Consider the following 255,941-nt stretch of genomic DNA (forward strand, 5'->3'; position numbering starts at 1 on the left):
TGGCTGTGCGGGGCATCCCGGGGGGTGGCAGGGCAGGGGCAGAGGCAGGACTGCTCCGGGGGCAGCTCGGCAGCGCGGGGCAGAGCTCCCACAGCCGCCCGTCCCTGCAGAGCATCGCTGCACGTTTTCCCTTCGCTCCGTAATGAGGCGCCGGGCTCCCCGCTAAGGACGGAGCCTCGTTGACCGCGACGCGTTGCCGGTCCCGCCGCCCTCCTCTGACCTCCGCTGTCCCCACCGCGATTTATGCTCCGCGTTAGCAGTCTGCCAGAGCCGCTTCCCGCGTCGCCGCGGCGAGGTGGCACTGCCGCCGGCTGAGCCGCGCCGAGCCCCGTCCGTAACCCCGAGCCCCACTGAGCAGCGCGGGGTGACGCCTGCCCCCAGCACAAACCCCTCCGCAGACACAAACCCCGGACGTTTCTGCCCAAAAGTGAAATTCTGGGGACGCAGGGCTGGTGGGGAAAGGCTGAACGAGCACGTCCAGCGGTGGGGACATGCAGCAGAAGGGCACCTCCGCCCCAAAATCACCCCCCAGCAGCTCGACTGCCACCCCCGCTGCCAGCACGGCCGTGCTCCTGCCCGGTGAGAACCAACGGGCTCGTTTTCTCCGCTCAGCTCCTGAGGGCAGGGCTCTGGCTCTGAGCCACTAACCCAACACACGGCATCTCGCTCACCAAATCACCCCACGAGGGCAAAGTGGCCAACGGCTACCAGCCGCTGCCAGGAGCCCACAGCAGAACCCACCCGCCCTCCCCGGCCAGCCGGAGCTCGAGACCTCTCCCCTCACCCCAACCAACGGCCGCTGCACCCCCGGTGCCACAGACAGGGACGCGGCACAGGCAGGGCCGGGGTACGGAGGCATCCCCGGGGCACAGTGGCACAGAGGGGCAGCAGCATCCCCCCTCCTTGAGCTCATCCTCCAGCGCCAGCGCAGCCCCACAGCTGCTCTCCCCATGGCACACCTGTACGGTCTCGCCCTCTCTCCTATTTACATGTAAGCCAGGCTGACAGCTCCTCTTCATCACAGTGCCAGAGTCTTCCTCGGAGGCCATGCATCTCAAGCAGGACAGCACCATAAATATTGCATAGGAGGTGTTTCTAATCTAGTTATGGGTTCAGCCTCTCACGCTCTTCCATCAGGGAGCCTTGGATTGAAGTTGAAGTGTATTAGTATAATTTTATCAGGTTTTATTAAGCCTAGGGTCTTACGTTTTTGATATATAGTTTTAATTAAGTTTTAAGTCAAAGAATGCAGTCGCTCATATTTTATCTTGCCACGTCACATCAGAGGGAGGCAGTTAATCAGCACGTACAAAAACTTCCCATCGCCAGTGATGAACGTTCCTGAACTTTGCCTGCAGAGACCATCTTCCCTCCATCGCTCCCAGCGGGAGCCCACAGCCACCGACCCTCTGCCCTGCGCCAGCTCCCTGCTCCCCATGCCTGTGCCCTCCTGCCTCCAATGCCAGCGCTCGGACAGGGAGGCAGGATGGCAGGGAAAAGCCTCCAGACAAAGAGGGGCAGAGGGAGGGCAGCCCCGAGGCAGCTGGCACCGGGGGCTGCTCCTGGCCGGGCTCAGAGGCAGCAGCTGCTGCTGTCAGAGGGAGAGCGGGCACCGAACCAAGTGCCGGTACTGGCAACGCCAGCGAGAGGCACCGCCTGCCCGCGCTGCCGCCCCGCCAGGTCCTGCAAGGGGACAAGGCCAAGGGCGATGCTCCGGTCGAGCCTGCTACCCAAAACCCCCCCGACCCCCTTCCCCACCGCAGACCCAGGCCGTGCACAGCCGCCCACCGCACCTACCCCATGGCTGGCGCGTGCGCCACAGCGGCGAGGAGAGGGGAGGGGGTGGCGATGGCCAGGAGCGGCTCTGGGGCCACGTGCCCATCTCTCAGCCAAGCCCCTCTGGACCCACGGAACCTGCGGGGCTCTGACAGCCAAGGGGACCCGGCCCCTCGGTGCAGCCGTGGACCTAAGGGTCCCGCCTCAAACCACACAGCGTTTTGCGCTCGATTTGGTGCCCGCTGCGGGCAGGCTGCCTCCTCACCATGTGCACCCAGCCAGCTCTTCCTGGGAAATCAGAAACTGGGAATTTCCCCGCCAGCAGAGCAGTGCCATGCCAGCCGCCCGCAGCACGCACAGAGCCGGAGCCGTTCCTTCGGCGAGCCCCTTCCAGCACCAGCCCCCACCGGTTTTATGGCTGGGCCCTCCCCAGGCATCCACGCATCAGCGTGGGGAGCCGTCAGGCATGTGCCCATCTCAGCTCCGTGTGCCCGTCCCAGCTCCGGGCTGGCTCCCAGCACCGGGACAGATGGTCACCACTCGCTCAAGATGAACACGGGGCTCCAGGCTGAGCCACACACTGGAGCCAGGGGCCAAACCTGGATGGTTCCCTCCAATGTGGGAAAAGGGAATTCCAGTCCTCAGCAACGAGGACTGCTCTGAGCCTGCGGTGGGCACCCAGCAGGTGCAACAGCCCCCGGGGATGCTACAAGCCCTGGCAGCTGCCAGCCCAGCACATCAGCGCTGCCCAGACCACTCACTCCCAGGAGCGTCGCCAGCCGGGGGCACTTCTCTCCTCTCCTCTCCTCCTGTCCGTGGGGACACGAGGGCTGTGCCTATCTGCCAGCGAGGGCAGCAGATGGTATCGCAGCTTGCACCGCCACTGCCCTCACCTTCCCTGGCTCCCTGGCCGGGGACGGGTGCTTCTCCCCAAGGACCCGAGGCTACAGCAGCAGCTGATCACTCACGGGTCCTTGGGAAAGGCTGATTCATCCCGGCTGGAAGGAGTAAGGCAGAACAGAGGCTTCCCACACCCCACTCTGCCCGGGCACCACGAGCCGCCTGGCCACAAGTGCACCCTCCCCATAGGCAGCCAGGGCGACACAGCCCCGGGCACTCGCTCCATGTCGGCCCCCGCGCACCTTCCTCCGGCTGGGAGCCCCCGCCAACCCTCCGCTGGCAGCCCCGGCCGAGCTCGGCTCTCCAGAGACCCGACCCAGAGCATCCTCACATCCCCCGGGCAGCAGAGCTGGGGGTGACAGGAGCTTTGGGGACACACACCCCCCCCATGCACGTGCCAAGATGCCCCTTCGTGGGGGCAGAGATCTCAGAGGAGTTTGAGGACAGGGATGGTGACAGTCCAGCAACATGTCAGGTCCTGGAGCCTCCCTCGCGCGAGCAGCACAGGAGCCGGGCGCAGACCTGTCTCTCCAACTTGAGGTGCTTAAAAATTTATCATTTAACTTGCAGAAATGAACTCAATTAAAAACCATTTTAACGGTATTACATTAAAAAAAAAACCCTCTCGTATCTCCCACGTCCAAGCTCCTGCCCGTGAGAGTGGCATCCCCTCCACGTAAGCGACGGGCCACGCGCTCTGCCCGTAAAAGCCCGCGCCGCTGCCTGGCACGCGCCGTGCCGCGCTCCGCTGCGAGGGACAGACCGAAGGAGCGACGCAGCCGCGGCGCCGCGTGTGCAGCCCACGGAGCCCCCGCGAGCCGCCCGCCCCACGGAGTTTTGCTCCTGGTTTGCTCCGGGTGCTCCAGCAGCGGGGCCAGGAGGAGGACGGGGCTGCTGCGATCCCGGGCAGCGCTGCACGAGCCACCGTGGCGCTGCACGGCCCTCCCGAGGGGCTGCGACGAAGTGAGGCTCGTTAACACGGTGGGTGAGGGCGCGGGGAGGGGCAGGGGGTGCCCACTGGCTCCGCTCCATCACAGGATGCCCCGACAGGTCACGCAAGTGGGGCTGTGTCCCCACACGGACCCCGCAGCCGCAGCCCCATCCCTGCTGCAGGCACCCACCATCATTCCAGGCTGCTCCTGGAGATCTCCACGTCCTATGGGAAGGGGGCACCATGAGAACCCCAACTGCTGCTGCCACGGCCGCCGCTCACTGTGACTTCAGTCGCTGATTCTCCAGCCAGGCAGCCCCCAGACCTCAGTGCCCCCCTGCCCACACCTCTAATTATTGCTGCTGCCCTTCCCCGACCCGCAGCTCCCCAGCCCAGGCTGGTGCTGGCCCATGGCCATGAGCCCTGCAGAGCTGGCACCAGCCACCCGACCCCTGCGGCACGTCCAGGTGCAGGAGGAACGTGGCAGCCCCGGGGCTCCCTCGGCCCCCCCAGGCAGCCCTGGGGAGGGGGTGAGGGACTGCGGGAGCTCCGGTCCCTTTAGCAGCACCTGCTCCCCTGCGACCTGCTCCAGTCCCGCTGCCTTCCTGGGAACCACGTCTCATCCCGGGGAAAAGCCGAGCGGCACTCCCAGCCGGGCCGGCAGCACGCGGCTACACCATTGGCAACGATGCGACTTCCTTCCGAAGAGGAGGGAGGGAATCCCAGGAGGAGCAGGAATGGTTCTGCTCATCGGCTGCAAGACGAGAGACTCAGGGCTCAGCTCCGCGGCACCGCACCAGCACGGGCCGGAGAGGCGGCGGGGAGCGGGGCTTCCCGCACACGCAGCTGCAGGCGCCGCTGCCAGGGGCTTCAGCATCCCACACGTGCCAGGGACGCTGCTACCCAGCTGCACCCCGCTGCCCACATGCAACCCCACGCCCGCTGCGGCAGCACGCAGTGCGGCACGCCACGCCGGCCACCTGCCCCACGTCCCCTCCGCCCACGCCAGTGCCAGGCGGGCCAGCGGTGCTGCCGGGAGGGCTGCGGGTGCCTGTGCCGAGGCTGTGGATCAATTTTAACTGGGCAGCAAGAGAGCAGGGGAGAGCGAGCGGGAGAGCGAGCGCGCTGCGTGCCATCGCAATGCGTGTATTTATATCCCTCACCGACGCAGCATCCCTTTGTGCAGGCGCGGGGCGCGTACCGCCAGGGCTGTCAGTTCGGCGGCGTGTTACAAGTGTTGATATGGAGATTTTGGCAGTGGGAATGGATGTACCTCGCCGAGAGGTTTATGTAAAATGACAGCTTCTGGAAAATGAAGCACTCGCATATAAAAAAAAAAAAAAAAACAGAAGTACAAACAAAAGGCAAGAGAGGCCTTCCGCTCAGCGAGCCCAAAACAGATCTCTCCTCCCCGCCGGCCCGCGAGCATCTCCCCACCGCAGCCGCGGGCAGCGCACGGGCAGCGCACCAGCTGCACCAGCCTCACCAGCGCGGCTCGGCTGGCTCCGGCTTCGCGCCCGCGCTCCCCCGGCTCAGACCGCTGCCCCATTTCCATCTCATCACTGCTCCTCTCCCCCGTGTTTACGGGGCTGAGCCTTTTATCGCTGCTGCGCGTGGGCGCGCGGGCGGCGGAGGAGGATGCCTGCGGCGCGCTGCTGTCAGCAGGCCCGGGGAGATGCTCGGCGGATCCCGCCATCGCGGGGGGTGCAGTGCAAACGGAGCGAGGCAGCGGCCAGTGTCCCCTCCCACCGTGGCAGGTGCCCCCTACCCAGTGCCGTGCTGGGGGACAGGTGCTGAGCTCTAGTCGAAGCCATCAGGGAGCCTCCACCGGCAGATGCGGCTGGAGGAAGTTCAGCCAAGGCTGGAGCACCACAGGAGGAGCGGCCAGGATCCCATCCCTGGATGGGTCCAGTCCTGGGTTTCCTGGGGAGTAGGGGGGTTTGCTCCCCCATGGACTCCCACCAGCCCAGGAACCCACCTCGCCTCAACCAGGCTCTGCCATGGGAACGTGGGGGGCAGCCAGACCCCCGGGCAGAGTCACCGCAGCCGGTAAGGAAAGCAGCTGCAGCACCCAGCTCCGTGGCAAAGCCAGAGCCCGGCTCACACCTTCAAAGTCGCGTTTACCGCGCCATGCGCTGCCACAGCCAGCTCACTCCTCCAGCTTTACACCCTCCTCCACCACCTCTGCCCAGCAGGGGTGCATGCCCATGGCCGGGGTGGAAGCAATTCCTGCTGCAGCTGTAACAATCCATACAGAAGCCGACTTGTTTCTTCCCTCTCCGAAATGAAGGACAGTGATTACCCGACATCCCAGTCCACGAAGCTTAATGCGAAGTGATGCTCTCCCAGAGATTGCTTCTCCTGCCCGTCGCCCAAGCCAACAGCCACCTCGCCCCTGCCCACCTCTACTCAGTAGCAAAACGTCAGAGTAAGTCAGGCTCTGGACAGAAAGGCCATTTATCCTGAAGGGAAAAGCTCCCAGACAAGACATTAAATGAACAGTGCGTTCGGGAGAGGGGGCAGCGCCAGCCCTGCCTTCCTCCGGGCCCCAGGCAGCAGTACAGGCGTCTGCTCTGACCCCCTCGGGAAAAAAACCCTCTGCAACCCCCCTGGCTGCTCCTCAAGGTCTCTGCAGCAGATCCAGAGGGCAGGAGAGGACCAGGATGCCCCCAGAGCCCATCTGTCCAAACCCCATCATACACCCCAAATTCTAAGCCACATCTCAGGATAAGCCGCTCTGCTCAGGGGCTGCCGCAGACGGGACCAGTGGTCCTCGAGTTCCGACCCGGCTCACGACTCAGCATCCCCCGATCCTGCGGCTCCCGCAGCGCGGAGCAAGCTCAGGAGCACAAGAGCATCTTCGGGCTTCGAGGGCTGCAGCAAGAGCCTCCTCCCCAGCCCCCGTCAGAGCGGGTCGCTGCAGGGAAGAGTGAAGCCCCTGCGCCAGCCCATGCTCTGCAGAGACCCCGGTGACGGCCACAGCCGGGCACTCACGCACCCAGCCGCGCAGCATCCACGAGGAGCTCTCGTTTCCAACAGCTGCACCAGAGACCTCCAAACCCAGTGCCCCACTCCCTGCCTCCCCTCGGAGCAGGACAAACCGTCCGGCTGCACCAGCCACGCAGCAGGATACGGCCACAGGAGATGCCAGCGTGGGTCTGGCGAGCAGCACCGCAGCGTCCCGCACACTGCGGCAGCGGAGCAGTGACACAGCATCCCGGAGCGGGGTCCCTGCCCCACACTCCCCCCACCAGCACCGATACGACTCAGCTCCCACCCTGACCAAGAACGTCTCCCCAGTGCTGAGCCCCACCAGGGCTGCAGCCCCAGTGCCCGGGCCGGGGCGCGGAGGCACCGACATGCAGCTGGCGCAGCGCTGCATGGCCGGTGCAGGGCTGGGCGCAGCTCCGGCTGCCTGTAAATATCCAGGAGCAGAAGTGACAGCAAAGGCCAGGGCTGAGCCGTGCACACGGACCACGGGAACACGGCACAGCACCGAGCCTGACCGCCCCATGTATCCCCCCGCGCTCGAGCGAGCCCTGGGAGCAGGTGCTCCCTGACAGTCGATCCGTTGGCAGGACCCACTGGCACATGGTCATTCGTCCCTCTGGCACAGCCGGCTCCTTAGCTATCGGAGCAGGGGGAGCCTTGGCCACGGGCACCAGGACACAAATCCGCAGGAAGCGGCAGCTCTTTCCCTGGCAGCACCAGGCACAGGCCACTGGGCTCCACCGGCTCTAAGCATCCTTGTTACCGGGAGCCCCTCGCTGACCACGGGCATCGCTGAGCAGGAACCTCAGCATCCCCCGGTGCCAGTAGCCCCCTCCCCTCAGCTGGCTGACGTCGGGCAGCTCTCCCTCGTGCCAGCCGGGCAGTGCGGGCTCCCGCAGCCCCTGACCACAGGCAGCTGATGAACACGTGGGAGCCTGGGGCCCTTCCGACAGCTCCTCCACTTGCTCCGCACTCGCTGCCCGCAGCCAGTCGTGGGAGCGTGGCCACAGCCCCCGCTGGAGCCGCAGCCCTGGGGAAAAACCGGCTGGAGGAGGAGGGGGCAGTGCGGGAGCTGCTGCGGGGTCACTTCACCTGCTCCCCACTGCAGCCCCTTCCCCCGGGCACCGCAACGTGCTCGGTGGCTCCTCGGACACGGACGAGGAGGGCACACAGCACCCTCCGCACACGCCGGGGCAGGGGGTCCGCAGAGCTGGCACACCTCACTCCAGGGAGGGACACCCCTTTCCAGTCTCCCCACTGGCTCTGGCACTGACCCAGCACCCATCACGCTCTGAGGGAAACTTCTGTGGGGGGCAGCCGGAGACGTCCCGCACCCCTTGGGGCTCGTGCGGAGCCGGAGTCACCGGGGAGCCCGGGCACCCTGACTCACCGCTGCGCGCTCGGCACCGGCTGTCATCGCTCCCACCGCTGCGCCGGGTGGGCAGCCGCGCCGCGAGGGGATGAGCAGGGATGCGGGAGTGGGGGGCTGCCGCGGGAAGGGTGTCCCCAGAGGGACAAGGAAAACAAACCCAAAGCCCAGGGGCGCTGCCGGAGCCACCCGGCCAAGGAGTGAGCGCAGCCACGAACGCGCCCGGCCAAACCCGAGCATCCCGCGCACACCCACAGGGACCCCATCGCCGCTCTGCTCCCTCGTCCTCCCCCAAATCCTCCTCCGCACCAGACGTCCCCCTGCGGCGCGGGGCTCCGGGGCGTGCGGGCACGTGTGTTTTCATCCCGGTCTTTAAACGAGGGCTTTGCTGAGAATTTACAATTCCCCGATGGCCTCGATCTTGCCAAGATTGCTTTTTTAACACTGCTGGGCTTTAATTCTAATAAGCCTCCTCTTTATTACGGAACCAGGTCACATTGCCTTGACACTGCAAGAAAATCTTTCATCACGAAGGGAAACGGAGAAGGGAAAAGAGCAAGAAGGGAAGGGAGGGAGAAAGGGGAGACAAACAAATAAAAGCTGCTCACTTCATCCGGGGCACTCCGGGAAGCGGGCGGCAGCCCGGCCGCGGGGAGCGGGGCCCTCCCCTGCGCCGCTCGCACCCCCAACACGCAGAATTATTTCTGGTGCGGCTTCACCTCCCACGCGCCCTCCCACCCTCCGCTGCCGAAAAACGCCGGGAGGAGCCGGGGGGAAGCTTGACGGAACTTTGACAGACGTAATGAGGACAGGGCTCAGCCCTGCCCCGGACAGACGGCCGTCCCCACCGCCCGGCGCTGGGCTCCTCCGGACCCGGCCGGCACCGCGGATCGGATCAGGGCGGCAGCACCAAGGACCGCCCAGCCCCCCGTGCCCCTGCCAGCAGAACCCAAAGCCCTTCGCTGGCAGGAGATGGCGGCTTCTCCTTCCCATCAAACAACGGCTCCAATATTGACTTTCCCTTCCAGAGGCTCCTGCGCTCCAGCACCCTCCCAGCACCCGGCCCCTGGGCTGGTGGGGGGCTGGCGCCTCCCCAGTGCCCCAACTTCTTGGGCTTGCCCGGCTCGAGACGTGTCACCACGAAACATCTGTCGCTGTCTTATGTCATGGTCATCGCCATGGAAACGGGCTGATCTCATAGCCCACCTCGGCTCCCTGCGCCTGCATCCATGGCCTCCCAGCACAGGATGGGGAGAGGGCTCGTCTGAGCCCCCAACCTCTGGTGTCTCCCAATGACCGGGCCCCGTTAGCCAAAACTCCGGGATGCCGGTCCCCACTCCCAGCATCTCCCACTGCCTCTTCCCTCCCCATCCCACTGGGGCCAGGCAGGCAGCCCCAGAGCCCCCCCCAGACACCTTGCGCCACGCAGCGGGAACGCCCCAGGCCGTGCCCAAGCACAGCAGTGCACATCCACGGCACAGCACAGGAACCACGTGCTGGCACAGGAACCCTCCATGCCAGTGAGCCAGTTCATCTGTGCCACCGACGGCTTGCTCTGCCCATGGCGGAGCAGCCCGCTGCCCCTGCCCGCACCGCAGCAAAACCCTCCCGTGGCACGTGGGGGCTGCGCAGGGCCAGGGGCACCCATGGTGGCAAGAGAAGTGCCTGAGCAGCACGTCCCTGTTCCCCAGTCTGCTTCGGGGGACGGCTGCCATGGTGCTCCTGCACGCGATGGGCACCGCAGCGTCTCACGGCTCACCAGCTCACGGGGCTGCCAGGGCCACAGGGGACACTGGGGAAGCAAAGAAGAAGCTGGGGGTCACCTGCATTGGCCAGGCCATCCCGGCACAGCCACCCCAGACCATCCTGGCAGCCGATGTGAGACATGGGCTGCAGCGTGGGGTGCCCACAGCCACCCCTGCACCGAGCCACCAGCGAGCATCCTCCACACCGTGCCCCAGCGGCAGCGGATCCTCGTGCAGGAGGCGACTCCCAAGTGGGCTCCCAGCGCTGGCAGGAGGTCTGGGGCCAGCAGCTCTGCTCAGCAGAGGCACACACGGGGCAGCAGCTCCAGGGGCAGCGAGGTCTGCTCTGTCCGGACGAGGAGCCAGAGCCCCGGCCCCAGATTTGGAGGTCAGAGTCAAGATCCGGAGGGGGCCGTTACACCATTGAGCATGCAAAGTGGGGCAAGAGCATACGCAGAGCACACCGACGGGGACCCAAACCCACCCTCCAAATTCTTCCTGCTGGGTTGTTTGCCGAGCACGGGAAGGGCAGGGCTGCACGAGGCCACGCAGCTCCCGCGCAGGAGCTGAAAACGCCGTTTCCAGGGTCGGCGAGGGACGAGGCTCCCGGATCGCAGCCTCTCCCCGCCGAGCGCGCAGCCAGCATTGCAGCGGGGGGGTGGCAGGGCTGCTCCAAATGTAGATGTTTTAATTCTCAACGCTAGCAGCTGCACTTAAGGCGAGAGAGGCAGGGAAGCCATGCACAGGAGTAACCATGGCAACTTCACGGAAGTTAAATAAAACTTCTTTAAAAAAAGATAACGAGGTCCCTGAATCATGCTTTATCAGCTCTGTTGCTATAAAGATCGAGATACAGCCAGCTCAGGATTCCTAATTACTTCTGCAATATACTGTAGATAGCTTTATTTAAAAAAATCTGCCTATGCGTATAATTATTTAGACCCCTCTCCATACTGGGATTTGCATATTCCATGAAGCACCTGCCCAGGCGGACCCGCCTGCCAGAGCCCTCCCGTGCATCGCCGGCCTGCTCGCGGCTCCTGCGCTGTGCCCCAATCCCTGCTCTCATGCAGGGGGCACGGGGAGAGTCCCGCCGGCACTGCCGCCACGCCGGGATGCTGCTGCCACATCCCGCTGCCGCGGTGCTACCGGAGCCTCTGGATCGCAGCGGGAGCATCCCAGCTGTAACATGGCTCCGGGTGCCCGCAGCAGCGATGCGTTGACATGCGGATCACCCAGGCGCCCGCAGAGCACCGTGGCGCAGAGCGACGGTCTCCGGCAGCATCCACCGTCCGTCTGCGCCCAACATCCACAGCTGCACACGGAGCCCTGCCCCAGCCGTGCCGCAGCCCCTTCCCCGCACCCGCCGGAGGGGCTCGAGCGTCAGGGCTGTGACACCCCCACCTCGGGGTCCCCTCGCCAGTGCCCAGCACACAGCCCACCGCAGCGCTTGTCCCCGACTCAGCCAGCGGCACGCACCGGCTCGGTGCCTGCTGCAGCGCCACGGCAGAAATTCCTTCACTGCCCAGAAACCAAACCACAAGTTGTGAGAGAGCCCGAAGCCTTTTTTCCTACAAAACGGCCTCTCGGACAAGCCCAGTAACCTCTGGAGAGCGAGCAGACCTTCCCAGCCCACCAACAGACCGTGCTCGATGGCACCCACCACCCAACAGCGCCGTGCCCATCAGGGTTACGGACCCAACCGCTGTTTGGGGAGGTTCCGGGCAGTAGGGCGGGTAGTGAGGCGGGCAGCTCCTCACCCCACATCACCACAGAGAAAGGGGGTGCGGGGTCTGCCCGCTGCTCCGGTGGCTCTGGGGCTCACCCTGCCCTCGCTCCCTCCATCTGCCTCAGGGATGCGGGGCAGGGAGACACCAGCCCAGCCACCCCCACTGCCCGCCCACGGGCAGCACCCGGTGTGCGCAATCACACCTCCACGCAGTGCCAGCTCATGCCAGTGGTGCCGGCCATGGGGCACATCCCCCAGCACAGCGCTGATCACCGACCGCACGTTACCGTGTTTCCATCTGGACTCCCGTTACTGGCTTAAAATTCATTTTTCCTTCTCACTGGCCCATTCGCAAAGACGCTGCATTGAGCAAAAGGACATCGGGTCTCCTGCCACCGGGAAGGACGCGCCACGTGCGGGTTTAAATAGTGACTTGATTCTTTGACAGCTTATGGTAAGACTAAATGAATTATTTGTATTATTTACTATGTTTTTAAACTCGCTTAATTTAAGCTGATTCTGAATGGAAATTAGAATTCAATTAAAACATAGGGGAAAGTCAGCATTTTGAAGCAGATGATTAAGTAAAGCTACATCAAACACGCTGGAAGCACAAATATCTAGGAACAAGTTCTGTATTTAAAAGCGGATTTATTCAGCAAAGGAAGTATGATCTGTGGTCCAGGGACTCAGGAACCTGTTATCAAGGTCAAGATTTTATCAGTAGGTCTCAGAGTCTCACATCTATGTTTTACCCCGAGCTTGATTAAGAGTTTAGAAATCTGGAAAACTCTCCCTTTTTTCCTCCAGCTCCCTGCTTTAGAATTAATTGTTTATCGATCCAACAAGAGGAAAATATTCTCTCCCGGCTGCGGAGGAGGCGAGCCTCTTGTCAAAAGTTGTTTTATCACTTCCATAAATTCTGGTTGCAACGACTTGCTCCGGTTCGATAACCAGTTTCTCCCAGCACCGGCCGTGCCTGCACCCCAACTCCCCGAGCGGGTTTTAGCCGATGGCAGAACTCACCGTCACCCCGATTCCCAGTCTCAAGAAATCCTGAATCCATCAGACTGCCCAAGGGAGTGTTAACGGTCCCACTCAAACCCCAGTGACTCCAGCTCCACTTACGTATTTAAATCCCATTTTCACCCACCCCCAGCCTGGGCAGAGCCGGGCAGCCGGGAGGGCACGTCGGGCACCACGGCACAGCCAAGACAGGGGGGAGCTGGCTGGGGCTCAGCAGCCACCACCCCCGCCCGGGTCCCGGGGGGCTGTGGGCAGCACTGCATCTCGCCCACAGCAGCTGAGGCAGCAAAAGAGCTTTTTTTTTTTTTTATTTTCCCAGGTAGAAAAACACGGGCACGGGCAGCAGGGCACGGGCAGCCGGGCAGGGCCCACGCCAGCGCACAGCTCCTTCCACGCTTGGGAAAAGCAAAGGCAAAACACTGGGGAGAAACCACTTTTCCCACCAACAAACCCTGCAGATCCCCTCCGTGCCGCTGCAGGATCGTCCTCGCAGCCCCCTGCCCTCCCCAAGCGAGGTGGGACCGAGCACCAGAGCTGCTCTCCGCTCTCGGGAGCACAAACAGCTTCAGTTTCTGAGCAGTAAAGCCAAAAAATAATTCAGGGAGGAAAAAAAACTAATGGCATCACACAGAGCTGCCAGGCTGCCCGGTTCCCCCCGCACCCCTACCAGCCATCGCACCCCACAGCCAGCAGCAGCCCCCCAGCCACGGCGCCCAGAGGAACAAGAGCCTGGAAGGGAGCTTCAGCCAGCGGAGCCGGTGGCACCGGGATATGGGGGGGTGACACACAGAGGAATTCGGAATTGCAGGGACCCACAGTGCCACCACAGGTGGGGACGCAGAGGGGAGGTCAGGAGATGCCAAGGAGGGAAGGGGATGGAGGCTGCCCAGAAGAGCCCAGGACAGGCAGGAGCCGCTGGCAGGACCACCCACGCCAGGCAGAGAGGGGCAGTGAGGGTGGGGGGACACGGACGCGCTGGATAATGAAACATGAAAAGGGATCCCGCGCTCGTGTGCTCGTTTCTACCCATTAGAAATTCAATCTTGTCTAGTCTGGAAGACACAATGATGCCTGGAGCATCCGAGTGCGAGCTGAGCAAAGGAGGGAGCCAGCTCCAGATTGGTTTATTAAAAATAAAGTTTAAAAAAAAAAATTAATCTCAACTAATGAAATAACAGAGAAAATGTTCCTCGCATGGTATCTCAGCCTGTCAATTCATTTGCAAGAACGCACATCCCAAAATACCTCAAACGGTTCCAGCAAAAAGCTCTGGACCAGCGCCAGGAGCAGCCCCTGTCCTGCGAGAGGTCAGGGAGGGGAAAAGCTGCTGCCGGCAGCGCCGAGCGCCTGGTCCGGCTGTGGGGCAGAAGCATCCTGCTGGGAGAAGGTGCCGGAGCCGTCGGCTCAGGGTGCTGTCCCGCTCGCAGGACAGGGGTGGGGAGGGCAGAGGGTGACCATGGGCACTGGGCTGATCTGTGGGAGGCCGGTCCGCCCGCTTGGCAACGTCTGCTTTCCCCTCCCCTGTATTCATCACGATGAGCAAAAGGCTCAGAGCCACGTGAGAACACGCTGCTCTGCGGGTCGCCTCTCAAACCCCGCGGAGACACCGACGCACCCCACAGCCTCGGGAAAGGCACCTCCGCCCCCTGTACTGCCTGACTCCCGGTGTGCCGAAAGGAGAGGTGCTGCCAGCTGATCCCCCCCTCCTCTGGCACCTCTGCCAGCGGCTCCACGGCGATGCCCGAGGAGCTCGGGGCTCCCGGCACCGCATAATTTCAGCTGCGCACGTCCACGGTGCACCGCGGCTGCACCACCGCCGGCTCAGCCCCTCTCTGCCGAGCTCGGTCCCAAACCTCCCCACCGGCTCCCCTTCCTCTCCAACGGTTGTTTGAAACGAGCAAATCCTTCGTACGGACTAATCGCTCAGCGCGCTCTCACCCCATAAGGCTGTAAATTAAAAGAGAACTCAAATAAATTAAGGAACTTCCCTCATGCCTTTTATTATCTCAATAACCTTCAGAGGCATTTATCTACCGTCAGCTGATCCATTTGAAAAATTGTGACGACAAACTAATTTAGTAAATGCACACGCTTAAAACCTTCATTTATCCACCGCATGAGCAAACGCAGCCTGTGCTGGACGAGCTGCTTGAGACGTGAGTCTGATGGGGACACTTGTGCGTCCCCCCGGAACGCCCCAGCCCTGCTCCTGCGCTCCCCGGGGACACCGGGGATCCCTCAGGCATCCCGGCAAAGGAGCTAAACTGTCCCAGCCAGGGTGGGAAGGAAGAAACCCGCCGTGCAGGACAGGGAGGCGAAGCACCAGCAACCAGCAGCAGCGGCAGCGCGACGGAGAGGCTGCGTGACGGCGAAGGCAGGCCGTGGGCAAAGGCGGCACCGCGGGCGAAGGCAGCACACAGGCTGCCCGGTCATCCCACCGCCCGGGACGGCAACGCAGCCACAAGGGACGACACGTTCTTGCGATGCGAGATGGAGAAATAGAGTGCAAACGGGGAAGGCGCCCTTGATTTTGAAAAGGAAGGAGGAAAAATGCTGGGCCTCGTCAAAAAGGGACCGTGTAAGCGGGGAACGCACAGAGTTCGCACGACTGGCCGGCGTTGGGAAAGGAAAGCCAGAGGAGACGGTTTTCCAAAGGCAGCATCACACAGAGCAAGTGTTAGCATCCCCAAACCTCCCAGCCTGCCCAGGTCCCTCTCGTGTTCAGGAGCACCAGGGAGGGAAGGGACGGGCGCCGCAGCAGCCCACGGCTGAGCACAGGGGTGCCCACATGAGACGCCCATCTCACACCCCCGACCGCACTGCCTCGCGCTGAGCAGGGTTCCAGGGGAGATGTCTGCTGGTGACGGCTCCTTCAGCACCTCCAGTTCTGTGACGTAGTTCCTAAACCACCAGGAAGGAGCGAGAGCCACAACCGCCGGGCTGGGGGGTTTCCCAGTCCCATCCCGGTCCCTCTGTGCCCCTTCGGATACCCAGGGTTGGGCTCACAGCCACAGAGCTCACCGACCACCGGCCTGTGGGCTCTGCACCACTCATCTTCGGTGCTCTAAAACCTCCCCCTTGGCTCATTTCACAAATCTGATGGTCCCTGTGAGAGGATCTCACAGCCGAGCCCCAAAAGCAGCCGCCTTAACCCTGGCAAAAGTCTCCTTGATGCTGCAGCACAGCGTTTGCGTGCCCTTGTGCCACGGCTTTTTGTGGTGCTGCACAATCCCACAGATCACTCCAAAGGAGGCGGGGGGGGAATATCTCCTGTATTTTCCGCGAAATAACAAGCAGAGCCTCGCCACGGCTCCCTGGAGCCAAGAACAAGTTCCCAACGACCGGCTGGATCTGGGCAGCCCTGCCAGCCCCAACCCGCTGCAATCATTCCTCTGCAGAAATTACCAACCCCGGGCTCTTTCTCCATCTATTATCCAGAAAAAACAGCCTTCATTTCTTGCTTTGTGAGGCTTTATCACGCCTCAACCATTTTAGCCTGAAACCAGGAAGCTCTTTGGGGAACGGAGCGCCTTCATCTCTGTTTGCGCAGCACCCAGCACCCAGCACCGCGAGGCCTCCAGCCCGGCCGCAGCCTCCGGGTACCACTGGAACGCAAATAACACCGGGGAGGAGGAATACACCCTCGAGACCAACCACGAGCCCAGACAGCCTGGAGAACGCCGGGCAGAATCAGCTGGGGAAAAGAGCGAGGTATTCCCCGTCCTCGCAGCCTGCTCCTGCGGCCAGCCCCGGCTGTGCCCCCCGGGACAGAATCCCGTGCGGCGGGAGCCAGCGTGCCCGAGGCCCGGCCGCCGCGGAGGCAGCGAGCGAGCTCCAAACCTTCACGAAAGGCGACTGAAAACAGTCGGTGTTGTTAATGTCATGCTCACTGGAGTGAGAAGCTGAGAAATCCCTGCTTCCCTGCTCCCCCCATCCCTCCGCCTGCGCACACACCGGTGCTAACGAAGCCTCCCCAGAGCCCTCCTGGCAGAGGCTGGGCTGCACCGGCCAGAACGACGGCTCTGTGCCCCTGGCTCCTGCCAGCCCACTGCCCGCAGCCCACGCGTGCCCATCTCGGTGCCTCGGCTGCACAGCCGCTCCCGGACCCCCGCACCACGTTTGTTTACTTCAGCCATCTGCTTTTAAGCGTTCGGAGGCGATGCTGGGCACGATGCAGCCTCCTGGCACACACACCGACGGGTTCCGACGGCACGCGGGCACCTGGATAACAGCACTGTGCGTTTACACCCACAACACAAATAAACCAGGTGACGGGGAAAGGCCTTGGTCCTCCCTCCCCACGCAGCAAGCCCTTAACACACCGGCACAGCGAGCTCGTCTTGCGACAAAATTCCTGGAGACAAGCAGGAATTCGGGAGAGGAAACCCACGGAGAGCTGTGCACCCTTGCGCCCGCTTGCCTGGCTCTGCCCGTTGGCAGCGGGGCCGAGCTCTGCCCCCGCGGCTTCGCCTGCTCCCCAGGGCAGACCAACGCGAGCAGGAGCCTCTCCTCCTCCTCCTCCTCTTCCTCCTTCACCCCGTTAATCCAGGCTCCATCTCCCCCAGGTTTTCTTACAATTTACCTTCACCTGGAGGGTGTGATTTTAATTAGCGCAATATTCCTGTTAACAACAGCACCTAATTAAGACATCCGTTAAGAGCCCATAACGCAAACTTGAATGAGAAGTTGTGCCAGAATCCCCGCGCAGGCAAACCCACCGCCGCCGGCTCCAGCCTGGAGAGCCGCCGTTAACGGGCAGGTTCGGGTACCGGACCCGAGCTTGGGCTCCCAAACCGGCACCGCCCGCCGCAGCCAAACTTCCTCCCGGAGCGCCCCGGGGCAGCGGCGCGGGGAGGGCGCTGCCGCCGAGGGCCCCCCCCGCGCCCCGCCCGCCCGCAGCCGCGACCCTTCCCCCGGGATGCGCTCGGGCTGCGCCGCCCCGGGGACTCCCGGTGTGGGTCCCGGCGGACACCCCCCCACCCAACAGGGGCCACCCCGGCGGAACTTCGCCGCTCCCCCCGCCAAGTTCCCGGGGCACGATCGTGGCGATCTGCCCCCGCCCGCCCGCAGCCTCCCCGCTCCCCTCCCCGGTGCCGCCGGGCGGGGGTGCCGCGGTGCCGCCGCCCCCGGTGACTCACGCGCTCAGAGGTCCCCGCCGCGGCGGCGGCGGAGGCGCAGGGCAGCCGCGGGTCCCCGCCCGCCGAGCGGCATCTCCCGAGCAGCGGCGACCGGGGCAGCCCGGCGGCAGGAGGCGGCGCGGCAGCGGCTGCGCTCGCCTCACCGGGCAGCCTCGCACGCGGCTGCGCCCGCGCCGCCCGCCGCCCCCGGAGCCGCCGAGCGAGCGCGCCCGCCCCCGGCCGCCGCCGAGCGCCGCGGGGGGGGGCACAAGCGGCCGCCCCCGCCCCGCCCCGCGGCTGCCGCCCCCCCGCCCGGCATCTCCTCCCCCTGCGCCCCCTCCCGCCTGGCCGCAGGGGAGATCCGAGGGGGCGGCGGGGGATGCTCCTGAGGCCGGATCCCACCTCCCGCGCACCCCCCCCCGCAGCGAGGGGCTCACGGCGCGGCCCCACCCCGGCGGGGCGCGGGGGGGGGTCCCGCAGCGCGGCAGCGTGCCCGGCGGGCGCTCGGCACACGCTCCCCGCTCCGATCCCGGAAAGGAGCCGGTTTTTCCCTCCCTGTTTCTCCCCCCGACAGGGAACACGTTCCAGCGGGACCGACGGGCAGCTCAGCCCGCAGCCGGGCTGCGGGTGCTGCTGCCTACGAGGGGGCAGGGAGCTGCCCCGGGCCCTTCTCTCCGTTTTTCCCCGCGTTCGGCAGCGCCAGCCCCCGCGGACCCGCAGGCGAGCGCGGGGCTGAGCCCCCAGCCCGAGCACAGCACTGGTTCCACCACTGCGCAGGACGGCCACGGGCCGGCTGCGATGCCCGGGCCCGTTTCAGCCACCGGGCAGGATGGCAGCGAGGACGGAGGTTCCATTCCTCGTTGCAAACACTGGGAAAACCGAGGCAGCACAGGAGACCCACGGGCTGCAGGTTTGCAGCGTTCCCCGGACCCACAAAAGCTCCGCGTGTGCCTCAGCCCCCGCCCGCCCTTCTCTCCAAACCTGCTCTAAGGACCCCTGGGCAGGGATCCAGCGTTCCCGCAGCGGATGGACGCAGGAGGCCTTCCTCGAGGGTCACACAGAGCAGACCCCTGGCCTGCCCGGCGCTCTCCCATTCTCCTGCCGTTTCCCTCCCGCCCGGGTCAGCCGGCTGAGCACCGCGCAGACCCCCGCTGTCACATTCTGCAACCACGGCTGCCAGAGGTCCTGCCTCGCCAGCGGCAGATGCCACTCTCCGAGATGGCCGTGAGCGGTGGCTGCGCTGGCAGCGTGGGCCCCTTGCACCAGGCATGGCCGGGCAGCCCGAGCCCCCCCCCACACCCCAAGCCCACGGGACGTTACACAGAGCTGCAGCAGCAAACTGCCCCTTGCAGACCTGCCAGAGATCCTGGATGGGGCTCAGCACCTTTTTCTGCCTCAAATGACCTATTTGTGGTTCCCAACAGCGAAGTCTGCGGCGAACCTCCGTGAGTTTATTTCCCGAGAACCCTCTGGAATACCCACAGGCTGCCTAAGCCATCATTTACTCCCTCCGAACTCAGCACAGAGTCCATCTATGAGACCTTATCAGCATCCTGCAGCGTCCACACGTCGCCCCCTGAAAACCGGCACCGCTCCCCCCACCACCCCCTTCACTGCCCTCCCGAGGGCTCCGAGGGTCCCTGCGGGAAATCACCAGGGGCCCGCAGAGCCGTGACGTGAACGAGGACCACGAAACGCACCGAATGCACCTCGTACATCTCAACATCCATTTTGTGTGACAACCGGGTGTATTTTTAGCCGCTCGGCGCCGGGAGCGGCCGGCCCCCAGCCTCGCCGCCCCGTCCGCCCCGCAGCAGCCCCTGCGCTCGCGACCCGCCAGACAAAGGCAGCGCTCGGCCGGGCCCGCTCCTCGCTACGCCCCGCTGTGCTGTTTTCTCACGGTTCACTGAGGCTGAAGATGCTTTAGGCAGCAGATTTGGAGAACGAGGAACCGGGAATACGGGAAAGAGCAGCTCTGCGCAATTTTCTCTGCATTTCAAGCCTCCGAGCCGGGTCCCTGTTGACATCTGTTCCTAGAAATGCAAACCGGTACCCGCTCCGGAGGTGCAGCCTCGCGAACCGGGAGGCGTGCGTGTGCACGGCGCGGAGCGGAGGAGCTGCTGGGATTGCTAGGCAACCCCGCGCTGCCCACCGGGAAAAGGCCTGAGCTGAGCAGCATGCCCAAGCGGGACTCATGTCCGCGCCGGGGCTCCTGGGCAGGGAAACACTGGCACTGAGAGAGGAGCCCACCAGGGGAATCCGCCCGTGGGTCTCCAGGAGGGCGAGCGTGAGAACCAGGCTGTGGGAGAGGAGGAGGAGGAGGAGCAGTCAGGGGATAACGGCAGAGAATATGCGAGAGCGACAGCGGAGGGAAGAGAGGCAGTTAGAAAAAGCACCGGTCAACAAACCCCTGCCTCTTGGCAAGGCCGTCACGTGAACCAGAGGGAACAAACATTCATCTGGAAAATATATTTTTGTTTTTCCCTTAGCTTATCGCACAGTCTGTTTGCCATGTAGGGCCTTCGTCTGGAGCAGAGCTGTTAAATCAGTGCTGCTTGCTCGTGGTTGTCCCGAACAACGACGGGGTTTTCCTCCTCAGAACCGCGCCGAGCACAGCGATGACCAGACCTCTCGTGGCTCCGTCTCAGGTTTTTCCTGAACGCAGATGCCGTAAAGGTGGAACGTGGCAAAGCCCCAGCGCGTGGGGATCCTCAGTCCCCAGGGCTGAGCTCTTGTCCCCGTTGTCCCCTGTGGAGCCCCAGCAAGGACAGTGCCAAGCAGCCAGTGGCGGGTCTGCAGAAACCCCCTCTGAGAGGCAACAGATGCCATTTGGCATCAAGAGGCGCCAGGCGAGGGGGCGGCAGCTCCGAGTCCTCCATGATGGCTCAAGCTCTCAGGGACCCTCGACTTCAGGGTGCCCAGACGAGCTCCAGCCCCTCCTCACACCTGTGCCCAAAAAGGGGACATCTGCAGTGTGTTTAGCTCTGACAGCACCGGCACCTCAAGCCTGGCCCTGTCAGGAGGTTCACCCACACCCGCTGGCACCGGTGCCCATCTGACCTGCGCAGGTGGGGTGGCGGCATGGGGCCCTCTGCCCGCTGGAGGGCCAGGGGCATGGCGCCAGCTGGAGCCTTCCCTGGAGAGCAGCCAGAACACCAGGTACCTGCACCGTTCTCAGCTGCGGTGGAGACGGTGGGATGACATGGCAGGACCCAGATTTTATTTTATTTTTTGGTGAGTATCAGATGCCCTGACCCAAAAAAACCCGAAGCGGAACGTGCGATACCCGGTGAGGAGCTGAATGCACGTCTGGTCATGAACACGCTCAGCCTGCAAAGTACTTGCCAGCACTGGAGAGAGGAGCAGGGAGAGCCATGCTAATGTGCTCTGAGATAATGCTTTTTTAAATATAATTTACGATAGATTTCATAGCTAAGTTATGCAACATAATGAGCAAATCTAAAATGCAATTGTCACTGCACATTAACAGCAAAATCCTGAACCTCTATTATACTAACAAACTTATTAAATCAGTGAACATTGCATTGCATCAGTCAATTACTAAAACAACGCCGAGATCAGTAGAACAATCTGATCTCCATTACAGGGGGGGAGGGAGCGAGGGCAGCAACCAGGGCTGCCCGCAGCGCCGCGCGCTCCAAAACATTACACGGATTTACGGCTGTGATGTGATGCTGCACTGCTGGGGGGTTTGCAGCCGCTCCCCCCGTTCCAGGCAAGGGAGAGTGAGGAGCCCGAAGCCCTCCCTGTGCTCCGAGCCTGAAGCCATCCCTGTGCTCGGAGCCATCCCTGTGCTCGGAGCCCAGCGCCCAGCCCGGGAGCAGGAGGCGGAGGAGGGCAGCGCCGCCGGCCTCACCGCTGGGGTTTCCTCAGTGCCAAGAGATCGACGCTGCAGCATTAGCAGTGCTCGGCGTCAGAAAACACCGTGCAAAAAGGCAAATCTTGTCAAAAGCGAGGGATGCGCCGCATCGGGTGCTGCCGAGCCGCTCCGGCACCCGGCTCCCCCCTCCTGGCACCGCAGATCGGGCCCCATCACTGCCTCTGCCCCGCCTGCCCGCCCCCAGCACCTTCCCAAAGCATCCCCGGAGCGGAGCCGTGGTGCACACGAGCGGATACAAACTGGCCGGGATACAACCTTCACCCCACCGCCGCTCCGTGGGGATCCAGAGCCTGCGGGACTGTGCCCGCGGGCAGAGCTGGGTCTGAGCCCCGTCCTGGCGCCAGGGCTATGCGTGTTCAGGGAAGGGCACCAGCTCCGGCAGCTGGCAGGGATGTTGCCCTGCAGCCCCCGCACTCCTGCCTCCCCTTTCGACTCTGAAATCCCATCACCACCGGCACTACGTCCTTACGGGACTGTCCAACGTGGAAGAAGGTGAGCGTGAGTAACCCTGGAAAGATGTCCACGCAAACACCCCCAGGGAAGTGTGCCTTGCACCTCGGTGAAGTGGTTTGACACACAGCACTAATTATGCAAATTAATCATCAGTAAATCAGGTACCTGTGTATTTATTTATTTTGCATTTTGCACAGCAACCAGGCAGGAGGAGCGCCGGGAGAGAAGAGCTGCTCTATTTCGGCTGAGAATAAATGTTTGGTAACATGTTGCATGATCCAACCTCCCCACGTTCTTCTTCAGATTAAGTTCGGGATTGATTTGCTGGTATCATGCCGCTCATAGCTCTCCATATGTCATGGCAGCTAATGAACCATGCCAGGGACACATTTATAACCTGCTATTAGCCGCTGCCATCAAGAAGGGATTTTTTTCTTTCCCCTCTTTCCTCTGAGGTTCTAAAGTTAAAAAAACAAACCAAGCGCACAAAAAAACCAACCAAACCACCATCAGCAAACACTTCCACTGAAAGTCAAGAGCTTGTGCGATTTCCATCCATCCCACCCGGGACCTGGCTCTCAAGTGGCCACAGGAAAGGCCCTGGACACGTCACCCAAACCCCACCGACCTTCCCCAGCCCCGGCTTGCCCAGAGCAGGTTCCTCCCCTTCCCCAGACCTTCTCCTCCCCAGGCGGAGAAGCTCACGCTGTCTTCTGAGCAAAGCTGTACCGACACCATCCACAAAACCTGCCTTGAACAGCATCCCAGAGCCGAGCCGCCGGCAGCCGGACCGGAAAGGAAGGGGCTTCCGCACCCCGTCCCCCTCCCCTCCACTGCGGCAGCTGGAGCCGGGATCCTGCTCCGAAGGAGCCCCAGCGCGGAGCGGGGAGGTGGCGGCAGGAGCAGGGATGCAGCGGTGACCGAGGGCTGCTCCGGGTGCCGCGGGGAGGCAGCGCTGCCAACGGAGCCGAGGTGCCCTTCGCTCAAAACGCGGCACTTCAGGATCACAGAGACAGCTCTATCGGGGGAACGAGAGCTAATTAAATTTACTGGGATCATCGAAGAGGAAATTATTTAATATTCTGCATGGAATTTAATATCTGAAAGCACGAATGGCCTTGTTTCATCAGAAATCGGTTCCTTCCCAACACTGGAGTTTACATTTCGCAGCCAGCCCCGCCGCCGAGGGACGGGCAGGGACGGGGGAGGACGCTGCCTGCGAGGAACCGCGCTGCCGGAGTCGGAGAGAAACAAACAGCGGGAGAGCAGAGCGTCGCCGGAGCCGCGGCCACGTCCTCGGGTGCTCCCGACGGAGCGGCAGCTCCGCGATGCAGAGGAGAGCGGCCTCCGAGGGGCTCTGCCAGCTCTTCCGCGGGAGGATTCCCGGCTCCCATCCACAGCCGCTGCCACGCGAGGCTGCCGCTCCTCCGGCGAGCACCCGCGCGCGCGTGGGGTCCTCAGCTTCTGGCCTTCCACGTCGACATCTAGTCCCGTTTTAACAGCCAAAATGTCACAACATCCTAAATCCCCCGTTTGCTCCTCCACCCGAGGAGGAGCCGGGCAGGGCGCACCAGGAGCCAGGCTGGTGCTGCTCACCCGGGTCAGCCCCCTCCCCAACAAGCACCTTTTGCGCCGCCGCAGGATCCCGCCGTTTCCTTCCACACTCACAGCTCTTCAGCTTCTCCTGGTTGCCAAGACCCTCCTCGTCCCAGGGACTGGCACCACCTCCGCACCCTCCCCGGGTTGTGCGGGTCCCTGCAGCAGCACAGTGCCAGCCGGGAGCCGGGATGCCATCAGGCCACCTTCCCACCGGCGCCGGGTGGTGACCAGGGCACCGCGGGAACAATGCCCTTGGCACTGCAAGTTTTTGCGCCACCGCTCATCCAGAATCAGTCCGTTCTCGTCCCTACAGCCCGACTCCTTCCTTGGCTGCTTAACGATTTTCTGGAAGCAAAACGTCAGACTCCGCTTGCTATGGTTAAGAAAAATTCCATGGATTGCCTCCCGATGGCTCCAAAAACACCGATCCACGGCCCCCCCAGCGACTGGCGGGGCCGCGTCTCCGCTGGGACAGGCACGGCCTGTTTGGCCTCCCCCAGAGCCAGCAGCAGGGGGTACCCCTCCAGCCCCCCCAGCCTCACTTCGGGGTGGGGCACCCCCCCTGCCCCAGCTCCTGTCTCGCCAGGCTGTTGCTTCCATCCACCTCCCTTGGGGCCAAACCCAGCTCCAGGGAAGTGCTGCTCGGCAGCGCTGGTGCCATGGGTCCCTCTGGCTCTGCCCCAGAGATGCGCCCACACCCTCGGCAGAACTGGCATCTCCTTTTGGTGGAGCCAGAGCCGCCGGGGCCGGTGCGGAGTGGCACCAGCGAAGCCCCCGGCCCCATGCCTGCAGGGCTCTGAGCCCCAGTCCATGCCAGCCTCATGCCGCAGAGCCCAGAGTTCCTGCCCCTCCGGCTACTGGTCTCCTTCTCCTCTTTCAGCCCTGATTTCGTCTCTTTCTCTCTGACACACATGAAAGTGACTGCAAGTAGCAATAATTTTGTGTCACCAACACCTTCAGCTAATTCCTGTAAATGCCAGCGTGGAAGCACTAATACCTCTGCAAGACCAAGCAATTATTTCTAAACACATCTCCCTTTCCTTGCATTGTCACCACCCAAATCACCAAAACCCTGGTCCGTTGTCAGCATCTTTCTCTAATTAGCAGCGGGAAAAAAAAGATTTTTTTTTTTCCCAAAAAAACCTTGTAGCAGCAGCATCGAGCAAACAGAGAGCACCCCCACCCGCGCCTCCCCCAGCCCTGCAGCCCCCAGCCCACGCTCCAACGTGGGGGGTGACACAAGCCCTGGCAGAGCTGCCCCGTTTCAGAGGAGGGACAAGGGACATGCCGAGCACAGGGACCAGGAGCTGCTTCGGCTCCTCTCCAGCCACCCAAAGCCTCTGCTCCTGCAGCAGAAGCTCCTGCTCGTGCCCAGGTGACGGGAACATGCCACCACCAGCCCAGACACGGGCACATTAGCTGCGCTCCCAGTGTCTGCCTGGATGGAGACACGCTGTCTGCCTCGGGACCCTCTGCACCGCCCGGCCTCGTTATCCCGTGGGTCTGCTCACGAGAAATTAAAACAAGCCATAAAACGACGAGTAAAGTGAAGGAAGGAATGTGAAGAGCAGAGAGGACGCAAATCGTGTCGTTGGCGTACGCACAGCGCTTGCAAAGCGCCCGTTCCCCACCGGCTCAGGGCAGCCCCCACGGAGGGAGGGCTCCCGGGCCGCCCCGAATGGGCCAACGGCTCTTCTGCGTGGGGGTCCTGGGGGTCCCTGCCCCAGCCTGGGGGTGCTCTCCTGGCACCCTCTCCCAGGTGCCCACCCTAGGGAGCTGTAAGGGGTTCAGGGTACGTGGTACCCCCAGCCCTGCACATCCCTCCAGGTCTGCGCAGAGCCCCCAGGCCCATGGGGCCAGCCTCCGCTCCCAACTGGGCACACCAGCCCCGCCAGCCCCCGCTCCCAAAGGACATGGGGAGGGAGAAGCAGCCGCAGAATTAATGAGCAGACGTGGGCTCCCCAGCAAGGCTGGAACGAGCTGGTACCTGGAGGCAGCAGCACACCTGGGTGACCTACATATCCACCGCTGATGGAATATTTAATGGGCTCTTTTCAATGGATTGTGCCTGAAAAACGTCGGGGCTCCCGCACACAGCCAAAGGTGCGTAACGAAGCCTCCGCCTCGGGAGACAGACCCCGCTGCCTGGCTGGGCTGTCCGAGGGGTTTGTGGGAACAGCTGGAGGCTGAGCAGGGAGACGCAGGAATGGCAGCGACACGCTGGGTGCTCATCACCATCCCCAGCCACAGACCATCAAACGGTTTGGGTCAAAAGGGACTTTTCGAGGTCATCTAGTCCAGCCCCCCCCGCCACAGGCAGGGACACCTTCAACTCTGGGTTCCCCAGAGCCCCGTCCAGCCTAGCTGGGAATGTTTCCAGGGTTGGGGCATCTACCACCTCTCTGGGCAACCTCTGCCAGGGCTTCGCCACCCTCAGCATAAAAAAGTTCTTCCTTATATCTAGTCTGAATGTCCCTTCTTTCAGTTTAGAACCATTACCCCTTGTCCCATCGCTACAGGCCCTACTAAAAACCCTGTCCTCACCTTTCTTATAAGCCCCCTCTAAGTACCGAAGGGTGGCAGGAAGGTCTCCCTGGAGCCTTCTCTTCTCCAGGCTGAACCACCCCAAAATGCTCATTCAGCCCCCAAAGTGGGGGCCCAGCATGCTGGGGGGTGCTCACAGCCCTGAGCCGGGCACTGGGATCTTGCTTTGGCTGTTCCCATCCCGCAGGGAACTGGGAGGGACATTCCCCATGTCACCTCCGTCCCCGGCTGCTCCATGGGAAGTGGCACGGATACTCCTGAGCCGCCCGCACCACGCTCCAGTCCCAGGGGACAGAGCCAACCCTGGAGCACAGGCAGTGGGCACCGCAGGGTGCGGCAGTGCCGTAGATGCCTTACGCCAGCAGCAGCCATCCCGTACCCATTCCTCCACTGGGAGAGCCGTGGCCCTGGGGAGGGGACCCCGACCACGGGACGCAGCAGAGGTGAGGGAGAGCGGCCGGCTTCTCGTGAACTGCCCTTAAAAATATTTTCATAACATTTCATATCCAACCTACAGGAGCACCTCCAGTAATTAACAGCTAAGTTTTAATTAAACATTGATTAGCAACTAATTACCCTAATGATTAGTCACCTGAAGGAGACAAAGCAAAATACTGGGGCTGCCAAGACGAGCGGGGGATGGCAAATGATGAAAGATGAGAGGCAGCTTAAATTCTTTCTCTGCTTCCCTCTGGGCCAAACGTTTTCTCTTACTTTGGTCCTTTACAAATGAGGCTTTCGACGTGAATTTTCCTAATTGTGGCGAGTCGGAGAGAGTCTCAGGTGAGCGATGTGGAGGAGACAGAGATTTCTCATCTTTCCCATCAGATGCAGCCTGTTATTGCAGCCCGAGAGCCTGTCCCTGCTCGAGGAGAATCAGTCTCCGTCGCCGTAACGAAGTCAGGGGGGACTTTGGTGCCTTCGGGCCGGCAGCATCCCGAGCGGAACGCTGCAGAGCGCGCAGGGAGCACTGGGGTGGCAGCAGCAACCCCCCCACCGGCAACAGCCTCAGCCCCCCGGACAGTGCCCTGAGCTTCATTCTCCGTTGCTCCCAGGCACAGACCTGGTCGGTTGTCTCCTGCCTGGCGCAGGGGGCTCCCACCCCTCTGCTCCCCCTCCCCAACGCGGCTGTGCCAAGCCCTGTGCCACAATGAGCAGGGCTCTGCCAGCGCGAGCTCACGGGGCGCCAGGACAGACCCCAGGCTCTGCGACGGAGGAAGAAAATGCCTCGGCAGGCGAAGGCAGAGCCCTCAGCAGCACCTGGCACGACATGGCATGGCATAGAACGGCATCACACAGCATGGCATGGCATGGCACAGCATAGCATGGCAGGGCATGACACAGCATAGCACGGCACAGCATGGCATGGCACACCCAGGCCAGTTTCCAACCTTCTCTCAGGGGTCCAGGCTGGAGACCGGCTCCTGCCTGCAGCACGGGGCCCATCGTGGCACAGGCCCCTCACCTGGCCGGGCACACACTGCACCGGTGGGTTCGGTACCCGAGCTTGTTGCCTCCCTGGCACCTCCACCCCAGTCGCGGTCGCACCTGCTGGCCACGTCACGACATCAAGTCATGCATCACGACATCGAGTCCGTGTCACACCGAAACACGGACTCGCGGGACTGAGCCCCGCGCTCGCACCGAGCCGTGGCGCGGGGCCGGGTCCCACCAAGCAGCTTCTCCGTGCACCCAGGGCCGCCGCGCAGCGGCTGTTCTCGGGGCGGCGACTCCCCGATGTGCTCCCATGCGGCCGCGGCTCCGCTCCCGGTGCTGGCGGCAGGGAAGCTGCCGGCCCCGGCACCCCCTCGGCTCCGCTCACTTACCGGGGCGTTCCTGCTACCAGGATGTTACTGGTTTGCCGTTCCCTGTTGTGAGCTAATCCCATTTCCCCACGTTACTTATGCCTCAGAAAAAAACACTTCTGGCTGAGGGTTGGAAGCACTTCCAGCCCAGCGCTCTCCAGTACAGCCACCCCCGAGCTCGCTGCCCTCGCCGGGGACTGGCGCTCCCAGCTCATCCTGCCACGGACGAGCAGCTCCAGGTGTTCCCAGCTGCTCCACAGCCTCCCAAGCAGCCCCTTCCCCAAGTTTCTTGACCCTTCTGCAAGTTTGAGCCTCTTTGGGTCTTTTTTTGCTCCCTTTTGTTTCCCTCCTTCCCACGCTCTTCCTGTGCTCCCCTCCGGAATTTCACAGCAGGTGGAACCGCACGGCAGGTGTGCACGAGGTGGCGGATGCCGCACGGCTCAGAGCAGAGCCGGCACTGTGACGGACTCAGCCGGGAAAAGCTGGATGGGGAGCAGGTGGGGGGACCATCACCCACGGCGCTGCCCAGGGAGCCCAACAGCACTGGTCCCACTGGGGGAAAGGCGGGATGGGGAGCAGGTGGGAGCCCATTGCCCAGGGAGCCCGATGGCACCAGTCCCACGGCACACGCGGCTGCCCGAGCACAACGAAAGCCCCACGGGAGGTAACTCAAAGGCAGAGGCCGGTGGGACGGATGCAGCTGGAGACATCTGGGATGTGTGGTCAGAGGGACACGCAGGAACCAGCAACGGGACACGAAGCCCAGCCTGGGCAGCACGGCCTGAGCCCCGGGGCGCAGGGAGCCTGGCAGCGTGGGACAGGAAGGGTTAAACACCGTTCCGTCATCCCTCACCTCCCACATCCACTTGCGGAGCTGCAGGTGTATCGATTGCTTCGCACATCTCATCAGGCTGGGATCGGCACAAATCGATGGGGTCAGGCTGGGGAGAGGAGCGGAGCGGATACCGATACCCTCCTCCTCCTCCCACCAGGAACAGCACCCACTGGGAAGCCCCCACAGCTTCCCCAGCTCCTGCACAGGCACATCCTGAGACCCTCCTTGGGTCTCTTTGCAAAGGGGCTTCTCGATCCCCCCAGGAGAGGGGGAGAAGAGGCAGCGACCCACAGCCATGGGCAAGGGCTGGGCAGCTGCCTTCTCCTGGAGGGAGGGACGGGGCTGGGGGCTGCCTGTGGGGAATGCTGCTGCTGGGCCACACTCTGGGAGACCTGGGAACACCGGCCACAGCCAGGAGAGGGATGACCAGCCATGCTGGGAAGAGCCCCCGCCACCTGCGTGCCCCCCAGTCTCCCCGTCCTGCCCACGCGTGCCCAGAAGATCCCAGATACACCCAGATCCCAGGCAGGAGCTTCACCCAGCTGAACGCAGGAGATGTGTTAGCGGCGGGGAGACAGCAGCTGTCTGCGGCTCTTTCATGCTTCCCTACAAAGCGACCTGCTACTTGGGCTCCTCTGTTCCTCCCTCTTATGCAACTGCACAAAACGTAGGAAAAAATTCCCCTGGATGCTAATTTATCTGAGGAGCTAGAGCAGGTTTGCACAAGACAGCAATTCCAGCAGGGGAAAAAAAAAAAGGGAATAGCAATGTCTGAAATGCTGTTTCAGAAACTCACCCTCCTTCCCGGGGACTCCTGTCCTTTCCCAGCTCGCCGCGGGGATCCCTGCCTCCATCCCTGCCTCCATCCCACTCTGCCTGACGGCTGCCTGCACACCAGCTCAGCACCCTCTGGGCAGGGATCCAGCTCTGCTCACCCACTCGGTGAAGCAAGCAGGGGTGCAGGGGGATCCCACATCACTCTGACCACCTGCCCTGGGCCTTTAGGTGCTTCCAAGGTGGCAATCCCCAGGGATGTGCGGGGCAGATCCCAGCAGTCAGCCCCGACCACAGCCCCTCTCTGCTGCAGCAGCAGGGGCAGAAGAGCTCAGGGAGGGTGGTTGGCCTGTGCCCCCCCAGCCGCTGCCCCTGCACCCCTCCTGCCCCAGGAGCACCCAGCCCACCCACGGCATCTCGCCCGGTGCTCTCCTTTCACAGGACCTTTGGCAATTACAGGTTTAGCGGTGCAAAACAGCGTTTAATAGCAGCCCAGGCTGGCGGGATTGATTTCTTGTTTTGTTTTAAGTGCAGCTAATCTAATAGTTAATTTATTTAAATTGATAGGGCAGAGAGAAATTACATTTCTATCTTCTCCAAATAGATTTTAGTGTGTCTGGTGACCCAGGCGAGCTGCGGAGCCGGGCTAAGGGCCCCACCACGCCTTGGAATCGCTGCCTTGATCAGCTTGTAATATTTTTCAATTCATTACTGCCATTTTAGCAAACAACCAGTATAGATTTTTTGTTACAACAGCTCTTAACATGTTAGTCATGTGTAAGCTGGTACCTGCCTTAACCGCTTACAGTAAAGCTTTCCCTCCGGAAAACCCACCCACCAGGACAGGGCTGGGACCTCCCCACAGACCCCAGCCAGCCTGAAAAGGGAGGGGATGTGTCCCCCAGTGCAGAGCCCGTTCCTGGCCAGAGGCTTTGATTAAAGCCCTTCTGGGGCCACGCTCTGCCCGAGGTCGGAGCCACCGGCCGCCCCGATGCCGGAGCAGCGTTCTGCGGCTAAGCGGCGGGAGGAGGGAGCACGCTCGGGCTGCAAATTTTGCTCTGATGCCTTTGGGAATCGTCTTTAGTGCTCTTGACAGGATCTCTAGCTGTGCTGGAGCACGCGGGCTCCCCCGCAACAAGCTCCAGCAAAAACCTTGGAGGGTTTTCCCAGCGCAGGGGAGAACCGCTGCGGAGGAGGGAAGGGGAGGGCTCATCTCCGGCTGCAGCCCTCTCTTGGGGGGGATGCGGAGGTGTCGGGGACTCAGGTGATGGTGGTGTGGGCACAGGTTCCTGCCATGCCAGGGCTGCTCCCATCGGGGCGTCGGCAGCACCGTGGGAATGCAGGTTGGCAGCGAGCAATGGGCACGAGGGCGAAGGGACAGCGGCTTCAGCAGCTGGCGGGCACCATATGGTCTGTCCAGGTTTGTCAAGCAGGCAATTAAAAAGGCACCATCCGAGCCCAAAGCAAAGGGCAGCAGCAGGGAATGGGCACAGGCAAAGCCAGCCCCTGCCCTGGCGACCCCCATGCCAGGGGTGAGGGCAGGGGAGGTGGCACACCAGCTGCCCTCCCTTACTGCGCCGTAATGCCCACGCTCCTGGCAGAAGGGCAGTGCCTGACCTGCCCACCCCACACCCTGCCCCATGGCCCCCCCCAGGCAGAGCAGAGGCCCCCGGGCTGCACGGCCAGCACCCACGGGGCCAGCACCGCGCTCCCACCCTGCCGCGCTCCCGCAGCGCTGCCGCAGCTGCTGCCGTCGCCTTTGCCTCTCACGTCCCAGCTCTCCCTCTCCCCGGGAACTCCAATAAAGAGAAAATCGCTGCTCTTCTGTACCCAGCTCTTCTGATCCATCCTGATGAGGACCTTCCCCTCGCCTCCTCAAAGTCACCAGGCAGAGGGATTCATCCTGCAGAGCCCGGGGAGGGCTACGGGGGGGACCCCTCCCTCTGCATCCCCTAGAAGCCCTGCAAATTGTATTTATGACCCCATAAGAGGTAATAAATAAGAGGGAGGCTGGTGGCAGGCGCGGGAGGGAGCGGTGGGGGAGGCGGGTGGCTCAGCCCTTGCTGGAGGCTCCTCGGGGGCTCTGCTCAGAGGGGAGAGCAGAGGCACATGCGGCAGCCACCTACCCTGCACCCCTGCACAGACCCCCAGCACCCCTGCACAGACCCCCAGCACCCCTGCACAGACCCCCAGCCTCACTCACCCATCACCGGAGTTACAGCAGCTGCTGCCGGGTGCTCCGTGCCCGCTGCAGGACCCCGCCGCTGCGGCTGCACGGAAAGCACTTGGCAGATTTGATTATGCGATAAAGGGGCATCAGAAATGCAACTTGTTGCCTGTTTCCCAGAGTAATTAATTTCATCTGTATCAAACAAATGACATAATTTGAGGATTTCTGGGTTGTGGATTAAGTAAAGACCAGATGAGAGCATCCTCATTGGCTCAGAGATTAATTAACAGCGCGAGGTGAAGCGAAGCTCTCTCCTCCACAGCATTGCTTCGCTGGTGCGTTTTTAATCCACCTGCCCAGCACCGCACCGCCCTGCCACGGGGCAGCAGCTCTGCCCATTGGCACAGGAGCCCCGGGGCAGCAGCACTGCCCATTGATCAGGGCACGAGAGCCCCGGCTGGGACTCGTTCCCATATCAGGACATTGGGGGATGCCAGCGAACAAAGCCAAGCTTTAAGGCTTCCTTGAGGCTTCCTGCTCCCCTGCCCAGGTTGGCACTGCCCAGTCTAATCTGTCCCGGCCACACGACAGGCAGGGCAGAGAGCCGTTGCTGCCGGGCAAAGCATGGCGAGAGCACGCGAGGGCTCGTTCCCAACTCACCCGAGGGCTCGGAGCGCAGCTCCAACCCCGGGACCCCTTCTCCTGGCAGAGCCCGCGCCCACCTGGCATGGCTGGACCCTTACATCTCACAAATCACATTACTCAAAAAATACAAACCCCACACGAAACTCGAGCACACCGACAAACACCGCGAGACGGGTGCAGCTGCATGGAGACCGGATCAGAATGCAAGGGATGGGGGGAGCATGGGGGTCACCACGGCACCCTTGGCACTGCTCCATCCCCAGCCCGCTGTGGGCACCGCTCCTCACCTCGACACCTCTCCCAGCAGGGCAGGGCCAAGACCCTGGATGTGCCAGGCAGGATCTCTGGGAGCAACGGGGATAGTGGGGACCACAGCAGGAAGCTCCTTCGTCCTGTCGTGATCCCCAGCACCCTGCCAGGGCATCGCAGCTTCACTTTTTGTAACTGTGCCAGCGGGGCTGTCCCTGCTGCCCGCTGCTCCCACCCGGCTCCATCCTCTCCTCCCGCCCGGCTCCTGGGGCACGGGCTCAGGCCGGGGATCTGCCCACACACCCCTCAGCCTCGCTGAAAATTTTCTGAGTGAGGTCAGAAAAACAGGGCTCCGCGGCGTTTATTCATGAGCCAGGCATTTTATTTAACGTGCCTCGCCAGGCAGGATCAAAGATCCAGAGCAGCACCTAATTAATTATTTTTCTCTTCTTCTGTGCCATCCCCTAGTCGCGCACCGAGTCCCAGAATGTAAAAGCCTCCCTTCCAATGACTCCGCATAATGAGATGGATTTGGACTCCAGCAAATTTGTGCAGTTTTATGGAGTATTATATGAAAATGCTGTGAAATTAAGTTCTGTCTTTGCTATCACGCCATGGCCATCAGAGCGCTTTTATGTACGGCGCTGAGACTAAAAGACGGGGAAGTGAGTCCTTGCAGCAGTAATGTGGCGAACGGGGAGAGGGAGGAGCCGTGCAATGGAGATGACATGGTGGAGGGTCAGGCTGGGGGAGATAATGAAGGAAACAAGAAAAGCCATGCAGATGAAGAGAGGTGCAAGCCAAGAGCCTGGAATGGGAGCGGCGGCAGCCAGGAGGCTCCGGCAATGGGGAGGGTGGGAGCACTCCGGCAGCTCCGCTCATGGCACTGGGAGGCGAACGCTGCCATCCTGGGCGACGTGGGCAGAGCCCCCAAGGGAGGGTGCCAGGTCGCTCATGCCCTGGCACACCCTGCACAGCCTCGCACTCAGCCCAGTGAAGGCACTTGCACAGTCAGTGGCATCAGGACGTGTCTGGAAACACCACAATCATGGAACAATGATGTTTAAAGCAAAAGAGAGCACGGTGGGGAGGAGGTGAGCCAGCCCCAGGGTGTTCCAGCACAGACCTTTCCTTCCTGGGAAGCGTTTCACCCCTCAGTGCCAGGCAAGGTGCCCAGCACAGAAGGTGCCTGGTACACACAACTCAGGGGCAAGGCAAGCCCCCCACATCCCTTCCCAAGCCAGCCCCCCCATTCTGTCCCCTCCTCCCCCCTCATCTCTTCCCACCCACAGCCTTTCTTCCCCCCTCCTCTTCGCACCAGCCCTGCTCCCCTGCATTTACCCCAGAGTGATCTATTTTTCCCCTTGGCAACTTTATAACCCATTTCCGTGCCTGACAGCAATTAAGTAGATGCTTCACTTCCAATCCCATGGCCCATAAACATTGGAAAAATAAAATGTTATAAAGAAGAAAACAATCAAATCTCCACACAGCTGCCTGCACACGGACAGACACGGAGGGACGGTCATGGAGGACAGGGCGAAGCCGGGGAATCTCCGCTTTCCGGGGCCGCAGATCATGGCACGAGCCCCAGCCCCCCAGCTGCCCCCCAGGAGAGGCTCCCACATCAGCATGGCAAGAGGCTCTGGCATATGAACCGCCGGGAACTCAGAGCCCCACGCCAGGGAAACTCCCGCAGACACACTTTCTAATTTCCATGACAACTGTACTGGGGTGTTTGCTGGTTTGGGAGCACCAGAGTGTGCGGGAACGCGCTCGGCGGGCACAGGGCAGGATCAGCCGCTGCTGCGGTGCCCTGTGGGCCAGTGGGCAGAGCCCTGCCTAGTGGGACCGACGCTGTGAGCACAGGTTGGGGCTGCCTCCCATTTCACGGTAGCCAAAGGAGCCACTTCCCGTCATCTCCCACTGCAGGACATGCTCTGTGCACCGAGGGGAGGGTCTGGGGAGCCTGGGGTGCCAGGAGCCACTGGCAGGGGCAGGAACGCTTTCCTGCAGGGCAGGAAAGGGATAGGGACCAGATCCGAGCGATGGCTCCGGGTACGTGTGGCTGCTGCTGAGGAGTCGCACCGGGTGCACCGTCCCGCACCGCTGCCCCAGGAGTGGGAGTGAGGAATACCAGCACAGAGGTGACAAAACGAGCTCCTTCCCCACCCCTGGAGGAGCTTAAGCGAAAACTGAGAAGAAACCAGCAACCACTTAGCAAGAGAGCACAAAATCCAGGCGATTACTGAAAAGCTTGGACATGGCTGTGAATCCCACGGCTGCCAACAGTATCCCCAAGCTATTAAGAGAAAAATCAAGATGTGGACAGAATTAGATTGGCCATAGGTGAAAAATGGCTCAATTATTTCTAGTGCCAGAACCACAGAAGGACATTTCCCTCTGTTCCTGATCCACAACCTCTCACTAATTAGCAGATCTAGCAGAGAGAAAAATGCTCCGAGCTCCAGAAAGAGCAACAGCTACAGACCCAACACACCACGCGTGTTCGCATGCCCTGCATCAGCTGGGCATGGAGCACCGCCCCAGCAAAGCCTCGCTGGTTGGCAGAGACCAGCCATGGGAGGTGCTGCAGTTGATTTTTGCCCCCTGGGGTGGGCAGGCTGCTGGCAGGGCCCACCAAGCCCACTGCCGGCCTCCTTGGCAACAAGGACTGTCCTGGCTGGGAAGAGGGATGTCCTGCTCCAGCTGCTGTGCCCACACTGGCTCCTTTCCCTGCTCAGAGCATGGCCCAGCATCCTCGCCAGTGTGCGTGCCATGGCACAGGGTAACAACAGCCTGCAAGGGCAGAGGGTTCGAAGGAAGCAGCAGCGATCTGGCACCTCGGGGTCAAGGAGCCCTGAGCCTGGAAGGGCGCTGAGCGGGAGGGCAGAGCCGGGCTGCCCTGCGAGGGGGGATGCCAGCCTGGGGAAAGCTCAGCAGAGAAGGAGAATCCAGCCCAGAGCTCTTTGGGGACAGGCTGGCGGGCAGAGAGAACTGCAGGCACCAGCTCCCAGCCTCTCCTCTCTCCTTTTGTGCAGGGATCTTTTAAAAGAAACGATGCATAAAACCGGAAAAAAAAAGTTACCAGGAGGCCCTGCGCCCTGCCCCCTCCCTGACAAACTTCAGAACATGCTGTCATCAAGAAAAATGATGCTGGCAAGAGAGAAATCCGCTGGGGTTGCTGGCAATTTACCAGGCTCCAGCCCCGATGAGTGTTTATCAATAATTCCAGGATCTGGCCGTCGCAGCCGCTGCCTGGGAGCGCGGGCAGGGAGAGCACGGGCAGGCGGTGTCGGCGCAGCCGCGGCGGAGAGGGAAATCAATTAACGGCTCCTCGGGAACGGGGATTTGCCGGCATTACAGGAAAAGGTCTGTTCGCTTGGCTGTAGCAGGGAAACACTTAAACAGCCCTCGGTGACACAAAGGCACGTCCCAAGCCAGGGCCAACCGATGCCACGGGCAGCTGAGCTCCAGGCAGGGCAGGGACGGTCACGGCGGGTTAATGCAGGAGAGGGAACGACAGAGCAGCAGGGGCTGCGTGTGCCAGGCTGCCCATGGCCCGGCCCCGGCTGCACACCGCAGGCTGGAGCTGCTTCAGGCTCCATCTCTGCTCCCCAGCTCCTCCCCACCACCCATGGGGCCGGTCCCGGCCCACGTGCCCAACTCTTCCGCCCTGGGAGAGGAAGATGAGCTGCAGCCACCTGCCAGGCAGCCACCGCTGGGCCTCACATCGGCATCGCCGCGCTTAATCGCTGCTAATGCAGCCGCCTTCCACGAACCTGTCTGATTGCTTTCTCAACCGGGGGCGGTGGGTCCCTGAACCGCCCCGCAGTGCCGAGTTCCACGGCGTAATTAAGCACGGCACGAAAAAAAGAAAAACCTTCTCTTCATTTATGTTTTAAACCTGTTGCCCAATTGTTTCATTTGATGCCATCTATTTATGGGAAATAGCGAATATCTATTTCCTATTACTCGCCTTTCCACTGCTCCTGAATTCACAGAAAACTCTGTATCGCCTCCATTGTCTCTCTCCTAACCAAGAGAGCCCTAATTTATTAGCTGCTTCTCGCACAGAAGCTGTTCAGTGCCTTTGATCAGCCTTGTCATCCTTTTCTTTACCTTTTCTAGTTCAGCTACCTCCTTTTCGTGATTGGGCAACCAAAACCGCACACAGCACTTGCACTGCGACACAGCGTGTTGTACCTTGGCATAATGCTGCTGCCTGGTTTGTTTTCAGTCTCTTTCCTAATCCCTACTAACAAGCAATTTGCCTTATTTGACTGACACTGGGCACTGAGATGACATTTTCATAGCACTACCCTCAGCGCCTGTGAGGTCTCTTTTCCTGAGTAGGAAATATTAAATTAAAGGCCAGCTTCATGTTTTTGTAGTTAAGGATGTATTTACTTGGACTCGGCAACATTTATCTGCCATTTTGCCACCCAGCCGCCCCCACTGTAAGATTCTCCTACCACTCCATCAGCTTTAGATCTAAACTGTCCCAGCTGGTACTGGTGACAGCTCGCAAGCGAGACCAGTGCAGGCAGATTGGATACTAAACTCACGGTTCCCTAGCCCAGCTCTCCTGGGTGGCAGTCACAACTGCAGGTACAGCCCCATGCCCTCCTCCCAGTACATTTTATTTAACTCCTTGTGTCTTCATAGGCAGTGAGATCCCAAAGGCTCAGATCACACAAGGACAATGACGACACCTGCACACGGGAACAGGGTCCTTTGATTATTCTTTTTTTCTCGCTGCAGCAACGTTCTCTATGTGGCTTTTTTCCTGCCATTTGCAGTTTTTCCTCCTTCTGAGATGACTTTACACCTTCCCAGAGAGAAGAGCCCGAGCACCCCATGAGCGTTTGGCCAGAGCCACGAAGATCAGAGAAGCCTTTGCGGCAGGGCCGGGGGAGGCCGCCCCCTCCTGCGGGGAGGGGGTCCGGCAGGATCGCCCCGGGGCACGTATGGACAGACCCGCGCGAATCGATCGGGAGGAGCAGCGGGAGCGCGCAGCGGCCGCGGGAGCGCGCAGCGGCGGCCGCCGTCAGCACCACGGACAGCGCCGCCGGGCCCGCGGGTGGGCGGGGCGCGCCCCCGGCCCCGCCCACCCCCCAGCCGGGACCCCACATCTGGGCACGGCACACCCCATAGGCAGGAGCCCCAATCTGGGCACGGCGCACCCCTCAGCCGGGACCCCACATCTGGGCACGGCGCACCCCATAGGCAGGAGCCCCAATCTGGGCACAGTGCACCCCCCAGCTGGGACCCCCAATCTGGGCACGGTGCACCCCACAGCACAGAAGCCAGACCCCCCCAGTGAGGCCTGGCAGGGCTCAGGGAGCCCCACGCCGGGTGCAGCACAGCCCAGCTGGTGACACGGGTGCCCCCACAGCGGGAAGAGCCACCATCACCCAAGCACCCACCCATGGCAGGGAAAGCCATGGATGTGGAGCCAGATGCCGTCATACACAGGGAAGAAGGTGCTCAGCACCCCCACACACATCTGCTGCTGAGAAAACATCCTCCCTTCCCAGCTTTCTCAAACTCCTAAAATAATTTAATCCTGATCCCCAAGAGGCACTGTCCCACTGCCTGCTGTGGGAAGTGTCCCACAGCATCCCCATGCCCCACACTGGCCTCCCAGGAACCTGCCATTTAGCTGCTGTAGGGAATTTTATTCCGAGCAGTTAGCCCAGCATCCTAGCTGGGACCAGCCTGGGAATGCTCAGTCCCACACTCCCTCTGCTAAGCTTCACATGTCCCTTCTGAAAGGAGCATTTCTTAATTAATATTAATACTCTGCATCATGTCAGATCTTCTCATGTATTTACGCTCCCTCCCTGTCCCTCTTCCAGCAGCAAGGCTGGGCCCAGGCTACCGGGTGTTCCTGAGCCGCCATCCCGGTGTAGCTGTAATGGATTGGTGACACCGTGATATTTATGGGTATTTCAAGAGAAAGAAAAAGGCTACTGGGTGTTCGTATGTTCTTGTTGTATTATTTAAGAGAAGCCATTTGAGAGCACAGGAGCAGCAGTGTCTGCTCCCAAAAGGAGGAAAAATAATGGAGGGGAATATTTGCAAAAAGCTCAGTTAAGTAAATATTTTATGCCCAATAATGTTATGGCTTTTGAATGATGCATGCAAGAGAGTTGAAAGGAGGTGAGGCACAGAGCGAGGCAACATGCAGTGCGTGCTGAGTGTGAAGGTGTTTGTGCGGGGGGAGGCAAAGGAAAACACCGTGCCCCGGCTGGTGCCTGCTGGCAGAGGCAGCACAGCAGGGCAGGGCTGCTGCGGTTGATGGACTGACAAAGCCCTTTTGCTGCAGAAAAGTCAGAGCTAACCCCACAGGGAGGGTCTGCCCCAGGTGGGTGACACCAGCTGATCCCTCTCCTCATCTGGTACCAGCCCCAGGCAGTAACAGCAAGAGAAACTGGCACCCCCCGGCCAAGCCTGCAGCAGGCAGGAGCCCTCCCGGCTCTCGAGAAGCTCTGTGCTGTCTGTAGGACACATCCAGGACGCTCCTAGTGAGCTGCACCCCAGACAGCCGAGGTACTCCAGCAGGGCAACAGGACCACCCCAGCAAGGCAGGACAGCCCTGCAGGTGGTGGGCTCTGGCAAGCTGGGGGGACACCACAGTGAGGAGGGAGGCACAACCAGGCTGGAAAGAAGTTTAGTGCCCAGTCCCTGGCAGTGCAGCGGAGGCATTGGCCAGATGCAGAAGGAGCCATGCAAAGGCAGGGCACAGGACAGGGGGTCCCAGGAGGCTCACAGCCCCGTGAAGCATTGGGAACCACGGCTGCCTTGTTGCTTTGCTCAGGAGAAAACCAGACCTGGAAGGAGCATGTGGGAGCAGGGACCAAGCGACAAAACTGGAAGGCAGAGGGATTGCCCTGGCCCAGGAGGAAGAGGCAGGCAGGGAAAGCAGAAGGAAGGGCAATTGGGCAGAGGTGGTGACCAGGGGAAGGAGAACAGGGCCAGCACAGGGGAGGGACGTTTCTCTGACCAGAGGAATCCTCCCCGACAGGCAGAAGCACAGAGTGAGCATCTGGCACAAGGAAAGCACAGAAAGGAGTAAAACCCCATTAAGCGCAATAAGAAATGTACTTAATCAATGAGCTCTGGTGCTGAGATCAATGGGAGGCAGACACAGCCATTAGCTGAGCAAGCTGAGAAAGAGCCCCAGGCTCCGACAGAGCGGTCGATACCGGGTTTCACTGAGCGGCAGAGGAGGGGTCCCAGGTGGAGAGCAGGGCCGGGCTGCAGCCACAAGACTGGGCTGACCCTGCTCTGCTCCTCGGGGCTCAGACCCCCAACTGGGAGCAGAGAAAGGAGCCCAGCCCCAGCCTGCTGCAAAACCAAGTGCTGAGCCCCGAGAAGCACCACAGACTCCGAACTGGACACGAGCAGGAGTGATAAGGGTGCAAGCGGGGATGGGACTGCTGCTGGCAGGGAAGAGAAGGGACTGGAGCCCCTCGTCACCCTCCAGGGACATCACTTGGCTGTGGAGAGCAACAGCAAGGGTTTAGCCAGGGGCCTTTGTCCTGCAGACCACAGGCTGCAGGAACTTCAGGTGTTGGTCCTTGGTGTGGGCCCAGCCCAGGAGGGTGCAGAGGGCTATGGGCATCCTGGGGAGCTCAGCCAGAGCAGAAGAGACATGCAAAGCCTCACTCACACCCTCGCTGCCCGACAGAGCTGCCTCCTCAGAGAAGGGACAGCTGCAAAGCAGTCTTCCTCACTGCTCTCATCCCTGTGCCCCTCTCCTCACCTGGAACACCGTGCTGGATTGCTCCCCAAGGGCTGCCCATGAAAGAAGCACAAACTAGATGGCAAAGAGGTCACCCTCCCAAGGAGGTGTTGCACCAGCCCAGGTAAACAGAGCTGCTGCTGCGTCAGGGCTTGTCCAAGCCCCAACCTTGAGAGATGCCCTAGTGCCCCCCTTGACCCAGCGCATTGGAGCCCGTCCGGGTGGTGCCAGCACTTGGCTGAGTCACCACACATGGGGCTTCCTCAGGAAAGAGTCTTGATTTTCAACCCATGAGCAAATTTAGCGCTCGCAAAGGCAGACAGCCCCAGGCAGCGAGTGGGCACAACCTGCGGGTCTCGCAGACAGCACTGCAGCTGACTCAGCCCTGGCACCGAGGTCCTGCCACGCCACTGCCCTGGGCTCCACCAAACACCCAGCATCTCCAGCCAGCCCGACCCCAGCACTGATCTCCAGCTCTGTGCTCGCTTCACAGGTCCTGCAAGGCTGTCACCCTCAACCCTGACCCCTGCTGCTCCCCTTCCCACACTTGCTGACACCTGATGGGCACATCCTGATCCAAGCCAAGCCGGCAGAGCAGAGCAGCGCCCATCTCTGTGCAGGGCAGCCTTCGGGGACCAGGCACATAGGTCGTGATGTCTCAAGGGCATTAGAGCCCGCGGTTGATGCTTGAGGCAGAGTTTCAGTACGTGTCAGTGAGGAGCAGGAGGAAAGCGGCTGTCCCCGAGGTCCCCCCCGGGGGGTGGGCTCCCTTCTCCCACCGGGGCTGAAATCATAACCCTGATCCCAGGAGGCTGCTCCTGGAGCACGGGACACACTCCAGCCCTGCGCACCGCTGGACCGTGGGCTGTGCAAGACACGCTCCTGCCGCTGCCCCCCCCCCCAGCAGCGAGCGCAGCAGCTCCTGCACGGGGCAGGGGGCAAACGGCCCCCCCAGGCCAGGGGGACGCTCCAGGAGGGTGCCCAACAGTGCGATGCAGGGGGTCCCCGTGGCGCCCACCACATCCCACTCCGTGGTCAGCCTGGCAGTGACACCTCAGACCACAGCCCCGGGGCTCTCAGGAGCCGCTCCAGGGGGTCAGACCCAAACTCCTGGTACAGGCATCCAGGCCCTGCCGGAGGAGCTCCCCCACAGCAACCAAAGCCTCTTTTCCAACCTCCTTCCCTCTTTTCCAGCCTTTACAAGCTGCTTGGCTGGAGCACCTTCCTCCCTCCATCTGCCTCAGCACTCAGGCCAAGGCCAGGGCTGCTCCTGGCTTTGGATTTCGCACAGCATGCTGCCACTGCTGCTCTGCCCTGACTTTGAAGCCATCGGCGCTTTCTTCACCCGCATCCCAGTTCCTTGCCCACACCAGGGACAAAGCAGCTTGCACACCCACATCAGCACAGAATCTCCCCGGCCAGCAGCAGGTGTGAGCAAACCCAGGTGTCAGCTCCACCTGAGAGCAGCCTCCTCTCCAAGAGCCACCCTCAGCCTCTCCATTACACCCCACAAGGAGCAGAATAGGATCTGCCCCACACCCACCAACCCCACCAAACCATCCCAGGGGCATCCAGTCCCCAGCAGCTTGCAGACTCCACAGCTCCATCCAACACTCTACAGCCCCACGTACCTCCCCACAGTCACTCCAAACCCCCTCAGCTGTGGAGCTCCTCCTGGTTTTGCTCTCCAGGGCAGCATTACGGCTTTGACCATGAGGTCCTGGCACAAGACATCTCAGGGACACTAACAAGCTTATCCAGGCCCTTGGTGCTCAGGCTGGGAGCCGAGAGGAGCCCCGCAGGCACGCGCCCCCCATCTGAGCTGCACCCAACAGATGAAGGAGCCAGGCGTAGTGCAAAGAACAAACCGAGGCATCTCCAGCCACGTCGCTCAATTCTCTCCTCCCTCTCCCAGCCACCATTGTGCCCCCCTTCCCTTCCTCCCCCTCTTTTCTTACAGGCTGCGTGTGCAATGCCCCAACCATTGGGACAGTGCAGCTGCCCTACAGAGCAGAGCTACTCCAGGGGCGAGCAAGAGACAAACACCTCCCTGCTTTCCACCAACCCATCCTCTATGTCATGTCCAAGTGCACCATTTCCAGCCTGCAACAATCCTGCCCTCAAACACCCTGGGAGGGGCTATCCCTGGGGAGCAGAGAAGGCTGCAGCTCAGCCTTTCTCCAGGGGAAGCAGCCGCCCACCCACCCACAGACCCAACACATCCTACCTCTTCTGAGGTGGCCCAGATCCAGGTCTCCGCTGTCCTTCCACTTCCCAGCGCTTCCTCCCTCCACACTCAGGCAGAGCAGCACCAAAACAGCTCTTAGGGCCATGTGGGCTTTTATAAAGCACCTCCCAATCCCCCTCCCTCCCTCCAACCAGTCCCACCTGTGGAGCCCTGCCCAGGCATCGCCCAGCTCATCAGCACCATCACCAGGAGCAGCTGAGGCCATGCTGGGAACGGATCTCCAGGGTCACACAGCTGAAATTCAAGCAGCACTCCTGAAAATTTGCAATTTGATTCTCCATCATCCCACCGTGGCAAACTCCTCCTGGTGTCCTTCGATGGCTTTCGGTGGACCAGGAGGTGGACACCCCCAACCTCGATGCTATGGCTGCGGAGGGGGTGAAGGCGTGGTACATGACTCCCATCTTCATCACCATCCCCAGCCCGTGCCACTTCACGCTGCTGACCAGTGAGTCTGCGCCAGCCTGGAGCCAGGCGGAGCCGCACAGGGCACAGGCTGGTGATGGGCACATTTAAGGCTTACGCACCAGTGGAGGGCACTGGTCAAGCAGCCGTCCAGCCTCGGCAGCGTGGGAAGCTCCAGGGCAGCTGTACTTTGGAAATACAGCGAGGGACAAGGCGATAGTTGCAGAAAGGGACAGAACTGAACCTGTATTTATCAAAGGCAAATAGCACCAGACCGACCCGATAGCCTCCTTTGATAAGATAAATTATTTTTTAGACAAGGGAGGTGCACTAAATTTAATCTTTCTGGACTTCGGTAACATATTTGATACAGTGCCACACGGGAAATCATTAGTTAAGATGGAGAAGATAAAGATTAGCACAAAATCTGTAACGTGGGGAAGTAACGGGCTACGAGGAGGAGGACGGCAGGTGATGGGGAGAGGAGATTGTTGAGCTGGAGGGAGGGCAGCAGGGGAATTCCTGAAGAATCGATTCTGGAGCCAATCTTATTTAAGATTTTCATTAATAACCTTGGCATAAAAGAGTGGAACATGCTAATGAATTCTGCTGATGAGAACAGGCAGGGAGGCATTGTCAATACAGGGGAGGACAGTGATACTGTGCAGAAGTACCTGTGCAGTCTTCAGAATAATAAAAATAGCATGAAATGTAATAGCACAAAGTGCAGGTCTCTCGTTTCTAACGGGAATGTCTGCTGCATGCTGACCTCGCCGGCTGTGAACAAGGGAGAAAGTGAAAACACCAAAGCCATCAGTTAAACGCAGGACAACGGCGAACCCCATCTGTGCCGAGGAGGGCAGGAGGAATCGCAGGTGGCACCGGCATCCCCAGGGGTGAGGGTGCCCTGCTCAGGGTCTGGGTGGGACCCTCCTGGGATCCCTCCACCCACAAGAGGAGCAGGCGTCCCCCAGCATCCCATTCCCTGCCCAGGGAACCCCACGTGTCCGAGGCAGGGGGAGGCAGAAGGCAAAGCAGAGGCAAAGGGAGAGCCAGGATGGGGTACGAGGGGCAGAAGCCACCTGCTGACCTGGAGCCAGCCCAGCGCCCAGCGCAGTGGTGAGACCCCCCCACCACCGCCCGGCTCACCCCCGCCTCCTCCGTCTCTCCTGACAGGGAGGTACCTGGAGAACCACGGGGTGGTTCCCAACATGTGGTTCAACACCAGCACGGGTCAGAAGCTGCCCTACCACAGCACGCAAGGCGAGGACGGCTGGTGGGACAACGGCAGCCTGCCCGTCTGGATGACGGCTCAGAGGCGGGCAAGTGCGGCAGCGGCCTCCCACGCACGGACCCTGCGCAGCCCGAGCCCGCCTGCCGCGGCGCAGGGGAAGCTGCAGGCGAGCCACGATCTCTAGTGGCCGCGAGCGAACAGCCTCGCTGCAAACAACAGGCTAGTCAGACCCGCAAAAAAAACGAAACCCCCAGACACTGGCAGGAATAATCATGATCGTTCAATTAAAAACGGCAAAAAATAATAGATGCATTTCAGCTTCATTAAGGTATTAACGAAACAGGTTGTCCCTTTCCTGCTTAAAGAGGCCTCAGCCGGTTCCTTAGGGAGCACGACGAGCCCGGGGGTTTCATACCCTCCGAGGCATGGACTATTGCTACCAAAAGAAGGAACATTAGAGCATGTATATTCAGTCCTGAAAAATGCCCACCCAAAGTTACATGTGTACAAGAAAGAAGACTTTCCGAGGAGATTCCACTACGCCAGCCATTCCCAGATCACCCCGCTCGTGCTGTACAGAGATCCAGGACATGTGATCCATGGGGTAAGCTGTATGCACAGACATATCTCACTGTGTTTTGGGCATCTGCCTCTCTCCTCCTGTCCTTACGGCACCCCAGTACCTACCTGGCTTTATGCCTTCGTGTTGACTGCTGTCCCTACAAACAGATGGAAATTCCAGCTCTTTCTGTAAAGACCTTCTGTGCTGCTCAGACAAAAAAGGGTCCAGAAGTCTTGGAGCAGGATTCAAATGAACCCAGAATATCAGCCGTAGGGTCCTCTCCTAGCCCGGCATTCAGGGAAGGCCCAAAGTCAAGGCCAGCAGTAAAACGAAATTCGGATGTGCTGACATTTAGGGAGGGAACACGCGAGACGTTAATTGCTTGAGAGCTGTGTCTAGGCAGCACCGCCAGCTTCTGCGAAGTTTAACATTATTAGATCAACTTCAAAAACTCAAAGAAACCAAACACACCGTTACGCCCCGCAGCTGCAGACCGCGGCACGCGAGAGTCGCGTGCAGGAGACGAGGAAGTGTCCGGCACTGCTGCTGCGTGGGTGCGTGCTGCGTGCCAGAGGCCGTGCCAGGGGGCTGAAGGGTTGGGGCACTCACCCCCTCTCCCCCTCTCAGAGATACAGGTGCAGTTCAACCGGGGGGAGCGCGGCTCCGACAGCGAGGCCATGAGCACGAAAACCATCTTCCGCGCCGCAGGACCGGCCTTCGCGCAGGGGGAGATGCTCGACCCCTTCGAGAGCGTCATCATCTACCCCCCCTGCTCTGCCAGCTGCTGGGCATCGCCCCCGAGCCCCCCGACGGCTCCGTGCGGCCGCCGCTGCCCGCGCTGCGCCGGGATTCCCGCGGGGACAGCGACACCTGGCGGCCGCCGCCCGCCGCTCCGGGCCAGCAGCCCCGTCCGTGCCCCCCCGCCCCATCCGTGCCCCCCCGCCCCGCCCCGGCAGCGCGCAGCCCCCCCGGCCCCGGCCGCGGCTACTGGGAGGGTCTCGCTGCAAAGGGGTAGAAACGTCACGGAATCACAGAACGGTTCGGGCTGAAGGGACCTTCAAGGTCATCTACCCCCGACCCCCTGCCGTGGGCAGGGACACCCTCCACTGCACCAGGGTGCTCAGAGCCCCATCCAACCCGGCCTTGGACACTTCCAGGGATGGGGCAGCCACAACTTCTCTGGGCAACCTGTGCCAGTGCCTCACCACCCTCAGAGGGAAGAATTTCTTCCTTACATTCAATCTAAATCTCCCCTTTTTCAGTTTAAAGCCATTGCCCCGTGTCCTGTCACTCCACACCCTTGTACAAAGCCCCTCTCCAGCTTTCCTGTAGCCCCTTTAGGCACTGGAAGGTCTCCCCGGAGCCTTCTCCTCTCCAGGCTGAACACCCTGACACCACCACAAAGCTGCTCACAGCCCATAGCGGTCAGCAGGAGATGCACAGAGTGCTGGGGCCAGCCAAGCGTCATCCCGCAGGGAGCAGAGCGGGTGGCTGTGGGTGCCAAATTCCCCGCACAAGCTGCCCCGTATCGCAGCGTGCCAGGGGGACGGGGCTGCTGCTCACCTGGGCAGAAGCCGGGCACCAAGTGACACCAAACTCCTCCCAGCGCTGCAGGTTCAAGTGCTCCTCTCCCTCCTGCCAAGAAGCTGCCAGCGGTGCTGGGAATTGCTCTCGTTCTGGGATGCTGGGGAGGAATATACTAACCACCCCCAAGGTAAGTGACTCTAAGGATACCCAGAACCCCCCCTGGAGCTGCTCTTGTCCAGGCAGGTACATACCCCTTTGACCTTGGTCTCTCTGGGTTTCGTCCATCTGTGAAATCCCGTGCTGCATCATTCTCCAGCCGCTGCCGCCAGGCACAGCTCACCCTGTGCACCTCAGGCAGAGGGACTCTGGATTTTTACAGGGACAGTTAATACCTGTTGAGCATCTAAAGTAATTAAAAGCACATGGAAGTTCTGAGTGCACCAGGAGCCTCCTGTACATGGTGCTGGGCCCTGGCACAGAGGGACAGCCTTAACACACTGAGGAGACAGAGAGGCCCAGCTCGTTTCTGGTGGCCACTGGGCTGGGCTGGCTGCGGCAGCGGTGTTGGAAGAACCAGCTCTGCTCCGGCAAAGGCAGCCGCCCGGCCTGGGAGCCTCAGAGGGATCCCACAGTCTATCAGTGTTTTCAGCCCCCACTCCAAGAGCCCTGTGTGCCCTGAGGCCCATTCTACTTGTCTGACCAAAATTTTCTGCCCCTTACGGCTGTCAAAAAAAACGGGAAATACCACCTGCAGGTCCCTGAGCTCAGAAGCCGCAGGCGGGATGGGCCCCGGCTGCACTGCTCCAGAGCAGCACTCACGAGACTCGACCCGTTTGCAGCCCTGACAGCTCCTGGGCATTAATCCTTGATGTGTTCTGGAGAGACAGGGGATGTGGCAGTGACACAGCCAGGACCCCCCAGCTCAAGGCAAACCCCCAGCCCCACAGGTTCCAAGCCCAGAGCCAAACAGAGCCTGTGCCAGCTCGTGCCACCCGTCCAGTATCTCCTCCACAGTGGGGCTGAGGCAGCCGGGATGCAAAAGACCCTTATACAAATCCAAACTTTTCTCTGCAGGAAACAGCCCAGGATCCCTCAGCCAGGCCGGGGTTCACGGGACAGGGAGCAGGACCCCCAGTCCCGCAGCTGAGTCCTGGCCCTTTCAGTGGGGTGTTAGTGTGGCAGCTGCCCCAGACCCCATCTCAGATGCCAGAGTGCTTCTCCCCAACCCTGTGCCTCATCTTAGGGGCTCGATAAACATCTGTTGCCATAGAGACTTGCTCGTGCTGCCTTCCCTGCATCGCCCAACGAGATGAAACAAGAGACGCACGCTCCACTCGGAAAAACAGGAAGAAAATGTTTGGCTTGAAACCCTGCTGGGGGTGGGGGTCAGGCCAGCAGCACGCAGTGCAAACAGCCCGGCAGCAAACAACGGGGAGGCTCCGAAAGGGGAGCAGCACCGGCCAGCGCCGCAAATATTATTTAAAATAATATTAATAATAATAGTGCATAGCAACTTTCCCAGTCATCCTGCTGGCGACCTTGGGACTGTCTGCACAGATCAGTACAACGATGCCTGTTTTACGGACAGAAGCAGCCAGCTCGGTTGCAAAGCTGGTATCCAGAGATCCCAGCAGTCAGAGCCTGCAGAGCTCACGGCCCAGCACTGCCAGGCTACACACACCTTGTGCCGGGCGTCCCCAGGGTGCCCGGCAGTCAGCTGCAGCAGGTACAGAGCAGGATGCTCGTAGGGCTGGTCCCAGTCTAGTTCCCAGACCCACGCAGGCAATGTGGAATTTACAGTGACTTCCTGACATGAATCCTTACCTAACAGCTGGATTTTGCCTCAGCTGTGGGCGGGAATTGAGCTCCTGATTCAACAGGCTGGGATTAGGTGAGACACAGCTCCGTCAGAAGGGTCTCCCGCGAGGCAGATGCCATTCTGGCTGAAGACTGAACCCTGCCATGTCCCTGCTGGGAAGATTTCCAGTGCCCCTGGAATCACAGTTTGCCATCAGACATTCCCTGGAGCAGCTACTTTCACTCGGAGTGGGAGGAAAGCAAAAAGCAAGCGTTGAACATGGCGCTTCCTCAGCCCAACCGCGTTTCCAGCACAAGAGCATCCTCCGGACTTTGTGTCTCTGAGCACGGCAGGGACCGGGAGGATCCCCCTCCCTGGCGGAGACCCGGCCCCGCTTCTCCATCCCTCCCCTAGACCCTCTCCCTCTGCCTCCCCCGCCCAGCCGCTGCCCCCCCCGGCCGCCCAACCTCCCCCGTCTGACAAAATCTGCCGGGACCGGCCTCGGCTCCTGCTCCAGCCCCTCCGTCCCGCGGCAGGTCCCGGCGGCAGTACCGGCAGCGGGCGGGCGGTGGCCCCCGAGCCGCGCTCAGCGCCCGGCGCCCCCCGGGAGAGCCCGGCCCCGGCGGGGCGGGCGGGGGGAGCAGCTCAGGATAACCCCCCCGCCCAGGAGCATCTCGCTGGCCGTTAAACTCTTGGTGCCCGGAGTTACCGGCCGCTCGCGCAGCTCCGGCAGCCGCCGCAAACTGCCGGGGGGTCTCGGCGTGAAAGGCCTCGGCGGCTTCCACGGGGGGGGGAAATCGCCTCCTGGGTGCTGCTCGGGAGTCAGACACAGCCGAAGCTCTCAGGGACACAAGGCTGGGGCAGCCCCGGGGCAGCCGCCGAGCCCGGGTGCTCCCCAGCACCCAGCAGCCGTTGGCCCGGGTGCTCCCCAGCATCCGTTGCAGCTCCAGCTCCACCAGAACACCACGGGCTGCTCCAAGCGATGCCCTGGAGATGCGTCACACACTTATTAAACCTTCCAGTCCTTTCCTCCCCCCTGCCAAGCTTTGAAGTCCCAGGCCGGACGGGTGAGACGGATCCTTTCCCCCATGGGCATGAGGAGGTTTAACCCCCAGACACACAGAGCTGTGACAGCCTAAACCAGCTGCCAACCCCCTGCTCCCCAGTCTGGGAACTGCCAGCGGCCCAGCCCCTCCCCAGGTAAACCCTGGAACCCAGAAGACACCGTCAAATGTTGCGTGTCCTTCTTTGAGCTTTTCCCAGCCCTTCCCGCCACACCTCACACCTTGTGCACATTCACCACCCAACCTCTCCACCTGACAGACAAAGCTCCACCTGGCCGCGCTGGCACACCGGGCACCGGTCTGTGCCAGTGGACACAGTTGCTGCCTGACGCACGGCTGGGCTCAGCCGAGATCCCCGCTCCGCCGAGCGCTGCATCTCCCCCCGCCCTCCCATCCCCAAGTCATTCATTCCCCACCGCCCCCCTCCCCGGGGCTGGGGGTCACGCAGCAGGCAGAGCCCTGCTGCCTATTGCATCCCAATTTGCTATGCATTTCCACACCATTTGCTTCCCTTTCTTTTTCCTGCACTGGAAAGACGCTTGCTGCCCAGGGGTCCCAACTGCTCCGAGACGGTAACGTAACAGCAAACATATACATACGTGTATTTATTGATGGCAAACACACGGTGTGCAGGAAAACTGCTGCCTCTTGGAATGCCCCGTCTGGCAGTGGCACGTGCCCCTACAACTCCTGCACACAGCCCCGGGGCCCGGATACGACGTGCTGACCGGTCATCCCACCCTGCAGCCTGCACAGCCCCGCGCTCGGCTGCGCTCGGCCACGGTGCCCCAGTGATACACACATCTCTGTGCTTCAACTGCCCGATGCCTTGGGCAAACAACCACCATTTGCCCACAACAAACATGGCTACAGTGGCCCAGCTGCCGCCCGAGCTGGCCCCAGCTTCATCCTCTGAAGTCAGGAGTACCGCACCCCCTCAGAAATTAACCCTCACCCCGGAGAGCCCCGAGCCCGCAGTGCTGGAGGGATGCTCAGGGCACCCTCGCCAACGCTCCTTTTCCTGGTGGGTCCAGGCACAAGGACAGGGACCAAGCGTCCCGTGGAAACAGCCGCGGCCCTGACACCCACCCCGTGCCTCCCCGGCCGGGGCTCTGGGCTCTGCAAGCCCCCGGGGAGCAGCCATGCCCCTCGCCGCTGTACAAAGCCCAACAGGACAGGCTCTCGCTCCCGGCTGATCCCAGCCCTGCCACGCTCGCGCCGGCAGCCCTGCTCTAGGCCTGCTCCAAACCCCTGACCCGCCAGGAGCGCATCTGATGTCACCGGGAAAGTCCGGGCTTCGGGGGAACACCTTCCCCTGGCAGCAAACCTGCACCCCAGCGCGACAGCCCCCCGCTACCGACATAAGGCAGGATGCGCGGCATTCCTGGCATGTCTGGCATACCTGGGAAGGAAGAGCTACAAAACTGCGTTCCACCAGATCAGCTCAGGAGTCTTGAGTCTTGTTTTTAAGATGCCAAAGGTTTTCTCAGCGACTGCGGAGTTTATTGGCTCCGCTGTCACTTGGTTGGGCTGGAGCTGGGGAATGTGGCAGCTGAGCCATTTACTGCGTGTTCCCAAGTTTCTCCGGGAAGGTGAAGTCTCTGTCAGGGACGGAGAACCCTGAATTCAGCCCAAAGGCACTCGCAGGTGGAGCTGCAGCTTCAGCAGCAGCGGGAGGGCATCTCCCGCACCTCCCCGGGGAGCTCTGCCCCGGCCAGCGGCCAGACAAAGCCAGTGCCGCCTCTGCGGTGGCTCTGGCCAGCGATGCCCAGGGAAGCACCGTCACTGGGACGGTCCCTCTGGCCGGTTCAGCAGAAAGGGAACATCCCGCTGCACCAGGACCCGTAATCCCCTCCTGGGTTTTCCCTTCGCAGCCCCAGCCCTCCTCATCCTTGGTCCCATCGCCTGACACCGTCCCTGCCCTTCCCACGGGAGCAGCAGCAGAAGGCAGACAGGCAGGGGGGAAAGGCACTCACAGACGATTTTTTTTTTTTCAGCACTAAAACATCTTGAAATGCCAAAGAAAATGCCGGGTAACACTGGGCCAGCACCCCTGGCGCAGGGATGGGGCTGGCAGCTACACTACCAGCAAGGTCATTTTACTGCTGAGCCCAAGAGCAAACAATCTGAAGTGCAACATCAAAACTTACGACGTTTTAACATACAAATAAATATAGGATCTTTTTTATTCACTTCCTGTTTCCGTAAATCTTCAAAGCCAGGAGTTTAGACCTTTCTGATGCTCAAAGTAATTTGTTTTCTTTCTTTTTCTTTTCCAAGAAAATCTGAGATTTTTCATTTAACCACTCGGCTCCATTAAAGACATCAAATAATGGGAAACCTGTGATCAACCCGAGAAAGCTGCCACTCCAGAACAGACGACAGCCGGGGCTCGGTGTGCTCTGCGCTCCGAGGGAACACCCGCTCTGTCCCCGGCCATCGCACGCAGCTTTTAAACTACATAAAATACCCTGCAGCTCCAAACTGGGGAGAACTGGGCGAAAGTACGGAGCCCACCACAGCCCCGGTGCTGACCAGGATCGGTTCCCAGTGAACTCCCAGGGATATAAAAGAGATTTCCCATCCATGGAGCAACATAAACCTTTTCCGCCCGAGAGACGAAGGGGACTTGGCTCCCCGTCGAGGCGGAGGCGTGAGCGGGAACGCGGGCGGCACCGGGGCTGCGTAAGGAAAGGTGGGTCACTGCTGGAAACGAACGGCCCAGGGCTGGCCATGGGGGGTCAGGGACAACGCTGCTGGCACAGCCCCACACCAGGCACCAGCCTCCCAAACGCTGCATGAGCTTCAGACCCCAAAGAGACCCGAACACCTTCTGTTCTTCGCTCCGAGAAGGCAGAGAACAGCTACTATTCCTGCATCCTGCTCAGGAGCACCAGCGCCAAGGTCAGCTGGGAGCAGACACCCCAGTGGTACCCGAACCGGGGCTCACTTCCCAGCGGTGTCCATCTCTCAGCACCGACAAGCCAGACCCCGGCGGCCGGACGAGCCCCACGCGCGGCTGCCCCGAGCGCTCGGCGCTGCCGGTCACCCGCGCCGCACGCCCACCGCCGTGAACGCCGTATTGTGCTCGCGCACGGCTCGCGCGCGCACGGAGGGCAAGCCGCACACCTTTTTTTAACTAAAATTTAAGACGAGCAGCACACAAAGAGCAGAGCCAACGAAAGGCAAATTGACCCTGAAGAAAGAAAAAGGGCAGCGCTGGCTGCGTTCCTGCGTGACCTTTGGTTCAAAGAAAACGCTCCCAACAGTTCTCTCGGTCAGCCAACAACCACAGTAATCGCAAAAAGAAAACCAAACGTGGTAGTGCTCGACCGAGGACGATTGACCCAGCACCCCCAGCACACCCATTGCCCTCCAGACCCCGCGGCAGCCCCGCTCCGCTGACCAGGCGGCTGTTTCCCCCTTCCATCATGCAGGGGCTCCCCGGTAGCGACATTACCGCCTGCAGCGGGGACAGCCCAACGCGCCAGCCTGCAGCTTTCGAGCTTTCCTAAATCCAGCATCGCTTACCGGAGATGGCATCACCCGGGGTGTGCGTGGGGCCCCGCGCGCGGGACACCCCATCGCCCGTCCTGCTCCCGTTCAGGCCCTGCGCGCCGCGGGCACCCCGGCGCCGGGGCTACGGAAATTCATTTCCCTCCGGCTCCTGCACGGTTAATGGCAGGCTCCGGGCCCGCGAACTCCCTGAGGTGCTGACTCATCTTCTTCCATGCCCGTGAAGCACCATATTTCACCGCTCCACGCCCACGGCCGCGGCGGGGCCGCTCCTCACGCCGCCCTGCCCGCCCCGATGGCGCGCGGGGCCGCGGCGCGGTGCCCAACGGCGGCGCGTCCGTTCGCACGGACCGGTGGCGGGGGAAGGAGCGCGGGCCAGGCCCGTACCTGGCTCCGAGCCCACCAGCTGACACCGCGAGACGGTTATTCACGCCACCGCCACCCTCCGAGGAAACAGCGCTTTATTCCATCACAACCATGTCAGAACCAAAAACGTGCCGCCGCCGCCTGCCCCGGCCCGGCAGGGACCGGCGGGGGCTGCGCGGGAGCCGGCCGCGGGCTGCGCCCCCGCCGCTGCTTTGTCCCCGGGAGGGACCTCGGCTGCCCGAGCGGGGCACCGCGGAGCCCGTGCCCGACCCCCGCGGGGCTGGGCTGGGGAGCCCCCGCACCGCGCTGCCGAGCCCCGCACCGCGCCGCCGGGGCCGCCGCCGCCGCGCCCGGGGAAACAAAGCCGCGGGCCGGGCCGTGCCGTGCCCATTGTCCGCGCTCCGGCCGGGCAGCGGCCGCCCCCCGCGCGGGCAGGAAGGGGAGGGGTCGCGCGCAGACAATGCTTCCCCCCCCCCACCCCTCCGCCGGCACGTCCCGCCCTCCGCTCCCCATTGGCCAGCGGGGAATTTGGGGAGCCCCCCCCGCCCCCCCGCTCCCTCCTCCTCCTCCTCCCCCCCTCGTCAGCTTCCCCCCCCCCCCCCCCCCCCCCCCCCCGCCGGGAGCGCGCGCGCCGCATTGTGCCGAGGGGCGCGCGGGGATGGGGAGGGGAGGGGGGGGGGGACCGCGGTGGCGCGCGCGGCCGCCGTCGGGGGCGCGCCCGGGGGCTCCCCTTGTGTGTGCGTGTGCGTGCGCGTGCGGGGCCGGGGCCATGGAGGAGCTGAGCAGCGTGGGAGAGCAGGTCTTCGCCGCCGAGTGCATCCTCAGCAAGCGGCTGCGCAAGGTGGGACCCGCCGCGCCCCCCCGCCGCCCCCCGCCGCCCCGGCCGCCGCTAACGCGCCTCTCCCCGTCTCTCTCCGCAGGGCAAGCTGGAGTACCTGGTCAAGTGGCGGGGCTGGTCCTCCAAGTGAGCGGGGCTGCGCGGTGCGGGGCTGCGCGCGGAGCGGTGCGCGGAGCGGTGCGCGGCCGCGGAGGTGCCGCCCGCCCCGCCGCTTTTGTTCGGGTCGCGCCGCTCCTTTTGTTTACAAATAAGCGCGGCCGCGGCCCGGCCCTCCCCGCCGCCGCGTGGGGCTCCGCTCCCCCCTTCACCCCCCCGAGCCGGGCCGGCCGCCCCCGGGAGCGCACCCCCACCCCCACCCCCGGCGAGCAGGCACCGGCCCCCCGCCCGCCCGCTGAAACCGGAGCTCCCCCGGGATGCGCGGGGCTCGCCTCGCGGCGGCGTGGCCGCCCCCCACCCTCCCGATCTGCCCCCAGCCCCCCCCCCCCCCCAGCCCCTTCTCCCCTGCCCGCCCCGCGGGGACGGGGCTGTACCGGCCCCCGGTGCGGCGATGCTCCGGTCCTCACCGGGCCCGGCGCCGGCTGCTCGGCCCGGGCGGCACGGAGGGGCCCGTTTGTCCTCGGATGAACTCCCCGGTGCTGGGCCGGTAACGGGGGCGGCGGGCAGCACCAGCCCCCGGCTCTTGCCCAGTCCGTGTCTTCTGTTGCAGGCACAACAGCTGGGAGCCCGAGGAGAACATCCTTGATCCAAGACTCCTCCTCGCTTTCCAAAAGAAGTGAGCAAACTATAAATATTTCTAAGCAAACGATAAAGTCAATTAACTTCTAATTGGCTGCGCGTGCGGTGGAAGTTGTGGAAACAACAGCCTGAAGCTCGCGGTGCCTTTTGTGGCACAGTCCTTTTGTTCATCTCCTGAAACCACAGTTCAGGTCCACCTCGGACCTCTCTCCCCGGGCCGGGGAAACACCAAGTATTTATGGCCCCGCGCACAGCCTGGTTCCGCGCTGGCCGAGCGATGGGACCGCAGCAGCGCCCAGCGCAGACCTCGGGCTCGCGCCCCCCATCCAGCCATCAGGGCCGCGGCCGTGCCTGGGGCCACCACGGGCCCCCGCGGGGAGACTGGGACTGCAGAAACAGTGGGCTTGGAAGGCACCAAGTGTACTTCTGGAGGGGCAAGGAAGGGACGGGCGGGAGAAAATGGTGTCTTCAGTCCAGGCCGGGGCTACTGCCCAGAGCCGAGCGGGGCCGGCAATCGCTCCGCAACTATTGCACACCCGGAACCACATAGGGAGGTAAAAAAGTAGCCAGCTGGCTATGGTCAGCACGGCGCTGCCAAATATTTTGGCTCCGTATTAATAAAAATCTTTATGATAGGATTTAATTATAACTCATTTCTGGATCCATCTTCTCAAGAATGGAACCTGGTGGTTAGCACATGCGGCACGGCGTTTCATTAGCCGTATCCTTTTCAAACGGAGAAACGCAAAACAGGGCGGTGATCCGAGAACGGCCCCCGAACGATCACCGCGGGCTTGGCGTGGCTGCCAGCCTGGGCCACCGCGTCCAGACCAGGAGGTGCAGGAGAGGCGGAACGCGCCCAGCCAAGGAGAGAACTTGCAGTGTCCAGGGAATGCATTTGCTTTTCCTCCGCGCAGAGGCTGTGAGCGGAGGGGAGGCGCAGCCCGGCAAGCGGGTAACTGAGGCACGGCTCAGCAGGGAGGCGGCACATCCTTCTGTTTGCCACATCCTGTTGTACCAGAAAAACTGCAAATTTTACCACGAATTGGAAGAGCCCCTGGTTTGGGATGGGTCACGCCGTGCGGTCCATCGCCGACCGCTGGAAGCTTCTTGCTGTGGGGATGTTATTGGAGCAAACGGGGCTGCAAACAGCGCAGCTCCGCCGTCACTGCCCGGCCCACCTCGTCCCCCCGGGCATGAGCAGAGCAGGGAGCTGCTCTCAGGGGCAGCATTCCAAAACTCGATGCCTCCCTTTGGAAGGCCTGTGACTGGCACCAGTGGGACAAAGAACTGGGGTAACCAGCGGGAAGGTCCTGCATGGCAAAGGATGTTGACTCTGTGAGCAGTTTGGTAAATACATTTCAGCCCTCCAAGCGGTTCAAGGCCATGCTGCATTCCAGAGGGCTTCTCTTTCCTTTCACCTCTCTTCCAGTAAATCAGGGCAGGTGCTGTGGAGCCAGCTGGGTACCCCCAGGTCTGGCAGCCGTCTTTGTTCTAAGGCCACAATTTTTATAACCCTTTCCTCACTTTGTAGTTCTTTTTCTTGCATTGCATTGCATTCATGGCCCAAGTCTTCCAGTGACCAGCACCAGTGCCAGTGCTGCAGGGTAAACGGTCCAGGTGCCACGCGAGGGAGGTTGAACTACACAAATCCCGCATTTCCCTATGGTTCTTGGGGCTCTGGCTCCACTTCAGTCCAGTGTGCCCATAATGGCATGAGCTCGAGTGATGTGCTGGGAGCCTGTAAGATCATCTCGTGTCAGTGGGGGTTAAGGACCTCCCCCAGCCACTGCCCAGGTGCTGGGACAGGAGCTGAGCCTACAGCTTCCTGGGCACGGGGGATTTTTAATGACAGAAGAAAGGGAGGAACCAGGGTGATGTTGGATGTGGTTTTTTTTCTTCCCTGCAAACATTGTCCTTAATCGTTGTTTTTTCAGGGAACACGAAAAAGAAGTGCAGAATCGGAAGAGGGGGAAGCGACCCAGGGGCAGGCCCAGGAAACACGTGGTGAGTCCTGGTCGTGGTGGAAATCCACGGCCGTGACGGCGCTGGAGAGGCGGCTCTGTCCTTGGAAGGCACCAGTGGGTGTTCATCCACAGCGCAGGGTGCGGTGGACACTCAGTGTCTGGAGGGTGGCGAGGACCCAGCGATGCCAGCAGAGCTCGGGTGAGGGGCTTTGGGGATCGCAGTGATGGGTGGGTCGATGAGGATGCATCCGAGGAGGACGCCCAACGCGGCGGTGGTGATGGCCCAGAAGGAGACAGGAGTTCCCTGGCACCAGGGTCCCGCCTGGTATTTCAGCCTGGTCAGTTTGTGCTCCACGCTCCTTAACTCGTCGTATGGCAGAGATCGAGCAGATCAACTGACACGGGGAAAGAGCCCATGTGTGTCCGGGGCATGTGGCCAGGCCACACTGAAGGATTTGCAATGCCCATAACTCTTCTTTGGTAATTTGTGTTAACTCTTTCCCTGTCTCTCTCCATCGCTCTGCAGGAACCAGAGATGCCTGCAAAAACTAAGTCAAGTAGCTCCTCTTCCTCCACATCCTCCTCTTCCTCCTCCTCTGATGAAGAGGATGAAAGTGACCTGGAAGCAAAGAGAGGTCCACGCAGCAGAGAGACTCACCCGGTACCGCAGAAGAAAGCTCAGATCCTGGTGGCAAAGCCCGAAATGAAAGACGCTTCCAGGAAGAAGCGTGGGCGGAAGCCTCTTCCCCCCGAGCAGAAAGCGGCTCGAAGGACCGTGAACCTGACAAAGGTGCTGAAAACGTCCCGGAAGGAGGTGGGCAGCAGCGCCAAGCTGCTGGGGAAGCTGCAGCCCCAGCACAGCACGCAGGGCTCGGGCATGGCCGTGCTGAAGGACCCGCCGGGCGCCTTGGCTGGGCTCAGCTCGGGGGGTTCGTCTGCAGAAAACCTGCCCAACATGATGAAGAGCGGCTCGGCGAGCCCCAGCCGGGCCATCAGCTGGCAGAGCTCCATCGTGCACTACATGAACAGGATGTCCCAAAGCCAGAACTCGGCAGAGACCTCGCCCCTGAGCCGGCTGGCGCTGAAGTCCCAGGCATCCGGTAAGAGCGGCTTAGGGCTGGACTTAAAAATGAGGAACCAGAAAGGATCCGGGGAGCTTGGGCTGAGCATGCAGGGACCCAAGACTGCCAAGGCTCCCGGCAGCGGTGCTGGAGGGGACCAAAAGTCGGGGTTTGCTGCGGGAGGCCAAACGCTGCACAATGGCAGCAAGATGCCGGCGAGCTCGTCCGGGGCCGGCAGCCAGCCGGCCTCCAGCCAGGAGCTGAACCTCCAAGCTCTAAACCTGCAGAGCATCAAAAACGGGCCGAGCGTGGCCAGCGGGAGCAGCCTCCCTCGCCACCTTTGCAGCGCCCTGTCCAAAGGCTCCGCCGGTGGCACGGCGGCAAGCGCGGGTGCCGGCGGCGCCAAGGGCGGCACGGCCGGGGCCGGGTTGAGTGCTGCCAGCGCCGGCGTGCTCTCGGGGGGGGACGGCGGCAAGAGCGAGAAGCAGGCGCACCGCGCAGGCGACAGAGACTCGGCCAAAAGCGGCGCAGCCGGCGCGCAGGAGGGGCACGCGGCCACCGAGAACCGCAAGCCGGCCGCCCTGTCCGAAATGAGCACAGGCGAAGAGACCAGCTCGGATTCGGACCGGGATTCAGCTTCCTTCCCGGGCACGGGTCAGAACATGTCTGTCTCCATCCAGACCAGCCAGGACTGGAAACCCACCCGCAGCCTGATCGAGCACGTCTTTGTCACCGACGTCACCGCTAACCTGATCACAGTGACGGTCAAGGAGTCGCCCACCAGCGTCGGGTTTTTCAACCTACGGCAATACTGAGCCCGGGAGCGCGCGAGGAGGGAGGAGGTCCTTCAGCCTCTCCCTCGGCTTCGCCCAGCTCTTCCATCAGGTTTTTCTTTCTTCAAATGAACACGGAGACCCCATGAGACCTGCTGGGACTCATTTCCAGAGGGGCTGGAGAAAGACGTGGTGAAACCTGCTCAGAACTGCCAGTGGGTCCATGGATCCCTCCCGGCTTCTCTCCATCCTCTCCCGGAGCCAGGCCCCGAGCGGAGGTGGCTGATGCCATTCTTCGGGCACAGGGGCACTGGTGCTGCTGGGGTTACAGGCTGGCAAGTTTTGAGCCAGGCTTCACTGTACGCGGGTTTCTTTGCTTTACAGCTCGAAAGGGCCGATGACAAAGTCTGTGGCTCTCTGGCAGGGGCAGAGGGTGTGGAGATGCGATGGGCCAGGCTTATATCCGGGAGAGGAAAAGGAGATCCTCTTCTTTCCTCTGGGCTCCCTGTGAATGTGTGTGAGCCGAGGGGAATCACAAATCGATCCAAATGAGGCAGCCGCTGCTCCCAGCCCTGGGGGGCTGCTGGGGGGCGGCTGTACACGGGGGTTTTTCAGGGTACGCTCAGCCCAGCCACCCCCCTGGGCGAGGTCACTTCCAATGACGGTGAAGTCCATGACGTTTCTGTTGTGGCTTCCAGCTGATAGGGAAATACTGTTTACATTTCTTATTAAGAAAAAATCCTTTTTTTTTTTGAGGGAGAGGAATAAACCCAGTCTAGGGAAGACTGAATCCTGGATGCCACTGATCAGATGGGCATCAAAGGTGCCTCTTTCAAAGCAAGGGGTGGCTGGCAGTGGGCATCTCCTTGCTGCCCACAGAGGGTCCTGCCTTGGGAGCCAGCGAGAGTCGCCGGCTTCTTTGCAGTGACTTGACTTTCAAAGGAAAGCGAAGCCCGAATTGCTGTGCAGCCCAGGGAGCCCCAGCGCCGCTCCTCCACCTCATCCCAGCATCACCAGCATCTCCCCATCCCGCTCAGCAGTTCCCAGGCTCTCAAAGGGACCGAGCTGGGGAATATTTATATATTTTTTTTAAGTCTTGCAGAACACGCGAACCCTTCCAGCGACAGGTAGGTTGGTCCTCTGCCTGCCAGGTGTCTGCAAGGTCGGTGCCACAGTTCAGCTAAGAAGCAGCGCCCGGGCAGAGGCGGGGGCGAGGGGGCCCTCGCTGCCGCGAACCCAGCCGGATCCAGCCCTGGATCCTCACTGGGTTTGACTTGCGCTGGTCACCCATGTTTTTCTCCAGTCGGAGGGCTCAGAAGCTGGTCAAGGATGGCACCCACACGGGTGGTCTGGAGTGGTGGGAAAGGGAAGGAGAGGAGAGGGAGGCGGGTCAGGGCCAGGCAGTGAGTGCCTCGTGCTGCTGTTTCCCGGGGAGCCGGAGGGCCGGCGGCAGCCGCTCACCTTCATCTTGCCATCCTGTGCCAGCTGCCGGGGTGTTCGCTTGGCGTGTAATTGCAACCAACAACGGCTTTTTCATGGAGGTCCTTTTCCCGACGGTAGATGACTCTTACAAGCCAAAATTAGCAGCAGTTCAGGCAGAGTTTAGTAGAGTCCGAGGGCATTTTAGTTGTGTTATTGCTGAACTTTCTTGGATGCGATGAAAACCTGCAGGCTGCCGGGTCTCGGTGTGTGTTGGGGGGTGCCCCGAAGGGCCGTCCCGCTCGGTGGGTGCATGACCAGGCTCGGCTTCGGGGGTCACCCTCACGAGGGGACTGACCTGGTGCCAGGACAGGCATCTTTGTCGCAGGCAGGGGCACTCGCAGTGTCGTCACAGACAGGAGTGCAGAGAGAAATGGACCAAACTGGGGGTGCAGGTACTTCTGACCCCCGCCCCGATGCACCAGCCCACTGCAGTCGCGTTCGCTGCCGCTGGCGGGCGGCAGCGCAGTTCTCAGGTGAAATGCAGAGCCAGCGCTGGCAGCACGTGCTGCCCGGCTCTTCGAGGGACGGACGCTGCTTCCCGAAGGAGCAGCTGCAGCCTCTGCCCGGCTCCTGCGCCCCAGAGATGCCCTCCCTTACGTTTGTCTTTAATCCCGGCCGTCCTGTTGGTCGTGGCTTTGAGCTTGTTGTGTCACGGAGCTGAGCACCGCGTCCTGCGCGAGCCGGGAGCGTGCCGGTGAGCCGGGGCGGGTGCGGGCGTATCGCCGCGTTGCAGCAGGACCTGGGTGGGCTTCTGGGCCAGCTCCGGTTCTGCCTCCAGCCTTGAGCGTCACCTCGTCAGGGTGTCGGGCAGCCTGGGGCAGGGGGGTCTGGGGCAGCCCTGCTCTGCTGCTGGCCCCCCACCAGCCCAGCAACGCGCTGTGCGTCGTTCTGCCTGGCAAAGGGCCGAGGAGAGAGGAGGGAGCGTTGTCCGCGGAGGAGGTTCCCAAGGACAGAGACTCCGTTGAGCTCCACGATGCCAAAATATCACCGTCTGTGCTGTTTACCTTCTAGTCTTTAACTCTGCCGAACGAGCTGCTGTTGCTTTGAACAGTCCAAGGGACCGTTAGCCTGTGTCAGCAGAGATGAGTGCTCTGGGCATGGTCTCTGCTGGGCATGCTGTTGTGCTGGCAATATGAGCATTTTGGGAGAAGAATCAAGGAATCTGGGAGCACAGGGGTAACGCTCTTCCCCACACACCAAATGTTTGCTTCTTGGCCTTTGTAAATCCAAACTCAACGACAATGTGCCTTTCGGACCGTCCTTATCCCAGCCTTGTCTGCGACACCGGTCCCACGACAGGTTTGTGCCTATGCAAAGCAGGGTGGTCACAGGGTCCTGGGGGCAGCCATGACTCTGACGGGAGAAGTGCTGTGGTCCCCAGTGGGACAGCCAGCCGCCACGCAGAGCCCTGCCGCAGTGCTGAAGGCAGCCGAGAGATGCCCACCGAGGGATGTCCACCTGCAGGGATGCTCTTGCCTAGAGCAATAGAGTGGGGGGGCTGGTGTCCCCAAGCGGGTAAAAGCATCTGAGGATGCTCCGAGAAGGGGTCGGACACCAAGTGTCGCAGAGGGTGGAGGAGATGAGCTGCGGCAGCGGGTGCTGCGCTCGCTGCACACCGGCTCCGAGATGGCTGCTCCCTCCAGAGCCCCCCTCGAAGCTCGCACGCATTTCTCCGTGCGGGGGCTTGTTCCTCTGCCTCCCGGCCAGGTGAAGGGTCGGTGGGCCCAGGCTTGTACCCAGGGGAACACGTATCCCGACAACAAGCGGCTTTGCTCCGTCACCCACCTTTCCCAGGCGCGTCCCCTCCCGGTAGCGGCAGGACTCTGCTGTCACCACTTGCTATTGTGCCTTTTGCTCACCAGCTGGTTCGATTCCAAAGGTCTAAGGATGGTGAAAATGATAATCCAGAATTTTTCTGACCTTCGTCTCCTCCCGCGTTCCTTCCCCAGCCCCTTCCTGGCCTCCTGTTGCAGGATCTCGGCTCTCCCGGCAGCGCTGGGGTGTCTGAGCGAATGGTTCCTGGTGGAGTTTGCCTCTCAAAGGCACATTATGTGAGTGATTTACTGTAATCTTTTGTGGACAGGGGTTGAAAGCCGGTGCAGACCCTGTTTACCAGTCGGTACCATTAGTATTCATGGTCTACTTTTTTTTTTTTTACCTTTTTTACCTTTTTTTTTCTTTTTTTTTTTTTTTACGTTTGCTGCTATGGGTTGGGTGTTCAGCCGCGTGTCAAACAGCCAATTAAAGGTTTGTCACTTGTCATTTTCTAAGGGGTTTCCGATGTGGAAAGTCCTGCAGTATTTGTATATTGAATGGATATTTTCTCCAGGCATAATCTGGTTAAGCATACTTGTTGTTTTCCATTGGACTGGAAGAGGTGGCCAATTCATCCATCTTCGCTAGAATCTTAGTCTATTTTTATATATATATTTTGTACCAAAAAAAACTGGAGTTCATGGAGGGATGGGGATGGTTCCGGGGGGTCAGTTTGCTTTTAGTTCCCGAGCTGGGTGTGAAGGGCTCCAGAGCCAGAGAAAAGGTTTTTACTGCAAGAAATTAAGGGATGGGTGAAAACAATTGTTCGTGTAACTTGTGCCAGTCACTGGTCTGATTTGTATGTTTTAATTAAAGAGAGAGCCAAATCGTTCCTGTATGACACTTACAATTGCTTTAAACTACAGCTGTTTGTTTGCTTTTATTTTCAGAGAACAAAAGTCGGAGATGTTATTGCCCTGGGAAAGCGTTTAAGGGCTTTGTTGAGCGGGACAGGCACCGGGTGACGGGGGCTGCGGGGCCACCGTCCCCCCGGCCTCCGCTCGCCCTCGCGGTGGGCACGGTGCGTTCTGGTGCCTCTGGCCACGGACGCTCGTGCAGACCCACCACTCCAGGCTGATTTTAATTTATTTGCAGGAAAACACTAGGAGACGGATACGTCGGGCGGGTTGGTTTGGTTTTTTTTTTGTGTAACTTTTCCACTGCTCTTTTTTAGCGTATCAATAAATATTTTTTTAAACTTTTCAGCCTGGTGTGGTCACTGCTCCGGGAGTAAGCGACACACACACACCCCCTACCCGCCCCCGCCATGGTCACCGCCTGGGCGCGGGCCCCCCGGGGGCTGCCCCTGCCTCGTGAAACCGCATCTCCCCCCGCCCCAGGACCACCGTGTGCCCGGCCCTGCCCGCGGGCTGCAGCACGGCGGCCCCGACCCCCGGCATGGGGATGGGCGAGGCGGAGGGCACCCGGAGCCGGGCAACCCCCACCCCTACCGCCCGCCGAGGGTCCGGGCAGGACACGGCCCCCCCTCCCCGGGCCCCGGATCCTACCGGGCTGCTGCGCGGGGCTCCGCTACGACCGGAACTGCGCCTGCCCGGGGGGGGGTCCCAGGTGCCGCCGCTCAGCGCCGGCGCAGCCCGGAGACCCGAGACCCGCCCGGCCGCCCCCCACCTGCGAGACCGGGACCCGCCCGGGGGCGGCCCCCCGGCCCCGGCTACCGCGGCGGGGCGGGGGCCAAGCGGCCCCCGGGGCTGCGCCGTCGGGGCTGCCGTCGGGAGGGAGCAGAGCCCCGGGCGGGGGCACACGGAGCCGCCCCGGCCCGGGGGGGGGAATGACTTCTGCGGGCCGCGTCCGGGGGCTCCGCCAGACGGTTCCCCCCCTCTCCCCCGCCGTCCCCACCCCCCTCCCTCCGCGCCCGCCCCGCCGGGGGCCCCGCTGCGGCCCGTGTGAAAGGGCCCCCCCGCTGGGCCGGGGGAGAAAGGCGCCATTGTGCGGCCCCTCTCCCGCTCCTCCCTGACTCCCATTCTGCGCGCCCCGCCGCTGACAGCTCCCATAATGCGGGGTCCGCGCCTTTCACCCGCCGGAGCAGAGAAAGGAGGTTAATGAGGACACAGCTTAAAAAACCCCCTCCACCACCAACCCCCCCCCTCCCGCTCCCCTCCGCCTGCGCGGCCGGGGCAGATTTGAATACAAAGGCCGGACTCGCCGGGCAGCGGCAGCCGCCGCGCCCCGGACCCCGACCCGCACCCCCGCCGCGCTGCCCGCCCCGTCGGAAGGGCGGAGCGCCCCGGCCCGGTACCCGGGCGCCTTCTCCGGGGGTGGAGCGGCGGCCCCGGGGCTGTTCCGCGGAGCGGAACCGCAGACGGCGCCTGCCGCTGCCCCGTCCGGGCACCGCGGGACCCTCGGGGTCGGCCCGGACTCCCCCCGCCCCGTCAGACCCCGGCCCCAGCTCCTGGCCGGTGGAAGGGGGATGCCACTCGCCCCCTCGGGTCCCACCACCCAGCCCACGATGCTCCAGGGCACCCCCCGGCCCCACACCTCGCTTCGCCCAGGGCCACAAAGGGAAGCCAGAGACGTTTCTCTTTACAAAGTATATATTTAAACTGACATAAAAAGCAGGTCTCATACGGACATTCACGGCTGGCAGAAGACACGTAGTTAAGCTTCACTTCTGAGACTGAGATTTAGCCAAATCGTTTTTGTACAAGTCTTAGATTTAAATAATTCACGCACACACGTCCCCACGCACACACACTCAGGATATACGTCGCTATGTACATACACACATATACACCCACATGTATGTTTTGCTCCAAATACGTGTGTCAGGACACACACACATACACAGGGCTGGAGTGAAGCACACCAAACCCCGACCGCGTCCCGGCGGGGCAGGCGCGCGGCTCCGGGCTCTTTCCCAAAGGGAAGCATCCTCCAGCCTCGGCACGGCGGCAGCGGGAGAACGGGCAGCTCAATTCCATCATCACTCCTCCGAGAACACACGTGTCCCGTGCCAGCCAACCCTGGCACCGGCACCAAAACCAGCACATCGGTTCTTCGTACGAATCAAGTTAAAAATCTCAATTTTACAAAATATGCCTTTTAAAAAAAAAAAAAAAAAACAAAAACACAACAAAACCCAGAACTGACAGACATGGCTCCCTTTGTACAGTCAATACAGCATCCTCCTGCCAGAGGTCCCAAAAGAAGGATGGGGAAAGGGATGGAGCAAGGTGGAGGCGCAGCCGGGCCCCACAGCGCAGGGCTGCACCTTCCCCAGCCCCTTCCCCACCATCAGGCCTCCTGGGCTTTCACCCCGGGCAGCCCCCGAGGGCGGCGGGCAAGGAGGGATGAGGGCGACCTGGCCCAGCCCTGGCCATCCCGGACCAACTTGTGCTTCCAACCCAACGCGATGCTCAGACCACCGCGTCGGGACGGGGACACTGCTCCACCACAACCGAAACCACGACACGGGTGAAGGTCCCTCTGCCCTCCTGGGCCAGGCTGCAATGAGCTGGGGGAGAAGGAGCGAGTGGAGCGGGGGGGCCGCAGCCCCCCACGTCTGCCCCACAGCTGCTGCTCAACCCAGCAAGGAAACCACCACACTTTATCCAGAGCCATGAAACCCCCCAGCCACGCCGTGCCCCAGCCCAGGGAGAAAATTGGCAGTGCCCCCCTGAGCCAGGGGAAACATCAGGCAAATAACGCCCCAAAAGCCACCCGCGTCAGCAGAGCTGCTCGCGCACAGGAACATTTTGCCTCTTGGCTATTGTTTAACGAGCGTAAGAAAAGGGAAATATTTATTGTCTCTGAATGCATAAAGGTGGCTCTGGGATTTGTCAGAGATGTGGATATTACAAAACACTTTATCTGGAGTCTTCCAATAGTCTGAAGTGAACTGTGTTGGGGCAGGGGGAGGAGAAAAAAAATTTTTAAAAAATCCATTTTCTATAGCAGTATAAAGTATCTAAATATGGGCAGTGACATGCTACCCTCCCAAACCTCTCTGGCATTTCAGGAATGTAAACAGAGGGGTTTTTTGTTGAGTTGGTTTTTTGTTTTGTTTTGTTTTGTTTTTAAGGGGGGGGGGGGGAAGAATCAATCGACCAGACAAAATGAAAACAGATTCTCAGCTCAGTCCCATCTCCCACAACTGCTACGACAACTCTATTAAAGTGCATTTCAGTACCACCCCTCTCAGGAACCCTACACACACAAACCTCCTCTTCCTTCGCAAGAAAAGGGAATTCAAGTTAATACTCCGCTAGAACAGTTTCAGCCTTTTTACGGATTTCTGCTTTTCCCCGCCCCGACTTTGTAGCAACATTATTTTTTTTGTTAGACTGGAAACGCCCCCTCCCCAACAATACTGTAAATTCAAGTGCTTACTTCAACTGTCAAGGGCAACAGTTCTGGATACAGCACACTTGATTGTACAAGCAACACCTTATATCACAATCAAGAAACCGAGGGAGTAACGCTTCCCCCCTCCGCCATCCATAGCATCATATGAAAAATAATAGTTAAAAAAAAAACAGAACATAATTAGCTATGAACACCGTTCGTTATGTACACCGGCTCCTGCAACAGATGCATGAACTCCGTTAGTTCTCAGTTTTATTGTCCTTTCTAAGAGCAACTGAGCAGTCACTGTTGTCTCCATTTAAATAAAACAACTCAGAGTTGAAATATATATATATAGATATATATATATAAGCATTTTTTCTTAAATAACATATTTACATCTAATAGAAAATATAACTCTAGAGATAATCTTTCCAACAAAATGTAAGACGTGGAGAAAAAAAAAAAAAAAAAGAGTTAATGAATTTAGGACAGTTTCTAAATCCTCTCCAGGACAAAATTAAAAAAAAAAAATCATAAAAATAATAAAAAAAAAAGGCCCACCAAGCTCTAACCAAGCTTTTGTCTGGATCTGACCGAAGAACACCCCAGCACCACCTCCAACAAACTCATCGCTTCTCTTTAAAGAATCCTTGGTCCGTGCTGCTCTCCTTGATGGTGACGGTCAAAAAGTTAGAGGTCACATCAGTTACCACCACCTTCTCCAGGTTGTTGAGAGAGGGGCTCCAGGACTCCTCCTCGGGGTCCCCCAGGATCCTGGAGACGGGGATCCTGGCGATGAGGGAGGGTCGCCCCGCTTGGCCCCCCACGCCGTCACGGTACAGGCTGCCCACGGCGCCCGGGCTCACCGCGCCGTGCAGGAGCTTGGGCCCGCCGGGGTCCAGCGTCCCCTGCCCCTTGGGGTCCAGAAAGTCTGCCCGGTGCTTGGCCAGCCGGGGAGGGTAGCTCTCGGCAGCTCCCAGCTTGGCACCCACCTCAGCGCGGTTGGAGCTGGGCAGGGCACCGGGCAGGTCGGGGTCCTGCCGCCTGGCCAGCTGGATGACGCTGTGTCCCGAGCTGAACTTGGCCGCCGTCGCCTCCTCCATCTTCCTGGCCTTCAGGTAGTCCCCCACCTTGTCCCCCGGCTCCCCCAGTTTCCTCTTGGAGGCATCCAGAGTCTCCGCCAGGTCCTTGTAAAGCTCCTTCCTGGGCTTTGGGCCTCTCTTTTTGGGGGTCTCCTCGGGTTTCTCCTCCACACGGATCACCCGGTCCCGGATGCTGTCTCCCTTGGGGGTGCTGGTGCTGGAGCTGCCCTGGGGAGCCAGGGCTATGTTTCTCAGTCCTTCCCTAGCCCGGGACGTGGAGCCCAGCTCCTGGGGGGACCTGCCAGGATACGGCACCCGGATGCCCCTGGAAGAGTCACTGCGGAATTCATAGGTTTTGGCTTTTGCTTTTGCCTGGGCCTGCAAAGAAGATAAATCAACCGGTGACTTTATGATCCCGCCATCCGGCTGCATAATTACAACTTACAAGACAAGAGGCGCCTTTGCAAGGAGCATCCTCCGTGGGGGCCGGCGAGGGACCTGCTCCCCACTGTGGCACGCGGCCGGCACCGGCACGCGCGGGGCTCCAGCCTCCTTACCTTGAGCAGGAAGGTTTTGGGCTTGGGGCCCCGCTTTTTGGGGCCGTATAGCTCCATTTCTCGCTCCCTAGAGGTGTCAAAAAAACCAAAGCTTCAATTCAGCATAGCTACGAGACAGCAACATATTTACAAGCGCAACGGCTACGGCTAGCAAAGGCCTTGTACCTTTCCTCAAAGGCTGCGAGCAGCCGGGCATCCAGGATGTTTTCCTCGGGTTCCCAAGTGCTGTACCTGGCGGGGGGACATGACAGAGAGAGGGGACGGCATGAGGAACCCGGCACAGAAAAAAAAAAACGTAATAAAGCCCCGGGGGTACAAAGGAAGGGCCCCGAGTTTCCTTTCTGCCACAAAGGGCGCGCGGGGCTGCAGCGAGCCATCTCCCCGCGGCTGCCCAGTGCGGAACCCGACGGGCCAACGGCCGACTTACTTCTGAGACCAGCCCTTCCATTTCACGAGATATTCCATGCGCCCCTGCGGATGCAAAGAGAAAAATAAATATGCATGGAGGGAAACCGCGATAACCGCCCGCAACAAAGATCCACCCCGCAATTCCACGCATGCAACAAACACGCGCCCGCGGCGCGCGTCAAAAACACGCGGGGGGGAGGGGGAGGGAGCGCGGGGGGTGGGGAGGGGGGGATGCAACAACAACAAAAAAAATATATTTAAAAATAAATAAATAAATAAAACAGCAGGGGCTGCGCAGCCGGGCAGGCAGCGGCGGAGCGCACCCGCCCCGCCGGCGGGGAGCGCCCGGGCATGCGGCGGGGAGAAAGAGCCGCCCCCAGCGGGCGCCCAGCCGCAACCGGGCCGGGGCCGGCGGGGCCGCCGCTGCGGCGGGGCCGGAGGGTGAGGGGGGGGCGGGGGGCGCGGTGCCGGGGCCGGAGGAGCGGGGGGGAGTCACCTACTTTGCGGATGCGGCGCTTGAGCAGGGCCTCGGCCGCGAAGACGCGCTCCCCGACGGCCGAGAGCTCCATGTTTACGCGGCCGCTCGCAGCACACAGGCAGCCGCCAGCGCAGCCCAGACCATAATACTCCGCCCGCTGACGTCAGCGCCGCGGCCCCCCCCCCACCCCGCGTCGCCGCGCCCCCCGCCCCCCCCCCGCACTTGTTGCTGGCGGAGCCGGGTGGAATATTCCGCCCGCGCCGCATTGGCTCGCGCCGCCGCCCCGCCCCCCGACGTGCGCCGCGTCCCGATGAGCGCGGGGCGGGGCGGGACCGACGGCGGGGGGGGGGGGGCGGGACGGGACGGAGGGGGGGGGCGGGATGCCGCGCCCCGGCACGCCCCGCCGCGCCCCGTTCTGCTCCGAGGGGGGGGGGCGGCCTCGGCGCGGGGTGGGGGGGGGGGGGGGGGGGGGATCGCGGAGTCGGAGCGCGGGGAGCGGAGCACAAAGGAGCCCCGGGAGCCGCCGCCGCAGCCCCGGGGCCGGACCCCGGCGGTACCTGTGCGCGGCGGACCGGGGGGGGCCGCGGGCCGGTCCCCGACGCTCTACTGTAGCCCGGCCCGGCTGCCGGTGCGCGGACAAAGAGAACGGTGCCAGAGGCGGGAGCGCTCACGCACGAACCGCCTCGAGCACGGTGGGCCACCACCGCCGCCGTTGTGACCGCCGTCCACGGAGACACGCGGTCCCGCGGGCCGCTCAGCGCCGCTGCTCCTGCGGGAGGGCGAATCCCTCCCGGCGGCGCGGGCAGTACCGGCACGGGGGAGCTCGGCGGCGTCCGGTTTCCCCGAGCCGGCAGCCGCCGGGCCCTCTCCGCCGGGGAGCGGAGTGGCGGCCCCACGCGGGATTTGGTTCCCCCCCACAAGTTACCTGTCAGCAAAGTGGCGCGGCGGCGCGGGTGGCACCGTGGGGCTGCCAGCCGGTACCAGGACCCCCCGGGCCTTCTCCCCGGCTCTGCAGCTCGGGACCCGCCGCCTTCTCCCGCCGCGAGTCCGTCCTCGAGGCGGCCACGGGAGACCGAGACACTCGCGTCGGGGTGGCGAGCCGCGGAGGACGGGTCCCGCCGCCGGGGGCCCGGAGGTCCCAAGCGACCGGTAGCCCGGTCGCAGCCGGGCGAAGTCCCAAACCGCCCCCCCGGGCCGGTCGCGGGGGGGGGCTCCGGAGGGGCCCGGCAGCGCTTCAGCCCCGTGCTGCGGGGTGAAGCAGTTCCCGAGCCCCGCGAGTGGGAGCCGCAGCACCACGGCCCGGGCTGAGTGGGCTTCTGCGGCCCTGTCCACGAGGGACGAGGCCACGCGATGCCTCTCGTGGACTTGCCCCCCCCAACCCTCCCGCCTCCCGCTCTCCTCCGCTAAGGAGCGTGAAGCCGAGGGGGAGCGGGCCTCGGAGGTAGCCGCGCTCACGCGTGGGAGACCCCACAGTGGGCTGGTCCCGAGGATCCGGCTGTGCTCCTCTCCCGGCGGTTCGCTGCCGGGGGGGCTGGGTCACCCGTGGCGGGGACGGCGAGGCCAGCGCAGCTGCGGGACCATCTCCCCCCCCCCCGCGCCTGCTCGGTGCGGGGGCTGGCTACGGGACACTTTCCTTCCCGTGGCCTGGGATGCAGCCCGGTGGGATCCATGGGCCCCGGGGATCGCCGGGACCGGCAGAGGGGACCGGAGGGCACCGGCGTTGTCCCCGTCGCGGGTTCGTTGTCTCCCGGGGCTCCTGCCTGGCACCGCGCAGCCCCGCCTGGTCCCGCCGCCCGGGCGGGCAGGGACCTCCAACGGCGATCACGGGGGCAACGGTTTCCCTGCGGTGGGAGGGACACGAGTGGGGGCTCTGGGTCCCCGTGGGCAGCGCCGGGGCCTGGAGCCCCGCGGCCCCACGGGGGACTCGCGGCGCGCGTGGATCGTGTCTCCGCGGTCAGAGCCCTCCTCCCGCCGCCGCTGGCCGAGGTGGAACGGCGCTCCCGGGAGGAGGCGGGAGATTCCCACCCCGCGGCTCCCGTGGGCTCCCAGCCCCGCGCCCCCGGCCCCGCGGGTTTTGCGAAGGGCGGCGGGGCGCTGGTGCGGCGGGGGCCGGGCGGGGGGAGCGCAACCCCCGCGCCCCCCCAGCCCCCAGCGAGCGGCGTTCCGGAGAGTTTTTCGTTAATGTCGAATTAATCGTTGTTAATTAAGGCAGTTCGCGGCGTGGTTCGTGAATCGGCGTGGACGCGGCCGCTCGGATCCTACTCCCGGGAAGGTGCCGCGCAGGAGAGACACCCGGGGGGCGCCGGCGCAACGCCCGGCCCGGGGACGCGAGGCCGGGGCCGGGGGGGCGGATTGTCCTCCCGGGCCCGACGGTGCCGCTCCCCCCGCCTCGCTCCTCTGCTCGGGGCTCCCGGGGCAGCGTCTGCGGCGGCGCAGCGGGGCCGAGCGCGGCCCTCCCGTGGCCGTGGGGGGGCTGCAGCCCGGGAAAACGGGTGTTTGCTCCGCACCTTCGCTGCCGGTGTCTCCGGTGCAGGTGGGAAGCACGGGCCCGGGACGCAGCTTCCCCGCACCGAGGCCGCACGGGAGCCCTGAGCGGCCGCAGGGCTCCCGGCTGAGCAGCCGCCTCTGCTCCGTCGCCTGCGCGGTGCTACGCGGTTTGGCGGAGGCCCACGGCCACGCGTGGGGGCGGAGACGAGCGAAGCCGCGGCTCTAGCTGCCTCCTGCGCGGGCATCGGCGGAGGGAACAGCTCCGTTCCCCTCCGGGGCCCACGCGGGACCCGCGCGGGGCCGGAGCTGGGTCCCCGGTTGCGGTGCGGGGGGGGGCAGGGAGAAGGCGAGACGCAAACGAGAACGGCGCGGGGAAAGCAGCGAGGAGTGATCGCCGGTGCGTGGGGGTCCGCCCGCAGACCCCGGGCCGTGGGCGAGCCAGGGCCGGGGCTGCGGCCGCTCGTGGGGGTACTGGCCCGGAAGGAGAAGTGGGACGGAGCCGCCCCGGCGCCGCGGGACGAGACAGCGGCGGGCGGGCCGTTCCCGGCTCTCCCGGGCAGTTCCTCCCGCTGCCGGAGGGGGCCCGGGACCCCCTCGCCCGGGCTGGCGGCGCTGCGGGGGCAACTCCCGCCCGGCCGGGCCACCGGGAGCAGGAGCGGAGCCCGGGCACGGGCCACCCTCCACGCTCCTGGGGTCAACGGCAGAAGCTGCCTGGGCGCCCCACGGGCTCTCGGCCGGAGGGGGGCCGCTCGCCCCCGCGCCCCCTCTGCCCCCACCGGCCCCGCCTGGCCCCGGCCCTGCCCCGGGGTCCTGGGGTCGGCGCGGACTCAGGGACGGCTCCGGCCCGGCAAGGGCGTGTGCCGCCGCGGCAAACCCCGTTTCCGCCCATTTGACCCCAAATCCGCCCCACCGCCGCCGGATCTCCGCTGCCCCATCCCGTACTCGTGCGATGAGCTCTTCGGGGCTCAGCGGGCCGCCGCGGGTCAGAGTGCCCGGCTCCCTCCTCGTTTTTCCCTGTGCGGGGGCTTCCACGGCTCCGAGCTTTGCAACGAAACCAGGGGGCTGCTGCCACTCCCGGTGCCGCCCGTGGGAGCTGTGGGGCGAGCACGCGTGTCCGAGCGCGGCTGAGCCGGGGGCGGCGGCGGGGAGAGAGGGAGCTGGCTCCAACCCAACCGCCGGCACGGCGGATCCCCGCACCGCAGCCGGGCTCTTCCCCGCGGCTTCCCGTGAGCTCCGGCAACCGTGCTGCTCCGCCCCACGGATACCCACGCCCGGGACGGCTGGGATCGAGACTAGCTCCCGGTCCTGCCCGGTTCCCCGGCGGCCGAGGTGCCAGTCGGAGACCCGGCTACGCCACGGTCGCGCGCTCCCGTGTCCCCTTCTCCTGGGCTGCCCGAGCATTGCCCCCAACGCTGAGACCGCGGGGGAAAGCGGGGGCAGAGCAAGTCGCCCCCTCGGCAGACTTCCCGAGCAGAACCTGCCGCCGGGCCGGCCCTTGTGCCCCGGGAGAGGCATCCTGGTACCGCCGGGCAGGGCAGAGCACGCCCCGGAGCCCCATTCCACACGAACTCCTTGCGTACGTGGACACACGCTTCCCGCACCCCCCGTGCGGCCGGCCCCGGGTTCCCGCCCCGCTCCGCCACCCGGTTCGGCTCCGAGGTTCTCCCGGCTCGGGCCCATTCCCGATCCGGGTGGGAAAACGATTCCCTCCACCGGTCGCCGAACGGAGCCGGGACGAGCCTCGGGGCAAATTCGCGGCCCCCCGGGCCGGTGTCGGGCTGTCCCGGCGGGGCGGGGGCGGACCCGAGGACCCCGTGGCACCGGCGGCCCCCGCCGGCCCCCAGCCCTACGCTGGGCCGGGGGGCAGCCTGGCCGCCGTGACGCTGCCTTTTCGTTTCCGAGCACCTCGGGGCGAAGGGGAGAAGCGGCGACCGGCCCTGGGCTGCGGCACCTGCACCTCACGAGCGAGAGGACGACCGGGACAGGAGCGGACCCCCGGAACCGGGAGCGGGCCCGGGGACGGGGCCATACACGGAACCGCGTGCGTGTCGACTTGTTCGACATCGAATTCAGACCGGGGCAAGGCTTCCCCGGCGGCTCCGAAGGCGCCGGCGCTCAGGGCGGGCGAGGGGAGGCAGCGTGCCCCGGTGGGCACGGCTCAGGCCCGGCGGACCCCCGGGAGAGCACCTGGCACGGCTGGATCCTCCCTCCCGGCTGCGCTGGCCGGACCGCGCCGAGCACCCCGGCTCTGGCCACGGCAGAGGGGTGCTGGGCAGGACCGCTTCTCTCCGCCCGTTGTCGTTATCCCCCGGTTACGGAGGTCTTGGCCACCCGGCGAGGGGACCGCTCAGGGACGGCTCAGCTCACCGCCGCGGCCGGCCCCCACCCGGGCCCCACCGCCGCCCCGGGACCGAGCCGAGCATCCTCCCGGGGGCCAGCGGGCACGGGGCGGAGGTGCTGAAGGACAGCAGCGGCCCCGCCGACCGGGGCTGCCAAGCCCCGTCTGCCTCCCCCCGGCTCGGCCCGGCCCGGTTTGGCCCCCGGGGGCTGGCGCGGCGGGGCGCGGGGAGCGGCGGGCGCAGCCCGGGCTCGTCCCCAGGGTACCGCACGGAAACGCAGCGCTTCCCGGCGCGGCCCCGCCGGCCCGATTAATTCCAGGTGCTTTCCATAGGTGGCATCGTCCTACTGGAAATGGCGGCTGCGGCCGCCGCGCAGCCAGCGGCGCTCCCGCCACCCCCGGGGGGCACTGCCGCCCTCTCCGCCCCGGGCAGCCCCCCCCCCCCCCCCCCCCGCACCGCGGGCTTCAGCAGGACGAAGCGCCCGCAGGAGGCCCCGGGAGCTGTGCCAGGCCGCGCTGCCCCGGGCCGGTGAGGGGGGGGTGTCTCCCCTGTGCTGTCCCCACGGAGGAGAGCAGCTGCCGTCGCCCGCCGGAGCACACACCCGCAAACCGTCTGACAGTCTCCCGCGTCGGCGTTGCGCGCAGGAGTCGCCCCACGCGTGTCCCCGCAGCCGCTGGTGCACCCCCCCCCAGCAGGGCCCCGAGAACACCCCCTGCCCAGCCGAGGCTGAGCGACGGAATTCCCTCGCGGGTCCCACTGCGGGAAGCTCCCACGGGGAGCCCTGAGCGCCCACGGCAAAGCACCGACTCCTCACTTCCAGGCGTGCCGACACGCACCGAGAGCAACTCGTCGCCCCCGTCCCCGGGGCCGGCCGCCCCCAGCAGCCCCCCTGCTCGGCACCGCGGGGTCGCACCGAAACTCCCGTGCGAGGAAAGCGCGGGGGGGGCGAGGCGGGGTGAGGCGGGGGGAGCGCCGCTTTATCGCCCCGCTCCGGGCTGCGAGCACTCTGCACAAAGGAGCTTTTGTTTCCGGGGTTTCTGAATTTGCTGATTATTTGTAGGAACATAAATACAAGTTGTTTGCAGAGGGGGGCGAAGGAGGAACCGACCCGAACGCTGCGTCGGGCGAGGAAACCCAAACGAAACCTCCAGGATACACTACCCCCCGTCTAACCGGCGCAGCTCCGTGCCGCCCCCGCTGCTGCCCACATCGGTGCCGCGCTGCTCGGCCCGCAAGGACGCCAGAAGGACGAATCTGCTTCCTCGCGGCTCCGGCAGCAGCGGCCATGGAAGCATCACGAGTGGGCAGGGACCACTCGACGGCCCCGCGGAGCGAGACGGACGGCAGTGCCCGGCCCGGCGGCGCCGGTGGCGATGAGGGGACCTCAGCTCGATGTGACAGAGACCTGGGGGGCGACTGGAACAGCCTGGGCTGCCCTTACCCCTGCCCTTACCCCTAGCCCTGCCCTGCGCTGCCCCTGCCCCTCCCCGCCAGCCCGCGCGCGGCCCCGCCACTCCGCTTTTAACAAAAGCAATTAGAGGTGAAACGTGGCCCATTTGCATTCCACCTAATGACCGACCGGCGGCGGCTTCCCCCCGGGCGGGGGGCGGCGTCTGCGGCGGGGCCCGACCCGCTCCCCGGTCCCGGCCCCCGCCCGTCCCGTCCCGTCCCGTCCCGTCCCGTCCCGTCCCGCCGCCCCCGGCCCCGCCCACCCCGCACAAGGTAGATGCTGTATTTAGGTTCATGCCCTTATATGGCGATGTGCGCGGCGCCCCGCGGACGGCGCGCACCATATAAGGAAGCGGTGCCCGAGCCCGGGGTGAGCTGGTGAGCGCTCATTGGCCCGTCGGTATCGCAGCAACCGGCTCTCACGAGTGGAACGGCCCCGCGCGCCCCCCGCCACCCCCCGCGGGGCCGGGATCCCCCGGGGGTGCGGGGATGGAGCTGGTACCCCCCGCTCCCACGGGTGACCCCCCCCTCAGTGTGAGCCCCACGGTACCCCCCGCCCTGACCGGCCCCCGGTGCCGCGTCTCTGCCCCTGCCCTCCCCAGGCTCCCGCCGGAGGAAGGGACGCAGCGCCGTTTTCCGCGGGCACCGACGGCACCGCGGGCGCGCACGGCGCTCCCGAAGTCCGACGGGAACCCCGGTCCCTGTCACGTCTCTGTGTCCGCAACGCGGGTCACGGGGGAGACGGTATCCGTCCCACCCGCGGCGGAGCACCCCGCGGGGAAGGGGCGGCGGGGCGGGCGGCTCTCCCACGCGTGAGCGCGGCCAGGGGAGACGGCGGGACGGGGAGTGCGGGGGGGGGTACCCCCTGCTCCGCTCCGCCGAGCGGCGACGCGGGACCATGCGTTGGCGGGGAGCCGCGGCGCTGCGCGGACACGAGTGACCCCGATGTGGGGAACACAGACGGGCGGCGGGCAACCCCGCAGGGCCGGCCCGTTCCTCCTCTCGCGGGGTTGCGGGAGGAGGTGCGGGGACGGCGGGGGCTTCCCGGGAGGCAGCGGCGTCCTTCGCACCGTGCGCGGCGTGGACGGCGGCTTCCCCGCGCGCGGGCGCCGCGCGGGATGCGCGCACCCTCGGCACGGCAAAGCGCCTTCCCGTGTCCAGCCGTCACGGTGCGGACCGGCCGCGATAGCCCGACCCCCCGCAGCCGCTCTCCCATGGGGGAAGGATCATCCCAGCCCGGCTCTCACACTCGCGGTTTTGGGACGTCCCCTCGTCCCGCGGACACCCGCGAAATCCACCGGGGGGGAGCGAACCCCCGGCCGCACCAGGGCAGGCAGCGCAGGCGCCAGCCCGCGCACCCACGCGTGTACGCTCCGGCCGCGCGGGCAGCCGCCGGGACGCGGCCGCCGTGGCGGGCGGGGGGCGGCGGTACGGCGCGGGGCCGCGGGGGCGAGTTTTCGTTGCGGCTTCGCCGCGGAGACAGTGCCGTGACCAAGCCGCGGCCCCCTGCCCGGGCTCCCGCCCCGGATTTATTTATTTTTATTTTATTTTATTTTAAACCGAGCGCAAAACCGGGCGCGGCGGGAGCCGCTGCGGGGCGCGGGGCTGATCCGGTGAGGCGGGGGCTGCGGGCACGTGCCGTCCCGGCGCCTCGGCGGGCTGGGAGCGACCGGGACGAGCCGTCCCGCGCCCCGCACCGCGCCGCAGGTGAGGCCCCGCCGGGGAGGCTCCGCTCCGGCCGCCGGACCTCGCTGCGGGCTCCGCTCCGGTCCCGCCGTCCCGCGGGGGCTCCGGCCGCAAACCACGCCGCCTGCCCCGGGGCTCCCCGGGGGGGTCGCGGCCGGCGGGGAGGGCTGCGCTGCTTCCTTGCCGTGTCCCCCCCCGCCATGGCAGGATTCAGCGGGCTCCGCCGAGCAGCCATTTTCTGCAGCTGCGTCTTCACCGGAGCTCTGCCGGGCGGCGAGGCCGAGCGGCGGCACAGCCCGGGGGGCACCTCCGCCTCGCTGCCCGCCGCCGGCACGGACGCCCCGAGCCCGGCCGGGCGGTGCCGGGGGCCGGCCGGGCTGCGCTGCAGGGCTCGCCGTGACAATCCCACCCTTTCCCCGCCATTTTGTTACCGTGCTGGCGTTTTCCCAAAGCAGACACAGAGCGGGAGCCTTGGGAACGGGCCCCCGTTGTGCCGGGGCGGGCGGCCCCCCCCCCGGCCCCGGGCCCCGCTCCCCTCTGCCCCCGCGGCGCCGCACCTGACAGCGGGGCAGGTCCCGGGACGCCCGGCCGCCGCCGGCTCCTTCCCACCGGGATCACCCCGCTCCCCTTCGCGTCCCGAGCACGCAGCAGCCGCGGGTCGTGGCTGTCTGGGTCCACGCAGGACCCAGTCACGCGAGGCTGGCACCGCTCTCCGGGCCGCTGTCCCCAGGCGAGGAAGCCCGGAGCGCGGTCACCAGCCTCCTTTCCCGACGGGCCGGGGACGCGGCGCTGGTCGCCTCCCTCCGCCCGCCCCAGGGGCCGCGCAAGTGGCCCGACGGCCGGGGGGACCGTCTCGTCGGGGTGGGTCCGCCCCGGGGCCGGGCCGCCCGGTGCAGCGCTTCTCAACCCTGTCCGGTCCCGGCTCCGCGCGGGATCAGCCCAAACGCCCTCGCGGGAAGCCCGTGGGGACGGCGCTGCGCAGTGCGTGGCCCACGAGAGGACCGGGCGGCCCGGCGGGGCGGACAGCACGGGCGGCCCGGCGGGGCGGGGAGGCGGCCGGGACGAGCCGCGGGGCCATGCCGGGGGTGCGGGGCCGGGCGGGCAGGACGGCGGATGCCCCGACGGGGCGGGCCGGTCCCTCCACCGGCGCGGGGCTTGATGAACGCCGGCAACAGACACCGACCAGGGGGACACAGCGGGTGGGTGCGTGTCCCCCGCCCCACGGCTGCATTCCCGGGCCGGGGCGGGGCTCGGCTGCGGCACGACGCGGGAGAACCGAGCGCGGCGGTGGCGGCGGTAGATGCTCCGGACGCGGAGCGCGGCGGAGCCGGTCCGTGCCCCGGGCTGGGCCTCCGTAGCCGAGCGGCGGCGGAGGGAGGAGAAGGGAGCGGGAAGGAGGAGGCTCCTGCAGTGCTGCAATGCAGCGCGGCGCCGACAGCCGAGCCCGCCGGCCCGCAGCGCTCCGCCGCCCCGCCGCTGCTGCAATGCAGGTGTGAGCACCGCGCCGGGCCGGGCTGAACCGGGCCAGGTATCCCGGGACCCGCCGGGCCGACCCCCGTCCCAACCGCGCCGAGCTTCGGCTCTCCTCCGCTCTCTCGCTCCCGTTTCGTTTTCCTCCCGCTCCTGCCGGCTCCGCGGGACGTTTCCTCCCACGGCGGGACGCAGCCGCCCGGTGTTCCCGGGACCGCCCGTTCTCTCTGTGTTTGGCGAAGGGGGGGTCTCATCCTGCCCCAGGCGCTGGACGCCCGCGGACCACGCCAGCAGGTCACCCTGTCCCTTCCAACTTCCCGGCTTCTTCCCGCGACTCCCCCCGACGCCGGGACCGCTGCGAAGCCCCCGGTGTTGCACCGACTCGGTGCGTGTCCCCGGTCTCTGCCCTGATCCGCTCCAGCTTCTCCTGGGGGAAACTCCCCCCGTTCCACACGTTTCCTCCGGGCCGTCCCCCGGGGCCCCCCGCCCTCGCCGTCGTCTGAGCCGATGCTTCCCCCCCGTCCCCGCTCTTCCCTCCCCGCAAACGGTGCTGCGTGTCCGACGCGGGACCCCATCGAGGGGTGTCCCACCTCCGCTCCGCTTCCCCGCGGTTGGCCTCTGACACCCGGACACGCACCGCGGGGACACGCTCCACCCGGGAGCGGGGACCCCCCCCGCCGCATCGCCTGCTCCGCCGTGTCGGTGTGCGGGCACGGCTGCCAGCAAAACGCTCGAGTGCCCTGATGAGAAGGAATGAATCTTATAAAAGTCACATCTGATAAAGACGCAAACCCAGCAGGGCAAGGCGGATCACAGGGTGCATAAAATATCGGGGTGCGGGGGGGCAGGCGTTTTAAGACTGGGGGGGCACAGTGTAGTCGCTGTCTCCAGGCTGTGCATTACATCCCTTGCAGTCTGGACTCCTGCCGTAGCAGCCCGGGGCTCGGCGCCGGTAGCCCCCGAGCCGTGCCCGGCATCCCCGGGTCCCGCCCTCCCACCTGGATTTTGTTCTGACGCGGTGAAAATGGCACCGCGTTCCAGCTGCCGCTGGTGCGGGCTTCAGCCGCTGTGTCTTCATTTACTAGACGAAAGCTCAGCGGAGACCCTGAATTTCCTCCCTGCGTAGAGGTTTAGGGGCTGATCAAAATGTGCTCAACCTTCCCGTTGAGACGCCGAACAGCCCCACCGCCTCCGGCTTCCCTCCGCGCCCTCACGGCACCATCCCTCTGCCTTTTCTGCGACTCCTCTCCGGTATTTCAGTGTCTCTTCCGAGCTACCGGAGCCTGCGAGAGCGGGCTCACCAGTGCCACACACCGAGGCAGTACCGCCAGCCTGCTCTGCCTGAATTTCCTCTGCAAACACGGGGAATCCTGGTTGGCATTGCTGCCCTGCCCCTGCCCCCGGCTCTCCGAGTGACACGGCTCCGTGGGGGGCACGGCTGGAGCCGGTGCCCGGTGGCACGGCGGGGCCGAGAGAGCGCTGGCCCTTGCCCCATGGGTTGGTATTCGAGCTCCTCCAGGCTGCTCCCCGCAGAGGGATGGATGCGGGTACAGACCCTCCCCGATCGCAAACCCCGCACCGGTGCTGGCGGGGGAACAGCTACCGGCCGGGACACCCCCCCCCCCGAGCAGACTCAGCCCTGGCTCCTCCTGCCCTGTGGTCCCTCTCCAGGAGAAGGGCGGGGCGGGGGGGCACTTTGGGAGCCCACCCCTCACCGGCGGGGGAAGATCCCGTGGCCCCCCAAGGATGGCCGGGCCCCGCGCCAAACGGCTGCCGGGCTGCTTCTCCGCAACACCCCTCCGGTTCCCGCATCCCCTTTTGTGATCCAGCACCCGGCAGGACGCAGTCCCTGAGCCCCCACCCCCGGTTCCCTGACCCTTGGGAAGCCGGGGAGCAGCCCGGCTGACCGCCCCCGTCGCGCCCTCGGGGGTCCCGTTATCCGCGGCCTCTCCGGGCCACCTCCCGCCGCGGCGTTTTGCTCTCCAAGCACAGGGGATGTTGCACCGTGCAGCAAATTCGCAGTTACAGGGGATGGAGATGCACAGGAAAAAGGTAAAATTACCTTTCCAGGAAAAGAACAAAAATAATTAAGCCCGTTAGTCCGAAACCAGACAAGACAATGCCACGGCCAAGAGTCAGTTGCCAAACACTCAGGCGAGAGGTGGAAGGAATTCCTGTGATAACGCTCGTCTCTGCTCAGCCTTTGCTGCTGAACCACAAATTGCTGCTTGCAGCACACACTGTGGACGTGTGGTACATGAGATGAGATGCCTTCTTGCTGGGTCTCTGCGCTGCCTTGCTGGGAGTTATTCTGAGCGCTGAGAGTTAGAGCATCTTCAAGCAGCAGAGCATCAAACGCCGGAAAAGTGGGTCTGCTTCTGGTTCCGAAGGTACAAAAATGAAAAACATCAGGAAAGCAGATACCATGGAGCGAGCGAGGACATTTTCAAAGCGGAGTGGGACACCCAGGGAGGGTTAAAAATGGCTCAGGGTCAGGCGGAGCCCTTAAACTCAAGATAGGACATCATTCCACCGGTCAGCGGCGGCACCCCGGGTGTCTGACCACCACACCAGCTTCTCTGCATGACCCACAATGAATCTCCCTGGTTTATCTGCTGCTGGTGACTCCGTGGGCCAGAAGGACACGGGCGGAGGGAGGGCAGTGCCACGGCCAGACCCGCGGCGCGCAGAGGGCAGCGGCTGTAAGGACACGTCCCTCGGTTAAAAATGACAGCCTGGCTTGCACCGCGCTGCAAATGGCTGGGCACGTTCAGGGACAGCGTCTCATCCTTCATTTTTCCAAGCCATGTGGAATTGCTAACATATGTGAAAATTAACGTTTACTAGGATATGCGAAGATTACCGTTTATTTTGTGCTTTGAGATGCTTCGGTGGCTCCCTGATACCCAACAGACCTTCCCTCTCCAAAGCTCATATTTGGTATTTAAAATAACCCGATGTCATTATTTTTTTTTTAACTAAAATATAAATTATTTCCGTTCTCGAGTCCCCGCGGCCGTGAGCCCTGAGCAGCCCCCGAGCAGTGACCCGTGGAGCGCATCCCCCACTACGGCACCAGCGGTGGGAAGCGGGGTCCTCCCCTCGGGAAGCCCGAGATGGGGAGATACCGGTGCGGAGACCCAGAAACTGAGTGCCAAGGAGGGGGGGGACACCCAACCCCCCCCATCTTCTGAGATCACCGTGTCCAGGCTCACACAAGGGCATTTCCAAGCTTCCCTCTGCCCCCCGCAGCCCCGGGGCCCGCCCGGGGAGCGCTGCCCGCCGCTGCCCGCCCCGCCCGGCGCAGCCTCACCCGCCCCCACCGCACAAGTTCCCCGGTGCAGTTTTGCCTTCCCCTTTCCCAGCATGCCGTTTGGGGGGGTTAACCCTTGCCGCATGGCACAGCCCGCGCCTGCAGCCCAGCGTGGCCATTTTAGCCCGCAGGCTCGCCCCCCCCTCCCCCGCTCCCCGGCGGCAGCTCCGCTCCCTGCCCCGCCGGCTCTTCGCCCCCCAGCCCCAGGGCCGGTTTCGTCCTCTCCAAGCGATTGGGACAGATCCTGCCTCGGGGCTGGCGTGGCGATGCCCACGCCGTATGACATGGCACACGCCAAGCATCACCCGGCTGGGCTGGACCCGCCCGGTCCCACCCGGCCACCCCCGAGCTGGTGCTCGCTCCCCCCCCCCCGCGCCTTCCCGGCCACCGGCAGCACCAGGCGAGAGGGAAAAAGGTTGAGTGGGAATTTCCAGCCCAGCCTCTGCTGCTGTCGCTCTTGGAGCCGCGCTCGGGCTGCAGTTTTCCGTGTTCAGATTCAGCCCAGATGTAATTTCTCCAGCCTGGGTCATCCTGGTTTTCCTGTTCTTGTGTTTCATAAATGAAAGCAACACGGACCGGGCATCACCGAGAGGGGAAAGGGGTAAACCCGAGTGACCCAGGGCCCGTCTCCGGGCAAAACCCCAGGTAGGGGCTGGTTGCTCCCTCTGGAAAACTCGGGCTGCGGCTCATGTCATGGGTCTTACCGAACGCCACTGTTCCTTGTGTTGCACATCCCAGTCTCATCCTCACTGCAGACAAAGATGGAGCTTCCAGTGACTTCCCAGGAGATCGGGAGATGTGGCTTTACATTGTCACGACAATTTCTGCTCAGCACAGTCTTTATATCCAACATTAATACGCGTTTGTTAAAACTTCATCAGCTCAGACCCTCCATTCAGGCTGCCTGCTAATGCATTTTTATAACAATATCTAAATCTTTTTAATTTATTTTCTCTATCTGTAGGACTTCTCTGCCCTGGCTGCCATAGCACAATAGCAACACCTCCCAAAGGTTTAGGTTAGTCCCTTTCTCACCTCCAACTAAGCACTTCTGACTGAAGCACACTTACACCACAGAAGCTGTGTCCACACTCCAGCCAAAGCGATGTATAAACCTCCAGGAAAATGGGAGCGTACCCCCTTCCCAGTACCTCCCTGGGACAGAGAGCCAGTAACACCAGTGAAGCTCTACCTTTGTGACTTGTAACACCAGTGAAGCTCTACCTTTGTGACTTGGCTGAGTCAGGATGTGTTGTCCCAACTGGTGCCAGTGCTGTCCCTTGCAAAAGGGTCCTGGTGTTTGATGGTGATCCTGGAGGGGTTTGGCAGCTGGTGATTAAGTCTCCTTCTCTCCCCACCCGTAAACCCCACGGGACTGCTATGGGCAGGGTCGGCCAGGGACAGCACACGGCCTGGCGTGCCCAAGGCACGACTCCTGGGATCCAGGGTGCTTCCTGCCAGGCTGCACTGCATCGCACGACGTGGTTTATATGCCTGCTTGTTCGATAAAAATAAATCTTCATGTTTGCAGTTTGCTTTAAACTACATCAAGGTGTCAGCTGAACTGACGGCTCCCTCTGAGAAACGGCTTCAGTAGGTGCCGGCAAATTGCTCCCGGGTGAGCCTGGGATCTCGCCCCGTGATGGGAGATGCCGGCAGGTCCCAGCCCAAGGAGGGGACCCCTGGCCCCCACCAGCGCCTGCCCCAAACTTTCATTATTACAGAGACACTTGTTTCTCTCCCATTTGCACCCAAAAGCCCATCACGCAGCAACACCCCTTCATTGCCTGTGAGACCCCACGCACCAGCACAGACCCGGGGACGGCTCCTGTGAGCAGCTACACCCCCAGGACCCTCTCCCCTTCCCGTCCCCCCCGCAGCTGGCTGCACAGTGCCTGCAGCCACCACGGCCCCTCTCCCCCATCATCCAACACGGTCCCCCCTCCCCGCCACTCCCCATAGCGATCAGGGGGTCCCTCCCCAGGAGGGCAGTGATGGGGGCCCAGGAGCTGAGCCCCATCTCCTCCATCCAACATCTTGCTCACACGACCGCTCTTCCTCGCTGCGCTGACGCTGCCCAAGGCCGGGCTCTGCTGCAGAGCCGTGTTTGGGTCGGATACTGGTGGCAGCCGCCTCATGGAGGTGTGAGCTGCTTTGTTTTGCCTTTAACTGCATCCCCCCCCCCAGCTCAGGGTGCACACAAGAGCTTTCCTGTGCACAGGGGACCCTCCGGAGCCGCTCGCCGGGGCCCTTGAGAGCGCCCGGAGATGCTCCGGGCTGTGCCCGGCACTGTAGAGCCTTTTTCCTCTTCTGGTGAAAACATAAACAGAGCAGTGTCCTTGCGGTCGTCTCCTCCCGACACAGATCTCGCATGGATCTGGGCTCAATCCAAACGATCTTATCTGCCGAGGAGACTGAGGATTTCCTACCGCCAGGCGACTTCCACTGTTCAAACCAGAGGCAGCCCTGTGGGATGGGGGAGGCGAAGGGCAAGGGGATGGAGCAGAACCTGGAGAAGCCCCTTTGGTGTCCCCCTAACCCAGCTGCCCCGGTTCGGCGAGGGGGTCTGCCCTGGCCTCCCCCTCCCACAGCCACTCTCCCAGACAGAGGGACATCAGTCCCACTAAAATCCCAGCAAAACACCTCTGCGGCAGGACCCAGTTGCTGGACCGGTCCCATTGGAGACAGTTTTAGTTAAAATGGTTTATAGCAGCCAACATGCGCATGGCTGAGCCGTACGGTCCCTGCCGTGCTCAAGGGGACAAGCCTGGAAAAACACCACCTGAACAGTGGGCTTCTCCCCCCAGTGTGACCATGAATGCCTTACCTTGCCGCTGGCATCTCCAAGGGAGAGGTGCTGAGGCCATCACGTTCAGCAAAGTCACCCCAGTCAGCATCTGACATGGCACAGCAAAATGAGAGAAGAACGGGAAAAATAGAGGAAAACCCCCATAAAACGCATGCAATGACTTCCTGAAGGAGCTGCCCCCACCCACGGTGAGCAAAGCACAAAGTGCCCCGACTGCCAGGGGAACCCTCCGCTTCCCACCGCTTATGGCCACTTACACCTTCTGCCCTTCTCCAGGGAGGAGCTCCTCTCCCATCCCCAGTCCAGACCTGGAAGGCTCCCAGTCCCCGCGAGGCTGTTTCTTATTCTGATTAAAAGGTGTCAGCTCCGTGTCGTGTGTTTATTCAACATCCTTCTCCTTAACAGCATCCTCACTCCAGAGATGCAACCTCTTCCCCAGCGCCGCAGGGCCCACCCTGATGGCTGCCCCGCAGCCATCGCCTGGGGATGGTGTTTCCATCACCTCTCGTGGAGCGGGACCACACCAGTGCCTGCTGAAACCACACACAGCCATGGCAATCGCTGGCGACGGAGCTCAGCAAGGGAGGGCTGGTGGCTGGATCCGAACCCAGAACTGGTGCAGACACTGGTATCACCACCATGGCTGGGAGAAGCTGAAAGCAGCTTTACAGCCCCAATTTGCGGGTCCCTCCTCTCAGCACGGCCATGCAGAGATGGATGCATCAGACCCTTTCAGAAGAGCTAAAAGACGAACACAGATTCTCCTTTTAAATCAGCAATGTTTGTCTGGAATAAATCCAAACCAAGCAGAGGTTAACGCATTCCTGGGAAATACATTAAACGTAGCACACACCAGTCTTCCTAATGGAGCGTGGTGACGCTCCATCTCGTCCTGGACCACTTTGATAACCATTGGAAGTCATAGTGGACTTTACATTAATTTGCTCGGTAAGAGGCATTTAGGTTTGATGCACTTAATGCCGAAAGAGCGCGGTGTGAATAAGTAATTCATATCCCAAACGCTTAACCTTTCCCAGCCAATTGGCACCAAGCACGGGGAGGGTGTATCTTTTAAACCAGTAACTACTTATCACACCTTTCGCTGCACAGGAAGCTGCTGGAGTTGTGATAAACATGATCAAACTATTAAACTAAGAAATATCTGGCTGTGTGGTTTCCGGGAAACGGTGCCTCAAACAAACCACAGCTACTGCCGGCAGAGACAATATTTGAGGCGCTTCTACGGCTCCCGGAGCGGCGGCGGGCGCAGGGAGAGGGAGCTCAGAAAGCACACACGCAGAGGAACGGTGTTTCCTTAAAAACTGGCGAAACAATACAACCCGTTTTTGAAAACATTAGTGAGCTCAGCTCACCGTAAACCTGCGAGCAGTTAGGAATCGCCGGGAGCCTCCCGCACCTCCGGACTAGAGAAGGGAGCTGCTGACCCGGCTGGCGGCGGCGATGCTCGGGCTGTGGCCAGGAGCCCCCAAGCCCACGTTTGAAAGCCGCACCCCGCTACCTGTGAGGAACCCCTGTGCTCCCACCCACCTTTGTCTGGCCAAAAAAAAGTTCTTCTGCAGAGGTGCCCCAGCGTGAGCCGCCGGCCCAGCCCCGCGCCCGGACTGGCTCCTGCCGCTGCCTGTCGAGCGGCACTTCCCCTTTCATAAATCACATTTCGCATTCTGAGCATGCGTCTCCTCTTCCATGCCATTTTTGTTTTCAGATAACCATTAGCTTAATTAATCAAGGGAAACGCATCATTTCTGATTCTCTGCTCCACCAGCTAAAACTGGGATGGCAGGGAAACGCTTCCCACCAAACCATCCCCGGGCATTCCCCCGGCACGGGCTTGGCTTCGCCTGCCCCTGGCACCTGCCCTCCAGCACCCTCGGCTGCTGCTGCCTCTGCCCGTCACTCGCACAGCCCCAGTGACATGTAGAGTTGATTAAAACCTTCTTGAGATTCAGCACAGCTAACAGGCAAAACGTTGATTTTAATCACAGTTCCCCTATTTCCACTTGCTCTCCACACGCACACCATCAGATTTTGGGGTCCCCGTGCTGGCAGGTGAGAATCACAAGCACTGAACACGGTGCACGAGTTTCCATTGACTACGGAGCATCAGTTGAAACGAGGGATGAACCGAGCTGTCAGCACTGACTGCGTCCACACCGAGGAGTTTAAGCAAACAGCTGGGATGGAGCCAGCTTTCTGGCGTAAGCTCCCAGAAGCCATTCCCACCGCCGCGCCAGCACGCCCAGCAGCAGACCTGAGCTACACCAGATCAAAACCAACGTCTGCAACGACAGCGTCCACGGTCGAGACTGTTCCACTTGGTACAAGCCTCTGTGGCTGCCCCAGCTGAGCAAACGGCATCCACACACCGAATGGTTGCTTTTCCTCCAATTTAACCCCACCTGCCTCAGAAAAACACTCTGGCTCTGGCACGAGAACATCTGTAGGCAAGACCTGGGCCGGCTCAGCTCATGCTGTGGTTCCCACCAGGAACAAGCCCCAGCAGATGACACCCGGCACCTTTCTGCGGACACCACATAATCCTCATGAGCTGAGCCGGCCCAGGTCTTGCCTACAGATGTTCAACTCGCTTGTGTCTTCAGGTAGCTCCAGTATAACCACAGAGTCCACCCTACCCAAATCAATCAATTCTGCTCCTCACAAGCTTGAGGCTCTTGTCCGTACACATAACGTACCACAAACGACAATATTTCAACTAAGATCTTTTCTGGAAGAGAAATCAACTTCAAGAAAAGCCCAAGACGAGAAAGGCTGGCAACTGAGCCAGTGTGGCAAGCACAAGGTTCAGAGGGCAGCCACCGCGTGAGCACTCGACTCTGCCAGGCACCGTTACAGGGCACCCCGGGGGAGCGGGGGCCGAGTGCCACGTCTCAGCCCCATGCAGACGGGCTCCGTGGGCACACTGCCAGGCTGCCACCTTCAATCGAGCCGTTTTGTAAAGCGTTAGCCCTGCGCTCCATTTTCAGAGGACTCCAGCAATTATTAATCTAGTTCAGAGATGTTTGCAGGCTTATTTGTGGAATTTGGACCACCTTGCTCTCTGAAAAAGTTCAACTCCTCATCTGACCACGATCCTCTCAACGCTGGGGATAAGGCCGCTCGGGTGGCGGCGTCAGGCTGAGAACCAGGAATCACTGGTCCATTCCAGTCACGTTCCCAGAAGCCTTCCAGGTTTCCCATCACAGACCTCGTGCAGCCCAGCCCTGCCTTGGTGCTGCAGGGAGAGGGGCACACCGAACCACCGGCTCCCACGGCTCACCTGGGCGGCACCGGGAGAAACCGGGGAGCCCCGAAGCGCGGCGGGGGACACGCTCTCGTCGGCACTTTCCGGGGAAAGCCACAACTAGATCCGACACGCTGCATCTCGGAGCCGATTTTAACCTGCGGGTACCTGCTCCGGGGCAGCGCAGCCCCAGCCTGCCCGCACAGGGACGGGTTCTGCGCCGTCCGTAGGCAGTAACAAATGCACTCCAAATCCTGGTAGCTTTTGTAAAGGTTTATAGTCCTTTGCAATGATTGCATGATACATTTCTTCCCCCGTGACACAGCCCTCGGACCGGGAAGCGCCGCTGGCAGCTCGCGCTCCACCTCCCAGCAGCCGGGCTTTGCCATCCGATCTACGCTAGCTGCAGAACATCAAATGCACTTTCAACATCTCCATTTAATATTTACATTCAAGCAATTAATAATTGGAAGCTTATAGTTTAGACATTTCTAATAGCAGCAATTTCTATAATAGCTCGTTTAGCTTTAGATAACGATTTTTTTTTTTTTTTTGCACATAGAAACACCACATGTGTACAGTATCAAAAATATATACCGGGGATAGTCCTGCGGGTCGTAAGGAGGGCAAGGGGACGAGACTAACAAATGCTGAATGGTTAAAAAGGAGAACAGAAAATAGTCGTTTGATATAGTTTATAAGGTGATCTAGGGACTCCATAAATCTAGGCTTTATATTTCATTATATAAATACCTACAAATAAATATATTGGCGTGGCCGGAGAGCGACCCGCTTTCAGCTCAAACAATACATTTCAATAACACCACGTACAAACGGGAGCAAGAATCACTCGACAAGTTAGCACTGTTAAAATATAATACTATAACTCTGAGTAACTGGCGGGCCCCGTCCTCGCCCGTCCTGGGGCAGCCCCTGACCGGGCGCAGCGGTGAGGGCACCCGCATGGCAGGGACGGCCGCCGTGCCCGGCCCTGTCCCGGCGTCCCCTCGGCAGAGACGGCAGGCTTGGCTGCCGCGGCGCGGGCAGAGGGCACGCGGGCTCTGGGGAAGGGGCACCAGTACCTTCGAGGGAGGCTGCGGGGCCGGCAGCCCCGGGACGGACAGGCAGCTCCCACGGGGAGCAGCCGCTGTCCCACCTCACACTGTCACGTACTCCTTGAAGGTCACGGTCAGGCAGTTTGCGGTCACATCTGTGATAATTATATTCCCAAAGAAGGGCTTGAATTCCTGCAGGGACTCGGCCTCCTCCTCCTCCTCCTCCGCGGCCTCCTGGGGCTGCGGAGGGTCCACGGCCGGTTTCTCGGCCGGTGCCGGCGGCACCTCTGGCTTCACCTGCGCCAGGGCCGGCTCGCTCTCCGCCCGCGGTTTCACGCAGCGCAAGTCTATGGGCTCGTCCAGGTCCGAATCCAGCAGGATGACCTCCGGCTGGGCAGGGGTGGGCGGCTCCGGCCGCTCCGGGGCCGGGGGGCTGAGGCAGGTGGGGGCACTGATGCTCCGGGAGGTCAGGCGCTTCTTGCCCGGCTCCCGCTCCGCGTGCGGCTCCGACAGGCAGCGCTTCCGCGAGCCGGGGCTGGAGAGGTTGAGTCCCATGGAGGAAGGGCTGTGCTCGCAGACGGGACTCAGGGACCAGGGCACGAGGTCCGGCTTGGTGGTGAGCTGCAGGGGCTGCTCCGCCGGAGGAAGGGGCAGCTCCTTGGCCAGAGGAGTCTTTTGGAGACTTTCCTCGAGCGCCGCAGGGGGCTGCCGGCCCTCGCCCTCTGCTTTGCTCAGGGCATTGCTGCCCACCACCCTGTCCTCCCCCGGCTTCCTCCAAGCCTCCAGCTTCTCCTCCCCACCCTTCTTAGGAGTCCTCTCCTCCGCAGCCCGCTTCCGGGGCGGCTCCCCAGACTTGATCTTCACCGCCTGCATCCCGTTCTCCATGTACTTGCTCATGACAATCACAATGCGCCCGTTCTTGTTTTTGTTCTTGACGATCTTCATCTTGCCCCCGAGGCCGTTGCTGGTCACCCTGTCCCGGGGAGGAGGCCCAGTACCACTGGACAGGTTCTTCTCAGCCCCGTTCTTGCTCTCTGCAGCGAGGTTCTTGACTGGGCCCAGCAAGTTTTTGGCCGGGCCATGAGCCCACTTGTCCGGGTGGGCGACCAGGGGGCTCTTGCTACTGTCCAAGCAGGCCTGGCTCTGGGGCTCCTTGCTGCTGGGCTGGTAGTGGGGCTCGTACATCTTGGGGTCCGGCTGGTAGTGGTGGTGCTTCTTGCTGTTGAGCTGGTAGTAGTACTTCCCTTTGCTGTGGGACTGGTGCTTCATGCTGCTCTCCTTGCCGTTGGGCTGGTACTGGTGGTGCTTCTTGCTGTTGAGCTCATACTGGTGCTGCTGGCTCTTGCCGGAGGAGCCAAGATCCAGCTTTGGCCTGTTGTCCACGGCAGGGTCCTGCAGCCCCGTGAGGATGTTCGAGCGGCGGGCGAAGGAGGGAAGCTGCAACACAAAACCATGGGCTGCAGTCAGCTGGTGCGAGAGAGGGAGGTGCCGGTGCCCTGGCAGGTGCCGAAGGCTCTGGTGAAACCCCCACCCCTCCAGCAGCTCTCATTACTGGACGCTGCATCACTGGGTGCCGCGTCCTCGAGCAGGCGGCCCCAGCCCACTCCAACTTACAGGCTGTGCATTGCTCCAGATTAATGAAGCAATGAAAAGAAGAAAAGCACCCTTCAATCAGCTGTCTGGGCACAGGGGCCAAGCGGGACCCTGCTGCTGCCGAGCTTGCGGGCAGCCTGCTAATGCCGCCCGGCTGCGGGCGCAGCGGGTCTGCCCTGCATCTGAGGGGGGGGACTGGGGCCACCTGATGAGCTCAGCGCTGGGGCCTGGGGGTCCCCGGGGCGTTGCGAGGCGCCCGGGCTGCGGGCACGGCTCCCCAGCATGATGAAACCCGCTGAAAGCGGCTCCCCGGGGACGGGGCCGTGCTGCAAACAGGCTGCCCGGGCGGTGCGGGGCTGGGCTGGGCTCCACGGCGCATTTACCTGCACGACCAGCGGCTTTGGCTTGGGCCCCCGCTTGCGGTATCCCATCAGCTGCTCCTGCCGCTCCCTGCGGGAACAGAGGCACGGTGAGGCCCGAGCGGCAGCATGCGGACCCCCGGGCTGCACCCCTCCCCGTGCGCAGCAGCTCCTGCGGTGCCGGTGACCCGACACGGGTGCAGTGAGCTGGTGCGAGGGGAGCGCCGGGGCCCCGCAGGTGCGGAGCCGCAGGCCGGGGGTCCCGCAGGAGGCGGCGGGACGGGAGCACGGCCGGCCCCCGCCGAGGCAGCAGGCGCCTGGCGAGGCGACTTCCCCGCTCCCGCCTCCCCCTGCTGCGGAGAGGGGCTGAAGTTTACAGTTTGCGCCAAAATACTACAGGAAATAAATGCACGGAAAGCAGAAAAAAAAAAAAAAAAAGCCGAAAAAAAAAAAAAAAGGCAAAAAAGCCCGTCCAAGCGCAGCAGCAGCGCCGCCTCCTCCGCTCGCAGCCATCGAATCCCCGGGCGGGCAGGAGCGCAAGGCGCGGCGTGGGGGGAGCGCGGCGCGGGGGACCTTGAACCGGAGGCGTCGCCCGGCGGCCCCGCGCCGCCCGCCCCGCCGGGGCCGCGCCCCCGAGCCCGGGCCCGGGCCCGTCCCGCGCCCGCCCCGCCGCGGCCCCCGGCTCCGTGACGCATCTGTAATTGCCGAAGCGGGCGCGGGTGCCCACCGCCCCTCCCGCCCCCCCCCCCCCCCCCGCCTCCCTCCGCCGCTCACCTGTTCTGGAAGGCGATGAGCAGCCGGGGGTCCAGGATGTTCTCCTCCGGCTCCCACGTGTTATATCTTGCGAGAGGGCAGGAGAGCGGCCGTCAGCCGCGGGGCCCCGCCGGGAGGGGACCGGGGTCCCGGGCAGGGGCGCCCCACCGGCGGCGGCCGCTGCTGGCCCGGAGCACCGGGCCCGCCTGGGAGCGGGCGTCCGGGGCTCGGGTCCCGGGGGAGGGGGATGGGAGGCGGGGGGGCGGGTATGGGGACGGAACTGTTTATTTAGCGCAGTTATTATTCCGGAGGAATTCTAGGCATGTCATGATGAAATTTTCCAAATCCCCTTTCCCGGACCCAGGAAAGCGGCCGCGGCGCGGAGGAGGGGACCCGGCCGCCGAGTCCGGAGCAGCGGCGCGGACCCCCTCCCCCGCGCCCCCCCGCCGGCACTGTCATGCAAACCCCAAATACTCCGCAGCCCGCAGCGGCCGCCCTCGCTCCGAGGCCGGTGCCTCCGCCTCCGCGGGCGGCTCTCGGGGGCCGCCCGCCCGCCGCCGCCGGCTGCGGGGCGGCGCGGGTTATTTTTGCGGTTATTCCCCTCATCCTCCCCCCCCCCCCCCAACCCCAGCGTTCCACCCCCCCCCGCTCGGTTCTGCAATATGGAGCCCGGCTCCCGAGGAGGGAAAGGGGGAAGGAGCCATTTTCTGGTGCACATCAGCCGCCGCCTGCCCGCCTCGCTCGGCTCCCGCCGCTGCCGCCACCGGGCCCCGCGGCCGCTTCTCGCCGCCCGCCCGCCCGCCGCCCTGGCCGGGGCCCTTCCCGGAGCCCCGAGCGCGGCGGAGCCCCGCCGCCGGGCCGGGCCGCCCCTGCCCCATCCCCGTCCCCATCCCCATCCCCGCTCGGTACTCACTTGGGCGACCATCCCCTCCATTTCACCAGGTACTCGACTCTGCCCTGCGGAACGCGGGAGGCAAAGACACGGCGTCAGCTGGACCCGCCGCCCGCCCGGCCGCCCCCCACCGCCCCCGCCCTCCTCACCTTTCGGATCCGCTTCTTCTCGATGCTCTCCACCGCGAAGACGTGCTCCCCCACCGCCGGCAGCTCCATGCTGCAGCCGGGAGGGGCCAGGCCGGGCCGGGCCGGGCGTCCGCGGCCGCCGCTGCAGCCGAGCTGCGCTCCGGCTCCGGCAGCTCCCGCCGCCGACCCGACAGACACTGAGCCCCGGCCGCCGCGGCACCGCAACCCGTGCAAATCCCGGAGCGAGACGTCAGGGAGGCGGCGCCTCCCGGGCCCGACTGCCCGTCAACGGCGGGGCCGGGGGATTGGCGCAGACCTGCCGGGGAGCGAGGCGGGGAGGGGGCGGGCGGGGGCCGGGCAGGAGCGGCGGGGGGGTGGGGGGTGTTGGGGGGGGCGCGGGCAGCCCGGCCCCCGCCCCACGCGTGACTCAGCACGGCCCCCACGGGGGGCGGCAGAGCCCGCAGGGCAGGTGCGCGATCCGCGCCGCCCCGGGGGGGGGGGGGTGTGTGTGTCGGGCCGGGGGGGCTCGCCTGGAGGATGCGCGGGGCGTCCGCGCGGTGCCGGCGGAGTCCCGGAGCGGAGGACGAGCCTCTCGGGAGGGCTCCACGCCGCGCCACGTCGCGGGCTGCCCCGGGCCCGGCCCGCAGCGGGAGGCGGGTGCGAGGGAGCGGCCCCGGGCACGGCCCGGCCCGCAGGAGCCCTCGGCCCGCTCCTCGGCCGGGCGCTGCTCGGCGGGTGCCTGCGGGCGCGGGGAGCCCGGCCCGAGGGCACCCAGCGGCGGGGACCCCCCGTTGCAAGATGGCCGGAGCGCCCGGGGGAGCGGGCCCGGGGCAGGTGGCGGCGGCGCCGAGTTTCCCTCGCCCGGTGCCGGAAGCGGCAAACGGTGGCGGCGTGCGGGGACCGCGGGGCCACCGCGCAGAGCCCCGGGGCGGGCGACTCCGCGCACACGCTTCTCGTTTGAGCGGATAAAGGAGAGGAGGCTGAGGCCCACGCGTGTCCGCGCCGACCCGCCGCTTGCCAGCGGGGGACACCCCCCCCCCCCAGTCGCTCCCGGCTCCGCTCCGAGAAACGTGGCTGTACCGGAACGAAAAGTGACCTTCCCCCGGGCAGGTGGAGCGGGGCCGGCCGTGCCCGGGGCGCTCCGAGCCGCGCCAGCAGCCGGGCACCCTCTCGGTGCGACTCGCGGCGGCCCCACGCAGCTCCCGCCGTGGGGGGGGGGGGGGCAGCTCCGGCTCTTCCCCGCCGCCGCTGCGGGAACCGCGCCCCGGCCCCCCGCGACGCGGGGCACGGACACGCGTGGGGCTGTTCCCGGGAAGGCGCTGCCGGTGGGGGGTGGTGCCGCGCGGAGCATCCAGACCCTCCCGGGGAGGGGGGGTCTCGGCTCCCGGGGCTGGCCGAGCTCGGTCCCCGCAGGTGCCGGGGCAGGACCGGAGCCACCGAGCCCGGTGCGCAGCGCGGCCGCCCCAGGGCCGGGGTGGGCGGGGGTCCCGGCACCGCCGCTCCCGCCCCGCAGCCCCCTCCGGGCTCTGCCAGGCCGGGTCGCCCCGCTCCCCGCGGGGCCGGGGCTGCCTGCGGGGCTCTGGGCAACTTGCGGCGGGGCTGAGCCCGAGCGGCACCGGGGCCCGGAGCGGCTCCTCGGCCTGGGGTCGGGCAGCAGCGCCCGGTCCCCCGAGGATGCTCCCCGGGATCACCGTTCCCCCGGGCGGGACGGCCCGGGCCGGCAGCACCCCGCGCCTTCGAGGGCCTTTCCCGGAGGCGCGGGGGGCACCGGGGAGGCACCGCTGAATGTCACCGCACCGGAGACCATAACAAAGACGCAGCCGCCGCGATGGTAGAGCCGAGCCAATAAAAGCAAACTGATATTACAATTTTGATTTCCCTGGAGGGCCGAAGGGGCTTAATGTAAGAATTATTATCCATTGTGAACAGCAGCCGAAAGAAAGCACAGACAGGAAGATTTAATTTTTTTTTTTTTTTTTAACTTAGCGGTTTTCCTAAGAAACATACATTCATTGAAATTTATGCCAGCAGAGTTTGTTAACCCTCCCCTTTGACATTTCAAGCTTCTCCTGTTGCCAGAGGAGACAAGCCGAGCACAAACCACTAATGCTTGCAATAAAACTAAATGCCCAGGGACGAGGGCGATTTGGTGCAATTCCCCTCCAATCTGGGTAAGCTGCCGAGTGCGTTCAGCCCGCGGAGCCGCGGGGGCTCCGGGCCCAGCCCGCCTGGGAAGGCTCAGCTCTTCCCGGGACACAGCTGGGAAGGGGGGATAAGGAGGACAGGGGCTGCCTGCATATATAGACATATATATTTTTAAAAAGTATTTTTTTAAATACGTGACTAGATATGCTTGGCATCTCTGTAGAACGTGCCTCAGGAGGAATATGAGAGGCCACTGATGAAATATAATAATAAAAAAAGTGAAAGCAACTCTGAAAACCAATATTAAAAGCATTTTAATCATTGCCCTGCTCGTGGCTCCTGCAGCTCAGCACCAGCTCCCGTCCTGTAGGTTTCTGCAGGATGTTCATCTGCTTTCTGCTCCTGAGCTGATTGCACGTGATTCACAGTAATGATTGTAATGGTGGTGATTTTCTCTCTCTTACCTGGCTCAGATAGCAGTAGTTTGTGAACTGATACATCCTTTCCCTTTGACAATTCGAAAGAGGACGCCTTATTTGAACCACATAAAATATCCTAAATAAGGAAAGCAGGAAACGTTTCCAGCTGCTGCCTCTTCTTGACTGGTTGGGGCACATCACAGGGGTGAGCCAAGAAAAAGAGTTTCCAACCAAAAGACACAAGAGCCAACCGCTGCCTTTTAAAGCCAAGACAGCACTTGTTTAATACCACGCAGTTTGTTTATGATTTGCCTGCTTCTAAGGCAGGTACGAGGCGCAGACGCACGTTCTGGGGGTTTTCTTCCCCACCACCACACACCTGTGCAAAAACTCGGATCCCTCTTTGTCAGCGGGGCACCGTCAATGGGGACACGGGTCCTTTCAGCGGCAGGACTCCGTCCCTGGCAGAGGTGCGAGGAGGGGGCAGACGGGCAGAGCGAGTGTGGGGGCTCCAGCCACCCCCTGTGTTCCTGTGGAGTGGGTGGCCCAGAAAAGGCCTGATCCTGAGCAGGGGCTGCTGGGGTGCAGCTGTAAGACAACACCTCTACCAGCCAGGGACAGGTGGGATTGCCACAAGCGTTAAGAACCACACCAAGGCAATTTCCCCTCGAATACTTGCTGGCCATATTCCCTCCTACCACCCAGAGCTGATGTCTGTCTGGGTTTATGCTTTTCATCATTATTTATAAAGTTCTTACCCCAGAGACAGAGCCAGCTCCATGGCAGTGCCTCATTTGGGCTGGGTTCTGCCTCTCCAAAACACAAGATGCCCCGCTTCCCCTCAGGAGCTCCTGCAGACCTGCTGCATGTTTGCTATCAAGCAGCACTGATTACACATGCCATCATTTCTGATGTTGCTCATTAGTCTGTATCATTATTAGCAATTCAAACCAGCAATTCTTTTTCAGCTGTAATCTTCCAATTCCACCACAAAGACTCCATGGCTGTGGTTTGGGTGCTCAGCTTTTCCTCCCCTCCGCCCCAGCAGAACCAACAGTTCCTCCTGGAGCCCGAACAGGCCGGGAGCATGCCAGGCTACACACCAAATAATAACAGAAAGTTAATTCATGAATAGTTGCAGCATTTCCTCAAGGCCACTCTTGCAGGCGGCCAGGCACGGACTTTGCGACTCTCTTGCATGACGGTGTCCTTGGAAGAAGGGGGAGGGCACTGGCCCCATTCATTCCTACCTGGCCGCCCGCAGCCTCGGCCAGCTGGGCTTGTGGATTTGCCCTTCTGCTTTTGTCAGCTCTGGCTTGCATTTGAAGTTGTGGCCGGTCTGAAAACCGGACTATAATATAGCCCTTGCTGAGGTCAACATCGTGCCAGAGAAAGAGAAGAAAAGGATGAGGTAGGTAGGCTTGGGAAGGGGAAAAAAAAGCAAACCCACAAAACCCAGACCCCACCCACCCAATCAATAGGATGCCATGAGGTAAGACGCACACAATGAAACCCTGTTCCAGGTTGCCAAGGCAAATCTGTCAATAGAGTATTGAACACGCAAATCTGACTTGCAATTATTGTCTCCTCCTGAACACAAGCTGCCCCTTCGCCTCGCAGTTCAAACCTGGTGCTGAGGAGCTCAGCAATTGCTGGCCAGGGCCCTTTCAGAATGGTGAGGGAAGAGTCAACTCCGCTGGAAGCTGGGCTGGAATTTACTCCAACATCTGCACCCAAAACCCCTGGAGTGTCCCCACCACCTTCGCCCCAGCAGCTGAAGTGACACGTGCCCTGCTCCCGGTGTAACGGGCTTTCTAAAGCAGAAAAAAACCCTTTTGCAACAAACTGTTTACTCTTCAAAGCTTTCAGTAACACATACAGGACCACGGAGCACACCAGAGTATTTTCAGGTGCTGCTGCAGGAAGAAAACCAGTGCCCAGCATCTCGTAACGCTCAGGGAAGCGCCGCGAAGAGCCTGACCGCTCGAGGCTGGGGCTGTCAGTGCAGAGCAAGCGTGGCCTTAAAAACCGAGCACAGCAGCGCGGTCTGGAGCTGCCACCACCCTCCCGGAGGCAGCAGCAGTGGGAGAATCCAGAGGCAAAACCACTCTGAACTGGGTCATCACGTGGAAATTTAAATGGCTTCACAAGCGCTGCAGTCGCTGCGGGTGCACGCGGGGCTGCGATAGGCAAATTCTCTTTTCTGGGGCTGCTTCCAGCGCCAGCCAGGAGAGGCTGCCTGCAAAATCCCCACGGATGAGACTTGTCGGCAGCACGCAGTGCCCTTCCACAGCGGCTTAACGAAGCACAGCGGAACCTGCTTCCACGTGGCCGATGGAGGGGCTGAGACGCAGAGTACGTGTGGCACCGCTACCCAGAGCGGTTGTTCCACTGGGTCTCTTCACCCCCCAGACCCCCCCCTCTCCCCCTGGGTCCCCCCCTCCAGGGGAGGCAGCCCTGGAGGGAGGAGGTGACAGCCCCACTCTGCAGAGCCGCAGTCAGTGCAAGCAGGGAGGGCAGCATGTTCCCAGGAGACACCGGATGGGAGTAACCCCACTTCTCCAGAGCCTTTTCCGCTGTGCCTTCACCCCCAGTCTCAAGCATGGGTGCCAGCGAGGGAGCCTCGGAGACCATCTGCCTTTAATCTTCTTAGAGTCAGGCAAGTCAGGAGAAATTCAGAGGAGAGAGGCACTGAAGTCCCTCTGTCCCTGGCTGTGACCCTTCTTCCACAGCACAGGGCTCAGCACCCAGCTGGTGGGAGCAGGTCCTGCCTGCCTCACATCCCCAGAGCAATACAGAGTGCCTGGGACACAGGACAGCGAGCACCGGGGACCATTCCCACCTGGGAGGGCATCCCCTTGCCCGTGGGAGCAGGGGGGGCTGTGGGTCTGGGGCAGAGGGAGGTGGGAATCCCTTCCTCTGCGCACCGCAGGGAGCCTGCCCATCATCTGCCTCATCCTGCCATGCACCTTCTCTGCCGTCCCCGTACGCTCCTCGAGCAGCCCTGGAGAGGGCTGTGCTCCGAGCCCTCTTCCTCCTCTTACCACTTAAGCCGATGCTGTTCCTTGGCAGCTGAGCATAATTATGAGATTTTCTCCATCAGAAATGGGTCTGCACATGTGTCCCGGCGAGGCGGCGATCCGCTGGCGGAGGCGAGGAGCCGCTCAGCTGCCCGGCGAGTTGTGAAAGGGCTGAGATGTGTCGTGCAAGCTTTTCCAATCTTCTCCATCCTCTGGAATCACAAACGCTTCCATCAGAAAATAAACAGTGCCAACACGCCGCAAGCCTCGGACAGCTCAACTTTCGAGCCGCTCCACAGAAATCGAACAAGAACCTGCTGGAGTCAGACTTAATTCTGCACACAAAACCCCAAGTAAAACATATCGAACAAACGTTCCTCTGCAACAAAAGTCACACGGGGAACGCTGAGTCCCGCACACGGGCCAGGAGCCGGGATGGCCCCGCTGGCCCTGGCCAAGGCATAACAGCCCGGAGGTGGCTCTGGGATTTCCTCTCCATTCTCCAGGTAGATGGGAGCTACAACACTGCCTGTCCTGCACCCGCTGCGAAGAGCGTGAAAGAGTTGGGGGCTCCAGGCCGTCTTGCTGAGGAGAGCGGGTTGGGTGGTGATTAGGGCAGTGGTTTAGAAGCACCATCAACGGAGGCACTGGGAAGAAATTATCCTGTGGCTTCCCAGGGCTTCCAGAGGCTTTTCCCCCATGTGACTCTCCAACAGACCCAAGAGGAGAGCAAGAAATTCCCTTTTCCTTAGGAGCCAGGCTGAGAAGCTGCAGCCCACTTCATGCCAAGTGGGAAGGACAAATCCTCCAGGCAGATGCTTCCACCATCACAGCAAACAGAACTGGCCTCGATCGCGCTCTTTAATGAACGAAACCACCAAACTGCTCCTAAGGAAGCGAGTCAAAGCACATACCCCGGGGTCCTCATCGCTTCCCAGGATGGCAATCTGAGATTTTTATCTAGTACAAAGTCTTGACCATGCAAAGGAGTCGCTGGGCACAGGGGTTTGCCCTGCACGGTCTGATGGCAGGATAAGGGCGGACAGTTAACCTGAGCTTCCAGGGAAGCATTTCAGCTGGAGCTTCTTGGGTTGCCCCAGCTCTGCATGGACAGCCAGGGACACAGCTTCCCTGGATGGCTATAGTTTGGAACGCAAACGTTGTCTTGGCATTTCAGTAATCAAAGATGGGAGCAGCTTTACCTGAAGTTTCTTTTAAAAGCACCACCTTTCAGAGAACATTAAACACTGGGAAAACCAGTCCCAAAAACATCCTCGGGAGATAAAGCACCACCTGACCCCCAGCAAGAACACACACTGCTGGAATCACCACATGCAGCAAAACCTGATTCCTCCACTTCACACAGCTGCAAAGCCAGCTCAGGCTGCCCATGCCCACGGGGATGCCAGCACTGGCCTCTGCTCACCCCACACCAGGCTGCTCCTCCATCCCCCAGAGCAGAGAGGGTCCTGTGCCCGTTCCTCCCCACTGCCCCTCCAAGTGCTCGGTGCTGCTTCTCCCCCTTGGGCAGGAGCTGGGCTAAACCCCAGGAGAAAGAGCTTCAGCTGGGCTTTCTGGGGTGCAGTGAGCCCAGTGCACCCAAAGGTATGGTCCAGCCACCTCATCCCATGCACAAACTCCCCCAGCTCCCACCCACACAAGCAAGCAACCCTTCCTGGGAGGGATGAGTCTCCATGAGAACTTCCCTGGCTGCAGAGCAGGCTGAGCTGCTCATGCCAAGCTATTTAAGTGCAGAGATGGGTTGATTGATCTGCAAAGATCACAGCTGAGCGGAGTGTGCCCACACCCAGGTGCTGCCATAGCTGCCTGGGAAGAGCATGGTGACCGGCCCTGTGGTGGGATGCTCCTGGCATACGGGGTGTGGGGACAGAAGGGGAAGCGGGAAAAGCTGCGGCCCTCCCGTGCCAGGACCTGTGCGGTGGGTACCGTGTGGGCTCCGGCAGCACAGCTTGTGTCTCTGCGCTCTGCACTGCGCAGGGGCTCTGCTCCCACGGCCGCCCGGTAGCGTTTGTGCCGCACCCGGCACTGCTGAGCCGCGGCTCTGGCTCCCACCCGCTGCCAGGACCAGCAACTCTGGCAGAGCCATTAGACACCGTGTGGCGCTGATCCAAGCTCACGCCCCGGCATCCCCTGCCCAGGCAGCGCGGCCACGAGATCGGTAATTACCCACAGTCAGCAGTGATAATTGCTGGCTTGGGCTGGGGCAGCTCGGGGAGCTGCAGGAAGAGGAGCAGGCGAAGGCCTTGTCAGCACACGTCCCGCCTCGCGGCCCGGGAATGGCACATGGCGGGTGTTGGCACTGCCCGGCCTTTCCTGAGCACCGCAGAGCCGAGCCCTGGGCTGAGCCGCCGCGAGGGCTGCAGAGGCGGTGACTGCCACTGTGCACCCAGTGATGGGGACCTTCAGACCCCGGGCTGGGAAACACCCGGGGGTCCTTCGGTGTCCCCAGTGCTGAGGGATCCTGCTCGGTGGCACCAGGAGCTGCAGCTCCCATGGAGCAGCCGGCACGTGGCGTTATGGTCGTGCAGTGGGTGGGTTTGGGGCTGCGCTCTTGGGTCTGTCCTTACCCGAATGGCTACGGGATCCTTGCCCCAGGCATGCGGTTCCCTCTGGAGCGGAGTGAGCTGGGAGCTGCTGGGATGGATCCGGCAGCCGTGCCGTGGGTAGGAAGGCTGTGCAGCCACAACTCGACCGAGTGCCGTGGCGTGGGAGCGAGGGGCTGCGGCCCCCGCACACCTCCCCTCTCCGCATCCATCGCCGGCGCCCGACGGCCACGACACGCAGCGTTCGACAGAGGCGTCGCGGTTCCGAAAGGGCACTGCTGGTTCCCGCCCGAGCGGCACGGCCGGGCAGCCCCGCCGGCGTGCACGGCGCTGCTGCTGCAGGCGCAGGGAGGGAGGAAGCGCGCGCGGCTCTGTGGTCAGGCAGTTTCCATCCTCCCTGCACCTGAGCCGAGGCCGCGGCGCAGCTCCCCGGCAGCCCTTCCCTCCGGCTGCCTGCCGCGAGGCGCCGGCCGCCTTCCTTCCGGCATCGCCTCGGCACGTTTAGCCGGAGCCCATGGCTGATCGCGAGGTGGTTTCACCCACCCTGCCACTTTATCCTCTCAGCGGATTACACCAAGTATTTATGTTTTCAAAGGTTTCGGAAAGATTTACCGGCCGGGCTGTCCGCCCTCCGCGCCTTACGCTGCCACCAGAGCCCTCTGCCATAAAGCTGCTGAGTCCAACCCACGGCCAACTGCATCAAAGCCGTTAAGGGCACGCGTGTGCCCGGGCTGGGAGCCCGGCTGTACCCGCAGGGCAGGAGCCTGGAGGGTGGGCAGCCTCGCGTCCCTCTCCCACGGCAGCTGCCGGCCATGCATCACGCAGCGTTGGCATCCGCTCCGCACCCCGCTCCTGCCAACCTCGGGCAGCGATTCAGCACCCGCACCCGGCGTGGGCCACTCTGCCACTGCAGAGGGCTCAGCCCTGGGCCCGGCTGTGATTTGCGCGGCACATAAATTCCCTGAGCTGAAAGGTGGATGATCTGCAAGTCCATCGCGTGTGTGTTGAACTGGGCAGAGTGGGCGCTGGGCTCCCGGCCGGCCGCTGCCACGGGTGCACCAGCTCACACCAGGTTTGGGCGACTGGAAACAGCCGTGCAGGAGCTGGGTGAGCACTACTGGGGGGACACAGACTGGTGACCGAGTGGTTTGAGTGGCTCCTCCAACCTCTGCCCCTCCCTGGACTATCTGGGTTTGGTTACATAGAGCCCTGTATTTGCCAAGGGACTCGGATTGGACTCCTGGGATCCTGCACTACCGCCTGGCAGAGACTCCTGCCTGGCAGCGTGGTCACGTCCCATTGTAACATTGTCCTGGGCTCTGCGGGTGCCAGTGCCTGACCCTCGGATGCTTTTTCATGCTGCATGTTCAGGTGAAGGTGTTACAGGAAAGACTTTGCATTCCCACATGGGAGAGTGGCAAAGCAGCGTGGCGAGGGCAGGGTGCTCCTGTCCAGGGAGTCCTGCAGCCTGGGAAACCCCCACGGCAAGGACCCCTCTGGGCAGGAGAAACCTCTCTGCTGCATCCTCTCCCTTTGTTGTCATTCACTTTTATTAAAATATCGCTTGTTGAGATGTTTTAATGGGAATGATGTCTTCTCAGCAGAAGGACGACAGCTCCATGGGAAGGTTGGGCCCTCCAGGCACCGTGTCCCCAGGATGAGCTGCCAGGTTGGCACAGACACACAGAGTCTCATAAACTGGATGCACTGTTTTCACCTGAGCAAGAATCACCCTGGGCCAGAGGAGAGCGCAGCGCGGCTGGCAGGGGTTACTGGCAGCATCTAGGAGCCCAGCACTGGCCACCCTACAGTGCTGGGAGTCACCCCCAGGGAAGGGGCAGCAAGAGATTTAGCTGTGGCAAGGGGAGACCTTGGCATGTCCCAGGAGAGCGGCTGGCGGGCAAAGGGACTGAGCTGCTGTCCCTCAGAAGGATGGAGAGGTCCCTTCATGCGTGAGGCTGAGCGGGGCCACAGCTGGGCTGGGGGCTGTTCCTTGGAAAGCTGCAGACCATCTCCCTTTTCACTTCCCCTTCTCTCGGGTGAGTGCGTGTGCCCTGAGCAGCTATTTTTAGGCTGCTGCTCACTGCCTGGTTTCCCCTGGGGATGCTGAGCAGGTTCTGGGAACTCCAGCTGTCTCTCGGGCAGCATGAGAGATGCTTCGCTTCCTGGGCTCGCTCCTTCGCTCCTCACCACGTGCACCAGCTCTGCCGCTCTCCTGCAGCCGCCCTGGGAGACCCCCTGCACGCCCCTTGCCAGGGCCAGCAGTGCCAGCACTCCTAGGGCAGGCAGGACAGTCTCATCCAGGGAGCGGGGCCTGAACTTCACCCCAAGGGCATTTCCCTGCTCCAGGGATTTTGTACCTTGTGGTTGCAGCAATCTCTGGGATGCGCGAGGGTCGGCTCACCCACACTCGCACACTGGGGCTGGGACGGGGACACGTGGGACGCCGTTCGGGACGGCTGTCATTGCCACGCGTTCACGCTCGCTCCAGGTCACGGTGCTGTCCGAGGGCAGCCCCGGCCATGCCAAAACACCGCCACGGTGCCTGAGCCCGAGGACCCAAGGGAACACTGCGCTCCCTCCTTCCCCCTCCACACAGCCCATCACCCAGGGCGCTGGCCCCTGGCCCCCAGCTGAGCAACAGAGTGGTTTTTAGGTTGACCACGGACCTTCACAGAGGATCTCTGTGCGGCGGGGAGGAGCTCCAACCAGCCCAGTGGAAGAGGTCGAGAGCTCTTGTTGGAAACATGTGCTCTGTTTCTAGTCACAACAGGGACAATTTCAAATTCCAGCTGTTGGATCTGGTTGGGTTTCCCAGTGATGGATTAAGGAGCTCCCCCAGCCCGGAGCAGCATCCTGCCGGGTTGGCAGTGCAGGCTGTGGTCAGGGCTGCGTCACTCCCCTGCTTGACGGCTCGCTGGGATAAACCCCCGACACTGGACTCTTGGGGCTGAGACAGTCTCAGGCTTCCAGCAGCCGGGAAGAGTCAGGAAAATCTGAGAAATGAGCCAACCAAAGCAGCTTTACCATTTTGACTGGCAAAGAGCAGCAGGGCCCCATGTGAGAACACAGCGGACATGGTGAGTGTCAGCCCAGGGGCTTTGGCGATGCCGACGATCTGCCCAGGCAGACGGGATCGCAGGGCGCGCGGGCGACTGCAACGCTGATTCATGGAGCTCTGTCGTTAAAAACAGCCGCTGTCCGAGGCCCCGCGGATTTACTGCCCGCAGCCAGGAAATACGGCACACGCAGCCTCCTCGCGTCGCGCGCTGGAGGGGACAGCGGGAGCCCAGGCCCAAGCCAGGGCTCAGTCCCCAGCTCCCCTTGCCCAGCGCCCCGCTCCCGCGTCCGCTCCCTTTTCTGCCCTGACATCCACGCTGAGCCCAGCTCAGCCCCACAGGGAGCTGCCCGCAGTCCTGGGGCACAGGACACCCTCCCACGGTCGCCGGGACGTGGGACAGCCTCGTGCGCCAGGTGGGGATGTGCACCCCAGGTGTCCCTCCCCAGGCACCCCATGGCTGCCCGCTGTGCTGGATTCAGGAGGAACCAGCTGGAAGCCTCCCCTGGAAGCCCCTGGCACGGCTGACACTGAGTGCTGCAGTGGGGTCTCACGTGTGTCTCAGCCTGTGACGACCCGTGGCAGAGCCCGGGCTCAGCTCCAGCACGGCTGGGTCTGGAATGGGGGTGAGGAGGTGCTGGAGCCCTGTGGTGACAGGCAGCGAGTCAGCAGGTGGGAACCCGCTCCCGGGGGGTGACACCGTGGGGACGGTCGAGTCATTTGGTTTCCGACACACCCCGTGTCGCTCGGCGGGCACACCCTTTCCTCCAGCAGGGAGCCCGGCTCGCCCGGCCGCAGGCTGCCCGCAAGCCCTGCCTGGGTGCCAGGCGGGAGGGGGGTTCCCAGGGCTGGCAGTGCCGGCCGCCCCCTCAACTCTCTGCCCGTTGGCAGCTCATTTCTCTGCAGCACCGTGAGCAAAACCAGGACCGTGTCTCTGCCGTGGTCTGGGGTGCCGCGGGGCTGCGGGGCGCAGGGACGGTGCGGCCTCGGTGGGACGGGGAGGTGTGAAGTGACACGGTGGGCACCGGGAGCCTGGCACAGGGCGCAGCACGAGGCAGGGACGGGGGCTGCGAGGGACGGGGGTGCAGAGCTGCGGGGTGCCTGGGGACCCCCGGGGTACGCGGGTGCTGCCGACACGGGGCACGTCGCTGCTCAGCCCCGGCTCCCCGAGCGGGGCAGCCCCCGGCGCCCCCAGGGCCGGCCCCGGGGAAGCTCCCGGCCCCGCCGATCCCGCAGCCCATCTTTGGGCCGCGGCTGCCGCAGGGCCATAAAAGGCAGCGCGGGGCGGGCACCGGCGCTGGGGCCGCCGCGCCGGGGGCATCCCGGGGAGCCGCCACCGGGAATCGGGGCTGGGGGCCGGGGCTGCTCCCGGGGCTGTGGGGCCGCCCCCAGCCCGTTGCTGCCCTGCAGAACAGCCTGTGCCCACGGCTGTCCCCATGGGCAGGCCTCCACCCTAACACCCATGGGTGCCCGGGGTGCTGGGGAGCGTGTTTGGCTGGTCCTGCATGGGCATGGCCGGAGCCGCAGCTGTGCCCCATCTGGTCGCACAACCCTGGGAAGGGTCTCGCTGAGTCTCAGGTGCCCTCTCCGGGGCTGCTCCTGTCTGACGCCATCCTTTGCGGAGTGGTGGTGGCAGTCCAGGGCACAGGGAGGGTGTTTGCAGCTGGGGCTAACGTGGGAGGTGTTGCAGATGCCAAGACGTGAGAATCGGAGGGACCAGGAGAGACTGGCATGGGCTGCTGAAAGCATGGAAGCGAAATCCAGGCTGAAGCCACACTGCTAATCAATCCTGGGGGATGCTCAGGCTCAGAGGCATCTCACGGGGCAGGAGCTGTGGCAGAGGGAAAGGAGCAGCAGACTTGGGAGCTTGTTATGCATCGGGGTGGCAAATGTGGTGGTGGTGAACGCCATGCAGGTGTTTCAACTGAACTGAGCTGATGTAGGACCTTCTGTAACACAAGCTGAGGACCAGAGCTGGGAGGTGTTCAGAGAGCCGAGGTCCAGCAGATGTGCAGTAAATGCAGTCAAACCAGACAGCTCCAGAGGGCAATAAAGGGGAAAAGAGCAGAGGCAGTGAGATTTTGGGGTGATGCAGGAGGATTCATTCCCTCCAGGGACTTGCTCTGGCTCACCCAGGGATGTCCTTACTGGCAGGAGTTGAAACACTGGCCAAAGCCCAGAGACAACAGCAGAGATGGGCAGATAACAGACCCATCACGGAACAGTGACTGGTTTATGAGGAAAGCCCAAACGTGTGAGCCAGCCCGGAGGAATGCGAGAAAGATAAACAGTGAGAAGGAAGGGCGATTCCCCAGGTATCGGGGTGGGCACCGCCAAGCAGCCGGGCAAAGTGTGAAGGCTGGAAAGCTGGGGCCGTGCATCGGGCCGTGCTTCCAGCTGGTGAGGTGGATGGGGTGGGGGGACTCTGGCGTTTACTGGGGCCTTTCAAGTTGGGTTAGGCAAAGGCTGGAAGGCTCTCCTGGGACAGGGCTGCCGGTGCTTCCGGGCAGTGGCCAAGAAGGGCCATGGTGGCAGCTGTGTCCTTCCCAAGCCATGTCCTTCCCAAGCCATGTCCTTCCCAAGCCGTGTCCTTCCCGAGCCGTGCCCCGGCGCTCAGCTCAGGCCCCCATCCCACTGCACCCAGCAGCTTCGTTGCTCCTGCTTGAGCTTGCGAAGGGGTTTTGGCGATGGAGGTGTGTGACACGGCCCAGCTGCAGCCATTTTAGACCCAGCATTAGACAAAGCAAAGTAAATCCCCAAGAACGGCATCTCCCTGCACCCCGTGTGTGGCTGCCGTGGGGGTCTGGGGGCTGTGGCCCTGGGGCTGGCAGGTGCAGGTGAGACGGGCTGCCTGTGCCCACCCAGCCCCCCTGAGCTATGGACCACGCGGGGCTGATTTATCTCTTGCCTTGGCTGCTGCTTCCGTGCGTTCACACTGTTTGTTCCCTGCCTGAACGGCTGAATTAAGGCCAGCAACAATGGGCCATCGATTATCCCATTATATTTCCATCGGCCCTGGCTTCACAGCCGGCTCCCGGACGGGCAGCACACGTGGCCTTGGCAGGGGCTCGGTGCAAACAGCCCCTTGCTCGGCTCTGCTCTCCGGAGCCCGATGCAACATGCACCCCAGTAACGCCGGGTCCACGGCCCCGCGGCACCCGCTGCCCCGTTCTCCGGCAGGGACGGGGCGGCAGAGTCCCTGTGCCAGCGGGGATGCACCTGCAAGGGAAACAGCCCATTTCAGGGGAACCTCCCCATCCCCGGGGGGCTCTCAGGGGCCATCGCAGCTCTGGAAAGCTCAGGGCTTGCTCCAGCTGTCTGCACGGTCCTGGGGGCCGTGTCCTCTCTGCCCCCTGCTTTCCGTGGGGCTGCGTTCCCTCCCAGGTCCCCCTTCTCCCCTTGTTGCTTCCCCCCACTGCAGAAGCCCTTTCTGCCTCTTCCTCTCGTGCGTGTTGCCTGTGGAGCCCCGGAGAAGCCGAGCAACGGGGTCCCGTGGGCCCCCTCGTCCCATCCCATCCCACCCCACGCAGGGGAACAGCCCCAAGAGCCCCAGGTCTCGGGTGGCCGTTTCTTCCTGTGTCACCAATTTCAGCCTTGCTTGTTCCGAGTCTTTTTATTAATCAAACCGCTGACGAGTGATTTTTCAGGAACAGGAAGGTCAGCACGTGCAGACCCTCATCGACTGCCCCACAGTGCCCACCCTCTTGGCAGGGCTCTGGCTCAGCTCTGCCCCCCACCTCCGTGATGCCCGTGAGCATCCAGGTGCCTTGGAGCATCCACCTTTCCAGCAGCAATTTGCAGGAGAAGGGCTGGGTCAGGCCGTGTTTGTGGCAGCCAGGTGAGGGGTGGGCACCCCGGGGTGGTCCTGGGTGACCCGGGCAGCGCTGTGTGGTGTTGGAGGAGCCCCAGGGAGGGCCCCCATTCTGCTCCCCGCATGGAGCTGAGTCCGTCACCCGCTCCCCATGTGCTCCTGCTGGTGGGGGGAGCTCCGAAGCAGCACCGTGGTGGCGGTGACGGTGGCAGTGACGCTGCTGTGCCTGTACAGAGATGCTTTGCCTGCAGATCTCCTACCTGCGTCAGCAGCCGAATTCCCTGGTCGCATTCCCTGCTCTGGCAGCTCCTTAACCCTTTCTCCCCGGCAGCTGCGCTGCAAGGAGGCACGGCTGAGGACACACGGGCTTCTTGAGCTTGTGCGTGGTGGCTGTGACCCTCTGGGTGCAGGCTGGCTGTGGCAGCCGGGCCCGATCCTGTTTCCACACGCTGGCAGGAGGGGATGCAGCATTTTCCAGCTTGGGGAAGCTGCCCCGTGACCTGCTTGGTGCCTCCAGCTCTCCTGCAACCTGTGCAACCTGCAACCCTCTCCCAAGCCCAGTCCTGGCTGTACCACATCCCTGCACACCCTTCGGCTGCTCCAGGGGCTGGGGGTGCTCTCCCCGCCAGCCCCGATCCCTGGGGAGCACCGGCAGCACACCGAGCACCTTCCCGGCGCTCACTGCTGCAGCGCCAGCGTTGGGGCAGATTTATCACCTTGGCAGAAGGCCCAAAGGCCAGCTGGTGTTTGGGCTGCTTCCAGCCACCGCTGGAGGTTTTTCAGCGACCACCCTCCTGTGCAATATGTGGGAACTGGGTTCCTGGAGCTGGGACCCGGCTGCCGGAGACGATTCAGGCCAGGTGGCCCTCCCGGCAGGTGCCCTTGCTCCCCGGCATGGGTGGTACCAAAGGGCTCTCTGCTGTCATCGGCAGCACGGGCTCTGCCCGACGCCGAGGGCTCAGGGTCACGCAGGGGGCTGGGATCACTCCGACAGGGTGTTTGCCACGTTCCCACAACACCTGGGCTCTGGCAGGGCCCCCTGTGCTTCCCCTGCGCTCCGTGCTGCGAGCCGGAGGGGAAGGGCAGCTGGGTGCTCCCGGGAGGCTACTGGGATTTGGAGGGGACGGTGGCTTTAGCATCCCTGGCGCACCTCGAGGTGCAGGAGAAGGAGCCGTGGCAACATGAGCGGCTGCAGACGTGGCCACCATCGCCGTGGCAGAGCCCTGCGCATGTGGGCTGGCCGGGACAGGCTGTTTGGGGCTTGTGAAGAGCATCGTGGTGGCCAAGGGACGGGATTCGAGGGCCGTGCCTGTGGCAGGATGTGGTCCCCGGGCAGAGCGGGTTGAAGGGGCTGGCAGCGGGGCTGAGTCTTGGGGAGGAGAACGCGCCCGCTCGGAGCCCGGCCGCCGGTACCAGGCTCCGCGTTGCGCAAGGAGCCATTCGCCGGATCTCCAGGTGCTCCAGCAGTTCGGCTCTGTGTCCCTCCAGGAGCCGGGATGAGCTGGAGCTGTTGCGAGAGCAGCAGCCAGGGAGCCCGTTTGTGGGCAAGCACCAGCCCCACGCCGAGGAGCCAGAAACCCCTCCGGGGCTCAGCCTGGGTGGGGGGCGCCACCGAGTGCTCCGGGCCGGCAGTGGGCCCAGCGAGGCTCTTCCCAGCGCTGCTCCCGGGACAGTTGGTTTAGATTTTACGTTTTTAGGCTATTTTTCTGTTTTGTGTAAGGCTGTGAAAGGCAGGGTACAATCTTGGCTCAGCGCAGGCAGGACGCAGCAAAACCCCTCCCCAGCCCTGCGTGTCTCGGCGGGACGCCCACCTGCCCAGCAGGCGAAAGCTCCTGAGAACCCTCTGGAGAGCAGAGGACCTCGGAGGACGCCCACCGCCCAGCGGCCTCCGCCACCGCCAAGGGTAGTCAAGCACCCGCCGCAGACAGAAGCAGCTCAACTTGTTTGTGGTTCCTGAAAGCCAAACAAAATAAAAAAACCCAGGAAGAATCTTTAGGCTGCTCCTTCTCCAGGTCCCTGCTGCTGCTTTGCCACACGAAGCAGGAGCTTTGGCCAGGACTGAACTTGCAGCCGGCTGAATTTGGAGGGACCTGGCATATCCGGGCACGGTGGAGGGTCAGCGGCACTGGCTATTTTTATTAGCTGTATTTCTTTTATCAGTTTCAAGCATCACAACCCCAGGGTTCAAGCACAAGGGCACAAGGGTGGCATGTCCCCCCCAGGACCGGCGAGGGGTGTTACAGTGAAGCTGGTCCACGGGCGCTGCCCCAGCCCCGAAATCCAGCCTGGGAAGCTCTGCAGGTCACCTTCAGCAAACGACCAGGCGGGAGCTCGGTGCATTCAAGCATCTCACCCCAAAACCAAACCAGCCTGTTGGGTTTGTTACCAAGACTTGCTTCGTGACAACATTAACCAAATATTTTTTTATTAAAACCAGCAGCATCCAAACAGCCGCCGCTCTCCGCCTGCCCGGTGAACGTGCTCTTACAAACCGGGCTGGAGGAGCCTCTCCAAACCATGGGACCTTCAGATAGTTCTTAAAACAGAGGATGGTGTTTGGAGCCCAGGGCTGAGTGCTGCGGCACCCCGGGGTGCTCTGCCCTGCTGGGAGCCTGGCACTGCCCCAGCACCCACCGCAGTGGCTGCAGCATCCCCTCGCCCTGCGATGAACTGGCGTGGGGAGGGCAGTGGAGGCAGATGGCTGTAGACAGGTTCAGCAGATCAAATACTTTTAAACTGACAATTTTGGCCTTTTTTTAACCCGTCTGAGGCTGGCCCTGGGGACATAAGTGGCCACAGTGCTCCTGCCACACACCTGGACACTGGATTGCAACAGTGAAGGTACCACACATACCACTGACCACTGCAATTTCCAGACTACAGCATTAAAATTGCCTAAAAAATTTGGTTTTTTGAAGGCAGAAACCCTATGAAATGTGAGGAAGAGCCCAATCCCTTGGCTGAACACCTTAGGGGAGTCACCCTTGTGCTCGGCTCAGCTTCCTTCTGCCCCAGGTTAGGTCGGTACGGGGGGGAGCAGTGGTGGGGCTCGGCGGCCGGGAGCAGCGGTGATGGCCACCAGCCGCGAGGCGCGGGCAGAAGACAAGCTCTGAAAAGATCCTGCTTTTTTCTTAGAAAACTTCAATCTGTGAAGGGAGACAGTGAACCCGGACCTCCCACACCCGCCAGGAGGGGTGCGGGACACGGCAAATGCCCGGTCTGGCAGCAGGCACAGCCCGAGCGGGGGCCGGGGGCCAGAGCTCAGCTCTGTGACCTGGGGAGGTTTTGAAGTGGGGGGAGCCCGGACCTTCCCAGCAGAACTATTTCCAAAGCCCTCTGTAAGCTGGAACTGAGAGAGAGTTGCCTTTCAGAACTAGAAGAAACGAACTTTGGTCAAAGAGCAGCAATTTTGGGTACTTGGATGATGTTGAGGTTCTTGGCTGAAGCACAGACTGCAGGAAAATTTGCCACAAAAATATTTAAGGAGCTTTCCCTGAATTTCCAGCCTTGCAGTCAGAGCAACCTGGTTCTGCAGCAGCCTACGGGGAGAGAGGGAAGGGGGGACCTGGCAGCTTTCGGGGTGCGACTCGGGTTGGGAAAGGCCTGGGCACAGGGCTGAGCCGGGCACTGCCAGAGGATGGCTTTCTCCAGCGGTGCTCCGGTGGCCCTGGGATGGGCAGCACCAGCCCGGCCGCTTGCACGGGAGCTCCTCACCACGGAGTCACCGGCAGCCCCGCGGCACGTCCAAGCCGGTGCCGCCGGCACCGCTCCGGCTGGCCTCTGCCGGGGGCTCCCCCCCAGCCCTGGCTTTTCTTCCCGGGTGGTGTGAAACCTCATCGCGCCTTTTGTTTCTAAGTGTTTAAACGAGAGAAATAAACGGCATGCGGAGCCTTCCCCGCAGCGCCGAGCACGAGCGGGGCAGGGCTGGAGGTGACTGGGAACGACAGCCGGCCGGACTGGTCGGTGTTTATGACCCAAGCGGAGAGACACGGGGATTAACCAGGCAGCCCGGGGGGACAAGCCGAGTTGGGTGTTAAATTCTTTGGTGCCTGTAATAACTCAGGTGAGGCTCTTTGTTCTCGTGAACTGTAATTTTTCATCTGACAGCCAGCGTCCCTCGAACACAAGAGCCGAGTCCCAACACACCCCGTCCTGGGACACGAGACCGAGTCCGCCCGGCTCCTCCGCTCCAGCTCACCAACACCAGCCCTCCCCCAGCACGGGAGGCTCTGGCAGCGCCTTGGCTGAGCTCCGTGCCCTGTGCCGCCCCGCGCTGCCCCAGCCACCCGCATGGTCAGTGCCCAGCGCTGGGGACAAACGAGGCCATTCCATCGCTCCGTGCCGTGCGGGGTGGCCGAGGCCACTGGCTGCCTCCTCGTGGCCCCGGCACGGCGCGGGGCTGCTCCCCTTCCCTCCTGTGCCCAACAGCAGCCCAGGCATCGCGGGACGGGACGTGGGCTGGTGCGGCCCCATCCCCATCCCGGGAGGTGTTGGGCTGTGCCATGCACTCCTGGGTTCTCCAGATGCGGGCGATGGGGTTCCCCACTGGGATTACGAAGCGCAGCGTCACCGCTGCCAGGAGCGAGGGCTCCGTTTTCTCTTTTTCCTGCTACCCTTCCCTCGGCACCAGGAGGCAGAAGGATGTGCCAGCTCGAGGCTGGCTCTAAAGAGGCTTATGCTATTTACCTCTGCAAGGGTCTATTTTTGGCTGCTCAGCTGCAGCCAGTTCGATGAACAGCGCAGCGATTCAGGAGAGAAGCCACATGAGGGTCATTGTTCCTGGGATACACGTTACTACTTCGCAGGGGCCAGAAGCTTTGCTTCTTTTTTATTCCTTGATTTTTTTTTTTTTTCAGATGGCAGAGTGTCAGAAAGGAAAAAGAGATCTTGGGGAGAGGTCAGAAGGACCTTGGAAATCGGCTGCCCTAACGCTTGACTTGTTGCTTTTCTTTCACTCCAGAGGAAGCCCCAGGGTGCTCCTGCCCCTGCCCCAGCTGTGGCCGGAGGGCTCCAGGTTGGCATCACACCCCCTCCTGTCCCGCACCTCCCACCCACAACAAACTCAGGAGTTTGTGAATATCCAGTGTGAATTTAATAATGGCATTGGGAGTTAACGAACAGGATGAGACTGGAATCCAGTCACTCAGGACGTGACCGCTGCTGGTAAAGAGGGAGCAGCTGGGTTATCAGCTCTGGCCCTTTATTCCTCTGGCTTTGCAAAGCGGAGTCCAGTGGAGGACAGGAGCTGGGCGAGCTCCCCGCGGCGAGGACACGGGCCACCGCTGCAGAGAGACACCTGAAACCTGCTGCTGGCAGTGGGACCCGCGGGGCCACGGGCACAGGGCAGCTGGCCAAGAGGCTGCGGGCACAGGGGAGCTGGGTGAGGGGCCGTGGGCACAGGCGAGCTGGGCGAGGAGCCACAGGCACAGAGGAGTCGTCCGAGGGGCCGCGGGCACGCTGCTGCTCGGGTGATGCGCTCCCACGCAGCTGAGCACCGCTTCAAAGAGGAGAAAACAGCTTTTTCCACGCGCTGGAAAACCGCAGCGCAGTTTTTAACTAAACAAATCCTGAGTGATTTCCACATTGCTGAATGACATTTTAATAGTGGAAAAATAATGCTAAAAATTATCTACTTCATCTTTTCCCATTGTCTTCTACTGGCTGGGAACGACCGCTGCAGCAAAACCAGCTCCGGATCTTCTGGTCGGCGTTTGCTGGTGCCTCCCAGCCCGCTGCCAGCAGCCGGAGCCAAGGTGGGGCCTGCCCGTCCCCTGCCCCACGTGCAGAGCCTGGCAGAGCTGCCCACACACCAGCTGCTCCTCGCACCGCGCTGCCAGGGAGGCACCGGCTGCTCCGGCGCTGCCGGATGAGCCGCAGTGGTGCGATGGCCTGGCAGCGATGCCGGTCCCGCCAAGGAGGCAGGTGGCAGCACCCGCCCGCGTGCCACCAAGCTGCTCCGTGGGAAGATGCTTCCAGCGTTTTCTGACACGTGGTGTTTCTGACCTTCATTCAGCCACCGCCACGCAGCGCTTCCATCTAGACAAATCCACGGAGTGCTGCCGCACGTGCCCGGGCTGACGGCAGCAGAGCCCGGGGAGAGCGACCAACCCAGCACCCAGCGCGCCGAAGCGCCCAGCTGCAGAAGGACCCGCTCAAGCTGTACCTGCCCACCAGGGGCAGCACCCGGCCAGTACGGCCACGAACCCCAGGAATGCCTCACACAAACCTTTATTAGTCACTGCAACATCACAAATCTCACAGAACTCCCTGCTTCAGCCACCAGCCCTTGTGCGAGGTGGCACCTCCTGCGAGCCCGGTGCGTGCCGCAGCCTCGGAACCTCTGGAAGCCGGGCTAGTTCGGAGCTGTGCGATACCGCAGCAGGTTTCACCACTGCTCTCACCAAGGGGAAGGTTTCCATCCTCTGAATTAAAGGCACGCAAATCAGGAGCCAAACTCTCCTCCTGCTGCACAGCAGCCAGTCTTTGGCGTGGTGCCTGCACAGGGTCAAGTCTTCCTCCCCTTCCGAAGGCAGCGCGCGCTCGGTTTGTGCTGGTTTCAGGCCCAGCATCCCATCGCCAGCCTCGCTTCCCAGCGGGTACGGGGCACGCGGGCTCCAGAATGGGCTGCGGGCACGGCCTCGCTGAAAGATTTTTAGAGAAATTTGCCGGTCAGATGCAGGAACCCGCTGCAGCGCGAGGATACAGGGGTTTCCAGATGTGCTGCTAATAGGACAAACTGACAGACTTACCCCCGCCAGACCAAGACACAGCTGTGTAAGAGCCGCAGCGTGGCTGGAGTGAGAGGGAGCAGGATGCCCGGGACGTGCTTCACACGCCGGGCAGGGGGACGCAGCGAAGCCGGCACAGCCCACTGCCACCTCGTCTCCTTTTTCCTTCTTACAAGGAAACTGTTCCCCCGGCTCTGTTTGGCACAAACGCTGGCTCAGGGCACACCTTTGGATGCCACTGAGTTTGGTAAGGGCATTTGGCAACACGGCTGCGCTCAAGGCCCCAGCTCCGCTTCTAGTTGGCGAAGTTTGTAGAAGACAGGAGGGGAAACATGCTGTCCTTCCAAAAACACTCCGAGGGAAACCTGTATCAGAGACGGAGCTCGGCAAAAGTGATGCAACAGACCAAGTCTCATTTTCTCTTTGGGATGGGGAAGAGGGTGCACTGCGGGCACCAGCTGAAGAGCCTGCAGCCCCCTCGGAGCGTAAGGTAAGGACAGTAAATATTCAGTAATTGAGAAGAGCCGAAGGAAACACGTTGGGAAACATACTGGAAACAACAGACTTCCATGAACAAGTGTCTGAAGTCTGTAGTTGTCAGCATAGAGACAGCTTTGCTGCAGTGTAAGGAAGTAAACTTTGAAAGGTGCCTGTGAAATGCCCTGACCGCAGAAAAGCAGAGCTTTGGGATCTGTGGCTGTACACCTTCTGTGCAAATGGAAAACACGTCATGCCAGCCGTGTACCACATGAAAAAGGAAAAGGCGAGAGACAAGACCTTTAGGTGACCAGTTCTTCCTCGCCAACAAAGCAGACACCTTCCCTGCAATCCCAACAGTCTGCACTTCTATTTTTGGCAGATTATAATTAAAATGGTCTCTATGGCTTTAGAGAGAAGCCACTAAGCCGCACGTTTTGGCTGAAGCAGAGAGCGCGTGCGTGGTTCGCTCGGGATGAAGGGACATGGCGGACAGGTCTCGCCACGGCTCCGCTCCTTCCCCCTGACCCACAAACGCCGCTGGTCGTACTTGGCTCTCGTTACTGTCCTCATTTCTCATCAGCGAGTAACAAAGTTCTAACCAGTCCAATCCCAGAGGCAGAATAAAAAGTCCTTGTTAAGACCTAGAAAAGCTTCATGTTTCTAACAAAATCAAATGCAAACACGTGCAAACGCTGTTCCTGGTTTGACGCGTTTCGCTCCGGTTCCACCAGCAGCGCGCTGCAATTTGCTTTCCCCGCGGAGGGATTTCATCCCTCGCCCATTCTCCACCTTGCAGTCTTCTCAGGAGTCTTGACAAGCTATCCCTCCATTTTTGTCTTCAACATTTTTTCCTATGCACATCCTTCCTGCCCTTCCCTCTTCCGCTGTCACACCCTGTTCCTCTACGGCTATTTTCGGAAAGCGAAGACGTCCCGTGTTTTCAAGCCTCTCTTGCCTTCGCTTCCTGGTTTAGGAGAAGACACTTCCGCCAGTCCCCCGTACGGGCAGCTCTCGGACTCCGGGTGATGGCCAGAGCACTCCACGGCGGGGATGAAGCCACTGTCCCACATTCCTGTCCCACACAGCTTGCACAGGTCGTGCAGGCTGCAGGGGATGCGGGGGAGCAGGTGGAACTGATAGAGCAGGCTCCTTGCCTGGAGGGGAGAGAGAGACCGAGTCATTCACTGCTCCCTGGAGGACGGGTATGGAGCGCAGGGGCAGCCCCGGGCCTTCGGTCCCGTCCTCCTGTCCGGCTACCTTAGAAGAGTCAAAGCTTCAGCAAAGGAGCATCCCTCCTGAACGCAGACCTGAAGGTTCAACGAGGCCCTGGGGACGTGGCCAGGATGCAGGAGCTGCCACACACTGCGGCACACCCCACGGTCCGCAGTCACTCCCAGCCCGGGATGGACTGGGGACCGCGGCACGAAGACCGACAGCTCTGTCCACTGCTTCCCTGAGCATGTGCCAGGGTTACCCCAACCCCGCCGCCACCTCCTAAGCATGCTACGACTACCTCTGATTTCTGCAAAACTTGTTTCCAGGCAAACACCAGCATCCCACCCCCCCAGGCTCCAGCCAAGCAGGAGGATACAGGAGATGCAGAAGATGAAGCATCGGTCCCTGATTTTCTCAATGCTCTGGCTCATCTCTTGGACCTGGGGCTCAGCCCACATCAGCACACGGGCGTTTATTTACCTTCCTGAGTACCAGTTCTCCGTTCATGTGCATAGCCAGGTTGGCGAAGTGCAGCAGCATCTGGTCAGTGGCCAGCTGCTGTTCGATGACGTCATCCCCATAAATCACCACGATGGCCACACAGATGAAGAGGTGGAAGTAGTCGGTCTGCAACGAGAAAACAGGGGCTGGAGTGCAGCAGGTGGAGGCAGAGGTCTGACCTAACCTCCCCACCTCCCACAGCCATGTCCTTAGTGGGACTTTTTGCTCCTTCCAGTTTTGCCTGGTGGTGTACAGAACGTGAGTTATCGGTGAATTCTGAACCACAGCCGAGGCAAAATCTCTTCCCTTTACAGCACAGCAGCCAGGTTTGCACCACAGCTTTCAAAGCCGACTTGTGATTTTTGGGAAGATACTTTCCAGCTGTGTAAGAGAAGTCTGAACTTCAGAAGTGGATGTTCAGCACTTTCTGAAAAAGTTTCCTTTTGAAGCCGGGACATCCTCAAGTAGGAGAGGCCGACCTCCATCCTCCTGCTACATGGATAAACCTCTTCCATAGCTACAGACCTCCTGTAACACCCACTTGTTTTGGACACTTTGCTGCTAAGAGCCTTTAGGGAAATTCTGCAAGGCTTGCTGAGACGGTGGTGATCCAGGAAAGGATGGGCTGCCCAGTGCCCATGGGCAGCTCTCTAACCTGATAGTGAGCCCAGCACGCCTCCCACATGCGCAAAGCCTCGGCGTCTGGAAATTCACGTTTGAAACAGAGGAGGATCCAACGGTGACAGAAAAGCATCTGCAGCCCATCCTCTCCCAGGGAAGACAGGTGCTGGTAGAAGCGCGGGTGCATGAGCCGCAGCAGCTCTCGCAGGTACATCTGGAAAAGACGCTCGGAGCTGAGCCATCGCCTTGTGCACCAGGGCTCGCGCCGCCCTCGCCCCCCGTCCCGGGACCCCCCTCCGCGTGCCGGGATGGGCTCCTGCAGAGCTGCCCGCGGTCCTCGGCTCTCACCGGGAGCTCCAGCCGCGGGGCCCGTTCGTGACAGCCTGGCCAGGAGCAGGCTGGATCTGCCGTCGGAGAGCAGAGCTCACCGGCAGCTGCTTCGCAAGGGAGGACGGAAGGTGGAAAGAAAATCCCATGACAGCCACATTGTGAAAAGAAAGAAGGGGAGAGATTCAGGCTGAGGAAAGCAGCTAGAGCCTTACAACTAGACGGAAAAAGGACATAGCTATCTCTGGCAATATTTCATTTCAACAGGCCGAGCAACACGGAATTGCTTTTGGAAAGCCTGACTACATGGGCACGTTGCAGTGCATAAATCTGTACATCGACCAACTGCGCCCCAGCAGCAGCCTCCCATGGGGCTTCCATCACAAGTTTACCACTTTAAATTGGTGCTACCAGGATCCAGGCAGGATTGTTCAGATTTAGAATGGATTTTTCAGGATCTTAACCAGAAAACAGTTGAGGTTTATATAAAAATCTAGAAAGTTCCTCTTTTTAACCAAGATCACCTGGTTTTAAGAAACTCTGTCAGATATATAAGGCTTTTCATTTAGACATAATTTAAAAAATCTACTAAAAATGTTAAGACCTTCAAAGAAACCACAAAGAGGGCTGCAGCTCAATCAGCTCCTCTGCCTCATTCCCACCAAACGCCCCAGAATCAGGACACAAATGAACCACTGAGTCTTCACTGCCTGAGAGAAGTGCAAAGAAAAAGGAAGCAGCATCCTCAACGCATTTGATCACAACAGATTCCTTGCATCAGCACCCTTTAGCATAGCCAAGGTAACTTTACTCGGATAATTTATTGGCTGCAACTGCTTCTGGAGTGCCCCAATCACCTGGGATCAATTTTATCCACCAGGTATTCTGTGGATTTGGAGCGTGGTTCCGCCCATGTAATGGCCTTATAGCGTTCCTCTAGTTTGAGTGGGGAGAGGAGAAGCTAAAGACAGGGCTAAAGGGAGCTCAGCATTCAGCCTCACCAGCTGTTTCTCCATATCCTCATCCCGGGGTGAGCTGATGAAGATCGTGTTCTGCATCAATCCTACAAAGCACCAGAAAGTGTCTGACTCATCTAGGACCTCTGCCAGGAGCGGGGCAACCAGGTCGGACATCCCCTGGGAGTATCCAATTGTTGGGTTAAATACTGCATAGTTCAGCAAGATCCTCCTGGAGAAGAGAGGCAAACGGCGAGGTGAGACACGGAGAAGGCAGGTCACAGCCGAGCGCAGCACCCCGTCCCTTCCACCCCAGCTCCCACCACACAGCCTGCGTCAGGCAAAGTGCAGAAGAGCAACAGGTCACTCCTGCCATCTAAAAGATTAACTTGCAACTGCACCCGGCGGCGTGTGAACTTTTGAGCACCTGTGCAGCACGTTGCGTCCCACAGAATCACTTTCCCTAAAAGAACTACATCCAGAAGCAAAACAAAGACACACCAACACGATAACTAACTGGAACTCTCCTTATTTTTCAGGATTACAACATTTTGCATCAATCCAGAGTGGCTGTGGATGGCCAGCACGAACTCTGAATAGCACGCAGCAGCCTAAGACAACAGATTTGAACAGAACTCCTTCGGCTCCGGTTTCCACCACAGTGCAGCCCACTGGGAGCAGCAGGAACAAGCAGCACGCTCATCTCAGGTACAAAGACACACGACCCTACTGTGAGCTATTTTAACACATACAGATAAACCCTGCTGCAAACATCAGTCCAGTGAAATAAACTCCAGGAGAAGGTTTTGTATCCACAGACACAAAAATATCAAAAGAAAATGAGAATTTAAAACAGGACAGAAATTAAGGGCCCATGGGAAAGGAGAGCTGATGCCTACACATCCATGAGGCTCCAAGCCAGACTGCTAGATGAAATCCAGCTGTTTTGTAGGCATGCATTTACAAGTCACGCACCCACGACGCAGCCCCCGGTGTGCTCGTCCCTCACCCCATCAGGAGAACCACAGACCCAAGCAACTGCCCACCACCCTGCTGCAGCACCCGTCACCCTCCCTCAGCCACACAGGCTCATACCTCTTGGATGCCCACGTACGCAGGGACGCGAGGCGATGGCAGCAGGGTTATTGTACCAAGAAGTACCAAGAAATGGCTAAAGCAGCAGTGAAAGCCCTGGGAAGAAGGGCTTCCTTCTGCATCATTTGGTACCAGTCACCGTATGCAGGGTGCTCTTCAGCATTCCCACGGCAGTGACCAGGGCAGCCTGGGCCAGGGGGACTCACTGAGTTTTCTACGCATTCTACACATGGAACACGTTGTTTGAGGCACTAAAATCAGACACTTCACCTCATAGTTTCCACATTTGGGTTGTCCTCCCCTCGAAAGAACTGGTTGCTGCGGTCAGTCCTCACGACATCTTTATCTACCGTGAACTGTACTTTACGCCAAAAGTCCTTCTGTTCATCTGGAGTCATTGAAAGCCTGAAAATTGAGCAGCAACAGGAGCACGTTGCTAAGGGAGGGATGTGATTGCCACAAGGATCAGAGAGTCTTATTTCAGCTTTAGTTTTCAGAGAAAAACTACTCCTTTATCGAGTTTTCTCATCACCTGGAAAACAGACACACAGGTCTGTCCAGAACAGCACCTTTTCCATCCAAACAGATTACTGGCAGGAGCCTCTTGGGTTACAAACGGGATGACATGTGTTTTCTGCAATAAATTCCACTTTGGAAACAGCTGGACTCTGCCCTCCACTTCTCCTTGTGGGTGGCACACCAGAGCCCACCACTCTGTTTTGATGGTCTCCTGATTAATGCTACTACTGTCCCTCTCCAGCTTAAATGTACCCACAACCGTTTTACAACGTACAGTTCTTGCAGTAACAACTTCCTCGAATTAGATATCCCTTCTTCCCTATTTTTACATCCAGATATATTCATAAAGAAACATTAAGATCCCATTTTCACCTTCAGTGCTCTAAACCAAGCCTGCTAAGCTTGTAGTCTTACCAGCTTCCCTACACGGTACCGACGAGCCCAAGGAGGACAACATTTGAGCTGAACGGTATTACCGCAGACCCCCAAGGGGTGAGCGGTGCCCGACACCCCCTTACCCCCCCTCTCACTTCTCTGCTCCCATCAGCATCTCCTGAAGCGGAGGCGGCCGAGACTCTGCACGTCACCAGCCGTATCGCTGCGCCGTGGGGCCTGGGGAGGGATGAGCAGGAGAGGGTGAGGATGGTCTGTTACCTTTTCTCCTGGATCTCCAAGTACTCCTTCCTCTTCTGCAGCCTCAGTGCCTCCCTCTCCTCAGAGGTGGACTCGTAGCTGTAGTAGTGCAGCAGGAAGGGCCACACCTCCCCACGGATGGAAATGTCAATCCCACCAAAGAAAATGGCCTGGAAGAAGGAGCACAAGTTCTGCCTGGTACAGTTGCCCCAGAACAGCGAGCAGAAGCTGCCCACCGCGGTGCGCGGTGCTCGGGGGCTTTGCAGCCCCTCCTGACAAGTGACGCCTTGATCCAAGCTCCTGCAATTTGCACATGTTTAGAGGGAAAGTGCCGGCCCGCTATTCCCAGACAGACACAAATCGGGCTCATTTCAATGTCAATAACCCCCCCAGGAGAGGCTCTATGATTAACGTGTCGTTCTCATGTCACGGCTTAATCCCCAACCCCAGACGCTGCATTTCACTGCAAACCCCTCTCTGGGACCGGGACCGGACCCAGTGCTCCCCCCGCGCCCTGTGCCATGCGGTCACCTCGAGCTTCCAGCCTCTGGGTCCTTCTCACTGCGCTTTGCACACACCGGATGCCGGACGCTTTGGGTCAGCAGCCCCAAGAGCAGCAGAGGCCGGACAGGTCACCCTCCTCGCTCCGAGGGATGCTCCACCATCCCGCCTGTCACAGATCCATCTGCCAGACCCCCAGCCCCGCACTACACCCCGGCCTTTACACCCTCAAACACCCCGTTCTTGGCCCCAGCAGGAAAGTCAACTCTTGCAGCTCCCACCCGGGGCCGGGCGCCCGGCGGAAGGAGAGGAAGGATGAATCCCGCAGCAGCCCCCGCTCTCACCTTCTGCAGTTTGTACTCCTCTTCCACCTGCCCGGCCCCGTTCAGGTGATGGAGCCAGGCAGACACGTCGAGGCGCTTGTACGTGTTCTCCTCCGGGTGGGTTTCCGTGGAGGGCAGCTTGGGACGGCGGATGGAGAACTGCATACACGTTTTCTCATCACTGAGCTGCTGAACGGGGGAAAATACACCAAAAAAAACCCTGGAGGCAGGGGCTGGAGGTAGCAGCAGAGTATGAAACGCAGCAATTTTCAGAGCAGGAAAACCTTTCTGCATGGTTGGTGTAAGATGAAGCGCTGAGGCGCTGCACTTGGGGAGGTGTTTTTTTTTAAATTCCGACCGTTACGAGAGTGATTAGAATAATTAAAAATTTGAGTACCACAAAACAGCTTCATCTTAAAAAAAAAAAAAAAATTGTTTCCATTCCTCCCCCAATCTTCTCCCTGACCTGAAACTGAATTAATGCTGCTTACAGCAAAACTTCACCCTGCCAGGAATGCCTGCAATAAATTACATATGATTGGCCATATACAAAGGGATTGCTGTTAGGCGAGCGGGGAGCTGCGCTGCCAGGCTCTCTAAGGGCACTCACCATCCCAGGGCAAGACTGCAGCTGACATTTAATTTAAAAATCAAAGGTTGTTCAATGCAAAAAGTGAGCCCATGCGACCATAATAAGAAAAGCAGCGGGGGGCTCTGTGGGAAGGATGGAAATTTAAAAATCACTGTTTCTAATAAGCACATACAGTATCTTAAACAGATAATTAAAGAGCTCTTATCACATTTGTATGTAGATTGAACGAAATATGGCAAGATGCCTTGTCAAAACATTTTCCCGTGCAGTGTGCTACGCTCCACAAAATGGATGAAAGACTCTGACAGAATTTCGGAGCTCCCACCGCAGCCTCCCCAGCCACCTCACAGGCCTAGAGCACAGTGCTGACCTGCCGGGTTGCCACATCTGGCAGAACAACTGCCTAAGCAAGTCTGGATTATCCTCCCCCGTATTCCGCAGGCAGAGCAGGGACGGATGAGGACAAGCGAGTAGAACAGAGACCTCACGCCCGACTCAGCTGCATCCTAAGCAGCATCCAACACGTTGCAGCTTTCTGCCTGGCTTGGTGATGTGACCTCACAGCTTCCCTTCTCCAACACGCTCCCCTGGCTAAAAAGCTGAGTGTGAAACATCTGCTGGAAAAGCCCTCTGCCTCAGGAGCCATGCTCGGGTACCTGGTCCTTGAGATGGGTCTCCGTGCAGTACTTCCATTGCTGGAACACCTCGGACAGTTTATCCAGGCCACCGTGGTGAAAGTGGAAGATCTTGTACTGGCTCTCCCTGCTCGCAACAACCAGCTGCCCACAGGTGCACGCCTCATCGCTGTGGGACACAACAACGGGGGAACAACCTGCATTTATTGCCCAGGATAACGGGGGCCAGCGGGAAGGGGGAAGGTCAGATGAGAGAGAGTGGGAAGCAAATTACGAAGAAGCGCAGCACCAAGCTGCCCCTTAAAACAGGGCGCAGAAGTAATTTTACGGCTCTGGGACTCAATGATCCTTAAGGGTCCCTTCCAGCTTCAGGTATTTTATGACTCTACATGGACACAGCGACCATTTTCCCCAGGAAGCTCCACTCATGTCTGGTAAGGGCACTCTTTTATCCTTCCATCACGCGAAGGAATTAAATATCGTCCTCCCTGGAGTACAAGAACCCAAGAAGTCTTCCCCAGCAACGTAAAGACAGCCCACAGCCTGCTCCTAGGGATGAGTGGACTTGGTCGCACATAGCATTGTCTAAAGAAGCAGGGAGTGAGGGCAAAAGAGGGAGTAAAAATGTATTTAATAACTTCTGTAATAATTTGAAAGGTAACTGTAGAGGCTAAGAGCAGCAAGACCCTAGGGGAGCCCTGGTGAGGGGCAGGCAAGGGAGGAGGTTCCATAGATAAAGAGATGTTTTCCACACCTCTGGGATATTTTAAACATTTTTGGTAAGACAGCTAAGAGCAGTCTTTACCTTACTACAGAAAAAGTCCTTTTAGGCCCCATAACTGTAATTCAGAGCCTCTCCTGGGGAAGGCTGACCCTTGCTTCCCTGGAGACAACCATCAGGGAAAGACTTCCGAGGAGGACTGCGGAAGCCATCTGCCTCCAGAGCCCAACGCGCACCGATGCAGAGCACACACACCTCTCACACAATAATACATTACCTAAAGAAGAGGCGAAGGGATCTCATTTGTCCCAGGTCCACTCTAAAGACACCACAGACCTGCTCGAGGGCAAGTACTTTCTGCTGTTCGTCCCATCTGGTGCTCTGCGTTTGCCCATTATTCTCCTGGAACTGGGCACTGGTGTCGAGGCTGGAGGCAGAGCTGGTGGAGCAGGTCAAGCGATTGTCACACGTGTCCCTGCAGACAGGAGCGTGGAGGAAGAAAACCCCGCGAGACATCAGCCAAGGACTGCAGTTACACGCAGGAACCACAGATGCTCCAAAAATCCTTTGACAGAGCTCTGAAACTGGAATTCAGTGCAGGTCTAGGAGTCAACAACCGACACCCCACGTAAGAGATCAAATTATTCTCTTTAAATTAACTCCCTCCTGTCCCAACAAACGATCCTATTTTCGGTCTGTTCCTAAATTGCACAGGTCACTGGGGAGAGCCAAAACCACTCCTCAAAACTCTGACTTCTGAGAAGGCAAAATGACAAAGCCAAGCGTGGGAACAGCCCGGACCGCTCCAAGGAACGGCCTGTGCCCTGCTCCTCCATCGCAGCACGAAGACCAGCCCAGGGAGCTGGCGCAGCGGGCACTGGTGGACCCCCAGCCCACACCACAGAGCCCTACGCTGCAGGACCCCTTGGAACCATTACGCCTCTGGGATTGATGACCCCTTGGGATGGAAAACGTTGGGCCATTGAAAAGCCATGACTGCAGAAGCACGAGTGCTGGACAGGCTGCTTCAGCAGCTCCGGCAGCACTCTGGGAATAAATTCCCAAGGAAGAGACTTCTTGCCCCATGGCTCAAGCAACCTCCTTGGCACATAGCTCAGCCGCTGCCACCCGGCCGGGCACGGGAGGAGTGGGAGCATTCAGACAGCACTATGGGATAGGGACTCCTTGGCAAATTCCTTCGGCCACCAGTAAGATCCAAAGACATTTCCCCTGAACTTGAGTTTCCCCTTATGCCCTTTGCAAGCGGACCTGACAAGGTCATGTGTGTAAACTCCAGACAAACGGTTTCCACTTGCAGACTTGAAACTTCGGGGAGTTAAGGAGTGGGAAATTACACAGGACTCTCTAACCCACTGCAAAGTAGGGAAAGTGAAGCCAACCGTTTTCCAGTACACGAGGAGCTCACTGCACCCCAGATACTTATTTTTACAGAGTTTAAATTAAAAAACCCACATGCCCACTGCCAGCCCTGATCCCCAAAGAAAAATATCACTGCTTTGAGAATTAAGTGAATCTGAAACTGTGACCCCTTGATTCTTAAAAAGGCCAATACACGTGAACAATCCCAGTGCCAGCTCTGAATGGGCTCCGCTGTGAAATCAGGGTTTGCCAGACAAGGCGAGTAGCAGGTATAAAGCCAGCCCCCTGCAACGCCACTTTATGCGATGTTTTCTAATCCGCTTATCTAACAATGTAGGCACTGAACGCTGAAAATCACACACTCAGCATGCATCTGCAGCACACCACATCAGTATGCTCGCCAAGCCCGGCTACAGTGCCTCTTCCACAGGGACAAGCCTTATTTCCACCACCTACCCATGGTTCAGGTCATTGCATTCCAATGGACAGGTCTCCGGACATCCCAGTTAGTTGTGGGTTAAATTTTTAACCGAGCCACTGTGAGCCGCCCAGTTCAAACGTACGACTCAAAACCTTAGTGCCCACACGCACTGGGATGGGAGTAAATCCCCCAGCCCCCTCCTCCAGTTCTGCAGCATTATGTAGATGAGACCAAGTCTGGGTTACTTGCAGCTAAAAGAGCGGCTTCGCTGCTCTGCTCGTGAGGTTCTGCTGCTCCACTTTTCTGAAGGAAAGCATCAAAGCCAAACTCCCCTTCCAGCTGTTCGGAGGCTGGGGTCTCAGAAGTGACACGGCAACGTCGCCGTATGAGCAGGGAGCACATGGCATACCCAAAGTCACCCAAAGAGGAAGGACCACAGTCCTTCTAGGGTAGACACCACGATACCTCCAGTCTCACAAGCGCAGCTCTACACCATCACCTGCACCTTGTGAATTTTCCCATGAAAATTGTATTGGCCTTTGGGAAAAATCAAGTGTTGCTTTCTGATAAAGCTGCAAAATATAACGCTTTCCTACAACATGCAGTATCTCATGGTAATGCAGAAGTAATAGGAGTCCTGGTACGGCGCTGGACTGCTTGCTATGAGCAGCTGGTATTTATGGAGCAACACTTCACAACAGCCACAGCTGGTTACACAGGATTTTCCTGGAAGAGATGACTCAAACGAGCTCAAAGCCTAAGCAGAGGCAACCAGTTTTCTAAAACTCTTGCAAAGATGAACTGGTCAGTGCGACAACGGGCTGGAAGATGGGTTGGCTGCGAGGATCGCTGTCCTGCGGTTCCCTCGTCACAGAGGCCAACGTGCCCATTCTTCAAGAGCATCATCTCAAACGACCAGAGGCAGAGAGATGAGTGCTGAGAAATGACAGTTACCAGCAGAGCCGGGCGGGCTCACATTGATCCCGGGACTCGTGTCGCTCCTCGGGACAGAACACTATCGCCAGCTGCAGCTCCTTCTGCTGCCTCTCCAAAACCTGCTCCAGATACACACGCGGCTGCGCGAAAACTCAGAGGCTGGAGAGCCCAGTGACAAAGGTGCTGGCAAGGGTGTATTTTCTGGAAATGCTTCTCCAAGACAAGCATTTGCAGTTCACATTTAGGCACTCGTTACGAGCTTGCACACGCATCCAGAACGCACGGAAGCAATCTGAAGCACGGCGTGTAAGTGGATTTATCCTTTCTGGAGAGCAAAAAGCCAGTGAGTGTAAGCACGGTGCCTCGGAGTGCGCAGCCCGGGGAAATTCCCATGTTTTCACTGATGTAGAAGATGAAATCTGAAAGAGACATCTGTGCACCCCATGTTGATAAACACACTTACTCACACACAGAGGCAGTGAGAGTACCGACTCATACATTGGTGCGTACTTACTCACTGTGGAAATCAAGGAAAAAAACCTCACTGTGTTTAAAATTACTTTTTCCCCTACATGTTGATTGAAAAAAAACCAACCAACTGAAAAGATTCTGATCTGTTGGACTACTTTTAAAAACAATTTTAGTATTGAGATTATTCTGTACTTAAGTAACAACAAGTACTATGATCAATGCTAATTTTGTGGGGTTTGGGTTGTCCTCTAAATAGGCACACAGATACACAGGTGCAAGGCACGAACTCTCCAACTCATCCAAGCCAGACGAGGGGTTTATACCGAGCGCCCTGCAAACGCAGGGAGCTGAAGCACTGCAAGGCAAATAGCTGGAGAAGCATTCCAGAGAGACTTTGGGTTGTGGGATCCAGGAGAAACAAAGCACCAGCTACTATACAGCACTGCTCAGCAAAACAAGAGAACAAGTGCAATAGTCCACGGGAATAAAAAGGACAGGGGAAAAAAAAATAAGGAGGATTAGCAAAACCTGAGGCAGGAAACCCACGGACCACCCGATTCCTGGAGAGCCTCTTGCAAGAGCCAAACCCTCCGCAGTCACCTCTCCATCACCGTCGTACTAAAGCGCGCCGTCGCTAACAGCTCTCCTTACAGCCCGAGCTGAAGCATCATTTACAGACAATAAGCATCATCATAACGTATGAGCATCCATGTAATGGGAATTACATGCCCCTTTTCCTCCCCAGGGGTGAGCATTTCTCTGTTTCTCCACTATTCCCCACAGGCACTGACCTTCTACGTGCCTCATCTTTCCAGCAAGGTGAAATAGCTCATGGCAGCATCAGCTGCCTAAAATGTCTAAGACAGATAGCTTCAAAGAAATAATCCATCAGTAAGAGTTCAAAGCTACCCTGAAATGCCTAAAAATTTAGTGTAGTGGCTGTACAAAGTGAGGTAATCTTGGGCAGCTGGAACCCAAATCTATTGTTCTGATTAAAAAGAGCGTCCTTGACGATACACATATATAATGAGTGGTGAAACATGCTGACTTCAGCGACATATGAAAGACGTGCAAAAGAAAACAGATTGGTAATTTGGGATTAAAAAAAAAATGTGTCGAAATATTTCCGAGTGTCGTTCCGAGTCGCGCTGCAGAGAAGGACTGGACGGACATCGTGGGACGGCAGCAGCTTCCAGAGGAGCGTGGCCACGCGGAGCCGGACGTTGACAGTGAAACGCTGCGGTCGCACCAGCTACTTACATCTGATGGGCACGGACGAGTAACTAGTTAAGAATTGTGTTAAATTCAGCCTTTGGCTGAAAATATTCCGGACTTGAAGTCCCTTTGCCTCAGAGAGCCTGAACAGAATCGATTTACACCGACCTTGGTGAACAGGGAAAAAGGTGTTAGGTAGTCTGGACGAAAGCCTAACCAGGATTTTTGAAATTAAACATCAAAACATCTTCACGTGGAAGCGTATCTATATGTCTGCAAACACGTGTGGAAACACATCCAACAATCTTCCTGTTGTTGGGGAAACCTGCGAAAAACTGCCCAGGACGTTACAGTACAAAGTGCACGAATGTCAACACGGACTTTCCAAAAGCTCGTTCCACGGGCTTTCCATTGATCTGTTTGCTTTCAAAACATAAATTTCCCCACGTTGAACTGCACTAAATGCTATTTAGTAGCTAATTAACTTTCTGTGCTGAAAACCTCCTGTAATTGCACTTCTTTCACCTTTTTTAGCCTGTGTCCCCCAGGGAGCCCAAGCTGTCCTACGGCATTTGTTCTGCTCATTTCTATCTCGGAGGCACGAGCTCCTTCCCGACACCCGGCTGCCAATCACGGCGGCAGAGGTCACCGGAGACCAAATTAGGAGCACTCTGCCTCTGACAAACTTGCTTTGCTCCGCTTGCCGTAAAGGGAAAATAAAAGGTTATGAAAAATAATTATCTCCTTCCGTGCCCAGCACCGGGAAGCAGGTTCAACAGCGCTTCTGAAAGCCGGCGCGTTACTGTGAGTCCCTTCGTGGTGTTAATGCTATTAAGGATTTTCCAAGAACAGGTTGTTTACAGCCGGAAAGCTGGAATCCCTCCCTCCCCCCGTGCAGGAGAAGAGCAGAAGCAGTTTGTGGCTACCAGCCGTGGACATGCCGGCCACCCCGCCGGCGCTGCGGGGACGGCGGCAACTTCTGCGTTCACCCTCTGACCTTGGAACGGGGCTCGGAATGAACGTCGACAAATTAAACATTTGAACACAACGGAACGAGGGACTCGAGGAAACGCGATTATGCAGCTTTGCCTTCCGATGGGCGTAATTGCTTTGTCCTTGAGAAACCAAGATCAAAACAATTTATGATGCTTTACGGGGCTACGGCGACCCGCTTCCGCAGCGCCCTGCCTGCCTGCCCCGCGCTCACACGACCACCCAGCGCTGGGAGAACACGCCTCTGCCGCCGGTTCCTCGTCCCAAACCTCGGTGGACCGAAGCCGAGCGGCGTGGCGGAGCGGCCGGCACGCCGGGATGACCCACCTCCGCGGTGGTGCTGGGGGCTGCCGGCCTGCCCCGGTCCGCCGAGGCCTCGGGAAGCCCCACGACACGGGGGGCTTTGTTGCTCCTTGGTCCTTCCTCCAGGTCCCGGAGGTCTGAAGGAAGCCGAGCGACTTTAGCCAGCACGAGGGGGCATTAGGAAAACCGGCCGCTGAGAATTAAACCAAAAGGAAAACAAAATAAACCGAGAATTCTTGAGTTAATTATTATGAATGTAAATGGGAAGGAAAAAAAATAATCAGAAGCTTGTCGTGAATTAATGCGTGTTTTAATCTCTTTTACCCCGTCGAAGTCGGGAATGTGATACCCAGATACCTTCAGCTGAAAGACAAGCGGTCTGTTTTTCACGGATGAGACTCCAGACAGGTGTAGGCTGCTCCAGTAAAACCCAAGGAAGGTTTTTCTCTGTGACTTTTTGTTGCAGTGAGGTGGCGGGGGCAGCGCGAGCAGTTCGATGCTTATGAATAAAATACACACAGCTCCCGAGAAGCCAAACACTACAAATCACTGGGAGCCGAGCGCATGGTGCTCAATGATGCAAATGTTACCTTCGTTTTTAAGGAAGGAAAATATTCCGAAAGCTGAACGGCAGAATTTTACAATCCATACAGAGAAGGGGCACCTCATGCCTAGGCTTTAGCTCATTAATAAATCAATCGAAACGCAACACTTAAGAAAAAAAATTCCTTAGATGGAAAAAGTGATTTCTCAGCAAAGCTCGAAAAAGAATGTTTGCTTTTCAGCCTATTCCAGACTGGAAAAGGGGACCTTTCTTACCAGTGTTTATTTTATATTTAAAAATCAATGGATTATTTTGCTTTTTTTTCTTTCGGCTCTATCCGTGCAAAAATAAAATTCTACACTAATTATGCTAATTACAATCAAGCCTTCAAAACCCCGGTCCCTTGAAAGCCCTGAAGATTACCTTTGTTCTTATATTCTTGGCTCCAAGCAGTGAACTGGGAATTTCGGGGGAGACTTTTGACGGACGGACGAAGTTAACCAGCTCCCCGGACTCCGCGCTGCTGCCACCCCGGTATCAGCAGAGCCACCACCCCCCACCCAGAGAGGATTTCACTGTTTCCCCAACACAACGCGGATTTCCCACGGGGAGACTCCCTGCGAGCAGCCGAAAAGGGAGAGGAAAAAGGAGAGCTGGCCGAAAGCATGTTTCGGAGTTACTGTAAATGCCTAACGCTGCTGGAATTGCGAGGACCGAGCCAAGACGACAGGGACGATGCAGATTTATTCGCACCCAGTGCCGAACTTTTCGAGGGGCCGCGCTCTTTATTTCGACCCCGTTGGCGCGATTCTGCCCCACGAAGCCGCGGGCACCCGCCGGCATCATCCATCTCCGCTCCCAAGGAGGATTTCTGGGCGCTACGATCGTATAAATAAGGAACAGAAGAAACGCAAGAATATCCTGGGAGAAGGCACGTTGTTGCAACGCCTCCCGGAGAAAACGGCCGCGGCTGCGTTTCGCTTCGCTCCCCCGCCCCGGTCAGGCCGGTCCTTCCCCCCGCGACCCCCCGCCCGCTCGGGGAGGGGGCCCCGCGCTCGCTCCCTTCCAAATTCCCGGTTTCTCCAGGACAAGACAGACAAATAACTCTGTTTCAGTGCAACCGCACGGGCGAAGGACGCTGGTGCGGGGCGGCCGCCGCTCAGCCCCGGTGCGCGGGGCGCTGCAGCGCGGTACCGGCACGCCGGGGCACGGCGCTGCCCGAGGCCGCTCCGCCGGCGCACAACGGGGCCGGGGCACGGGCGGGCCCTCGGCGGCACCAGAGAGCGGAGCGGCGGCTCGGCCGCCGGGGCGGACGGGCACCGGGGCCGGGCCGGGGGGGGGGGGGCGGGCACCGGGGCGGGCACCGGGGCCGGGAGCGCGCGAGCGCCGCTGGGCACAGCGCGCCCCCTGGCGGCCCCGCCGCGCACTGCCCGGCCCGGGCCCCGCTCTCCCCGCGGCCCCTTCCCGCGCCCGAAGCGGGAGTTCGGAGCTTCCCCGTCCTCGTAAGCAAACCCGAGCGACGCCCGGCGCCCCAGAAGCGGGGGGGGGGGTGCCCCCCAAAGCCGTTCCTCCCTGCTGCCCCTCGCTCCCGTTCGCCGGGCCGGGGATCCCTCTCCCACAGCACTCTTCCTCCCCCAGCATCCCGAACAGCTTCCCACCCCGCTAGCTGCCGCTGCTGATCTCCAGTTAGCTGTCGCTATTTTCTTCCACAGACACCTGGCAGCGAACCAACGGCGGGAAAAAAACAAACCTGCCATAATTAACGTTCCTGCTGTTCAAATATTTATACGAAGCGAGAGGGAGCCGTATGCCTCCGCCATCGCTTGGCTCTGTCCAACCTTCTCCGCTTTGCAGTCGGCAACGATTTTAAGTGATTCCCCATCCCCGCCGACAGCCCACGGCTCAGCCCAGCTCCGTTTCCCAGTACCCAGCTCCGTGCCCATGACGTGCGGAAACAGACTCCACAACTCGGAAAGGTGTAAAGCAGGTAGATCCCCCATCACAGATCGCCTGAAAGCACGGCCTCAGATGAACATCGCACCTACCCCACGACTCAGGGAGAAGGGAAAAAGTACTGTCCTTCTGTTGGAAGAAGGATTTGGGACGTTTTCGTCCTGGGTGTGGGTGCCAACGGAATTAGGTGCTTCGGTGTCTCACATCATGTATTGCAGCAGTTCAAGCACGGTCCCGGGGACGTGGAGCCTGGCCCAGAAGCAGCGAGGCACCCCACGCGCCCATCCCCAAGGCTGACATCACTAAAAGTAAGACAGCCTGGCACGAGATGCTCCAAGAAGTTACAGGGGATTTTGAAGTCTGTGACCGATTCACCTGGTTCTAAGAAAATAATCACTTCTGTTACAACCGCGATGAATTCCCAGCCTCCCGATGACTCCAGAGCTCCTGCCAGTTCCCACTAATTTCAGCTCATTTCCCCTATAATTTTGCCTCCTGTTTACTCTGCAGAGCTCTGAACAGCACTCGGCCTTTCAGGTGAGCTGCCAAAACACCATGATGCAACACCGTACGCTCTGTTACCACCCGCTCCTGCAGCTGTGCCGCCCTCCGTGCCGCCGCGCCTCCGCTCCCTCGTGAGAAGGTAATTTACTGATTAGCTCCCTGGGAAGAGGCTTAACAACAGGATGTGCAACATATCTGTGAAAATTGCATCAACTGCGACGCCAAAGGAGTTTTTCCTTGCGTTGTGTGCTTTGCCTCCACAGTCTGTAACAGTTCCGTGAATTCACGTCTGCTGAAGAACACGAGAACTGCACCATGCTTTAGCTCCATTATGAAAATGTTTCATTACTTTTATCACGGGCTGCCAAAATTGTCACCTTCTTATGAAAGACATCTCCTTCTTGCACTGATATCCGCGATCACATCGGTTGCATCACTTCTGCTTGTCCTTTCGAGCAAGTGCTGCGGAAGCGCGAGCTGGTGTCCGTTCCATCACCTGCAGGACCATTCCAGAGCTCCAGCCTCTGGCCAGATGTTGCCTCAAGCTCCACTCGTACGATTCCACTACTGAGGCTTCTCGGTCCAAATTCCGACTGTGTTGACCAACATCCCAACCCAAAGTTAGCGAAGGAACCAATGCCACCACTTATTTGTCCTCTTCAGCATCTTTGTATGGCACTTGTCAGGTAACAGCAACAGCAGTTTATTACCAAAGTGAAAAGCCTTTAGCAGTTCTACCACCCATTGCCAGGGAAAGCTCCTGTTAACAGGGATCACTCTGGCATGGCACAAAAAAACCAACCAAACCAAACCAAACCCCACTTACAGAGCACTAAGTGCTTCCGCAAGCGATTGGTGTAGATCTGATGTCATGGTCAGTTAAAATAACTTCAGAAGCATCAGTTGAGAGACACTACACAGGTGCCAGATGCCATTTGGTTGCCAGGATGTAAAAAAAGGCTTTTAGTTTCACTTTTCTGACGGGGAAAGTGGAAGCTGAGTAATTTAGCAGGGCAGCAACACGCCAAAGCTGCGTATAGAGCACAGCTGTCCTGAATCAGTGCCCTTCAGACCACAAGGCAAACGCTTCCTGATGGACAGCAACCACCAGTGACAGGGGAGAAAAGGAACGGAACGATTTTCTTCCCAGTATTCCTCCTTTCCTACAGAAACGCAGCCGATGTCAAAGCCACTGTCGATACGGACGTTTCCCACATCAGCTGCCTCCCTGCAGGAACCACGTACCATGAGCAGGAAGCGGCCCACAGAGGTAACGAGGACACAAACCCGGAGAGCTCAGCCACCTTCCCAAAGCGCCCTGTGCAGAAGAAGTGCCAGGCTCATCCAAAACGAGAAGCGAGAATGCGTAGGCTGGTGATGGGACACTCCCTTAGCTCCCAGCTTGAGGAATTGTGTAAACGGGAGGAAAGCACGGATCGCTGCATGGGATCCCTGGCAGCCTGTCAAACTAAGAAGCAAAGAGGAAAAAAAACCCACAAAAAACCAAAAAAACCAATGGATACGTTTTTACTTCCTTACGTTCTACAAGGCGAGTTGTTGACTTAAAACGACTGACTCCTTGTGCAACTCCAACACTTCCAAACCTCCCTCCCTTCCTCCTCCCTGTCCCTGTCCTGCACGCTCTGGTATGTGTGTGTTGGCTCCCTTCTGCCCAGGAGGCCAGGCCACCTCCTCAGAGGATGCTCCAAGAGGCATCCTGGTCATATGGATACCTTGGCAAGCAGCTTGGCCACCCTGATCTCATCCGATCCAAGTCTGCATCTATGTCCTAATTCTTCCACGCTGTCACATTTTTCCATTTCTGATGACATTTACTTGCATAGAAGGACGGCTGGACTGAAACACCCAGGCACTGCGTTGCTTCAGCCTCTCAAACCATCACGGGAAAAGCAGAGTTCTCTTTACAACAACTCCCCAGCGCAGAGGGAAATAACCAGAAACATTCGTTCCTCTTCGCAGGGAGGAGGTGGTGACCGGGGGGTAGGGAGGGAAAAGAGTTGAAACAATCTGCCAGCAGCACAAACTTTGTTCGCACTCCAATTCTGGCTCAGATGGGAAGCAGCCAGCAGAAAAAAAAACCCAACAAACCCTTAAGAAACAAGGAAGCTGTTCTCATGCTTGTAGCGAGTTCTGAAACAGCATCCCCCGCCCCCCAAAACGCTGGGATGAACACAGGAAACGAGAGAATGCTTTTCAACAAGATTTTTGCAAAGTATTCTGTGCAAAATCTCCGACTCAGTTTGTAAGATCCTGCAGATATCATGCAAGGGGGCTCTATGAGGAAGAAAATTGGCATAAAAAATGGAGACACTGGACAAAAGCCTTTCAAGTCTGAGGTCCCAAACAATGAAAGGTCTGTTTGATTAATCTGCTGCAAATTTTGAGTGCTGCACACACTGTACGAGGCTTCCAGACTGGTGCCAGAGGAGTTAAAAAAAAAAAAAGAAGAGAGAAGTGCAGCAGGAGCAGTGTGTTTGCAGAGCCAACCTCCGCGTTGCTGGAGCGGCCGGGGCTCGGGTGCCAGCAGCGGGCTCGCCGGAGCCAGGGAAATGCTGCACAAACTCCCAGGCAGGCAGAGAAGATGCCATGAGCCGTGTTCCCTTCCCTCCCCGACGCTGCTGGCCGCTCAGAGCGTGTGCTGCACACCAGTGAAACCACAACGCTCCTCGCCCGCCCGCCGCGCCGCCGGAACCCTTCTGCACCGGCCGCTCTCCCGGTGCACGCCGTCGGGAGCAAAAGGTCTCCGAGACTGCTGCACGCCCTGGGTGGCACGTGGCCTGGCAGCCCGCGCCTGGGATCCCCCAGGATGAGTTGCATCTCCTGGCTTTCAGCACTTGGGATGTTATTCCGAACACGTCCCTCGCTACCCGCGCTTCTAACCGTACAGCGGCGATAACGACCCCCTGGCTCGGGGTGTGCGGATGAACGGGGCCTCCCCACGCACACACTGAGGCAGGAATGTTTTTCCTTTAAGAATCTTACTGCTGGAACTCAGAAATGTTCACAGAAGCATTTTAATTATACTTTATTTACAAAGCAAATGCTTAAAAAAAAACCCAAGCCCCACAAACTTCACTTTTTTCAGAGTGACAGAGACAGGTCAAACACACAGATTGCTTCGAGGAAAAAAAAAAAAAATTTACACACCTTAAACAAACAGAGGCTTTGGCTGCAGCTGATTTGGGGGTTTTCTCTTAAGTCAAGGCCAAGAAATTGCTAAAGCACCACGACATTCTCTGAAAGTGCATGCAACTAAAGTTTCAACCCCCGAGCAGGAGCCCTGTGCTGGAACACAATCTGCATAGGACAAAAAGCCCAGGAACCCACAAATTAAAATCAGTTATTAGGAATGACATTTCATCATTCAAAGGCGCCTCTGTGAAATTTTTCAAGGTGTGTTTCACGACGTTTCTGTAGTTTCCAAAGCCGTCTACGTTCCTATTAGCAGTTGTCAAAAGAGACTGTCAGGCATCGCATTCTGAGAGCGACAAGGGACAATGTCGAACCGAAATTGTTCAACATCATTTGGAAACCAAAAGCCCATCCCGGGCACCCCGCAGCCAGTGCCCCTCTGCAGCCAGAGGAGAGCTGCGGTGGGATGGGGTGGAACGGGACAGGACAGCCAAGGCACTGCCCACCCAGCCGCTGCAGAGCTCAAGCCCAGAAAACCCTGGGGCTGGCAGCGAATCGGAAGCACGCTGCCAGGGCACGTACCAAACGCAAAGCTGATAAGAAGTCTGAGATCACCACACTGAAGTGTTTTAAAACATCCAGAGAGAGCTGAATCAATGAGAACGCTTCCCATAAACCTCGTTCTTACTGGCAACTCTCTGGGCTTGAGATTAGCCCATAAAATAAAGAGGCAAAACCTCTTCAAGTGTCAAGCCTTAACATAGTCTGTACATTGCTCTCTTGCACAAAGGAGAACTCCTTTTTCCTAATCTCAGGCCTAATGGTTTCAAAGTTGAGTTCTGTCTTTAAAACCAGCCCCACGGTGCTTCACGAAGGCAGCACACTCATCCTCCCCAAGATGGAAACGAGCGACACACCGCCCAGAGCACGGACCAGAAAGCCAGAAACATTGGGTATCAATGCAGTGAGTGATGGAGGTGTCCTGCTGTTCATCATTCCTGTGCCAAGGTGCCCTCCTTCCCCTACGTAGAGCTTCCTGCAGATGCCACTGAGAAGTGTGGACACTGAGATACACCAGCATTGGCTAAAACACCCAGGTTAGACATGCAAGAATTAGTTATTTATATGCCTGAAGTGGGTCCACGATCTGAACACCAGCACAACGCGCTCATACATGCAGACTTCATGTCAACGCGGTGCCCTGCAGAGAGGCACCCACGGCTCAGAGGAAGTCAGACAGACACTTTGATGTGGCTCTCCGCGAGAAGTAACTAAGCACATCTCTTCAGCAGAGCCAATTAGACCAGCAAAGGACCTTTTTAATTAATTTAGCAATGCTGCTTCCTGGGCTCAAGACAATTCACCTGAAAGACTGTACACACACAGCCCTGAATGTTCGGGGCCAGGGTTCACTGAGCAGGAGCAGGACTGGCCAGCAAACAATTTCCTGTAAATTCTACAGGTGTCTGCCACAAGACTGAAGCAAGACAGGATATTCAGCTAAACGCCACCGTGATGCTTCTCAATTTCCTTCAGCATCTCAAAGCTCAGCCACCAGCGCCCCAGCTGTTCACCCAGAAACTAGAGAAAAGGCTGCACTCACCTGCTTTCGTTATCCAGAAACACAGAACTACTGCTTTTCCCGAGGGCTTCGCTAATGGGAGAGAGGCAGAAGGGGGAAGAGAAGGCATCAGAATCAGAGTCAAAAGTACTGTCCCTGCTCACGTCATCAGCAGACAGCTCCAAGGAGCCCTCGTCCTCCCCCGGCTCTGGCCTGCAGTCCAGACCTTCCTCTGTCCCCTCCACCGACAGCTCCGACCTGTTGGGCTCCTCCTGAGAGCTGACTGTCGAGAGGATTCCCGAGTCACTGCGGGCGGGCTGGGGCGAGCGGCCGGAGCCGTCTGCCGCGGAGCAGCACTGGGACAGCTTCTCCCCTTCCGAAGAGGGGGAGCTGATGTAAGCCACGTCTTTCACCAGCTGGGACACAGTCAAGATCTCTTCTTTCAGGATCACCGTCCCTCTCTGCTCGGTGGGGGAAGCCTGCTGGACAACGCCGAAACCCTGAGTGTGGCGGCCGCGTTTGCGGGGAGCTTTACGGACAGGGGAGCTCTCAGGAGTGATGTAGCGCAGGGCTTCTTCGTCCTGCCTCTGGATGCGGGAATTTGGCACCCAGGCAAGGATAAGCGTGGTTCCCAGCAGCTCATCCTTCTCCACGTACAAGCACAAATAGCCTTCGAGAGAGCAAAGCAGCCATCAGTTTGCCGCAGCGTTACGCTCAGGAAACGGTGTAAGCCTGAAATCTGCCCTTCCCTGTGCCCCTTCGCCACCATTACACGTGGGCAAAACAAACCCTTCTGCTTACCAGGAGAGAATTCTGCCAAACAGCGACACTATTCAGCATTTATGAATAATTTCAAGTCTGCATATGACTTTCGAATAGCCTGAATTCCCTCCGGCCCAAGTGGACATAGAAATGACATGCAAATACTTGAACTTCCTGGACGGATTACTAATCAAGAGTCAATTGTGAAATACGCTGCCACATGAAAAACTTCTGCTGTTTGTTAGTCAAACGATTTCAAGTGCCAGCTAAACATTTCTTTCTCAAGAATATTTACCTTAGTGTAGCTAAAGGGCTACAATTTTCATGGAAAGCCAATAGAAAAAAAAAAAAAAAAGAGTCATGCAGACAAAAAGGGAAGCGTGGGTCAACGTTCACAGAATAATTAGTTTTGTGAATCTAAGCCAGTAGCCACAGCTCTCTTTGATGAAAACATGAAAGAGTGCAGTAACAGATGAGAATAAAGGGTATTTATTCTCAGAGCAGTATTTATCTTCATTTACTCCAGTGCATGCAGCCACAATCAGGTTTGCTTTCTTCTCCCTTTCCCAACAGTTGTTGAGGCCACTCTAGCAACGACGGTTAGAAGGTGACACTTGGCTTCCCTGAACAATACACGTATTCGAAAGAGCAGCAGAAGTTACTGCCCTCAAATGAAAACTGTCCATCTTCTGGCAACACAAAAGGACTTCCTAAAACAGGTAAATCCACAGTAGACCAGAAGAGAAAGGAGAAATATCATCAATTTTCCTACTAAAAGAAGAGCTGATGGATCAGCTTGTGGATGGCTCTCCTTAGTCTCCCGTAAGAACCCCTTGCCCTGTCCCCCACCAGCACCTCTTCGTTCTTTAGAGCCCAAGATGTAGCGTCTGACACAAACACACCCCCCGGGAGAGAGAAAAAGAGCGAGTGAGCAGTGCCTGCAACACCCTGTCACCTGGATGGTGCTCCCCGACGCCTTGTAGCAGCTCAGGTGGATGGACACAGACATTGTTCTTAGAGTAGATCATCTCTCCGTCAAGTACGGAAGAGGAGCTGCTGCCACCACCAGGATTCAAGGTCAGGAGGTCGGAAGCTTTTGAAGAGGCACGTCGGAGGAGTCGCCCCAGAGACATCGCCAAGGAAATGTTTCCATTATCTGTCAGCTTTAATCAGGAGCCAAATTCAGAAGATCTGCCAAGAAGGAGAGAAGAATAGTGTTAGAGTAAATGTAACCACAGCACAGCACGTGCCTACCAGAGTCTGAGAAGGAAGAGGTCTCCCATCAACTGCTGCATCAATCCTGCAACTCAAGGGAGAGCCTCCAAACGCTCTGGATCTGTAACATCATCCCTACGTTTGAAAGACCCTGAAGTACCGAATCCCGGGATGTTTGTGGGAGCACGAAGAAATACGAAGGCAGCAAAACCCACACGTTTCGATAGTTACTGGGGAGGAAACAGAAAAGTAATGCTTGTCACTGCAAGCTACCCATTAAGGGCACAACCCAGCGATGCAGAGCTGCCCGACACATCGCCGTCCGGGGGATGCCAAAGGGCCAGCGCAGACCCCGGAGGATTCCTTCAGCACAAAAAAACTGCTGAGACCACGACACTGAGCAAGGGGCCGCTGCTTCGCCCACAGTAACCACTGATCTCCAAAAAAACGTTACTCAAAACGAGTCCATCCTGCGCTTAGCAATTTTTGGCATAATCCTGCTGTGCATTTGAGGGTTTAGGGTTGTTTTTTTTTTGGTTTGGGTTGGGTTTTTTTGAGCAGTGATGGTTAAATAGAGCTTGTTCAGAGGTAAGCAGCAAGAGTCCCACATTCAACAGAGTGGGAAGACTCCAACAGCAACTCACGGCAAACATGTCGTCCATCAATAGGTAACTGCAGCCAACGGTGGAGCACGACCCCCAGCTAACCACCAGGTCAGCTCTGCACTCGAACGAGACGTGCTGCTCATCGGGGCTGCTGCTGAGGAGCACTACGGTAAATCCAGAGCGGTCACCCAAGCCATAAACCATTTAGCAGATGGATCAAGAAGAAGACTTGATGGTGGGTCTTGCATGAAGCAATCCCACGCGCAGCCCAACACAATTCAACGCAGCCCAAGCTCTGCCTGCTGCTGCCATCCCTAGCTGGGAAGCAGACCATCAGAGGCACGGCACTTTCTGTTCCGCCAAAAGTACACAAGGAGACGAAACGTCTACTTTTGTTCCCTTGTGTTTGCACGGCCTTACTTGCTCGTGAACAGGCTGGTCTGACCCAGCACACCCCACACCTTGCCACGGTGCCAGGTCCGGCGACAGCGCGTGGAGACATCGGCTCAGCGTGTTCCTCGTGACGAGTCCCACGCCACGCTCTGCAGAGCACGCAACGGGGCAGCCAGGAACAAAAGGAGAAGCAGACAGGCCCTGACTTGTGCTACCAGGGGCTCTGTGTGCAGGAAGCATTTAGGAGCCCAAAGCACCGTCAAACACCGAATAGCTCCAACTTCTTGAGAGAGGGTTTTACCAGCATCTCCAGACCAGCGAGGAGGGCAGAAGGCAGAAAGGGCAAACAGAAACCAGCGTTTCTCAAAGAGCAGAGCGAAATCTGCAGGGAAGGAACACAGCTGTCCTGGTTCTGACGGATTTGTACATACAAAAGATTGTAAATGAGACTGCTGAGCAGCTGACAGAGCCTTCAGTAAAGGACAAACTATCGATTTAACTGGCGGTCGTGAGATCTGTCAGCTTGAACCACAGCACAAGCAGTTCCTGCGTTTCAGGCTCTGCTGGAACGTGATGGAGAAGCCTCAACCCTGCTGTGTACTGTGCCCAAAAAAGGTTTAGGATAAGAGAGTTACTTTGCAAGTCCTTTGCACCCATGTCTCCTTCTAGCACCAAACACAACACGTAACTTCACATCTCAGCCCAAAAAAACAAACACTGCTGGAGCCATATGCTCATTCTTGTCTGGGTTGTCAAAAAACCACAGTACTGTTTCAGGCCCTGAGTTGTACCTGGGAGAAAGTCACTTGCCTCAAGCACATTTAAAGAGCAAGTCACCGTTCCTCTCATTGCACCCTGCAAGAATACAGACAACAAACTCTGCTGCAACTCCTCCTTCCCACCACCGAGTTGCAACACACCATTTCAACATAGTGTTGAGGGAGTCCAAAGCCATGATGTGGAGCAACCTGTAGGGCATCAGAGGCCCTGAGCCTCCACAGCATTCTGGAGGCAGCACGGTCTGCTCAGCCACGTCCTGTGGCCGTCGAGACGAGGCCTTTAGCTACGTCAGCTGTTGGCCACGGAGTGCTTCCTGGGAAAACACAAGTGAGCTTTTCCTACCACGGACAGCAGATGGAGGTGCACGGATGAAACACCAGCTTGTGTGATGTCCTACCGCAGCTCCCCAGGGGCTCTCAGGAATGCAGGCAGAGGCGCAGGACTTCTCTGCCAACAGAGGCAACATTTAATTAGCTTTTACCTACCAGAGAAAGAACAAAGCGACAGGTAAAGATCAAAAGCTGCTCCCTGGAAAGCAGGAGGAATTTAAAGGGAAGTATCACTTTGATCCTGCAGAGCACCTGTTGCTTCAGCACTGCCTGGACGTGCAGGTGGACGGCACTGCAGGTACATGCACGTATATGCCAGCTGGGAAGAGGAAACAAAAACAGGACAGGAGGTGAAGAATATGATGTCCTTCCAGCACAGAAAATGAGTCTGTTGCATTTGTCTTGCAGAAGAGCTATGCATCAGAAACCAGAGACCACTATAATGCTGCAAACAAACAGCCAAATATACTGGGATGCATAAATATCACCAGCAAGTCCCAGATTAATCCTCTCACCGTTGCCACAGGCTAGGGAATTCTGTGTCGCTCTGGTCGCAACATTAAAGAAAAACAGATGGAAGTCACTGGATGGTTTCAGGGAGAGTGACAAAAGCCATCTGGAAGGAGATGCCAAGGGAGGATTAAAGAAAGGTGAACGTGATTCGTACACGAGAACTGTCACTGCCAAAAAAAGGAAGAGCTGCCTATGGAGGACAGGAGAGTTTGTAGGGCAGTTGAACCGTGGCAAGGAATATCTGGTTTAGCCATTCTAACAGCAGGGATAACGGTGTACGAGAACAGGGCACCCCGAAGGGACCATTTCCCTCACCGGGGGTTTCAAAGACAGGCTCCAGAAACAGGCAGTCGGTCCCAGTTAGGGCCACGTGATGGACTGGACCTCTGAAGGTCATCCAGTCTACTCGTGCAACCCCAAAAGTCTCTGAAGCACAGCTTGGGAACGTGCTTCTCCTTCCCAGAAGACAAGAGTTCATACGACACAAACCAGCAAGTAACAAAAAGACCAAATCTGCAGAATTTCCTCAGTTCTGAGCCCCCTGTGTGGGACAACGTCGGTGCACACCCGCCACGGGCCGTGGGGAGAAGCAGGTGTTGCTGCTGCCCCTTGTGTGGGTTGGGAAGGCGGGTGGGAACCGTCTATAGCTAAGTGAGCATTAGATTAGCACCATTCAAAAAAAATGTCTTTTTCATATTAATTTTCTATTTATCCCCTGATCTGAAGGGATTCTTTTCAACGTGGCAGAGACGACCCAGCTCTCCAGAAGCTGAAGCACCGAATTAGCTGATAAGCTCCTGCCGAGTGCCAATATTTATTAAGCATACACACATTTTCTTCTCCCACACAACTGTCGCCACTAAAAATCTTCGCTACAGCTACCGAGTCTGTTCGCGCAGCCCCTGGCTGCTCTCCCAGTCAATGCCAGCACTTCTCAGCCACCCGGGATCCCAGAAACGCGCTGGGGAGCCAACTCCTGAAATCACCCCGGGAGCCTCTTCACAAGAGCCTGACCAGTTCCAGCCAGCAGCATCTCAAATAACACCGGCTGCTCGCCTCCCGTGGAAATGCCCTTCCCCTTCTCACAAACCCATGAACAACAGAATCCTGTTTGGCTTGGCACATCGCACCCTCACCTTGGCAGACGCTGCTGGACCAAACGTTGCTGCCTCCGGTCGCACGAGATTCCTGTTTTCCCGGGAAGGAGGGCAACGCCGGGCTCCTGCGCGGGCTGACACGGGCTCCAGCACGTTACTCGGGGTCTGTGCGGCACGCGCCGACTCCGCCGCGGTTCACAGGCACACGAGGCCACGCGGCCGCTCTCAGGAGTCGGTTCACCCCACAGAGGCACATCCCGGCCTCTGCTTCGGGGGCGGCGGGAGCCGACGGGTCGCTCCGCTGAGCGCGCCGTGCCTGGCAGCGGGTCTCGCGGCTCCAAGGGCAGGCTCGCTGTGCCAGAGTTTAATGGCTTCACAAGCAAAATAAGCCGAGCCACGGGGCTCTGGAAGCGAAACACGAGACCTACGGCGTGTCTGGGCACAGGGGAGAAACAGGCTGTCAAACGGCGGCACCAAATTTAAGCATGAAATGCCTTAACTGAGAAAAACGCAACAGGCTTTTTTGCCCTTAATAACTGCAATTTGATTTTACGTGTTTAAGGAGCACAGAGTCACCGCAGAAGTCCCTGCCTCCTCCCTGCCTTGGGAAGAGCAAGCACCAGGTTTGCATCTCCAGCAGCTCAAGCGCAGCTGAGAGCACGCTGGACGGCGGAGAGACCGGGCACGGAGCACAGGAGCCCGGGAGTCGGGACTCGCAGCTTCTCTCCTGTCCTCTGACTGCATTTTCTGTGCAACTCTCAGCTCGTCACTCCCTTGATCTGTGCTTCTCCATGTATACATGACAGCCCTTGTAATGACCTTCCCTTTGCATTGCGATACCTCTACATTAGGGGGAAAAAGAAAAAAAAAAAAAAACAGCTTTCAAATCTACCAGCTATGAGCTGGAGCTATTTCAGATGACCTGGCCAAATCAAGGGAAAAAAGTTTCCCATCGGGAGCCACTCTGAAGCCAGCCCATTTCACAGGGAGAATTATGTGGGTCACCAAAAGGTCTTTTGTTCCCAACCTGCCGGTGCAGCGTGGCACGCAGGGTCCGGAGCAAAGGAAAAGCAACAGCAGCCACCAGTGACGTCTGAAATCCTGACACTGGCACAACTCCAGTGCCAGTCACTTCAGCGGAACACACTTCACTCAGAGGCATCTCAGCTGCGAAGGTAAAAAAGGAACAGCCGACTAAATACTGCAAGTTTGTGACTCAGAGATAAAAAGGGAAATGAAACGCCGTCAGGGAGCCTGCTCGCAGCTCCCAGCCACACCTGCTTGGGCATAAAAGCAGCCAAGGAGAAGCTCGCCACCCCTCCAGCACCGAGTCAAACCACAACACACGCTTCAGCGCGGAGAAATCCCTGGTGCCACATGTCCCTCCATCCCAAGATCAAACATCATTTCACATTACTTAACTGCAGTGCTCGTGCAGTAGGTAACGTTTTTATGGCTTTTCATTTCCAACATCCTGCAGCCGTGGCCTGATGACACTCACAGTACTGGATCCCTAAATATCACAGCTCAAGAATCCCAGAAACCCGGCTTCAGTCGAATTGAAGAACTGACTGCGAAGTCTTTTCTTAGCACGACAGACCGCAGACCTCGCATCTCCGCCACTTTGGAACAGCCTCCCTTCACCCTGCCGCAGGCAGCGCCGTGCCCCCTGCCTTCTTGCCAGCAGGACAGAGACAGCAACACTCTGCGCCATCCCAGCTCTCCAGCTTTACACCAACCCCACAGCGAGACCGGCAGATCAAACCCGGACATTCCGCAAACCCAAGGCAGGGCCAGAGAAGCGGCTCTCAGAACTTCTCTGCTTTCGGCCAAGTTACCACCAGAACGAGCATGGGCTCCTCTGAGCCCATGAACCTACAGGAGATTCCTACAAAAGGAGCGGCAAGTCCGACGTCTTTACCCGGAGCTGTCCTGGTCGTGACATTTCTATTTTCTCTTAGAAGATCCTTCTTTTTTCTACTTCCTATTCGGAGTGGCAACTAAGAACGCGATACCTTTGCAAGACGAGCTCCCAGCCCAAGAACCGCCAAGACGGGCAGACCTTGGGCAGGAAGCAGCAGAGTTATTTTACGGAGCGTCAGCAGCGCAGTGAGCGGTGTAGCCCCGCGTACTCCCTGCCCCGTACACCGAATAACTGCCAGCGATGCCAACCATCCATCCTCGCGCCTCCGCCGAGACCACAGCTCGGCAATGATGATGCAGATATTGGGGTAATTTGAGAGAAAACCACCTCCCCAAAAGTAAGGAAACCACAGAAGTGCCCCGAGCCACCCCAAAACAGCAGAAGACAAAGTTCGGGGACTGTTCTGCGCCCCGCTCTCCGCCAGCCCCGCGCCAGCAGCCCCGGGGGCCCCGAAGGCAGCGGGCACCGCGCGGGGCTCTGGCGGGGGGTCCGTCGGGCAGTGGGGGGGCGCGGGAAGGGGAGACAAAGAGCGGGATAAACCAGGGAGCCGGGCAGGGCACCCGGGTGCCAGTCACACGCGTGACCCGCAACCGGCCCGCGGCCGCGGGAGGGCCGGGCTCCCGCTGCCGCCCGCCGCAGCCCAGAGGCCCGGCCCGGCCCCGCCGCACGGAGCCGGCGTTACACGCGGCTCAACGCGCCCGTGGCGACCGACGCCCCGCGCGGCCCCGGCGCTTTTACCGGCAAAGACGAGCGCGGGGAAACTTCTGGCGGCTCCCGCGGCTGGGCGGACCGGACCGGCCCCAGGCGGGCTCCGAACCGCCGCTCGTCGCGTCCCCACCGGGCCCTGCGCGGGGTGCGGGGTCCGCCGCCGCCCCGCTCCGCCCGGCGGGGGTGTGCCCGCCCGGCGGCCCCGCCCGCCGCCGGCGTGACCCGCCAGTGCCCGGCAGCCGTGAGGGAAGGGCGGAGAGGAACCGCCTCGCTCAGCGCAGGGCGCCGCGCCCGCCCCGCCCGAGTTCCGGTGCCGTTACCTGACCCCGGCCCCGGCGGCGGCCGGAGGCGGTGCGGCCCGAGCCCCCCCGCGATGGGCTGAGATGGTGCGGCCCGAACCCCCGCGATGGGCTGAGGTGGTGCGGCCCGAGCCCCCCCGCGATGGGCTGAGATGGTGCGGCCCGAACCCCCGCGATGGGCTGAGGTGGTGCGGCCCGAACCCCCCCGCGACGGGCTGAGGTGGTGCGGCCCGAGCCCCCCTCGCGGGCTGAGGTGGTGCGGCCCGCAGCGCTCACGTGACCGGATATTGACACGTCGCCTGGCAACGGGAAGATGGTGCGGCCGGCGGCGGGTGAGTGCGGGGCCGGGCCGGGGCTCCGCGGCGGCCCGGTGCTGCGCGGCTTCCCCGGCCCCGTGTGTGCCCGCGGCGGGGGCCGGCCCGGGAGCCGGGCGCGGGGCCGGTGCTCACGCCCTCCCTCCCTCCGGCGGGCGCTCTGGTTGCAGGCGCAGGGTAGCCCCGGCGCCATGGAGGCGGCCCCCGGTGCCGCCGCAGAGGGATCCGGGCTGGAATTCGGCTGTGCCGAGCAGGATGCAGTCCGAGTGCCGTCACGTCTGGCTGTGGAGGTGATTTCCTTTGGCGCGTTCGCAGCGCAGCGTGTTCCTTACGAAGCGCTTTTAATAGGAAGAAGTAAACCAAGCCAGCCATTATTGCAGTCTTACCCTGCATGTAAAAAAACCCCAAAACTACCAGAAAGTAAATTTTGTTACTGTCCTGCGTGCCAGCAGCATCTCGAAGCAGGTGTTCCCTGCTCAGTTCTCAGATAGCACATTCCTGCTGCAGACACTCCAAAAAGGACGTTATCCACGTTTCATAGGTGCTCATACTGGGGCTCTTTTTTCTGAGGTTTGTTGATGATACGCATTTTTGTTTTCTTCCATTGGTACTGCCCAACATTTGAATTTGGCAAATGATGATGTGGAATAAAACAGTGTCTCTTCAAAAAGAAAGGAGAGAATTATTTGGCTACAGGTAGTGTAAGCTGGAAGACTTTCTTTAATAAATCTCTAAGGGCATTTTTTTTTAAATCAGTATGAGCTAGAAACACGTGTGAAATTAAGAGTAGTGTGTAGAAGTTTTGTCAGGATCTTTACTATCTTAATGCTAGCTGAGTGACTGTTTTTGTGAATGAGATTAAACTTCTAAGTTAAACTTCTGAGCCCTGTGACAAAAAGCAGCTGTTACAGTGCCCCAGCACTAACGTTACACAAGGTACAGGAGCCCACGTCATGCTGCTGTTCTGCTTTTTGCCTGTGCTGTGTGGTAGGCAGAGACCGGGAACGACGATGGCGGGGAAGAGCCTGTTCCTCTGGAGGACCAAGAAGAGACACTTCCTCCAGCAGCAAGAGGAGTCTCTGGAGCTACAGAGCTGTTTGTTGGTTCTGCAGAAGTGAGACACTATAATAATGTATATTAACAAAGTGCATGACCCGTAATTTTAACTTCAAATTCTCCTGTCGCGGTTTTATTGCTGAAAACACAAAACCAATCAGAACTAGAGCAGAGAGAAGCTAATTGCTCAAGCACAAAGTATGCAAAAACTCTGACAAAAATGCAGAGGTTCCTTTGTTGTGCTAATATAGGCATAAAGGTGTTTTTGTTTTTCATCTGGAGTGACACAGCTTTGCCAGTATATACTTTAGAATCACAGAATCGTCTGGTTGGAAGAGACCCTCGCGATCATCGAGTCCAACCGTTCCCCCTGCACTGTCAGGGTCCCTAAACCATGTTCCTCAACACCAAATCCACACGTTTTTTAAACACCTCCAGGGATGGGGACTCCACCACCTCCCTGGGCAGCCTGTTCCAACACTTCACAACCCTCTCTGGAAAGAAATTCTTCCTGATATCCAACCTAAATTTCCCCTGGCGTAACTTGAGGCCATTCCCTCTTGTCCTGTCATTCATAACGTGGGAGAAGAGCCCGACCCCCGTCTCCCTACAACTTCCTTTCAGGTAATTGTAGAGAGTGAGAAGGTGCCCCCTGAGCCTCCTCTTCTCCAGACTAAACAGTCCCAGCTCTCTCAGCCGTTCCTCATAGGACAAGTTCTCTAAACTCTTCACTAGTTTTGCTGCTCTTGAGAACAAGGCCCTCTCCTCGATTCTTTGTCTGCGTTGTTCATGTCTCCTGGTGACAAAAATAGGCGGATTTGTAGGGGCAAATAGAGTTAGATTGACCAGCTGTTTCAGGTGCTGGATTTTGTGTTTCAGGAAAAATCTCCTGAGACCTCCTCGGACAAAGCGGAGCTAGACAGGTGCTCTCCTGAATTGGGTGACATGGAGCAGCCAATAAGAGCCCGAGGAAACCCTCCCCTTCCTTCAGGAGCTGCTCCGCAGGCATCTGCAGTGTCGGTGGAGCTGAACAGCTGCACAGAGTCAGGTACCGTTCAGTTCCTTGTTAACAGTACAATACTTGGTGCCATCTGTCAAGCACAGCTTCTAGTTTTCTCTCTTTCTGATCATTGTTAATCCAACTGCACCCATAATGCTACGAAATCTCAGCTTTTTTGTTGTTTGGGGAGTAGGGTCTGAGTGCCACCAGAGACCCATTTCTCTCTATTCAGAGTCAACACTGGAGCAGTTCAGTCAGCGTGCTAGTGAGCATGGCCAGAGATGGGAAGAGGAATGCGAGCAGCGTGGGGCTGAGGACAATGAAATAAGTGGAAGAAGTGAAGAAACCATGGAAGAAAAAGACCTGGTTGTCTTGGATCCAGAACATGTGAGAAATCCTCAAATCTTGTCATTCCTCTTTGCAGACTTGCTATTTTTATTTATATAAACCATGCAAGGTAAATTGTAAGCAGGGCTTAGCTGTGTGCTAGAGCTACATGTGTAAAACTAGCTTTTGCAAAAGTCCTGCCTCCTGAATGTGTCTGCTGCCTCAATAGTAACCTCAAAGTTGCAGGTTTGGAAGCGAGTGACGTTAGTGGGGCAAATCTGATACTCTTCAGTACTCCTGAGAGAGAAATACTGGCAGCAGGAGTGAGCGGATGAGCTCTCAGGTGTAGCTCTTCCAATATGTTTCTGACTTACAGACGTTCTCGGCAGCCACTTTCTGATATTTCTGATGAAATACCCACTGTACAACTCTTCTCAGTTGCTACAAAGGGCATAGCTAAAATAAGAATGCGAGTGTCCATGGTAGAAAATAGGATGTTTTACTTAATAGTGGGAGTAGCAGTAAGATTTCTTCAAAATTTATTTATGCAAGTATGATAAACTTAATCAACATTATAATTCTTTACAGCCTCTGATGAGAAGATTCCAGGCTGCCCTGAAGAATTACCTCACTAGGCAGATGGAAAAAGTGAACCTAGACCTTCAGGAACTGGTATATGGCATGCTCTCTGTGCCTTCCCACAGCAGCCCGTCCCTGTCCAAGCTGAGGTGAGATGGCTGATTTCCTCTTGTGTTGCAGAGGACAGCAACGATGAAGGCCAGAGTGCAGCGAGAAGAGCTTGGGGTGATTCTTTACGGAGCGCAGCAGCAGCTGGCACATCTGCAGGTGGAGCTGGAGAAGAGCCACGACCGCCGTTCTCAGGTGGCCACGGCGCGTCAGCAGCTGGAAGAGGAGCTGGAGAGCCTCAGGCTGACGTACAGGAAAACGTGTCAGAACACAGACGAGGAACGCAAGAAAGGTGACCGAGGCAGTCTTTGCAATATTTCCTGATTCTAGTACTACGTGGAGAACGAATTTGAGTATCTGTCAACATTGAATTGAAAAATACAGTGTAATTCACCAGGAACAATGCACTCCTTGCAAAGTTTCAGATACTGCTGGTTCCCGTATAATTTCTGTTGTTCCTAAGACCATGTTCCTATGTTGTACTTCTAAGAAGGTCTTTAGGACTAAACCATAAACTGTTCCTGGCAGGTAGGCTGTTCTGTGACTGAGCAGGAGGAGAATTCCCATTGCTTTGTTCCATTTGCCTGTGTCTCTGTAGGAGTCAGATGGCACTGCAAAGGTCAGAGGTCACTCAGGGCATCCGGGAGTATGAGAGCACCATCCATGTGACAGCCCGTTCCAGCCGAAGGAATGGACTTGACTCATTCCTTTTGTGTTGCAGGATGAGAACCAGTAAAACAATTCCAATGGCAAGGATAGCTCAGCATTAAAATAAATTGCCTACAAAGAAAGAAGCAGTTCTGGTTTGGGGCAGAGGAGTGGATTCACAGCCTCCTGAGGCCCCTTTTCTGATTTTCTGGGATTCTGTGTGCTGGGAATCCAGGAATCACTTCCCAAGATTCTTAGCTTTGCTTGTGGAGCTATGCTCCAAGGCTGATGTAAATTCTCGTTTCAGGGAGGGCTGATGTAGCTGGTACGTGTGTAGGTTTGCCTTTGGGTGCTTCTGAATTTCTCTCCCTTTATCTCTTTTAAAGCGTGTCCTACAAACAAACTTCTCTGTAAATGTTTTTCCTCCTGCCTCCCCAGTTTCTGCAATGCAGACCCAGGTTGAAAACCTGGCCTTGCATCTCTTCCACGTGCAGAATATGGACCAGGATATGCGTCACAATATTTTACTAATGAAACAGTCGACAAGGAAGGCTGAGGCAGAGAAGGTCCAGGCTGAGGTGGAAAAGAAAAAACAGGTATCAAGTAAAACTGCTTTAAAATAAAAAAAATAAAGAACAGATGACAGTTAGTGGTGAGTCCTGGAGGAGGAGCTACCTTGTCAGAAGGAAGGCTATAGTGACTGAATCACAGAAGGTGTGTGAGGATATTTTTCCCAGATAATTTAAAAAAAAAAAACAACTTAGTCTTTTCCAAAAATGAGAAGAACCCCCACCAGCAGGAGAGTGGCATGTACCACTCAAAGGTTTTTGACAAGCCTTATAGTAGTAAATCACTCTTCGCTCAAGCAAAGGGAGTGTGTGGACAGAAAGGTATTTAGTGAAGAAAATCCTGTGTTCAAGTCTCGAGAATCCCTGGAGTCACGACGAATTTCTGGATGAAAAGGGGACTTTGGAGATGAAGTGAGCGGGTGTGTGGGCTGGAGCTCCCTCTGCTGCCTTCTGCTTGCAGCAGGACACGGGCTGGTTCTCGCAGAATTGCGTGCAGACAGTTGAGATCAAACGGGTTTAGGTGTTTTTAACAAAGGGTTTTAAACCATAAATTATTAAGGTTCTCAGCTGCTGGAGAGGTGGCACAACCTAATCCATGCTGGCAGGAGTGAAAGCTGCTTCAGGTCTGAAGTATCGATTGACTCCTGCAAATGGAATAACAAAAAAATCAGCAGAGAAGGTCTCGTTCTCTCGAAAGTGTCACTGCTGTGCTCATGGGTCATTGTTATGTGAATGGAAGAGTTTGAGCAGGAATCAGATCTAATCCAGTTGCCAATTCAATCGCTTTTCTAACCAACGGGGGTTATATTACCCATCCTGAACTGTCTGACTCTGACTCTCCAGGATCTCCTCGTGGAGCGCTTGACAAGGAAAGCCTACGAGCTGCAGGAACAGGTCGCTCTCTTTGAAGCTCAGTCTGTGGCCCAGGCAGAGGACACAAAAGTAACTCGGCAAGCAGTAAATGAGGTAGGAAGGTGCTTGTTTCACTTCTGGTTAATATTTCCCTCTGGAAGGACCGACCCCTTTGGCTCATGCTCACGTGGTGTGTACAATCTAGGCCAGAGTTGTATGGTTCGTTCTGTTTGCAGAAATAAGACAGCTTTTTTTTTCCCCTTCCCCTTTGTCCCTAAGAATTGCCTGTAAATCACTTCCTCCCCCATCTTCTCACCGTTATTTTTCTTCTTGGAGACCTACGCTCTGTGGTCTGGTCTGACAATAAACCAGACACGTATTAGTTGAAGCTGTTCCTGGCCAGCATATCACAAACAGAAAAAAACATTGCATTGTCACGTGAGTTTGGTTTCTCATACAATCATAGAACGGTTTGGGTTGGAAGGGACCTCAAAGTCGAGTTCCAACCCCCCTGCCATGGGCAGGGACACCCTCCACTACACCAGGTTGCCCAAAGCCTCATCCAGCCTGGCCTTGAACACTTCCAGGGATGGGGCAGCCACAGCTTCTCTGGGCAACCTGGTCCAGTGCCTCACCACCCTCTGAGTGAAAAATTTCTTCCTTAGATCTAATCTAAATCTGCCCTCTTTCCATTTAAAGCCATTAAACTGAAATGAATAGATCTCATTTCAGCCATTAAACTGAAATGAATGAATCTCAAACCAGTATAGATTCATCCTGTCTACAAATTCTCTCTTTCTTAGGCTTGCATGGAGGTACAGGCTATTAACATGGAGAAGAAGCGGTTGCTGAACCACTGGAATAGTAGCTTGGCAGGAATGAAGCAGAGAGATGAGGCCTATATTGCTGCACAGGGGTTGCTGAGGTAGGTGTCTGAAAACGGTCCCAGGAGAGGCCTCAAATAATTTGGACAGGAGGGATTCTAAAAAGGGCAGTGTGTCTTCTGTCAAATTTGTTACTGTGTGTGCAGGATACGTCAGACAGAACAAATTTGCTGCTCTAAAGCACATAAGAAGGTTAAAAGATAAGCAGCACATTCTTTGTTACTATTTTCTTTATCCGAAACACAACTCTTCCTTGAAATGTGTGGGGATTTTAAAGCTGTTTGGAATTTTTCTGTTCATGTTTTATTCCTTTAAAAGAGTTATTTCACCTTTGCAACATCTCTCAATCCAAAGAAGGATTTATCTATCGTTTTCGGTTAGGGTTTTGTGATGTCTTTAGAAATCTTCAGGAAACCTTCCTGTTGTTGCCAAAGGAAGTGTTTATTTGGTCTGGAGTCTTAAAGGTTCTCTGAGAACAAACAATGTGCTTTTATGTGGTGGCATCCTGGTAAGAATGGGGGGGTTGGAACAGGATGGAAAGAATGGATAAATTTTCCTACATACATTTCCTTTTAAATCTTAATGTGTCCGTCCACCTTCTGATGACTGCACTGTCACAGCAGACCGGCCGTCGTAAACATGTTGTTGCTGCAATAGCGTGTTTGAAAAGAGGAATTTGTAGATGACCATTCAGCACATGAATCAATCCCTGTGACCGTTTTCCATCCTCTTTGCCTCTCCAGCAAGTACAGACATGACCTCAAGTCCCTAGAAACAAACATCCATGGCTGTAGAAAGTCGATCAGGAAGGAGGAGGAGAAGAATGAGCTGCTTGTCGCCATCCTGAGCCGTTCACAGAACGATGCCAACACGACAAAGAAACTGATTGCCCAGTGCCTTTCAAGGCAAGAGGCTTTGAAGGTTGAATCTGGCACCTATACTCGCATTCTCCATGAGACAGAGCAGACCCTCAGCAGGACCAAGACGGTGAGAAGAAGACTCCTTTTCAATTGGATGTGGATGTTGAATCCCCTTCCCCAGACAGTTGTGGTGATCCTGTTTCTGTCTTCCCTGCTTTTTAGGATCAAGCTGCTCGTCTGAATGAGTTGCTGTCCATCAGTAAGGATATAGAGAAAGGAACTGATGCCAAAGAGCGGATGGAGAATGAAATCATAGCAAAGCTTCAGGACCAGATGATGTCCAGCAAAGCCACAAAGCACTTCTCACAACTGGCTGCAAAACTTCATAGGAGAAAAACGGATCTGGTATGGTATCTTTTCCGTTTGGGAGGGCAGGGGAAGGAAACAGCCTGCAGCAGTGTTTCCCAAGTGTGCTTTGCCTGGTTTCGGGTCTGCCATTGAAGCTTTGCTGGGTTTGCAGCTTCGATTCAGTCCTGCCGGTGACCTTGTTGCAGGATTCTGCTGTGTGTGAGAGTGTGGCCAAAAAGGCCTGACCCATGACATACTGTTCTTTCTTTACTCAAAAAATGGGGCAGAATGGTGAATCCTGGGAGAGTTTGCTATGAAGTGGTTCAAGTTCTTACCTATTGCAGGAAGACAGTGGATATGTGGTACTTCCATACTCCCCATTAAAATAACTTATGTCTCCAGACTGCATCAGGAATGTGGTACGGGCACGCTCTGTCTCTAAGTAAGGATTGCAGTCCAAGCAACAGTCAGACCAGACCCACAGTTCTTCGTGGCATGAGAAGTTGCTCTCTTTGGGAGAGTATAACTGGTACAGACAGGAAAACGAGAAGATTCAGTGCAGTATCTATCACACCGAGTTGTGTGGGCTGCACTAACACGATGCGCTCTCACCTCTCTGTTTCCATGGATCGCTTCGGCCTGCCCCTGGGTTTTTTAAATCAGGTGCACATCTTGAGCAACTGGAAGACTGCCAGGGTTGGCTTTCATTGAGAGAAAGGCCCCTGCACCCCCTTTCTGACAGGTACACAAACAAGCAGATACTCTGCATTAACTCCTAGTAGGATCTGTGTTGCATGGTCGAACGTGGTGCAGAGGCTCCAGACTTGGAGAAGACCAAATTGCAGCCTCTGGCAGGGTGGTCCCAGCTGTGCAGAAGTAGCAGGCAGTGGCTGTGTTCGTGCTGCCCTCAAACAAAAGGCACAGCCACGCGTTCTGGGAGTATGGGTGGTGTTAGCTGAGCGATGCCTTCGTCAGGCAGGGTGGAGAAGGTACAATACAGTCATGTCCTGCTGCTCTTAGCCAGGTAACTGGAGACATCCGGGCAGGGAAGATAGCGGCAGAAGTGATGAGTGTGTTCTCTTAAAGGGTTTGGGGATGTTTAGGCTCCTTAATGTTTTACAACAGCCTTATGGCAGAAGTAAATATTGTTCTCTCCTGTCAATAAATGGAGAAACAAAGGTACAGAGAGGGTAAGCAGCTTGCTCATGGCTTGTAGCACAGACCTGGGAGTAGAATCTAAGTCCCCTGATCTTCTGCTTTGATAAGTGGGTGTTACAAATCAATGAGTTGCTGTTGGTGACAGTAATTTGTTTTCTGTCCTAGGAGCTGCATTTTTCCAAGGCTGAGAATGATATGGCCCAGGTTGTTCTGAATGCAACTCACACCAACTGCAGGCTGACAATTCTCCAAAAAACACTTTGTGAGCTGGACAAGGAAATAAAAAACGTCTGTGATCTGATCAGCCGCAGTGAAAGTGAGATTGCAAAGTGCAGTGCCCTGATTGAGAACAAGCAAGGGGTCGTCAGCCAGTACAACAGGAGGCTGGAGATGATTCTTTCTCAGCAGGGGGTACGTACCTTTACGTTTCAATCCCAAACTTGATTTTATTCTTTGTGGTGACCACAGATGCCCTTGATAAATGTAGCTGCATAAGTGCTGGATAGTTAAAACTTTCAGGCATCAGTATTGTGATTTGAAAGCTGCACTAGTTAATGTACGTGTTTATATTTGTCAGACAGTTCTTAGTGCATGTGAAGAGGCGCTGGCGTTAGGGAATTGTGAAATGAGGGTGTGCCTAGCACAGATTTCTGCAGGGAGTTGTCTGCACCTGATGAAAACGTCGAATGACACCGATACTCTGGGCGTAAATAGGATCTCATTATAAAATCTGCAAAGACTGACGAGGGGAGAATGAACAGGCAGAGGGGCTTAAGTCGCTTCGTGGTTGGCCCCATTCAGATGATACCCAGATCTGTCTGTAGCACCGTGAGCTGTAAGACCTTTATGGGCACCAATGCAAAGATGAGTACTGTTTGCACTTCGCAAACTTTTGAATGTCTAGATGTACCTGCTGTAAGAGCTCAGGAGGCCCTCTCGCCACCGAGCCTGAGAACTGCTCGGGCTTCCGTTGCATTTATTCCTGTGAGGACAGGAATGGTTAGTCCCATCCAACTCATGGGAAATAGAGGCAGAAAGTAACTAACTGACAAAGTAATATTATAGTTGAAGTATTTAGTAGGTGTCTCAGCAGCTGGACTGGCCTTCTGCGATGATGCTATAAAAAAAAAGTGCTCCAGCAGCTTCTGCCTGATTAATCTCAAACTTTGCCCTCTTACAGGGGCAAGAATTGGGACCACTGGAAATGGAGATCAACAAGCTGACCAAGCAGATAGAAGAATATAATTCTGAGGTGCTGACACTACAGAAATACTGGCTCAATCTGCAGAAAGAGCTGGTGAAGTTAACACACGAACGGGAGGAACAAATAGCCTCCCTGGATACGTTAAAGAAACAGATCACAATAATGCAGCAGAAGAAAGTGCGCACCGAAAGTAAGTCATTCCCTAACTCTTCCTTAAAATGTGCATCCAGGGATGGAGAAAAAAGAGCTCAAAGGCTCACAGACGGGTAATGCTAGACCTTCACCAAAGAACGCTCCTGTGTATGTGCGAGCAATAATGGGAACGGCCCCAGTGCTCTGCTGGAGGGCGCAGAGCCAGGCACCTTCTGCTGGTTTGCGTGTGGTTCCTTCCTGTAACCATCAATCCTGCTGTCCCAACTGACACAGTCGAACCCCAAGTGGTCATGTCATGTGTTACACTTCTTGAATAGTTTGCAAGTAGTTGGTAGGGGAACATCCCCACCGAGGACAACACTTTCCTTGGCCAAAACCAGCTCTTTTCCGCAGCAGTCTTGTTCAAAACCTTATTTGATTTTTGGGTTTGCAGAAAGATGTTTTGGCTGGGCCTGTGGGACACAAGTGACTGCGTGCAGTCACACTTGTCGTGTGGTCTAATAGCAGTTTGTCACACCTTGCCTGTATTCAGCCCAGTGGGCCTGGGAGTTTTACGACTTTCTCCTGTTCACCTGCAGATGAAATTCAGCAGGAAGCAAAAGAGCAGAAAGACATCGAACGTCACATGAGGAACATGTCAAATGACTTGATAAAGTTGAACGTGTTGATCAACAAGAACAACAACAGCTTCGAGGAGCTGCGATATGGCAACATTATCACAGAGAACGAGTTTGTACGCTCTCTCAAGGTACAGAGGCTTGGCAACTCGTTTTCAGGTCTCAGCCTCCCATGCAGATCGAGGCAAACAGTGATCCTGTAAACCTTTCTCAGTCTGACAGTGTTGTGTTGGTTTATGCTTCCCAAATCTAGGCAGCAGAAAAAGAATCAGTTGAGATGCAGGAGAAGCACAGTCAATTGACTGAGGAGAAGGACAGACTCCTGAACAGCCTGGTGGAAGCAGAGTAGGTACCAGAGAGATTCTTGCTTTGTGCCACTGTCTTTGAACTTTTGTGTATGTGTCCATGTTACCTTTCTTCTCCAGTCATCAAACTGAACCAGCACCAGCAAATGCGCTTCTGTCCTTGGAGGAGAAGTTTAATGAATTTTTAAAGTGCAGAAATTGGAAGGTGCTTTAGCTGTCTCTGGAACCAGCAAGAGCTGAGAGGATGTTGGCTTTAATGATTCCAGCTTCCTTTGCTGGATGTTGCCAAGATCTGTATGGGAAGACTCAGCGTGCTGTCTCCCCTGCCAGTAACTCAGAGCGAGTGTGCTGCCCTGGGTGATTAATTGGGGTCCATCATTCCCCTGGCAACCTGGCTTGCTCGTTTTCACAGTCATCATGCCATTTTTTAAATTGTGGAGCTTCCTGTCTGATTTCATGCTGCTCTGTTGCTGCCCTTCCACGTGTCCCGTATGCAAGTCCTTAGTTTCTGCTGAACCATTCGGCTCTGTCCTCAGAATCGATCTTGGGGTGTGCTGCCACAGACGCGATGCAGAGAGAGCATCCTCCCTGCTGTTTGCTAAGGCGCCGCTTTCCCTTTCTGTCATTGAAGGCATCAAATCATGCTGTGGGAGAAGAAGATCCAGCTGACAAGAGAGATGCGTGCGGCGGTGGATTCTGAGACAGGACGAGGCGAAATCCAAGCCATGAGAACGGAGATCCATAGGATGCAAGTAAGCCCCTGGGAAAGAGGACTGAGGAGGGGAAGTTGCACACGACGTGTTCAGCTTTGGAGTTGCTGAAACATAAGGCAGGAGATGAGAAACAGGCTGGAGAAGCAGCGTCTTGAAGGCCATAGCAGTACTGGGAATCTTACCGCCCTGCAGCAAGACTGAATTAAACACAGCCAGCACGGATGTGCTGCGTTCCCTCCTCGTGCGCGCTGTGTGACGGGCTGCAGCGGCGTCTAGATACACCTGAGAAATCGATTTAAAACGCAGTATGTCTGCCACCTTATTCTGTGACCCAGATTTGTGAGCAATGAGATGTTGATTACTAAATATTGCATCATCTTAATCACTGGTTAGGAAAGTCTTCTATCTTCTGGCAAAGCAACTCTTCCCTCTTATTCTCAGGATACTTCTGCTCTTCTGCTTTTGCTATTGCTAATGAGTTCCAGTGAAACGTTTTGAAGATTAGATGAGTTGATAATCCAGCCCTCTGCCCTCCAGATCCACACAGGGCAAACTAGGTTTGGATTTAGAGCGAATTCGGCTTGCCCAAGGCTCGTGTGTCACGTGTTTCTGGTTTATGTTGATGGGATGTGCCACACAGAAGGCTTCAGTTAGACTCCATTTGTAAATATTCGTTATTTTCAGCCTGTTTTATATCTTGACGAACGGCAGGTCCGCCATGGCCAGCTGATGAAGCAGCAGGAGAAGATGATTCGTGACATGGAGGCATCTGTTTCTCGTAGAGAGGCGATAGCCATTCGCGGAGAGGGTCAGAACAAAACAGACACGAAACGTGTCACCAGGAGCGACTTCCACCGCAAGAAAGAGGAGCTGAGGAAGAAGATCAGCGAAACCCAGAAGGTGAGCAGCTAAAGCAGGGCTGCGAGCGTTCACGCAGCCTGTGTTAGCCTTGTAATTAATTGCCTTGACAAGGTGTCAGTACACAGACCCTGCACCTGCGCAGGCACAGCATGGCACAGGGGACGGGCTTTGGAAGCTCCTATGTGGAAAAAAGAGTCCTGGGCGGATGGCTGGGAGTGCAGCTGAACTGAAGAACCAGAATCTGCTATTTCCTTCTCTTCCGTTCACTAGAACACTCAAGACTGCAACAAAACCATCCTGGAGCTGGAGAGCACCCAAGAGTCCCTTAGTGCCACCTTCTTGGAAAAGCAGCAGGAATTGTGCAGACTGCAGGCTGAGTCTGATGGCCTCGATTCCGACGCAGAGTGTCTTCGGAACAAGAAACGATGGGTGAGCGCACCCGCTGCCTCGCGGCGGGCGAGCCAAGCAGAACCTGCTGCTTCCTTCCATTGCCAGCCCCCTGTCTTTGTGTCTCACCACCATCCTGAACTGGGCGTGCTTGGCATGTACTTTGAGCAACACTTTAACTTACCTGAGCACGTTTTTGAAGGCTCATAGTGGTCCTGCGTTGATGCTGCAGTTGTACTCTTGGCGAGGCAGCATTGACCTGGTGGAAACATCAGGCAGGACACTGTTTGTATCTTGAAAACTCTCCTTTGTGAGAGCCAGCTGGCTACTCGTGAGCACGTTACGGCCAGCTCAAGGTCTTGAATGACCTCCTGTGAAGTTTTCAAGTTGGTGAAGCTCTGTCCTGGCAAGGGCATGCGTTGTATGCACAGGTGTTTCTCCTGTTTATGGAATTCTGTGATGTGACTGTACGTCTACAACACTCAGAATGGGGATGTTGTTTGGCTGTTACAATGAGGACTTCACAGCAGTATCCTCCCTAAGAAGCCCTTCCATTTTAAGATACGATGGTTACGGTATCTGTGACACGAATTTCATCATTTTCTTACTACTGTTCTGTGTGCATTCTGCTGTCAAAGCCATTTCTGTTGCTTTTCTCAGAACCTGTTGGAGATCGTGGCCTACCAGACTCGCCAGAAGCATCTGCAGGCACTGAAGGAAGGGAAGTACGCTCCCCTGTGCCGCACGGAACAAGCCTGGAGAGACAAGCAGCACAAACTGCAGGACCGGCTCCGTACCATTAACACCATCGTCCACCAGATCCAGCAGGAGCACCCTCAGCACCGCAGGGCTCTCCAGTGGCTCAGCCAGTGCTTGGAATCCAGGCTCAGCTCGCAGGAAGCCTGAGGGACACAGAGCACGTGTGACCCTCTGCTGCTGTTCTCCTGGAGGCTGCAGGCTCTGTAAAGGAAAATCCATACAAATAACCGTGCGCGCGGTGTCGTGTTTATTAAAGACGCAGCATCGCCGCGATTTTTGGTCTCCCCCCGCTTTGTGCTCGAGCTCCGGCCCGCAGCAAGCCCCGAGCGGCGGCGGAGGAGGCGGCGGGCCCGGGGACGGCTCCGCGGCGGGGAAGGCGCCCTCCCGGTGCCGGTGCCGGCCCCGCCCCGCAGGCGGTGCCCGCCGGGAGGCGGGCCGGGCCGGCGCGGCCATGGCGGGGCTGGCGGTAGCCACCGCGCTGCTGGCGCTGCTGGTCCCCGCCGCGGCGCGCGGCCCCGGGGCCGCCGGCTGCCAGGTGCCCCCGGGCGACCGCTTCGACTGCGGCCCCGAGCGGCTGCTGTCGCGGGCGGGCTGCGAGGCGCGGGGCTGCTGCTACGTGCCCGCCGGCCCCGGCCCCGGCCCGCCCTGGTGCTTCTTTCCCCGCGGCTACCGCAGCTACCGGGCGGAGAACCTGACGGCCACCGCCAGCGGCTACACCGCCCGGCTCCGCCGCGTCGCCCCCAGCTTCCTGCCGGGGGCCGTGGGCTGCCTGCGGCTGGACCTGGCGCTGGAGACCCCCACCCGCCTGCGCTTCACGGTGCGCCCCGGCCGCGCTCCCGGTCCCCCCCCGCCCCGGCCGCGCTCCCGGTCCCCCCCGGCCGACCCCCCTCTCTGCCCCCGCAGCTGCGGGACGCGGCGCGGCAGCGCTACGAGGTGCCCCTGGACACGCCGCGGGTGAGCGGCCGCGCCGCCGCCACGCTCTACGGGCTGCGGGTCAACCGGGACCCCTTCGGCCTCGTCGTCTACCGGCAGCGCGACGGGCGGGTCCTGTGAGTGCCCGTCCTGCCCCCGGCCGGGGGAAGGCTCCCGTCGCCTTCCCGGAGGGATTCGGGCTGGAAGCGGGACCTGACGCCGGCCCCCGGGATGGGAGCTGGGCCGTGGTGGGGGATGCTGGTGATGGGAGCAGGGGGGCAGTGAGCGGCTGCGGGGGCTTCACTTTGAGCCCCTCTGCACTTGGGTGGCTGAGGAGGGAAAGGGGAATCCCAGAGCTGGTTTTGTTTTGCGTGGTGATGAGCATCTGTGTCCCTCCCCAGGGCTGGTGGTCCGCCAGCTCGGTGCCTCCGTCCGCCCCGGCTGCCGGGCACTGCGGGGCTGTTTGCCAGAGTCTCCCCCTCTCTCTCCATCAGGCTGAACACCACCGTCGCGCCCCTCTTCTTCGCAGACCAGTTCCTGCAGGTCTCCACCTCCTTGCCCTCCCGTTTCATCTCTGGGCTGGGGGAGCACCAGACGCCGCTGGTCCTCGACACGGCGTGGACCAGGGTCACCCTCTGGAATCGGGATATGGCGCCTGTGGTACGGAGTGGGGCTGAGGGAAAGGGAGATGACGGCTCCTCTGTGCTTGCAGGGGCGGCCCCGCAGCCACTGATGTCTTGTTTGGGCTGGGGAAGGGTGTCTCGGCCAGTTGGGCCGCTTTTCCCCGTGTGATCCAGGGCTCTCGCTCGGGGCAGAGCTCTGCTGGCTCGGGTGGTGTTTGGGGCTGCAAGCCCTGAGCCATGGTGGTGCTTCTGGCCGGAGGCGAGGGGCACCTGGGTGGGTGGGTGGGTGCTGCACCAGGGTCTCTGTCGGAGCCTCACCGGCTTCGCTCCAGCCTCGAGTCAACCTCTACGGCTCCCACCCTTTCTACCTGGTGATGGAGGACGGCGGTTTGGCCCACGGTGTCTTTCTGCTGAACAGCAACGCGATGGGTGAGTCCCGCGGAGGCGCCGGGCGCGGGCTCGGCCCCCGCCCCCATCCTCAGCTCGTTCCTCGGGTGTTTGTGCTTCCCCAGACGTGCTCCTGCAGCCCAGCCCAGCCCTGACCTGGCGCACGACAGGCGGCATCCTGGACTTCTACATCTTCCTGGGCCCTGACCCCAAGAGCGTGGTGCGGCAGTACCTGGACGTCGTCGGTAGGGCCGAGCCGTGGGTGGGGGCACGGGCGCTCCCGGGGTGGCTTTGCTGGGATGCTGCGAGCTGAGCGGCGTGGCCATGGCAGAGCGGGGCTGCCGGGGAGCACGATGCCAGGGCATCCCTGCGCCCACCTGAACAGCACCCGCCCTCCTGGCTGCCAGGGTTCCCCTTCATGCCCCCGTACTGGGGCCTGGGCTTCCACCTCTGCCGCTGGGGCTACTCCTCCACCGACATCACCCGGCAGGTCGTGGCCAACATGACAGCAGCCCGCTTCCCCATGGTAGGGCTCGGCTGCTCCCCGGAGCCTCTGCCCAAAAGCGGCCGTGGGGGGCTGATGGGGACCCTCCATGGGTGGGGGTCCCTGCTCCTCCCCGAGCACCAGTGCTGCTGTCCGCAGGACGTGCAGTGGAATGACCTGGATTACATGGATGCCAAGAGGGATTTCACCTTCAACAAGAAAAGCTTTAAGGACTACCCGGAGATGGTGCGGGACTTCCACCGCCGCGGCCTGAGGTACATCATGATTGTGGTGAGTGACACCCCCAGCTGTGCCAGGGCTCGCGCACGGGTGGGCTGGCACCGGGGTTTCTGGCTGCCCCCCAGGGAGCTTCCTCTGAGGAAGGTGGGGAGGCCGTTCCCTGTCAGCGCTGGTGAAGCCGCGGCTTTGTGCCCTGCCAGGATCCCGGGATCAGCAGCTCGGGGCCTCCTGGCACCTACAAGCCCTACGACGAGGGACTGAAGCGAGGGGTGTTCATCCGCAATGCCACGGGGCAGCCCCTCATCGGGAAGGTGCGTGCGGGGGGCAGCTGCGGTCCCCGCGGGAGGGGGCTTGAGTGGGGCCGTGGGAGCAGGACCTCGAGAGCTGGAGGGGAACACCCAGGGGTTGGCCATGGTGGGAAGCGGGGTGCATGGGGTGCAGGGGGTTGGGGACTGCAGCTTTTCCTGTTGCTGCCTCCCTCCCGCAGGTCTGGCCGGGCCCGACAGCCTTCCCGGACTTCACCAACCCAGAGACTCACGAGTGGTGGCATGACATGGTGAAGGACTTCCACGACCAAGTGCCCTTCGATGGCATGTGGATCGTGAGTGGCCCCGGCAGAGCTGCCGGCTGCGCCTCCACAGCTCCTGCCCCACACCTCTTGTGGGTCCCGGTGTGGCAGCCAGGGCATCCCGTCCTTTCCCTTCCCTCCCCTTCCCTCCCCAGGACATGAATGAGCCATCGAACTTCGTGGAGGGCTCCCAGGATGGCTGCCCCAACAACAGCCTGGAGCAGCCCCCCTATGTGCCAGGTACAGGGAGCGGGTACCAGCCTCTGCCCGGGGGTGCGGGGAGCCCTGGCAGGAGCCGGGGGGATGCTCCGGTCCCTCGCCACGGCCTCTCCCGTGCAGGTGTGTTTGGGGGACGCCTCCGAGCCGGGACCATCTGCGCCTCCAGCCAGCAGCACCTGTCCTCCCACTACAACCTGCACAGCCTGTACGGGCTGAGCGAGGCCGTCGCCTCCCACGAGTGAGCCTGGGCCTCGTGCCACGGCTCCCGCGGTCCCGGAGGAGCCGGTGCACATTCCAGGGGATGACTGAGCTGGGAGAGAGACCTCTCCCCATGCTGTGGTGTTGGGGGCATGGGGGGCATTCGGTGGGTGGGCGAGGGTTTGGTTTATAACAGTGTGCTGCCTGCTGCTGCCAGCCCAGTGCTGGAGGGGGCTGGAAGCAGCCCCCGGGCTGGAGCTGGTGCAGGGCGGTCGTGCTGGCTCCTGTGCTGGGGCATTGCATCCCAAGCACTGTCCTGTGTCACCTGCCCCATGGGCAAGCTGGCACTGGCAGCCTGCTCTGGCATGTGCCAGCTCTGTGCTGCTGCCAGGAGCCGCTGGTGGGGGGCTGAGCCCCTTCCCCAGCTGGGTGGTGCTGAGCTGACCCCATCCTGCCCGCAGCGCACTGCTGAGGATCCGGGGCAAGCGCCCCTTCGTCATCTCGCGCTCCACGTTCGCTGGGCACGGGCACTACGCCGGGCACTGGACAGGGGACGTCGGCAGCAACTGGGAGCAGCTGTATTACTCCATACCAGGTAGGCTGCGGGCTGCTGGGGCCGCATCTGCCCCTGCTTCCCCCCTGTGCAGTCAGAGGCTTCTCCATGGGCTCTGTGCCCCCTGGCACCGCGGAGCCCCGATGTCCTGTGCCCCCTCTCCGTAGAGGTGCTGCTCTTCAACCTCTTCGGGGTGCCGCTGGTGGGCGCCGACATCTGCGGCTTCGTGGGCGACACATCCGAGGAGCTGTGCGTGCGCTGGACCCAGCTGGGCGCCTTCTACCCCTTCATGAGGAACCACAACGACCACGGTGCCCGGGTGAGCACCGGGAGCCCTCGCCCTGCGGGGGGCAGGGGGGTGGCAGGAGGGTGGGCCGGGGTGGGTGCTCTGGGGCCGCCCTGCCTGCATGGGCGGGGGGTGGCGCAGCTGAAGTCGGAATGGTGCCCACCGTTGCCCCCCACGCGGTCCGAGCATCCGCCATCGGCTTCTCCCCTGCAGCCGCAGGAGCCGTACGCCTTCAGCCCGGCCGCCCAGGCCGCCATGAGGAACGCCCTCCGCCTCCGCTACTCCCTCCTGCCCTTCCTCTACACCCTCTTCCACCGGGCTCACTCCGCTGGGGAGACGGTGGCGCGGCCCCTCTTCCTCGAGTGAGTGCCGGGGCCGATGGGCGCTCAGCGGGAGGTGGGTGCAGGGTCTCCCTGGTGCTGCGCTGCCCCTCCCCATCCTTCCCCCAGGTTCCCGGAGGACCCCAACACCTGGGCCGTGGACCGCCAGCTCATGTGGGGTGGGGGGCTGCTCGTCACGCCCGTGCTGGAGGCAGGAAGGACCAAAGTCAGCGGCTACTTCCCGGCGGGGACGTGGTACAGCCTCGCGGGGGTGGGTGCTCCCCCGCCACGCTGCGGGGCTCTCGGGGGGCTGCGCGGGGGCTTCGCCGCGGGGCCCTGTGCGGGTTCCTGTGCCCCCCCGTTGGTATGGCCCCCCCAGGGCTGTGTTCAGGACTTGTTCCTCGCCTGCCCTCGCTCGTGGCCATCCGGGGGCCGCGGTGCTGGGCTGGGCCCCCCGTGGCTCGCTGCGCCCTGCGGCTGCTCCTGCTGCTTTTCGTTGTCCTTTAGGACTCCACCATCCACAGCAAAGGGCAGTGGATCCTCTTGCCAGCTCCCCTGGACACCATTAACGTCCATGTCCGCGCCGGGCACATCCTGCCCTTGCAGGTGAGCCCCCCCGTGCTGTGTGGGGCAGGGCAGGGGGCTGCAATGGCATCACCCCCAGACTGGATGTTGCCGAAAGAGCCGCGAGCCTGCGGTGCTCGCCGGGGCCAGGGGAAGGCGGCTCTGGCAGCGCTCGGAGCTGTGCCTGATCCTGTGCCCAGGAGCCTGCGTTCAGCACCACCGAGTCCCGCGAGAAGGGGATGGCCCTGGTCGTGGCACTGACGCCGGACGGCTTTGCCAGGGGAGAGCTGTTCTGGGACGACGGGGAGAGCTGGCAGAGCTTTGAGAAGGGCGACTACACCGAGATCCTCTTCCTGGCCACGCAGGTGAGCGAGGCGGGGGCTGCTGGTGGGGGCACCTGGGCACGGGCATTCACTGCCACGAGCACGTCCTGGTGCCCCTGGGGCACACGCGGTCACGGGCTGCACTGTGCCCTGGTGCAGCCAAGCCGTGCTGTGCCAAGAGTGCCCGACTGAGTGGCTACAGTGCTGTGGGGTGGTGGGGTCCCACAGGGACTGTACCCCGCCAGGACCCCCCCTTAGGAGGGGGAAAGGCTGTGCCAGGGAGCTGGCTGCTCTCTTCTTGCACCCACAGTGCTGTGCAGCAGCAGATGCTCTCCAGTCCTGTCCCTTTGATAAATGGCTTTGCCACTCTGGTGATGGCAGAGCACCCGTCCCCCCCGGTCGGTGCCCTGCAGAGGGGCAGCACGTTGGGCTGGGCACCTCGAGAAGCTCTGGGTGGGTGCAGGTGGCTGGGACCCAGACATGCAGGGTGACGGCCCCGCTGTCCCCGCAGGGCGCCGTGCTCAGCCAGCTACTGCGGGCAAGTGCCCACCTCGACGGGGTCCTGCTGGAGGCCGTGACCATACTGGGTGTCACCAGCCCTCCCCAGCAAGTCCTGGCCAACGGTGCCCTCGTGGGTGACTTCTCCTACCGCAGCGACACCCAGGCGAGTGCTTATCCCCCTCTGTGGGAGAGGCAGCGGGGGGGGGAAGCCGCCAGCCTGCGACTGGGAAGGGACCCAGGGCTCAGCCGAGGGGCTGGCGGGGTTTGGCCCCAGTGATGGCACAACCTGCTTTGTTGGCACCACGGAGCGTAAAGGGCTGCCCTGCATGGGCTGGGTCGCTGCCCTGGGGCCGGGGTAGGATCAGGCTGTGCAAGGAGGCAAGGATGGGGAGATGGAGGATGGAAAGGATGTGTGGGGCTGGGGCTGGGGCTCTGCTTCTGGGGCTGTCTGCCATGGGCATCCTTCCCGGGGGGTCTGTGGGACCAGGGCTGTGCCGGGCTGCATCTCTGAGCACACCTCAGGGGCGCAGGACACCCCCCTCGGCTCTGAGAGCCCCCAGGCTCCTTCCCCGCCGGTTCTCACCGCTGACTCTTCCTTCTCGCCTGCAGGTGCTGAGAGTCCCCGTGTCGCTGCCAATGTGGCAGCAGTTTGTGATCGCTTGGTCCTGAGCCCGCACCGGGGGTAATGCTGTTCCTTCCGGCACTGGGGCCAAATCCGTCCCGTCCTTGGTCAGACCAGAGCTGCTGCTGCTGCTCTCCCCACGCAACACGGCTCCGGGGCTTTGGCGAGTCCATGGGAGATGGGGGCACTGGCCCTGCGTGGGGCAGGGGGGGCCTCGCACAGCCCCTGGGGACGGGGAAACCCTCATCTGCTCCAAAACGGGGAACAAAAGACCCAAGTGCCTTGTGAGACAGCAAACCTGTTACTGTGTGGAACTGGTAACCTGGGGAGGGACTGGGGGGGCTCCAGGCTGTGTTTTTGGGGAGGGGGATGTGCATGGGGAGGGGGAGCAGTGCTGTCAATAAAGCTGCTTTTGCTGGGAGCAGCCCCAGGCCCTGTCCGTGCCCCTCTGCCGGTGTCCCCTGAAAGCTCCCCTGCCCCAGCTGGGACCCCCCGGCTCTGTCCTGCCTGGGGGCCTCCAGCGGGACCGCCCGTGCCCCTTGCAGGCTTCACCCCATTTCCCAGAGCGTTGGGGGACCCCGGCTGTGCCACGGAGCCCCTTGGCCAATCGGTCCTGCTGGCTCTGAGCCCGGGACTGCTGCCCTCGGGGGGGTGCCAGCCCTGGCCCCCGTGGTACAGCTCTGGCCACGCAGGGAGGGAGCAGACACCCCTCAGGGACTCCGGGCACTTGGTGTGTTTGGCTAAGTTAAGCCGTGCCCCTGCCACCTCAGCTGGCACCCGCTGGCCTGTTTTCCCCCGGGGTGGGCAGCTGCCCCTCCGCAGCAGGGCTGGCAGCATGGAGACCAGGCAGGGACGTGCTCGGCTCCGGGTAACACCAGAGACCTCTCCTGCAGAGGCTTTATTGAGGAGCCTCCTCTGGCCGAGAACAAAGGCACGAGGATCCCGGAGCGCTCCAGGGCCAGGCAGTGTTTGCCATACGGAGAGTGGAGCCTCGGGGAGTCACCCAGGGATTTGGGACTGGCCCAGCCGGGATCCTGCTCCGACCCCTCCTGCCCACTGGGAAGCCTGTGGCCATACCGGGGGCCGGTGGGCAGCCGTGATGCTCACAGCTCGTTGTGCAGCAGCCGGCACTGGGGGCTCAGTTTCTCCTCCAGGACGGCGTCGGGGGCACACACCCAGGGGTCACCCGTGTCCCACTGCCACTTCAAGAGCTGCGCACGAAGCTGCTGGAAGACGGCGCCGTAGCGGGGGTCAGGGGCCAGGTTCTGGCTCTCGGTGGGGTCGCGGCTGCAGTCGAAGAGCTCCCAGCGGTCCCTGTAGTAATACTGGTGCAGTGTCTTGTTCCAGTGAGTTGGCTGCCCGGCACTGGTGCGATTGAGGAGGTCTTGGAAAGTGGGCGAGACGTAGAAGTCCTGGTCGATGGGGAAGGGCATCTTGTAGTTGAGGTTGTGAACGAGGCGGAACTGCTGGTGCTGGACGGCGCGCATGGGGTAGTACATGGTCACCTCGTGGTGGCTCTGGCTGCCGAAGGCGGTGGCCCAGGGCTGCTCCGACTCCAGCGCTGGCAGGAGAGACTTCCCGGTGAGCTGCACCCGCTTCGTGCCAAAGATGCTGTAAGAAGGGTAGGGGATGGAGAACCAGTCCAGAATGGTCGGCGTCAGATCTGGAGGGGAACAGAAGAGTGAGAGGAGGCGCTGGTGCCCATGGGAGGAAACTCAACCCTGGAGTGGGGCAGAAAGACCCAGGGGTCTGGTGCCGTGTGGGCTGCAGATGGCCCTGGATGAGCTGCAGAGCTGAGCCCCGGAATGATGTCCCTGCCAGAAACCCTCCCGCTCTGCTCTCCCTCCTCTCCCTTCCTAGGGCCGGCTGTGCCAGTGCCGAGGGCTGCGGGCTGTCCCTTGGCACAGCACCCTGGGTTTCGGCATGGGGAGTGTGGGCACCAGCACAGCCCTGCACGTCTCTGCTCCCTCCCGGGGGGTGCGGGCACTTACCCAGGAGGGAGGCGAAGGCCTGGCTGACCTGCCCCCAGCGCTCGGTGTGCTCGGGGGACGAGATCAGCAGCGGCTCGGCGGTGCCCGACCGGTAGAGGTTGGTCCTGCCGCTGGGGAAGGGGATGCCGTTGTCGGAGGTGTAGATCACCAGCGTGCTGTTGTGGAAGCCGGCGCGGCGCAGCTCCTCCAGGACCAGCCCGATCCCTGCGGACAGAGGGGCAGAGCTGAGGGGGGCAGGAGAGAACACAGCGCTCGCTGGCACCAGCTGGGCCCCCGCGGCTCCTACCTTGGTCCATGCGCCCAATGGTCGTGTACTGGGCTGCCAGGTCCGCCCGGGCAGCCGGCGTGTCTGGAACAAAGTGGGGGACCTAAACGGAGAAAGGGAAAGTGGCACGTGGCAGCCACGGGGAAGGAGGTCGTGGGTTTGCCAGGGTGGCCTTCACCAGCTCTCGCCCATAACGCTGATGGCAGTGACCGAGGTGGGGGCCAGCGTGCAGCCGCCCTGGCTCCGGCGGAGGCTGCTGTCGCATGCAGCCCCGATACGGCCCCATGCAGCCCCATATAGCCCCATGCAGCCCCCATACAGCCCCACACAGCCCCCATACAGCCCCACGCAGCCCTATGTAGCCCCACAGGCTCCCACCTGCACTTGCTCTGGGTGGTAGAGCTGTGGCTTCCAGTCTGGGATCCAGCCCATGCCACTCTCTCCGTTGCCGAATTTCTCACAAAAGGCCCCGTACTGGGGCTGGGAGTGCCCGCAGCGGTGGGGGTCGTGGAAGGCGACGTAGAGGAAGAAAGGCCTGGAGATGGAGAGGGTGGAGGTGACCCCCCGAGACCAACCCTGGGCTGTGCAGGGTGAGCTGGAGTGGGCAGGAGGACTCCCACCGAATCTGGGCTTCTGGGAATGAGGTGACCAGAGACAAAGTGTCCCTTCCTGTTTGTGACCAACTGGGATGTGGAGACACATCTTCAGTGAAGCCGGTCTCCGGCTCCTCTCCCGTGCCCCCTCGCAGCCTGCCCCCAGGACACGGGGTCCCTCTCACCTCTCGTCCTGGCTCCGCAGGAACTGCCGGACGAGCGCTTTGATTCGAGTGATGTTTCTCCCAACCTGCAAGACCGAACTGTTCTCCTCTGTGTAGGCGAAGTCGAAGGGGTAGACAGCCTCGGGCCCAACGTGCTTCTTCCCAATTATCCCTGCAAGAACGCGGGCACACGGTGTGCCAGGAGCAGCAGGGGGCCAGAGGCAGGACACTGGGGGCTGATGCAAATCAACTGCTCCAGTACGGGCTGCGCTCAGCAAACGCTGCTGAGAATGGAAGATGCTCCCAGCTTCTCCAGTATTTTTTGCTGGTTCCAGAGGCACTTCCATATCTGCTCAGAAAACGGGACCCACCTGGGGACCACGCTGGCCCAGGACACAGGGGTGGGTAAGTGCAGTCGAGCGGCCCAGGTGCAAGTTTGGGTCAAGCAGGAGCCTTGTGTGAATGTGGGAACCAGGAAGGAGCAGGATGAGGAAAAGAAGTGGAAGTGAGGTGTAACGAGGATGGCAGGGGAGCAGCGGTGGGAGGAAGCAAAGTGAAGGCCAAGTGTCAGCACAGAGCACGGGCACGGGCCCACTCGTGCTCTCAAGCTCACAGGTAGGTCAGCTGTCGGGGTTCAGTGCACGGAGGGGGATGGTTTCCCTGCCCATGCCACTTGTCCTGGGCTCCCTACCTGTCCGGACGTGTGCCTGGCTGAGCAGCCGGGGCAGGCTCCGCACGCCGTCGAAGGAGTTGAAGTGGTGCACGCCCTGGTGCAGCCCATACATCCCATTCTGGTGCTGCAGGCGGGGGCAGACAACACAGCTGTACAACACCTGCCAGCCTGGCCCCGAGACAAGTCCAGCCACGCACCGAGTGTGCACCAAGCAGGTTCCAGGGGCCAGGGGAGAGAGCTTGTCAGTGGGCACGGGGGGAATGCCAGGCCCTGGGACCATGCTGTGAGCATGCCGGCTCCGGTCACCCCCGAGTGCCCCCACCCCGGTGCGTGCGGGTGGCCCTACCTGGGGTAAGCCGGTCAGGATGCTGGCCCGGCTCGGGGAGCAGCTGCTGACGGAGGTGAAGGCGTTCTGGAAGACCACGCTGCGCCGGGCCAGCGCATCCAGGTTGGGCGTCAGGATGGCCGAGTTGTTGTAGGCGCCGATCTCAAAGCCACCGTCATCTGCTGCAGCCAGAGGGGTGTGGGGTGAGCCCTGCACCACCGGGGCTGACCCCCGGTGTGCCCCTAACCGCGCGGGGTGGCAAAGCCCCGCGGACACTAATGACACCGGGAGCATCCCTGGGCTGAGGACGGCCCGGGCTGCGCGGACCATCCCAGCAGAGGGGATGCAGTGGGACCCGCGGGGCCGAACCTCCCCTGCCCACGGGACGCCCCGAGCGCCGAGCCCCGGGCAGGGGTACCCGCCGCGGGCCCGGTCCCAGGACTGGGGGCGGCGGGCGCGGACCCGGGACGTGTCCCGGGACTCAGCAGGGCCGACGGCCGCACTCACCCAGGAGGAGCAGCACGTTGCGGGCCGGAGCCGGGGCCCCGCCGGGCAGGAGCGCGCCCAGCAGCAGCGCCAGCGCCCAGAGCCGCATGGCACCGGCGGTGGCACCGGCAGTGGCAGCAGCACCGGCGGGGCTCGGCCGCTCCTCCGGCCGCCCCGGCTCCTCCTCTGCCCCGGTCACATGAGGCGGCCCGGGCGGCTCAGATCCGGCCCGGGCGGAGCCGCCGGATGCGCCGGGAGCCGCCGTCCCCGCGGCAGCGGACGGGGTCGCCTCGGCGGCTCCCGCGCAGCCCCGGCCGGTGCCCGCGGGGGTACCGGTCCGCTCCGCCCCGGCCCGCCGTGCGGGGCGTCCTGCCGCCTCCCGGCGCGGCTGCGAGCCCCCGGCCCCTCTTCTCCCGCGGCGAGCGCGGAGCTCCGGACCCCGCCGTGCGTCGGGGAGCCGGGGGCGGAGGGGGCCGGAGGCGGCCGGACTGGGCGCCGCTGCCCCCGCCATGCCCCCGCCGGGTCCCCGGCGGCGCGGGCAGAGGTGCCCGTGCCCGGGGGTGCGGACGAAGCTGCCGGTCCTGCGCTGGCTCCCGCGCTATTCCCTGGCCTGGCTGCAGCTCGACCTGCTCGCCGGCCTGACCGTGGGGCTCACGGTGGTCCCGCAGGCGCTGGCGTACGCCGAGGTGGCCGGGCTGCCTCTGCAGGTGGGTGGCGGGGCGCTGCGGCCGCGGGTGCCCGGGCACAGCCGCTCGCTGGCGGGCCGGCGGGCAGGGCAGGAGCGCGGGATGGCCGGGGCTGGGCCGGGGCAGTCGCCCCTTTCCCGGGGCAGGACACCGCAAGCGCCGGGTGTTTGCTGGGGGCTGGCTGCGGGCTCCCGCGGGACCGGAGGGCAGCCCAGCCCTGCCCGTCCTGGAGGTGCCTGGCATAGCCCAGCTCCCGGCACTGTGCCAGTGCTCCTTTTGTCCCCGTGCAGTACGGCCTCTATTCTTCCTTCATGGGCTGCTTTGTCTACTGCTTCCTGGGCACCGCCAAGGACGTGACGCTGGGTCCCACGGCCATCATGTCGCTGCTTGTCTCCTCTTACGCCTTCCACGAGCCTGTCTATGCCATCCTGCTCGCCTTCCTCTCCGGCTGCATCCAGCTGGCCATGGGGCTCCTGCACCTCGGTGAGACGCTCTTGCCGTGCATAGCTTTATTTCTAGGATATCACTGTATATCTTGTCGTTGTTCCCCCCTCCCCCGTGCTCTCGGAGGTGCTGGGGTTGTCCTGCTAAGGCTTGCGACAGCTCTGTGTGCCTGCAAACACCCTGTGCTCGCCGTCGGGGCCGGCCGCGTGCTTACTGCCGCCCGTGCCGTGCAGGTTTCCTTCTGGATTTCATTTCCTGCCCGGTCATTAAAGGGTTCACATCGGCTGCTTCCATCACCATTAGCTTCAACCAGGTCAAGGTAGGGTCTGCTGCTCCGCTCTGGACGCCTCACCTGCTCTCTCCTGGAGCTGGCTGTGCTGTGGAGCGGGCATGTTTAGCACCAGGCTGGGCAATGTGCTGGGTGCGAGAGGAGGGAGCCCCAAAGGGGGCACAGGTGTCCCCCCCACAGTGGTTCTGGTGGTTCTCTGACTGAGCAGACCAAGCTCTGCCTGTGACCAGCCGGTGGCATTCAGGACACCAGGACATTTGATTTGGTCACTTGTGGGAGGTGCTGGGTGATTCTTGGGCACAGTGGGTTTGCAGCTTGGCCGGTCCCTCGCTGGCCTCTCAGGGTCCTGAGGCCTTCGGGCTCTTCTGGGGCTGCAACTCTTCCTGTGTGGTTAACCAAAATCAGAGACTCGGGGAGATGGTGTCAGGCTCTGCGAGGCACCGGCAGCCGGTGTTGGCTAACGGCTGCGGTCACAGCGGGGGCTGCCGCGAAGGCGCTGGGTCCTTGCTGCTGCTCTGGGCACGGTGCAGGGGGATGGTGGGGCTGCGTGGGCTGGGGTGAGGACCCCAGAATGAACCCCCTCCTGGGAGGCTGTGCAGTTGTATGTGCAGGGCAGGGTGGAGGCATCTTGGGGCCTGGGAGTGAGGGAAAAATCAGAGCATATCTGAGCCCTGCCAGCACGGAGCCACGCAGGGAAAGGGCCATCCTGGAGCACGGGGTGGTCGCTGAGGTCTCCCACCGGCAGCACCAACACAGTGTGTGTGCCAGGGCCCTGGGCAGGGCTGAGCCCCGCTGCTCCTGGCAGTCCCTCCGCGGCACCCAGCAGCTCGGGTTGTGCCAGGCTTTCCCCAGGCTTTGTCTTCCTGCACAGAACATCCTGGGGCTGCGGGGGATCCCTCGGCAGTTTTTCCTGCAGGTGTATGAGACGCTGCGGCGGATCGGGGAGACCAGGTCAGCACCATCCCTGCACCCGCGCTGCTCCATCCCGCTGCGGCTGCGGGGTCTCGGGCTCCGCGGCTGCTTTGCTCCCCGTCTCTTCGGTCACACCTTGGACCCGTTCTCGGTCCCTGCCCAGCGCTCTCACACGAGTGCTTGTTCTCAGCCATTTCTGTTGGAGCTGGAAATTTGAAGATGAGGGAGCACGCGGGCTCCCAAGCTGCTAAAGGGGAGGGATGGGGGACGCTTGTCCTATTTCCTGCTCCCACTTAGGTACAGCAGGATTTTGACAGCCCGAAGGCACATCCTTGGGGCTGTCGGTGTCGTAAGTCCTCCTCCAATTTTTGACAGTCCAAGAGGGAGCTCAGGCATCCCTGTGCCCCCCACCTGCTCCCATTAGCTGCACCCATGGCTCGGGGGCTGTGCCCCAGCCTGGGTTTCTTACACAGCACAGTGACACACAGGGTCAGCTTCGTCATGGCTGGTACAACACCTCCCTGCCTGGCTGAGGGGCAGTGGCAGGAGGAGGAGGAGAAGGCAGATCCCACCACACGGATCTTGCCTGTCACAGGGGACCTTCTGCCCTGTGTTTGAAGAGCCCACAAACCCATCAGTGTCATACAACTGACGGGGGGACATCCCCTCCTCCCTCGCCTGTTGCCCCCCTGGAAGGTGACGCATTTTGCTGGTGGTGCGGAGGCATGGGCAGCACCCCTGCCAGCTGCTGAGAGTGCCCAGGCACACACTCTTCCTCCCGTGGAGCTTTGGGGTAGCTCTGCTTATGCCCTGCAGCATGTTTGGGCTGGCACTGATGTGCCTGTTGCAGGGCTGGGGATGCCATCCTGGGGCTGGCCTGCCTGGCTGCGCTGGCAGGGCTCCGGGCAATGAAGAGCCGCCTGCCCCGGGCTGCCCGTGCGAAGCCGCTGGTTGCCAGGGTCAGCTACCTGATCGTCTGGACCTCTGCCACGGGTGCGTTGGCCATCCCCTGCCCTCCCCCCTCCTGCAGCCGTCCCTCCTGGGGTCTCATCTCTTTGGAGCAGGGAAGAGATGGCCCCAAATGGGTAAAGTCCAGGTTGGCAGGAGCTGAGACCTGGAGGTGGGTCAGGGAGGACAAAGTCCTAAGGGTGGTCCTGCTGCTGTACCTGCCCATTCCTAAGGCTTGGCAGACCTCGGCAGCCTGAGTACCCACCTCCTGCAGTCCCTCCCGCTGCCCTGGGCTCTGGGCAAGTAAGTTTTCATGGTTGCTCTCTCCACTGCAGCACGCAATGCCCTCGTAGTCCTGTTTGCTGGCCTGGTTGCTTACTCCTTCCAGGTGATGGGCTCCCAGCCACTCACGCTCACCGGCAGCATCCCCCAGGGCCTCCCTGCCTTCCGCCTGCCCTGCTTCTCCATGGCTGCACCCAATGGCACTGTCCCCTTCAGCAGCATGGTGGAGGTGGGTGCCAGGCTGGCTGGCAGAGGCTGGGCTCCCTGCGAGATGCCGTCTCCTTACTGCTGCATTTGCTGGCCCTGCGTGCAGTGGGAAAGGGCTGTGCTGCAGGGGAACCCTTGTTCCTTGATGGCAACACTCACCACGTCCTTCCCTCCAGGACATGGGTGTCGGGCTGGCCGTGGTCCCGCTCATGGGCCTGCTGGAGACCGTTGCGATTGCCAAGGCTTTCGGTACGGCTGCGCCAGGCCCCCACGCCTGCGCTCTCAAGAGGGGTCTCTGCGGGGGGCTTGGGGTGCTGGGGACATCGCTGTTTCCATGGGGGCAGTGGGAGGGACTGGGCTGCCCATGCCAAGCCCTGTTCATAGTATGGGTGGGCAGGAGGGGTCCCGTGGGTGCTGCCGACCCCCTCTCCTGGCCAGGCAGCTCCCCGATACCGAAGTGGTGTGTAGGCTGGGGGGTCCCTGCGTTGTGCACGGCTGAAGTTTGCACAGGAGCTGAGCATTATCTCGCAGTGGTTCTGCACCTGGGGGGTGCCGGGACGGGGCCCACGGCTGTCCCAGGCGCTGCTGGCCCCGCTCCGTGCACGTGGCAGGTCGTGCCTGCGGGAAGCTCCAGGCGATGCCACTTGTCTCCTTTCAGCCTCGCAGAACGATTACAGGATTGACACCAACCAGGAGCTGCTGGCTATGGGTAAGAGGCCACGTGGAGCAGAAGGGCAGGGGGTGAGGATCCGGCCCAAGCGCTGCTGTGTGTCCTGCAGCCCCTGAGCTACCAGAGATCCCCGTCTCAGCAGTCCCACCTCTTCCTGAAGTGTCACCTTTCTCCTCTTGCATGGTGCCCCCCCAGCCTTTTTCCCAGCTTAGCAATTTCCAGAGCAGCCGGAGCACAGCTCGTGCTGCTGGATGGGCTCCGATCCAGCCCTGGCTACCAGCCCAGGGATGGAGGAGGTGACGACAGGGGCACAGACCGGACTCACAGGCCTGGGCAGCACCTTCCGTAGCTGCTGCATCCCCATCCCCTTTCCCTCCCCACTGCAGGCTTCGCCAACATCCTCGGCTCCTTCGTCTCATCCTATCCCATCACGGGCAGCTTTGGCAGGTGGGTAGCAGGAGGGGGAGCGTTGCCCCAGCCCGCACGGTGCTCGCTGGGGCTGTGTGGTGAGGGCGCTCTGCAAGAGCTGCAAGGTGGGAGGTTGTGTGACCCTGGTGGGTCCCGGAGCTCGTGTCCTGGTCCCCAGCTGCCCACCTTGGCTGCATGAGTCCCACGGTGACCTTCCCTCCCATCTCATGTGCCCTGTGGTCCCGCTGCAGGCTGGGAACCACGGGCTTGCTCGTGTTTCTCCCTGGTGGCATCTGACAGGGTGGGTGGTTTTCCTGGGTGGGGTCTCTGGGCAGTGGGTGGGGGCAGCTGCCAGCGGCGGGCAGCCCCAGCGCAGCCTGGGACAGCGGTTGTTTTGCCTTCCAGGACAGCGGTGAACGCGCAGTCGGGCGTCTGCACCCCCGCGGGCGGGCTCGTCACAGGTAGAGACCCTGACCCCCCCAGGGGCTGCTCTGCTGGCTCCCGTGCCCAGCGCTTGCTACCCTCAGGCACCCTGGGCTTCGGGGGCACCCTGGGCGTCGGGGGCACCCCGGGCATCGGGGGCCCCTCGGCTCAGATGCTCCCCGCTCCCGCAGGTGCCCTGGTCCTGCTCTCGCTGGCGTATCTCACCTCGCTCTTCTACTACATCCCCAAAGCGGCGCTGGCCGCCGTCATCATCTCGGCGGTGGTCCCCATGTTTGACGCTGAGATCTTCAGGACACTCTGGCGGGTTAAGAGTGAGGGCGCGAGCCGGGGGCGGTCGATCCCCCGACACATCCCGGCTCTCCCTGCGGAGCAGGCAGCATCCCAGGCCCTGTGGCATGAGGCCAAGGTGCAGCTGAGCCTGAGTCATCTCTCTTGCAGGGCTGGACCTCGTGCCCCTCTGCGTGACATTCCTGCTCTGCTTTTGGGAAGTCCAGTACGGCATTGTGGCCGGGGTGCTGGTCTCAGGGATTCTCCTCCTCTACTCCATCGCCAGGCCCCCCATAAAGGTGGGCTTCACACCTCCCCTTGCACCTGGGGCTCGCCAGGGAGTGGGTAGCTGGGAGAGGGCTCCCGGAGGGCAGCGGGGAGTTGGGGTGCAGGATGCTGCTGTCCTGCTCCCACCTATCCCCTGTCCCCAGCCTGACAGGCTCAAGGAGCGTGAGGAAAGGAGTATCCCAGGAGCTGAGAGCAGGAGAGGGGGCATCGCTGTCCCTGCTCCCACTGGTGTCTGCGGTGTGTGTGGGACAGGGGTTTTCCGGAGGGATGGGGGCTCCTGCGTGTCTCCCACCAGCAGGAAGGACAGTGCTCTGCTTTGTCACGCGGGCAGTTGTCTGGGGAAGGTCCCAGCCCTGAGCTCCCCGTGACTTGTCCCCCTCCTCTGGGGTCTTGCGCAGGTGTCGGAGGGGTCCATGCTCCTCGTGCAGCCGGGGAGCAGCCTCCACTTCCCTGCCATTGAGTGCCTCCGGGACGCCGTGTGCAGCCGCGCTCTGGCAGGTATGGTGCTCCCCTGCCCGCTGTCTTGTTCTGGGGACACCACTGTACCCCGGTACCCACCTGGATCGCTTCTGGGGGGGTGGCAGGTGATGCCCAGACCTGCAGGCTGTGAGTGCCAGCAGGACAGCACAGCTTCCCGTGGCTGGGTCTAGCCCCCGGCTGCTGCTGCTCTCCTGAGGCTGTCTCACCCCTTCCAGCCATGGCTTTGGCTCCAGGGGCTGTGTCCCCTGGGCTGCTCCTCTCTGGACTCATCAGGGATGTGACCATATGCTTATCTCCCAGCAGCGTCTCCACCACGCTCCATCATCCTGGACTGTTGCCACATCAGCAGCATCGATTACACGGTGGTGGTGGGGCTGGCGGAGCTGCTGCAGGAGCTGCGCAAGCACGGCCTCTCGCTGGCCTTCTGCAGCCTGCAGGTACGTGGGACGCAGCCTCGGCCGGCCCCGGGCCGGGTCCTGCTGCCTCTGCCCGCGCCAGGCATCAGCGCTGCTCCCCGGAAGGCTCCGCGCCGGCGGGCTCAGCGGGGATGCTGCTGCCTCTGCTCGTAGCACCTTCATCTCAAAGAGGTGGAGGCTGCAGCGTCCGAGTCACGCTGCAGGATGCGGGGCGGTGGGGAAGGGCCGCGTCCTCTGCCCTGGGCTGGCTGGGGGCTCACAGACCCGCAGAGACAGGAAGCGGCTCCCCCATCCCCGGTTTCTCTGCCCTCAGGACCCTGTTCTCCAAGTGCTGCTCTCCGCAGACTTAGAAGGATTCCAGCATTTCCCCAGCCGGGAGGAGGCAGGTGAGGCTCTGGGCTGCCCCGGGTGCTCTCCTGGGCTGGGGTCCCCCAGGCTGCTGCAGAGCGGGGCTCTGGAAGACGAGCCTGGTGGTCTGACCTTCCTCATGCCCCAGAGCTGCAGCGCGGGGGGCTGCAGGGGTCTGGCTCCTGGGACAGCGAGCAGGAGCTGCTCCGGAGACTGGGGTCATCCCGACCTCAGGGATTCATGGCGAGCCTTGGCTTAACTCTGTCCTGCTTCTCCCCCTTCTTGGCTCAGAGCGGTGCGGAGGAGTGGAGCCAGGGGGTGGTGAGGCAGCCCCCAGCACCAGCCAGAGCCCGCTGCTGCCCGCCGGCCTCACCCAGTGAGTCGAGGAGCCGCCTGGGATGGGACCCTCCCAGGGGCAGCGTCTTGCCGGCTCCTCTCCTCCGATCGCACCAGGGCTGTGTGTCCTGTGCCAGGCAGAGCAGTGTCTGTGACACCCGGTTACATCTGACCAGCACCCCCCACGGGAGCCGCCTGCCCCTGTCCTGCCTCCCGGGCGGCTGGTGGGATGCCCATCGGGGCTGGGACCGTCCCTGTGCCCCATGCAGGGGAGGGCAGGGCAAGGCCAAGGGCAGACGGTCCGTGGAAGGGATTAGTGGGGCAAAGCTGATCCCTGTCACGGTCGTCAGGAAGAAGCCATCCCTCCTCCAGGCCTTCTTCCTCCTCAAAGCTGCTGCTTTTTTAAATCAGCTTTTTTAATTCTGGAGATTTTTCTTATTCTGGGACAATCTGAGCTGCGACGCAGAGCGTACTGTCGTCAAAGCGAGTCTGAAGGATGCCCAAGGGCGTGCTGCAGCTCCTGACCTCACGCTGCTGGGAGATGAAAAGCATCAGTGATTTTCCTCCTGACCGATCCCTCTTGGTTTGTGGGGTTTTCTGCCAAATGCTGCCATCGGGCAGGGCTGGGCTGTCCCGTCCATGGGTGCAGCCCCTCGCCTGACTCCTGCCAGGCACCATGACACCAGCTTGTGCTTGCCTTGCTGTGAAATGGGCACAAAAAGCACTAGTGCTGCCAGGCAGCGGGGTGGGGTCGGGTTCAGCAGTTTTCCTGATCTGCCCTTGGCTGGCACCCCCGTAAGGAGGGTATAATAAAGCATTAATTGCAAATGAGTCAGCGTGAGCTCTGCCTGCCTCTGGGAAAAGCTTTTTGCTTTCATGTGGGAAGGAGAAATTAAGCCCTAATTCCTGGGCGCTGCTGAGCAAACCAAGGAAAAGAAACTGAAACCAGGCTCAGGCTGCCCCGTGGCTCCGTGCCCAAAGGCACGCTCCAGCACAGCACCTGCCGAGGGTTTTGCAGGTTTTGCCGGGGTGGCAGAGGTGCCCGGGAGCCACAAACTTTCGAGGGCCAACAGGTCCTGCTGCTGGAGGCTGGAGGGATGTTTCCCTCCAGGCGCTGGGGGGTTGGTGTGTCTCCACACGTGGTTTAACCCCAGCTGGCAACTAGGCACCACGCAGCTGCTCGCTCCCTCCCCGGAATGGGACTTCATATGGTATGGGATATCCCTGGGACATCCCTCTGGTCAGCTGGGTCAGCTGTCCCGGCTGTGTCTCACCCCAGCTCCTTGTGCACCCCCAGCCTGCTCGCTGGTGGGGTGAGGAGCAGAAAAGTCCTTGGTGCTGCGTGGGCACCGCTCAGCAATAACAAAAACATTCCTGTGCCATCACCGCTGTTCCCAGCACAAATCCAAACCTTATACTACGGAGGAAACTAACTTTGTCCCAGCCAAAACCAGCGCACGGCCCCACCAGCCCAAAGCAGAAGCCGAGGGGCTTTGCTGGGCATCTGGGAGCTGCTGAATGTGGGCGCAGAAGGAAGAGAAGGGGCTGAGCTCCAGGCCCGTGCCCACCGGCACTGCCCGGGCAGCCGAGCGGGCAGTGGGCACCCAGCGCTGGGCTGGAACCGGCCACCAGGTCCATCAGCCCTTCCCAAGCCCCCGCAACCGTCGGGGCTGCTGCAGGGCTCTCGGTGCAGAGGTACCGAGCCGGTACGTCGCCGGGGAGATGCCCGGCGGCCCGGACCACTCTCGCCCAGGTCCCCGGCGCGGGGGGGCACGGGACCCCCACCCCGCTCCGGCAGCCGCGGCAGGGCGGGACCGCGGTGGGGGCCGCCCGGTGGGGGGCGGCCGCGGCGGGATTGGCCGGGCCGGGTCGGGGCCGGGCCGGGGGCGGTGACGGCCCAAAAACGAAACTTGGCGGCTCGGCGGAAAAGCGAAACTTCGCCGGGCGGGGGACGGCGGAGCGGGCGCTGCAGGTGCTGGTCCCCGGCCCGCCGGTGAGTCGCGTTGCCGGGGCGGGCGGGACAGCGCTGCGGGCCGGGCCGGGGCACCGGGCCTGGGCTTGCGGGGGGCTCCGGTGCGGGCGGCGCGGGGGGGCTCCCCTGCCGGACCCGGGTGGGGCGGGGTGCTGCGGGCTCCGGGCTGTGCTGCAGCCTCCTGGTGCCACCCGACCCCTCCGGTGCCACCCGACCCTCCGGTGCGTCCGGCCGTCCCTGGGCACTCCGGGCCCTCCCCTCCTCTCTCCTCCCCGTGCACCCGCGGCACCCCCACCCCTCGGTGCTCGCGGTCTGCCCCCCGGTGCCCCGGCCATACCGGCACCCGTGCCCCCGGCCCCCCCGCGCAGGCTGGCAGCCCCGCCCCGCTGCCCGCCGGCCCTCGCCTAACGGGCCTCATTTGCATTGCGCTGGCCCCTCGCCACGCCATTGGCCCATCAGCCCGGCTCATTTGCATATCTCCCCGGGAGAGCGTATCCGCGGGGAGCGAGCGGCGCTTCATTTGCATATAGGCCCCGCCCAAGGGGTCAGCCCCGCCCCCAGCCTTGCCAGGGGGGGACGGGGCGCCCCGGGGGCGCGGACCGGGGCTGCCCCTGCCCGGCCCGGTGGCAGAGCGTGGCTGGGTCCGGCCCGCGTCCGCTGGGCCTCGCTGCTCCCCGGTGCGTTTAATTTTCAAAGGTCCCCGCGCGCAGCGGAGGAGCCATTTTGGTTTGTTTACCTTCCCAAACGTTTGTGGTTTCCCCCCGAGCCCGCGGGCCGGTGCAGCGGAGGGGGGTGGGGGGGGGGGCGGCGAGCGGCACTTTCCTTCCTGAAAATGAAAGCGGAGCGGGGAGGAAGGCTGTGTGACAAAGTTTCATCACCTCGTGTTAATGTTTGTGTTTCTCTCTCTGCCTCATCCCTTTCCCTCCGTCGGTGGCTCCGGAAAAGCTCGGCGCGGGCTGCGGCGGGGGAGCATGGAGTGCCCCGTGTGTCGCGTCGGTTTGGGGGGCGACTGTCCCCCCTCCTGCACCGAGTGCGGGGCCCGGTTGGCACCCGGCGCCGCGGCGGACGCGGACTCAGGTAGGAGGGTGCGCCGTGGGCTGAGCGGGGCACGGAGCCCCCGGGGGGCATGGAGCCCGTGGGGGCACGGTACTGGCGTGCCCTGGGTTTGCCCGTGACTGTGGCTGTCTGCCGGTCCTCGTGCTGACCCCGGTGCTCGTGTAGCCCCGGGCTGCTCTGCCCTGGCCACCTCGGCACGTGCTTCTCAGATTTCCCGTGCGCTCCTTGCCAGGGCAGAGCTTTGCCTTGCAGTGAGTGCCAGGGACGGAGCGAGAAGCGAGCCAGGTGCTGGCACCTCCTACACGCATTCCCCACGCTCGGATCTCCAGCGATGAACTGGTTTCTGTTTTGCCAATGAACTGATGCTGGGTTTATGGAATGTTGTATTACAAAGACCAGTCTAGTCCCTCTTAAACCAGAATTTGCTATTTTTGGCTTATCGTTAGGTTTAGAGTTCACTCCCTGAATTTCTGTTTGACAACGCGCTAGTTCTGCCTCTGTGAACAGTAACAAAGTCAAGTACACAATTAATGCAGGTACACAGGGGGAATTATTTCCTAATCCTTTATTTGCTTAAAGAGAGAATGACCCAGGCCACCAGAATTGCTTTTGTGTGGTGTTATGAAGAAGCAGGGTCCTAAAAGAGTACACTAAATCAGAATCAGCCTGCTGTGGTTGTGACAAGATCAGTTCTTAGCAAATGCCTCTGCAATCCAGAATGGCAAGGTAACAAACCCAGGATCTCCGGGTCTTAAATGCTGTAGGAAAAACATCCAAAGCATCTGTTCTGGTGGTCCGAAAGCTTTGTCCCTGCTTCTGGCAGGGATTAAAGGTGGCGAAAGGAGTTGTAGTGCTTTACCATGTAAATATGCAGGGAGTTCTACCAAGTAAATGTGTGCAAGTCAAGCCTTGTCAACAGGGGAGTCACCAAGGAGCAGAAAAAGCTCAGGGAAGAGTTTAAACTCTTCAGATAATGTTATGATAGTAAATTGGATGTGAAACAATATTGCAAAAGGTGCCTGCTTCAAGTACAAAACAACCCCCTCTCTTTAAGTCTAGTGCAGCCTTTGGGCTGTAGTACTCCAAGGGGCTGTGAGCTACCTTCACCTTGATTTTTGTACTCCTGCTCCCAAAAATACCTAGAGGAAATCAATGTCTTTTAGTGTTGGTTGATCTCTGCTCAAAGAGGTTAAAAGCTTTTGCTCTCAAAATTGTGATAGAGGCAGTGCTGAAGGGCCTGTGAGACAGGTCTGCGGAAGGCAGAGATCTGCTCCGACGCCTTGTTCAGATCGGAGCCGCCTTTTCCCAGGTGTTAAGGGTTGGATGAAACTGGTGAAGATGAAAAGAGAGTTTCCCATGCCCTGCTGGACACAACACTCAGCTGCGCAGTAGGGGCTGCCAAGTGCCGATGCGCCGTCACTGCACGTCTTGGGGGTTCCTGGGCATTTCGACAGGCAGCTGGGGTCCCCAGTGCCTGCTGCTTTGGCCAGTAGCATGTGAGCTGGAGGTTGTATAGAGGAAGATCAGTACCTCAATACAGTGGTTTCTTATCTTAATTATTCTGCTGCAGGGGCCTTGGAGAGGGAAGGAGGCTGTGCGAGGGAGGATGGGGTCATTGCTGTCGGTAGCTGTTGAACAGGGGCAAACAAAGCAGCTCCTGTGCATTCCATTGAGACCTTTCGCCAGGGGCAGACCCTGCTTTCTCACCACCAGCTGAGAACTGTTCTTTTTACAGGCTCTCCAGTTTAACAATGAACCTTGCCTCCCTTGCAGAAAGAAGAGAGGTGAAGCTCACTCCAGTCCCTGATAGAGGAGCAGAGCCTGGAGGACATGTGAAGGGAGAAGGTGCTGATGGGCCTTCTTCCACCACTGAAACAAAAGAGGAGGAGGAGGGAGGATTGCTGATGGAGAACTCAAGAGTTCTGATCAATACCTCGGAGACCGTACCTGAATGTGCTGCAGATGGGCCTCCTTCCTCTACTGAAACACAGGAGGAGGACGAGGAAGAAGAAGAAGGGTCATTGCTGCTGGAGGGTGCAAGTGGTAGCTCAGAGACTGCACCTCAGCAGGTGGCTGATGATGCTTCTGAGCAGTCACAGGAGAAGGTAAGGCTCTTTGTTAGTGCTGAGGAGCAGCTGTAGCTCGTTGCTTTCTCTTTTGTGAAGCACTGAGGCTGGGCTGCATCCCACAAATCCCTGTGGCCTGCGTCTGGATGCCGCTGCCCGTGTGCCCAGGCAAACTGCAGGTGTATTTGCTTACGTTCAGTGTTGTGCATGCGGACAGCTGATGTGCTGAGCAGTACAGCTCCCCCTGACAGTACCTGTGCTGCATTGAGGGGAAACAGTACAGAATTCAGCTTAGAAACGTGACTCATCTGGTTTAGTTAGTGAGCGTCATGCCCAGCGCTGCTCTGTGTTCCGGCTGAGAAAGTCTCAAATATTAAAAATACAGAATTCTCCAGTTACTTGCATTTCACCTGCTATAGAAGATGGTAGTTAGTCTTGTCCCTTCTCCTCCTGATCATTTTCCATTAACCCAGTATAGCAGGAAGATGTTGGTACTAGCTGCAATGAAGGAGGTGACAAAGAATTTCTCTTCAACAGTGGATAAACAGACATTCTGTTGTTCCTTTTTTTTTTAATAGAAAAAGAAGAGGAAAAAGAGGAGGAAAAAAGCAAACAAGGGTCTTTCCAGCTCCACGGAGCACGACTCTCTGCCTCCTCCAAGCACAGCACCAGCTAAAACCACAGAACTGCCTGAAACGTGTGTTATTGCACAAAAAATCCAAACGCCAGGCAGTGGAGTAGCCAAACTGGATGCTGATTTACTTGCTGGTGACAGTGGAGGTGTACATGAAAGCAACAAGGCATCGGATCACTTGGAAAAGGAAGCTGGAAGTCTGGAAGTGGTTGCAGAAAGCAGTCACAGCAGCGTAGAGGTGATAACCCCACCAAAGCAGAGCAGCATGGATACTGTGGCTGCCCCATCTCCAAGCTCTGCAGCCCCGAAGGAGAAGATGGGAGGTGGAAGTACCAGAGAGTGCGGAGAAACAGTCAGGAGTAATGTGGAAAGGGGCAGTCGTGCCCCTGTCGCTACCCAGCTTCCAGAAACCAGACCAAATTCCCAGTCCTCGGATAACAGTAAGAAACTGGCCTCAACAGAGGAGAGAGCGAGTGTTTCCTCTGGGTTGTCACCTGGTGTGGGAGCCCCGAAGAGTAAACCTGCAGCTGCTTCTGCTGAACCTCAACGTCAAGGCACAAAAACTCCGCCTGTGGTCAGAAGCTCGCAGGCTGGGAAGGATAAGGAAAACACCAGCCAGGAAGTGAGCTGTTCGACTGCCAAGGTAAGTGTGTGAGAACACTCTGGTGAGTATTCGGGTGTGTTGGGCAAAGTTTCCCTTTATAACTGATTCATTTGTGCTGTCAGTAAAGCTGAAGACCGTGAGGATGGAGATACGGAGAGAAATCAGGGGATACCATGAAGCGTTTCTTTTGAGTTTTGCTCCCCTGTGCTTTAGCACAGCTCCCTCACTGAGTGGTTGCTCAGTTGCCCTCAGGAGCTGTGAGCTTGTCTCCAGGGAGCTCCCTTGGATCTCTGAGGAGATGTTCATGCTTTGTAGGTGTCTGTACTCCCCTCCCGGCCAGTTCAGGTAGCTGCGAATCGCAGTTTGTCTTCGTGTCGCAGAAGGAAGAGATTTCCAGAGTACAAAGTATTTCCAGAAGTACAAATCCTGTGATTTCTGGGTATCCTCACCTGTCTGAAGAGATGTTGGCGGTTTCCAGGGATGCTGTGCTTCCAGGGTCTCCTGTTTAATTGGCCATTGTTTGTCTTCCTGTTGCAGAATGAAAAGACAGAGGAGAAAAAGGAGACCCCAAGTGAGAAAGTACACAAAGTAACCGAGATGACAAGTCAGACCAAAGGACCTGAGATTGCTAAAAAGGATGATGCTTCGGCTGTAACAGACAGTCACAAGGATAAAAAGCAACAAAAGAACCAGAAACCCGTGAATAAGACTAAAGAAAGGTGAGAACATCCCTGCCCAGTGTTCTTCACTTACAGGATTTGGTGTGAGGAGGACTAGAGCGCTCCAGACTGGGGCAAGGGATTGAAGTACTAGGATTAGGTCTGCATAATGTCTTGGATATGTGGAAATAGAACTGCTTTCAAACCCAGGTGAGCTGCTGCTCATGCAAAAGAGAGCCAGTGTTTAGCTGGGAGTTGTGGCATGGGTCGTGTACCGGGTAATGTGGTACACTTGGTATTTGAACCTTTGTGAGTGTCTGATGAATAAAAAAGATTGCCCTCTGATTTTAAGAAATAAGACAAACACGTGCTTCACACATGTAACTCTTTAGATTAATGGTGTGAAGAGCTCTTAATTAGTATAGCTTGTTTCACTTGGTGTGTCTGAGCTGGAAGAGGGATAAAGCTTAGCTGTTTCAGGTGACTCTGCTGGGTGAGGTATTTCTGTTGGATTGCCAGTGCTGTGCCCCAGATGCATGTGGTCAGAGCATTTCGTGCTGCCTTTAGGAACTCATTTTTCCTTTTTGCACTAGGCTTTACACAAGGCCTGCTATGTAGCATCAGTTTGAGCAAACTGCTGGCAGATCTTATGGGCCTGGCGTCCAGTAAGCTAGTGGCTTAAAGCTTGTTTATTGTTTATAATGATTTATGCATTTTAAAAAAAGTAAAACTTAGAATTCTATTTTATTTCTAATTCTTTCTTGTAGTTCCGTGGACCGGAGCGATGGGGTTACAGTGTATTTCCATGCAATATTGTCCAAAGACTTCAAACTAAACCCTGAGACCCATAAAGTGTTCATCAGGGCTGAAGGTGTTTCTCCCTATGCAAACTGGAGGGACAACGTTTGTGAGCTGCACTGCACCAGGTACGTACCCTCTGGAGCCGCTCGGGGGCACAGGAGTGTTTTGGCTCTGGAGAACAGGATGCAATGTGGTGCTTCATTTAATACGTAAGACTGTAGCTGGATACTGCTACAAAGAGTTTTCATAGTGGACATTATTCTAAAATTTTCATCATGAAAGAATAGTCACCATTCCTATAGAAATGGAGTGATGCATGGAAAAGGAAGGATACAGGTTGGCTGAGATGTCCTTTGCTGTGTTTTGTGTTTCGTAGGCATCTGGAAGAACATGGGTACCTCATTGAAGGCTCTGTAGTTCTTGCAAAAGAGCATATGAGTAAATGCATTCCTTACAAATATTGGGTTTCCTGTGGTGAAGGGAAGTATGAATTTATTTACAAGTGTTCAGCATCAAATAGTTACGTGAATCGCTGCTTACTGATAAGAGGCAACTTGCTCAACAGTGGAGGTGAGCTTTTCTGGCTGGGTCTGCATATTGAGACAATCTATGGATTTTTTTTTTTTTGGTGGGATGATCTCTTAACTAAACATAGACTAGCATTATTATTAGACAGCACTGTGTGAGGCTGGAAACTTAATGGGTTTGTGGGGGTGTTTCTGTGGAGAGCTGAAAGAGTGAAGCCGTGTGCTTGTTCCTCAAATGATTCTTTCCCTGGGTTCTCATCTGTGTTGCTTGTTCTAGAGTGGCATCAGTACGATGACATTGTGTGTGCGGAGCCTTCTAAAGTGAAAAAAATTTTGAAGACTTTTTTTCTCAGTAAAACCAAAGATGTGGTGGAAGGGAAGAAAATAGCTGCAAATATTATGTTAGAAAGTATCTTCAGCATTCTTGGAACCTGGAGTCCCCAGAACCTGAGGAACTTCCTCTTCCAGCTGAAACAGTTTTATGTTGTTACAATAGAACCACGCGTCTATGACGGCAGGGAAATGCTGTGGACAGAGTTAAACTTTGGCAAACAGCAGGTAATCAGTTTCCTTTTAACAGATACTGGAAAACAGACACTCACTTACTAAACACAGAACTTTAATTTTGCTGTTGACCTCATTGGGTTAATTTTAGTCAAAAAGTTCAGGTGTGACAGAACCAGTGGGGATTCTTTTGGGGTGACTGCCACCATCTGCCTTGAACTGCAGTCCCACCTTTGCAATTAAGTGCTGTTCTGAACATTCCATACTGGTCAGCAGCAGAGCTGTGATGTGGTGACGTCTTACTTGAGTGGGTTTTGTGTCTGGATATGCAGTGATGCGGACAGGGCTTTTGGAGTCCTGAATTTCTTACCTGGCATAATTATGAAATGTGGCAGAAATGTAACATTGTCTTTTTGGGGGCTTTGGACTGGTGTTGGGGCTGCTCATTTCTGACTCTCTGCAGCCTCCCTCCTCCTGGTGACGTGGGAGAGGCCACAAGATGGCAAAGCTGCTCAGCTCAGCAGCCCATGGGTGTTTCATGTTTTCAAAAGGATAATTTTGGTATCACCAAGCACCACAGTACTATAGACCCCTGGACGTGGTTTCAGTGTAGCTTTTGGGGACTGTGGGTAAGGACAGAAAGCTCTCTCCTTTTGCTGGCTCCTAACCCAGCCTGAGTCCACTGGGAAGCTGGAGTCTGCTTGTGCCATGCGATGGTGTCGTAAGGCAGCGTTGGGTGTAGACCTGCTCAGCTCACCGGTTCCCTGCCTGAGGTCTGCCCCTGACCCTTGATGCTCCCCAGCTCTGCTGGGTGTGGGATGGTGCAGCAGGAGCTGAGCGGCAGGAGCTGGTAGCACAGAGGAGCACCAAACCATCACAGGTACTGGGGTACCACGCCTGATGTTCTGGTGGTGGTGGGTACCATGTGTGCTTAGAGCCCGGTACCACCGTGGTGCCATGGGGTGTACAGGGCTGTTGAGTGTCCTCGCTGTAACTGGCAGAAGAAAATGACTTCAGAAGAACTAATGCTGTGGTTGGTTTGTTTCTTCCCTTCTTTATCCTAGGTGAATGATTTGCTGCTAGAATATATGAGGAAAATAGCTCGTCCTTTTCTTGCACGAGAAGATGCAAAAGCATCGCAGGAGGACTCAGTAATAAAAAGTAAACTAGCTCTGGGGCTCACCATTCTCACGGTCCTTGAACAGCTCGAGCTGCCAGCAGTAAAAAGTGATCTGGCTACCCTGTGTAGCCTCTTGTGCTTGGATAAGGTGTCCAAACAAGCCATAATGGAAGAAATTCATGATATCAAAAAGGCTTTTGAAGCATTTACTAGGTACGTGTGTCACTGGAGCACTTACAAGGTAACTAACTGGGCTGGTTTTGCTGCAGGTGTAGCACCCTGTGATAAAGCAATAAGGGGTTCAGCTCCCTAGTGTCAGAGAATCAGGAAAAAAATCATATTTGAAGGGATCTTTGGAGGTCTCTGTTCCAGCCTCCTGCTCAAAGCAGAGCTAATGTCCAGGCAAGGTTGCAGTCGAGTTCTGAAACTCCAGGGATGAAGATTGCACGATCTCCCTGGAGCCCTCTTGCAGTCACATACCTTCCTTGATGTGAACAGTGTTTTACTTTTGTCCAGACAGGATTTCCCCTATTGCAACTTCTCACTGTGCCAGAATAGTAGATTGAGATAAAACTATTGGTTTTTCTTTATATATAAAAATCTTATTTGTTATCCTTTTCTGTCAAGCAGTTTCTAGCTTCTTACCTGTTTGCTATTCCTATTTACAAACTCCAGGGATCGGGATCGTGTGTTTACTCCTTCAAATTTAAATGTCATGTTTGGATTCTTCTTGTCTCCTCTGACATGCATCATTACTCATGTGTTTTGTTGATTTTTCCTCAGAGTGCGTATTTTAGACTGTCCTCTACCTGCCTAACTGGCACTCCAGTTTCTAGCCCTTCCCTTGCACGCCTGCAGCTATTAAATTTCCTTTTGGAGACCTTTGTAGTGCTTCAGCCCAACCAGGAAGGCTGAGTATTGTCCCTAGAATGCCTGGCTCTGTGCATCTGCCACCCCATCCCTGCCTGAGCTGGGGGGGCTCACTGGAAACTGTAGATAAAGTGTTGGCACCTCTTAGTGCAGAGTTTGTGCAGAGATCTTCAATGAAGATAAGCTTGAGCCGAAATAATTACGGGAATTTATTTGAAGGCACATAGTGAGATTGAGCTGTAGCCTTTTCCTGCCCCCAAGGACATTTTTGAGTCCTGTAAAAAGCTATTGTTCCACTCTGTGTGTTTGTTTATTTATTTATTTATTAGTTTGAAGGTTCACCTGACATACTTGTGCCAGAGATGCATTGATGCTGAAGTAGACCAGTGGGTGTGGGTTCTTCCTCTTCTGCATTTATTCGCTGCTCCTTTGCAGCATGACCACTGGCCAATGGAAGAAGATGTCTGGGCAGGGCTGGAAGGGCTTCCATTTGCTGAAACAAGGAAGAAGCATGATACGTGAGTTTTCCCGAGTTACTACTTACATCCAGTGCCTTGACACTGTAGTTGGTGGTGATTGTTTTTTTCGCCCTTGTTTTTAAAAAATCAGAAACGTGGCATGTTGGTGGTGGGTATTTGGGGTTTATGAACACAGACGTGTTGGTTGTTCAGAGATGAAGGTGTAGAGCAAAGCTGTGCAGTATATATCACCTTTCAGACACAAACAGCCCTTAATTCTGCGTGGTTGGTGAGTTAAAGCAGCTCATGATGTGTTGTCTGAGCAAGACTTGGAATTTATTTTCCTTCAGTGCTTCTGCTCAGTAGTTTGACACTGCTTGTGTGATTACTGGGTCTTGGGGTCTTCTACTGATCTTCAGCTGTAAATGAAAAAAGCAGAGGAGTGAGAAAGAGCCCTCTGTGGGCCGATGAAGCTTTTAGCTGTTTCTACCTAGACAACATGAAGATTTTGTTTTGTCTTCCATCCAGGGGGACCCTACTGCAACTAATGAAAGAAAAGAAATACTTGATGGAGTTTGATAGCACTCTGGTCAAGTCCTGGATGTGTGTGCTGCCCCTGGAGAGCCTGGCTGAATTTATAAAAGACTTCTCCAGTGGTTTGTTAGCTGCTCTTCAAGGTGTTTCGTACAGATTAGAGACTGTTGACCTTCGCTGGAACACTTCTGAGGTTTGTCTTCTGGCAGCTTTACCTGGCAAAGGGATGAAGGCTGAGTTTAGGCTGTGGTGGGCCTTTTAGCAGAACTGGCTGTCACTGAAGGGCATGTGGTTGGTAGCAAGTCAGAGCACACAGAGCTTAAAATTTAGCTAAAAGCAAAAATGGTTGCTCTGAGGGAGGAGACTCCTAAGAGGAGATAAGAGGGTATATCTGTAGCAAAAAAAATGTTGTTGGCATTGATGAGAGAAGAGTCTGCTTATCTGAATTTGCCCTTGGTCGTCGGCAGATATTTTAATCCTGAGATCCTCATATAGCTGCCTGACACTTCTTTGCACAGCTCTTGGGGGTTTGGGCAAGGTGCTGCTGGTTTGAGACATTTTCCTGCCTGTTGTGAAAACACTTGCATTTGTATGAAGACAGCAGGAACTGGACATTGCAACTAATAATAATAAATTTTAAACCCCAAGATTGTAAGAAATGCAAGTTTTGTTTGTACAAATAATAGTCACCTATATGTTGACTCTGACATCCAGTAAATAATTTTTCCAATTTTATAACATGTTTGTAAAAGTGTTGGAGAAGGCATGGAGGAATACTGGATTCACAGTGTCCCCTCAACTAATGAGAAACCAGCCTGTCAAATCCCTTTCACAGTTTAATATTTGTATCTTGCCATTTTTAGGTAGTAAAGAGTCTTCTGAAGACACTGCTGTCTACCTTGGATGAGAAGCAGGCCAGGTAAGTGAAGGGAACCTGTGTAAAAGCATATTGTCCTTTTGATGTACACTGTGCCTGTGGAGCCACGTCATGCTTGTAGCTTGAACGTGGGCGCTGAAATCTGTACGGATAAAAGAATCCGAGATTTCTGTCCGTCCGTCAGATCGCAGCGTCGCTCTAAATGCGTCCGAGGGAGGGGTGGTGAGTTGCCACTAATTGTGGCAACTATTGAATTGGGTGAGGGTTTTTATTTCCTTCTTTTTGATTTTCCCCTCTGAGCAAAAAAGGAATTCTGCCTCTTTGTTCCTGTCCTTCAGAGGTCTGGACGCTCGCTCCTGGCAGTCCTGCTTCACCTGTTGCCTCAGGCTGCACAAGAAGGTCTGCAAGTATGCCAAGTCGGTGTCCTGGTTCGTGGCTCCTGCCACTTCTGCCACGATCCTTTCGAAGGCTGCCAAGCTCCAGCCCACAGCAGTGAGTGCCAAGGAACCGTTCCTGGGTTGATATGAGCAAGAGATCTGGAAGTGTTACAAAAACAGTACCACAGACTGGTTTGAGATCATTATCTGTTCTCAGTTTGGGAAACGTGATGCTCTAACCAAGATTGTGGTACTTTCAAAAAGCTGTGAAATCATTTAATGAGTTTGATTCTTCTTATTGAAAATATAGTCGATATTGTTGCTGTTGCCCTGTTGAGCAGTCAATATTGTTGGGTGAAATCGATATTGTTGCCCTGTTGCTGGGCAGGTGTGTGCTTTGGATGTATGTAGGCCATATTCTCTTTTAGGAATACTTATTTAAATCAGTTGTACATTGCTCTCCTGCTTGGGCTGTTCTTATTTTTCTCTTCCTCCTGTGCGTGCAGCGGGTGCCAAGAGATGCTGTGCAGGAAGCTGCAGTGGTGGACGTGTTCAATGAAGCTCTGAGAGACACTCGAACCTGGTTCAGAATTGCTTTGAGCAAGAAGTTACTGGAAGAACATGTGGAGCATGTGACGTTCTCTTTTTATTGGGAGCTTCAGGTTTGTCATCTTCTAATAATACGAATAAAAAGGTGTTTTACTGTAGCTTAACCAGACAGTCTGAGTCCAAGGGCTCTTTGCTGGGAGCCATAGCTGCTGTGGCTGGGTAAGGAATGAGATGGGGCCAGGCAGCACAGATGACAAGCTGCGAAGCTGCATTGTTTGAAACGCTATTGGGCTGAAAAGCAGAAGTCCATAATTAATGCTGCTCAGCTCACCTTACTTCTGCTTTTTCTCGGCTATTCGAAGAGGCAGTGCTGGGATCAGGAGCTGCCCCTTGTTGGCATTTAGTTGGAGCTGCTGTTTTTCTCACCCTGTATGTCCTCCTGGCTGTCCTTCAGGCCTTCCAGCAGGCAAAGCACAGAGAGCTCCTTACAGACTGGCTCACTCTGCTCCCAGCCCTCCCTGGGACAGTTTCCAGCATCAAGGTGGAAGTGGTTCATCTAAATGTCTGCTTTAGCAGCTTGGACATTTTGACACCGTTTGGGCTTAAAAGCTGCCCTTTGCAGCCCTGGAGTGCTCTTTTTCTTCTGGATGGAAACATCTGAAAGGACTGCAGGCTGTCTGAGGAGTGTGAGCCCTCTGCCCGGCATAGTTCCTTTAATTTCCTTATTTGAATGTTAAATCTGAGCACTTAGTGTTTTGACTTTGCTTCTCACCTGCAGGCCTGGAGTGAATTCGTAAAGATCAGCTTTCCAGATGAACAGTTCACCGAGAGGTGGAAGACGACTTTACTTGGAGATCTGGAGAGAAGAATTCAGGAGGTAGAGGGGACTTGCGTGCCGGTGGGCCACGTTCAGAGCAGATAGTCTTCTGCTGTGCTTAGAGAATAGCTTCTAGAGCCTGAATGGGCACGTGAAAACACTGTGGCTTTGGTTATAAAAACTGCCATTGCTGTCATAAACCATGTTCTGGAGACTCAAAAATTGAACATGAAACTGTACCAGGCTGTGTTGTTGGCATCAGGGACACGAGTCGCCTGCTTGCCTGGCTGCAGTGCTGGTCTGTTTGTAGCAGTGACCCACAGCCTAGTGCTGGAAAGGAGATGGCACATTTTGAGCAATTACCACCCCTACAGCTTTACCAAACAACTGGTGTAAAGTAAACACCCGAGGGCTTACAGAAGCAAAGGTGGCACTTGTGTCTTTTCATTCTTCGTGCAGAAATTGTGTTGTCCAGGCTCCCAAGTGCACGCAGTGTGTATGTCCCTTCTCAATTGAACTCGTGTATCTCCTCATCTCCTTTCTACATCAGTTGCAAAATCCTTTAAGACATGGCTTTTCGTGGTATAATCAGGAAGCAAATATTTCCTGGTGGAAGCTTGGCTGGGAGAAATGCATGTTAGGTCATCACACAAGTTAGACGGAAACAATCTAGAAGATTTCCAAGCATTTATTTGTGTTTCGTTTCTCTTCCAGGCCCTGATAAATGGGCTGATGCTTGGCTCCACTAGGAAACTTAAGTTTTCCAACTCAGTTTCTTTCACTGTCTTAATAGCAGCACTCCATGCTTTCAGAAGAAACGCTTTGGAATCTTTAAGCTGATAAGAAATATCTCTTTGCCTCGTAGGAGCCTCCAGTTAACCAAATCTTAGTCTACTGCTGTCAGCACGACAAATTTCCACAAGTTGATTCCTCCATTGACTCGTGTTTCCGTAATTGTGCCATGGAGGCTGTAACTGTGGCTTGCCAGGTATTGTATTTTCTGTCAAGGCAGGAAAACGAAAAATGGAATTTTCTGTTGCATAGAAATCCTCTTGCATAGTGTAGGGATGCACGTTGTGCTGGAAGGAGAGTTGCACGTTCAGTCTCTCGTTGCTTGAGTTGCTGTGGGTTGTTTAAGTTTCTTAAACCACCACCAACAAAAAAGTTGACAATGATCAGGAAATGAGGATCCACTAAAGAGTCCATGAAAAATACTTGTAAGACTCTTGCCATTGCGGCTTCTGGTGTCAGCCATGTCATACGGCTCTGTTGGAATGTGCCTCGGCACTGGAGGTGTGACTGGACATCCGTGCCTGATCCCGAGGCAAAGACGGACGCGGCGTAATCCAAGCTCCGATTCACTCCTCCCCTCTGTCTTGTGTGCCTTGTGCAGACTCAGAGCAATCTCCTTGAGAAGATATCTTCCTACAACATGGACCAGTTCAGCCAGCTGGTATCAACTATTATGGTGAAGTCGTGGCCAATGGAGAGTGGACGGTCTGAGAATTATTTTGATGCGGTTTTGCACCACGTGCTTACATGGCCGGACATCAAGTGTATCTTCAGGTTTAATGGTATGTCTGTGATATTTGTAGGTGTCTAGAAAAAGCTGTTCTCTGCCTTGCTGCTCCCGCTTTGCAGGGCAGCAAACAAGTATATAAAATTTGTCCTGCTCTTGTTTTACTCCCTATCTCAAAGCTCAAGGTATTCAGCCTGGCTACGGGAGAGGGAGCCAGTATTCCTTTTGTGCTAATCCACTGCACCCACTTCAGGATCTGTACTGGACTGCTGAACCTGTAGGTCAAGTGGATTTGTGGAACGTAGCTTTTCTCTGAGGCTCTAATAAGTTATTGCTACACAAAAACGCAAAAGTGTTTGTCATGTGAATGGATCAAAATGGGTCGTGTTTCCTCCACAGATTCTGGGTGTGGGCTCTCCGTGGAAAGGCTTCTGAATTGCTCTCCCGAGCTCCTGGCTGTTTCTGTTCGGAAAAACATGATGGGTTGGAGGGTGGTGTGATGAGTTCGCAGGCTTTTGGGTAGGGGTTCAAGTGGGGAATGGAAGGACCCTGTATCGTGACACTGAGCAGTTATTGATTCTGCCTGGTTTTTGTGAAGCAGGGCTGATACAGGTTTTACACGCTTTGTTTCTGGAACAGGAACAAACACAAAGTTCCTAGAAAAACTTACGGATGAAGCAAAGGATGTAATGGCCGCAGCAGACTCTGTGTTTATGAGCATCACCGATGACATCCAGAAAGGGCGGATCTTTGTGAAACACCTGGAAGAGGTTTTCCAGCATGAGAAGCAGTTCATCTGCATCTGGGAGACAAGTAAGAGCACGGTTCAGAGGTGGCATTGTTGGCCCGCAGCGTTGCAGTGAGCGCTGGCACTGCTCTTCACCTGCTTCAGTGGTTGCTGATGCTAACCAGGTGCTTCAGCAGTCAACAGCCCTTGTCTTAGTCCTTTAGATGGAGCTGCCAGCTCCAGCTTGTTGCCTGCATTTCGCTTTGTTGTTTGTGACTCTGCAAATCCAAACCTGAGTTGTGCGTGCAGGGGATGGGAAGTGTCTGCTTAGTGTCTGCTTTGTGTCTACAGCTGATGTTTTCTTTCAGAGCACCAGCAGCTGTTAAGTGAAGACAAAGAAGTACTCCTGAAAGAACTGAAAAAATTGCTGCAGAGGAGGCAAGAAGAAGTAACATATCTCAGAAAAGAGAAAAAAGCGATAGGAACCTTTCTGAGCATGTGCAGGAAGGTGCAGGCGTCTGTGAAAGGTAGTGTTTTGGGGTAGCAGTTTGAAAGTGGGAACTCCAGAAAACATAATTTTCTTTGAAAACGACTAGGCTTTGTAAGCAGGTTTTATTCTAAGCCACAGCAAGGATGAGGAGGGGTGGGGGAAGTAAACCTGGAGCATCTGAGGGATCAAATGAGGGCTTATGCATCAAACGAGACTTGTAGGGGTCCACACGCCCAGTAGCATTTTGTGACTTGGCACATTAGGTGAAGTATGCTGGACACAGGGTGGACATCTGATCTGTCTCTGACCTCTCTCTCTGTTTTAAAGTGGATGTAAGGGAAGTGGAATTTCAACACTCGGAAGATCTTCGCTCGAAAAGACTAAATACGGTTGTGGATGTGAGAAAGAGTCCCGTACAGACGTACTACAGCTTGAGCCCAAAGCTGAAAGAGTTTGCCCAGAAAATGCACTCTTTTAAGGACAGCCTGATCTTCCAGCAGTTCTGGGAAGAAGCGGCGGAGAAGGTGGGAGAGGAGTATGAAAGCTCCGAGGAGGAAGAGGAGGACGACTTTGTTCCTGCATTGGACCTTGATAATGTTTTCAGCTGTCTAATCTCCCCTTGTTTTGTGAGCTATGAAAGGCTGTATGATGATCTAAGATCTGGAAGTCTCACGCTTTCCGCAGTTGATAGAATTTTTCAGGAATTCACAAATAATCCTGAAGATATCAAAACTGAACTCAATACCATATGTGAGCTTAAACCTGGAGAAGACAGAGGCTGGGTTGAGCAACGATTTCAGCAGATCCAGCAATACCATGAAATGCATTTGACTTTTGATGCTGCGAAGATCATTGCCAATGTCAAAGAGAGTTTAAACCTCTCTGGTGACTTCAGTGTCCTGGAAAACTTGTTGGACATAGTAAGTATCCAGTTATTCAGCTCTGTAGTGTCAGGGTGTTGGCTGGAAAGCTTGGGTAAATCTGAACCTTTCCACAAGTCTACCCCAGTCTGTCAAGAGCCATTCCCTGTCCCAAAATGCTTATTTGAGATAAAAATTAAGCGTTCAAACAAAGCGCTTTTCTGTAGTATTTCTTAAAAGAGAGAAGATGGTGTTCCTCTGTTTGGGGTATGGCTTTGTAGAGGGCTTTCCTTTCCCTCCTGGAGAAGGGGCTGTATTTCCCATTTGCAGACTGAATGTTTGTTTGCACTGCTTGCTTTGTAGACAGAAAAGCTTGAATCATACAAGACACAAAAGCTGGATTCCATCAGCCCTGAGCTTATGCATGCCAAGAAACTGCTGCAGGGGATCACTGTGAACCGTCGCGGGTGTCTGAGGGAGCTGGCCCAGCAGAAGGAGTTTGTCTGCTGGGTCAGAGAAGCACTGACAGGTGTGTGTGCTGCTCGCCCAGGAATCGGGCACTAGTACCAGAAGGGATGCCAGGTTGTGTGAGAGCAGAAAGATTGCTGTATCTCTGACCCATCTGCTTTGTGCCTTCACAGCTTCTGGTATTGATAGCCTTAAGGGAGAGGTGGCTACCTGAGAGGTCACACACTGGCCATGGGGTCACACACACCACCTGAAGCTTCCTTTTGCAGCAGGCAACTCCTCGTCCACACTCTCACTCACTCTCGGGCGCTTGCTCTTCCTTCAGGCTCGACCCTAGGTTTCCTGTAGTGGAGTCTCAGGCATCAAATCTTAGGGAAAAAAAAAAAAATAATCATTTATTCAGATGGTACAGCTGAAATAACAGCTCAAGCTGAGTGCCTCCAGAGAGGGACTCCAGCGGGACAACGATACCATTACACCTATGAACCTGCCCCTCGTGTGCTTTCCACACATCCTTGTGGTCCAATGGTGATTTCTGCTCTGGGGTCTTCTAACACTTATTGGATTTCTTTGTGTCTTCAGGCAGGCTGTCAGCTGTTCTTATCTTGCTGAGTTGCAGCTTTTGCTGATGGTTGTAGCCTCCTTATCTTCTGGAATGTGCTTCTTGCGCACCTGCTCACTAATAGAACATGGGAAACTGAAAAAGTCCGAGACTTCGGATACACACTACTTGGCAACAGCCAAAACATCAGTGTGTTATCAACATTATTCTCATACCAAATCCAAAACACAGCACTGTACCAGCTACTAAGAAGAAAATTAACTCTATCCCAGCCAAAAGCATGTCTAGGAGAAGGTTCACAGCTTGCGAACTAAGGCTTCAGCAAGTCTTGCTACTAATGCTGAGCAATGGATTCAGTTTGAGCTGGAAAATGACTCCTACAACAAGAGTTACAAGCATCTCTTGTGGGTTTTGGTGTGGAACATGCTATAAGTAGTCCCTTTAAACACGCTCATGCCACTGTAGTCGTGTGCAGCACACAGTGGCTACCCTGCCCCATAGGTGGGCTCAGTCTGAGGGGCTGTAGTAGCTGCTGCTGTTCCGTTCAGATGGGTTGTTTAAGGCAGCAGAGGCCGTCGTTTAACAGGATGGCAGCGCCCTGGTTAGTTGTGTCTGCCAGCTCGGTTGTCTTATATGCACAGAGACGCTCCACCGTGGTACTGCTTCCATCCTGGCTGTCAATCTGCTGGTCGTGGCAGCGCGGAGGTAAAGCCCGGGCCAAGGATGTCCTTGATGCCGATGTATCACCTAGGAAAGTTGCTGGCAGGATGGGTGGAGGGGAGCTGCGCAGGAGATGCAGTTCAAAGGCATTCTTTCTGCCTTTTCTGTAAAAAGTGGCGATGTGGAATTGCGTTAAAGCTGCCTCATGTGTTGTTCATTCATGTGTTTATCTCATTGAAGATATAAACGAGCTGAAGGTGTTTGTAGACTTGGCGTCCATCTCTGCTGGGGAGAATGACATGGATGTGGACCGTGTGGCGTGTTTCCACGACGCTGTGCATGGCTACTCTTCCCTGCTCTACGAGCTCAGGCAAGATTCAAGGTTTGAGGACTTCATGCACTGCTTGCAGAAGCTGTGGCGAGCCCTGGACAGTGATGAGAATCTTCCTAAGAAACTGGTGAGTTCTGCTGGAGCAGGTCCTCTCTGTATCCTCTTGTGTTTCTGCCTTCCAGGAGTGGCTGGAAGACTGACTGCACTGTGTGGGGGCGTCACAGCAGCTCTTGTTATTGGAAGAAAAATATCTCACGTGTCTGTGGCACAAAAATTCACTGCAGCAACTGTAACTGGTGTAGCATGGATTTCTCCAGAGGCTTTCGAGTGTGACATGGCGTAGCTTTGTTCTTGCGAGAGTTTGAAAGATGATGCAAAAGAGGGAAGGCTGGGAATTCTGTTGTCTTCTTTGCAGCAGGGCATGTTGCCATAGCAAGAGGTGCCAAAGCACCATGAGCTCTGTCTGTTCAGCCTCCCATCGTGCTGGTAAAGAACAGCTGTGCAAAAAGATTGGGCTGTGGTCAGTAGTCATTACTTTCTTCCTTCCTCATCCTGAAACTCTCTTATACCAGCCCAAGCTGTTTGTTCTGAACACACATGTAATCCTGGAAAGAAGTTTGAAGTCAGAGCGCTGAGGGCAGTGCCGTGTCTTCTGTTCCCACAGCGTGCTTCAGCTCAACACTTAGAGTGGTTGAAAACCGTGAAAGAGAGCCACGGGTCCGTGGAGCTGTCGTCCCTGTCGCTGGCAGCTGCCATCAACAGCAGAGGGATCTATGTTCTCAGAGCACCTGCTGATGGCCAAAAGGTGAGGCTGTGTGGCTTTCCCTCCCCTCCTGCAGACAGCACTGCTGCCATGCTGGTGACTGTCAGAAATATAGCTTTTCTCCCACTCTTCCCAGTTTCTTTTTGGGGGCTGCTGCCTCTCAAGTGCTCCCCTTGCTGGGGGTAACACCACCTCAGGAGCAGGACCTCAGTGCACATCAGCACTAATGACTTATTGTCTGGCAGGTTTCTTTGGACAATGTGCTGCGCTTCACCCTCCTGGAGAGCTCTGGGGATAACGAGGCGTCGTGGAAATACTCCCTGGCAGAGCTCCGGGAACTGCAGAACAAACTGATGCTCATGTCGGCAAAGGGAGAGCAAGGCTTGGAGGTGGAGAAGTTCTCTGAGGTCAGATTTCAAGCCCAGTGGGTTACTGATGTTGAAGCTGCGGTTGGATTTTGCCTTGAAGAGCAGCTCTTAAGACTGCAATTTACAGCTGAGTTGCTGGGGATGAGTAGTAGCAGGCAGGTAGATGTTCCTGCCTCTTTGGTTCGCTGTTAAGGTGGAACTAGGCTGGGGACCAGACAGTGGACTGGTACCCTTATCCTCTGGCTGCACTGGGGATGCTGCTGGCCAGGAAGGTTGCTGTGCTTTTGTAGCAAGCTGGGGATTCCTCACTGGCTTCCTGGGGGTGCTGCTGTTAAAAAGCCACAGGGAGCCTTTTGTTGCTGTACAGGGCCTGGTACACCTGGCCTGCCACCAAAGCCTTTATTTTGATTGAAAGTCTTTCCTGTGGTTTCATGACTTGGACTTGTCTTGGTGAAACAGCTTAGTTTTTTTCTCTCCTCTATCCTCAAATAGATCTTTTCCAATGTCCAAAGACTTGCACAGGCCTTCATAGACCTTTATTCAGCTGGGAACATGCTCTTCCGCTCCTGGCTTGCCCACGTGTATTGCTCACCTGAAAGGCAATCATGTGTTCTTATGGACTTCTCTTTGGGACCGATCCCAGCGCTCAAAGGGCAAGGAGATGTCGCAGCTGTGCTCCCGCGCCTCTGCAAGACGATGGAGGGTTTCCTGGAGAGCTGGAAAAGCTTCATGTATGAAAAACGATTCCAGCATTTCTATCTGAACTACTACACTGCTGAGCAGCTGGTCTATTTGTGCACGGAACTGGGGCAGGAGATGCCCAGCCAGGATGCCCTGATGATGCTTTCGTTCCTAAAACACAACTGCACCAAGCAAGATGTCCTTAGGGCCTCCAGGATTGAGGTGCCTCCCAGCTCAAGGAAGACTGTTTCTGACTTCCAAGTGATGCTGGATGGAGAGAAGGATCTGACTGCATGGCTGGAGTGCATCTGGGAGTGCTACATGAGCGACATGGGCTCCTTCCTTCCGAACTGCTTGGATATTGATACGCTTGGTGGGTGGCTGAAGAATCTGGCCAGCTGGGAGAGCGAGCACATCTCACGAGACTTTCCCCAAGATCTTCTGTATGTTGGTCAGCCCAATCTCATAGTATGCCCTCGCTCCGAGGTGCTCACATCTGCCCTGGCTATTTACATGAACAGCCCCAACCAGCCCCTTCCCACTTTTGACGAAGTTCTCCTGTGCACTCCTCACACCACTGCCGAGCAAGTGGGGCTCTTCCTCAGGAGGTGCCTCATTCCCTGCAACGGAGGAAAGAAAATTTACACCATGCTGTACGCAGATGAGCTGAGTTATGACGTCAGCTGCAGAGCAGAGGAGCTGTTCCAGCACCTGCAGCACTACAACAGCACCTATCGCCTCGTCATTCTGTGCAACTGCGAGAGGGAGCACAGCTACATCCCGTCGGTCTTCAGCCAGTACAAAGTGCACATGATACCCCAGAGGCCACTACCTGAAATCCAGCGGTACCTTCAGCACCACTACAGAGTCACTCAGCCTTCAAGCTCAGCTGCTTCTGTGTTCAAGGACAATATGTGTGTTGGGATTGTGTCTTCCAAAAGAGCTGGTGTAGGTAAGGTGTCACAGGCAAAGTGGGGTCTGCTGAGTGTTGGAAACCAGAGTGGGGTTCACCTTGCCAGGTTTTCTGCTCGAGTCATAAACATCTAGTCAAAAAGAACGATTTAGACTATAGTCAGGGGAGCGAGGTGAGAGCTGTAAGGACAGCTCACCTTGTCCTGAGATGGGCGTCTCTAGAGATGGTCCATCTCACGGATCTGACCCCTGTCTCTTTCTACTAACTTACACAGTGAACATAAACTAGATGGCTAATGCTGGATAAGATGAATCTGACCTCCTGAGGCTAAAATGTGCCTGTAGGGAAATGTATGTGAGATGGGACAAGCGTTGTAAAGTCTGCCTGTTTTTCTTGCGTGGGAGATGATTGTTGCTGTCTCGTAACACAAAAAGCTAGAGGATGTTACGTGAAAACACTACGTTATTTTCCAGGGGTTAGGGAGAAAATCCAAACCAGTTTTGGTAACAAGTGGCATCCTTTGTCAAACTTCAGAAGCCCAGGACAGCTCTCGGGTGTTATCTGTGCGTGGCTGCTGCCTCGGCTTCAGTCTGGAAAGTTGTATAACCCCACCTTTTTGGTGGCACTCCAAACCTTTCGTACTGCTGAGGTTGGGTTTGGAGCTTCCAAAAGGTTGGAAGAGGTAGCTTTACCCAGACATTCATAACTGGGAAGTGTTTGTGGAATGAACCTACCACAGCCAGCACCTGCACTACGTTTGGCACAGAGTGTGATGGGATGTAGCCAGTGGACATGGAATGGTGTTTCCATTCCCCGTGTTAATCTGGGCAACAGTGGATGCAGACCACAGCGAGCTGCAAACAACAAACTGGAGTCATTGGCCTTGCCTGAACGCTGGCAAAATTAGTTTTTACAGGATAAGATGGGAAACTCAAGGGTGCTTTTGTCTTTGACAACAACAGTTTTTCCCCTTTATGCTCTGACTTTAGAAACAACCACATAATAGAATAGATTCAAGTCCTAATAAAAAGTAAAGCCTTTCTCAGGTGGTCTAAGCAAAACGAGCCTCGTGGATAACGGCAGCCTTCAGCAGCGATGGGTTTGATTCCAGGCTGCAGCTGCTCTAACCAGATTTAGGCTTTCTTCTTCTGGAATGCCTTTTAGGAACGTTCAGAGATTTCGGAGGAGAGGTTCCTTAAGCATTTGACTTCTTTCTTTCTATTATGACCTTAATATGATGTATTCAATATTGATGGCTTTAGTTCTTTTGGTGCCTTTTATGATAACAGGGAAATCTCTGTACGTGAAGAGGCTGCATGAGAGGCTGCAAGCAGAGCAGCCCGACTGTACGAAACTGCTGAAAACCATCAGACTAATTGAACCAGAAGTGGATGAAGATAAAGTGCTGAAATCTCTTCTGCCTTTTCTGAAGAGAAAACACCAGACAAAGCCCATGATATTCCACTTTGATATCACCTCTTCAGTAAGTACACCCCTCCCACAGCTGCCTTGTCCTGGAAGTTCTGTGTGGATCCTTGCAGAAATTGTTTCATTGAAGCTTTTATTTCTTAGTAAGCTGTTTCACTACAACGTGTTTTCTAACTATGTTACTTACTTGCACAGTAAAGAACTCTACCATCAGGGTGGTTGAACTCTGGAACAGGTTGCCCAAAGAAGCTGTAGAGTCTCCAACCTTGGAGATATTAAAAACCTGTCTGGACATGGTCTTGGACAACCTGCTCTAGCTGAGCGTGCTTTGAGCAGGGGGGCTGGACAAGGTGACCTCCAGAGATCCTTTTCATCCTCAACTGTTCTATGATTCTGTGAAGTATGATGAGTAAATAAAGAGAAAATGCCTTCGTGTCTTTTCTTGTGACAGGTACGAAGTGGAATTCCAGAGTTTCTGTTCAAGCTGTTGGTTTTGCAGTATCTGACAGATAATAATGGAAACATGTGGCTACGACAGAAGTGCCATTTGTATATCATTGAAATCCTTGAGGTATCACCAGTGCCAAAGAAAGCAGCAAGACATGTATGTACGCAGCAAGACTTGATTTCTTTGAATTTCTTAGTCATTTTGCACGTTTGTGTATAACTGCACGAGTTGTAGAGAGACTAACTGTAAACGTAGCGTAGAGATTCCCAGTTTGTGTGAGGGTGCGTGTGCATCTCCATTACAAAGTCATGTCCCTGGGTTGTACAGAGTGATATTAAAACTAGGCAGTGAAGGATACCTGTTGTGGTTTTCTTGGGTTGGTCACTTCTGAAGGGCTGTCAGTCCAAGCCTCGCTGGCTCCACTGTAACATAAGAAACACAAAAAGGCAAAATCTCATCTTCCTCATGTTACTTGGCGTGTTTGAAAGTACTGGAATGTTTATGTGCAGCTATAGGACCAGACTGAGAAGTGACAGGGGTAAATAATGATGGTTTCTTGGGTTTAGTTTTCTTTTTCTTGGAGGTAGCACTGAGAAGGGGCTGGAGGTACCAAAGGACTGACGTTACAGGAAGGAAACTGTAGGAGGAAATAGGATTAATTATTGTGATGCATTTTAAGCCGAAAAAGAGATACACGGGGAAAAAGTGTAATGGCTGTGGAGGTTAGCTGCTGTTAGCTAGTTAGGTCTGATTTTAGTCAAGAATACTGCTAAAACCAGATTAAATAAACTGAAGAAGGCTACAGCTATAGCTTTGTGATGACGTATTTTCTTTTCCTCTGCTCCAGACGTCAGCGAGCCAGAGGTACAGTTTCTTTGATGTGTTCCCTAAAGTAACATGCAAGTCTCCCAAGGAAGTACTAGAAATGGAGACACTTGAGAACCAGTCTAGGGATGACTCAGACCCACGAATGGACGAAGAGGAATTTTGCAGTGAGGCTTTCCAGAGGCCTTTCCAGTATCTGAAAAGATTTGACCAGGGGTACAATCTGGACACGTTCTGTTACGAAGCGCGCTCGGTGGAAGGGAGCCCGGCAGAATGCCTGCAGCTGTTCCTCCTGCACTGCGGGATCATAGATCCCTCCTGGTCAGAACTCCGAAACTTCACGTGGTTTCTTAATGTTCAGCTGAGAGACTGTGAAGCTTCTGTCTTTTGTAACCCTGACTTTGTCCACGACACTTTGCAAGGTTTCAAAAACTTTGTTGTTACTTTCATGATTTTAATGGCAAGGGATTTTGCAACACCCTCCCTGAACATTTCTGATCAAAGTTCAGGCAGGCAGTCCTCCAGCCTGGAGAACGTTGCAGAAGAAGATCTTCTTCCTTTCCGCATTCGGAAAAAGTGGGAGTCTGAGCCTCATCCATATTTGTTTTTCAACGAAGATCGTGTATCCATGACGTTCATTGGTTTCCACTTTCAGCCTAATCGCAGTGGGGGTGTTGATGCTGTCAATCCTTTGAACGGCAACATTATCAAGAGAAATGTCATGACTTCACGATTGTACAAGGGCTTGGTACTCCAGAGAGTTCCCTTCAATGTTCCTTTTGATCAGTTGCCTCGTCATGAGAAGCTGGAGAAGCTTTGCCTGGTTTTGGGAATCCCCTGGGTAATAGACCCTGATGAGACATACGAACTCACAACAGACAACGTGCTGAAAATCTTGGCCATCGAGATGCGATTCAGGTGCAACATCCCAGTTGTCATCATGGGAGAAACAGGCTGTGGGAAAACCAGACTGATAAAGTTTTTGTGCAAGTTACGCAGGAGCTATGTAGAGGTAGAGAACATGAAGCTTGTAAAAGTTCATGGAGGTACTACTGCCGAGATGATTTATGCCAGGATCAAAGAAGCAGAAGCCCTTGCTAAAGCCAATAAGGAGCAGCACGGGTTGGACACAGTCCTGTTTTTTGATGAAGCCAACACAACAGAGGCTATAAGCAGCATCAAGGAGGTTCTGTGTGACCGCACAGTGCAGGGGAAGCCTTTGGGCTCTTACTCTGGCTTGCAGATCATAGCAGCCTGCAACCCGTATCGTAAGCACACCCCAAAGATGATCCAGCGCCTGGAATTAGCTGGATTGGGCTACCGTGTCAAAGCAGATGAGACGAGGGACAAGCTTGGATCGATTCCGCTGAGGCAGCTTGTGTACCGGGTCCATGCGCTCCCACCCAGCATGATCCCATTAGTGTGGGATTTTGGGCAGCTGAACGACTTCACTGAAAAAATGTACATACAACAGATCGTGCAGAGGGTCACGGAACACGTCCCGATGAGGCAGCGGGAGGCAGAGGTCGTTACAGAAGTGCTTTTTGCTTCCCAGCAGTACATGAGGCGCAGGGACGACGAATGCAGCTTCGTCAGCCTGCGGGACGTGGAACGCTGCATGGAAGTTTTCAAGTGGTTTCACAAGCGCAGCAAACTCCTGCTGAGAGAGCTGGAGAAGTACCTGGCTGAGAAGAGATCTCCAAAGAGCACCGTTGAGAGAAACGACATTATCTGGTCCTTAGTGCTGGCGGTTGGGGTTTGCTATCATGCATCCTTGGAAAAGAAGGAGGCGTACAGGAGCGCTATCAGCCAGGTCCTTCCAAAACCTTACGATACCCAGAAAAAGATTTTGGAAGAAATCTCCCTGATGCAGGACTTATTCCTGAGTGGTGTGCACCTCCGAGATACCATAGCAAGAAACTTGGCCTTGAAGGAAAACGTCTTTATGATGGTCATCTGCATTGAGTTGAAAATCCCTCTTTTTCTCGTCGGGAAGCCTGGGAGCTCCAAATCCCTTGCGAAAACCACTGTGGCTGATGCTATGCAGGGCCAAGCGGCTCATTCGGATTTGTTCAAGGACCTGAAGCAGATCCATCTAGTGTCTTTTCAGTGCAGCCCTCTCTCCACTCCAGAGGGAATCATAGGCACTTTCAAGCACTGTGCTCGGTTCCAGGAAGGGAAGAACTTGGAGGAGTATGTCTCAGTGGTGGTTTTGGATGAGATTGGGCTGGCAGAAGACTCTCCCAAAATGCCCTTGAAGACTTTGCATCCGCTTTTGGAGGATGGCTGCATAGATGATGTCCCTCTTCCTCACAAAAAGGTTGGCTTTATCGGGATTTCCAACTGGGCTTTAGACCCTGCTAAAATGAATCGAGGCATCTTTGTCTCACGTGGTGACCCCAGCAAAGAAGAGCTCATAGAAAGTGCAAAGGGGATTTGTTGCTCAGCACGAGGGGCTTTGCAGAAGATTGAACGGTATTTTTATCACTTTGCAGATGCATATGAAAATATTTGCAAGGCCCAAGACAGGGAGTTCTTTGGTCTGCGTGACTACTACAGCCTCATAAAGATGTTTTTTGCCTTAGCTAAGAGCTCCAAAAGTGAGCCGACACCTCAAGACATAGCTGAAGTTGTTCTTCGTAACTTTGGTGGCAAAGATGATGTCAATGCCTTGGCAATATTCACCTCGCGGTTACCAGAAAAAGGAGAAATACATGCTCGTGATATCAGCAGAATCGAGCTGATTCGACAAAACATTTACAGCAGTGGTCAGGATGGTGACTGCAGGTACCTGCTGGTTTTAACTGAGAATTATGCAGCGCTACAGATCCTCCAGCAAACTTTTTTTGCTGCGCGACAGCAGCCAGAAATTATCTTTGGCTCCAGTTTCCCTAAGGACCAAGAGTATACCCAGATATGCAGGAACATCAACCGTGTGAAGGTCTGCATGGAAACCGGCCAAATGGTTGTGCTCCTCAACTTGCAAAACCTTTACGAAAGCCTCTACGATGCCCTCAATCAGTACTACGTGTACCTTGCTGGCCAGAAGTATGTTGATTTGGGACTGGGCACCCACCGGGTGAAGTGCCGCGTGCACCCGAGGTTCCGTTTGATAGTCATAGAGGAGAAGGATGTGGTATATAAGCACTTTCCCATCCCACTAATCAACAGGCTGGAAAAGCACTACCTGGATATCAATACTGTCCTGGACAAGGGGCAACGAGAAGCTGTGAAAGAGCTGGAGAAGTGGGTGCATGAGTTCACTGCAGCCAATACAGGAGAGCACTTCATAAACAAGCAGAAATACAGCCCTTCTGATGTGTTTGTGGGCTACCACTCCAACACCTGTGCCTCAGTGGTCCTGCAGACCACGGAGAGGCTGAAGCCAGTGTGTCCCCCTTGTAAACTCATGTCCCGTGTGAAGACAGAAGCCCAGCTGGCTCTGCTGAACTGTGCCACCCCGGACTCCGTGATCCGCCTCTGCAACTCGGTGGGTTTGTTTATGGCAGATGCTCTGGCCGATACGTACTTCAAGCAGCAGCAGCACACGTCTTTTGCAGACTTCCTCCGAGCTCACGTCTGTGCTGGGTCTGGGTACCAAACGGTCTTTACGGAGGTGAGTATCTTGGGGCATCCTCTCAAAACCCTCCCAGCCTGCACTGAGGTTTGTGTTTTTTACTGCTGGGGCTGCATTTTGGCTGCACTCGAGTAAACTTGGTGACAGCCCTCCTGCTTGGTGCCCAGATGTGCAGGGGTGGGTGTTCCACCAGGTGTGGTGTTGCATCCTGAAGAATCTAATACCTCTGCTGTGCGTGAAGCAGTATTTGATGCTCCCTGGCAAGCTTTGAAAGTAGTTCTTCATGAACACAGCCAGCAAAACAGGCTACTGGCTGCAGAAAAAGTCATCAAGGAGCCTTTGAACTCCCATTTCCTCGTGTCCATCTCTGGTCTTAAAGGTACCAAAGACTTTAACCCAGCTAAGCCACAAACAGCCGGAGATCTTGTGGGCCGTTAACGGGATGGCTCTGATTTACTTTTGCCTACTACCAGAACTGAAGAACTTCAGCTGAGATTGGCTGGAGAATTTCTCCTGCCCCACATGGAAACTGTGTGCTTTCTCTCGGGGCTGGACTTGCAGCTCCCCGAGCGCGCTGCGGGGAGGGCAGCCAACGGGGAGGACACGCTGCTGGTGTTCCTCAAAGCCTTGGCTGCCCCTTCTCAGCTGCCCCACCTCTGGCAGCACCAAGAGCCGTTGTGTCCAGCTGCCCAGCAGTGGCCCTGGCGTGGTGTAACAGCCCATGTTGGCCCTTTGCCTACTGGCAGGCCAAATAAATGTATTTTTTTGGGGTGCAGCCCAGCTCTGCAGCAAGCTGGCAGTGCTTGGGAGCAGAGATGAGTGAGGCTCTGCTGCCTTCTTGAACAAAGAACAAACCCACGTCTTGCGCTCCCAGGTCACCACCTTCTCGCGGCTTCTCACCAGCGCCGACGCCGCGTGCCTGGAGAGGGAAGTGGAGGGCAAAGCACAAAGGCCCCAAATCCTCTTCCTGCAGCAGTTTGACACGGAGTACTCGTTCCTGAAGGGCATCCGGTGAGTCTGGTTCTGCCGTCTCCTGCTCCGAAGGGGCTGTCGCCGGGGCGGGAGCTGCGTGGGCAGGACGTTTGGAGTAACACGTGCGGAAAAGGGAGGCGAGGGACCGTGCTGGGCTCCACAGCCGGCTGGCTCCGTGCGAGCTGTCGGCTCCGTCATCCCGAGACGGGTTTTGGAGGTTACACCATCCCTACAGACGGGTGTTTTCTCTCTCCTCCTGCCCGCAGCAGCCAAAGCTAATGCGGCGTGACTGCTCCTACGGCCTGCAATGCTTTGTTTTCACACCTTGTGACTTCTTTTAAATCCCCTTTCACTCCTCAGAGACTTCCTTGATGCCACATCAGGAAATAAAGTCCTCATTATTCAGACAGACTTTGAAGATGGATCTCAAAACGCCCAGCTCATCGCCTCAGCCAAGTAAGTCACGTGTGAGGTGTCTCCCAGCTAGCTGCTCTGCTCGGTGCCTCCTCACCCCCCTGGGATTTAGTGCTGTTTTGGGGATTTCAGCATCAGGAATGTATAATCCTTTGTTTATTCTGTAGTGGAATGAATCTAGAAGCACTAATTGTGTTTCAAATAATAATTCATAACCTAAGTCAAAAAAACTAATACGAGTCAAATTAGCAGATAGTGCTCTTTGAAGTGCGAGTTCTTGCCACTGGCTGCAGAACTCCTCAAGGGCTGAGGGTCAGGGGTGTCGTGTGAGGCCCACCCAGAGGTGGTGGGCTCAGCACAGCTGGCTGGGAGGCGGCGCAGAGCGAGTCGCTTGTGTCTGATGGGGAAGAAACGTGTCCTCTTACACGGGAGATATTTATGGCCATGAACTTTTGTCTGTCTTTGATCTGCCAAGAGCATCTCCTCTTTGTTGTAGATACACTGTTGTTAATGAAATCAACAAGGTGGACCTGGGAGAAGTCTCTGTCTTCGTTTACTTTGTTATGAAGCTTTCCCGCCTGGAAGGAGGAACATCCTATGTGGGCTTCCACGGAGGTGGGTCTGGCCGTCTGTGGCTCCTTGCTCTTCTGCTGGCTTCAGGCAAACATACCAGAGCAGCATTTCTCTTGTTTGCCTGCCTTTTTAATGCTTAAAATCTGGAATCAGCATGTCCTGTGGGTTGCCAGAGCTGCTTCCCTTACCCCCAGGGACTGCCGCTGGAGGGGTCGGTACCGTGGAGTCCGAGTCTCCTCTGCGAGAGCACCTTGCCTTGCCCACAGACAGATGAGTCCTCTTTCTAGTCAGCTGGAGAGCAGCAAACAGATGTGATGCTCACTGCGTTGGGATATTGTCCTCCAGGAGGCCCCTGAGGACGTGCCTACACGCCCTGTGTTCAGCAGCGAGGTTCTGCTCTGCGTGATGGGTTCTAAGAGCCTCAGAGCCCTGGGAGCGCGCGTGCCCCACCAGTCAGGGCAGTGTGCCTTGGCGTGTTCAAAGTGAATTGCTGCTTTCCCTTTCTACATCAGGAAGTGAGAGTAAGCAAACGCTGAACGTGAACTGCTAGCCCGCAGGTACTGGGAGATGATTCTTGGGAAGCTCGTCTAGAAGAGCATGCTGCAGGCACAAAATTCCTTTTTTTTTTTTTTTTTTAAATCCTCTGTCTTTAGGGCTGTGGCACTCAGTGCATATAGATGACCTCCGCAGATCCAAGGACATGAGCTCTGATATGAGTGCCCTGCAGAACCTCACCATCAGCCAGTTGTTCTGTGAGGGTTCGGGTAAAGCCAAAGGTGAGCTGCGCGCTGCTGTGCCAGCCAGTGGTGCTGATGTGCCGGTGGGGAAGAGGGGAGATGTGGTCTCAGACTTGGTGCTAGTGGAACTTATTCCTGGTACAACATATCTAATGATTTTCCCTGCTCAGCATCTGTTTTCTGTGGGGATCACCACATGGCTACCAACTTGTTTGTTTAGTTTGTTACTGCAACTTTGGGCCACCAAGTAAGTTAATTTGGTAGTGTTCCCTTTTTCTTTTGACAAAAGCGTGGTATTTGCACTGCTCAGCACCCTGAGTGCATTCTCTCAGCTCAGAGGCAGCAGATGCTGCATGGCAGAGACCACTGAGGAGTCACTCCAGAGAACATCTCACTTGCGTGATATAGATCTGTTACCTAAACCAGCAGGTCCAGGGAGGGGATTCTGCCCCTCTACTCTGCGCTCATGAGACCCCTCCTGCAGTACCGCGTTCAGCTCTGGGATCCCCAACACAAGAAGGACATGGAGCTGTTAGAGCAGGTCCAGAGGAGGCCACAAAGATGCTCTGAGGGCTGGAGCACCTCTGCTATGCAGACAGGCTGTGAGAGAGTTGGGCTTGTTCAGCCTGGAGAAGAGAAGGCTTCAGGGAGACCTTCCAGCACCTTCCAGTGCCTAAAGGGGCTACAAGAAAGCTGGAGAGGGGCTTTGGACAAGGGTGTGTAGTGACAGGACAAGGGACAGTGGCTTTAAACTGAAAGAGGGGGGATTTCAATTAGGTAGAAGGAAGAAATTTTTTACGTTGAGGGTGCTGAGGCACTGGACCAGGTTGCCCAGAGAAGCTGTGGCTGCCCCATCCCTGGAAGTGTTCAAGGCCAGGTTGGATGGGGCTTTAGGCAACCTGGTATAGTGGAGGGTGTCCCTGCCCATGGCAGGGGAGTTGGAACTGGATGATCTTTGAGGTCCCTTCCAGCCCAAACCATTCCATGATTCTATGAAAAGGCTTCTTTACCCTCGTTTCTTTCCTTACACCTTTTCCTTTCACCATGCCACCTTACAGGGTTCTGGTGGAGCTTAGTGCATTACCTGGGTGTTGCATTTCTTCCAGTTCTTGCTGCGTGAAGCTTGACAGCCCTAGCAGCTGTAGCTGTGTTTAGAGAGGTGGATTTCAGCTACTCATGCAGGTGATGATGGATCTCTGAAGGATGTTCTGCTGCCCTGAGATGCAGTTGCTAAATAAACTCTTATCTGGCTGATACAGAAGTGTACTGCTTCTTTCTGATAAAAATTCTACACTTTAGTTGCAGCTCTGCCTGCGAATGGAGAACAGAAGGAAAATGAGGTGGAGGTTGAAACACGAGTGCCAGAAGCAGATCACTCTGAGGTCAGTTCAGAATACCTTTGTTTGCTTCTCAGCCGTCGATATGGCTCTCTGCTCTTTGTCACACAAAGGTGCAACAGCTTTTGCATCCCCTTTCACTTGAAATCCATCAGGAATATTATTTGCATCGTGAATGTTAACGATCAGATACAAATTCCTCCCCCCCCACCCCGAGCCCAATCAAAATTAGCATCATTAAGGAAGTAAACTATTCTATGTACCCTCTAATTCCTTAGTCATTTCATGCTCCTAATTTTTAAAAATCAGTTTTAAAAGCATCTGTTGTCTTTCAAAGCCTAAAGCCAAGAACTGTGATTCCGAGCCTGCTGCTCCAGCTGCCCGAGCTTTGGGGCACACGTTTCATGCTGGAGCTGGCTGTGGGCTTTGCTGTGCTGCAGCTGTGCTGAGCCTGGCTTATGTTCCCCGGACAGCATCAGCTGGAGGGTGCCCAGTATGAGGGTGACCACATGTGGCTTTTGCCCCTCTAGTGCCTAAGCATCTCCCAGGGAGGGCATGTTTTTCCTAGTCACATTTATAATTTCTACTTTTTTCCCCAAATTGCTGAATTTTCCCCCTGTAAGAATCTTACCTTAATACCAATGCTGTGTTGCATGCCAGTTTGAAAGGGCCACAGAAGTTGCATCATGTTACTTGATAGCAAAAGAACTTAAATTTACAGCCTGAGATGAGAGGAAAACTGGGAGATGGGATGCCAGGGAACAGACCCATTCTAGAGAGCACTAGAATTGTTTTAACAGGGATGTGTTGGGGCAAGGGTGTAAACCTGGAGAGTAATGAACTTGTTTTCATGCTGTTCCTGGGAAGGGTGAAATCCTGGACACCACTGTACTCCTGAGGACCTGTGTGCAAAGTGCTGTGGGGATGCTACAGGACCAAAATGAAGATCTTAATCGAAGCAGAAAGCGAATTAAGATTCTCCTTGGCCTTCTGTCCAAAGAGGATGACTTGAAAGGTACGTGCTCCCTGGCTGCAGCCCATAGTGTCCCTGAGCATCATGGGGACCACCAAAACACATAAGCTAATTTGCTGGGGACCCAAAAGTCAGTGGTCCTTGCTGTCGTGTAGACAAGGTGGATTTCCCAGGCAGTCTCCCAAGAATGTGTGCCTGTGCCTCAGTCTGTCACTACTTTGATGGCTGTAGTTCAGCCTGAACCTGGAGTTCAGGTTGTGGCTTTATCTCTGGTGGCTGTTTGTTCCTCCTTGGCCAATTATTGAAACAACTGTAAAATGCCGTGCTTGGCACGATATTTGAGTTTGGACCCAATACCAATAGAAGAGAAAATTCAAGTTCCCTGTTTGTTTTCTAGCCTCTTTCCTGAAGATAACAAAGGCTCGTCTCTACAACCTTTTGAAGAAGCAAGAAGAAAATTCCCTTCACCCAAAAAACTGGGTGCTTCGGGAGGCTTCCAACCTCAGTGCTCTCCAGGAGGCAGGCACCTTCAGGTGAGGACAGCAGCAATATCTTGTAACCTGCAGGCTTCCAAGAAAAGTCTGCAAATGGCAACCGTGCAGCAGAGACAGCAGTTTTGTGTAATCTGAATATTTGCAGTGTCAGTCTCCAGTCCGTGCTGGAAACTCTCCGAAGGCAGTTTTGTCCTCTCCTGGCTCCTGAGGGAGGGTGACTGACAGCTGGATGGGCTGTACTGGGACAGGAATGCACAAATGCACAAGTGCTTCGAGTGGAACAGCAGGGGTACAGGTGAACCATGAGTGAGAGAAGTGTAGGGTTTTTTGTTGGTGGTGTTTTTTTTCCCTGTAAAGGCAGGATTAGGACTTTCTCACGTGCAGATTTCAGCAATTTTTCAGGACAACCACCTCCTGATTTGCTGATACCGTTGCTCACCTTCCCTCTGGGTTTCTTGGTCTCTTTCTGCTCCCAAAGGCACACCTTGTGGAAGCGAGTCCAGACCGTGATCACTCCGTTCCTGGCTCTCCTGATTGCTGTCGTAGACAGAAATGGCAATCTGGAGCTGCTGGTCAGGCCGGCAGCTGAGTGGGTGACAAACCTGTGGATGTTCATCTTCAGTGATACAAAACTTCTGACTGTCCCTTACTGTGTGGGTAAGAACAGGTGAGCCACTGGCGAGAGCAGCAGGAGGGCTTGGCTGGCAGCGCTGAGACCAGTCCAGCACTGGCTTTAAATCCACAGGGGAGATTAACCTGTTGGTTGCTCCCCTGTGCTGCGCCGAAGGCAGCAGGGCAGCTCTCGGTGACTTCAGAAGTCGGTTCTTTCTGCTTTATTCCCCAGTGCTCCTGGGCTTTGCTCTCTAGCTCTTGGCATGCTCACACTTCTTACCCAGCCCTTGAAGCCCACGTGTCGTTGCAGGAGGGTTGGACTAGATGACTTAAAGGTCCCTTCTAATCCCAGCTGTTCTATGTGTTCCTAGAATTCTGTGTCCTGCAATTGCAGCCCTTTTGCCCGGGAATGCTTACTCAGTAAGTCCTAATGCTACACAGTTGGCAGGATAAGCTGTATTAATGACTCTTTTTTTCAGTTCTTTCTTCTCTCCTCCCCTTCTAGGGCTAATTTCTTGCTTTCTGCAGCTTCCCGCTTCTGAGCGTGTTTCCCAGGCAAAAGCCCAGTGCATTAATGACCTTTTAATCTCCTAGCTCTCAGCCAGAGATAATTCTGGTGCAGAACAACATGGTGGTGTCTGCTGATGCTGGAAGTAAGATGCCCTTCAGCTGGAGGATAAAGGAGTACTTGGATGAGATGTGGTTGGAAGCTCAATACATCCAAAACACTGAAGGTGAGGGCCTGACTTGAGCTCGTGACACTGAGCATCTCCATCCACCTGCCCTGTGAAATCTGGTTTGTCACTACTGTGCCTCCACCTTTCTGTGGCCCTGGAGCCACCTTCAGTCCCTCTGTGCTCGTAGGAGCCGGCGGAGCTTTGTGCAACTGGCTTTTCTTTGTGCTTCTCACCATTAGTCTTTCTCACGTATTCCGTGCCCTTGTGTTCCAAACGCCGTGGGAATGCCGAGAGTTGATGACAAGGTGACATTCCATCAACACCACACTGGTGCCTGGGCTGAGAAGGCCTGGCCTCACCCCTCATAGTGCTCTGAGTGGGGGAGTGCTGTGTGCATCAGTGATTGATTAGGTGTCAGCCTCTTCAGGACAGAAGCTGTGTCAAACCCAGCCTCCTCCTCATATTCAGCTTTTCTCTGCATTCTCATTTTCCAGACCAAGCGGAGAAGTTTGTGGATATCTTCCAGAAAACTGCACTGGGAAAATTTATCTCTACTCTAACTGAAGAAGAACGGCAGATGCTCTTCCAGTGCTATGTCACAGACTTTATTGTCTTGACCATTGGTGTGTCCTCCCTAGAGGAGCTGCAGGTCAGTGTCTGGAACAACAGCTGGAAACCCTTTGGATGGAGAGATGAGCATGATGCCCCTGAACATGCCCTTCTGTATCAATCTTGCCTTCCCAGGCAAAATCCTCCTGTGAGACAGACTAATAGCATGGTGGCCACAAAGCAGATGTGTTTGGCACTGAAGAGCTGCTGAAATTGCTGAGACCTTACTCAGAAAAGCACTTGGAACACCATAAATATTGACACATCGTTTAAGGCTGTCCTCGTGAAGCACTGATTCTCTTCTTTCAGAGAATTTTGCCAGGATTTGCAGTGCAAAATGAATGATAAAAGTTCTTTTTCAATTCTGATTTTAACTTTTTTTCTGAACTTTCAGTGTCTGCAAGCCGCGTTCTTGTCTTGCATAGAGGAATGGAAGGCAGCATCTCCCAGAAGGCAGGAGACGGAGCCATCCTTGCCTTGGGTCCACCTGGGATACAACCAGTTCAAGAGCCGCCTGCAGAACTTTTCCAGGATCCTGGCTGTGCACCCTCGTGCGGTTGACTACCTTATTAACCAGGAAGGATATGGAATACCACATTCGGAGATGGTAGGGTCACTACCAGGCGCTTTGTGATCCTCAGCCCTAGCAGAGAGCTCTGTCTTCACTGAATTAGCTAGTGCTCAGGTTTCAGCGACAGTAAAGTGGGAGGCACAAGCTGTGTCAGGATCCTCAGTATTAGGAACAATCTGCTATGTTATCATTGTTACTAGCAGGATTTAAAACAGTTTTCCCTGCTTTTGCATCAGCTGATAGGATGTGCCAACGAACTGAGCCACGGGCATGAAAATTCCAGAGCTTAAGATAATCAGGTAGAACATTATTCAGTAAAACACGTGCTATAGCAAACCAGGTTGAGAGCCCAAGGTTCATAAATGGTTCTGCAGCTGTTGTGGTGCTTACACCCTGTGTGTGCATCCAGGTTTTAGACGTGTTGGCTGCAATGGTGTGTGCTGAAGAGCTGGAGAATCAAGTGCAGACAGCCCGTCCGGAGACCTGGCTGCAGAAAGTGAAGAATCTTCGTATGCCCATTGAGTTTCTTTGCAAAGAGAAGGATTTACAGAGGTGTGGGAGTCGGTGCCACCAGCTGCTAAAAGAACTCGAGTAGGTACCACAGATCTGCTCACGGTCTTGATCTTCTGCCTTGTTGTTGCTTCAGAGTGTGAGTACAGGGTGAAAGCTGCTCTGGTGCTGCTTTTCTCAGACAAAGAATTTGCAAACTTTTCCGAGTTCCTACTAGGCTCAATTACATACCAAGCATTAAGAACCAGATTATTTTTTTTCCCCTCATCTCATGTAGATTCTCCCTCTAAATCTAGCAGTATTACCCAGTGCATTCCAGCTAAGTTCAGGGACTATCTAAAACTCTCATTAGGCTCCTGTTAACCAGCAACATTCTCCCCGCTTCATCCCATGGGTGTAAAGGCTGTGAGAGATGGGGAACTTCACTGCATCTAAAACTGAGTCTCATCTCGTGGAAGCAAGCCCAGAGAGCCACCCTGATCCTCACAGGTCTTGTTTAGTTTAAGTAAAGTGAAGAAAGTGTAGTTAATTTTGATTTTTTTTTTTTTTTTATATTACTTCCTCTGATACAGAAGTTAAAGATGTGAGGTCCTTGCAGTGCTCTTAATTCTGCTGCAGTGCTGTCCCCAGGCCAGGCTCCTGTGCCAAACGCCCTCTGTGTTGGGTGCTGTTACGTGTTTTGTCCTTGACAAAGAGCCAGGGCTGATAACCAAAGGGCAAAGCAAGAAGTTGCACGAGAAGTGTACAAATGCTGTGGTGGTGAGCATGAAAAGCAGTGAGATCATTAGACTGACCTGATACCACTCTCCGTTCGTGCTCTGGGCTCATGAGCATGCTGTTTGAAATCACACTGTCCTTCCCCCAGGGTCTGCTGGAACCGCGTTTTCTCCATGTCTCTGTTCGTTGAACATGTGTTGTTGGGCATCAACACTCTGATGCCAGAATTTGAGAGTTTGGTGAAAAAATATACTTTGCTTCTTGCCAAGGTAAGCAAAGATGTGATTTCACCTCTTCCCCGTTTGCTTCTGCTGATCATGTGAATTTTTATCTCGGGTGTTAGAGCTGAGTCATTTAGCTTTGTCCTTTTCCTCTGCAGTGTTTTCAGCACGATTCGGACATGAAGACTCATCCAACTTTTGTTGCAGTGATGAAAGTGCTGTGCCAGTGTAAGGAGGAAGTCAGCAACAGGCTCTACAGGTAGTGACATTGAGACAAGTTGCAGGGTCCAGTAGGAACACTGCCAGGGTTGCCAGCATATTTCTGGGCGTAAGGCAGCGCTGCGTACAATGTACTGAAAGCCAAATGAAGAGCAATAACTTCCATTTTATTCTCCACCCTGAAGCTAAGTGGTTAACCAACAGGTCTGATGTTATCTCTTCTTGATCTAGTTGCAGATGAGCATCTTAAGGGCATTTGGTAAGACAGCATTAAAGTAACTGGGTTTGTTTCTGAATTACAGACACGGTCTGAAGTCATGTCCAATCTGCCTCGGAGAGCCAAAGGATCCAGTCTGCCTGCCTTGCTACCATGTGTTCTGTCAGAAGTGCATCAGAACGTGGCTAGTACCAGCACAGATGCATTGTCCATACTGCAGAGTGGCCGTGGAGGATGTTAGTTTAAATGTCTCCCTGGAGCTCAGGTACTCCACCCTGCCCAAGGCGGAAGCGTTGCAGTGGGGCTGGTTGCGTGAGCAAATTCTGGTTCACAACTCTGACGTTGTCAACATGAGCAGAATGGGTGGAGGGAACTCTGCTCCGCTCTTTTGGGAACTGGAACAGGTCCTGTCTCTTTTCTCCCCATTGTTTCAAAAGAAGGGAGGAAGTTGCCTTGGCCCCGCAAGAAAACTGTAGTTACAAAACCCTGTAAAGCTGCAGGGGCTGAACTGGACAAGGGAGCTGCTTGTCACCTTGGGTTGCTTCGTGACAGCTTGGCAAAAAGCTCTCAGTAAACGTGTCTGGCAGCACATTGCCATTTGTGGCCTTACTTAACGTGGTACAGCCTTTGCAGGCAGTACTGAAGCGTTGCAGAAACGCAGCCTTTTGGAAAGCTGGAGAAGTGTCTCACCTTGGTGACTTTCGCCCGTGTCTCCTTTGCTGCAGCCAATATTTAAGTGATTCTGTTTTCAAACATTGTCCTAATGCTTTTCACCCTCCCCTAGAGCTGCCATAGCAAGAAATGCCCTGTTCCGGCAGAGGTGCAATAATTTCTTCATAGATATGGTCACTACCATGTGCTTCAAGGACAACGAACCCCCTGAGGCAGAGGTGATCCAAGAGCTCCTCAATCTTCTCTTTGTTCACAGAAGCCTCCTGAAAGGTTCAGGTCAGTTCCCTTCATCCCGATGCTCATCCTCATGGAGCTGATTCTCTTGCCACTTTTGGTCACCTGCTGAACTTGTCTTTTTCTTACCCCCACAGATCACCCTACTATCTACACAAAATTTCTGTCCCCCTTTAATGATGAGGTGGACGAAACTCCCATCATCCGCTCAGTAATGCTGAAGCTCCTCTTGAAGTACAGGTGAGCACAGTCAGACAGCTGATGGGTGTTACACCAGGGGGTGGTTCAGCTTTGTTTCTCATACCTCATCAAACCAATCTGATTGTTCTCCTCACTTCTGTGCTATTCATTGAATTTGAATCATTACAGGTGAAATTCATCCCGTGCCCTTGTATTTGTTTTGCAGCTGGGCTGGCTGGCATGTGGCTTGTGTGGAAGTATCTGACCAGCCTGTGCCAAGGCTTACCTGGCTATTTTAGCCTGTGCTGAACGTGTGTGGCCTGGGTAACAGAACAATAGCTGACGAAATGGTCTGCTCTGGATCAGCAAAGCAGTACTCCTTATCCACAGACATTTAATCAGGAGTGATCTTTTGTGTGCTTGCACAGACCGCTCCGTTCACACTCCCTCCTCCAGCCTCCCTTTGCAGCCAGTGCACAGAAAGCCATTTCTCAAGCGTGATCATCTCCTAGATCTGATACCTAAAATAGACCAGATGACTTACGCCCTAGAAACGCTGATTTGGCATTGTTGGTGATAACAACCTAGCTCAGACTGTGAAGCTAGACGACATCTGGCAAAACATGGCACAACTGCTTTTCCATCTTCCAGATGGATCCAGAGTGACCCCCCCCAGCTGTCACGTGGACATAACGAGTAGTTTGATCGTGATTTAGAACATAAGTAGGAGCCATCAGTGTTGCAGTCGTGGTAAGGGAGTGTCTCTCTCTCTCCTGTAGCTTCAATGAAGTGAAAAACGATGTGCAACACTACCTGTCCCGGGTGGAGCACAACGAGATCCTAGAGCAAGATGATAAAAAAGAACTCTACTTGCTTTTTGTCAACTGCTTGGAGGTAAGAGTGCTGGGTAGGTAAGAGCTGGGCAGTAATACTGTTGCAGGAATAAAAAAGTCAAGAACAGAAATTCTTCTGCAATTCTAGACAAGTTTCTTGTGCACTAACTGTAGCTGCCCATCTAGAAAGCCTAAAGGAAGAAGATTATATCAAATCACCTCGTCAGAACTGGCTCTCCAGTAACAAGCCTTGCTTTCCAATGTGAGGCTTCTGTGTGTTTGCAGTGTTAAATAAATTCTTCTTTGTCTCGGATGCCTTGGACAGGTGTCTGAGTGTTAAGTGAGGCCCAATAAGACTCAAATTCCAGCACAAGAGTGCAGCAAGGAGGGAGATTTCTACTACTGGACTCCTTGTTTTCACAGACTCTTTATTGTTTGCGAAGCTTTAGATTGTCGTGCTGTTTGGATTGTTCCCTTTCCTCCCCTGGCATAACTTTTAATGCTTTGGGCAACTTCAAACTTGACAGCAGGGTAGAGTTTTCATTAAAATGGTGACTTTGTAGATAAGATCAAAATTTGTGTTCTTGCTAAGGGAAAGGCAGGTAGAGCTTGGCATCTTGGCACATGGGCTGTGTGTTGCAGCATGTGTGCAGCCAGGCAGCGTGATCGTAACGCTCTCGCTCAGCTGCGTGCCTAGGAAATATGGGAGAGAGCTGGGGCTCCTTGCTGAGGGTGGTGTTTGGTGATGTGGCAGAGGTTTAGGAAAAGCACTTGGGATCATGGGGAGGAGAGCTAATGGCATTGGGGTGGAGGGTGCCATGAGAGACACGAAAATTTAACGTGCTTGCTGCACTGGGGATGCGTTGGAGATAAGTACCAGCGCACAGGACATCTGATTTGAATGGTTCTGCCACTCATGCAATATTCTGCCCCATCTTTAGGATTCCATGTGTGAAAAGTCTGAGGGCAGCCTTGGATATGAGCACATGAACTATCTGCCTGGAGACAGAGGCTTTCCAGAGAACTATCTCCCAAAGAGCAATCATGAAGCCCCTCAGGAAGCATCAGTTGAGTATCTGCAGGCAGTGGCCAAAGTTCGCTTGTACCTGAGCAAGGCTGCCGAGCTGCTCTTCGACTGGCACCAGCGCGCAGGTGAGTCCGATTGCTCTGCCATGGAACGGAAATGCCATGTACAGGGCCAGGTCACCATGGGAGGTGGGTGGGCTGGACACAGTCAGGGCACCTGTGCTGTGCTAGAACAGGCTGTGACGCGTGGCCGACAACGAGCGCATCCGCTTTTTTCTTTTCCCTTTCATTAGGAGTGTCAGTCATTATTTGTCCTCCTTGCCATGTATTAGCAGCGCTCTGTGACTAGAGGTGTGTAACTCTAGACACCCTAGGGTGTAGTCACAGAGCAGTTGTGCCTTTGGAAGGAGATTTATTTTATCCTCCAGATGCTAACGGTGAAATTTTATTTAGGACCAACTAAATTGAACTTTAATGAATAAAGCAGAAACGATGCTTCAGATACGTGACTGCTGTAAGGCTTATTGTTTTATATGAATAGGAGCTCTGCACAGCTAAAAAGGAGGAAGTGATACAAAAAAATAAGTTAAAGAAGTTTTGAGCTGATTTGCTGACCCAATAAAGGAGAGTAGTGTGTGGAGAGTCTCAGATACTTACACAGCCCGTGAAGCATCAGTGTGGTAACATAACCAATGCCAAGGGACTTCGGTGTCCAGCCCTTGCATTGAGGGTGTCAGGCTAGCAAAATGCATCCCAGGAGATCGTTCTTAGCGAGCACCATCACCTTGGCAGTTGAGATGATGGAAAAACTCTGAGAATGAACTACCAGCAAACGGGAAGACTTGTCCCTGAGAGAAGGAAATGGAAGTAGAGTATGTCATCCTCTGTTGAAGAAATGAATCACTGTCTGAATCCAGCTGCTCTAGATAAGCTTCCGAGGAAGAGAGGGGGCTCAAGTGCTCCTGTGTAATTAGTCAGCAGTAGTAAAAGGAGCTTGGTGCTACAGCTCGTGCTGACAGGAACGTTTACAGGGTAGGGTGTGGTTTTGCCTTTTTTTTTCCTTTTTCCCCTCTAGAGCAAGACCAGGCAGAGGAGAAGCAGCGTTACCTGGCAAACGTAAGGGCATTCTGTAGCCTTGCCAAGAACGACTGGCATCGTGTTTACCTAGTCCGGAAAATCGCTAGTCAGTATGGGATGGAATTTGCTCAGAAGCTTGTCACAGAGGCACAGTTCAACTGGGTCTTCCCAGTGGAAATTCTGCAACAGGTAAAGGTGTCTCCCTGGGAATGGCTCTGGTGGTCTCTTAGTGTTCAGCTTGTGCTGCTTTGGGATGTTCCTACTGTCGTGTGCCTCCGGGGGACTGACCACAGTGGGAGTGGTGGTGAAGGTGACTTACCTTTGCTCTCTGTTGAATGGAGGCTGTTCTGGCAGGAGGAGCTGTTTGGGTTGCCATCCCTGCCTGCTGTCTCTGCGAAGGCTGAAATGCCACAGTTACTGGGAGGAAGAGGAGATTCTGCCTTGTCCAATGGCCGGTTAGTACCCCAGTGCTCACCGTGGGCTTTTCCCTTGGTAGGTACGGCGGAGCCAGTCTCATCACATCGATCGTTACTTGGCGTGTGGCGAGAACTACAGAGTCCTGCGTGATGCTGTGGGGAAAGCCATGATTGAGTGCAAGACTGAGGGTCTCCTAGAGGCAGAGAAGGTAGGGCACGTTCTCCTCACCATAATCGTTATGGTGGGTTCTGGATGGCCAGTGTTTAAGCTCTATGTGTTCCTGTTCTCCTCTCTTCCAGTGGAGATGTCTGGGTTGCCTTTGCTTGAAAGTTACTGTGGCTTATGCTGGCAGCCACACATGTGTTTGCTGTACTTTCTCACCTGTGTTCTAGCATAAGTCACTGAGGTTATTTCTGTTGGTTGCCTCGTCTCACTTTTCTCCCTTTGTGGTCTATGGCAGCAGTTTGTTTGACAATAAGTAACACAGGCACCCTGTAGCCAACCGGCTGGAGAGTGGGCAGATACTCAAAGAAGCTTTATGTGCCCTCTCCAGCTGCCCATATCTGCCTAGCCTTGTGTCTTGCCATGCAAAAATCAAGCAGGTGACTTCTGTGTAGTTGTAACCTTTTTCCAAGATGTATTTTGCATATGGAAGTCTTCAGGAAGAAGTTTGCAAACATTGTGCCTGTGAATGTCTCTGTACCATCTATTATATGCTGGTTGTGATTTTGTTTTTCCACTTGTGGATTTATTTGATTTGAAGGGAGGCATGTACAGGTTGCTGCCTAGTAAGATTGCAGTTCTGACTGGATGTTAGAAGAATAAAATACTCGAGTTTTCTGATGTACAGCTCTCAGTCAGCTCGAGTGCTGTCAGATTACTCATTTATTTATGGCCTGAACAGCTGTTTCTGCACTATCCCCGTTACGTGTGGGGAGAGCTTTACCACAGACCTGCTGAAGCCTGAATATCCAGGAATCAGCTGAAACCCTGTCACACTTCAGCTGTGACAACTGCAGCCTCTTCTCCACCGTATCATCAGTTCTTTTTTTCTAGGCATGTGGCAGCTCCCGGGCTGTGCAGTCTGTCCATCTGCTCCTGGCTATTTTCAGAGAAGTCACTGCCCTGTATGGAGTCAGTGACTCAAATCTTCATCCCAAACAGCAGGTAAGATACTTCATTTTGGAAGCTCGTGGCAAACATGCTTCATTGATATGGATGAGTGAGATTTAAATCATTAGTGGAAGAACCTTTTCTTCTTCTGCCCCAAATACAGTTATGTCCTTATCAGAGCAAACAGAAAATGTTTTCAAAGCAAGGGGAACCTAACGTGGGAAGCAGCCAATAGTCCTCTTTGGCTTGGTGGGCAATATCATGCTGGTTTTATTTCTTTTAAATATGTGCTTTCAGCAAATAGATGCTATGACTAAGTTCATCCAGAACTCCCAAGTCCTGAAGTCTCCAGACCTGCAGCACTTCGCAGCTTCTCTTGTGACAAACGTGCTGCCGTCTCTGACCGTGGATCCGCAAAGCTTCAGCCACAGGGGAGCACTGGTTGAAATGGCCGTTCACATGGTGGCTGTCCTGCTGTGCGGGCAGAACCCCGTCCTGCAGCCCCTGAGGAATCTGGCATTCCATCTGCACACCATGGAGGTAAACGTGCGATTTAACTCGGCAGTTCAGCGTATGGCGAGCTCTTTCGTGAACCTGCTGCATCCTCTGGCCCCTCACCTTCAGCACCAAAAGCACCGACTTACTAGTTTAGCTGTGAATTACCAGTGCAGGATTATTTCAGTGTCGTTGGGATTAATTTGCCCTTTTCAAGGTACCTCTGCATCCTGAGCAGTATCAGGCAAATACTGTTACTGGTATTTGAGTCAGCAAGTCCGCAAGCAGTTGGCAGGTCGTACTGGAGAGCTGCGTGCTCCCAGAGGATAAGGGCTCGTGGGGCTCTGGGCTGAGTCGGGTGGAGGGGTCTGCTGCTCTGCCTCTGGCTGTCCCAGGCGTAAGGAGATGTGCTGGTACACACCAGGGTACATCAGGCCACCCCAAGAGGGATCCAGTACAGAATATCTAGAGACTGCACAGGTAAAGCTTGACAATATTGACAATTCTTAAGAGAGGATTTTCAAAGGTAGAACGTGAAAACGTGCCTGTACATCATCTGCGTGACCTCTGCCTTCGGATGTCTCTTGTTCTGCATCCTGAATAGGGAACCAGTGAGCAACTGCTACAGGAAAGAACTGATTTATATATTTGTCACCTTTTTTCTTTTTCCTCCTTAGCACTCTTTTCTGCCTACAATGCCAGAAGATATAATGGCTCAGGCAAGGGCCTGGGAAGGAATGGTCGCTCTGCACTGGTACAGTAAGTGCTCCTGACTGGCTGTAAAAGAAATTAAAGGATAATCCTTGTTTTTTGAATGAAACTGTTCCAAATGTGAGGACAGACACACTCGTCTTCTCAGCACGAGTTATCCTTTGTAAATTAAGTTTTGTAGCTACAGTTTATGTGGGTTATGCACCAAAGTGCATCAGGCTTCTGTTTAGTCTCAAGCTTATAGCTGTCTACCAAGTTAGAGAGTGCAGAAGACCTGCCCCGTTACTGCTGGCGGTGTTAGCGTGGTGTGCGCAGAAGGGCAGCACTCACTTTGCCACCTTCCTGGCCAGCTGGCAGTTCCTTGCCCTCTGCAGTGGGGTCTTACTGCAGACTGGGAATCCAGAGGTGGGAGCATTTGTGCTTAGCAGCCCGTTTGGTACTCGGTAGCAGAATCTTTCAGACTTCCATTCCTTGTTTCTCAAGGAGAGAAGCACTGAAAACTTCCTCTGGTTCCCATGTGGGTCTATCGCTCCTTTGAGCTTTGGGACTGTCAGTGCTTTTGATTAGATCTTGAAGCATATTTCTTGCTCCAAGATGATGGTCCCTATGAAAGGAAATAACAGGGGCTTCATAAATGTGCCTTGTAATACTGTCCTGTTTGTTTCTCTTTCTTGATAGCATGTCCAAACGGCCACCCCTGTACTGTAGGAGAGGTAAGAATTTAACACTGGTGGAATAAACTGTTTTATTTTGTTTACTGGTTTTAATGTTCTGTTGCACAGCAGTTCATTTTCTAAACTCCATATTATTAATCACTTTGCCACTGTAATATAAAATTTAGAATAGCTCTAACACAGCTTGTACCATGAAACAAGAGAGGCAGAGCTCCTTTGCCCAGTAGCAGTTTTCACATTAACCAGTTACAGCCTGGCTTTTTGTTTCATTCTCTTTTGCTGCTGGAGATGCTCTTACTCTGGAATTCAGTTTTCTCCTTTTGCTTTTTGCTAGTGTGGCCGCCCCATGGAAACGAGCCGCTGCCTCGACTGCGGTGCCCAAGTTGGAGGGGCACAGCACAAATCACTGCCTGGCTTTCGTGAATTCCGGTACGCTTTGGATTCGTTAACCTTTCCAGTGCTAAATGACATCATACTGGCCTGTCATGCTTCCAGGGCAAAAGGTACCAACCACTTCATGCTGCTACCTGAGTGTGGCACGTGGGATTCCCTGTTAGCTCGGACACGGGCCTCTGAGAGAAGAGGTTCAACTGTTAGAAGTGCTGGTATAACTCTGACTTTGCAGAAACTGCCTTAACGTAAGATCTTGCCAGCTGCTGATTTAGGGTTTTTCATCTCCCTGTGCATCGAGGCTGATACAAGTTCTGTGGTTCTACAACATACAGTAAGAGGTAACGTTTTTTAAAATGGATCAGCAGGATTGAAGAACTGCTACCAGAGCTCTGGTAAATATAACTTGTGCTCCTTCCTCCTTGATTCTCTGGATTAGCACTTAGAGCCCTTGTGGAAGAAGGTTCAAGTTACTAATTCTAACAGCAGTGGTTTCTCATCTATCCAGCACAGAGTTGGCTAATCTTGCCCTACAGGGCTGAACGTTGCCTCTTTCAGAGAAAACAGATTAGGAGGAGATGTCCAAGGAAGAGTAATCAGCCAGCAAAACCAAATTGGCTTATTTGTGTACAAAACTTAATGGGAGTCTTCATTCCCCTGTAGCACTTTTAACTGGCAGCTTTTATGGCACTCAAAGAGACATTATGGGCTATCAAAGACATCTCTGTGTGTTTTTTGTCAAGGCAAAAAAATGCTATATATACACTTTCCAACAGGAGTAATGAAGACAGAACTCAAACTGGCCACATCCTTGGAGATGTACAACGCAGAAGAACAATGGGAGTGTCGGATCGGGCCATGTCCCCGGTTGTCTTCGTGCTGATACGCCTGCTGACACATTTGGCGATGTTGCTGGGAGCCACAAAAGATCCTCAGGTATCTTCCAATGATAGTTCCAAGTGGCCACATGAAACGTAGTGAAACCTTTGTATGATGTTGGTCCTTTTCACCATATTGCCAAGTACCTTTCAAGATGCAAGACCCAAATTTACTTCCCTCCTTGCCCAGGAGTGATTTTGGTTCCTTCACGCACACATATACACGCGTTCCTGCCGTATTTGTTCAAGTGGTAGGAATCCTATAAGATGGAGTTGAGACTTGCTGGTAAGACAGTAGCTCTGCATGCCTTGTGCTTGGACTGGACGTTATTGGCCATGCTCATTCTTCCCCTTTCTTTCTCTTTAGTCATTGCAAAAGATGATCAAGCCGCCGGTGCACGACTCAGTGAGTTTCCTGCAGCAGCATATTCGGGAGGACTTGGCGCAGCTGACAAAAATTTTGGGGAAGAGTGTGGATGAGACTATCAACATCTTTCATCTTGTCCTCATCGGTCTGCTCAAGGACCCTCATCAGCACCCAGGCCAGTGTAAGCAAAACTACCCGCCGTGTCACATCTGCAAGTCACATCAGCGTTTTCAGGGCAGCAGTTACTTAGCTGCTCTGCTAAGAGACCATTTCCCACAGGTGGTAGCTGAGCTGATGAGGAAATCCAGAAATTTGAGGCTTTTTTCATGCTGTAGGGAATGAATAATTTTTGACTGTTACTTTCAGTCAAGCACGTGGAGTTTGCAAGGTTTGGTGTGAAATTCTGGAAAGGTTATTGGATAAATAACCTCACGACACGTTGATGGAGCTTTCAGCTCACAAGCAGAGGTACTACGCAAAGCACAGTAGCTCATGCTGTGTGTAATCTGTGCACTATGCTGCCCCAGATGACTGCCAGGAAGCTCATGGTAGAGCAGAGACAGCAGAGTATGGCTCATGGTAGAATCTGGAGTTCAGGTTGACGTGAGTCATCGTGCCATGGAGGGATTTCTGTGTCACAGCCGTATTTTTAAGGTGACAGCACAGATCGGTATTCCAAGCTCTGTTCTTTGGTCTGTTATTGATCATGGTCTCACCTTGGACAACTTGTTTAACCTTTCTGGGATTATGAATGACGTGTGTGACTGTCCACATCATTCGAATGCATGACGGGGCTGAAGCTTCTGAAAGCCTGCTGTGTTGGATGACAGTCTCCAGCTAGACTCAGGTACTCGGTTAGTTTCTAGGAGCTCTGTCTTTGCTGCCATGCTAACTTGCAAGGATGTCGCATCTGAAGCTCAGGGAACCTGTGCTTTCTTTTAACTGAAATATTGCAAATCTAAGAGACTAAATATTCCTGCCGCAGGGCCAGTTCAGTTTGATGATGTGCTCTCCACCAAAGAGAAGAGGAACAAATGGGAAGAAATTGTTGCAAACACAGTTATTGTTCCTGAATTGGAGGTGAGAAATTTGTGGTACGAAATTTCAGTAGCTGAGCAGTTCAGAATTCACTTATTTGGAAATCTGGCCTCCTGTAACATCCGTGCTACACTTTTCACCCAGCTATTCCTAAAGCCAAGCTCTCTCTGACACAACAGCAGCGTAGCTTTAGTTGGTAAGGGTCAGCCAACTTTATTCTACTGATGGAAATGAGTATCTGAGACTAGAGTTGTGCTCTGATGATTCTGTATAGCTGGCAAAGCAAAAATGTCTTGGCTCAGTTGAAAGTATTTGTCTAACTGAGCGTATGGTGGCCCCAGGTGCCCTGTCTGCCTTTTTTTCCACCCCCTGTATACATCATCTTGAGAATGGAAGACCTGCAAGTTGGATGAGCTGGAGAAGAAAGAAAAACTTTGAAAAGTTATAGAAAACAGCTGTTTTGCAGTATGTGTTTTACATGCCTTCCCTAGGAGTTTGTCTTTTGCTTTGACATATTTGTGTCAATTGGTCAGCAAGTTATTAGGGAAATATACTCTAGTGGAGGTTTAACACGGCAGGACACTGCCAATTATGATATAATTTTTTTCTTTTTTTAATGCAGGATTTGGATAAAAAAATTCGGAGGTTAAATAGACGAATACAAGAGGATGAGAGAATTTCTTCCAATCCAATAGTGAAAATAGTGTACGGTGACCCAGTCACTTTCCTGTCCCAGCTGCCAAAGGACAGTCACATACATCATTCCAAGATGTGGAGCTGCAGAAAGAGGATTTCAGTGGAGAACCTGGGCCATGTAGTCCAGCAAAAAAATGCCAAGGACGCTGTCCCTCTCCTTTGGAAGTTTCTGCAGAAGGTGGGTGCGACAGGGATGAGAGACCGCAATGTCCACAGAATGCCAGGTTGGTTGAGGTTGGAAGGGACCTCTGGGCATCACCTGGTCCAGCCCCCTGCTCAGGCAGGGTCACCTAGAGCCGGTTGCCCAGGACTAAACCACTCTTTAGTTATACAGTGTCTTTATTCTCATAACTCTGTATAATCTTGAGAGCTGCATGTGTAAAATATTTTTTTCTTTTAAGCATTTAAAAAGTAATTCCATGAAAGTATTCAAAAGTGGTTTGTCCAAGAACAACCTTACTCATAGGCCCCCTTTCCTCTTCCAGGAGCCAGAACTGAGGCTGGTTAAATTCTTACCGGAGATTCTGGCTCTGCAGAGAGACTTGGTGAGGCGATTTCAGAACACCGCGGACGTTGAGCACTGCTCGATCAGAGAGTTCCTCAACGAACCCCTCTCAGGTGAGAAGGCTCTGCCAAAACTGTCATTGGTGAAACAAAAAGCACTGGATAGTCAGGTTGGAAATGAAGGTGAAAACTTCTCTTGAGCTTGCAATCTTAAGCCCTCATAGCTTCCTTTTAACTCCCATCCAAATGAACCGGAGACCTTAGACCTGGAGTTATGCTTGGACAAGTCATCAGGCGACTTTTTATAAAGAGAATTAAGCACAGGAGGAATGTTCCCAAGGGTGGGGACTCTGCTCAGAGATAGGCAAGATAAATCCCTGAATGCAGCAGTGGGTATGTTGAATTTTTAAGCTCTGCCTTAGAGTAGTGCCTGCCTAAAAGATGGAGTAGATGTCCTTCCATTCGTGAGCAGCACACAGATGTTTTGTGGCAACTCCTTCAATTGTCCTTAAGTGCAGTTATTTGAGGGTTTAAGTACTTAAAGGTCATGCAGAATCAGACCAAGGATCCATCCAGCCTTGCAGCCTGGGCTGATAGCAGACGATGATGGAAGAATATAAACAAAGAGAGCCAATGACTCGATTTTACACCATTAGAAAACTGTTTAATGTCTGTTCAGTCTCTCTTGATCTGTTTGAGCCTTGCTTAGAGCTCAGTGGTGTGCTTTGAAAGGTCTTGTATTACAGAGTTTCACAGTGAGGCCAGTAAAACGAGTTTCAAGGAGTCGTCTTTCTGTTATTCCTCAGATGTGATGAGAGACCTGTTGCAGAGGAGAGTCAATGTGTTTCTGTCTGTTTGGAACAAGCTGAGAAGCTCACTGGACACCAATGGTGAGTACCTTTTTTTCCCAGCGTTGCTTTGAGAGTGATGGCAGCAAGAGCTTGCCAGCTGTCTGACCATGCTCCTCTACTACCACCCTTGGACAGTTCCAGTTCCTCCCATCAGTGATGCTGAGACATACCCTCAAAACTGACCTTGGCCATTAAAGGTTTAAGAAGATCTAGATGCAAATGGAAGAATTTGTTTCCCTCTTGTGGTATTCTCACCTGAACTTGCTTCCTTCAGCACTTATAGTAATGGAAAAAGCGCTGCTTTTTTTCAGGTTCTATACTTTTTCCGGACCTGGGTCAGCTCAGGAGAGGCTTGCTCATTGTGGGTTGACTCTGGGCCACCTCAAGCAATCTTCTCTGCCTTTTATTTCAGGGGAAATTAAGCTTCCTAAAGGCTACTGTGATGCTGACCTGACCCTGGACAGCAAGCTCGAGGTCCTTCTGCCACGTCGACAGCGGCTGGGCCTCTGCTCCACAGCCTTAGCCAGTTATCTCATTGGTCTGCACAATGACTTTATCCACTCGGTGAACAAACACATCAAGGAAGATGACAGGTATGGTGCTATTCCAGCTTGGTGTTCCTTTTTGGCTCTGTTGTTGTACCTGCTACCACACAATCAGTTTTCCCTGCTTCATAAAGGCTTCTCACTCTACATGGAGACTGTTTTCCCTTCTGCAGGTACTTGATCAGTCCGTCAGAAGTGTCCGACCTGCACTTGATCAGTTACGAGGTTGAGAGAGACCTGATTCCGCTCATCTTGTCCAATTGCCAGTACAGCATGGAGAAGGGAGGGGAGACATTGCAGGACTTTGATCTGGAGAGGATCCAACAGCAAATCATCAGCAAGTTCCTGCAGGGGAAACCACTCATCACCCTAACGGTAGGACAGGGCAGCTAGCTACGTTTTCTGCAGACAACTTCTTGGCTGGTGTTGGGGCCCTGCAGTGTTTGCTGCAGCCAGGCATGCACTGTGGCAGGGTGAGAAACGTTACCAAAGCTTTACAGCCATGGGTTTCTCTCCTGACAGGGGATACCTACCCTCGTATACAGACACGATCGGAATTACGAACAGCTCTTCAATGATGTCAGGAATAAGCTGGATCAGGTGAGTTCCTGCATTGGAGGAAAAAGGGCAAGTATGTGACCCCTGACATCCCAAGAAACGTTAGGTTTGTCTTCTCTCTCTTGCCTCCTTTGTGTGAAGGCTCCTCTGCTAATCTCTCAGCATATGCACAAGCTGGCCGCCTTTTGTCAGGATTTACAAAGGAAAGGGATGTAGTTAAGCATTTTCAGTTTCCTAAATCAAGGGGCTCTGCTGTCTTCCATGACTTTAGCAGCTCGAGCAGCAATAAGGAATGGCTCTGAACTAATACTAGCAACTGCTTTGACTTCATGGTTTGCAGAGCGCTCTCCCCAGTTCTGTGATGAACATGATCAGTGGGGAGCTACAGTCTTACAGTGATGTCTGTGATGCCCTGTCCGTCACTGAAATCACCTTGGGGTTCCTGGCCATGGCTGGAGAAAATGCTGAAATGCTTCTGACTGACTACATCGAAAACGTTCTGCAGATGGGTGACCAGACAAACCCTCATGTACTGCAGGTGAGCCCTGAGAGTAAAGCTCTTTTTCTTATTAAAAACTGCACTAGTTTATACTGAATCCAGCCAGTCTGATCTCCAAGCCCAGCAAAAGTTCAGCTTTAAAAGGAATGTGATAGAATTTCCTCCTCACCATATTCAACAGTGGGGAAAACAATTTTCACTTCCCCTGCAACCAGTGTTTGCAAGGTGGGAGCATTTAATAGCCTGTGGGGCTCAGCAGGGTCTTGGAAAACCCTACAGAGAGATCAGGTGCAGGATGTGCAGAAGGTCAGAGTCTTCTCTGCAGAAGACTTCTTTGCTGACAGCTCTTCTGTCAGCACCAGGAAGGAGAATTCTCAGTTGAGTGTCAGCGTAATTAGTTGCAATGCTAAAACTGAGAAAAGGGAGAACTTTCAATTACGAGTCAGCTGTCAGTGACGCTGCCTTGCCTGGTGCTGAGAAGGATTGAAAACATCCCTTTAGCTCTCAAAAGTGGTGATAGGGGAAGGCTTTACCTCCTAATGATGGGTGAGAAGAGGCCCTTCCCTAACAGCGGGCAAAGGCACTGTGCTATGACAAGTACGTGTGATGTAGCCCTACCGCTTTCCCGCTCCCTTTCATGATGCCAAAAAGATGGATTGTTGGAGGCAAAAGGGGGAAGAGGGAGAGAGAAGCCTGTTGCAGATGGGCTTCTACACCCAGATTAAAAGGGCTCGAAGTCCCTGCTCAGCTGTCTCTGTGCTTGTGCTCCTCTGCAGTGTTGACCTGCGTGGGCAGGGCAGGGTGGGACAGGTACACCCTTTACAACCAGGTGTATATATATATTTTTCCATATATTTTTCTTTCAGGCCCTTAGGCAATGCCATCTGAAGCACAACGTAGCCCTATGGCAACTTCTCTCCACCCGTAAATCTGAACAGCTTCTGCGCCTCAGAAGGGTAAGGTACCCCCATAATGTCAGTGTCTAATCAGCTCTTTCCTCTCCTCTAAATATCATTGCTCAAATGTGTATGGCTGGTTGTGTTTTTTTTTTCCCTCACTGCATTTTTAGGATCCTTTTGCAGACGTCAATACAGTCTACAAAGCTGAGCTCAGCCCAGAGATGGCCAAGCTCCTCAACACCTTCCTTGTCCAGTCAAGGCTGGAAACGTTCCTGCAGGAGCTCCATGAAATGATCATCCTGAGGCTGAGACGTGTCCAAGCCGTGGATGAATTCAGACCCACGTGGAGGTAAGAGCCGTGCAGCCCAAACCGACCCACAGTTGTTGCTGCTTCTCTGCCGCTTCGAAGATGCGTGTGGTGGAAACAGTCCCCTTGGCAGGCGACTGCCTTGCTGGACAAAGCACAACCATCAGCATCCAGAACGTGCAGCATCTACAGGCACGCTGCGTGTTTCTGGCATGTGTGACTCTTCTCCATCTCACAGAAGCTATTTTGGGAACGCTGCTGGAATATACTGGGAGCTGCTGTTCTTGAGCACGAAGCACAAGCACATCTGCAGTCACTCAGATGAGCACACTCCACTTTCCACACACCCAGTTTGGCCCCAGCAGCTCCGTTCCAACCTGCAGCCTCCCATTTCTGGGTTCTTCAGCCCCTCTATAAATCTGCCTGCCTCTACAAATCAGTTTAATCTTTCTCGTTACCCAATACACACATTAAAACTCTGTATACTCAACGTCCGTGCGTTCCCACCACACGAAATACTACGTGGCATCTGTAGTTTGCTGCACACCATCCCTTAACACTACTTTCGCTCTTTGTTTTCCAGCCTGAAGGAATCGCTCGTGCCTTACCTTGATGCAAAAGACTCCGAGTTAGCTACGGAGCTGGAAGAGACGTTCCCGGATGAGATTCTCCTCTCTCATGCTACTGCCACGTGGGAAGCAGCCGCTCTCTTCAAAAGAGAGCGCAGGGACAGTTAGGGCCACGCGCAACGCTCTTCCTCGCGCACGGGGCACTGTAGTGCCACAGCCACGGGGTGTTGGTGAGATGCTGGATGCTCGGGGGTTTGTTGGGTTTTTGGGGTGGTGGTTTTTTTTTTTTTCTAGGGGTTGAGGTGTTGTGTCGTGTGTTTTGTGTTTTTTTTTTTTACTAACTTCAGTACCAAAGGTTTAGATGCTTTCATGCATCAGCAAGATGAAGGAACGGAAAGCTGCACCGCTCAGCAGAGACTCTTGAAGGTGTCATCAAGAACCAACCAAAACCCCAAAGCCACCTGAAAAAGATGAAGGATTTTTTAAAAAAAAGCATCATTCCGTAGTGCTGGGAAAGGCGCTTTGGTTTTTGCACTCTGCCTTTCTCCTGACGCTTGCCTGCTCCTCCCCGGAACCGGAGCCGTGCCGCTGCCCTTCCCGGCGGCACGTACCACTGCGGGACCGGGCCGGAAAACCAGCCCCAAACCCCGCCGGGAGCCGCTCCTTCCCCGCCGGCCCCTCTCGCTGCCGCCGGTGCTCGTCGCCGCGCTCCTCCCCGGGGGCAGCTCCCCGCGCCCCGGCGCTGTTTCCCAATAAAACCGGCTCCCCCTCCCTCGGCTCCTCCCGCCTCCTTCTCTGCTCCCCGCCCGCCTTCCCGGGGAAGGGGGGGGGGGGGTGGCGCGCGCTTCCGGCGCGGCGCCATGGCGGAGCGCGCGCCCCTGCCCGCCGCCACGCGCCGCCGCTGGGAACGGTAAGGGCGCGGCGCGCCCTGCGCATGCGCGGAGGGGGGGGGGGGGGGCGCGGCGGCGGTAACCATGGCAACCGTGCGCGGCGGCGGGCTCGGCCGGGCCGCGGAGGTGCGCACGGCGGGGCTCCCGCTCGGTGCCGGGCGCGCTCCGGTACGCGGCCAGGCCCGGGGTCCCTCCGCGCCGTCGGGGGGGTCGCGATTCCCACCCGCCGGGTCGGAGGGAGTGGGGGGTTCCCGTATCCCCGCGAGTCACGGGGCCCCTTGGGAAGAGCCCCCCGGTGCTCGGCCCCGGTCTGACGGCGGCGTTCCGCCAGGGAGCAGGCCCGGCTGAGAGCCCGCCTGGTCGAGGAGGACACCGAGCGGTGGCAGAAGGAGCCCGGGTTCGCGGGGCTGGAGCGAGTGGGCGGTGTGGACTTGTCCTACATCAAAGGGGACGACAGCAGCGCCTGCGCTTCCCTGGTGGTGCTCAGCTACCCGGCCCTGGAGGTAACGGAGCCGCGTCCGTCCCTCGGGGGCGCCCCGACGGGACGGGGTTTGTAGGAGGCTTGTGCGAAGGCCGGGACCTGCGGCACCTCTGCCTCACGCGGCGCCCTAAATTGCCCCGTGGATGCTCCGCAAAGCGTCCGACCCTGCGTTCTGCGGGAACGATGAATAGAGACGAAAATAAGCGTGAGGTTTTAGGTGGAAGTTCAGGAAGATGCGGCGCAAACTGCTCGTGGTGAGAGGATGGAGGATTGCCACGAGCTTGCAAGGTGGTGTTTGATTTACAGCTAACAGTTCAAGTTAGCTGTAAATCCAAAAATACCACGATGAGATGTGGTCCGTGGTCAGGCACGGAACGCCGTAACGGCATATGGAAAACAACCAGTCCCACCCACTACCCAGGAGACAAAAAGGCCCGTTGTTATTCGGTGGTGATCCGGAGAGGAAATTAAAGCATTTGTAGCACTCAAACAGCAGGTGTCTTGTTGGTGAGTTCTTGCTGGGAATCAGCTAATAACATGGGATGTAACATAAAAAAGCCATTTCAAAACTGCCATGAATCTCACATCCTACAGCCATTTTACTTGAATTAACAAAGATTTTAGGTCTCAGCTTTCAAAACGATATTAAAAATATCTTTAAACGCTGTAGCAAGCAGAGAAATAGAGTTTGATACTGGCCACTGGGATTTTTGCAAACCAAATTCCAAATCCTGCCTTGATTCTTGACTTGCCCTGCACGCACATTTTTTTGTCCTGTCTTTCAGAGGTTCTTTTGGCCCGTCCCTGCGCAGAGAGACGCACCCTTTGATAACGCTCTGACTGGGTGGACTTTGAGTGGTGGGTGTATCTGAATAGCTGCCCTGCTTTTGTTTCAGAGACTTCACTCTCAGGCAGGGTCTGGTAGGTGATGTCCAGCCCTCCTCTGCCAGCAGTCCGTCAGTCACCTCCTTCTCTAACGGAGCAACAGAATGACACAACCCAATGGCCTTGGCTTTGTAGGAGAGATCCAGTAGCAGAGTAGTTTAAAAAAGATGAGATTAGGGGTTATGAACCAGAGGTGATGCCTCTGAAGCAGTCAGGAACCAGCCAGCGAGTCCTGGAGGTCACTGTGTGTGCACTGTCCCGCTGCTCCCAGGTGCTGTACGAGGAGTGCCGGATGGTGGCTGTCAGCGCCCCGTACGTGGCGGGGTTCTTAGCCTTCCGAGAGGTCCCTTTCCTGGTGGAAGCTGTTCAGAGACTTCAGCAGGAGGAGCCCAGGCTCAAACCTCAGGTGTGACATATTTCTTTGTCCAGAGGTGAGATGTCGTGAGGGCACAGAGTGCTGCTGAGGCTGCGCTGTCTGGCTGGTTTCCACTGGTGAGGCAGAAGGGGCCGTGTCAGGGTTGTACTGAAGCATCAGTTGCCCTTTCCGTGGGGACCAGGGATGCTAAGCCAGGAACAGCCCGGCCTCCCATGGCAGTGGGAGTCCTGTTCTGCGGGCAGCACCAGCGAGGAGCACTGCCAGCTTATGCTGCTGGGGCACCGGTTGTTCAGAGTTAGGTATAGACAGCACTTCTCCTCCCTCACAGGGTCAGCATCACTGTCTGCTTGTTGGAGTGGCTCTGCACAGGAAATAACTTTTCTTTTTTGGCTTTTCAGGTCCTTTTTGTAGATGGGAATGGCCTGCTCCATCCCAGAGGTAGGACTTCACTGGGGAGCCCTGCTCTCCAGGCTCCCCGTGCTGCCCCTTGAGATTCCTCTTCTCTGGTGTCCTGCGGTTACACTGGGTCGTTGTTGGCAGGATTTGGTGTGGCCTGTCACCTCGGAGTCCTGACGGATCTGCCGTGCATTGGAGTGGCCAAGAACCTCCTGCAGGTGGATGGCTTGGTCAGGGATGAGCTGCACAGAGAGCAGGTTAGGCCAGGCTGGGAATTCATGTCCACTCTTTAATATCCCAAAAGAAACAGGACAGCAGCATGCAAGTACTTTCTAACCAACTGACCTTGTGCATGTTTATCCCTAGATTCGTTCCTTGCAGAGGGAAGGAGATATGTTCCCACTGACAGGTGCTTCGGGGAGAGTCCTGGGCATGGTAAGCTGTGGGGAGTTTCCTGTTTGCTTGGCCATCAAGTCTTCCAGCTTTGCGTAGCTGGGAGTGCTGGAGGATGTTGTCCGTATAGTGGGACAGTCTCAGCGATACCAGTTCAGGAAGACACAGTGTGCACTGGTGACCAGTAACACTGCCTTCCCCGTCCTGTGAGCTCAGGCGTTTGTGGAAAGAGTTGACAGTTCTGGCGTTGGATACGTTCACGTCCATGGCTGTGGCCTCGGAGGTGCCATGCTGCAGCACCCCCGTGTGTGAAGTGCAGTCACAGAGAGGTGCTGGATCTGTAGCAGCTCACCAGGATGCAGATGGAGCACGTGGTGCAGAAGAGCACTGCACAGGAAACGGGCTGATGCCAGAAACTTCCCGCGTCTGGTGATGTTTCAACATAGTCTGCATTAGCAGGTCTTTGTGCTTCCCAGAGCAGTGCGAGGCGTTTTCGGGGGTCCACAGGGTTCCAAAAGGGCAGACAGTCCCTAGGAGGAGATACTGGGAAGTAGAGAATCAAGAAGACTGGAAGCTGCCAAATGTAGAGCCACCACCCCACCTTCTGAAGGCAACTGGCTATCTTATAATTCATCTGCCACTCCGTATTTGTTAAAATAAGACACTCTAAGTATTTGATCTCCCTTGTTTCTGAATGCACAGGTCCTGCGTAGCTACAACAACAGCTCTAAGCCGCTTTATATCTCCGTGGGTCACAGAGTGTGCCTGGAGACAGCCGTGGCTCTCGTCAAGTCCTGCTGCAGGTACCGGATCCCGGAGCCCATCCGTCAGGTACAAGAGCAGAGGGGCTGAGGCGGGGGGAGGCAGGCCTGGAGCAGGGAAGCAGGCAGTGGAGGGGGCTGGGGATGCCAAGCCAGTGGCGATGTTTCAGAGCCTCAGTTTGCCACTTGTCTGCAACTGGCAGTTCTGCACTGGGCACCTTCTTCCTGGCCAGTTCACCCCAGCCTGTTCTACTGTTGTTTACATGGTAGTTAGGTGAGCCTTCCTCTTCCACGCTGGTCCTGTCGCAGTGCCCTTACACGCAGCCCCGGCACACGCAGCCCTTACTGCAGACCCAGCCTGACTGATGTCTTGGTTCCTCTCTGCAGGCAACTTCTGCGATGCTGATGTTAATACACGGGAGCTGGAAATGCAGCTTTCCCGGGCGCTTTGAGCCCAGCACAGACCGCAGTGCTGCTCCTCTGGGCTTTTCCCTGCTACTGCACTCTGAAGGAGCTGCAGGCTCAGGGTGGCAGCGAGCCGGTAGGTGCCAGCACTGGATCACAGAGCCGCAGCTGCCACCGAGGCTCAGCTTTAGACTAATTAAATGGCAGCAGGGCTTGAGGAAAGGATCTGGAGAAGTGTAAAGCCTCTGAGACTTCCAGCCTGACAAGTGCTTCCCTTCTCCCAGGGTCACCCCACTGCTGGTGGCTCAGGTGGGTGAGACCCAGCGCCTGCCCTGGGAGCAGGGCCCGGTCGGGCACCCGTGTTCGTACCGTCGCCCCGGCACATGCCATGCCCGGCGGGTGTCTGACCACCTTTGCTCTGCAGCTCCTCAGAGCAGCACTAAGGTGGTCCTGCTGAGGGCTGTGAGGCAGCCTCTGCATGCAGGAGCTTCTCGTTGGTACTGCAGTGTTTTCTGAAAACAGTCCTGAGTCTGTAGTTATAAACCAGACAAAAATCTAACACCTCAGAGCAAAACAAACCTCGGAGCGTCCGTACCAGAACTGGAGTTTCTGATCTCATAAAGCACTACCTGCCAGACGGGAGTAGGCTGATGGATCTTATGTAATCCTTCCAGCAAGGGACAGATGCCTCCGCAGAGCTCTGAGCTAGCTCTGCAGTTCGGCGTGTTCAGAGCAGAGGGGAGAAGCATTCCCTTTGGAAACAAAAAGGTGTCTTGGAGCTTTTCATCACCCTCATTTCATTTCCAGCTACCTCCAGTGTTTGTCTGTGTTCTGAGACTCTTCCAGTTCTCTAACTGTGACCTTAATTTAAAGTGATGGAATGAATTGTTGTCGCTTTCCTTAGAGAGATTAAAAATCCGTAAGGGAATGTGTTTACTGTAGAGGTAGAGGGATGGCAGGAGATACGGACACTTAAACCTTTCCATGGGATTTCTCCCTGTTGCAATTGCTCTATTTGGTAACTGTCACAGATCTTGACACAGGGCAGCGCTGGGAGCCTCAGCTCCTGGGCACCTAAAGCTGGAGTTAGGATGCAGAGGGCTCTGGAGAATCCTGCCATGGATGACTGAGTTGGCCCTTTTGCTGTGGCATGTCCCCAGGACAAGCTTGCAGACCTGATGGGTGATGTGCTCGTGGCTTTCCCAGGGTCATGAAATACTTGTGGATCGTTAGCTCTTAGTTTGTAAGTTCTGGTGGCCCTGGAAGTATAATGCTCTTCAGAGAGCTCAGCTGTGCCCGTACCTTCCTGAGGCTGTTTGTGGCTGGTGTAGGGCAGTGCAGTGCTGCAGCACGAGTAGTGCTGTGCAACTGTTGGGCAACCTACACCTTCTGCTTTCCTAGAAGTACGGCTGCCCAGTCTGGGTAGGGCGTGTTGTGCTTCGTGGGCACGCAGCGGTATCTAGGCAGTGATCAGAAACGGTTTGATTTGCATTCAGCCCACAGTGTGGTCGTGCTGCCAAAGGAACTGAGGCTGTGGTACAGGTGAGAGAAAGCAGAGGGAAGGTCGTTACCACCTACAGTCAGTATTTACATCCCACTTAGTCCTTATTCCATGTGTAAGTGCAAGGCCAATCCGGGAGAATTTTGCTTGTGTGGGGGTGATCTCTCTGCCCAGCCAGCTTGTGTGAGATTTTGAGGTTCCTCTGCAGAGGGTTGGTCATTTGGAGCTACGCAGACAGAGATTGAGGTAGGCAGGAGCTGTCATCCCAGAATAATAAGCAAAGCATTCAAACTGAGTGGCACTGGAACAATACCAAGCCCTCCTGAGAGCAGCTGCCCTTGCCTACTTCTGGCAGAGGTCAGAACCCCTCTCCAGCATTTGCCCACGCTCCAGACCTGCTCAGACCCAGGATCCCCACGCACAGAGAGGGAACAGAAGCTTTTAACACTCTCCAGCTGACGAGGATGGCACTGGGACTGCTGCTTCTGCTCTCACCGTTCGGTTCCCGGCGCTGCGCACCAGCCTGCAGCTCCCTTGGCGATCCCTGAGCTCCAGCTGGCTCCTCGCCCACCCGGTTCCTGCTGCCTCGGGACGTGGCTGATGGGGCAGCCCGATGGTGCTCCAGCCCACCAAGAAGGACAGAAGTAGGCCTGCCCAGGGCTGTGAATTTCTGCAGGTCACTTCGTGTGAAACATTAAAACACTTGTGCTTAGGAGAACTGAAAAATAAGCCATCATCCCTCTCCTCTGCGTGAACAGCTCCTGCTGCCCAGCGGCGGAATCAGCAGCTGGCACCCCGAAACTCTTCCCTCCTCTCAGATGTACCCCCCGCTGCCCCTCGGGAAATGGGCGAAGCAACAATTCCAGACCCTAATGCCAGCACTAGTCCCCTCTGAAAATAGAAACGATCTGTGAGGGTTATTACGGGACAGTTATCCATCTTATTGATTAGCCTCTGGGATAATGCGCTGGGTTAAGCTGTCTCTCCGCGCTGCGTGAGGGGTGAGGGCTGCCCGGGAACTCGCCACCTAATCGAGCATGAGCTTACCTTAGCAGCAGAACGTGGTTGGGGTTTTTCTTCCCTAGAAAAATAGTTTGTGGATGTGACTCTTGCTGCCTTGGTCTCCCAATAGGGACTGAGTGGAACAACCTCCTTCCCTCATTACAAAATACATCGCATAATCTCTTATCCTGAAGAGTGATCAAAGTTATTTGTCAGTTCAGTTATGAAACTGTCCAATTATAGAGAGAAGAGAAAAAAATCTCCCAAACAAACCAGTCCTTATGTAACTATTTTTCATTCTCGAGCGTGCAGAATTGTTAAGCAGTGGTGGAGCTGCGTCTGCAGCAGTAAGAGCAGGCAGAGCCTCCACCCCAGAGGTCTGACTGGGATGGAGGGGTGGTGGGGAGCTGCTTTAGGTGTGGGAGAGACTTGCAGAAGTAGAACAGTGATGGGAGTAGCAAATGCTTCAAGGACAGCCACTGGGGATGTGTTAACCCACTTTATTAGCATGATCATCATACGCTGTGAAGCTTTTCCAGCTGGGAAGGTCATATCCTGCTTTTTAAGTGGAGAGAGACACTCTGCCTTTGAGGTGGGGCACAGCAGCTGTTCTGAAATGTCACGGCGTAGCAGTGGTTTTGAGAAAGGAAGTTTCTAAAAAAGAAAAAAAACTTTTCAGGGAATGTCAAAATCAACTGCCAGTTCTCAAAGTTGTCCAACAGCTCAGGGTCTGTGTGCTTGTGATAACATCTAAGAGTCTTCTGCATTGGAGAGCTGAACAGTTAATGCTTCCAGGGGACAAGAACATTCTGTAAATGTCCAGCAACACTTTCCATAGCTCTTGGGATTTCCCTTGATTGTTCTTTTGCCCTGCTCTGACCACATGCTCTCCTGCATTGCTAAGACACAGCAATCTCCTTTTCCTGGTGAGGTCAGGAGGCCTCATGTTACAGGAGAGTATTTCGGAAGAGGAAGGGAAGAAGTGGTCAGCTGCATGAGGGTGGGTTTGGTCATGGCTCCCAGCTCAGTTTCAGACGAGGAGGGCAGTAAACCATGAATTTGGTTGAGTCTCAACGTTACTCCTTGTGATTTTGGTGCTGGAAAGTGGAGCCTGGAGCATGGGTAGGGCCTGGTGTTGTCTTCCTTGGCAGCTTTGCCGTTGGACTGGCGAGGCAGGACAGTGTGAAAGGTGCCTCAGTCACTTGCCTTGCAACTGCTGCCAGAGGCGACAGCCGAGGATGTGCTTGTGTCGTGTCTCTGCTTTTGTTGGTGTTTTTACCTGCTTTAGCTGCAGAATTGCCGTTGCCCAGCCAGCCCATGGGCAGGATGAGCCAAGCTCTTGCCCGGAGAAAAGGATGTTCAGCAGACGAGTGGTGTGTTTCTCCATCTGTTGCTGCATCATACAACTGCTGGAACAGAGGAAGGACAGGGATGGGTACAAGAATGGGCAATGCCAGGGTCATCTTTTCATCCCATGTCCTCTTGAGAACTCGCCTGCTGGATTCCCGTGTTCCCAGGCTCTTCACAGCCCTCTCCATAGCCTTGTTCCCCCTCTCTATGTACAGTTTCCTGAGGAGGGCAGAGTCCCATTTCTCAGCTCATTCGTGGCCAGAAAAGCTAATCCTTTGGGAACAGCGCAGAGTCACGGCTGTAAAGACCACGACTGATCTTGGAGCGCCGCGAGCCTGGAGCGTGCAGCCTGCGCCTGTTTGCGGTGCCAGTGGGAGTCCCTGTTCGCACCGTCCTGGGACACAGCTTCTGTTTCGCTGAGCACCCAGTGAGGGTTATTGCAGCAGATCCATGGGGCATTCTGCTCCAGGACAAGTCAGTAAGATGCTCCGGTGGTTCCCCACCTTGTGAGGAGGGATCTGTGAACCACTGTCTCATGCCCAGTTGCCTCACGGTGCTGCAGAGATCTGCTCTCACATCCGTGTGGTTTTGGCACTCCCAGCGACGTTCTGGGCGCCGGGGAACATTCTGCTTTTGTACGTTGGTATAGGCTGGGGATTTTGCCAGCTTTGAGCAAAAGGGATGAAGGAGATCCCAGGAAACAGAAGAGTGGGCAAAGTCCTGGGCTGAAGGGAGTCCTTTGTTTTGAGCATCTTGGTCTGCGAGCGTTTTGCTGCTGCACAGGGACTGCTCAGCGCTGCAGAGACGTGCGTGTGGTCGTGGCATGTGATCCCTTTACGGAGTGAGGGTGGTGGAGAAGCTTCTGTTGGTTCAGTGGGAGAGCTGGTTTACTTTTTGGGATATCTTGTCTCGAGGGAAGGAAGACTTACCCTGCTCTCAAGTGTCTAACAAGTCTATTCCATCTCTTGTCAGACTGGGATGAGCTGGTGTGGGGAAGGCCTGTGAAGGAGCTCAGCTGCTCGTTAGGTTTTCCTGCCTCGCGTTTGAAGGTGCCCACACATGGAAGCAGTCATTTGGGCTGGTTCTAAGGATGAAAGCACTAGAGCGTTCTCAGACTCCCAGGTCCCTCCTGATTCTGCTGCCCAGGGTCCATCAAAGCAGGGTTGTCGTTCTGGCGTAGAGACAGGGCAAAATGGAAAAGCAGCCCATCACCTCAGCAGCTCTCCCTGTGCCAGTGAACACCGCTTCTTACAAAGCCTCTAGAAGTCCTTGCTGGCCATCCTCTGGGTCGCACAGGTCCCCCTGGGGCAGGCTGGTCGCACTGGGCTGCAGCCAGGGTTTGCTGAGGATGCCCAGGCTGGGTCCTGCTCCTGCTGCCGTGCTTGGGGGGGTTGGGGCTGAGCAAACCTCAGGCACTGACTGAGAGGAACCTTCTGTGCCCATCTCTCACCTCCTTACTCCTAGGAGAAGCGAAGAGGCAGGCAGCAACGGTTCAGCAAATGTCATTTCTGCTTCTGAAAGAGACTGTACCCCAGTGCGGCTGTTCGGTCCAGCACCCCGTTTCCTCACTTTAAGCCTTCGTTCTCCCAGGCAGCTCGCAGGGAGGCATGGAGACCAAACAGGGAAAGGAACATGCAGGTTCCTCTTTGCAACGCAGTCGTACAAAAGCTGTTTGTGATGTACCGACACCAGCGTGTGCAGGGGCACACCGAGATAACGAAGGGGAGGCACCAAGCAGGCCAGTCAGTCCATTTTCACTCCTTTTCCTCCTTAATTCCAGGCTGATATTAGATCGAGGGAGTACATTCGGAAGCAGCTGTGCTCACCGCTGGAGGTCATATCTTCTGGGCCAGAGAGGTAGGTGTGTGGGCAGCCCGAGCCACTGCCTCTCCAGAGGGGATCTGCTCATGTAATGATCTCCAGTAATGGCATTAAGGGGACAGACAGGGTAACAAGGTGAGCTCAAGGGACAGCGGGACATGTGCTGCCTCCAGAAAGGGTGATTTCTGGTAGTTGTAGCCATGCTGCTTCACACGTTTCTTCGGCCGAGCACCGTGTCCTCGGCCAGGGAAGGTCGTTGGGGATTTGGTCTGTTTCCGGCACCTGCGATAAGCACAGCGCTAACGCCCACAGGTGTGACACGAGGGTGACCAGAAATACCCTGCAGGGAGCTGGTTTCTGCCCCCGGAACGCCACGGGAGGCTCAGGCTCCCCCACTCTTACATAACGTAGGCCAGCGGCCGCTCCGCGGAGCGGCGTGAATCCGTAGCGAGAGGCGTGGGAGGTCCTTGTGCTGGGGCTACGCTGCCTCTCCGGCACAGCGGTGATGGGTTCTCGGAGCCACACCAGTACCAGGCGGGGCAGATACTGGATGTCCCGGCCTGAAGAGCTGCTCGGGGATGAATGAAGCGTGTCGGGACCCGAATCCCACTCTGGTCTGAAGGTCCTGATGAACCAGAGAGTGGAGGTTGCTGGTGGCAGTAGTGAGGGATTGCTTTGCTGGCTTAGGGAAGCACCTGGATGGTGGGTGCAACTCCTCATGGTCTGCTCAGCTCCTCTGTTCTTTGAGTCACACAGCCAGAAGCAAAAGGGCCTTTCTCTGCTCTCGCCGCGGCCGTCGCACAGCGTGGCCGGGCCATGGGGGTGGCTCTGTGCAGCACCAGGCTGGGTGTCCCCCGTTTGTGCTGGACCTTCATCTCTAGCACCTCTAACGCCTTCTTGCTGTGGCAGACGCTGAAGCTCACACAAAGACTCCCTAGTTGGGAGGTCTGTGCAACAGAAGCCCCAAACTCATTCGATTTATGACCATGTGTCTCAAAACCTGTGTGTCTCAGCCCCTTATTCACCCAGCTCCCTAGTTATTTGATCTTCTTAGTTTCTGCTCTTTTAAGTCTGTGACCCTTGTTTTTGTTCCTGGCAGAAAAAAGGAGCCTGAACTGGATGATTTGTCTGATGCCAGAAGAAGCTGAGGGCCCCTCTTCACCGGATCCTCTCCTCCACCAAGACCATGGTTCTGCCGAGTGGAACAGCCGAGTGCCACCACAGGGGACAGCGGTGCAGGGCCGTGCTGGGCAGGGCGATGGCACCGCTGTGCCTGGCTCTGGTGGGCAGGCGGACCAGCTGCTGGTCGGGGGGAACCTTTAGGGCATATTCCTCAGGGTTGATTTTTAAGCATTGTAAAAATATTTGTATAAGCAGATAAATATTTGTACAAGCAAACAAATATTTGTATAAGCAGATAAACATTTGTATAAGCAAACGTACACTTGTAAGTTTACAACTTCCTCGAGTACTTGGGCAGTTGCAGGAGGTGATTTACAAGGAGGTGCTGAGGCACTTGGCTGGGCTACAGACGAGCTCCAGGGCTGGCCTTTGGCTCCCACCGCGCCTCCGTGGCATGGAGACTTCCCTTCTCATTGTTTTGGGAACAGCTTCCACCCATTCCCTGCAGGATGTACTCTCACGTTTACTCGGCGCATCTCCGGGGAACAGAAGCCCGGTACGGAGCTCCGGCTGCTCCCGACAGACGGGCAGAGGACGCTGTGTTTCAGGTGGGCGTGTGACTCACGAGGAGGGGATGGAGCCAACAGTCTGCTGCGGATTTGGGAAGAGGCTCCAAGGTCTGAGCTCCGGTACCTGAGAAGCTTTGTGTCTGCCTGGTGGCAGTGGCTCCTGCCTGGTGCCATGCAGCAGCGACCCGGCCTCGGTGGCTGTGCGGGGTGTCGGCTGTGCCGGGCACGGGGTGCTCCGGTGCTGCGGGTCTCGGTGGGAGCTTTCCCAGCGTCGCTGCTGGAGCGCAGTTCGGATGGAAGGTGCTGTGGGAGCCAGACTTGCTCGGTGTTAACTGTCGCCCTCTCCGCGGTGACGGAGGCAGGGGGCTCCTGGTGCGACCGGCTCTTCCTGAGGGAAGGATCATCTCGGGGGAAAGGAGAAATTCCTATCAGGGAGAATGGGGAGGGAGGTTCTTCCTAATACACAGACCAGCTGGGGTGGCCAGATCCCAGGCTGGAGGTCGTGCAGTCGGAGCGGTCCGGGAGCGCTCGTGGGTCAGGAGGAAGCTCTCTGTGCCCGGAGCGGCCGGACCAACAGCCGGCAGTGAAGCTGCAGGGCCCTGAGCAGCTTCTGTCCCTGAATCAGCACAGTGATGGTCGTCCGATTTGCAGGGCTGAAGCTTTTCCTCCAGAGGTGGGGGCTCCTGGTTGCATTTGGCGGGTTATTCCTGACCATTTCCGAAGAAAATTGGGACACGTACACGAGTTCTTGAACACAGCCAAAACTCTGCCATGTTGGTTTAAAAAGCCATGGCCATGCAAGGTTCCAGCCTGACGAGGAACAAGGATGTTTTCCTGGGATTGGAGAGGGGTGCTCAGGGTCAGGAGTCCTGTGGTCTGGTTTAAACGCTGCCAGGCACTTTGCTTTCGCATAAATTTCTCTTGGCAGCTTTTGTTGCTCTCTTCTGGCCACCACCTCGGTCTCGGTGCTGCTGTGGGTGTTGGGGACGTTCAGCCCCTTCCACCTGCCTGCGCAGCATCTGTCTGGGTTCCTCCTCCAGCACTACCTCCCGAAACCCAGGTGGGGAAAAGGGTGGGAGCACCAAGCTTGGCTCCCCCAGCTTCTTGGGGTGCTGAGGAGGGGAACAGGTGCTGACAGTGTGCTTCCCAAAAAACCCGTGCTGATTGATAGCTTTTAAAAGACAAACCAGAAGCAGCTGCAGCCGGGCTCTTGTGAAGGAAGAGAATTAGTCACGTAATTAGCGGCGGTGGCCGCTCTTCCTGCGACAGGAAACTCAATCTGAACGAGGAAGGGCTGTGCACAGGTGTCTGTGTGCGAAGGTGTCCTGGGCTGGGACCCCCCCACCCCCTAAAACCACCCCCTGCGCTCCCACCGCGGCACGGCCGGGTGCTCGGCACAAACTCCCTCCCTTCCCCTTCTGCCAAAACTGTTGGACGTGAGGTGGGTCCTGCAGGGACTCTCCTGACTGGAGGGCGGGTATTAACTGGTGAGTTCTTACTGGGATAAACTGGTCTGGGACCTTTCCCAGCTCCCACCAGCCATGGGACTGCTGTCAGCAGTGAACTGTTCATCCATTTCTCATTCCAACCATGTGAAGCAGCAGCTTCCCGGTACCACGGGGACAGGGTCTTCCACAGCCTGTCACAAGTCTGAGCACATCTGGCAGGCAGTGGGCAGTGGGACAACTGCTTCTTAGATCTCATGGGCGGGACACCAGTGAAACCCATCTCTTTTTGCTGGTGGCCTCGGCCTGGACTGTGCTGGGGAGCAGCGTGACTGTGCCAGGGTGCCATGGCATGTGGGACCAGCCCAGACTCACCCCAAATTCTGGGTCACACCAGTCCTGCTGCAAATCTCCTTCAGTGGTGCTGAAGCACCTCATTTGGCTCAGCTGTGCCCGGGAGGGGTCTGTTGGGAAGCAGAGCAGCTCCCAGCTGGGAAGGGGGTTCCTCAGCAGATGGGACTGCGGCTCCTCCTGGCACGGCTGGAATGGGTGAGTGTTTGGGCTTTAAGCTCCCCGGGTACGTTGGTGATGTTATGTGCTTCTGGTTGGTGTTTGACCATGGGAGGGTCGGGATGTGCTGCTCAGCAGAGGCTCTGCAGGAAAAGGTGTGAGCTGGGCTCCGCTGAGCCCCGCTTCTCCGCAGGAATGTGCAGCTCTTGCTGCAGTCCCCTGCCAGAGCTGGGGCTGGCAATGCTGCTGTCCCGAGCCGTGCCCTGCGGCCCGCCGCGCTGCGGGGAGCTGCCTCTGCCAGGGGGTGAAGTGGGAAAATGTCTTTAAAAAAAAAAAAAAAAACAACAAAAAAGCATCGCTGTGCGCCGCTCCCCCAGCACTGCTGCCGCGTCCCTCCCGGTGAGCTGAGGGGTCTCTGCGCCCTCGAGTGCAGGTGACCTCCTGCCATCAGATGGCTCCGACTGGAGTCCCCTGTGTAGGGTTTGGGGGGGGACGGGTGTTGCCCCGGTGCGGGACCGTGCAGCCCTCGCTGCGGAGCCGGGGGCTCGGTTCTGCTCGGGGTTGGTGCTCACCCGCGCCGCGCGATGCCCCGTTGGCTGCCCGCACCTGGGGAGCCGGTTCAGCACACGGACTAATCTCTGTGTTTGGTGTCTACTCGTGGCTCTCTGAACACAATAAGGGATTAACTTGGTCTTTATCTAATTGGCTTATAAACTAGGGAAGGGAAAATCGCTTTGGAATGCATGAAACCTCCTCTTAATAGAAACTCAGAGACCAGAGCCCGAGTGTCCTCCCTAAGCAAACGCGTGCACGTCTCTTCCTTTTTAACTCCCCGTTCACTGGAAACGGGCTTTGTTGGGTGTCAAGCATTTGTTCTCCTCTTCTCAACAATTTATTGCTGACTTGTTATAAAGCCTTGCCTTTTGTTATCCCCAAGGATATTCTTTAACGTTTCTCTCTGTGACTGTTCAGGAGCCTCTGAAGGGGTCTCGTTGCCTGGTAATTCCCCAAGCGCTGGTGAACAGGGCATGAGCTGGGTGACAGCAGCCATGGGTGCCGGGTGCTGCAGACCCCAGCCCTGGCACTGCCAGCAGGGACGTGGCCGAGCCCTGATGCCTCTCGGGTGCCCAGCAAGGGTTGCAGGCTGGGGCAGAAGCGTTTGCTAGCATTAATTGCTAAGTATAAGCAACTAAGGGCTGGGAAAAAGCTGGGACATGGAAGAGAAGTAGAATGGAGTGAAACCAAAGTGGGGGAAGGTGGAGAGATGAAGGAAGGAGATTGAATCCTCTCTCGTGGCTACTGTGGGCTCTGTAAAAAGGAGAAGGTTGTTGGGATAGTTCTTTTTGCTACAGTGAAATAGTGTACCCTAACACAGTCCCTGCCCCTCTGCTGCGTGCCTGGAGGATGGATTAAGGCCGACTACTTTCCATTAAACTAATCTGCCACCTCTGCTGCCTTGTGGTTCAGCCGGTGCTGCCGGGCAGGGCTGAGCTGCAGCACCAGCATCTCCCTGCTCCCCAGCCCGTGCTGCGGGTCTGGGTGCCCTGGCTCCCTGCCATGCCCTCTAAGAGATGTGGCACCGAGGCAGTTCTGCAAAATGATCCCTGCTGGAGCGGTGTTGGGGGTGTGGAGTGCCACTAACCCCTCCCTGCGCGAGAGCACGCTGCGGGGAGGGGATGTGCGAGTAGGGAAGCTTGAAAGAACTGCCTGTTCTTGGGAACGCTCGGCTCTGCCTGGCCTGTGCGGCCACCCGTGCGCGGGGCACGTGGCCGGGTGGCTTCCCGAGCCACGGGAGCGGGGCGAGGGCTGCGCGTCCCCCCAGGGCTCCCGGCTGCAGCCAGCACCTTCCTCCGGGAAACCACTAATTAGAGCAGGAACCATTTCTTGGCCTCGCTGGTGGGGAGGCTGGAGGGAGTCGCGGGCCCTGCGGAGATGCACGTTGCAGAGCCCTTCCCCGCTGCCGTGCCGCGGGCTCATCAACGGGCACAGCCTGTGCTGCCTTCATTAAACCTGAGCCGCCCCATGCGGAGCCTCCGCGCTGCCAACGTGGCTGTCAGGCTCAGCCCTGCACACGGTTAGAGGCAGAACAAAGCCTTCTCCACCCAAACCTGAGCTGGCATAAGGAAACAACCCCTTGCCCTGCTGAACCCGGTGTCGGTGCCACCCGTCCCAGCGGGAGCTTCTCACGGGCCTCCGGAGAGCTCCCGTGGCCGCTTGTTTTGCAGCTTTGCCCTCGGAGGGTGCGAGGGGAGGTGGAGGATTTGTGCCAGTCAAATGCTGAATGACTTGTCCTGCTACAGATTCTCTGGATCTGCTTCCCCTGTGTTTTTTGTGGACACCCGGGGATCAGGAAGGAAGATCTCTGCACGTGCGCTGCTTATCTGGGGTCCCGTGACAAGGGAGAGATGCTTTAGGATGCAGGTCCGTGTTTCTGCTCTGCTTTTCGAGGGAGTCTGGATGAGTAACTCAGCCGCAGGTGCCCGGCGCTGGGCGAGATGAATCCCCCACCTCCGTGCCTGGAGCCCGCGGGAGGCTCGGTGCTGCCTGTGCGGTTCGCGTTGCGAGGACTGAGCTCCGGTGACTCAGGGTTGTGTTTTGGGACCCTCGTGCTGAGGACAGGGGAAGTGGTTTTGTTGGGGTTTCCCCCCCTCCCCACCCCCCAGTTCCCATTCATCTCCGCTTTCGGCTTGTCCTGGTGGGGCAGATTCAGGAGCGGTGGTCTCCCTCGTGCATCCCCGACCCACATCCATCTGTAGACTGGTACCATTGAGCGTAGCTCGTGCCTGCAGAGCTCCTGCCACCGCAGTCGCTCCCTGCCAGCTGCCATTGCTGCCAGCCAGCCCCAGCGCCGCCTGCCCCTGGCAGCCCCCCTGCCCAGCGCCGCCTGCCCCTGGCAGCCCCCCTGCCCAGCGCCGCCTGCTCTGGTCACTGCCGCTGCGGTGCTGGGGGGGCCGCGGATGCCCACCGCCGCAGGAAGGCTGGGTGGCTGGTAGCCTTCACAAAGGCTCCGTTGGCCAACAGCTGTCACAGGTGAAGTCCTGACCCCCGTGGGGAGGTGGGGTGGAGCTGTGGACGGTCGGTGGGGCTGGAGGCCCTTGCTCGGGACAGCCTCATGTTTCCAGTGCCTTTGGCTTGCGCAGGGCTGGTCGGGGCAGCTGCTGTGCTCGGGGCACGGGGGCCGTTCCTTGGCTTTGCACCCCAATCTCTGGCTGCAAACAGATGGTTTTTGGTGTTGGTCCTCTCTGGGACAGCTGAGCCTCATCAGGGCATCCAGAAGTTCATCCAGTGCCCTGGATGCGCCGGTCGGTGGGAGCAGACGGTGGCTGTGTGCGCGGAGAGCGCTGCGAGGGTGGGAAGTGTCCTGTTCTCTTCCAGTTGTCTCCTTTTGTCCTATAAATAGTTCTCCACCCCAGCCGCTCTCCCCTGTGTTGGTCTCGGTTGATCCTCTGTAACGCTGATGCAGACACCTCGTGCCGGAGTCCTGCTGCCCCCCGGCTTCATTTTAAGGCCATTTTAATTAAAATCAGATGAGTGGAATTTCTCCTGACATCCAAATTAATAGCAAATGAGATAATCATGAGCTGTGTCATTAGGGTGATGGAGCAGCTCGTACAGGGCTCAGCCCCAAAAAAGGTGGCAGATCTGCGGCACACACACGGATCTCGTCGTTCCAGAGGCTGGGGCTGCGCAGAGCCGAGGCCGTGCCCCCCACCCCAAGGGGCGAGTGGGGAGGAGGAAGGCAGGAGGGTGGGAGACAGGGGATGTGTCAGCTCTTGGGTGGGCGAGAGCCAAGACCTGATTTCTTTGTGGCACCTGCTCTGCTGGAGCCAGGGCCACGGGTCCCTCCCGGGTGGAGGGGAGATGGCCGGAGGGGCCGGGAGCCTCGACGGGCAGAGCCGAAGCCTTTTGTGGGCTCGGGACCACGGGGTGCCCTGCACAGGGGGTTTGGAAGGGGCCGGGGGATGTGAGAAGGTGCCTGCTCCATCTCTTGGGCTACTGCTGCATTTATTTGGGGCCAAAGAGCCATCAGTGCTGAGCGGGCACAGCAGGGAGCCTCCTCCCGCCGTGCCTGGGCTCGAGGAGGAGGATGGGGTGGCAAAGCAGGAGGTGAGGTGGGGGCTGGTTGCTCTCTTGGGGGTGCAGCCCCCCGGGCCCGGCACATGGATGCTCCGCAGGTCCCTGCACGTGCCGGCTCCTCCCGCGGGGGCACGCTCCGAGCGCCTCCAGCCCCGTTCCGGGGCCTGATCAGCTTTAAAAACACAAAAGAAAGGCCATAAAATCAGCCTGTAATTAATTCTTGGTTTGGTTCCCAACTCAAGGGCTCGATGCAGGATGTTTCCTTAGGAACGTGCTTTTTCTTGCTTTTCTTGGACTCGCTGCTTGGCTTGTTGTGCCTCTGCCTGCGAACCCCCAGCTGTTCGCACGCCGCTGCTGCTGCTCAGGAGCTCTAGTGCATTGATTTATTTATTTTTTTTTAATGTTATATTTATTGAGCGCTCGTGGGTGGGAGGCCCCCGGTGAGGGCAGGGGCTCCTGCCTGGTGTGGGTGGCTCTGCCAGGGACATGAGCATCTCCCAGCCCCAGTTTTGGCTGGAGCTGTTTCTCTGGTGTGGCACCAGCTCCCGGTGGTGCCCAGATCAGGAGGATGTGATTAACGGGGCTGGTGGCACGTCTGGAGGGAGGGCTGCATGTGTCATGGGAAGGAGACAAAAGGGAGGGGAGGTGGTGGGAGGCAGCTCCATGCCCGTGCCATCCCGTGAGAGGGAAACGTCCGTCATCTTCACGAAGAGCATTAACGCCCGGTAATAAAACATCACACAAATTCTGAAGAGAGCCTTTAGGATCCGAAAGCCTGTGATAAATCTGGTGGCTTTGGAACTTGCTCAAAATTGTGGCAGGTAGCGATGCGATTAGAGCTCTCTGATTAACACACAAACCTTGTTTGCCATGAGCAGGACTGGGAGGGTTTGGGAGATCCAGCTGGCACATAATAAGGTTTCTCCAACAAATTACTTGGATATCAATTAGTTCGTTAGGTAAATGTCACCTGGTTTCTCTTTGTTTGCAGTAAGCTGGTGTCCAATTAATTTGATGCTGTTATTGCTGGTGAGTCCCAGCAGCTTGGGACCCCTGGGATCAGCGGTGGGATCTGGGTCCTGGGGCTGGATGCGAGCAGGCGGTGCTGAGCTGGGGGATCTGGTGCTGGGATCCCTCCACGGAGCTCATGAATATTAACGGCACCAACATATGGGTGATGTGGGGAGGGAGAGGAGAAAGGAGCGGAATGCGTTGCCACAACCCATCCCAAACCCAACATCGGTGCAAGAAAACAAACCAGTCTCGGGGTGTAGGATTGGGGGGGGGGGGGGCTGGATGCAGTCAAAAATCCTCGGCGGGATGAGAAATGTTCAAAAAATCTGCCGCAGGCTATCGCTGACCTAATTTCCAGCATCGCTGTGGATCCTGTCATCTGTTGCTTACAGCTCGGGCGCAGATGGGCTGATGGGGAGTTCGGTGGGGGGAGAAGGTGCGTGGGAGACCCCCAAACTGTGCTGCCCTGGCACCCCCAGCCCTGGGCGGCGCGGGTCCCCCGCGCCGCCCAGGGCTGGGGGGTGCCAGGGCAGCACAGGGTGGGCTATGACTCCCCCACTGCAGCCCATTCTTCCATGGAATAAACCTCCTGTGCCCAAACTGGGGGGGGGGGATGAAATACTTGGGGTGCAGCTCAGCTTCGCTTCCTGCAGATTCCTGCTAAGCAGAAAACAAATGCTAATTACGCGGCATAATTAGCGGGATGCTGCATCTATTTTTAATCAGTTTTGGAAGACAGATTCTTCCTTCTGCTCTCGTGCTCACCGGCAGCCTCTCTTAGTCAGGGATGCTCTGGTGGGAGATAGGTTGATATTCCCCTCTGCGCCCCGGGGATGGGGCTGGGATCCGTCCCGGGATCCCCGCAGCCAGAGGAGCATCCCCCAAAACTCCTCGGTGGAGTCTGAGGCTCCCGTGAGATGCCAGCCCCTCCGTAAGCCGTCGGGAATGGATGGGAAGGACGGAGGAAATCAGCTCAGCTCTGTCAAGGTGGTGTTCAGCACCAGCTGGGAAAATCACAGGAGGTGGAACCTGGGAAAAGGTTGCAAAAATATTCTGAGAAGGCAATAAGGGGAGCAGGGGGGCAGCTCAGCTTTCCCAGCTGCTCCCTGCCCCTGGTACTGGGGTGTCCCCCCTGCCGGGGGACATCGGTGTCAGCCCTGGCTGGGGAAGGGTCGCTTCAGAGAGAGCTGCGGCGTGCAAAACGCAAACTTTGCTCTGGGACAGTCAGCAGAGAGATCAAAGTGCCATTTGAAGCAGGTATGGCACTGGTGGGGTTGTGACACACGTGGCCAAAAGTGATGTCTAAGAGGGGGGATGTTCGTGGGACCTCCCGGAGAGCAGCGCTCTCCTGCAGCTGGCAGCAGCAGAGGCTTGGAAAGATCTGGAATGATCAGGATGCTTCCAAAATCACTTTTAAAACAACCCTTGGGTGGGATGCCGCAGGGCCGGCGGGGAGCTGGTGCTGTGCAGGATCAATCCTGGCACCGGGCACGGGGGCTGCCTGCAGCTCATCCCTCTGCAGAGACCCTCCTCAGCCGGCTGTGCCGATGCCGTGGTTAGGGGAGAGCAGGGCCCCCCCCTCTTCTCCCTTCCCTCTGCTGACTCAGTTTCCCTGCGAGGAGGCTGTGAAGAGGCTGGTGCCCATCAGACAATGGCGTTTGCCGTTCCAGTGCCCTTTGGGCGAAGGCAGCTTTGTACTGGGGAGGGGTGGCCCACGCTGTCCTTCCGTGGCAGACATCGACCCGGGGTGTTCGGTGCCAGATCCCTGTGTGGGTCGTGCCAGCCGTGGCTACAGTTTGGAGACCTGGGGAGGTTTTGCAGCCTGGCTGAGGTCCGGGCTGCCGTGGCTGTGCCCGGAGCGGTGGCTGTGCCCGGAGCGGTGGCTGTGCCAGGAGCGGTGGCTGGCTCACTGGCGAGGTCTCAGAGCTGTTGCCCTAGGGGAGCTTTTCCATGTTACGGATTTGTTACTTCTGCTGTAGGAACAGTCTCTCCGAGGTTCTGGAAAAGCCAGGGGCTGGCCAGGTGCTGGTCTCACTGTGCTGAACGGATTTCACGTTGTTCCAGCCCCGTGGGGCAGGAAGGACGGGCCAGGGCTGTGCCCTGTGCCTGCCCACGGGCACCAGCCAGGGCATCTCTGGCTCTGCTTCAGTGGGGCCCTGGCCAGGTCTGGTTGGGTTTTCCCGGGGGGAGGAAGGGCTTGAGGAAGCCCCTTCCTCGGCTGTGCCCGGAAAGGATTCCCAGGCAGTGCCGCAGCCACGCTGCGGAGGTGTGGGGAGACGATGCTCTGCCAGCGAAGGCTCCCGAGCGGCATTTGAGGGACGGTGTGTCACAGCCGTGACTCACCCCCGTGACCGGAACGGTCTGTCGGCTTTGACTTTGTGCCCGGGGTCGTGTCCAGCCGCCTGCAGTGACCCAGCTGGTCCCTGGGCTCCCGCAGCAGCGGCACGGCTTGGCCACGGCACCCACAGCCCTGGATGCCCTGCGGCTCCCGGGCCCCCGAGCCCTGCCTGCTGCCCCGAAACACAGTGCCTGGCTGCCCGCCTTCCTCTGCCATGCCTCCTCCTGTACTCTGCCAGCAGCCGCAGTGGAGCTCAGCGCCAGCCAAGCTCCCGGCTCCGTGCTCGCTGCTCCGGGCACAGACTGGGCAGGTGGGAGCTGCAGAGCTGCTGCCGGAGCCCCAGCGCTGCCAGGCTCTCCAGCTCTGGGAAGGATGGTGCTGGTGCTCCAAACCCCAGCCAGGAGCTGTGCTGGAGGTGAAGGCTGCTTAAGGCTGTACGCCTCTCTTCCCCCCATCCCTTCATCGCCCCCAATTTTTGCAAAATGAAGACAAAGAGCGTTTTCTGGAAGCGTGTGCCAACATTTCCATCGTTTCCCTGACACAGCCTCGCCCAGGCTCGGGGCTGAGCCCCCCGTCGCTGTTCCCGGGGGCTCTGCCAGCCGCACGCCAGCTCCCTGCTCCACGTCTCATGCATATTTAATCCGGATCTCACGGAGCCATGTGCTCCCGGCACGCCGGTGCAGGCCAGGCGTATGGTATGACACGCACGCTACTAATTAATCTGTGTTATTAAGTGCCTAGCACACCTTGGGCACTGCATAACAATGATGCTCCGGGCTGTTTCTGGAGCCAGTGCTGCAGGCAGCTTTGCTCGCAGGCGGCCGTGGCCCTCCGGAGGGGTGCGTGCCCCTGGCCCTCCTGCGCAGGACAGGGATGCGGGAGAGGCCGTCCCGGGACGTGCTGTCTCTCCAGTTTTCACGGATGTTTTGCTATGAAATGCAGCTGATCTAATTTTTTGTCTAGCCCATCACCTCCCCTCGCCTCTTGAAAGCCCTCGGTGGAGCTGACCTGTGCCCGAGGAGTGGGGAGAAGAGGATGGGCAACGGGGTGTGAAACGCCCGCGCGCGAGAGTGGTTTCTCTTCCATGTGAGTTGCCAGCGAGCGGTCGGATCAGAGCTGTAAATCCCAGCTGTATCCTGCCCTTAAGAACTCTCCCTCGCCCCCGTCAATATTTCTGAGCCATCTCCCGAGTCGCGGGGCCTGTCCTCACGCAGCCCAAGATCTCCATCTGCTCCGCTGCTCTAAAAGCCTCCTGGATTTAGCGCAGTCGGCGCTGGTGCGGGTAACGCTCTCCCTTATCTCTGTGCCCCAGAGATGCCAGGCTGCTGTCACCGGCAGCGCCGGCGCCTGGTGCCACCCAACAGCTTTCAGCCCAAAGCAGCAGGTTCTGGTTGCAGGGTGAGGTGTCAGGATTGGTGCGTGGTACTGATGGGTCTGTGCTGCTCCTCTCGCAGGATCCCCCCTCCGTCCCTCCCTCCGTGCCGCCGGAGCTGCCATCGCTGCAGTGGCAGCAGCGCTGGGATGCGCAGGTTGCCCGGAGCTGCTGCTCTGTGCCCGGGAGGGACGGGCAGGGGTGGCCTCGGGGCTGCTATGCCCCTCTCCCTGCTGCCCGCAGCGGCTGTGTGTGTGGGGGGCTCCACACCCGCAGGTTTTTGTGAGGCTGAGGCAGATGGAGGGTGCCCTGGCAGCCCTGGGGAGCCCGGGAGGTGACGAGCTCAGAGGTTCGTTGCCCCCCTCTTGATGCAGGAGTCTCAGTCTTCAGCTTCAGCCCCTTCAACTGTCACCCGCATCTCGCCCGCAGCCTCCCACCCGCTCTGCCCCCCTGTCCTGCTGCCGCCGTCCGCGGGGAGCGCGATCCCCGCTGTGATCGCAGCGATGTTTTCCAGCTACCAGCAGAAAAAGAAAAAAAAAAAAGCCTGTTGGTGTCATTTTTTTATTGCAGTTTAAATTGTAGTGCAGCACAAGCCTCCAGCTGAGGGTATCGTTTCCCTCTCCTGCAGTAGCAGGTGGGCACTGTAGGATCATCTTGGCACCTGGGGTGGCTGAGCGTGGCTGAGATGCTGGCTGTGCCCGCAGGCTTGGCGCTGCGTAGGGCCGGGGTGGGCTGGCGATGCTGAGAACAATACTGGAGCTGCCACCCGTTCCCTGGGTATAAATAGCATTCCCCTGGCAGAGATGTAGGCTGTTCCCAGCGACACAGACCGAGCAGCCTGTCCTTGGAGCAGCTGGTTTTCAGGGGTGGGGGGAAGGGGATGGTTTCTGCATCGCTGGGGAGGGCTGAGCTCTGCTCCGAGGGCTGGGGAGGAGGCGTGTGGGGTGGGGGAATTCTGGCTGGATGTCTGCGCTGTCGATGCCTTTGTGAGGCTGTCGAGCTGCTGATCTAAATCACTTCTGCACCTGGGGGGGATGTGGGGAATCGGGGAGGGGGAAACTTGTGGTTGCACTGTTCTCTTCAGCACCCCTGCTGTGCCCTCTGGCATCACGCCCCTGCTTGAATTCCTGTGCCCGTGTTGCTCCCCGTCGTGCCCACCCGCGAGCCTTGGCGGGGGTCCCTGGGCAGCCCCCCTGTGCCTTCTCTCTAACCCCTTCCAAGGGTGGCTGGCGAGTGGCACGTTACGCCCTCAGCCTGTCCCGTGGGGCTCAGCAAATTGCCCCAAACCAGTTTCGATGAACCATTTCACCTCTTGGCCTGGGAGGATTCCCGA

The 255,941-nt window shown here is 57.6% G+C and overlaps 11 protein-coding genes across 19 annotated transcripts; 7 read left to right on the forward strand and 4 right to left on the reverse strand.

Moving 5' to 3' along the window:
• Positions 1-33,173: 33,173 nt before the first annotated feature.
• On the forward strand, positions 33,174-46,461 carry ENPP7 (ectonucleotide pyrophosphatase/phosphodiesterase 7). The gene is given in 8 exon segments (XM_086624309.1): positions 33,174-33,352; positions 42,807-42,886; positions 42,889-43,005; positions 44,139-44,288; positions 44,583-44,800; positions 45,388-45,522; positions 45,525-45,666; positions 46,373-46,461. Coding segments are annotated over 8 exon segments (1,110 nt in total).
• Positions 46,462-53,798: 7,337 nt separating this feature from the next.
• CBX2 (chromobox 2) lies at positions 53,799-58,445 on the forward strand. The gene is made up of 5 exons (XM_086624208.1): positions 53,799-53,870; positions 53,950-53,993; positions 54,574-54,639; positions 56,540-56,609; positions 57,096-58,445. Exons 1-5 carry the CDS (start codon positions 53,799-53,801, stop codon positions 58,443-58,445), a joined length of 1,602 nt encoding a protein of 533 aa, XP_086480334.1.
• An 8,013-nt stretch (positions 58,446-66,458) lies between these two features.
• CBX8 (chromobox 8) lies at positions 66,459-68,648 on the reverse strand. Of its 2 annotated transcripts, none has more exons than XM_086623990.1 (5): positions 68,553-68,648; positions 68,072-68,115; positions 67,810-67,875; positions 67,645-67,711; positions 66,459-67,465 (listed from the first exon to the last, which is right to left on the reverse strand). In XM_086623990.1, exons 1-5 carry the CDS (start codon positions 68,619-68,621, stop codon positions 66,632-66,634), a joined length of 1,080 nt encoding a protein of 359 aa, XP_086480116.1. In that variant the 5' UTR covers positions 68,622-68,648; the 3' UTR covers positions 66,459-66,631. The 2 variants fall into 2 exon arrangements, with proteins under 2 accessions (XP_086480116.1, XP_086480115.1); XM_086623989.1 differs by having other exon boundaries at positions 67,645-67,735.
• A 19,851-nt stretch (positions 68,649-88,499) lies between these two features.
• CBX4 (chromobox 4) lies at positions 88,500-92,212 on the reverse strand. The gene is made up of 5 exons (XM_086623988.1): positions 92,144-92,212; positions 92,016-92,059; positions 91,124-91,189; positions 90,374-90,440; positions 88,500-89,834 (listed from the first exon to the last, which is right to left on the reverse strand). Exons 1-5 carry the CDS (start codon positions 92,210-92,212, stop codon positions 88,500-88,502), a joined length of 1,581 nt encoding a protein of 526 aa, XP_086480114.1.
• A 21,688-nt stretch (positions 92,213-113,900) lies between these two features.
• Positions 113,901-144,822, reverse strand: TBC1D16 (TBC1 domain family member 16). 3 transcript variants are annotated; one of them, XM_086623950.1, is made up of 12 exons: positions 144,777-144,822; positions 138,138-138,373; positions 136,463-137,090; positions 123,264-123,461; positions 122,287-122,434; positions 121,060-121,224; positions 120,236-120,384; positions 119,333-119,467; positions 118,013-118,199; positions 116,719-116,898; positions 116,043-116,189; positions 113,901-115,501 (listed from the first exon to the last, which is right to left on the reverse strand). In XM_086623950.1, the coding sequence occupies exons 2-12, from the start codon at positions 138,313-138,315 to the stop codon at positions 115,256-115,258; spliced, it is 2,361 nt and encodes a 786-aa protein (XP_086480076.1). In that variant the 5' UTR covers positions 138,316-138,373; positions 144,777-144,822; the 3' UTR covers positions 113,901-115,255. The 3 variants fall into 3 exon arrangements, with proteins under 3 accessions (XP_086480076.1, XP_086480074.1, XP_086480075.1); XM_086623948.1 differs by having other exon boundaries at positions 121,060-121,227; XM_086623949.1 differs by lacking the exon at positions 144,777-144,822 and having other exon boundaries at positions 121,060-121,227; positions 138,138-138,389.
• Positions 144,823-145,550: 728 nt separating this feature from the next.
• On the forward strand, positions 145,551-158,977 carry CCDC40 (coiled-coil domain 40 molecular ruler complex subunit). 4 transcript variants are annotated; one of them, XM_086623951.1, is made up of 20 exons: positions 145,551-145,649; positions 146,150-146,158; positions 146,351-146,473; positions 147,295-147,468; positions 147,617-147,802; positions 148,331-148,414; positions 148,502-148,721; positions 149,516-149,673; positions 150,490-150,612; positions 151,302-151,423; positions 152,126-152,369; positions 152,465-152,647; positions 153,914-154,159; positions 154,929-155,142; positions 155,684-155,853; positions 155,976-156,067; positions 156,659-156,779; positions 157,452-157,640; positions 157,872-158,030; positions 158,649-158,977. In XM_086623951.1, the coding sequence occupies exons 1-20, from the start codon at positions 145,551-145,553 to the stop codon at positions 158,892-158,894; spliced, it is 3,162 nt and encodes a 1,053-aa protein (XP_086480077.1). In that variant the 3' UTR covers positions 158,895-158,977. The 4 variants fall into 4 exon arrangements, with proteins under 4 accessions (XP_086480077.1, XP_086480079.1, XP_086480078.1 ...); XM_086623953.1 differs by lacking the exon at positions 146,150-146,158 and having other exon boundaries at positions 145,551-145,662; positions 146,355-146,473; positions 147,295-147,411; positions 147,716-147,802; XM_086623952.1 differs by lacking the exons at positions 146,150-146,158; positions 146,351-146,473 and having other exon boundaries at positions 147,295-147,473; positions 147,628-147,802.
• A 221-nt stretch (positions 158,978-159,198) lies between these two features.
• Positions 159,199-165,691, forward strand: GAA (alpha glucosidase). Its single transcript, XM_086624311.1, has 19 exons — positions 159,199-159,564; positions 159,651-159,796; positions 160,154-160,319; positions 160,615-160,711; positions 160,795-160,914; positions 161,077-161,195; positions 161,313-161,444; positions 161,594-161,704; positions 161,881-161,994; positions 162,117-162,201; positions 162,301-162,418; positions 162,840-162,973; positions 163,099-163,250; positions 163,431-163,579; positions 163,667-163,808; positions 164,045-164,143; positions 164,302-164,466; positions 164,936-165,088; positions 165,535-165,691. The coding sequence occupies exons 1-19, from the start codon at positions 159,199-159,201 to the stop codon at positions 165,592-165,594; spliced, it is 2,628 nt and encodes an 875-aa protein (XP_086480437.1). The 3' UTR covers positions 165,595-165,691.
• A 959-nt stretch (positions 165,692-166,650) lies between these two features.
• On the reverse strand, positions 166,651-170,153 carry SGSH (N-sulfoglucosamine sulfohydrolase). The gene is made up of 8 exons (XM_086624140.1): positions 170,066-170,153; positions 169,580-169,740; positions 169,252-169,357; positions 168,582-168,732; positions 168,182-168,338; positions 167,825-167,906; positions 167,539-167,742; positions 166,651-167,210 (listed from the first exon to the last, which is right to left on the reverse strand). Exons 1-8 carry the CDS (start codon positions 170,151-170,153, stop codon positions 166,651-166,653), a joined length of 1,509 nt encoding a protein of 502 aa, XP_086480266.1.
• A 400-nt stretch (positions 170,154-170,553) lies between these two features.
• On the forward strand, positions 170,554-177,513 carry SLC26A11 (solute carrier family 26 member 11). Its single transcript, XM_086624049.1, has 16 exons — positions 170,554-170,751; positions 171,021-171,213; positions 171,408-171,493; positions 172,335-172,414; positions 173,226-173,368; positions 173,659-173,834; positions 173,989-174,061; positions 174,471-174,521; positions 174,869-174,929; positions 175,296-175,351; positions 175,505-175,645; positions 175,773-175,900; positions 176,288-176,387; positions 176,670-176,806; positions 177,099-177,171; positions 177,425-177,513. Exons 1-16 carry the CDS (start codon positions 170,554-170,556, stop codon positions 177,511-177,513), a joined length of 1,785 nt encoding a protein of 594 aa, XP_086480175.1.
• Positions 177,514-180,412: 2,899 nt separating this feature from the next.
• RNF213 (ring finger protein 213) lies at positions 180,413-232,567 on the forward strand. Of its 2 annotated transcripts, XM_086624132.1 has the most exons (67): positions 180,413-180,518; positions 182,271-182,602; positions 183,148-183,405; positions 183,454-183,840; positions 184,339-184,520; positions 185,228-185,386; positions 185,638-185,831; positions 186,066-186,346; positions 187,357-187,625; positions 188,612-188,800; positions 189,269-189,467; positions 190,138-190,193; positions 190,490-190,640; positions 191,035-191,190; positions 191,856-191,954; positions 192,760-192,882; positions 193,288-193,468; positions 194,053-194,226; positions 194,509-194,667; positions 194,958-195,550; positions 195,854-196,019; positions 197,421-197,638; positions 198,176-198,316; positions 198,520-198,681; positions 199,135-200,275; positions 201,526-201,719; positions 202,116-202,268; positions 202,960-206,553; positions 207,389-207,525; positions 207,847-207,942; positions 208,397-208,515; positions 209,127-209,249; positions 210,510-210,592; positions 211,415-211,562; positions 211,918-212,053; positions 212,493-212,681; positions 213,221-213,360; positions 213,798-213,952; positions 214,307-214,519; positions 214,893-215,074; positions 215,859-215,979; positions 216,090-216,190; positions 216,453-216,632; positions 217,152-217,315; positions 217,411-217,513; positions 218,233-218,347; positions 219,228-219,438; positions 220,388-220,586; positions 220,897-221,014; positions 221,863-221,973; positions 222,217-222,459; positions 223,092-223,173; positions 223,804-223,838; positions 224,134-224,228; positions 224,966-225,125; positions 225,435-225,615; positions 226,420-226,514; positions 227,095-227,346; positions 227,654-227,786; positions 228,479-228,562; positions 228,936-229,116; positions 229,242-229,443; positions 229,591-229,668; positions 229,967-230,164; positions 230,992-231,081; positions 231,195-231,373; positions 231,915-232,567. In XM_086624132.1, the coding sequence occupies exons 1-67, from the start codon at positions 180,413-180,415 to the stop codon at positions 232,066-232,068; spliced, it is 15,603 nt and encodes a 5,200-aa protein (XP_086480258.1). In that variant the 3' UTR covers positions 232,069-232,567. The 2 variants fall into 2 exon arrangements, with proteins under 2 accessions (XP_086480258.1, XP_086480257.1); XM_086624131.1 differs by having other exon boundaries at positions 183,142-183,840; positions 190,490-190,643; positions 220,388-220,578; positions 220,886-221,014.
• A 193-nt stretch (positions 232,568-232,760) lies between these two features.
• ENDOV (endonuclease V) lies at positions 232,761-243,544 on the forward strand. Of its 2 annotated transcripts, XM_086624031.1 has the most exons (9): positions 232,761-232,810; positions 233,122-233,293; positions 234,428-234,562; positions 234,931-234,970; positions 235,073-235,185; positions 235,295-235,363; positions 236,024-236,152; positions 242,121-242,197; positions 243,261-243,544. In XM_086624031.1, exons 1-9 carry the CDS (start codon positions 232,761-232,763, stop codon positions 243,307-243,309), a joined length of 834 nt encoding a protein of 277 aa, XP_086480157.1. In that variant the 3' UTR covers positions 243,310-243,544. The 2 variants fall into 2 exon arrangements, with proteins under 2 accessions (XP_086480157.1, XP_086480158.1); XM_086624032.1 differs by lacking the exon at positions 232,761-232,810 and having other exon boundaries at positions 233,273-233,293; positions 234,168-234,562.
• The last annotated feature ends 12,397 nt before the right edge of the window (positions 243,545-255,941 follow it).

This window comes from Tauraco erythrolophus, chromosome 20, assembly GCF_009769465.1.
Source record: "Tauraco erythrolophus isolate bTauEry1 chromosome 20, bTauEry1.pri, whole genome shotgun sequence".
Taxonomy (NCBI): Eukaryota; Metazoa; Chordata; class Aves; order Musophagiformes; family Musophagidae; genus Tauraco; species Tauraco erythrolophus.

Excerpts from the sequence above, each read along its gene's own strand:
- CBX2 (XM_086624208.1), top strand. The coding sequence starts at position 53,799 with ATGGAGGAGCTGAGCAGCGTGGGAGAGCAGGTCTTCGCCGCCGAGTGC. Across the intron at positions 53,871-53,949 it reads TCAGCAAGCGGCTGCGCAAG|GGCAAGCTGGAGTACCTGGT; the intron begins GTGGGACCCGCC and ends CTCTCTCCGCAG. Across the intron at positions 56,610-57,095 it reads GCAGGCCCAGGAAACACGTG|GAACCAGAGATGCCTGCAAA; the intron begins GTGAGTCCTGGT and ends ATCGCTCTGCAG.
- CBX8 (XM_086623989.1), bottom strand. The coding sequence starts at position 68,621 with ATGGAGCTCTCGGCCGTCGGGGAGCGCGTCTTCGCGGCCGAGGCCCTG. Across the intron at positions 68,116-68,552 it reads TCAAGCGCCGCATCCGCAAA|GGGCGCATGGAATATCTCGT; the intron begins GTAGGTGACTCC and ends TTGCATCCGCAG. Across the intron at positions 67,466-67,644 it reads CCAAAACCTTCCTGCTCAAG|GCCCAGGCAAAAGCAAAAGC; the intron begins GTAAGGAGGCTG and ends TCTTCTTTGCAG.
- CBX4 (XM_086623988.1), bottom strand. The coding sequence starts at position 92,212 with ATGGAGCTGCCGGCGGTGGGGGAGCACGTCTTCGCGGTGGAGAGCATC. Across the intron at positions 90,441-91,123 it reads CTCATCGCCTTCCAGAACAG|GGAGCGGCAGGAGCAGCTGA; the intron begins GTGAGCGGCGGA and ends CTGTTCCCGCAG. Across the intron at positions 89,835-90,373 it reads CAAAGCCGCTGGTCGTGCAG|CTTCCCTCCTTCGCCCGCCG; the intron begins GTAAATGCGCCG and ends TTTGTGTTGCAG.
- TBC1D16 (XM_086623948.1), bottom strand. The coding sequence starts at position 138,315 with ATGTCTCTGGGGCGACTCCTCCGACGTGCCTCTTCAAAAGCTTCCGAC. Across the intron at positions 118,200-119,332 it reads CCAAATGTGGAAACTATGAG|GAGGATCTTGCTGAACTATG; the intron begins GTGAAGTGTCTG and ends TCTCTTCTCCAG. Across the intron at positions 115,502-116,042 it reads GAGAACTGGTACTCAGGAAG|GCAAGGAGCCTGCTCTATCA; the intron begins GTAAATAAACGC and ends TCTCCCCTCCAG.
- CCDC40 (XM_086623951.1), top strand. The coding sequence starts at position 145,551 with ATGGAGGCGGCCCCCGGTGCCGCCGCAGAGGGATCCGGGCTGGAATTC. Across the intron at positions 146,474-147,294 it reads TGTTTGTTGGTTCTGCAGAA|GAAAAATCTCCTGAGACCTC; the intron begins GTGAGACACTAT and ends TTTGTGTTTCAG. Across the intron at positions 148,722-149,515 it reads AGACGAGGAACGCAAGAAAG|TTTCTGCAATGCAGACCCAG; the intron begins GTGACCGAGGCA and ends CTGCCTCCCCAG.
- GAA (XM_086624311.1), top strand. The coding sequence starts at position 159,199 with ATGGCGGGGCTGGCGGTAGCCACCGCGCTGCTGGCGCTGCTGGTCCCC. Across the intron at positions 161,445-161,593 it reads TGAGGTACATCATGATTGTG|GATCCCGGGATCAGCAGCTC; the intron begins GTGAGTGACACC and ends GTGCCCTGCCAG. Across the intron at positions 162,419-162,839 it reads GAGGCCGTCGCCTCCCACGA|CGCACTGCTGAGGATCCGGG; the intron begins GTGAGCCTGGGC and ends TCCTGCCCGCAG.
- SGSH (XM_086624140.1), bottom strand. The coding sequence starts at position 170,153 with ATGCGGCTCTGGGCGCTGGCGCTGCTGCTGGGCGCGCTCCTGCCCGGC. Across the intron at positions 168,733-169,251 it reads CCAGGCACACGTCCGGACAG|GGATAATTGGGAAGAAGCAC; the intron begins GTAGGGAGCCCA and ends GCGTTCTTGCAG. Across the intron at positions 167,907-168,181 it reads ACCACCCAGAGCAAGTGCAG|GTCCCCCACTTTGTTCCAGA; the intron begins GTGGGAGCCTGT and ends TTCTCCGTTTAG.
- SLC26A11 (XM_086624049.1), top strand. The coding sequence starts at position 170,554 with ATGCCCCCGCCGGGTCCCCGGCGGCGCGGGCAGAGGTGCCCGTGCCCG. Across the intron at positions 171,214-171,407 it reads CATGGGGCTCCTGCACCTCG|GTTTCCTTCTGGATTTCATT; the intron begins GTGAGACGCTCT and ends CGTGCCGTGCAG. Across the intron at positions 173,835-173,988 it reads CCTTCAGCAGCATGGTGGAG|GACATGGGTGTCGGGCTGGC; the intron begins GTGGGTGCCAGG and ends CCTTCCCTCCAG.
- RNF213 (XM_086624131.1), top strand. The coding sequence starts at position 180,413 with ATGGAGTGCCCCGTGTGTCGCGTCGGTTTGGGGGGCGACTGTCCCCCC. Across the intron at positions 185,832-186,065 it reads CAACTTGCTCAACAGTGGAG|AGTGGCATCAGTACGATGAC; the intron begins GTGAGCTTTTCT and ends TGCTTGTTCTAG. Across the intron at positions 193,469-194,052 it reads GTGTATCTTCAGGTTTAATG|GAACAAACACAAAGTTCCTA; the intron begins GTATGTCTGTGA and ends TTTCTGGAACAG.
- ENDOV (XM_086624031.1), top strand. The coding sequence starts at position 232,761 with ATGGCGGAGCGCGCGCCCCTGCCCGCCGCCACGCGCCGCCGCTGGGAA. Across the intron at positions 234,563-234,930 it reads AGCCCAGGCTCAAACCTCAG|GTCCTTTTTGTAGATGGGAA; the intron begins GTGTGACATATT and ends TTGGCTTTTCAG. Across the intron at positions 242,198-243,260 it reads ATATCTTCTGGGCCAGAGAG|AAAAAAGGAGCCTGAACTGG; the intron begins GTAGGTGTGTGG and ends TGTTCCTGGCAG.